The sequence below is a fragment of the Ictidomys tridecemlineatus genome, chromosome 7, assembly GCF_052094955.1.
Source record: "Ictidomys tridecemlineatus isolate mIctTri1 chromosome 7, mIctTri1.hap1, whole genome shotgun sequence".
NCBI classification, from domain to species: Eukaryota; Metazoa; Chordata; class Mammalia; order Rodentia; family Sciuridae; genus Ictidomys; species Ictidomys tridecemlineatus.
The window spans coordinates 166,640,100-166,854,372 of NC_135483.1; the positions used below are offsets into that span (position 1 = coordinate 166,640,100).

General features: G+C 35.0%; 1 protein-coding gene across 3 annotated transcripts; it reads left to right on the forward strand.

The window, feature by feature from the left end:
- Positions 1-45,641: 45,641 nt before the first annotated feature.
- Bmpr2 (bone morphogenetic protein receptor type 2) lies at positions 45,642-213,371 on the forward strand. Of its 3 annotated transcripts, none has more exons than XM_021735684.3 (14): positions 45,642-45,775; positions 131,171-131,341; positions 132,206-132,376; positions 170,959-171,069; positions 171,677-171,768; positions 173,371-173,601; positions 174,706-174,820; positions 179,475-179,635; positions 180,411-180,558; positions 185,737-185,772; positions 186,707-186,843; positions 199,728-199,900; positions 203,280-204,559; positions 205,847-213,371. In XM_021735684.3, exons 1-14 carry the CDS (start codon positions 45,700-45,702, stop codon positions 206,095-206,097), a joined length of 3,153 nt encoding a protein of 1,050 aa, XP_021591359.1. In that variant the 5' UTR covers positions 45,642-45,699; the 3' UTR covers positions 206,098-213,371. The 3 variants fall into 3 exon arrangements, with proteins under 3 accessions (XP_021591359.1, XP_021591361.1, XP_005338976.1); XM_021735686.3 differs by having other exon boundaries at positions 205,850-213,371; XM_005338919.4 differs by lacking the exon at positions 185,737-185,772.
- Positions 213,372-214,273: the final 902 nt, after the last annotated feature.

The following is a 214,273-nucleotide window of genomic DNA, read 5'->3' on the forward strand; positions in this document are numbered from 1 at the left end:
TATTCCATTATCTAGAGAGGCTGAGGCAAGAGGATTGCAAGTTCAAGGCCAACCTCGACAACTTGGCAAGACCCTGTCTTAAAATTAAAAAATTAAAGGGCTAGGGCTAGGTGCAGTGGCACATGCCTGTAATCCCAGTGGCTCAGGAGGCTGAGGAAGAAAAGTCGCAGTTGAAAGCCAGCCTCTGCAATTTGTGAGGCCCTATCTCAAAATAATTTTTTAAAAAACAGGGCTAGGGATGTAGCTCAGTGATAGAATGCCCCTGGGTTAGTCCCTAGTACCACAGACATTAAAAAAAAAAATGTGTAGGAAAAATACTTCTTGGTTAGCAAAAATACTGTAGGATAGTCAAAATATAAGAAATATTATCTTTACTATGTAAAGAGATTAAGAAAATTAAGATGAAAAATAGTAACAGGCAGTTCTAGGATAAAAAGTATACATAGATGAATGATCAAAGAATGTAAGAAAAGTTATACTTTGTTAAATTGCCAAATAAATAATACTCTTTGTTGTCCAGAGCACTGGGAGAATATTTCTTTCTTTTTCTTTTTTTTTTTTTTAGAGAGAATTTTTTTTTAATATTTATTTTTTAGTTATTGGCGGACACAACATCTTTATATGTGGTGCTGAGCATCAAACCTGGGTCGCACACATGTCAGGCGAGCGCGCTACCGCTTGAGCCACATCCCCAGCCCATATTTCTTTCTTTTCTTTCTTTCTTTTTTTTTTCTCAGCAGCACTGAGGCTTGAAGGGAGAATATTTTCCTAGTAGCTATGAAAAGTAAAAATACCAACCAAGCAATGCTACTGCTAGTTTTGTACGTACATAATCACGCAAGTCATTAAAGCCCTTGTTTATAATAGCAAAACAAACCAGAAACAACTATAATATCCCATAAGTATGGCTAGTAGTTCATCTTATGACTAAAACATTTAGCCATTAAGGGACTGGGGTTGTGGCTCAGCGGTAGAGCGCTTGCCTAGCACATGCCGGGCCCTGGGTTCGGTCCTCAGCACCACATATAAATCAGTAAAATAAAAGTATAAAAAAAAAGTTTAGGGGCTGGGTCTGTGGCTCAGTGGTAGAGTGCTCTCCTTGCACGTGCAAGACCCTGGGTTCAATCCTCAGCACCACATAAAAATAAATAAGTGAAATAAAGGTATTAAAATATTTTTTAAAATTTAGCCATTAAAATACAAATGGATCTCCTAGATGAACTATTATAGTGGGAAAAGCAAAGTGCAGAGAACAGTGTGGAACTAGTTTGTAAAATATTTTTTTTTAAAACATTTTCTAGTATTGATTTTTTAGTTTTAGGTGGACACAATATCTTTATTTATTTTTATGTGGTGCTGAGGATCAAACCCAGTGCCTCATGCATGCTAGGCAAGCACTGTACCACTGAGCCACAACCCCAGCCCTGTAAAATATTTTGAAAGATACATGTACTAATTTGTCTTCCATTACTACAGTAAAATGCCAAAAGTTGAACACTTATAAAGAAAATAAGTTTATTTACTTACAGATTTGGAAGTTGAAGTTAAAGTGGATGGCCCTACTTGTTTGGTTTATGATGAGAGCCTCGTGGCAGATGGAATCATGGCAGGAGTGTCTAGATAAATAGTGATCACATAAACAGGAAGCCAGGGGGTGGGGAGGATCTTGAATTTTTACTACAACCCCTCTTGAAAGAATTAACCCAAGAAGACTGCCTTAAAATTGTATCTTCAACATTGCCACACTGACCACCACGTGAATCTTTCAGGCATACACTCACCCATATCCAAACCATAGCAATGTGTATGTACCCCTATGACCTATGTACAAGAAACTATTAATATTTGCCACCTTTGGAGACAGGGATTTGAGGTTTGGAAATCAGAGGGTGGTAAGATTTTTGTTCTTTGTTCCCTTCCATAGTTTCATTAAAAAAAAAAATGCCTGGGTCATTGTCACATATTTTCATTAAAAAAAAAAGAAGACAAAAACATAGACTAGCCAGGCACATGGTATAATTCCAGCAACCTGGGAGGCTGAGGCAGAAGGATTGCTAGTTAAAGGCCAGCCTAAACAACTTAACAAGAACCTGTCTCAAATGTAAAAAAATAAATAAATAAAAATAGAAAGTCAGGGGCTGGGTTTGTGGCTCAGTGGTAGAACACTTGCCTATCACAGGTGAAGCATTGGGTTCCACCCTTAGCACCACGTAAAAAATAAATAAGATAAAGGTATTGTGACCATGTACAACTAAAAATATTTTTTAAAAAATAGTCTGGGGATATAGTTCAGTGGTAAAGCATTCCTGGGTTTAATACCCAATAGCAAAAAAATTAAAAAATAAACAATGCTATAGGCAGTGATGCTGGCTGTTCGTCTTATTTTTGCTTGTTTGTTTTTAGCCTGCAGAGTTCATGAGGGAATTTATTGTTGTTTTCTTTTTTTTGCGGGGGGGGGGGGGGGCGGGGCGGGGGCAGAGGTACCAGGGATTGAGAGAGAGGGTGCTTAATCACTGAGTCACATCTCCAGCCCGTTTTTATTTTTTATTTTGAGACAGGATCTTTCTAAGTTGCTCAGGGCCTCACTAAATTGCTGAGGCTGGCTTTGAACTTTAGATACTCCTGCCTCAGCCTTCCGAGCTTCTGGGATTATAGGTATGTGCTACTGCACCTGGCTTGTTTTCAAGATGTGGTCTCACTAGTTTGCCTAGGCTGCCCTCAAATTCCTTGGCTCAAGCAATCCTCCTGCCTCAGCCTCTTTAGGCTGAACTGTCACTGAGCCCATCTAAGAGGCTTTTTTTTTTTTTTTTTGTAGTTTAGTTTTGTAGTTTTAACAATGTTATCAGTAGGGTTTTTCCAGTAAGAAACAAAGTTGGAAGAGAAGTATGATTGGACAAATTCTTTGAGTTTCATCAGTTCTCTGTACATAGTTCATAAGCTTCCAATTATTATTCTTTATACCTCAGGCCAAAACATCACTTATTAATTAATGCCTCATCTTCATTTTATAGAAGAACTGTAATCTCAGCAGAGTTATGGTGACAGAATTACACCTGCATCTCCCACCTGTTTAATTTGTTGAAGAAATATTATGTTATGCAATGCTGATTGGAATTAATGCAAATGACCCGATTTGATCTTACATGATCTGTAATGACTGAAACGAAAGCACAAATAGATATTTATGACTTTGCTTTTCATTCTCTACTTGCTCTAGATGTGCTTTTCTCTTTCTCACAATCTTCCTCAGAGTTTGCCTTCATTTCTCATCAATTCTTGTGATTGGGTTTTCTTCTCCCTTTCCAAATCACAGATGTTTTCCCATTCTGTGAAAACTAGGGACTGGCTAGCCAGAACATTACTGTAATTGTGTTCTGGAGGAAATCCTTTCTTTTACTGCCAGGAATTTCAGGCTCCAAAAAGGGGGAGGTGGGGGTGGGGTGGGGCTGGCACACTGCCAGGTAATTGCCTCCTTCTTCCCTTTAGCCATCTGCAGGCGACTGGCTGGAGCCCGAGGGTAAAACCACAGCCTCCAGGCTTGGAAGGAAGGGACTTTCAGGGATCCTGGAAGTTGAGTTGATCCTGGTCATTTCTCTACCATACAAGCAGGACCTCTATTAAGCCAGAGTCTAGCAAATTTTAATGCCTTCTAAAAGTAGAAACCATATAAACTCTGTTGATCACAGATAGTCAATGTTAAAAACCCAATTATGAAACCTTTTCTTTCACCTAAACTAGGGGTTGGGTTTGTGGTGTATCTTGTCTAGTATATATGAGGCCTTAGGTTCAATCCTCAGTACTGCAAGAGTAAAATAAACCAAAGATTGGTTTTTGCAAAGAACCAGTACATATTTTAGGCTTCACAGACCACATGATCTCTGTTGGGACTACTTACTTAATTCCATCATTGTAATGCCAAAGCAGCATTGTGATACCAAAACAAATGAGTGTGGCTATGTTCCAATAGAACTTTATTTATGGACACTGAAACGTAAATTGAATTTAATTTTCACATGTCATACAACACTATTCCTTTAATTTCCAGCCATTAAAAAATGGGCTCATGGGCCACATAAACTGTGTATAGTTTGCTGATCCCTGATCTAAAGGAAGTGGTTTTCAAACTGCTTTGGCAACCCATCTGAGGGGGAGAAAGACTCTCTTGGCTACAGAATATGCCTCCCAGGCTTCCTTTTTCCATTTTTTTTTCTGTTTTGTATTTTGGCCTCCCAAGTTTTGCTTTATTTACAGAGTTTCATAGTTAAAAGTTTAAAAATCCCCTGATCTAACCAGAATCTTTTTTTTTTTTTAATTTCAGTCCAGTCCATTTTTTTTTTCTTGGTCTTCCCTCAGTAGAGATGGAGAACAGTTGGTCATCTAGTTCATTTTAAGGACCTCTTAAGGAAGTTATCATGAGGTAATTGAAAACTCAAGCTTTGTCCTTTTCACATACTTCATAAATCTGTCAGATACCCCCCCCCCCAATCCTCTAATTCATATTATTGCCCTTCTCTCCAAAGTCCTATAAAATTCCAAACTGAACTGGGTCTGGGGGCATACACCTGTAATCCCAACTAGTTGGGAGGTGCAAGCAGGAGAATTGCAAGTTTGAAGCAGCCTGGGCAATTTAGTGAAAGACCTTTCTCAAAAAGAAAGAGTCTAAGAGGGAAAGAGTCTAAGAGGGAAAATCACCTGGGGTTAGAATTCAGAAAATCTTGAATTGACAGGAAGAAAACTGGAAAGTAGGTAAAAGCAAGAGTCTTGGGATTGGAGCTTTGAACAACCAGAGGTGCCTCTGGATCATCCCCCATGCCTCTTTTATACACAAATAATGCAAATACGTTCATCACAACAAATAAAAGAAAATTAGAATCACTCAGATAACTACTGTAAAAATCACGGGTATAGGGACTGGAGTTGTGGCTCAGTAGTAGAGTGCTTGCCTAGCACATGTGAGGCCCTGGGTTCGATCCTCAGCACCACATAAAAATAAATAAATAAAGGTATTGTGTCCAACTACAACTAAAAAATAAATATTAAAAAAAAATCACTGGTGTATGTCATTCCAGAACTCTTTTTAAGTGAGCATATATATGTAAAAAAAAAAATTTATACTCTGTAGTATCACCTGGACATCTCATGGGCTATTCAAATTTACTGTGTACAAAACAAAACAAAACAAAACAAAACTCTTCATTTTATCTAAGCCTGGTTCATTGACACTAATTGTCCACTTCAAAACCAAGTTGACCTTCCATCTCCCTTACCACCATTCCAAGTATCACTAACTTTCCTTGTTAGATCTTCACTTAAACAAAAATTATACTAAGTCACATTCTGACTCATTCTTTCTAAAACTGGTCTGACTTTTTTTTTTTTTTTTAATACCGGGATTGAACCCAACCCAAGGGCACTCTACCACTGAGCTATGTCTCTAGTCCTTTTTAATTTATCTATTTATTCTACTTTGTTATGCATGACAGCAGAATGCATTTCAATTCATAGTACACATATACAGGACAATTTTTCATGTGTCTGATTGTACACAAAGTAGACTCACACCATTCATGTCTTCATACATGTATTTAGGGTAATGATGTCCAACTTATCCCCATGCCCGCACCTTGTTTTTGTTTTTTGTTTTGTTACCAGGAATTGAACTCAGAGGCACTTAACCACTGAGTCACATCCCCAGCCCTTTTTATTTTTGAGACAAAGTCTCACTAAGTTGCTTAGGGCTTCACTATGTTTCTGAGGCTGGCTTTAAACTTGCGATCCTCCTGCCTCAGCCTCCTGAATTGCTGGGATTATTCACACATGTGCCACTGCAAATCACAGTCCTTTCTGTTTTCTATTTTGAGACAAGGTCTCACTAATTTTCCCAGGCTGGCCTCAAACTTGTGATCTTCCTGCTCCAGTTAGTCACTGGGATTATAGGCATATGCCACCACCATGCCCCAGCAAAGTCTGATGCATAAGCAAATATAAAACATGTTCAAAAGACAGTCTTTATATTTGCATAACTTAAAACAAGGCCCCCCAATGAAATGTGCCCAGTGTCCCGACCAGCTGCCTGCTGGACTTGAAAATTGTCATTTTTCAGGGAAATCTGAAATTATGGTTTAAGGCCACCCTTAGTTCCTATGAAGTCAGATAAGTCAGATGTTCAGGCTTGAGAGTTAATTCCAGAGGCTCCTGGGGCTTCATGAAACAGAAGAGGTGCAGCCTAGCTCTAAAATAAATTGGATACAGAGGTGTCAAAATATAATAATGCTGAATAATCATGGTAATTCAGAATCTAAGAAAGGATGATTTGAAAGTGGGCAATTAGTCTTAACTAACACTGGCTCCACTTCCCTTTATAGTCTGAGGAATCTGAGGGAGGAGGTATGCCCAGATGATAGGAACACTCTCAGGCTCTGCTGCACTAATAACAGTAGCCTTTCTGAGCACTTACTACATATTAAGCATAGTGCTAAAAGCTTTGTTTTTGTTCTCTTTCTCACATGCCACTGTCAATGAGGCATCTGTAAAGGAAGAAGACAGACTTAGAGTAAGTAGTTCATCTAAAACCACCAAGCTAGAAAGTGCAAGAGCTGGGATTAGAGCCCAGGCCATGCAGCTTCAGAATTTTTTTTTTTTCAGTCATAGATGGACACAATACCTTTATTTATTTATTTATTTTTTTACTGGAACATTTTTTTAATATATTTATTTTTTAGTTATCGGCGGACACAACATCTTTGTTTGTATGTGGTACTGAGGATCGAACCTGGGCCGCACGCATGCCAGGCGAGTGCGCTACTGCTTGAGCCACATCCCCCCACCCCCCACAATACCTTTATTTTATTTATTTTTATGTGGTGCTGAGGATTGAACCCAGTGCTTCACACATGCTAGGCCAGTGCTCTATCACTGAGCCACAATCCCAGCCCCAGAATCTTAATTCCTATGTCATTTGGTCCTTGCTGTCAAAGATTTCCCAGTAAGGTCAGAGAAAAAAGGAGGTTACTTAGCAGGGCCACTCCTGTAGACTTGTAGGAACTAGGATTTCTACTCCAAAGGAGCAAAATTTCTGAAGCCAAACTGTGACCCTACAGCTTCTGCACTTGAACAAAGGCCTGAAACAGACATCCACAACGGCTGGAGCTGTTGAAGAGTTTCTGGATAGGGAGTGAGCTACCCTGAAGAAAAAGGCCTGAAATTTGCAATTTCCTCAGTTTCCCTGTGTCCACTGCCGTCAGTGCCAGTTCTTCACCTGCTGTTCATCTCCTAATTTAGCAATCTATATGCAGAAATGTTTGGTATTTCAAAATATCAAATGTGTGCTATATTTAACACCGTCTTTACATATAGCATTCACTTTGACAACATATTAACCTTGCAAGTTCACAAATGACTGAAGATCATATTCACTCAACAATTATTTATTGAGTATTAACTGTGTTCCAGACACTGTGTCAGTGCTGGGGATTTATTTTTATTTATTTATTTTTAAAGAGAGAGGGGAGAGAGAGAGAGAGAGAGAGAGAATTTTTTAATATTTATTTCTTAGTTTTCGGTAGACACAACATCTTTGTTTGTATGTGGTGCTGAGGATCGAACCCAGGCCGCATGCATGTCAGGCGAGCACACTACTGCTTGAGCCACATCCCTAGGCCCATGATGCTGGGGATTTAATAGTGAGAAAAAAAAGTCCTGATTCTTAAGGAGTATAAAGGAGAAAGTAAGTGCACTTGAGAGGAATTTTTAACAACATATGAGTAATGATATGAGAAAGTTCAGGACTCTATGAAAACACATATCAAAGATACTTTCTGACTCAGAAGCCAGGGCATGTATCCTTGAGGAAACAAGTTTTTTTTTTTTCTTTTTATGATGATTGTTCTTCATAGACTATCTATTTACAAAAAAATTCTCCAAAAACTGGAAATCATTTTTAAAAGCAATTTTTAAAATTACGATGTTAAGTTGATCTCTACTTCTACAAAATTATATGACACAGGTCTTTAAAGTTTTACTGCATTTCAAGATTGTTCTTGAAGAGATATTCTGCCAGACATCACAAGATCATCCTGTCTAACCTTCCATACTCAGACCTTGCGTTAAGAGTTGACATAAGGTAGGTCATTAAGCCTTTTCTCAGGGGAATTAATTGAGCCAACAGTAATTCTCTCTATTCTTTTCACTTCCTCTAGTTGTTTATGAAGAAGTGAACTTTAAGTTGAGACCTGAAGAAATAGGCATTAACCAAGTGAAGGAGAGGTAAAAGAAGATGAGCAGTCTAGGTAGAGGGAAGGTGGCTTTGCAGGAAGAAGGTAAAAGAAACTTCCAGAGAAGGAGACTGAGATCAGCAGTTGGAAGGGAAAGTGGGGTCCAGACAGAGGTCTTCTTATTGTTGATGTTTTGTTTATCAGATGTGAGAAGTTCACATGTGTGTGATAAGTACGTGTATGTACAAGAAGTACTCGTATGTTCCTATGCTAATAGGAATGAGCCAGTTGAGAAGGTGAGACTGAGAGATAGCTATCCATAGTACAAAATCCAAAGAGAACCTGAGAGAAAGAAAGAAGGAAATCTCCTTTAACAGGTACAAAGAAAAGAGGAGTTGTGAATTTGGGTGGATTTGTCACTTGTCTGTGGAATTGAGTTGGATTCTTTTTTTTTTTTTTTCCTGGAAAGGAGAGAGATCATCTATTGAAATTAAGAGTTGTCTAAGAAATTGGAGATCTGGATGTTCGTATATGAATATGCAACCAGGGTAAGTTCACATCATGTATAACCACAAGAATGGGAAGTTATACTCTATGTATGTATAATGTGTCAAAATACAATCTGCTGGCCTAGCATGTGCGAGGCCCTGGGTTCGATCCTCAGCACCACATAAAAATAAATACAATTAAATAAATAAATAAAATAAAGATATTGTGTCCAACTAAAAAATATTCTGCTGCCATGTATAACTAAAAAGAATAAATTAAAAAATCTAAAAAAAGAAAAATAAATTGGAGATCTGGGGAAAAGGGGAAAGGTTGGAAATAGCCATTGTGGAGTGTTGTGTTCATGAATGTAGAGGGATGCAGGTCAGCCCAGGTGTGCCACATTTAACAGTCCAAGTGTGGGTACCTGGAAAGCAAAACCTTGGAGTCTTCCAGGCCAGTAGTGTTTCAGGCAAAGGCAATGAAGAGACAAAGGGCAGAGGAGTACAGGGTATTGGCTAGAGAATGAGAGAAGATAGGGCCTAAGGAATGTAAATCGGGGGGTCCATGGGCTAGTCAGCAGAGAACTAGGGGAGTGCGGATAATTGAGCAACTCTGCTCTAAGTATACCCATATCTGTCCACCTCTAACCATTTCCATATTTAACCATTTCCATTATCTGTTGTAAACTACCATCATCTCTTTCTTGGTCCACTGAAATGACTTCTTCCTTCTTCTGTTCCTATCATCTTGTAACCCTCTCTCCATTCAAGTTCTAATTATCTTTTTAAGTGTAAATCTATGATACCGTCAAATCAGGTGCCTCCTGATGATGCACTGAAAAGAACATATCACTTCTGCAGATATGCTGATAAAAATACATAATCTGAATAGAATCACGAGGAAACATCAGACATACCCAAATAGAAGAACATTCTACAAAGTGACTACATTCTTCAAAAATGTCAAGAAAAGACAAAGAAAGAGGAACTGGTCTAGATTAAGGTGACTAAAGAGAACTAACAACTGGGCTGGGGCTATAGCTCAGTGGTAAAGCACTTGCCTAGTATGCATGAGGCGCTGGGTTCAATCCTCAGCACCACATAAAAATAAATAAAATACGGCTGGAGTTGTGGGTCCACTGAAATGACTAGGGAAAATGGTGAGATGAGACCGGCATTATTACTGGTCTCATTGCTAGAGCACTTGCCTAGCATGTACTAGGTCCTGGTTCAATCCTCAGCCCACATAACAATAAGTAAAATAAAGGCATTTTGTCCAACTACAACTGAAAAATAAATATCTTTTTTAAATTAAATAAATAATAAAATAAAGATGTTGTGTCCATCTATTATGAAAAAAAAAAAAAAAAGAGAACTAACTAAAAATAATGTCTTGTCCTGAATAGGATCTGGGACTAGGATACAAGTAGTCATAAGGAATATTAATGGGAGTACTGAAATTTTAATATGACCTGCAGATTAGATAGTAGCACTATTTCAATGTTATATTTCCTGATTTTGAACTAGATGCAGTGGTGCTTACCTGTAACCAATGACTGTCTCAAACTGAAAAATAAAAGGGCTGGGAATATTACTCAGTGGTAAAGTGCTCCTGAGTTCAATCTCCAGAACCAAAAGAAAAGACAATGAAAGGCAAGGAGTGGTGCCTGTAACCCCAGCTACTTGGAAGGCTGAGTCTTAGGCAGGAGGATTGCAAATTCAAGGCTAGTATGGGCAATTTAGGGAGATTCTGTCTCAAAGTAAAAAAATAAGAAAGGATGGGGATGTAGCTCATTAGCAGTGCACACTTTGGGTTAAATCCCCAGTAGTGAAATATTTATTTAATATATAAGAACAGAATGAAAGGAGATGAAGCCAGATGAAGCAGTGTCCACATCACAGGGACCCTGTAAGTCCTCATGAGGAGTTTTCATTTTAACCATCATGGGAAGCCATTATAGAGTTATAAGCAGGGCACTAACACAGTGACTTTTCTTTGGAAGAGATAACATTTTCCATGTACCCTTTACTCAAATTCATTAATTGCTTACACTTTTTAAAACTTATTTATTTGTTTGTTTGTTCTAATCAGTTATGTTTGACAGCAGCTCTTTGATTCATTGTACACAAATGGAGCACATTTTTTTCACTTCTCTGGTTGTACACAAAGTAGGGTCACACCATTTGTGCAATCATACATGTATTTAGGGTAATAATGCCGGTCTCATCCCACCATTTCCCCCATTCCATCCCCCTCCTCTCTTATGTTTTAGCCTCATTTATTTGATTGGGTTGTGTGTGTGTGTGTGTGTGTGTGTGTGTGTCCTTTTCATTCTCTCTCACACACATACACAATTTTATATACAATTTTTTTCTCCATCATTTGAGAGTAAGTTTCAGAAAATTATGCCCCATGAATTCCCTAAAAACAGGGACATTTCCTTAGATAACTACACTTTTGTCAAAATTATAAAATCTTTCTTTTTCTTCTTCTTCTTTTGCAGGGGCACTCTACTACTAAGCTACATCCCTAGCCCTTTTTATTTTAATTTTTTTGAGATAGGGTCTCACTAAATTGTCCAGGCTGGCTTCCAACTTGCAATCCTCCTGCCTCAGGCTCCTGAGTCACTGGTCATAGGTGTGTGCCACCACACAGTATATACTATACCGCTTCTATGTTTAGACACAGATTCGCAAATACTTGCCACCATGTTACAATTATCTATAGTCTTTGGCAAAGTAACCTGGTGTACAGATTTGTAGTTTGGAAACAATAGGCTGTACCAAGTAGCCTGAGTCTAAATTAGGGTATACAAAATGAGGTTTGTGATATTTGTACAGTGACAAAATTGCTGAATGATTTGTTTTATTTATTTTGTTTATTTATGAAGTACTAGGGATTGATCCTGGGGGCCTATACCACTGAGCTACATTCTCAATCCTTTTATTATTTTTTTACTTTGAAACAGGTTCTTCCTAAATTGCCAAGGTTGTCCTCAAATTTGCAATCCTCCTGCCTCAGCGTCCTGAGTAGCTAAGATTACAGGCATGCTGCTATGTCATCTGACTGAATGAATGATTCATTTCTTAGAACAGGTCCCCATTGGTAATGGACCCATGACTACTCCTCCTCCAATTCATAGGGTTGGTTCCCCATCATTCGGTTTGTTTTTCTTGTATTACCTCCTCAAAGGAGGTGACATTGTCCTATCCCCCAACCCTTTTCATTATCCAGTTATTTATTCCCCCCTCCATTTATGCCTCCTCTGATCTCCAGTAAATCTCCAAAAACTGGGTCAGTTTCATCTTGTGTATCTCGCTATCCCTTGCACCTAATTCAGTATAAGAGGATGTACTCAGGCTGGGTGCACAGCTCAGTAGTAGAGTGCCTGCTTGAGGGTTGGATTTCCAGTACTGTGTGGAACATACACACCCTCAAAAGATGTGCTCAATAGCCTTCCAATGAATAAATGAACAAAGGAGGAAGGAGGCTGTGACCAGAGAGCACATTAGTGAAGGAAGTGGACCAGGAATGATGAGGTCCAGGGAGTATAGGAGTGGGTGAGTCCCTGACGTGCAGTACAGGAAGCATTCTGCATGATGAGTGAAGAAAGTAAATACCTATGAAATACAGGACAAAGATGTGTAAGAAAACCATACTATTTCTTTTGCTTCCCTACTTCCCTCCCTTCCTTGGAAGGAAAAGAAGCTGCCAAAGATCAAGGCATTTGTCCCTACTCATTTTAGAAACAAAACTGCGTCTGATTCTTTGCTGCACTCCCAGAGTTTAGAGGCTGGAAAATAGCCCAAGAGCGTCAAAATCCTGACTTTGATTCATAAACATGTTTGGAAAAAAAAAAGATGAAGAAAGAAAGAATGAATGGATGAAAGAATGAAAGAAAACCAGAAACTGTAGTTATGACCTAACCATAGTAAAAAAAAAAAAAAATCTCTTTGACTTCCATTGGTTTGGTATTAATGGAAGCCTTTTATCTCTAAAACTTTGTGCTTGTGCTGCCAAGCGGAGGAAGGAAAAATCGGGCAGAGGGCTCTGTGTGCATAATCATGCTCCCACTGGCCCTTACTAAATGCAGGGCAGAGCTCCGCTGGAAGGCTCACCCCCCTGATTCTAGAAGGCCCCAGGCTAGCATGAGAAATCAGTGGGAAAATGTTCTCTTAGAAGTCAAATCCCAGCTTCTATCAGAAAAAAAGGACAGATGAATAACGCCACAGGCAAGGACAGGCTGGGCCTTATGTTACTTTTGTGAACATTTAAAAAAATTCTTCATAAATGCTTAGCTAGGAGTTCTTAGATCAAATGCTAATCTTTTCTGCCCTAAAATACAGTTTATGAAGTTAAGAGATCCTTAACTTTAGGCACTAAAGGGCACTACACCCTTGTAGCCTCTTTCTTTCTCCCTTGTTAGGACCATTTTAAGGGAGGAATAATTTATTTAAAAGTGCATTTTACGGCTGGGGATGTGGCTCAAGTGGTAGCGTGCTCGCCTGGCGTGCCTGTGGCCCGGGTTCGATCCTCAGCACCATATACAAACAAAGATGTTGTGTCCGCCAAAAACTAAAAAATAAATATTAAAATTCTCTCTCTTTAAAAAAAAAAAAGTGCATTTTAACACCTGTGGCTCCCTCCAAAGAATTACCTCCTGCCTCAGCCTCCTGAGCCACTGGGATTATAGGTGTGTACCACTGTACCTGGCAGTAATGTGGCTTTTGTTTTTATTTTTGTGGTGTTGGACATGGAATCCAGAGCCTCATATTTGCTAGGCAAATGCTCTACTATCGAATCACACCCACAACCCTATCTTTAACCACTTTGATTCTTTTACTTGTTAAAAAATTTACATTAGTGGGCTGGAGTTGTGGCTCAGAAGTAGAGTGCTCACCTAGCATGTGTGAGGCACTGGGTTTGATTCTTAGCACCACATAAAAATAAAATAAAGATATTGTGTCCACCTATAACTAAAAATTAAATATTAAAAAAATTTACATTAGTAATCTGGATTCACTGTAGGAAAATTCAGGTAAGAAGAAATGAACCATAATCTTATTATGTACTATTAATACTTTGTTGTACACTTTTCTCATTTCTGATGTGTGTGTGTTTGTGATTCACACATCTTGTTAGCATCTTTCCCAAGTTAATATATACCCTTAATGGATATTTAACTTGCTTTCTGCTTCTTTACTATTAGAAATATTCTTCTACATATTTAAATCATTAATTTGTGCCATAGCAACTAAACCAAACTTGTTTCCAGACTGTCAAAGCTCACAAATTCCATTCTCTTAGGTCTTAACTGAAATTCTTTAGCATGATTTTTAATTTATTTATAGTGCCTATATTATAGGCTGCACCGTGGTAAATATCAAAGCAATTAAAGAGTGTGATCCCTGCTTATGATATAAATATAGAAGCAGAAGACATAAATCTAAGATAATATGTAATCAAATATGATGAAACATGATATGTAAATACTGAAGGAATTCCAAAGAAAGAAAAAATAGTTTCTGACTTAGCTGACATTGTGTCACATGTTTCTTTACATGTAGCAACAACTATGGGTGTTCACAGATGATTTTATTCTCTTTTTCTGACCCAAAGCTAGAGTACATTTTCCAGCCTCCACTGTAGTTAGGCTTGGTCATGTGACTGCTCTGGCCCATGGAATGTGAACAGGAGTGGTGATAGACACCACTTCTAGGTCCATGAAAACCTCTCAAGCACAATCCTTACTTCTCTGCCATCCCTTCTGCTGAGTGGAAAGGATAAAGAGAAGGACAAAGAAAAGGGTGGAGCCACAATGTGGGAAAAACCTGGGTCCCTGAATGACTATTTGGAGCAAAGTCCATTCTCCTCCTTATGCTGCTCCTTCTACCCCTTTCCTCTGTCTCTCCTCTCTTACTTCTTCCTTTCTCTCTTCCTTCCTCTCCCCCTACCCTTCCACCAACCCATACTGAACTGTGAACAAGAGAAGTAAACTTTTATTAAACTACTAGGTCTTCAGGGTTTATTTATTGTAGAAGCTGGGGTTCTTATATAACACACAATGGAATATACATTTGGGGGATTATTTCCTTCCCTGAGATGTCCTTCTCATTTGAGAATATTTCCTTTTCTGCACAAATGGAAGTGGTTCTTTATAGTAATGAACCTTATCCAAAGGGAGGATTGCCTTGTTTGCTGCTTGCTACAATGTTTGCTCAGCCCTTTGCCCTTGGCCCCTCTTCTGTAATGCAACCCACTGCCGATACAAGTGTCATCCCAGTCTGTGGCATTGTCCTGCCGGAACTTTGAGGCAAGATGAACCAATGCACATATGCTGATGCTCATGTTATTTGCTGTGCCATGAGTGATAAAATACTCTGCCTTTGACTCAGGAGTTTCATGTCAATTGCCAGCATTTGTGAAACAGCAACAGGCTAACTTATTAACTTGCAAATAGCCTTCACAGTTCTTGTGCCTTCTTCTCTTGTTCCACTTTTGTACCTACCCAATCTCTGATGCTCTGGGGATAGGGTTACTAGACTCTTGGCATATTTAGAGAAACTAGAAACTTCAAAGGTCTAGAGCTCTTCACTCATGATTCATTCCACAAATATTTACTGAGGACCTATGCCAGCTCTATGCAACAATGAACAAAATAAACTAAGTGCCTTTACTTATGGAGACTGCATTCTAGTGGGAGAGACAAACCCATAAATAAATAAATATATTTTTATAGCAATAAATGATCTGAAGAAAAGTAATTCAGAGTAAAAAGAATGGAGCTCTATGATGGGGTGGCCAGAGAAGGACCTCCAAGGTGATGTCATTTGAGCAGAGGCTGAAGAAAGTGAGGGGGTGAGACATGGGAAAATGGAAAGTAGAGAAAACATTCCAGGCAGAGAGAATAGCAATAGTAAAGGCTCAGAGGTGAGAACATGTTTGGTGTAAAGCAAGAAGTGAAAGGTTAGGCTGATGGGTCAAAGTGGAGAAGTAGCTACGGTTCCCACCCCCTGCCCAAGTGGTACTAGAGACTAGGGGCTCTCTACCACTGAACCACATCCCCAGCCCTTTTAATATTTTATTTTGAGGGCTGGGGATGTGGCTCAAGCGGTAGCGCGCTCGCCTGGCATGCGTGCGGCCCGGGTTCGATCCTCAGCACCACATACCAACAAAGATGTTGTGTCCGCCGAGAACTAAAAAAAATAAATATTAAAAATTATCTCTCTCTCTCCTCTCTCACTCTCTCTTTAAAAAAAAATATATATTTTATTTTGAAACAGGCCTCACTAAGTTTCTGAGCCTGATATTGAATTTGCAATCCTCCTGCCTCGGCCTTCTGAGTCACTGGGATTATAGAGATATGCCAGTGCACTTGGGCTAGTTTTGGATTTGATATAAAGGCCTTATAGGCCTTTTCATTGAACTTGGCATTGAACATTACAAGGAATTAGTAACACAGCAATTTCCCAAAGATCTTTTTCCTCTCTGATTTTGGCTTTTTTTTTTTTTTTTTTTTTGGAACTGGGGATTAAACCCAGGGGTTGTTAACCACTGAGTCACATCCTCAGCCCTTTTTATTTTTTATTTATAGACAGGGTCTCGCTGAGTTGCTAGGGCCTCCATAGATTGCTGAGCTGGCTTTTAACTCACAATCCTCCTGCCTCGGCCTTTGAGCCACTGGGATTACAGGCGCGCACCACGGAACCTGGCTGATTTTGGATTCTTGATCATGAATTTACCCCTACTGATATGTTGTCCACATCTTAATTTATTCTCTCCCTACTCTGGCTCCAAACTCACTTGTTTACATATTCTTCTTCACTAAACTAACTAAGCTGTGTGTTCAGTGTAATCATAACAGAAAATCTTTCCCCTTAAGAACTATATAGTGTGATCAGGAACTACGAGACAGCACAGGGGAGGAGTGACTTGGAAATGGGGTGAAGGTTGCAGGGGCTGATGGTGGTAGAGATGATGATGGTAGAGGTGATGCTCCTTAGTACCTCTTTATAGATGAGGGATGTAAGTCAAAAGATAAAACAGTGTGCAGAGTTATAAAGCAAAGTGGTAACAGAGCTCAGAGTAAGAGACTGGTACTGTGGTCTATGTCCCCCCAATTCATATGCTGAAACTTAATTGTTAAAAATGATAGTATTGCTGGGCTCAGTGGCTCATGCCTTTAATCCCAGCGCTTGGGAGGCTGAGACAGGAGGATGGAGAGTTCAAAGCCAACCTCAGCAAAAGAGAGGTGCTAAGCAACTCAGTGAGACCCTGTCTCTAAATAAAATACAAAATAGGGCTGGGGATGTGGCTCAGTGGTTAAGTGCCCTGGTACCCGCCCCCTATCTCACTCCATCCCCACCCTCCCAAAAAAGATAGTATAAAGCGGTGGATTCTTGAAGCAGTTGTTACAGCCAGACACAGTGGTATGCTTATAGTTTCTGATATTTGGGAGGCTGAGGCAAGAGGATTATTTGAGCCCAGGAGTTCAAGGTCAACCTGGGCAACAGAGCAATAATATTTCTTTTTATTAAAAAAAGAAGAAGAAAAGGGTGGGGGGCTGGGGTTGTGGATCAACGGTAGAGCACTCACCTTGCAATTTCAGGGCACTGGGTTCGACGATCTTCAGCATCACATAAAAATAAAATAAAGGTATTGTGTCCAACTACAACTAAAACAAAATATAAAAGAAAAGAAATGAAAAGAAAGTGGTTAGATCACAAGGGTTCCTCCTAGTAAATGAAATTAAGGCCCTTATAAAAGAGACTTCACATGGCTTTCAGTCTTTATGCCCTTACATCCTTTCCACCATGTGAGGACACAGTGTTGTATCCCCTGGGGAGGATGCAGCTTCAAGGTGCCATCTTGGAAGTAGACAGCATGGTCATGTCTGGTAAGTCAGACACCAAACAGCCCCCTCCTTGATCTTGGGCCTCCCAGTCTCCAAACTGTGGGGAATAATTTCTACTGTTTGTAAATTACCCAGTCTCAGAAATTTTGCTGTGGAGGCACAAATCAAGACACTTGGTTTTCTCCTGAGTCCCAGGCTGTCCCTATATATGAGGAAGCTTCACAATGGAATTATGGCATAGTAGAATAAGCAGAGAGAATCTAGATTTAACACCAGCTGTGGTCATTTCAATGGTTAACTCACTCAGGGTCATTTTTCTTCCTGTAAATCTTGTGCATTGCCCATTTGATGGTCTTTGCAGGCCTCTCTGTTCACTTGGCCAAAGTGGGAACAATCATGTTTGTATAACTAACCTCATGTATTCACACACATCCCCACCTAATTAATGAATCTTAGCTGGGGACAAAGTTACTTCCTTGAGGGTTATTCAAATTCAAGTTCCAGCATATTACTAAGATGCATACATAGATATTCAACTAATTATAGTTATTGCTATTATTATCTCTGGGCCTGGGATTTGGGGAAACTTTACTTTTTCATATTGTTTATTTCTATAATGTTTGGTTTTCCTTAAAAATGAACACATACTAATTTTTTTTAATATTTATTTTTTAGTTGTAGTTAGACACAATACCTCTATTTTATTTATTTATTTTTTTTATGTGGTGCTGAGGATCAAACCCATGTGCTAGGCAAACGCTCTATGGTTGAGCCACAACCCCAGCGCCCCTTCCCCCCCCACACTACTTTTTAATTAAAAATAAGATGATACCAGGCTGGGACTCTGGCTCAGAAATAGAGTGCTTGCCTACCATGTGTGAGGCACTGGGTTCGATCCTCAGCACCACATAAAAATAAAATAAGGATATTGTGTCCACCTATAACTAAAAAATAAATATTAAAAAAATAAGATGATACACAAATGTAAATGTTGTTTAATGAAACTTCATTTTTTAATAAAAAAGAGAAATATTTATATTTGAATATAAAGTTTTTGGTCCTGAACATCCTAATTTTTTCTCATGGAGAAGCCAGAGGATCCCAGGTGCAGGTGGCGTTATATAGAGAAAGGTACTGAGCAATGTGGTTTAAAGAGCACATTGTTTCTTATCTAGAAGTATCTCTTTTACCTTCCTTGTTTCACTGGAGAAAACTTTACCATAAACTCCTGTCCTTTTTTTGGTGTACAACAGATCTGACTGGACCTAGTCTCCTCAGTTTCTTCCCTTATAATATCTCTGCCTATTTTTCCTGCTTTAACAGTTACCATATATGTTATGATGGGAAACATTACATATGGAACAGCTGCCCCATTCCTAGGAGTAACTGGGATTTGAAGGATGGATAGAGTTTTACCAGGTAAACATAGAGAAGTCTTCTCTAGGTGAAGGAAGACATGTACTTCAATTATAAAATACTTTTTATTATTATTATTGTTATTATTATTATTTTGGTACTGGGGATTGAACTCAGGGGCACTCAACCACTGAGTCACATTCCCAGCCCTATTTTGTATTTTATTTAGAGATAGGGTCTCACTGAGTTGCTTAGAGCCTTGCTTTTTGCTGAGGCTAGCTTTGAACTCGTGATCCTCCTGCCTCATCCATCCAAGCTACTGGGATTACAGGCATGAGTCACCAAGCCTGACAAGATACTTCTTTTGAAATAGAAATATCTCACTTAAGGATAACACATTCTAGTATCTTAAAATAAATTAGTCTATTGATTCATTTTACAGATTGGTTGAAGGTTGTAGGCTAGCACAAAAAATCAATGTTCAGGCTGGGGATATAGCTCAGTTGGTAGAGTGCTTGCCTTGCATGCACACTGTCCTGAGTTCAATCCCCAGCACCACCAAAAAAAAAAAAAAAAAAATAGTGTCCCTGGAAAAAGACGAAAGAAAGGCAGAAGTGGAAATGCTAATGATAACTCTCATCTTGGGGTAGCTATGGCTTACAGAAAATTTCTGGTTCTCAGTCAATACATGATGACAGTGAAACTGAGATTGATATTAATCTTAAGGGTAAATAAAGGGTGCTAAGTGATCAAGACTGGTTTAATAATGGTGATTTTGGAGTAAAAGAGTAATAATAGTATTTTACCTTTATATAGCATCTTAGAGTGTTCAGTGTATTTCTGCAACCACTAATTTGATCCTGACTGAAGCAGTGAGGAATAAGGACATTAACACTCAGAAAAAGTGCTTTGATCACTAGCCCAAGGATCACTCTCCTAACTAGCAGAGCTGGACTAGAATGTAAGCATTTTGATGATGTCTGGTATTATTTTCATTGCACTTCTGGAACAAATCTGACCCTCAGGAGGACATGATGAGAGACTTATAAAAGAATCCACAGGAAGGGATATATCTAATAACAGAAAGTTCAAGGCAAAGATTATGAAAAATTATAGTGTTCTGAAAAACAAGGGCCCAAACCATGTAATGCTGGATGATTGTTTTTGAATTCCCTTGATTTCCTATCAAGTTGAGTCCTGCTCAGACATTGAGACTCGCCCTTTGTTTATTACTTGGCTTGAGTCACCATAGGCAGTTGATCACACAGCTGTAGTGTGCAGCCCAAACACCTCCAGGCTGATTTCTTCCCACCTCTACTTTATAAAGAAAATTTCTCAAGTGAGTAGGTGTTATTGCCAAAAGAGAGCTTCACTTAAAAACGCCTAACTGGGAGCTGAAGAGTTCTTGTTGTCTTTTCTCAAGAAATCCTTCTTTTTTTTTTTTTTTTTTTTTTTGAGGCAGGGTCTCACTACTTTGCCAAGGCTGGTCTCAAACTCCTATGCTCAAGACATTCTCCCATCTCAGCCTCCCCAGTAGCTGAGATAAGAGGCATGTGCCACTGTGCCCTGCTTGCTCAAGAAACTTTTAATAAACAATTAGATAAATTTAGGTGATGTTTTTTCTTTTTCTTCCTGCCCATTTATGTTTATTCATTTTTTTTTGTGGTACTGGAGATAAATCCAGGGTTGCTCTGCCCCCAGCAACATCTCCAGTCCATTTTATTTTTTATTTTGAAACAAGATCTCCCCAAGTTGCCAAGGTTGGCCTTGAACTTGTGATACTCCTATCTCAGCCTCCCAAGCAGCTGAGGTTATAGGGATTTGCCACCACTTTGGGCTACTAAGTTGAATTTTTTTATTATAACTCATAAATTCTACATATTTGATCACGCTTCATATCCATCTATTGTATTATAGCTTTTGTATTCAAGGGTCTTTGATCATTTTTGGGTCAACTAGAATACTTCTCAGTAACATCTTTCTACAAAGTGTACATAGTATATTTTATGGGCCTTTGAATGAATGAAAACTGTGTGATAATGCTTTCAGTTGTGCTGCTTAGGAAAACCAGCCTCTCTTGGTAAAGGATTCTTGGATCACAATAATTTTCCTTCAGAGTTTGCAATATTACTTTATCACGTTCTGGCACTTGGTGCTAACATGGAGAAAGGTGATGATATTGATGTTTTCTGTGAAGTTGGCTTTTAAAATAAAATGTCACCAGGCACAGTGGCACATGCCTGTAATCGCAGCGGCTCCAGAGTCTGAGGCAGGAGGATCACAAGTTCAAAGCCAGCCTCACTCAACAACTTAGTGAGGCCCTAAGCAACTTGGCGAGACCCTGTCTCAAAATAAAAAATAAAAAAAAGGGTTGGGGATGTGACTCAGTTAAGGGTTAAGTGCCCTTGGGTTCAATCCCTGGTATCAAACAAACAAACAAAAAGATAAAATAAAATGCCTCAATATTTCTTTCAGGTTTCTTTTTTCTATCCTTAAACTATTTAAAAAAATTCTGATTACAAATGTAAGATCACAGGACTAGTGATATAGTAGAATGCTTGTGTAAGTCCCTAGGTTTAATGCCTAGCATCTCCAAAATTAAACAAATAATAATAGTTATAATAATATACTTATAATTCTACATAACTAGACAAAATTTCAAATTATGTAAGTTTGCTAACAATTCTAAGATATTTATTTTATTTTTTCAATATTTATTTTTTAGTTGTAGTTGGACATAATACCTTTATTTTACTTATTTTTATGTGGTGCTGAGGATCGAACCCAGGGCCTCAAATGTGCTGGGTGAACGCTCTACCACTGAGCCACAACCCCAGCCCCTAAGATATTTATTTGAAAGTAAATGGTCCTTAGGATCTTGCAGATATGGAAAACCATTGACAGTGTGATAAAATATGAACACTCTAGCAAGTATACTCCAAACATTTCCAAAGAAAATGAATATATAAAGCTCCTCCATATATTCCAAACTAAGAAAACTTGATAATAATGAATAACATTGTTTGGTTTGCATCTGGAATGTATCCTAAAGTCTCATGTGTTGAAGGCTTGCTCCCCAATGCAGCATTGTTCAGAGGTGGGGGTTTTAGGAAATGATTAGATAATGCAGGTTCTAACCCCATAAGTGGATTAATTCATTTGATGGATTAATTATTTGAAATAATTTGAGTGGATTATTGGGATGCAGTGGAAACTGTAGGAAGTAAGATCTGGTTCAAGGAAGTAGTCACTGGGAGCATGCCTTGGGACAATACTTTATCCCTGGAACCCTGCCACTTTTTTGTAGTTGTAGATGGACAGAATACCTTTATTTTATTTGTTATATGGTGCTGAGGATCAAACTCAGTGTCTCACATATGCTAGGCAAGCGCTCTGCCACTGAGCCACAACCTCTTCCCCTCTCTCTCCTTGACTGCCATGACTGAATAGCTTTTTTTATGCCACACCCTTCTGCCAAGATGTTCTGTTTCACTTCAGGCGCAGGCACAAAGCAAAGGAACTGCCCAATCATGGACTGAAAACTGTGGAACCATAAGCCAAAGAGAATCTTTCTTCCTTTTAAGTTGTTTTTTTCAGGTATTTTGATTGTAGTGAGAAAAGCTGACTAGCACATCTATTAAGTTATTTCTGTATACTGTGCACTCGTCTAAATGTTTTATATGTATTAACTAATTTAAGATTTATCATGGGGGGGGGGATGGGGCAGTTGTGTGTGCCTGTAATCCCAGCAGCTCGGGAGGCTGTGACAGGAGGATCACGAGTTCAAAGCCATCCTCAGCAAAGGTGAGGCACCAAGCAACTCCGTGAGACCCTGTCTCTAAATACAATACAAAATAGGGCTGGGGATGTGGCTCAGTGGTTGAGTGCCCCTGAGTTCAATCCCCAGTACCAAAAAAAAAAAAAAGATTTTTCATAATCCTATGAGGAAGATAATATTATCTCCATTCTTTGTATCAGGAACTTAAAACATTGACAGGTGTTTAGTTAGCTTTTATTACTATATCAAAGTAATTAATATAAAAATAAAAGGTGTATTTTGGTTCCCGTTTTGGAGGTTCCAGTTCATGATCAGGAATCTAGAGACATCTTCCATGGCCCCACTTCCTCAAGGTCCTAAAACCTCCCAATAGCATAACTGTGGTAGCAAGTCTTTAATATAGGAACCTTTGGGTGACATTTAATATCTAAAATTTAGCAACAGGTTAGTTAATTTACTCAAGGACACACAATTGAGAAAGTGTCAGAACAGGAACTTTAATCCAGGTGATCTAATTTCAAAGCCACGCTTAACCATTAATCTATGTACCTCAACTGAGTTTTTGTGAGAGCTCAGTAGAAACAATTTTTAAACTCAGCGGAGAAAGTTCAACATCGTACTATGTCTAGGCTGGCCCATAAACTTGGGAATCCAACTCAATGTGGCTCCCACAGAGGTCATTCTTCCTGATTAACCATTAATAGAGGTCATAAAAGGAGCTTTGCTGTTCTACATACAGCCATCAATTTTTAGTTTTTTTTTAAAATATAATATTTATTTTTTAGTTGTAGTTGGATACAATACCCTTATTTATTTATTTTTATGTGGTGCTGAGGGTCAAACCCGGGGCCTCGCTTGTGCTAGGTGAGTGCTCTACCACTGAGCCACAACCCCAGCCCAATTGTTAGTGTTTTTAAATATATTTCTGAATTTTAAAAAACTCCTCTCACTGAGTGGTGTCCCTTCAATCTGAATGGGTTTCTGTGACTCCACTGTGACTACGTAGAAAGTGTAGCTAGGCTCGATGACAAAAATGCCACACAGCTTGCCATGCTCGGCCTTTTGGGATGCTCACTTTTAGAATCTGGTCATCATAATGTGAGGAAGTCCAAGGAGCCACAAAGAGAAACTACATGACAACCCCAAATGAGGTCCCATCTGACAGCCAGAGTCAACTACTCAGACATTTGAGTGAGGGAGGCTTTAGAAAATTCTGGTTTCAGCTGCCAAGTCAGCCTTTAAGTCCCATCACCTGAGTTTCCATATATCCTGAAGCACAAATGAGCCATTTCTACTGAATCCCTCCCTAATTACAGATTTGTGAACAAAATGAATTGATTTATTTCATTATTATGTATTTATTTTGCAGTGCTGGGAATCAAATCCAGAACCTCATACATGCTGGGCATGCTACATCCTCAACCTGTCAGCCTATTTTTTTTTTTTTATTATTGTTGTTGTTTTTGGTACAAGGGACTGAACCCAAGGGTGTTCAACCACTAAGATCCATCTCCAGCCCTTTTATTTTGAGACAGAGTCTTGTTAGATTGCTTACAGCCTTGCTAAATTTCTGAGGCTGGCTTTGAACTTGTCATCCCCCTGACTCAGCCTCCTGAGCCACTGCCATTACAGGCAAGCACCACCACCTCCAAATATCTGTTCTTCAGAGTTCAAGCCTTTTCTGGCCATAGAAACATCATGTGATTTATTTTAGGCCAATGGAATAAATAAAAGAGTTGCTATGAGTATTGAGTTATATGTGTAAAGCACTTAGAATAATGCTCAAAACATAAAAATTCCTCAGTGTGAATGAAAGAGCTGCTTTGGACCTGAGGACATTGCTGATTGGGAAAATTTGATCCAAAAGTTTTTTGTTGTTGTTGTTGTTTTTGTTTTTGTTTTAAGTATTGAGGATGGAATCCTGGGCTGCTTTGTCACTGAGATACAAACATCCCCAGCCCTTTTTATTTTTTATTTTGAGACAGGGTCTTGCTAAGTTGCAGAGACTAGCCTCAAACTGTGATCTTCCTTCCTTAGCCTCTCAAGTCACTAAGATTATAGGTATGCACCATTGTACTCAGCTCTAAAAGTTTTAATGATGTATGAGAATAAGAAAACATACATGGTAGGACCGTTTACAAAGAAAGGGAAATTCTTGCCAGGATAAGGTATGGTCAACTCAGCAAATCAAATGAGTATACAAATATGCATTGCCTAGGATCCTAAAGTATTATTGTTATTATTATACTACTATGTGATGTATTTCAAAGTGTTAAATCCAACATTCTAAAATATATTCTACATGCATGCATTAGGCATTAGGTTTTAGGTGATATAAGGGAAAGTAATTTCAGAATCATAATTTAAGCAAGGACAGTTTAGCATTAAACTACCTAAACAAATTAAATTAATTCAATCAAATCATAAATTCATTTTTATATTACATTGAAATCTTTTATGAAGTAAGATGTAGAATTTGCTTATTAACTAAAATACCTTTCTTTCTGATTTTACCAAACTATTAGGATTCTCTTATGCAAAAAGAGTATACTACTATGTAAGAATTTAATCTCAGTCGTTTGACAAATGAACTAAAATGAGAGGAAAGTTTTCAAGGTAAGGATGGTAAAACAAATAACATAACACCTGATTTACAATCTGGTTTCTGGATACGGGCACATTGCTATGTTACATTTTTGTTTGATATTAAAGGTTCAGTATATACAATACAACCAAGTATTGTGATGTTTGGCATCTTTAGACCACTTGGATAGAGAAGACACGTATTTAGAGAGCCCCCAAATTCTGACTTTCTTTATTTGTTCTAAAGATGGGATCTACCTCACACTATATATAGAAACAACTTCAAATGGACCAAAGACCTAAAAGTAAGAACTAAAACTATAAAAACACTTAGGAGAGTCCGACGTGGTGGCACATGCCTGTAATCCCTGCAGCTCAGGAGGCTGAGGCAAAAGTGAAGTGCTAAGCAACTCAGTAAGACCCTGACTCTAAAGAATATACAAAAATAGGGCTGGAGATGTGGGTCAGTGGTCGAGTGCCCTTGAGTTCAATCCTCAGAACTGCCCGACACCCCCCCCCCCAAAAAAAAAAACCTCTTAGGAGAAAACTTAGACATCAATGTACATGACCTCAGAATGGGCAATAGTTTCTTTGACATGACACCAAAAGTATAAGAAACAAAAGAAAACATAGATAAATGAGACTTCACCAAAATTTAAAACTTTTGTTGTTTCAAAGAACAACATCAACAAAGAGAAAGACAGTTCACAGGATAAGAAAAAAATATTTGCAAACCTTATATCCAATAAGACTTTATATTCAAAATATCTGAAGAATCCAACAACAGTAACAAAAATTAGCAAGGGATCTGAATACACATTTCCCCAAAGAAAATATCCAAATAGACAACAAGCACATGAAAAGATGCTCAACATCCTTACCATTAGGGAAATCTGAATCAAAAACACAATGAGAAACCACTATATACCAGCTAGGATGGCTAAAATTATAAATGACAGAAAAATATTTATATAAATAAATAATATATGTAATTGTATAAATTGGTACAAACTTTTAAGAAAGCATAGAAATATGGATATATACATATGTATATAAGAAGACCTTGTTTCAAAATACAGTTCTAAAAAAAAAAAGGGCTGAATATGGAGTTGAGTGGTAGAGCCTTGCCTAGTGTACATGAGGCCTTTTAGGTTTAATCCCCAGTACAGAAAAGAAGTATAAAAATAAATAAATAATATAGTTTGATGTACTATCTGTGTTTGATTATTGAATTGAGAGCTTTGTGTGGGGGTGGTTAGTACTACATAGATACTGTGATGGATGAAATAAAGAAAAAAAAAGAATATTATATGCTTTTGAAACATGTATTTTAAAAGTTGTATAACATCATTTCTTCTGCTAAATTACATTCTTGCCAAGTAGAAATTCAAGTTACACAAGCAAGAGTCAATTTTAGCTTCTTCCATAGATGCCTTATCTATCTCTCCTAGATAAAGATCAGAGTGTCTTTCATATAGGAATTTCAAAGCAGTTTGAAGACTTTAATTAGGTCTCATAACAATTCTGTGAAGCGAGTGTATTTTATTATGTGTATTTTCCACATGAGAAGACTGACAGGCTGAATGATTTCCCAGTATCCCTTGCTTCCTTATTGTTAGTGAAACTAATAATGTTATTACTTCATTAGCCATTGTTCTTTTTATTTATTTTTTTGAAGTGATAAAGCAACTGTTTGGTTAATAGACCAAACTAAAATAATTGTTTACATGTCAAATATTTTTAAAACACAGTATTTTTATTGTTTGTACTACTAAGCAATCTGGAGTATTTTTAATTTATTCTATACCACAAAGGTTGATTGAAACAATGTTTTAAAATTGAATTCTATTTGAAAATCCATAAATAAATAATCAGAGATAGAGTCTGATTACAGTAACATCTAAAATCTGCTTTGGGTATTTCTTCAGTTACAAGGAATGTAGTGGCACGGGGTGTAACTCAGTGGTAGAACACTTGTCTCCCATGTCTCCAAGGCCCTGGGTTCAATCCCTAGCACACAAAATAAATAAATGAAGCACAATAAACAAAACAAGAAATGTACTTACAGATGAAGTAATGTGGTTCAGTGTGTAGGAGAGTGAGTTTTAGGATAAATGTCCTGGCACATCTTAAGGCTAAGACACAATGTGTGTACATGGTATTTGTGTGGTGCTGGGGCCGTTCTACCACTGAGCTACATGCCAAACCCTTTTTTAAAAATTTCATTTTGAGTCAAGTTCTCACCATGTTGCCAAGGCTGGCATCAAGCTTGTGATCCTCCTGCTTCAGCCTTCCAGGCAGCTGGGATTAAGATACAGTCTTGAAAAAGACAGGGTTAAAATGCCTTTCACTTGTGCCAGGTACTTTAATCTATAAAATGATGAAGTAGTTCCAACCATTATACTTCTCATTTCACAGATAAAAAGAGAACTTGATAGACTTATTTAACATTACATAGGAGGCTTAAAAGGCAGGATTCAAACCATCAAATCAATAATGCCATTTGTGTGTGTGTGTGTTAGTAGGAGTGTTCTGCCCCTGCCCAGTTCTTTTTATTTATTTATTTTTATTTATTTTTTAAGAGAGAGAGAGACAGAGAGAGAGAGAGAGAGGGGGGGGGGGAGGGGAGAATTTTTCCATATTTATTTTTTAGTTTTCGGCGGACACAACATCTTTGTTTGTATGTGGTGCTGAGGATCGAAGCTGGGCCAAACTTAGCCAGGCGAGTGCGCTACCACTTGAGCCACATCCCCAGCCCAGTTCTTTTTATTTTTGAGACAGTTTCACTAAACTGTTGAGGCTGGCCTCAGCTTTATGATCCTGTGATCCCCCTGCCTCAAACTGGGATTACAGGTATTCCTTTTGCCCCTGAGCCTAGCAATAATGCTTTTACTTTTATTATTTTTTATTTTTATTTTTTGGTACTGGGGATTGAACCCAGGGGTGCTTAACCACTGAGCAATATTCCTAGCCCCTTTTTTTTTTTTTATTTTGAGGCAGAGTCTCACTAGGTTGTTTAGGGCCTCACTGAGTTGCTGTGACTGGCTTTGAACTTAGAATCCTCCTTCCTCAGCCTCCTCAATTGCTGGGATTACAGGTGTACGCCACTGCACCCAGCTCAGTAATTCTATTTAATGCTATATTATTTTCACCTCCCCATGTCCCACCCTGTGCTTGAACCCTTGAATCAGTTGTGTGATCTTAACCTGTTATGTTTGTTCACTTGTTAGTTTTGCAGTGCTTGGGATGGAACCCAGTGCCTCAGGGCTTCATGCATGCCAGGCAAGTGCTACCACTGAGCTATACTCTTGCCGTTTAGAACTGCATATTTATACATATATCACTTTAAGCTATTATTATAGCCAATTTAATTTTTGATAAAATTTTTATGCATTACAGTGAGGCTTTCTATTTTTTCTATTCCTGTTTTTACTTTATTGAAATGTCTATTTTTAAGATAATTTTTTCATGTACATTTTAAAATGAAATTCATTTAAATCATTGGGTGTTTGTTTGTTCTGTGGTGCTGGGGATGAACCCAGATCCTCCTGCATGCCAGGCAAACCCTCTAACGCTAAGACACATCTTCAGCCCCAAGTCATCAGGTTTTTATCTTCATCAAACTGTCAATTTTAACTACGGCTATTGTGAACTTTCTTTTATGGCTATGATTTCCATGAAGTTTGATTTTTCTCTCTAATTCAGTCAAAACATTCATCAGGTTAAAATGCTGAGATCCACACTATTTTTTTTTTGGCCTGGGATTTAAGAACTCTGCAAGGGTCATTTCTTATGACAGACCTGCTCTAGCCCATTCATGGAGGCTCCAACGCAAATATGTTATGGAAGTGCTTTGTAATTTGCAAAATTAAATGTATTTCACTTCACTGACTGTTAAAATAAGTCATAGAAACCCATCTTCCTGGAACTGTTCTGAAGGTGTTCCAGCCCCTTCTTATTCCTGAAGTGACATTCTGTGCAAAAATGCCTGCAGACTTCTGCTGATTTCCTAAGTATATCTTAGCAAGGCAGTGACTTGTCGTTTGTTTTCCATTCTGATCTCCTTAAATTTTCTTCTCTAGCCCTTACTGAAATGCTCTGTGAAGTATTCTTTTGCTCTGATTGTTGCATGGGATTGAGTGCCAGCTTTACTGGCTGGCAGTTCTTTGAGAAAAATTAAAACAAACCTGTCACCAAAAAGATGATATCTCAGCAGGGGTCAGGCACACTATTATTATGAGATATTCTTCTCTTATCGCAAGTCTGTCTCTTGCTTAATACTCCACTGAAAGAGTTTTAAGGGGAGTAGAAAAGCCACTGGTAATTTAAAACAAAGTTTACAAATTCCAGGATCTGTTTTGAGACCTCAGATTTATAGGTTAAGGTTTTTGTTTGTTGTTTTTCAATCATACATCTTAAAACAGCATAAGATTTCATGTATTATTTTCAACAAGCCAAATTGTTCATAATATGATAATATCAGGTAAAGGCCAATGGGAAAGGAGTGATCTAATTTCATCATCTTGATTTTCTCCTGCTTGTAAGATTAATATAAGGACTCTTTGTGTGTGTGTTGTGTTTTTATTCCCCATGCTGGCAATCAAACCCAGGTCCTTGTGCATGCGAGGTAAGTCCTCTTCCACTGAGCTATATCATTGTTCTTAGTAATTTAACAGTGCTACAAGATGTCTTCCATCAGCCGGATGTCTTCCATCCCCGTACGGGCCACCAAATGCCGCAGTCTGTCTGGGCACAATTCAGGAGCCATTTGTCAAAAGAAACTAACTTTATTTTTAGAACTACAAACGCCAAACAAAACAGCTCCTCAGGAAAAAACCCTCAGAGCCCAACTGCCACCACCGGCTTCCACAAGCCTCTCACCCCCACACCAGCCTCTCCACCTCCCACAATCCTCCTGCTCTTGAGGCCGATTGGCTGGGTTGTGTGGGTGGAGCCAAAGAAGTCCCCCAATGAGCAGCTCCGTGGAGGAGCCAATCAGCTAGATGTTGCTGGGGCCGCTGATAGCCAATCATCAGCTGGCAGTCTGAAGGGCAAGGAAACAGCCCAATGAACATCACCGCAGAGGAGCCAATCAGCTAGATGTTGCTGGGGCTGCTGTGAGCCAATCATCAGCCAGCAGCTGGAAGTTTGCTGGTAGCTGGAAGTTTGCTGGGGCCCCTTTGGCTGTGGCTCTCAACAGTCTTCTATTTTTTTTTTTAAATCTTTTTAAAGAGAGAGTGGAGAGAGAGAGAGAGAGATAATTTTTTAAAATATTTATTTATTTATTTTTTAGTTCTCCACGGACACAATATCTTTGTTGGTATGTGGTGCTGAGGATTGAACCCAGGCCGCACGCATGCCAGACGAGTGCGCTACCGCCTGAGCCACATTCCTAGCCCCACAAGATGTCTTCCAGTTGCTTTTTTTTTTTTTTTTGGTACCTGGCATTGAACCCCGAGTGCTTAACCACCGAGTCATATCCCCAGCACTATTTGTATTTTATTTAGAGAAAAGGTCTCACTGAGTTGCTTAGGGGCTTGCTAAATTGCTGAGTCTGGCTTGGATCCTCCTGCCTCAGTCTCCTGAGATGCTGGGATTATAGGCATGAGCCATCACACCTGGCTTCCAGTTATCAGTGTCGATAGCCAGTATCTCTCTCTCTCTCTTTTTTTTTTTTTTAAGAGAGAGAGAATTTTATTTTTTTTTTAAAGAGAGAGAGAGAGAGAGAGAGAGAGAGAGAGAGAGAGAACGAACTTTAATATTTATATTTTAGTTTTCGGCGGACACAACTTTGTATGTGGTGCTGAGGATCGAACCCTGGCCGCACATGTGCCAAGCAAGTGCACTACCGCTTGAGCCACATCCTCAGCTCCAAGAGAGAGAGAATTTAAATATTTTATTTAGTTTTCGGCAGACACAACATCTTTGTTTGTATGTGGTGCTGAGGATCGAACCGGGACCGCACACATGCCAGGCGAGCCCGCTACCACTTGAGCCACATCCCCAGCCCCTGCCAGTATCTCTTTTTTTTTTTTTTAAGAGAGAGTGAGAGAGGGGAGAGAGAGAGAGAGAATTTTTAATATTTATTTTTTAGTTCTCTGCGGATACAACATCTTTGTTGGTATGTGGTGCTGAGGATTGAACCCGGGCCGCATGCATGCCAGGCGAGCGCGCTACCGCTTGAGCCACATCCCCAGCCCCCCTGCCAGTATCTCATTGGAGGGTTCTTCTTCCTGCCCAGGATAATCTAAGTCACCCTAAAACTTAAAATCTCAAATAATTAGTGAATAACAAAGCACACATATTCAGAAATATATTTACAATAGGTGAAGCCCCTGATAGATCTAGTCCTCATGGGTTCTGGAGTTAGACAAAGAAAAGATGGCTCCGGTGGTTTATTTAAGGGGGTACATCAAAGGCAGGCATAAGGTTTCAAGGGTGGAGTCTTGCTTCCTGATATCTTGTAGTCAGCAGGTTGATGGACATCTTGACAAGTCATACCTGTCTCAGGTGCTGTATGGGCCATGGAAGAATGGGATAGAAATTCACATTGTCCCTGGGCAATTGACCAGAGAAAATGTCCACTGGTCATTCCCAGACACCAGATGTCTCTATCCACTAAACTTCCATGTGCAGTGACCCACATGCAACCTGTGGACTGCTTCTGATATCCAGTTGCTTTTTTTTTTTAAACAAATTTTAAAATTTGTTCTTTTTAGATATACATGAGAGTACAGTGCTGCTTTTTAAAATACTTTTGTTAAGATGTAATTCACATAGAACACAGATCACCCATTTAAAGTGGACATTTCTAGTCTTTACCATATTCATAGAGTTGTGAATATCAATCTTAGAATATTCTCATCACTCCATACAGAAACTCTTTACCCAGTAGTAGTGACTGACTCCCTGTTTACTACCAACTCTCCTCCACACCCTCCAACCCTAGGAAACCACTAATCTAATTTGTAGATGTGAAAGGATCTTTTTTTTGCCCTCTGGATGCTCAATAAATAAATGAGTCTGAAAAAAAAAAGACAATAGATTCACAGGAGAAAAGGCATACAAGTTTATTACACTTAAGGGAGCATCATAAGAAAGTGCCCAATAATCCACAAAATGTAGAAGCTTATAAACCTTCTTCCTGGGGGAGAGGGAAGAGGAGGATGTTGACAGTTTTAGAAAAGTAAATAAGTTTTCGGAGAAATGAATGGACCCTGAGAATAGATAATATCCTGGGATAAAGTTTGTCTGGGCTCTGAATGTGGTGTCACCTCTAGTTTTCCTTCCCATTAATCTCCCCTGGTTGATGAGGTATTTGGGGAAGGGATTCACAAAAAAGACTATACTTTGGAGGGTTCATTCTTTAAAACAGGTAGGGGAACTTCAGAGAAAGCCCTCCCCTACATTTTCTGCTTTCCAGGTGCTCTCAATTAAAAGTCCAAAGTGGCATATTTTGGCATATCATTTTCTGATCCCTGACAAATTTCTGTTTCTAGATTTGCCTATTCTGGTCTTTTCATATAAAAAGAACTATTTGCAGAGGGTCCCTGAACCATGAAGTTTTGACTTATCAATTTTATGATGATGCCAAAGTATACCTATATAACCATTCTGATTTTTACTTTCACTTCAGTATTCAATAAATTACATGAGTTATTCATCACTTTATTATAAAATAGTCTTTGTGTTAGATGATTTTGCCCAGCTGTAGGCTAATGTGTTTTCAGCATGTGTAAAGTAAGCGAGGTTAAGCTTTGCTGATCAGTTGATTAGGTGGATTCAATCCATTTGACTTACAACATTTTTAGCCTACAATGGGTTTGTTGGAATATTGTCCCCTGGTAAGTAGAGGAGCATCCATAATTTGTAACCTTTTGTAATTTGCTTCTTTCACTTAGCATGTCTTTTGTTTTTGAGGTAAGTTCTTGCCATATTGCCAGCTGGCCTTGAACACATGATCCTTTTGCCTCAGTCTCCCAAATAGCTGAGATTACACGCATATACCACAGTGCCTGGTTAGCATATTTTTAAGTTTCACCCATGTTGAGGTGTGTAGCATGTACCTTATCCCTTTTATAGCTAAATAATCTTTCATTGCATGTCTATACCATTTTTATTTATCCATTTATCACTTGGTGGACATTTGGATTGTTTCAACTTTATAGTTACCATAGATACCATATAGTTATCATAGTGCTACCATGAACATTTGTGTACAAGTTTTTATGTTGTTATATATTTTTGGTTATGTTTTTTGCTTACAATCTGGAGATTGAACGGAGGGCCTTGTACATGTTAGGCAAGTGCTCTTGAGCTACATTCCCATTGCTAGGCATCTAATTTCACCTTTTTTGTTATATATGTAGAATTGCATCCTTTTTTTTTGGTGGTGGGGGGGTGGGTACCAGGGACTGAACTCAGAGGCCCTTGGCCACTGAGCCACATCCCATCTCTATTTTGTATTTTACTTAGAGACAGGGTCTCACTGAGTTGCTTAGCACTTTGCTTTTGCTGATGGTGGCTTTGAACTTTCCATCCTCCCACCTTAGCCTCCCAAGCTGCTGGTGTTATGGGCATGCACCACTGCACCCAGCAAAATTGCATCTTTTGAAGACTGTCAAGTTGCTTTCCAAAGAAGTTGAATCATTTTGCATTCCGATCAGCAATGCATCGAGATTTTAATTTATCAACCTTATTGTTCTTTTGATTCTGTTTGATTTTTTTTAATTTATTTTAGCCATTGTAGTGTGTGTGAAGTGGAATCTCATTGCAGTTTTAATTTCCCTAATAACTCATGATGTTGAGCATCTTTTTTTTTTTTTTGGTACTAAGGATTGAACTTAGGGGCATTCAACCACTGAGCCACATCCCCAGTCCTATTTCATATTTTCTTTAGAGCAGGGTCTCACTGAGTTGCTTAGGACCACCCTGCTTTTGCTGAGGCTGAGTTGGCCATTTATACATTTTCTTTGTAGAAATGTCTATTCAGATGCTTTGCCCTTTTTTTTTTTTTTTTGCGTTGCTAGGGTTGAACCCAGGGCCTTGTGCAAATGAGCTATATCCCCAGCCCATGCTTTGCCCATTCTTAAATTGGGTTTTCACTTTCACTTCAGGAAATTGTTCATATCTTCAATTTATTTGAGAATTTTTCCTGATGTTTCTCTGCTCCTTAGGAAAATTATGCTTTATTTTCACTTATTTGTTCATTCATTGAAATAAGCATTGAATAATTGAGGACCCAAAATCCATCCAATTTATGTTAAATCTTAGTGCTAAAGTCCCAGACCTTAAGGAACCCACAATCTCTATTCCTATGGAGATAATTTGTAACACAATGCTATAAATACTATTGTTGATTTTGCAGTGTGAGATTTAAAACTGCTCAATAGTAAAACCCCTGTAGAGATACAGACAAGAAGGTTTTAACTAATGTTGCAGTAAGTACAGTGGAGTTTTTTGTGTTAAGTGGAAAAAGTCATAGTATACCAAGTTTGGCTCTCATCAGTCAAAATAGTACAGAAAATGCTGATCACATCAAACATGAAGGCAGCAGAATGAAAGATGCCTGCATCACAGCAGAGTTTGCAGGGTAGAACAGGAGAAAGGTCATTTTCTAGGACTAAATAAAACAGGAACCTTTTGCAAAGCACTGGCCAACCACCTCAACAATACACTGATAGAATCTTTATTTGATGTCATCATTCAGAAATTATAGGATTAGAAAATATCACTCTCCTTTTCTCCCTACCCCCTACCCTGGGATAGAGCCCAGGGCCTCAAGTATGTTAGGCAAGCGTTCTACTACTGAGCCACATCCCCTCACTGTTTTCAAAGATAATAAAGTCACTATCTTGGAAACCACCTTGCATCTTAGCCAGACCTGCACGTATAAAAATAGGACACACGAATGAAAATCAGCACTGGACAACACAAGAAGATAAATTCATATAGAAAACAGAACTTAGCCATGTATGCCTAAGGATTTCCACTATTGTATAATAACAAGAAAATGGAAATAAATATCAGAAGCTTCTACCTATCACTTATAGTTTGTTGCATATAGACATGTTTGTGTTGACTATGTGAAAGTTCTTTTATACTTTGTGTTGGAGTTTAGCCACTTGGTTAGTTATTTTTGCTATTTTCATTAGTTCTTGCTCTAAGGAAGCATTCTTTTTAAAAATACTTATTTCTTTTAGTTGTACACAATACCTTTATTTTTATTTATTTATTTTTATATGGTGCTGAGGATTGAACCCAGGGCCTTGCAAGCGCCAGGTGAGTGCTCTACTGCTGAGCCACAGCCCCAGCCCCTAAGGGAACATTCTTTTTCCAGCTAAATATGGGATCTATTGGAACCCATCAGAAACAATCAGAATTCTGGTACTTGGAATAGCTTAGTTACACCCTTTCTATTCCACCAAGGGCTTTAGGAGGCTTACTAGAATCACACAATATGATAAAGTAATCATATGTTTTTTTTAAAAGAATAAAGTTATAAATCAGAGTGCTACACAGAATGCTAACATACCCAGAAGGCTTCAATAAATATTAGGATATGGAGCTTATAATAAGAATCATCTGTGAAGCAACTGAGTTTTGATAATGAGCAGAGAGTTTATATATATATTTTTTCACTTCCTTACCTTTATAACTTTTGTTCTGGACATTAAGGACTACATTTTATTTTTTTCCCCTTTTCCCTGAACTAATATTTTAAAATAATACTTATTTTAAAAAATACATTGTAGGAAATTAACATATATAGAAAAACATATAGAAATAAAGAGCCAGGCACTGTGGCACATACCTGTAATCTCAGCTCCTCAGGAGGTGGAGGCAGGAGGATCATAAAGTCAAGGCCAGCCTGAGCAATTTAGTGAGACCCCATCGCAAAATGAAAATTAAAACGGGAAAGGTATGGGGCTGGGGTTGTGGCTCAGTAGTAGAGTGCTTGCTTTGCACTATGAAGCACTGGGTTCCATCCTCAGCACCATCTAAAAATAAAAAAAAAAAACAAAATGAAGATATTGTGTCCATCTACAACTAAAAAAAAGGGAAAGGGATGTAGCTCAGTTGTAGAGCACCCCTGGGTTCAATCACTGGTACTAAAAACAAAACAAAACAAAACAAACTTATTTTAAGGAAAAGATCATACATTCAAGTGGAAGAAGAAATCTACATTTTTAAAGCATGGTTAGTTTTGTGTTTGAAAAATCAAAGGGTCACATTCAGCTTGAAATATCTAATCAATTTTAACTATGATAATTCTGGATTAAGAAAGAAAAAAGTAAGTTTTGATATGGATATTTATGTGTTTTAGGAGCCTCTAAAAAAGGATGAATATGTACTTATCTTCCCTAGGGTGAAGGTTATGAGGGTGTGTATTACAGTAGCTTCATTATTACAAAAATACTGTTCTTGAGATTATTTGTGTAATTTTTGCAAGCAGATAGTCCAGCACAGTTATTTGGAGGTCATTAGGAAGGGCCAGATAAATATTTATCAAAAGTCAGAAAAACTAGAATGCAAGGCCATAAGAAGATCTTGTTTTTTAAATTCAGTGCATTTCAAATGCGTATACAACAGCCTTAGCCACTAAGTGAGAAAAATGTAGACATGCTTAATAACTGAAGAAAGTACTGGAAATGTACCAAACATTTGTAGAATGTGAAATAATAAAATATTCATTATGATTTTTCCCTAATCCTCAAGATACAAATAACCTTATATAGGATTAAATATTTGATTTGTTTTATGTCCTCAATTGGCTGGCTTTTCACTTCAGTAACTATTTATTGAACATTTTCTGGGTATGTAACAGCATATGATTTAGTCACTACTCCTATAAATCTTTCTAGGAAATAAGATTTTCACACACTAAATAATTATACATGAAATAATTAGAGGAAAAAACTTAACACTTTTATCACTTCTTGACAACATGTCATGTTAATCATACTGAAATAATAAGCTTTCAAAGATTAACACTGAGCTGGGCACAGTGGTGCATGTCTGTTACTCTAGTGACATGCAAGCTGAGGCAGGAAAATCACAAGTTCTAGATCAGCCTCAGCAATTTGGCAAGGCCTTAAGCGATTTATCGAGACCCTGTCTCAAAATAAAAAATAAAAAAGGGGTGGGGATGTGGCCCAGGGTTAAGCACTCCCTGATTCTCTCTCTGGTTCCAAAACAAACAACAACAACAACAAAAAAAAAGCAGGAAACTATGCTACCTACTCCTCAGACAAGGGATTAATATCCAGAATATATAAAGAACTAAAAACATTTAACATCAAACACAACAACAAAAACCTAACCAACCTGATTAATAAATGGGCAAAAAGAACTAAACAGACATTTTTCAAAAGAAGAAATACAAATGGCTAACAAATAAATACATGAAAAAATGTTCAACATTTCTAGCAGGGAAATGCAAATTAAAAGTACATTGAGATTTCATTTCATTCTAGTCAGAAAGGCAATTATCATGAATACAAATAATAAATGCTGGCAAGGATGTGGGGGAAAAGGTACACACATACATTACTGGCGGGACTGCAAATTAGTACAATCACTCTGGAAAGCAATATGGAGATTACTCAAAGAACTAGTAATGGAACTACCATATCACCCAGCTACCCCCACTCTTCAGTATTTATTCTAAAGAACTAAAATCTGCATACTATAGTTATACAGCCACATCAATATTTATAGCAGCACAATTCACAATAATCAAGTTATGGAAACAGCAGAGGATCCTGTCAAAGAGATGCCTGTCAAAGACAAGTGGATAAAGAAAATGGCATATATACACAGTAGAAGTTTTACTCAGCCATTAAGAAGAATGAAATTATGGCATTTGCTCGGTAAATGGATGGAACTGGAGAACATCATGCTAAGTGAAGTAAGCCAGACTCAGGAAATCAAGGGTCAAATGTTTTTTTCTCAAATGCAGAAACTAAACTCAAATAAGAAAAAAAAAAAAGTGATGGTGGGGAAGTCCTGTGAAAATAAAAGAGAGATTAGTGGAGTGAAGGAAAGGTATTGAGGGTGAGGAGAAGGGATAGGAGTTTCACCTTTATATATCTCTATAAAGCACTAATTAAAAAAAAAACAAACTGTACATAAATAGAAGAAAGAGCACTAGAGTAGTGGAAAAGTTATGGGGGAGGAAAGAGTAAAGAAAAAGGGAAATACTGGGGAGTGACTTGGAGCAAATTATATTCCATGCTTCTATTATGTTAAAATGAATCCTGATGTTATGTATAACTATAATGCACTAATTAAAAAAAAACAAATTAAAAGTTAAAAAATAAAAATAGCAAACCATTTTTTTCTGATTACAAAGCTCTATCTAGTATTACAGAAAATATCAAAGAGTATAAAAAAATAAAAATTTAGGGCTGGGAATGTGGCTCAAGCGTTAGAGCACTCGCCTGGCATGCGTGCGGCCTGGGTTCGATCCTCAGCACCACATACAAACAAAGATGTTGTGTCTGCCGAAAACTAAAAAAATATATATATATATAAATATATATTTATATATATAATATATATATATATATATATATATATATATATATATATATATATAAATAAATTCTCTCTCTCTATCTATCTTAAAAAAAAAGAGAGAGCTGGGGATGTGACTCAGTGGTTAAGTGTCCCTGGGATTAATCCCTGGTAACAAAACAAACACAAAAACAACAATAACAAACAACATCCCTCTGCCAAAAAAAAAAAAAAAGAAGAAGAAGAAGAAAAAAAAAATGGGAAGGAATGGAACTGAGCATCTATAGGAAATGATCTACACACTTATTATGGTCTACTATCCATTTAGCACATGCCTACCTTTCAAACTTCATCTCCTGTGCTGCAATAATTTGGCTTCTTTTCCATTCCTAAACCATACCTGCATTGTTTTTTTTTGGGTGGGTGGGGGCGGAGTGGGTATCAGGGATTGACCTCAGGGATACTCAACCACCGACCCACATCTCCAGTCCTATTTTATATTTTCTTTAGAGACAGGGTCTCACTGAGTTGCTTAGCATCTTGCTTTTGCTGAGCCTGGCTTTAAATTTCTAATCCTCCTTCCTCAGCCTCCAGAACCGCTGGGATTATAGGCCTGCGCCACACACCCAGCTCAACATTGTTTTTATTAGCTCAGGACCTCTGCCTATTTTCCAAGTCCAAAAGTCTCTTCTACTAGATCTCTGCCAAGCCATTGGTTCCTTTTCTTCATTCATGTCTCAGGCCAAGTCTCATTTGCTCAAACAGGCCTTCCCTGATGAGTCTTTCTAAGGTAAAACAGCTGTTTCTCTCATAGTCTCTTCTTGCTAAAAGACAACATAAGGAACATCCTAATTCGATACTCCCTCTCACCAACATATTTATATTCTTGCATAATCCTTTCCCCTTGAGTGGGAGTAGAACCTGTGCCTTACTTCTAACCATTAGACTACGGCCAAGGTGATGGGATATCACTTCCATGATTGTTATGTTATGTAAGATTCTGTTCTTAGCAGAAGGAAATAAGACAGACCCCATTTTGAAGAAATAAGCTATTATATTTTAAGAATGCCTGTGGAGAAGTCCACATAGGGAGGAACTGTGGGGCCTCTAGAAGCTAGAAGGAGCTCAAGTAAACAACTAGCATCTAAGTGATTAGATTCTTCCTCGTTAAGCCTCCAGATGAGAACACAGCCTGGATGACCCATAGATTACAAACAACCTCGTGACCCTGAACAGAGAGCCCAGCTAAACTGCTGACTCCTGCCTCATGGAAACTGAGACAACCAAAATATGTTGTTTTGAGTTGGTAGGTTTATGGTAATTTGTTACCCAACAATAGAAAATGAGCATAAGTCAGTATCACAAGAGGATGAAAGGAAGGAACTTATCTACCTTGTTCCTAGCTTTATCTCTAATACCTACAACAGTGACTGGTTGACTGTTTAATATAGCCAGACTCTGTCTCAACAAAACAACAACAACAAAATTTGCTGATTACATAAATTGATGGATTTATGGATATGGATCCTAAGAATATGGTTGTTGGCTACAGGTTAAGGAATAATAGTTTTGAAGAGGAATACACATTTTTCTCCTCCTCCTCTCTCTTCCTCTTTCTTCTTTTCTCCTTCTTCTTCTCCTTCTTCTTCCTTTTCTTCTCCTTCTTCATCTGCAACCATCTTAAAACAAATTAACCACCCAAAATTTTAACCACATACGGGCATGGAGTAGCTTGGAGACTAAATGAAAGGCCCTGTTATCTATCCTCTGGAGGAATGTTAAGCTTAGTGTCTGGCATTTGCAAGGAAAAACTCTTAGAATATGTCCATAGAGAAGTCCAGAGCAAATCAAGTAAAAGTAAATATTAGTTTTCCTTGGGATTTTTTCAAATGCTTGAGGAGAAGCTAGGGTTTTCTGCTGACAGTCACTCAAGATGGGAGGCTCAGATGATTTTGCTTTGTTCTTGAAGGAAAGGGTGGTCCTAGGTTAGTTGAGCTAATTAAAATTTCAAAAGATAGATGAAAAGGAAAAGGAAAAGATAGGAATATAGATTTAGGTTTCAATAGCTCTTCTTATTTATTTATTTACTTTCCTTAAAGGTTTGAGAAAGATTTAAAGTTGTTTTCAAGTCTTAGGATGTCAGGGAGGTCAATCTTAATTTCATCTTCTTACCTCACAATTGGGTTTTCCTATCTCCCCATAAGTATACCTTGATCTGCCAAAAAGAGACTATACCATGTTCTCAGTTTAAGCCTAAAGATTAAATTCTAAAGTTCTAAGCAGTTTTAAGTTGTCTTCTGTTATTCTGATTTAGAAAGACGTCCCAGTGCTAATCTCTGGGCATCCATATTGTTTTTCTAGTAGAGTTAAGAATTTTTCTTCTACTTTTCTCTGATACTACCCCTTTATGGTCACAAGTATATTGTGAAGTACTCAGTCTTTCTGGGCCCAGGTAACTCCTGTGTGTTCTCATTCATTTAACAGAAATTCTGCCTGAGTTCTTACTCCAATTCTTATTCTAAGAATCTGCTTAGTAATTCTGTCTTTTCCTAAAACCATGTCCATTTGCTTTTGCCAATCCTTCCAATTCAAAGGAAAGATATAGTTCATGAGGGGCTGTAATACATAGTAAGGATTTATCAGTCTTGTTGGTGCTATTGGTCTGTTCTCCTGGATTTCTGTGTTGCTCCCCTTCGATATCTGGTTGAGGATAATACCATTCTATTTGTTGGACTTTTGGTGATTAGTGTACTAGGTATTATTTTACCCTTGGATATCATAGTAGTCATTAGAACTATTTACAAGTATCCAGGTGCTCCACCTAGTATCATGGCATAGTTGCCATGTGACTTTAATGACCAATAAAATGTGAATGGAAGTAAGGACATTATTTTCTAGGTGGAAACTTTTTAATGGCTAGAGCAGGATGATGCAGCCCTAGGATTTAACTTTTATGATTTCTACTGTGACAATTCTAGAAAGCATATATTCCAGTGAAGCCTCTATTAATCTGGGAATCTCAGTAATTACAATGAGCAGGGTCCCTGCAGTGGATATTATGCTGAGCTCCCTAGATTCACCCTTTAGATATGAAGCATTTTTTTTCTCCAAATACTGGAAATGTTGGTGGCTAAAAGCTGAGTCCTTCTCTGAGATTGTTCTTGGCTAAGATTAACTTCCTTCCCTGGGTGCAACCCCTAGCCAGTAACTGGCTGCTGAAAGGGCATAAAGACCTAACCCCCTGACTCAATGAAGGACAATGCTGAAATTGGGTGAAGGATCATTTGCAATTGTATTATAGTTCAACTTCTCCCTCTACTCAATCTTGCCTCCTCAGTCCCTAAGGAGCATTACTCAATAACCTCCTGCATACAAATTTCAGTTTTAGGGCTTGTTTCCTGGTGAACTCCATTCATGATAGGTTCCTTGATGACTTGTATCAAATATGTAATCTGTGAGAAATAAATCTTTGTTGCAATAAGCTGTTTGTTGAAATTTTGGGGATGTTGTTACAATCTACATATCCTGATTTAGTATAGATGCCAGACCTCACTGGAAGTATGGGTCCTTTGTTCTCACCTAAGCTTGACTTATATTGTCTGTATATGTAGTGGCTAAGTCATTGCCAAGTTCTGATTCTTTGATGTTTTTTTTCTCACTGTAGTGAATAACTATGTCCCAACTGAGATATTACAAAGACAACAAAAAGGAAAGGGTTTAATATCTAGTTGTTTACTAATTATTCCTACCAAGTTAGTGTCATGTATTTCTTCATGTGAATTTCCTAAGACTATTTTTCTCTTTTTTATATAATTTACCCTATATATGTATAAGGGTAATGTTTCTTAGGAAAATTTTGTGCAAACAAAAATAGAATAGGGCTGGAATGTAACTCAGGGTTACAGTGGGATGTAGCTCAGGGTTAGAGTGCTTACCTGTCATGCATGAGGCCCTAGTTTGCATTGAGCCAGGAGTTCCATCCCCAGCAAATAAATACTTAAGTTCTTGATCCCAATTTGAAGGAAAACAATATACTACCAATTAATAAACTTTCTGCCCTTCTAACATACTGAAATCCTGTTTTCCTGAGTGTTAGATATAATTTCTTGAAAGCCAAATGTTAAAGTAATACCAGCTTCTTATTTTAGACATTTTAGGCAAAATAAAGTATAGTAAATAAAATTAATGAATCAAAGCATATGCTCCTCTCTTTTTAAAAAGGGATTTTACTATATAGAAAAACTTCTCTTTGCCTGAAGGGTAAACAGTATAAAAATATTTCAACTAAAAAGAGTCTTAGAGTTCTGTGCAAGTATTACTACAACCCCTAATTATAGCTGATATATATGATAACAGAAACCAGTTTAAGGAATGTGGAGATTTATTTACATCAAGTTCAGATAAAGAGATTAAAGAAGACTTGAACAAGCAAGCAGAGTGTGTGATTTTTGGAGTGCACTTATAAGGAAAGACCAGCAAAACCAGCCTTCAGAATAACCCTTCTGCCTACTAAGAGAAGGGACGACTAGACTTCACCTCTTAAGATCGCCCTCCCACATAATTTTTCCACCTTGCAGCTAAGAATTAAACCCAGACTTCCGATCATGGCGCCAGACACATCACCTTCTCCCCTCTCCTCCAGCAAAATCCCACCCAAGTTGGCTGACCCTGCAGGGTAAAAATAAGGTTGGATGGAACTCCCTCCCCTATCCTGGTGCTTGAGTCAAACCAAATTTCCAAATAGGAAAACAAAAACAAAACAAAACAAAACAAAACAACAACAACAACAAAAAAAACCCTAAACAGACTAAGGAACTGTGGTACCAACAGAACCTTCTAAATGCCAAGGGTGTGAGGGCTTGATCTCACTCTCTACCCAGAGGCATTAACTCTATTGCAATTTTCCTTCCATATGCCCTAAAAAGCCCCTACCCCCAGTCTTTGTGAATAAAAGCCCTCCTTCGGAGATGTAGAAACCGCGTTGCACAGACAGACGTGCACGTACGGCAAGACGTTGTGTTGAATTTTCAGAGTTTTCTTTTTAGCTTTGCCTCCTCGCAAATGCTCAATTATTCCTGTCAGCTAAAAAGGACTGAGGCGGAAAGGTGCCTGAGGAAAACGCGGCGCCGATTAGAGCAAACACATAAGTATTAGGGGTGATCTTTCCAATTCGGGCTTTTGTTTGAGCAGTAAAGGAGACCAAGGAGGCCAGGGTCTCGGTTCTGGGAAAGGCAGGTCCGCCAGGATTCTTTGGGTTACGAAGAAAGAGGCTCTGGCTGCATGAAACAACGTGGGTAATTCTGCCCCTGAGGCTTTTCTCCAGGGGACTTGGGGCGACAGTGACGCCTCAGTCCAGCTAAATGTAGGAAGAGTTAGCCGAATGCTGGACAAAAGATGTAGTTTACGTACACACACAACTGTCTAACCATCCGCGTACGGAAGGCATGTGTGTGTGAGGCAGAAAAGCCACTGCTGCTTGCGCGGGTTGCCAGCCCCACCCTGCCCTCGGCGGCTCGGGCGAGAGACACTGCGCGAGGCTTCGGATCTCTGGCCAGCCCGGGAGCCAGGGGCGGGGCCGGGCGGGGCCGCGAGCGCGCAGGCGCAGTGCGGCTTCGTCGCGCCGCCACCGCCGCCGCCCGCGTTGCACCACAGGCCCGAGACAGACTGGGCCGGGAAGAGCTGGAGACTGAGAAGGAGGCGGTGGCGGAGGCGGGGCGACTCCGGTGACCGGGAGCGCCGCAGACTGGCAGCTGCGGCGACTCCCCCCTTTGTGTCTGGTCTGCTCCAAGCCACTGGAAGTGCTTCCCGGAGGGGCACGGGGTGTCTCGCCGGCTTGCTGCCCACCCTTTTTCCCAGCAACCTACATCCGCCCTCCCGCCGCCCCCCGCCCTCGGCCCGCGACGCCCGAGCTCCGCCCGGAGCCCAGAGCTGCGGGAGAACGAGGCGGCGGCGGCGGCGGCGGCGGCGACGACAGCAGCAGCAGCAGCTTCTTTCTTGGGGGTTTGTGATTCGTTCACAGGAGCCATTGATGGGCGAAGACGAAGCTTTCATGGTGGAATTCAAGTCAGGCAAGATCGAGGGTCAGGAATAGCCTCGAGCGAGAGAGAAGGCGCGCGTTCGGCAGGGAGAGAAGGGGCAGCTTTCCGTACCTCACCGCGACGCGCCGCCTCGGAGCTCGGGCCCTGCCTGCCGCCCCCCCTCCCCCGCCTCGCGCTGCCCGGCAGCCCGCGGCCGGGCCTGCACGACCCTCGCGCGATTGTTCCGCGGGGTGTGTAGGCTTGGGCTTGCCCATGGAGGCAACCACCGTTTTCGATCTCGTCGAAGAAGAGGATTTGTTGTTCTCGAAATCGGAGTGAAGGAAGCACCGAAGCGAAACTTTAAAAGGAATCCTGCTTTCCCCGAGCTGCGGGCGATGCGACTCGGGCAGCCGGGCGCCGCTGCCGCCCGCCGGGCTTCGCCCTTCGCGGCAGTCCGGAACTTGTTGTGATCCTCGGCCCCCCATCGAATCCCCGCCCTACACTCCTCTGCTCCTTGGATATGTTTTCTCGCAGACCTGGATATTTTTTTCATATCGTGAAACTACGAGGAAAATAACTGCCGGGATTCCTTCTGCTCCCCCTGATTCTCCCTCCCCACGGACATGCCTTCAGTTTGGGGGGCCGAGGCACCCCCTCCTAGGCGAATGAAGCCCCCCAGTCGCGAGGGAGCGAAATGAAGGGAATTTCTGCAGCGGAATGAAAGCTCTGCAGCTAGGTCCTCTCATCTGCCATTTGTCCTTTCAAACTGCATTGTAATACGGGCAGGATAAGTCAGACGGGAGAAGACCAGCCTCCCTGCCGGATTTGTCTGCCCGTATTTACTTTCCATATATATATTTTTCCCCCTCCTGCGTCTTGACTGGTCCAGGGATGACTTCCTCGCTGCAGCGGCCCTGGCGGGTGCCCTGGCTACCGTGGGCCATCCTGCTGGTCAGCACTGCGGCCGGTGAGTAGCCCCGGGTAGCGCGTCCCGGCCACTTGCCCAGCGGTGGCGAGGGAGGGAGCCCTCGGAGGCCCAGGCCTGCGCTCGCCCTTCGCGACACGTCCCCTTGGGTCACTGTGGAGGGGATCTGCTGCCGGGTACCTGCCAGCGAAATCGCCTTTAGTGTTTTCGTGTAATTTCATATCCTCACTCCCATATACCCAACCCCATCCCCCTCCATTGGGGGGGGGAAAAAGACATGTTGGGTGTGGTATCTTGACATTTTTAGCTGTGAGGTAATGCAAGGAATAAAAATAATATTTTAATCACCAGTGAACAGTGTCTATTAGGAGATCTTTGGAAACAGAGCTGTAGTCCCCCCCCCCCCCCCCACACACACACAACAAAAAGAAGCGGATTTGGCTTATAGTAAAAAGAACATCAACTAAACACATACTTGCATTTATTTTTAGATTTCCACCACTCTTTGGGAATGCATGTTACTTTTCATTATTGAAAAATGTTACTGAATGAATAGAATTAATGTTGAGGAAGCCAGACTGGGATTCTTGATACACTCTATAATACTATTTATTACTGTTACCATTCGTATTAATTTGCTACCAAATAATTTGTTCTAGCAATTATATCTCCATCTTTTTAACTTGGACACACTCATTTAATGTGCTTCTGGAATTACTGTTGAGCATTAAGTATTTTGATCACTTTTATTGGTCACCTGTCATCTATTGACTTCCCTGTCATTGAGACAACTTTAACTTCACGTCACACTTCTAGGAGATTTGACTCCTGAAAGGATTTTGACATTTTACTGAAATGTAAAAGGAAACAGTCATCCTTTTCTTTGGCTATTTCTTTTTAAATTCTCAGCCACCTTAAGAAAAAAGCCCATGTTCACAATGCAACTGCATTTTTCAAGCAGTCTTTTGGTGATTTGCTTTTAGACATTTTCAGGAGTGAATTGTACATATAATTCTTAAATTTGACAAAGAATAGCCACATGGATTATGCATTTAAAAACAAATGAGAGACAAGAGTGTTGGCTTTCCAATTACTTTTTTTTTTTTTTAACAAATGTGTAGTTTTCACATTGAATAAATTTCTCATTGCTTTGTTAGAGAGGTTATAAAAATCTGTTTTGGGAAAATACTGAAAGAAAATTTAAAGTTTTCTACTGTGCTTTTGGTATTACTGATTCATGTCCATTGTTAATTATGGTAAGTTAATTAGGGTCTGTATTTTATATTAAAATCATGAGCTTCTGAATCGAATATGTTTTGACACTGATTTTAATATTTTTAGTCATTGCAATTATTTTTCAAGTTAAAAATGAACACTTTTTTCTCTAAATTTGTTATTTAGCTCTTTAAATTCTCTAGCCACAAGCCATGTGGTTCTTGTAAAATAAGAAGAATAAAAAAGGCCTTAAGCTAACCAGTCATTCTTTGAGCAGAAATTTCAGAATATTTTTGTTCTTTTTTATTCTTTACTCTTTTGAAATGTAGATTCTCTTTTATAGTGACATGCTTATCTTTTATGATCAGAACTGACAAAAACAAGAGAAGAAAACATTGTTTTTAAAATAAACCATTTGTATTTGGCAAAATGAATATTCTTAGAATAGTGTCCCTTTAAAGGGGATAAATTAATAAAAATGGTGTTAATCTTTTTTCTTTAGTATTACCTAGCACCTGATGACAGTGCTAGGAAACTGGGTTTCAGAGCTGTAACAATAATAATAGCTAGTATTTATTGAGTGCTTTCTGTGCACCAGGACATTTTCAAATAGCTTTACTTTTTTTTTTTTTTTAATATCCTCTTGACAATTCTGTACTGCAGGTTGTTATTCCCTTTTTAGAGAGGGAGAGAAAAGTACAGATAATTTAAATAACTAATCACACAGTCAGGAAATTATGGAGACAGGATTATAGCCTGCACTCTTACCCACCACATTAAGTCTAACAACAGCAACAGAGGCAACAACAACTTCTCAGTCTAATTGGAACATGAAGATAGAGTAATGTTTCACCTTTTTCACCTTTGAAAAGTAGTGGGGACATTACAGAGAATAATAGTGTAGGCACTGGTTATGCAGATGTCATGGTTCTAAATGTATAAAACTTTGCCTGATATTGGGGTGGCTAGTGCAGTTTTATTATTTTAAGTTCAAGGTGACCAGAATGGGTTTGGGATATATGGATGTCATGATGTAATTGGACAGATGCACATAATTCACCTGAATAGGAAAAAAAAAATGTACTGGAATACAGAGCACATCCTTCTTTGGGAACATGGATAAATTATTTTTGAATTCCTCTTTCCTACTTACTCTATCTTCTTGGACTCCTTAATTCTTAAAATAGTATGCAAAAAGTTAGGATTTATGAAAAAATAAGATGTACTTTGTTTATAAATAACTTAATTGTAACAAAATACAAGTGTTTAAGTGTCAGCTTCTGTAATGCATTTGAAATAATTCTCTTGACTAGATTTCAATTACATACATCTCCTTTGGGAGCACACATTGTTTCAAGTGAGTCATCTATTTACTTAGTATTGTTGAGCAGTTATTGAATATTGTTGAGTAACTGGAAGTTTAGTAATCTTAATTTCAATGTTTCTAGAAATGTGGACACTGCAACAGAATCAGGCATGATTGAAAAAGTGATCTTTTTAGTCCTGTAGTTTAGTTGTTCTGAATGAATCTCTCCGGGACATTTATTTATTTATTTAAAATTTAATCTCCAGAGAGTATCAGGTAAATTTGACAATGAGTGCTTTATATCATAAAAAATCTGATTAGATTTTTTAAATATGATGATTCAGTCACCTCTTGCTGCATAATAATTTGCAATCACAAAATCTTAGTGGTGTGCAATAGTAAGCATTTCTTCTGCTCCACTTCTCTCATTATGGAGCCCATGCTGGAGGCAGGGTAACATCTACCTGGAAAAAGCTTGTTATCAGTGCTGTGGCAGAAGTTCAAGAGAGCAAGCCCAACCCACCAGCACTTTTCCAGACTCTGGTTCTCTAGCATCTCATTGGCTAAGTCTTACTGCCAAGCTTGAGACAAGGGAGGAGTTGGGGGGTGTAGAAGTACATTTTTGCCTCTAGTTCCATTGCACAGGAATGAAGATTAAAACTTTCAATCTACCATTTGAAATGAGGAAGTGGTAGATTGAAGGGAGGAGGCTTTCCTTAACATTTGAATGGAGCTAAGCTCTTAAATAGGCTTTTGCATTAAAATGACACCAGGTTTGGTCTGTACAAAAGCTGTCTTGGAATGTGGTATGCAGTACTGATGTTGGTGTGTCTATGAAATGTGTGGAAAGAGATGTCTGTGACAAAGAAAGACATTTTTTTTTCATTAAAATGTGTGTGTGTGTGTGTGTGTACATATATATATATACATATATATATATATATATATATATTTTTTTTTTTTTCCTTCCCCACCCTCCCTGCTTGGGGTACAACTCAGGGCTTTGCCCTAGCATGCAGTTACTTTACTACTGAGCTACATCCTCAGCCAAAGGCCAACGTTTTAGTAGTAAGGAGAAGAGTCTCCATGTTATTGTTTTTATGTATTTATCTTGTCCTCCCAATTAGTAATTGTTTCTAGAGGATAGGTTTCATGTCATTTTGGCGAAGGAGTGCTGGGAATCCAACCCAGGGCCTCTGGCATTCTATCACTGAGCCACCCCCTAGTGCTCATATCTTAAATTGTTTTGTATTGTTCCATATGGCTGTACACATAAGAGATGCTTAAGAAATACTTGGTGAATGAGTTATAAAAAGCAATTGGAGCTTATCGACTCAAAATATTAGTAACTTATTCTTTCTTTGACCTAGTTTCTTCAACTGTACAGCAGTTTAAGAGGCATAGTGGGAAGACCACTGTCCTGAGTTAAGGCCTGGATTCTGACACACCTAACATAGTTCATTTAGTTCTAATTTTATGGGTTTGGACCACATCATGTTTCAAAATGCAAATTCCTGGATACCACTTTAAGTCTTAGTGAATCCAAGTACTTGGTCATTAAAACCTAAGAATCCATATCTATGTACTCTTGAGAACTGGATCTAATTTTATTTCTAATTCTCAGCTTCTACCACTTAATTAATTATTTTTTGGTACTGGGGATTTAACCCAGGGATACTTTACCACTGAGCTACATCCCAGCCCTTTTTGTTTTTTATCTCACTATGTTGCTTAGATCCTCACTAAGTTGCTGAGGCTGGCCTTGAATTTGAGATCCTCTTGTCTCATGAGTTGTTGGGATTATGGGCCTGTGCCACTGTGCCCAGCTATTTTTATTTTTACTTTTTGCGCTAATTATACCTTATTCTGGAGCTTTTAGTCACCATCAATACCAAATATTTCTTATTTGTATTTTAAGCAACTTCCTTTTTCTTTTTACCATTTGCAGTGTTTCTCTTGCCTTTTTTTTTTTTTTTTTTTTTTTTGGTCTTAGGGTGATATATTACTTAATGAAAAAGGCTTTATTGACCCAGTATTTATGTATGCTAATTTAGCTCATATTTTTATGTTGGTCATTTTATTTTCCTTATACTTCTGTCAAAAGGAGAAATTACTTATTAGTAGAAAGAAGAGTTTTAGTAAATTTGGATGAGAATTATTGATGAGGTATAAAGGGATTAGAGTTAAATTTAATTAGACTAGACAATTTTGTTTTGATTTTAGTTACAAATTAATATTCAGTTGAGCCTTTTCCAGGTGGATAAATTGCATATAGTATTTGATCAATGTTTACTAGAAAAAAATAAATGTGGGTGCTGTGATATCTAGGAATTCATGATTTTTTTTTTTTTTTTGGTACCAGGGATTGAACTCAGGGGCACTCAATCACTGAGCCACATCCCTAGCCCTTTTTGTATTTTATTAAAGACAGGGTCTCACTGAGTTGCTTAGCACCTTGCTAAATTGCTGAGGCTTGCTTTGAACTCGCAATCCTCCTGCCTCAGCCTCCCAAGACACTGGGTATTACCAGCATGCGCCACCTGCCCAAGTTAGGAATTCATGAATTTTAAACTTCTCTAATAGCACTTATGCATAAAGAGACTCTCATATTACCAAACTCTTTTCCCTTTCTAGTTAAATGGTCTAGTCTTGAGTCTTTTTCAGAAGAGCAAAGGATACCTTGTTGGAATTTAAGTACACTAGTTTTGTTTAAATTCTTTTTCTTTTTTGTTTGTGAGATGGATATGATAAGAAAACACATAATTTATGTATAATCTGTGTAGAGTTAGAAATAAGCAAGTAAACCTAATGCAGTAGTATATACCTGTAATCCCAGCGGTTTAGGAGGCTAAGGCAGGAGGATTAGAAGTTGAAGCTAGTCTCAGTAACTTACTGAGGCCATAAGCAATTTAGTTAGATAGGTCTCAAAAAAATAAAAAGAGCTGGGATATGGGACTGGAGTTGTGGCTTAGTGATAGAGCGCCTGCCTAGTATGTGTGAAGCACTGGGTTTGATTCTCAACACTGCATATAAATAAATGAATAAAATAAGGGACCATCAACATCTTAAAAAAAAAAAAAAGCTGGGATATAGCTCAGTGGTAAAATGTCCCTGGGTTCGATCCCCTCAAAAAAGAATGTAATAAATGACAGGAACATTTTGGAATGCATTGCTTTACCAAAACTATTAGTATATAACATGTACTATTTGTTCTTAATTACATTAATTCATTTTCTGGTGGGAAGTGTTTTATATTCTAGACTGTTTCTATTTAAATATGTACCCAAAGGAGTAGCCAGAAGGGCAGGGGAGCACTAAGAATAAATAGATAACATGGAGGGAGCACTGAAATATTTGCACAACCAACATTTATTGTTTCCTGTGTGCAAGATTCTTTTCTAAATGCTAATACAAAGAAAATAAGAAAAAAAAAGAAAAATAAATTAAAAATAAAAACAGGAGGCTGGGGCTGTGGCTCAGCAGTACTGCACTTGCCTGGCATGTGTGAGACACTGAGTTTGATTCTCAGCACTGCATATAAATAAATAAAATAAAAGTCTATCAACAACTAAAAAAACAAAAAATTGAAAAAAGAAAAAATGTCTGCCTTCCTCCCTACCATCTCATGCTTCATAAGGATGATACAGAAGTTAGATATACTATTTGGAGCAAGGGTGAACACTTTGCAGACCTTTAGCATTATTTTCTTTCTTTCGTCTATCAGGATATCCCTGTGTCTTCTTGATCATCTCCACCCTCTTTTAGATGGACAGCATGCCTTTATCCTATTTGTTTACTTTTATGTAGTGCTGAGGATCAAACTCGGTACCTCACATATGCCACACAAGTGCTCTGCCACTAAGCCCCAGCCCCAGCCCTCCATCCTCTTTTACAATGTTTCTTCTCAGCTAGCCTTTTTGAAAGAGCACTGAAAATTTCCCATTTTCATATTTTGAACTCCTTTGCTCCCCTCTCCCTACAATGTGTATTAGGTCAGTAGTGACTTCCTAATTGCCAAATCCAGATATTTTTCTCTTTACTGAACTTGACAATTTTGGTTATCCCTTTCTTGATGACTTTACATTTCCCTAGTTCTGTATCTTCTCCCCTCCTTTCTCCTAAATGTTTACAAGTAAGTAAGCAGTTTGATCTTCTTAAGTATATGGTTTGTTTGTTTTGTTTTTTTCAAATCCTGGGGGTTGAACCCAGGGCCATTAAGCTATGCTCCCAGACTTAGTATTTCAAGTTTAGCTTAGGTTGGGGGAAACTGCCGCATTCTAAATTTGTAAAAGACTATTTCAAGAAAAAAAAATCTTTTGCAAAGATATTTTATATCTTGATTATATATGTTGAATTAGCACAACAAAAGTGTAAAGAAAGGCTCTTTAGAAATATGCTTTAATAAAAATATAAGAATAGCCAGGCATGGTGGCTCTTACCTGTAATCCCAGGATAGGGATGCTGAGGCAGGAGGATCATGAATTCAAAGCCAGTCTCAGCAATTTAGTGAGGCTCTAAGCAACTCAGTGAGACCCTGTATCCAAATAAAATATAAAAATGGGCTGGGGATGTGCATCAGTGGTTAAGTTCCCCTGAGTTTAATCCCTGGTACAAAGAAAAAAAAAAAAAAGGATTCCTATAATTTTAGGGTTAGGAAAGGACCTTTTAGTGGACTTTAAATAATTAGAAGTTCACTTAAGAGGATTAGACTTCTCTACAATCTTATCTCATTTTAATTTTAAAATAAAAAGCTTCAGCTCAGTCTTTGACCCAATTGTCATACCTTCTACATCAGTGATATCTAATTAATGCCTTTTAGACTTTAGTTTAATGTTTTTTCATTTAAAAAAATTTTTAGTTGTAGATGAACACAATATCTTTATTTTATTCATTTTTTTATGTGGTGCTGAGGATTGAACCCAGTGCCTCATACGTACAAGGCAAGCGCTCTACCACTGAGCCACAACCCCAGCCCAGTTTTTTTATTTTTAAGCAACTTTATTGAGATATAATTTACATACCATACAATTCAACCATTTAAGGTATGCAATTCAGTGATTTTTTTGTATGTTTTAAAATTGTGGTTAAAATATGTGTGTGTGTGTATGTATACACATACACATACACACACACACACTCACACAATATTTGCCATTTTAAACTTTTTTTGTGTGTGTGATCCTCCTGCCTCAGTCTCCTGAGCCTCTGGGATTACGGGCGTGTGCTACCGCACCCAGCAACATTTTCACAGTTCAGTGTCATTAGTTATATGTACAACATCACTAAAACCGTTTCATCACTCCAAGTAGAAACTTTTAAAAATATTTTTAAATTATAATTTTTTTTTTTGTATCAAGGATTGAACCCAGGGGTGCTTTACCTCTGAGCCATATCCCCACCCCTTCTTATTTTTTATTTTGAGAGAGGGTTTCCCATTTTTCACTTGGAAACCCAGTTGTGCCAGTTCCATTTGTTTATGAAACTATTCTTTCCCTATTGGTAGAATTGGTAGTCTTGACAAGAATCAACAGGGCAAGGCTGATTTAACTAAGTGGTATAGCATTTGCCTTCTATGCATGAATTCTTGGGCTCAATCCCCAGCACTGCACAAACAAAAACTAAAATAAAAATGACTAAAGTTGTATGAATTTATTTCGGGACTCTCATTTCAGCTTGTCTATAGGTCTGTCCTTATGCCAGTATTATTAGTATTTTGATTACTATTGCATTGTAGTAAATTTTGAAATTGGGATAGGTAAGTCCTCTTTGTTTTTTTTTCAAGATTGTGCTGGCAAATCAGAACCTCTTGCATTTCTATATAAATTTGAGAGTTGACTTTTCTATTTCTGCATAAAAGGCTGTTGGAATTTTGATAGGGGTTTTTGGGTTTGTAGATCACTTTGGGATTGACATCTTAATATTATTGAGTCTTCCTATCTATAAATAAGGGATGTCTTTCCATTTATTTAGGTCCTCTTTAATTTTTGTCAGTAATGTTTTCTAATCTTCAGTGTACAAGTGTTTAATTTCCTTTGTATTTTATTCTTTGGTTCCTTGAGTATTTTTTTTTTCAATTTGGTGAACTCTCGTGTGTGTATATGTGTGTGTGTTTTGGTACTGGGGATTGAACTGAGGGGCACTTAACCACGGGAGTCACATTCCCAGCCCTTTTTTGTATTTTATTTAGAGACAGTGTTTCACTGAGTTGCTCAGGGCCTTGCTAAGTTCTGAGGCTAGCTTGAACTTGGAATCCTCTTGCCTCAGCCTCCCAAGTAGCTGGGATTACAGGCATGCACAGCTGTCTGGCTCTTGTTTTTATTCTTAAGTAAATGATAAAATAATTATTTTTTTAAATATATTAAGGCACTTAAATTTGTTATTTATGAGATAGTGATTTTGGTTGATTAACTATTTTCATTCTGAAAAGCTGAGAGAATAACATTAGCTAATTAAATTTTACTTTATGTTGTTGAAGAGGATTTTGATGTTATATCTCCTAGACCTACTAGTAGATAGGTCTAGTAGGTCTAACAATTAGACCTACTAGAATAGCTTAAAGTTTTTTATATCTTCTGATAGGTATTTTATTACTTTTTCATTGAAGTAAACTGAAATAACTTTTGTTAGGCATATGTGAATTAAAAATAATTTGTATCAATATACTGCTCTTAAATAAACCATTAGGAATATCTTGGAATTTCTGTTTTGTTCTTATAGATAAGGTTTAGATGGAATTTGGCATGTGGTAATCTCCATTTAATAAATAATGAGTTTGTTTTCTGTGTTTTGATTTCCTGTTTCACAGTTGTACTAGTTAATGGGATTAGGCAATCTTGATTTGTTTCTTCTTTAATTATAAAAAGGTTTGAAGCATCTAATAAATATTTCTGTTATTTACTCCTTGTCATAACATGCTCTTTGGACAGCTATTTTGAATAAAGATCTGTTGCTAAAAATGAAGAGACTTTTCTGTCCTTTAAACTCTGGTAATTAAATTAATTTCTCAGGCTGGGGTCGTGGCTTAATGGTTGCCTAGCATGTGTGAGGCACTGGGTTCGATTCTCAGCACCACATATAAATAAACAACTAAAAAAAGATATTAAAAAATTAATTTCTCATATCTGCTTTTGCTTTTGTAAAATTATTTTTAGTTTACTGATAGTTTGTTTTGGGTGTTGTTGAGTCACATCCCCAGCCCTTTTATACTTTATTTAGAGTCAGGGTCTCGCCAAGTTACTTAGGGCATTACTAATTTGCTGAGGTTGGCTTTGAACTCATGATCTTTCTGCCTCAGCCTGCTGAGCTGCTGAGATTATAGGCATGTGCCACTGTGACTGGTTGGTTTTCTGTTTTTTGAATGTACATATTCAGCACTTTTCTGAATCAATAAGCCTTTTTTTATATTTATTTTTTTAGTTGTACACAATACTTTTATTTATTTATTTTTATGTGGTGCTGAGGATAGAACTCAGGGCCTCGCACATGCTAGGCAAGTGTTCTACTGCTGAGCCACAACCCCAGCCCGGTAAGCCTTTTTTAAGAAAGTACTAATGATAAGGGTAAGGTAATATGATCTAATCTATCATATTAATTTTTTACCATTATGCATTTTTTAAAAAATATTTTTTGGTTGTAGGTGATCACAATACCTTTATTTTATTTTTATGTGGTGCTGAGGATCGAACCCATTGCCTCACACATGAGAGGTGAGTGCCCTACCACTAAGCCACAACCCTAGCCCCATGCATTTTATTTTTATGTAAGTCATTTGAGGTGTTGAATATTTGGCAGAGGAGTAGAGAAATATCCATAGAAAATATGATGTTCAGTCAGCCTGTGACTTTTTGTGAAAATACAGTAATGAATGAGATAAAATAAAAATGAAAAACATAGTAAAGATATAGAAAATATAGCAAATGAAATATGTAATAAAGACATAGTAAATTTTATATGCTTATATCACTGACCAAGCAAGTAAAACTCTTATGCCAGCATTTAAAAATGAAGTAAATGATAACCAAAAAAAGAAATTTTACATTCTCACGTGAAATCTTCTAATTAACTTTTTCATGTATGTAAAAATCTTAGAATATTTTTTAGTTTAGGAATCTTTAACCAGGTTATAAGTTTTTTTTTTTTAACATTTTTGATTGCAGTTTCCTTTAGTTTTTAATATTCATGTTTCCAATGAAGTTTGTAGCTATACTGTTCATTTAATACTTGATAGCATCCTATAAGTGTTTTTAGTTTTGGTATTTTATTTCCCTTGGCATATTTATAAATCCCCCTGCCCCTGGTGCTCGGAATCCAACCCAAATCTCATGCATGCTAGGCTAGGCAAGTGCGATATTTATAAACCTTTTGAAGGAAGTTAGCTTCTGTATGTTTTTAACAGAGATAATTGTGGTATGCCTTAATCCCATGGTTCTCCAAGATGTAGTGTGCATTAGAATTACCTGGAGAATTTGTTGAAACAGAATTCAAGGCCCTACCCTGGAGTTTCTGATTCTGTTTTTCTGGGTGGCGTTTGGAAGCTGGCATTTCTAACAAGTTCTCAGGAGTGATTGGTTTTGATAGTTTGAGTTCTACACTTTGACATTTACACATAATAAATGTCTGTCGAATGATGTAGGTTGAGCCAACACATACTGGTTATGGATGCTGTTCTTGGAAACCTCTCCCATAAGGATTTTTCTGAAGATTTTTTTAAAGTACTGATTTATTTGGTGTAGGCTAATAATTCTCAAAGTTTGGTTCGTAGATTAGTGGCATCAATATCACCTGGGTGCTTCTTAGAAATGACAATTTTTTGAATCCGAGGCCTTTGAATAAAAAAGATCGGATCCAGTAATGTGTATTTTAGTTGGCTCTCTAGGTGATTCTGATGAACTCTAAAGCATGAGAACCATTGATTTATACAATTAATTTAGAGCTTCCATTCTTTTTTCTTTTTTTTAAATTTATTTTTTGGCAGTACTAGGGATTGAACCCAGGGCCTCATACATGCTAGGCAGGTGGTCTACCACTGAGCTACATCACCAGCCATTTAAAAATTTTTTTGTTTACTTTGAGATGGAGTGTTGCTAAGTTGCCCAGGCTGGCCTTGAATTTGCAACCTTTACACCTCAGCTTCCATAGTTGCTGGGATTATAGACATGTGCCACTGTACAGACAGGAACCTCCATTCTTTTTTTTTTTTTTTTTTTAAGAGAGAGTGAGAGAGGGGGACAGAGAGAGAGAGAGAGAGAATTTTAACATTTATTTATTTTTTCTTAGTTCTTGGCGGACACAACATCTTTGTTGGTATGTGGTGCTGCTGAGGATCGAACCCGGGCCGCACGCATGCTAGGCGAGCGCGCTACCGCTTGAGCCACATCCCCAGCCCCAGGAACCTCCATTCTTAATCAGAGGTTTATATCAGAATCATCTAGAGGACTTTTATAAAATGTGCCTGGGTTTGATTCCCTGCAGTGCAAAACAACAACAACAACAAAACAACTACATGGCAAGAACATGTAAGGAGGGGAATCATTTCCAAGAGAACTAATAGGAACTGGGCTTAATGTTGCATACCTGTAATCCCAGTAACTCAGGAGGCTAATGCAGGTAGATCACAAGTTCAAGGCCAGCCTCAGCAATTTAGTCAGATCCTGTCTCAAAATGAAAAGGGTTGGGGATGTAGCTCAGTGTTAAGAGTGCTCCTGGGTACAGTCCCTAGTACTAGGGGGGGAAACCTTAATAGAAAGTTTATGTACATGCCTAGAATCCCAGTGTCCAACACTCTATATTAATTCTGCTATGTACATATTAAATCTCATTTAAAATGCATTACTCAAATTATCAAGATATAATGCAGAATTTGTATAATCATTCTCACCTTGAATGCAGATGGAGGATTTATGGGACATGATAAAGTATTGTGCCACGGGCAGTGGCTATAAAACTATTAGGGAGAGTTAAGTGTTCAGGGGAATAGGAAGATACGACACACACTTATCTGTTTGTGTCAATTCCACATTTATTTCTGGAAGTTTAGATGAAAGTGGAGATTGAGAAATTTCATGTTGTTTTTTCTTTTTTTTTTAAATTTTAATATTTATTTATTTTTTTCTTAGTTCTCGGCTGACACAACATCTTTGTTGGTATGTGGTGCTGAGGATCGAACCTGGGCGGCACACATGCCAGGCGAGCGCGCTACCGCTTGAGCCACATCCCCAGCCCCTCATGTTGTTAAAGTCAGACTTCCTCTTTCTTATAGGCAGTTTTACCCTAATAATCTGTGTCAGAATACTTATGATAATGTACTTTCATTCTTTTCTAACAAGTGCAAGATAGGAAGATTTAGAACAAAATGTGACTTATATAAATGATAGACGTGTGAAGGAATATTTAAATGTTTAATAATCTAAACTCTCCAATTGTTTCATTTAAATTAAGAAATAAATAGCTAAGACTTTTCTATCACTATTAATCTGTCTTCAGTCTTTGCCTTTGTAGGTTTATCTATGAACAAAGCTATATAATTGTACTAGGTGCTCCAAGCTAACTGTTTTATTTATTTTTTTCTTTTTTGCTGTGCTGAGGATGGAACCCAACGCTTTTCAAACTACTAGGCAAGGGATGTACTGCTGACCTACATAAAACCCCAGGCTAACCTTTACTAGAAAGTTTCATTTGTGTTTTTATTTGAAAAATACAAAAAGTACTAATAGCCCACAATCCATGTAGTTCCTTTCAAATATAAAAAGTATATGTAATTTTGTATGGTTGTGATTTTATAATATCTTTTTAATTATGTCTTGGATTTTTTTAGTATCCAGTAGTATGTCGTAAGCATGTGTGTGAAATCTTAACTATCATTTTAATAGTTGCATATATTCCATTGAGTATATTTGTTATTATTTATTATTTCCTATTGGGAGGTGTTTAGGTATTTTCTGATTTTTTTCCCTCTAATAGTGCTTTATTGAATACTTCTTTTCAACATCCTTTTTGTATTTGATTTATTTCCAAGTTCGCCTCTTGACCTATCAGCTAGCTACATTAGTCAATTTAATCATTTTTTTCTTCCTTGAAATACTATATTTTTTGATAGTTCTTTACTTTGCACCTGACCCCTAAATGTTTTATTGTCCCAAGATTCAGTCCTTGTACCTTTTCTGTAACTACACTGACTCTTTTAGTGATCTTAAACAGTATCATGGCTTTAAATGGCATCCAGAGGCTAAGTTTTAAATGTATTTCTATTCCAGATCTTTTTCCTTTCTTGAAATCTGGTTGCAGGTAGCCAACTGTGTATCTACCATTTTCACTTGGGTAGCTCTTTTTTTTTATTATTTATTTTTAGTTGTAGTTATACACAATACCTCTATTTATTTATTTATTTATATGTGGTGCTGAGTATCAAACCCAGGGCCTCACATGTGCTAGGCAAGCACTCTACTGTTGAGCCACAATCCCAGCCCATCACTTGGGTATCTCAAACTTAAAGCATCCAAAACTGAACTCCTGAGCTTCCTCTCCAGGCCTGTTCTTCCCATAAATTTAATTCAATTCAGCAAATTGCAGTTTTGTTTTTCCTGTTGTTTAGCCCTAAATAAGATATGCTTTTAGTCTCCTCTCTTTTTCACATTCACATTCACATTCAAGTTGATAACAAAATCTTTTGGCTCTACCTTCAAAATAATAGTCTGACTACTTTTTTATCCCTTCCACTGCATCTTAATCTAAAAGTCACAATCTTTTCTCAGTTGTAACTTTTCACTAGCCTGTTTCTCTGCTTTTTTCTAGTTATAGTCTTTCAACATAGTAGCCTGGGTAACCATTTTCAAATATAAATCAAATCATGACATTTCTTTAATTTCTCCAGCACTTCCCCATATCATTTAGAATAAAAGTCATAATCATTTAAAATAGTCTACATAATCTGGTCTGTACTGTTCATGATTTTATTTGCTAGTCTCTCTTGCTTAATTTTAATTGTGCTTTTAACTTTATATAGAACTAAATTCAGACAATCAAATGTTTTAAAAGTGGTTATATTTAAGATGCCTTATTTAAGTAATTTGACTATAATTAGTGAGTAAATACATATATTGGAGTAAGGGAGAGGTCTCGTGAACATTCTTGAGACTTTAGTATACTTACTAAATTCATTACACACTACTATTTACTTTATTGTCACATTGCCCTCTAAGCCCATTTTGTCCCAGTGACCCAGATGTGGAACACCTATAGATCTTAAATTGAGCAACAATATACCACTTATGGTAACTTTGAAATAATTTCATTAAATTAACTGGAAATTTGGGACTTAATGGATCTTAAAGTATAAAATATTTGAAATATTGTATTCATCTAAAAATCTTATGGCATTCAAATCATCAGGAATAATTATTCAGGCTGAACTGTGTCTTGGTTATAGTCTTTTATTTTGCTGTAAATGACAGCAGATATTTTCGGTTTTAGTTTTGTGTTTAACATTCAAATGTTGGTGGATAATAAAGCATTTCATTGGAGATTTCAAACTTCAGTTTTGGAAAAGAGCACCAGATAGTTTAGAAAAAAGATGATGACATATTTAGTCAACGATAAGTTTTTCATGTGTTGTTAGTGATTAGAACCCCTAGGGGCTACTCTGGGGTGAAGAGTAACTTTTTATATTTAGTTACTACACAAAGGACTGTATTATGGTGATTATGTATTATGTATTATGTATTATGGTGATTATGGTGATTATGGAGAAGCAAGATTAACAACAGTCAAATGATATCTAGAGATGGATTTATTCATGTTACTTTTTGAAACAAAATTTTACATTTGACAAAACTAATATTTTCCTGTGACTAAAATGCATGTGTTAGCTTAATGAAATGTATCAAGAATGTTAGTCTGTAAATACACTTTAGCTTTTAGCATCAAGTTGTATCCATTTATACAACTCTTAGGTTTATGAGAAACTTAGGTTTATGAGAAATTAAGTTTGTTGATTATTTGCTGCTAAGTCCCTTTTTAAAAAAATATTTACTTTTCAATCATAGTTGGACACAATACCTTTATTTATTTATTAATTTATTTTTATGTGGTGCTGAGGATTGAACCCAGGGTCTTGCACATACTTAGGCGAGTGCTCTACTACTGAGCCACAATCCCAGCCCCTGCTAAGTCTCTTTTTAATTAAAAACAACAAACAACAACAACAACAATAAAGCAAGGTATTGAGCTGCAGAATTAGCTCAAAGGTAGAGTATTTATTTGCCTTGCATGCAAGAAGCCCTGGGTTCAGTCTCCAGCACAGGGGAAAAAAAAAGTTAGTCTTAGACTGGCACTGAACTCTACTGTAAGTACATAGTAAGGTATTTTATTTCATACCACCCTATTGATGAAAATAGAAATTCTAGTGTGTTAATGCATGGTTTATGGAACTATGCCAGTTAGATAGGCTAGGTTCTTCTACAATAATTTTCTTTTTAGGGGGCTCCTGGGTATTGAACTCAGGGGGTGCTGTACCACTGCTACATCTCTAGCTGTTTTAAAAGTAAAAAAACCATTTTTTAAAATTTTGAGATAGAATCTTGCAGTTTCTGAAGTTGATCTCAAATTTATGGCCCTACTGCCTCACAGCCTTCTAAATTGCTAGGATTACAGGCCTGCCACCATGACTGGCAACAATGGCTATTTTTTTTTCTTATATTGTATATTCATTAAAGGTTGCAGGAGTACTCTATTTGTTGTTCAAGGATCTGGGATGAAGAAAATACCATCTTGAAAGTTGCTGATTTTGCCAAAAGTAAAAAATAATATGTGAGAATTTTTCATTGCAATTATGTTCTGCCTAGAAATGATTCATATCACTTCCACCTAACAACTAAATTGTTCAATTTCAAGGTCTTCCCTAACCTCTAAAAAGTGTGATTCCCCCACTCCCTGCCCCACATGTCCAGAAAGGAAATTTGAGGACCAATGACCAATGATGACTACAGGAAGTAATAAGATAAACTTGTGTTGACTTTGTTTTGTATTTTAAAACTTGTCTTTGCTTTAAGACTTTGATTTTATTTCTTGAACTTTAAAAAATCCTTAAATTGTAAGATCATTTAAAAAAATATTTTTTAATGATAAGTATAGAAATGATAATGAAGTATAGAAAATAAAAAGATCCCTTCTCTCTTTACTTTTTCTCTAATCCTATTCCTTGGATATAACTATTGTTAATAGTTTGGAGCATAATATTCCATATGTATGCATATGTATGCACTATTAAAAAATCTGTGTGAATACATACATACACACACACACACTTTTTTTTTGTATCAGGGATCGAACTCAGAGGTACTAGATCACTGAGTCACATCCCCAGCCCTATTTTGTATTTTATTTAGAGACAGGGTTTCACTGAGTTACCTAGTTAGCACCTCACTATTGCTGAGGCTGGCTTTGAACTCGTGATCCTCCTGCCTCAGCCTCCTGAGCCACTGGGATCATAGGCATGCACCACTGTGCTCTGCCCTATAATAAGTTTTTAAACAAAATAGAATCACATATTATGTGTATTTTTAAAAATTATTTGTATAGGACAGTTCTAGAAGTAAGATCATTTAGTCAAATTTGGACATTTAAAATTTTGATATGAAAAATTTTCCCAAAAAAGATTTTATCAGTTTTAATTTCCTCCAGTAGTGTATGAGAATTTCCATTTTCTTTTACCTTTTCTGAGTATCTTATCTAACTTTTCATTTTTTTGCCAAAGCAAAATAGTCATGTTCTGTTTCAGTTTTCAGGGCTTTAATTTTTAGTGGAGCCAAACTTTTTTCCATACACTTTTGGCCAGTTGTATGTATCTGAATTTCCTGTTCATATATCATATTAATTTTTCTGACTAGTTTTTATTATTTGGTTGATGTTTTATAAATATTTTTTAGCAATTAAAATCATATTTTTGTTCCCTTGTAATATCTAGTCCTGAGTTATCTTAGAAAAGTCTTTACCATATCCACAATTAACAAAAATTCTATCTTTTGGTTCTATATGGTTCTATTTTCTTATTTTTAAAATAGGTAATTTAATCAATCTGCCGTATTCTTAGTGTTGTACATATGTTAACTAATAATGAAAGTCTGAAGTAGATATTATGATTATTTACATACACAGATAAGGAATTTGGAATAAAGAGAATAAAATTGTTTTCTTTCTCAGTGCTAGGGGTTGAACCCAGGCCCTGTGCATGCTTAGCAAGCCCTGAACTGCTGAACTATTCCCTAGCCTCACCTTTCATACTTTTAACTGACTGCCTCTTATGTAGCAAAGGTTGTCTTTTTTTTTTAATGTACTGGGTGTTGAACACCGGGGTCCTTTACCATTGAGCTTTATCCCCAGCCCTTTTTATTGTTTCAGAATTTGAGACAGGATCTTGCTGAGTTGCTTAGGGCCTAGCTAAATTGCTGAAATTGGCCTCAAACTTGAAATACTCTGGCCAGAACCTTCTGGTTTTTTCGATTATAGCCACTGTCCTGGCTAGTCAAATTATCTTTTATTTGTAGAATTCCAAGAGGAGAAAGTGTATCATTTGGTTTGAAGGCATCATTTAGGAACAATTAATTTGAAAAGCGTAAAATATATTTATGACACAGTAGATTTTATGCTTTTATTGGTAAACAGGTGACTAATACCAGTTTGTTACAATACCTTAACATAGGAACCCAGATACTTTTGGCTCTCAGAACCTTAGTTTTTGTGATTGGGGATCAAATCCTGGGCCTCACACATGCTAAGCATGTGCTCTACCACTGAGCTAAACCCCCAGCTGAAGAACCTTACTTATTTTAATTTAAAAGTTTCTAAGAACCTTGGTTGTTTGGATTTCTGGTTTATAAAAGTTGAGGGAAGTCAGGTGTGGTGGTGCAGGCCTATAATCTCAGCAATTTTGAGAGGTGGGTTGGAGGATCACAAGTTCCAGGCCAGCCTCAGCAACTTATCATGACTCTGTCTTAAAATAAAAAGGACTCGGGGATGGAGTTGTGGCTCAGCGGTAGAGTGCTCGTCTCGTATGCGCAGGACCCTGGGTTCAATCCTCAGCACCTTTAAAAAAATAATTTAGTGAAATAAAAATATTGTGTCCAACTATAAAATAAATATTTTATTAAAAAAAAATTCACAGTGGTAGAATATCTCTGGGTTCAATACCAAAAAAAAGAACATCAAATTGGTAAATAGATAACTCATATTAATGACTTACAATGCCACAGCATGTATATTCATTTAATGTATTCAGAACAAATTTGAGTTAGATCTTATTCTTTGCAGTTGATTTATGGAAATACATTTTAAATGTAGTTTTGATAGTGAAAATCTTGGGGCTATTATTTGAAGCAAAGAATTATATTTGAAAAGAGAATCTGAATAATGAAATAAGTGACTATCAAAAGGACGTTAACAGGTAGTCAGGAGTACTTTACTGACTAAGAAAATGTACTCTGGGCTACATTTACCATTAGTAACTCATTTCTGGTATCTTTTTAGACCATTTTACTTACCTAAGTCAGTAATTATAGAATTCGTTGTTTAGAAGATGGCTTCTACTAATGGTGTTGAGAGATTCCTGTGAGATTCAACTGAGTTGGTAATTGTCTTGAGAATTGTGTTGGATAAGCAGTGACCTTCTGCAGCTGATAAATATTTCATTATTGCTTAAAGGAATCTGTTGAAAATTTTACCAAAAAATATTTGATATTTATAAAGTAATACTTGTATATGGAGAATTATATTAGATGCTATTGAGAGTAACAATGAAGAAAAACAGCTATTGTTTAATAGTAGTAATTTCTTCATTTATGAGTGCCGGCTATGGGTCAAGAACAATGCAGAGTATTTTTATTTTTATTTTATTTATGTATATTATATATTTTACATATGTATATAAATATATAATACATGTAAACATATATAATATATAAATGAAATATAACATGTGTGTGTGTGTGTGTGTGTGTGTGTGTGTGTTTCCTAATTCTCAGAATAGCTAAAAGGTAGGTGTTTTTCCTATTTTAGAGTTAGGGAAGCAACCAACAGAATAAATACTTTGTTCCATGGTGTATATTCTCCACCCTGCTTCATGCTGGGGATTGAACCCAGGGCCTCACATATGCTAGGCAGCTACGCTACCACTGCATTACACACCAGCTCAAGTATGGTTTATACTTTTAGTAATTACTAATTATCAAATTACTTATTGACTACCTCCTTGTGACAGGTATGAAGCTAAGTGCTTTACTTTTTTCTTGACTCATTACCATTGCTGAAATAGATACTGAGTAAATTTTTCATACATAAGTATAATGACAGCTAGAAAATGGCAGAACTGTGTTTCAAGCCAGTGGCTTCTTGTTTTCTAAAAAATCTCTTCCTTCCTTTTTTTTCTTTTTTTTTTTTTTTTCCCACTGGTGCTGGGGAGATTGAACCCAAGGGTAGTATGGGCTATATCATCAGCCCTATTTATTGGGTCTTGCTAATTTTCCCAGGATATCTTCAAACTTGGAATTCTCCTGTCTCAGCTTTCCTTGTAGCTGTAATTATAGGGGTGCATATAAATAAATAAAATGAAGATCTATTGACAACTAAAAAAATATTTAAAAAAACCTACCATGTACAACTGTGTTAGGATACAGAAGTATGAATTATGATTCCAGTATCTGAGAAACTTAAGAATATAAACATGATGTTATACACTCAACTTGCTAAATTGTGGATAAAAAAAAAAAATCCCAATTTGGTCAGATGTGGTGGCATAACTCTAGTCCCAGTTACTCCAGAGATCACTTGAGCTCACAAGTTTGAGACCAGCCTGGGCAATATAGTGAGACCATGTCTCAGAAACAAGCAAAACAAAATACAGATTCAACAACAATATATTTCCTTGATGTGAATGCTGTATAGTTTTTCTGAGCAAGAAACTTTATCAATATCTTAAATCTTTAGTATAAAAATATTTAGAATATGGTCAATAAATAAATTTTCCTTTATTATGAACTGTAAAAGCCACCATTAGAAAGACTATACTACCAGTTAGATTATGAAATTATAGTGATTATAAGACTAATCTCAGTTTTAGAGATGTTAAAATGTGAAACATGTTATAACAAGTTAATTATTAACCGATGTTGAGCTTTTAGAACTTTTGATCAATAATCTTATTTAGAGAGATCTCAGTAGTATGAGAAAATAAAATGATTCTCTGGCTTTAATATTCTATGACTGGATTTTAGAGAAAAACATAGATAATTTGTTAATGCTTCTATACAGTGCAATCTTTAGAGATGTCTTTTTTTTTTTTTTAAATATTTATTTATTTATTTTTTAGTTTTCAGCGGACACAACATCTTTGTTTGTATGTGGTGCTGAGGATCGAACCTGGGCCGCACGCACACCAGGCGAGCGCGCTACCTCTTGAGCCACATCCCCAGCCCTAGAGATGTCTTTTGATTTTGAGAAATTTCTTGTTCAGCTCTTTTAAAATGACATGTGGGGGGAAAAAGGTTAACTGTAAAAAAAAAAAAAAAAAAAAGAGGTGGTATGTGAAATGAATTGAATGCTTGTAATGTACTCAGTATTTCTAGGTACATGCAGTTTGTGAAGGAGCTGGAAGGCCATTTAGCCATTCAGGGAAGTAAGTCAGCAGTTTCCCTGCAAGGGAAACCATTAAAATAAGTTAGAAGAAATTAGATATTTAAGAAGACAAGTGTGTAACACTACTCAAATAAATTAAAATAAAATACTTATCTGCAGCATTCTGAATATTCTTGTGGTTTTCCCATGTCTTCTGGCATTTGAACATTGTTTAGTAATGTTGTAAAGAGACACAGCATGTAGGTTGGAGCTATTACATTCTGTTGTATTTATGAAGATTAGGTTAGGTTAAGAGAATACCATAGTATTGTATAGTCATGAACAACGCATCTGGATCCCTGCCTTCAGTGGCACTTGTATACTTATTGAGAAGGCAGATCATAAATAAGCTTGTTCATTTATGTATTTACTTATCATAGATTAAGATAAATGCCACAAGGCCATATTAGAGGATAAGAGGGGAAGCTCACTTTAGGTTAAGATGGTAAATGAAACCTTCTTATGAGGTAAGAACTGAAGAATTAAATGAGCCAGATATATATGAAAAATTATAGGAAGAACACTCCAGGGAGAGAAACAAGATACGTAGGCTGGGAGGTAGGAAAGAGCTTGGTATTTTTCTGACTCAGAAAGGATACTGGTATGGGCTGGGGTTTGGCAGTGGTAGAGTGCTCACCTAGCATACATGAGGCACTGGGTTTGATCTTCAGCACCACATAAAAATAAAATAAAGATACTAAAGCTAAAACATAAATGTTAAAATATAAAAAAGATGGCTGGGATTGTGGCTCAGCTGTAGAGTGCTCACTTAGCACGGGCGCCACCCAGGTTCGATTCTCAGTACTACGTAAAAATAAGGGCATTGTGTTGTGTCCGTCTACAAAAAAAAAAAAAAAAAAGATATTCTCTCTCTCTCTCTCTCTCTCTCTCTCTCTCCCTCTCCCTCCCTCTCCCTCCCTCTCCCTCTCCCTCCCTCCCCCCCTCTCTCTCTCAAAAAAAAGAAAAAAGAAATAAAACAGAAAGAAGGGAAAGAAGGGATACTGGTAGGGCTAGAGCATAGTGAGCTAGGGAGAATTGCATAACAAGGTATTAGGCAAGCAGGAGTTAATTCATGTGGGTCCTTGTAAGCCATGATAAAGATGAAAAGTTTTAATTGCATTCTGAGAAAATGGCAAATGCTTTTGAAAGATTTTATGCAGGGTAATTTTATAATCTAATTTTCATTTTTCAAAGATCAGTCTGGCTTATAGGTATAGAAGGATTGGAGAGGAGCTACAGGAGAAACAGGAAGATTGACTAGGCAGATGCAGTAGTCAAGTTGGACAAGTGTACCCATACTTGGTGGCCTATGCCTATAATCATAGCTACTTGGGAGGTTGAGGTATAGGGATCACAAATTTGAGGCCAGACTGGGCAATTTAGTAGGACTATCTTAGAATAAACTAAAAAGGACTGGGATGTAACTCAGTGGTAAAAGGCTTGCCTAGCATGTGTGAGGCCCTGGGTTCAATCCTCAGTACTTGGGGAAAAAAATAAAATAAAATGGATAAGGTGATGACAGTTGCCTTTTTCACCCTGGTGGGCCAAGTGGCATTTTTTTTGTTATCCATGCATGCCTACTTCTGTAATACAGTGTCTAGAAGACCATTTCTTGGATTTAGAGTGTATAGTTTAATTGGTTGAAAATCCTTATTTCTCTCAAGTGTTTATTTTAGATGTCTGGGTTATTCAAAGATGTTATGTACTACAAATGCATATTAGTGTTATTTATTAGAAAAAATATAAGCATGAAAAGTACTTTGCCTTGAGTAATAACTCAAAGATTAGAGACCATGGTTCTGTCTCCTTTTATTACACAGACACTAATTTCTACTTATATGGTCCTTTGTAGATGAGGACTTTCCTGTTTTTCCTGTTCTTGAAAGACTATTATTGCAGTATTTGAAGACTGTCTCATTTATATTTTTATTTAGAGAAACGTTTGTTTTTTTTTTACTCCAGTGTGAACATATACATATTGTATCACTTTGAGATATTTGTAGTTTTTGTTGATAGTCTTCTCTTCCTTGCAGTATCATAAGGAAGTGCTCACTTATATATCCTTGTAGTTCTTTGTTCAACTTTTCCTTATCTGTGATTATTTTCAAATAATATTGGAGTTATTTGGAGCTGCTAGTTTTCATACTTGGATTCTGGAATAAAATTGTTATGACTGCGAGTCTATTTTTTTTGAACCCAGGATCACTTAACAACTGAGCCACAACCCTAGCCCTTTTTTTAAAATTTTTTATTTTGAGATAGAGTCTTGCTAAATTATTGAGGCTGGCCTTGAACTTGCAATATTCCTACCTCAGCCTCCTCGGTACCTGGGATTACAGGGGTGCACCACCATGTCCCACTGAGATTAGCTTTTAAGAATCAGATTTTATCCATATTTAATTTTTTAAGGTAAGTGCAGAAATCCTAAGGGCATAGCACAATAAATTTTCATTGGGTAACCGTTATAAGTGAAAGCATTCCTGTAATACCCAGTCCATTAACAGAACTCCAGAAACTGCATCTTTGTGTGTGTGTGTTTGTGTGTTTGTGTGTGTGTGTGTGTGTGTGTGTGACCATCCTGACTTCTATTGTAGATTAGTGTGGAATATATGAGGCTGAATATTTTTTCTTAAGTTGGTTTCATCATATTTGGACTCTACTTACTGAAGTATCACTATGTAGGTTTTTCCCTCTTAATTTAGTCTAACGGTTAAAAATGAAAACTTGCCTTAGGAGGGAGAAGCAATTACTCAACTCCTCCCCTATTTAGCATAACATTGACTATCTATCCAACATTTTTTTCCTAAATAACTCTCCTTTCTTTATTTTTCTTTTAGTTCTGCAATTATTGTAGTTATTATTATGCTTACTTAAAGGTTGAATTATCATTTATCTCTTGGGAAAGTAAGACAAATTGGAGATAGTACAGAAGTTTGAAAGAAAACTAAATGGGAAGAATTGCTTTTTTGATGTTTTTGAAGGTGTAAAGCAAAATATAAAGATCATTAGATAATATAAGAGAGAACAAATAGAAGGGGGAAAAAACCCTGTTTCAGTCCCTAGGACACTGCTTACATGACTCTTTCTGGATTAATGAGTGTCATTGCATTATTGGTGGAGGTAGCTTCACTTTTAGACCTACTGTTAGTGATGTTGGTGATAACCTTTCTGTTTCTTGAATTTCCCATGGCTTCAATGTTCCTAAGAGCCATGCTTAGAGAAAATTTAGAGGAAAATGAGAGTAAGAACAAAGATGACACACAAGTAAGCAATTGTTAGTGTAACAATAGCAGCCATTTTCCACCAAGTGTAAAAGTTTTATTTAATCAGGTGATTTGTTTTCTTAATTCTCATTAAAAAGACCTCAAATTCTAAGGTACAATAATTATTTGCAGTCTCAAAATGATGTTCATTATGGTTTATGTAGCTCTTTATGTAAGTCACTCCACAGTACATAACCTGTACACCAAACAACCATTGGATTTCATTCAAGAGGGTTCACTGAAGTGGGATTGCTGAAAAAGCAACACAAAGTTATTGATGATTTTCTGGAGAAACATGTTTGGTATATTTTATAAAGAAGATTAGTTTATAGTGTTTTCTTTTTCTTTTCTTTTTTTTTTAAAGAGAGAGAGAGAGAGAATTTTAATATTTATTTTTTAGTTTTCGGCGGACACAACATCTTTGTTTGTATGTGGTGCTGAGGATTGAACCCGGGCCGCACATATGCCAGGCGAGAGCGCTACTGCTTGAGCCACATCCCCAGCCCTATAGTGTTTTCAAAAGCTTGAAATGCAGAGAACTAAGATGCTTGTCAAATGGAAAAGATTTTCTATAAAATATTATGTTTATCTGTCAGCAAGAGGTCTGGAATTACTCCTGTACAGTTTTATCAAACCATACATCTGCATAATATGCAAAAAACCTTTGAAGAATTATTGGCACATCAAACTTATTTTCTGATTAACTTTCACTCTGATGTATACCCTTTTTGGCTGCTTATTGTTCTGTTGATGATCTTAAATCACAATATCCTTCTGTTTCTCTCCTCCCCATTGTCTTGCTTATCAGTAGCTTCAAAACTGTCTTAAAAAAAGCAAAAAATCAAATTGGACCTAAGTAAATACACTTATCTATCTGTCTTTTTCTCTCTCTCTCACACACACACACACCTTGTTGCCCTTTGTTTTGTGTGTATAAGTGTGAGAGTACGTGTGTGTATTTTTTTTCTTTGCAATTTAGCATTCACTCTTAGTAAAACTAACTAAGATTGCGTTCACAGTATTATAAAATACAGTAACTGCTGGTGCTGAGTTGTTCTCAGGCCATTGGTAAGTTAGAATTTTTATTTGATTTTGTATTTGAAGATATTATAACCTGTGCTTTCTGCAGATGGAGATACCTGCAGAGACTTATTAGGTACCAGATTCTTTCTGAAGTCAAACAAAATAGTTTCCAATTATAATCATTTACCATATTTTTGTATCTTAATCTGTTCAGGCTACTAGAATAGAGTACCATAATTGGGGTGGCTCATAAACAACATCAATTTATCACAGTCCTGAAGGCTAGGAAATATTAAGATCAAGGCACCTAGTGAGAGCTTCCTGGTTCATAGATGACTGTCTTCTCACTGTGTCCTCATGTGGTACAAGGAACAAGGGAGTTCCCAGAAGTCTCTTTTATAAGGACACTAATCCCAAGACTGTGTCTCAAAATAAAAAATAAAAGGTCTGGGGATATGGTGAAGCATCCAATTTCAAAATAGCAAGGTACAATGGAGCACATGTTTATATTTCACTAAAGTCCATATTAAAATCCCCATGAGGGCCCCACCCTGATGACCCGTTCATCTTTTAGAAGTTCCCTCCTAATACCATCACATTGCAGGATTTTTTTTTTTAAAGAGAGAGTTTTTTTAATATTTATTTTTCAGTTTTTGGCAGACACAACATCTTTGTTTGTATGTGGTGCTGAGGATCGAACCCGGGCTACACGCATGCCAGAGGAGCGCGCTACTGCTTGAGCCACATCCCCAGCCCTTTTTTTTTTTTTGTATTAGGGCTTGAACTCAGGGGCACTTGACCACTGAGCCACATTCCCAGCCCTACCTAGAGACAGGTCTCACTGAATTGCTTAGTGCCTCACCATTGCAGGTGCTGGCTTTGAACTTTCGATTCTCCTGCCTCAGCCTCTTGAGCCACTGGGATTACAGGCATGTGCCACTGTGCCCAGCTACATTGCAGGATTTCAACATGGATTTTAGTGAAACAAACATGTGGTCCATTGTACCTTGCTATTTTGAACTTGGATACTTCACCATGTCCCCAGACCTTTTATTTTTTATTTTATTTTTTATTTTGAGACAGTCTTGTTGAGTTGCTTAGGGCCTGGTTATGTTATTGAGGATGGCTTTGAGCTTGGAATCCTCTTGCCTCAGCCTCCTGAGAAGATGGAATTTAAGGCAGGAATTACAGGCATGCATCACTGTGCCCCAGACCAACTGACTTTTTTGTTAGTAAAAGGTATTGCATTTTCACTTTCCACCAAGCTGGTCCTTTTAATTTGTTCATAGTTCCTATAATGTATAACTACTGCAGCGTTGGAAAGTTTGTTTACAGTGTCTGTAAGTATCCTGCACCCTCAATGCTTAATTCTGTTAAGCTGTCATATGCTCTCATTTTTCTTTAGCATACCATGAATGAGTCCCTAGGACACTGCTTACATGACTCTTTCTGGATTAATGAGTGTCATTGCATTATTGGTGGAGGTAGCTTCACTTTTAGACCTACTGTTAGTGATGTTGGTGATAACCTTTTTTATTTTGAAATTATTTCAGATTTTTAAAAAGTTGCAATAATAATACAAAGAATTCTTGTATATTGTCACTTAGCTTCCCCAAATGTTAATATTTTACATTGCCTTTATTCATTTTCTCTACATGTCCATATTGTCTTTTTTTTGGAAGCTTTTGAGAGTAAGTTACTGACATGGTACTCTGAAACTCCTAAATTCTTCAGTCTGTTTCCTAGGAAGCAGAGACATTTTCTTATATAATCACAGTGCAGTGATTAAAATAAGGAATTTAATATTTCCTAATCTGCAGGCTGACAGACAACATTAATTGTTCTAATATTTTTTTATAGAAAAAGAAAAAAAATTCTGATCCAAAAAATTTTTTCTGATTGATTGATCCAAGAGATCAATCCAGGATCATGTGTTGCATGTAATGTCTCTGTTTTCTTTTAATCTTTGACAGTTCCTTAGTTTTTCTTTGTCTTTCATGATTTTGACATTTTTGAAGAGTACAGATTATTTAGTAGAATGTCCCTCAGTTTGGGTTCATCTAATGTTTTCTCATGATTAGATTCAGGTTAAATACATTGGAATACTACAGAAGTGACATTGGGTTCTCAGTGCATCACATCAGGGGGCACATGATATCAATTTTCCCCATTATGGTGATGTTAACTTTGATTATTTGGTTAAGGTGATATTTGCCAGATTAAATTACTGTTTTTCCCTTTGTAATTAAAAAGCCACTTTTGAAGAGATATTTGAGACTATATGAATATCCTGTTTCTCATCTGACTAGTTTCAGCAGTCATTGATTATCATTTGTTGCCAAATGATAATTTTCTAAATCTAATTCTGCATTGTTATTCTACTACAAGGGAAAACCTTTCCTTTTTCCACATTTATTTTGTTTATATCAGTCAAAATTTCTATTTTATTCATTTACATTTTTCTTAAATGAAGGAGACCTTTTTAGTTTCTTGTTAAATGTGTGTGATGCTCACTTAACTCTGTTAAGCACCTATTTCTCAAGGTGTTAAAATGATTCAGTCAATTACATATGTGACAATGTTAGTAAAATAAATTAGTTAATCTAAGATTGTAATGTCAACGAATTTTTGAAATTTGAAACTGTGTATCAACAATATTTTGTTAGCTTGCAGCATCCTCATTGGGTGGCAAAAGTGGGTCTGAACTGATAAGAGCCTTTTTACAGTTTTTATCTAAGTGCAAATATTCATACTTTTTGCTGCAGAAATACTGATAGATTTAATTAGTTGGTCCTTACACAGATCCTGTTGGGAATGTTGTGTAATATATGGCATGCATGTGGTGCTTTCCTAAAATCTGAAAAAATTCATAATTTACAACATATTTGGTTAAAAGGATCTCATGTAAAGTACTGAGGACTTAATATTTATATTATATTGAGGATATAATGTTTATATTACATGCTGTGTATTTGTAAGTATATTTTACTAAGCATTTATTACTAGTTGGCAAAATTGATGCTACTAATTACACTATTAACTGTTACACAATCAAAGAATAGTTTTATCAGCATTTGCTTGAAGAGAAAAGAAACCCAAGAATTACCTTTGCTATCAGGTAGACTTTCTTGTGCTATTTTAAATACAGTTATGGAGATCAAATTCTCTTGTGCTTTTCTTACTCATTTACTCATGAGCCTGCTGTTCTTCTTTATGTATAGTACTTTGCTACTTGTTGCTCACTTAGGCAGATTCAAAGGTTCAATTAATGCAGCTCTATAATATAGGACATCTTGCCTTTCCTCAACTGTGCAGTGGAGTTAGTTAATTAACATAGTATTCTTTGTAGAATTAAATTCAAATAGAATGATACAAAGACAGATTTTAATTATACCTTCACTGAAAAGTAAGTTCTTTTTAGAAGACTGACAGAGGAAATAGTCTTAGATTTTAGGGGATGATAGTAGCACACATTGCTATCTTTTCATAGTTGATGAGCATGAAGATTATATGGCATATAATGGAAATGTTTAAATTTATGTTTTTTATTCCTATATGGTGATTTTCGTAACAAGTAATACTTAAGTTCAGACTTCAAAATAAATTATCTAGCTCTTCAACAGATGAATGAATAAAGAAACTGTGGTATATATACACATGAAATATTACTCAGCATTAAAAGAGAATAGAATTATGGCATTTGCAGGTAAATGGATGGAGTTGGAGAATATCATGCTAAGCAAAGTAAGCCAGTTTCATAAAACCAAAGGCCAAATGTTTTCTCTGATAAGTGGATGCTGATCCATAATGGGGAAGGGTTTGTGGGAAGAATGGAGGAACTTTGGGCAAAGGGGAGGGAGGGAAAGAGAGGGGATATGGGGGCAGAACGATGATGGAATGAGATGAATATCATTACCCTAGGTACATGTATGACTGCACATGTGGTGCAACTCTACATCATGTACAACCAGAGAAAGAAAAAGTTTTGCTCCATTTGTGTATTATGAGTTAAAATGCATTCTTCTAACATGTACAAACTAATTAGAACAAATAAAAAAAGAAAGAAAAAATAAATTATCTAAATAGTGTATAGTTTTAAAATGTTTAACTTGAGAACTAGTAATTCACTCAATTTTTATTGATTGTGAAAATAACCCCCCTCCCCCAGTCTGGTAGTAGGGGTTGAGCCTAGGGTCACATATGTACTAGGCAAGCTCTCTTCCACTGAGCTACAACTCCAGCTCTTTTTATTTTTCATTTTGAAACAGGGTCTTGCTAAGTGGCTCAGGATTTAAACTTGTGATCCTCCTGCCTTATCCTCTTCAATAGGTGGAATTATTTAGGTCTGTACCACTGTATCCAGTGTGAATTTATTTTTTTATCAGTAGTTTGTGTTCTTTTATTCATGTATCGATTTGAATTTTTCTTATTTAAATTAATTCTACTTCTACAGTCTATTCCAATACTGAATTTTGAAATTCCTTAAGTTAGATGTCATGTGGTGATAATATCTGAAAGGAACATAGTTCTAAGAGTAAATTAAAATTCTACATGTTTTACACCAATGGATGCAAATTTTTCTGGTAGCAGATACAGTATGCTAAGAATAATGCTGAAGCATTTCAAGGGAAAAGTATTTAATTTTTTAATTAATTTAATTTAAAAGTATTTAAAAGGTATTTAATGCAGGGTCACTCTACCTCTGAGCTATATCCCCAACCCTTTTTATTTTATTTTTGAGACAGGGTCTGGATAAATTTTCCAGGCTGGCCTGGAATTTGTGGTCTTCCTGCTTTAGCTGTCCAAATTTTTGGGATTACAGAGGTATGCCCCCACACCTGGTTTAGAGTTTTATTTTTAAAGCAAAAGGGTGAACCTAAAATGTTAATCTTTACCTGATATGTGAACAAAAATTTATTGAGATGTTCTAGATTAAGGAATCATATATCATCAAGTAAGGAGTCTCAATATAATCCAGCTTTTTTTTTTTTTTTTTTTGGTAGTGTCAGGGATTGAACCCAGGATCTTGTGCATATGAAGCGAGCATTTTACCAACTGAGCTATATCTCCAGCCCTACATAATCTAGCTTCTTAACAAATACATATAATTTAATTTTTTGCTATTGAATGATTTTAGGACTACATTTTTTGGGGGAGGATTGTTCTGTGATTATGATGTTTTAAAACGCTGGAAATTGGGGCTGGGATTGTGGCTCAGCCAGAGAGCGCTCCCCTGGAACAGGCGGGACCGGTTGGATCCTTAGCACCACATAAAAATAAAGACATTGTGTTGTGTCCATCTACACCTAAAAAATAAATTTAAAAAAATGCTGGAAATCACAATATTTGCTTAAAATTGAACATGCTGCAAAAAGAGACCAAGAGTGCTTTTTGTGAAGAGTTCTATTGTTAGCACAATTTTGCCGGTAGGTCATTTCTTTTGGAGAAGGTTGTAATGCCTAAAAGTTGCCAGGATTTCATTAAGCTAAAGATGTATTTTTTTTAGGTGGACACAATATCTTTATTTCATTTTTATGTGGTGCTGAGAATGGAACCCAGAGCCTCGCGCATGCTACGAGCATGCTACCACTTGAGCCACATCCCTAGCCCCCAAAGATGTATTGTAGCCAGACGTTCAGTTGGTCAAGACTCCAAACTTCTCTGAAACCCACCCAACAGGAACAGTTGAGAAAAGAAGTCAGGTAGAATGAGAGAGCAAGGGATGGTGGAGGGGAGGTGGAATAGGCATTTTTACTCAATTATTTATTTATTTATTGTGTCAAATGGGTTTAGCAGACTTTTAGAATAAATCTAGTCTTTAAGCTTCGTTTTTATGTAGTAACATTCCTACCATTCTGCTCAGTTTTTTCAATTAACAAGTAATAATACTGATAGCAAGATTTGCATTTTTTCTTGTGTAACATTAAGAAAGTAATTCTTTTTTAAAATTTAAATTAGAAATCAGATTAGAAATAATATCTCTAAAAAGTTAACATTTGGCTCATTTTAAGAAAGCAAAATTAAAGGCCAGTGATAAAGCCCAGTGATAGAGCTCTGGCCTAGCATGCTTGGGGCCCTAGTTCAATCCCCAGTACCACCAAAAAAAAAAAAAAAAGAAAAAAGAAAGTAAGTTTATAACAGAGTAATATTATTTGTTTAGATTCTTTAGATTTTATAATTTTGTTTTTTAAGAAGTTTTAAGTCTTCTGCTTATTTTATTTTAGATTTATGTGAATGTATACTCACTTAAGAGTGAGATATTAAGGGCTTTTGCTTTCTATTTTTTACACTTCTGTGATAGTTAAATTTTATTTTTCCAAATCTGTACATCTTATAATTATGGTATTATATGTACAGTTTTGAACTGTAATAAAATGACTTATTGATACTCATTTCAGAGTTAAATTTTTGTTTTACCAGATATCTGGATTTATGGGTGAGTGTCTGGTAGCAATTCATTGTTCATTTAATAAGTGAATAGTTAATGAACCTCAGATATTTGTTATATAGTGGAAAGCTAGAAAAATGATGTATTTCATTTTCAGTTTTATAGTTCAGAAGATCAGGGATTCATATGTGTATGTATATATATACATATACTTTTTTTTTTTTTTTTGCATCTGGAGATGGGAGTGTAGCTTAGAGTGCTTACTTAATAGTTTGAGGACCTGGGTTCTATCCCAGCACTGGAAAAAAGGTTTTTGCAAGTCAAAATATTTCACTTAAATAAATGCATGTGTTAAAAAACACACTTTAAAAGAAACTTTTAAAAAGTAGATAGTAATAATTTGATTAGAGTAGACACTGCTGAAAAGATGAGTTTCCTCTTGTTCCTTCCTCCCTCCTTTCCTTCTTCCCTTTCTTTTGAGGTGGTTGGGATTGAATCAGGACCTCAAGCATGCTACACAAACATTCTGCTACTGTTATATCTCCAACCCAAATGATGTTTTCATATACACAATAAATTTACCTCAAAAAAGGTTTCTCCAGGGCCTGGGGTTGTGGTTCAGTGGTAGAGTGCTTGCCTAGCATGCACAAGGCACTGGGTTCGATCCTCAGCACCACATAAATGTAAAACAAAGATGTTGTATCCACCTAAAAACTTAAGAATAAATATTAAAAAAAAAAGGTTTCTCCAGTGAGCTAGTGAGTGAGTAAGTGTATGCATATATATGTGTATGTATGTGGATGAGCACTTGAAAAAGAAACAGATTTCATAGGCAATGGTATCTGCACTGTTAGTTTGAGTAATACATGAAGTCACAAGTTTGGGTTATGGATTCCTGAGATAGATTTGGGAGTCCCTAGGACCAGGGAATGAGAGGTTATATATTTTCTTCATAGTTCTAAGATGTTATTTGTCTCTTTCATTATGTTGCTTATTTGTACCCATTTTGCAAAGGCAACAGCAGATAAAATTTCTGGCTCCTTAACACAAGTCAAGGCAGTGGCACCAAATGTAGAAATTTTCCCATTGTGTTTTTTGTTACTAAGAATTATAGTTGGAAATAAAAGCCAGTTTTACTTAAGAATATCCCTTAAATGAAACAAAAAAATCATTAACTTTATTAAATGTAGTCCTTTGAGTTATATTTTGTGCAGCAAAATGGGAAGTATTTCTGCTGCATTCCAAAGAATGATTGTTATGAGCCAAAAATTTGTGTGAGATTGAATTGAGGGCAGAATAAGTTTTTTCATGGAATAGTGTCTATAGAGCACTTATCAGTGCATGTATGAGGCACTGGGTTCGATTTTTAGCACGGCATGTAAGTAAATGAACAAAATAAAGGCTCAGTAATATCTAAAAAATTTTTTAAAAAATTGGCAGACAAAAATACAGTAATTCAGTTTTGTTTTGTTTTGGTACTGGGGATTGAATTGGGGTTGAAGACACTTGGGGTCCTCAACCACTGAGCCACATCCCCAGTCCTATTTTATTTAGAGACAGGGTCTCACTGAATTGCTTAGCCCTTGATGTTACTAAGGCTGGCTTTGAACACGGGATGCTGGGATTGAACCCAGGTGCTCTTTATCATTGAGCACATGCCACATTCTCAGCCCTTCTTATTTTGAGACAGGGTCTATCTAACTTGATAAGGCTGGCCTTGAATTTGAGATACGCCTGCCTCAGCCTCCCCAGTAGTTGGGATTACAGCTGTGCACCACCATGCCTGTCCTGACAGACATTTTCTTCAAAATAGGTGGTTTTTGTCATTTCAAGGAAATCAGCTCATAGAATTTATTTCTGGTGATAAAAATTTGAGCTTTCATATAAAATATTAGATTTTTGGAAAAAGTTTATTTTGTAGCAGGAGGTTACTACTTAAAGACTTTCTCGGGCCGGGGATGTGGCTCGAGCGGTAGCACGTTCGCCTGGCATGCATGCGGCCCGGGTTCGATCCTCAGTACCACATACAAACAAAGATGTTGTGTCCGCCAAGAACTAAAAAATACATATTAAAAAATTCTCTCTCTCTTTTAGAAAAGAAGTTAAAAAAAATTTACAAAAAAAATAAGACTTTCTCATGAAACTAGTTGTGATATTAGCAAGTGTGGTTTTTTTAAAAAAAATATAATGTATAATGAAATGTGCTCACATTTGGACTAGCTGTGTAGCACAATGAACCAGTGTTTTCTAAATGACCAGTGTGTAATGTTAGAGAATTCTGTATTGGTAAAAGATCCTTTAAAAGAACAGTGGATTTTAGCTAGGTGTGGTGGTGCACACCTGTAATCTCTTGGCTTAGAAGGCTGAGGCAGGAGGATCACAAGTTCAAAGCCAGCCTCAATGAGACCCTGTCTCAGAAAATGAAAAATAAAAAAGCCTGGGATGTGGTTCATTGGTTAAGCACTGCTGGGTACCAAAAAAAAAAAAAAAAAAAGCAATAAAGACAATGAATCAGTGGATTTTACAACAGTATGAAAAGTTCATCAGTATGTTTTTTGATTCAACTTTGTATCTAACTTTGAAGAAATCACTACTTGTCAAGTTTTGTTACAGTATTAAAAAAAAAAGAATTTCCACACACATCTGAAAGGCTGTTATATTCCTTCCTTTTCCAATCACATGTCTTCTGTATGAGGCTGGGTTTTCTCTAGATACTTCAACAATAATAATATCAGAACAGGTGGAATATAGAAACAGATATGAAAATCTAGATTTTTTTTTTTTGTGTGTGTGTGTGGTATCAGGAACTGAACTCAGGGGCACTCAACCACAGAGCCACATCCCCAGCCCTATTTTGTATTTTATTTAGAGACAGGGTCTCACTGAGTTGCTTAGTGCCTTGACATTGGTAAGGCTGACTTTGAATTCGTGATCCTTCTGCCTCAGTCTCTTGAGCCACTGGGATTATAGGAGTATGACACTGAGCTCAGCCAAAATACAGCTTTTTAAAGTCAAATATTAAATTTGTGGGGAAAAAAAAAGAAATTTGTGAGAATGTTAAGCAGTGCTATTCTTCTCATTAAATATTTTTTATTTTTGAAAATGTATTTTTCATAAAATATGGTATTAGCAGTTATTATACATAATATTTTAAAGGAATTATAAATATTGGAAAACAATCAATTTTAATTTCAAATATTGCAAAATTGATAAATGTGGTTCACATTACAGCAGCTCTTTGGGATACTCAAAAAGGTCCTGAGGCCCAAAAGTTGGAGAATCACTCTAAAACTTTTATGTCTAGAGAAGATTAAGCCTTCTGCCTTCTCCATTTGAACTCAAATGTAAAATTCTGTATTGAGGCTAACAGCATGAAAACAACTTTGAATAGTTATGAACTGTGTAAGTTCCCATGTGATTATAATTTGAAATGATTAAACTGAATAGTCTAGGAGAGTTTTTTACTCAGCCTGGATTGATTTCCCTCTCTTTTTTCATACTTTTCTTAAAATAATAATGATAATAAAACAATTTCTGGGTGTTTAAAAGCTCTTAAAATTAATAATATTCCTACTTTTTAGTTAATTTACTATGATATATCAGGCAAAAAGGACATTGGACCCAAAATGTTTGCATGTACATTCTTACTATATCACCTTTCTGTATCTCAAATTTTCTCCCCTCTACCCCCACTTTTTTTTTTTTAACCTTAAAGGCCTTGACTTTAAAAGATACTTATTTCTATATGACTTGATAAATTATTTGGGTAGTATTTTAACTTAGGAATTAATCTGTTTCTAGTATTTCTGTTAATGCCTGGTTAGGCTTATGTTTGTTTAAAAAAAATTGTGTGTGTGTGTGGTACTAGGGCTTGAACCCAGGGACACTCTGCTGCTGAGCTACATCTCCATCCTTTACATTTTTGAGACATCGTCTCACAAAGTTGTGTGTGTGTGTGTGAGAGAGAGAGAGAAAGAGAGAGAATTTGTGTATCACATTTACTTTTTTTTTTAAGATTTCTTTTAGTTGTAGATGGACACTATCTATTTTTTTATTTTTATGAGGTGCTGAGGATCAAACCCAGTGCCTCACACATGCAAGGCAGGCACTCTACCACTGAGCTACAGCTACAGCCCCACATTTTCTTTATTCATTGGTTCACTTATGTTTGATTCTTTAACTTGTCTATTATGAATAATGTTATAATCAACACATGAGTACAGAGATCTTTTTGATAAACTGGTTTTAAATCTGATGACATATGCTCAGAAGTGTAACTCTGCTTTTAGTTTTTTGAGGAACTTGTACGTTCTTTTCCATAATAGATGTATGAATTAATAAGGCAGATATTTCATAGGACTACTTGAATAAAATAATATTTTTACTATAATAATTTTAATAAAGTAGAAAAAGATTATTACAATTCAAGTTCTGTCAAAGGCAGTCTACTTCCCTCCCTTATCTTTTTATTTATTTATTTATTTATTTATTTATTTAAAGAGAGTCGTGAGAGAGAGAGAATTTTTAATTTTTTTAAAAAATTTTTTAGTTCTCGGCGGACACAACATCTTTGTTGGTACGTGGTGCTGAGGATCGAACCCGGGCCACACGCATGCCAGGCGAGCCCGCTACCGCTTGAGCCACATCCTCAGCCCATCCTCCCTTATCTTTTTTAAAAAAATTTTTTTAGATGTTGATGAACCTTTGTTTTATTCATTTATTTATATGCGGTGCTGAGAATCGAATCCAGTGCCTCACACACGCTAGGCAAGTGCTCTGCCTCTAAACCACAACCTTAGCCCCCTTGTTATCTTTCACCATTCAGGACTATGTCTGTGTACTTCTCAAATTTCATTTAGAGCATTGGTCCCTAGCTTTTTCTTATTTGAACACTAATCAAGATTTGTGGTCCTGAAGCCTGAAAAGAAAGTCAGATACTATTAAACTTTTTTTGTCATTTCCTCTTCTATCATGTTTTGATTCATTCATTAGAAGTCTAGACAAGGGAAATTTGAGTTTTGGCTGAGGGACTTCCTTATTTGTGGGGCCTGAGGCAAAATGGAAATGCAAGTTCTCTTGTTTAAAGAGTAGGGGAAAAAGTGTCATTAAAGGTTCTAAAATAAAGCTTTTTCTTTGTTGTCTCTCCTTTGACTTGTCATATTTAAAAAGATTTATCTTTTAATGTCGTTTGAAGAAAAATGAAATTTTAAAATGCAAATAAACATAAGAATATTTAATTCATTTTTTGGAATCACTGGAATTGCATAGTTGTACTTTTTATATATATATTTTAGTTGTAGATGGATACAATATCTTTATTTTATTTATTTTTATGTGGTGCTGAGGCTTGAACCTAGTGCCTCATGCATGTGAGGCAAGCACTATACCACTGAGCTACAGCCCCAGCCCAGTTGTACTTTTTTTTTTTTTTTGGTACCAGGGATTGAACTTGGGGGCACTCAACCACTGAGGCACATCCCCAGCCCTATTTTGTATTTTATTTGGAGAGAGGATCTCAACTGAGTTGCTTATCACCTCTCTTTTGCTGAGGCTGGCTTTGAATTCGTGATCCTCTTGCCTCAGCCACCTGAGCTGCTGGAATTACAAGCATGTGTTACCGTGCCTGGCACACAGTTGTACTTTGTAAAACCTTATACTTGCATGTGTAGTTTGTTTTTTACTAGAATAGTAAAAACATTTAAAAAAATCTTAATGGATACATATATCTGCCAACATTCTACCTTCAGTTTACTGAAGTAAGGGAGAACTGAGACAAGAGGATTTACTAATTATCCTATCTTTACCTTTCCTTTTATGTCGTCATATTCAGCACAAGTGGTTGGCTAATATAAGCAAAAAGTACAGTAGAGTTCCTTGATTGTTCATGTTTCACAGAATATCACTGCCTTCTTTCTGTGTTTTAAGCAAGTTTGGCTTCTCAGGGCTGTGAACAACTCCCTCCCATAACATTTGGTAAAATTTTCTTTGTACTCTGTGGCTGAGGAAGAGACTGTTATTCTTTAGAGAACCTTTGCTGAACTTTGTAGATCCTTGTCAGAAGGACCCCAGATTGTAACCTGGGTTTAAGGAAATTGATTATATGCTGTAAATAGTTTTATAGGAATTTAAGAACCAGGTCAGAACAGGAGCCCCACTGTTCTGTTTTCTGAAAAGTGAACAGTTTCATGAGTGTGTAATATTTTGAGCAAATTAAAATTGCTCTCTAGGTACAGCTAATTTATCCATTATTGTTTTATCCTTTTTTAAGGGGCAGACTTTTCATGTTATGGTATCATTCCAAGTTAGGGTTAAGTGTTAGTTAAAGGTTATGACTTGGTAATTCAAGTGTTTCTTTGTCACTGGTGTGTCCTGGCTGCTCTGTAGGAATAGCAAGAATGGCCTAATAAAGCTGTGGTGATGCTGTATTGATATTAGTAGTGGTTGAGACCTGGATTAGTGTAACTGAACTAATTATTCTGCATGTTTACATTTGTTGTATCCATTTGAATTACCTTGTTGATTATTATAAATGTTGGTCTGATCCATCTAGTTCAGATACTTCTCTGTAAGCTGTGTTCACATTTTTTTTCTACATAAAATTTTTACACTTAGTATTTTATGAAGAAAACAAGATTGAAAAAAATCATGTCTGTTTAACTATATGAATCCAATGTATAGTGCTGACTATAATCTTGTCTGGTGTGATAAATGAAGTGCTAAAAGGCATATACCTTCTACGGAGTGATTTTTTTTACCTTTGCACTTTCAGATGGCAAAATAATTTCATTTCCTTAGGGAAACCATTGTCTATTGTTGCTTCTTAGCTCTATTAAATAAGTGTCTAACTGTACCAGTAGGTTAAATTGTTTATCTTAAAAGATTGGCATAGGGGTTGGGGTTATTGCTAAGCGGTAGAGTGCCTAGCTCGTGTGGGGTTCTGGGTTCGATCTTCATCACCACATTAAATTAAAAAAAATTGTATCCAACTACAACTAAAAAATGTTTTTTTTTTTTTTTTTTTAAAGATTGGCATTGACAAATTTTTGCTGTTAGCTTTTCATTATCACCAGATGTTTCTTTGTCACTGGTGTGTCCTGGCTGCTCTGCAGGAGTAGCAAGAATGGCCTAATAAAGCTGTGGTGATGCTGTAATTGATATTAGTAGTGGTTGAGACCTAGGTGTTGACTATACTGGCACAATGGTGTATAAAGTCTAGAGAGGAAACAAATCAACGTGAATCATAGCAGAGTTAGTGGATCTTTCTCAAAGCTCTCATGTAGTTAGATAAATATATATAAAGTACTTAGCATTGTGCCTGGTACAAAGGATGCATGCAACAAGTGTTTTAGAAATAAATAAAAATTCAGATTTTTGTAAGAATTAGTACTAAATATATGAAGACTTTCCAGGCGTTGTAATCAGTCTTCTTTCTCTGAGATTTGAAAGAAGCAGGAAACAGGGCGTAGGACCTACAAGGGAACAGGAAGATTACCCATGTTTTTTTTTCACATTCCACTGGAGCTATCTTGGAAACACAGAGGAAAGCATAAAACAATGGTTGTATAAGTGTGCGTGTGTGAATCACTGTGTTTATCTACTTTGTATTATATTATCATTTTAGGACACGGGATGGAGTATTCTATGTCTGGAATGTCTTGAATTGATTCATTAATGTCAGGAACCATGTGAGTGTTTGTCAAGGAGGCATGAGTTTTCTTTCCATTTCCAATTCATTAACCAAAGAAACAAAATATTCTTAAATGTTCATTAAAACAATTATATTATCCCCAGAATAAATAAATCTCCTCATAACCAGGATGTAGGGAGAACCCAAAAAGGTATACAAATAGTAGCAAATCAGCCAAATTATATTATAAGTGAATAACATGTGAGCAAGAGATTGTGTGTGTGTGTGTGTGTGTGTGTGTGTGTGTGTGTGTGTGTGTGTGTGTGTGTTGGGGGTGAACTAGCCAGAGGTATTTTGGAAAACTAAAGCTAAAAACAAGTTTAAACCCAAACAGTGAACTCTAGTTAGTTTCTTTCTCTTAGGGCCATGGATTAGCAATTATGAATTACTGTTGGCAGTTTAACTATATACTTGTATTGAACAAATAAGTAAAAACATTGTGGATCATGTTATCTAGGTTTCTAATTCTCTTTTCTGGTCTGTGTTGTGAGGAGGATGTGCTTAGGATTGAACTCAGGCTCGCTTTATAAACACAGTTACATCCCCACCCCTTTTTATTTTTTATTTTGACACAAGATTCCACTAAGTTGCTGAGGGTCTTGCTAAATTGCTGAGGCTGACCTTGAATTTGCAATCCTCCTGTCAGCCTCCTGAGTCCTTGTATTACAGGTGTGTGCACCATTGAGTCTAGTTCTAACTCCCTTTAGTGAGATGACTGAGTAGTTGTGACTCTATAGTTCTGCTCAAGTCATAGTTTCTAATAACATTCTCCAATTAAATAAAACAGCAACAATAAAACCCTGGAGAAGTGGTGATTCCAGGTCTAGGACAGAGAAAATCAGAATGAACCTGGAACATTTAATGGTATCAGAAAGTAAGGAACTACTAAAAAAATGATGATACATGGAAGGACACAGCCAGCTCTAAGAGATACTTCCACTAGCCAAAGATAGGACAAAAAAGTATTGCAACAGAGTAAAAGAAATGTCTGAGAGTCGATACAAGCATAAACAAGGGAGAAGGATAGCTCTCCTTTAGAATTTTTTTAATATATTTTTTTGTTATTGATGGACTTTATTTCTTATTTTTATTTAGTGTTAAGGATTGAACCCAGTGCCTCATGCATGGTAGGTGAGCATGCTACCATTGAGCCACAACCCCAGCCCCTAGACATTTTTTTAACATCAATAAACTTGATATTTTAGGGAAGTTTTACATTCATAGTAAAATTGAAGGATAATTTGTTTTTATGGTAGAATTCCAGTTAATAAATATAGAAGGAATGATAGAAATAGAAAATTATCATTAGGCAAACACCCTTGCATGTTCTTTGTTGCAGGCAAGAACCAATAAATGGGCCCAAAAATTAATGGGTATGGGCTGTAACTCAGTGGTAGAGCACTTGTCTAGCATGTATGAAACCCTGAGTTTGATCCTCAGTAGCACAAAATAAACAAATTAATTAATTAATGGATAGGTGAAAAATAATTAATAGGTGAAGACGTGGTAAAAAACATGGTATGTGAGTCACTCAATATTTACCCACACGACACTTATTAAAGTGGCAAAACCTAAAGACCCTACCCTATGTGACACATTGACATCTTTGAGAAAACAAACTTTTAACAAATTGAGTTTAAAGTTCATGAGCAATTAATGAATCAGGTAGCATCCCATCTAAAGCTTTACAAAGGTTGGATAGCTGAGTATAAAAGGCAGAAAATGACTATAGAAAGTAGAAGCAAGGATCAAAAAGTGGGTTGATCATTACAAAATTACTTTCCTTATAGGGTTAAAACAAAGGACTTGTTAGCTGTCACAGTAGCTCAGGTAAATGACTCCCTTCTGATTGGTTGCTGTGGATCTCCTGCTTTTGGGAAAAACTAGCCTGTTTTAAAGTTCAGTTGGATTATGTAGCACCTACCAATGAGTTATTTCATTTTGATTTTGTTTTGGCTTGATCTATTGGGGCTTAGTGCAATAGCTAAGCCCAAAACAATTCAGATGCCTCCTGATACAATGCATTGAGAAAGATATAACATTACTTCTGTAGTGTTCTTTTTTAAAACTTTTTAATTTTTATAACTTTATTATATGGTGCTGAGGATCAAACCCAGTGCCTCCTATGTGCTAGGCAAGTGCTGTACCACTGAGCCACACCCCAACCCCTCTATAGTGTTCTTTCCAGGAAAGCATAATCTCTGTCTAATTGTGAGAAAACAGGCAAACCAACATTAGGGCACATTTTGAATTATTTACTAGAACTTTAAGCAAATCTCAGTAATGAAAAATTGAAGAACTATCCCATATTGGAGAAGATTAAAGAAATATAACAGTTTGTGGGATTTAGGATTGTATACTGAATCAGAAAAAGAACATTAATGGGAAAGCTGATGAAATTTAATAAGATTTGTTAATTATATTGTATCACTGTAAATGCCCTGGTTTCCATATTGTATTATGATTAATGCAAAATGTTAATATTGGGGGCAGCTGTTAATATTAGAAACAACTGTGTAAAGATTATACAAAAACTCTGTATCTTGTAATTTTTCAGATATTATCAGAATAAAAAATATTCCTTATAATCCTAAAGAAATTCAAGGTGGTATAAGGAGTTCTTGATGAGGAAGAAAATGATGAAGTTCCCAAAATTTATGGCTACATTTAGGCCGATTAATTCATTCTTGACACACTTCCCTTAAAACCATCACGCAAAGTGTCTTTTTCTCTGCAAGACTCATTATAGATAGTGAATTCTCAGTTAAAATATTTATCTTGGGGCTGGGGATGTGGCTCAAGCTGTAGCACGCTCGCCCAGCATGCGCGAGGTGCTGGGTTCAATCCTCAATACCACATAAAAATAAAAAATAAAGATATTGTGTCCACCTAAAACTAAAAAAAAAATTAAATTTATCTTTATGTATGTGGTCTTATATTCAGTTCAACTTGAAACATTGGATTAATATCCTAAAGGTCATAAGTAGAAAACAGAACAATACTATAGATAACAAATGATGTTTGTGGTTAGTAATTTAGAAATAACTCTACTCCTTTACCTTAAGATATGGTTCCAAAATATAGAGGATAGGTCTCATTTGTAATTTATATGCTATTCAGTGTTCTGTTACACTAAAATCTCCGTGTGTTGGCACCTTTTTGTCCCTCCCCCTTTTTTTTTTTTGGTGATGCTGGAGATTGAACCCAGGGCTTTGTGCTTGCAAGGCAAGCACTCTACCAACTGAGCTATACTCCTAGCCCTTGTCCAATATCTTTGGCTCCTGTTTTGAAGAATAGAATTTTGTTGGAATCTGCTGATATGCAAATAATCATATGCTGAATATTCTCTATACTGGACCAACATAGTCTACTTGCTAAAGTGTTATTTAGGGCTGTGGATGTAGCTCAAGCGGTAGCACGCTCGTCTGGCATGCGGGCAGCCCTGTTGGATCCTCAGCACCACATACAAACAAAGATGTTGTTTCCCTGAAACTAAAAAATAAATATTAAAATTCTCTCTCTCTCTTAAAAAAAATGTTATTTAAGTGTGGAAATGGACTGACTGTAAGATATATAAGGCTCCTTTAATTCCTACTACCTCATTTTGAAATGGCAAATTGTTTAACAGGGCTACTATCCTATAGACTTTGAGCCAAATAAGGTAAATTTTCTTACCTTTAGCCTAGATTGTATCTCAAGTTTGTTACTATTTGAAGTCATATAAAAATATCTATAATGCCCTGAGGGACTTTGCTGAGAAGAAGATTATTACCACCGTGAATTTTAGCAGTATTTTGCAGTATTCAAAATGTTCTCACAAGTTTTTTCTCATATGCTAGTTTCTACCTCCCACCCCCCACCCCGTGGTTGGAACAGTAGCCCTATCTATCATCACTTAAATTATGTTCTGTTGTAATCTTTTTTTTTTTTTTTTTTTTTTAAGAGACAGGGTCTTGCTTTGTTGACCAGACTGGCCTCAAATGACACTCCATTCACAGCCTCCCAAGTAGCTAGCACTATAGGCATGTACCACCATGCCCAGCTTCTCTCAACAAGAAATTTTAGTTTCGTTAATTTTATTACCAGGGGATAATAAATCTTAAAGTAAAACTAGAGTTTAATCATTAAACACAATTTTAGAATTTTTTTTTGTAGAAACTTATTTTTTTATGTTTATAACATGGTGGATTCAGCATCTTAAGTAATTACAATTTCATTGTTGTAAGATTATGTAGTTGAAGTAGGAAGTAAAGAAATATTATTTCAATGTCTAATATCATATATGTGTATGTACATACATATAAATCACTGATTCTCATTGTTTATGGATTCTGCATTTGCAAATTTGCTAAATTTCTTTTGTAACTCCCAAATTAATAGAATGGTTTTGTGGTTATCTGAGGACATGTATAGAACTGAAAAACTTAAGTTACATGTTCTCAGCTCAGGTTGGAGAAGGCTTTCTTTTTTCTTTGTTCATACTGTAAATGAGTGTCCTTTTTATGATCTGTTTTAATGCTATGCTTTTTTCATTTTGGGGCTTTTTGCTATGATTTCACTATTCAAAATGGCAAATATATGTAGTGCTGAACTGTTATCTGGTCTCCCCTTGCAAGAAGGCTTTTCACCCCCTCACCTTACACACTGGGGATCGAACCCAGGAGTGTTAATACCACTGATCTACATTCCCCAGTACTACTCCTCCCTTTTTTCCCTTTTTGAGACAGGGTCTTGCTAAGTTGCCCAGGCTGGCTTTGAACTCATAACCCTCTTACCTCTTGAGTAGCTGGGATTACAGCTGTGTGCTGCTGGGCCTAAAACAGGCTTTTTCTCTTTGTGAAGAAAATATTTGTGTTAGATAATCTTAATTCAGACATGAGCTACACAGGTGAGTTATGGTACTGTTGGCCATGAGTTCAATGTTAATTAAGCAACAATTTGTATATATTAAATAAGGTGCCTTTAAACATAACCATAAACATAAACAACTTCATGTACTGAGCTAAAGATGAAATATGACTGAGGCTAACATGAACCTAACCTTGCATTTTTCCTAGGAGCAATGATTCAGTGTTTACTAATTCATTGTTTGCAGTCACCTTATAGAACATATAAACACATAAACTGTGTGTGTGTATGATATGTATGTCTAATCTATTTTACACATTATATTTTGTTAATTACACATTAAGATGTTATTTATTATATTAAATATAGTTATATGTGATACATTTATCTAATCTTCCAGAAGCATCTAAACCCTTATAGATGGGGAAAATGAGGAGAGACAATGATTTGTCTAATATAAAAGCCACAGGGGCTGGGGTTGTGGCTCAGCACATGCGAAGCACCGGGTTCGATCCTCAGAACCACATTAAAATAAATAAAGTCAGTGTTCAGCTAAAATTTATATATATTTTATATATATATATATATATACATGTATATATATATATATATATAAAAAGCCACAATTCAGGGTCTTGTTCCAAAAAGCATATGTAAATGTATCTTGGTACCTAATAGAATTGTAGGAAATAACAAGATTTCCTTCATATTTTTCTATTTGAAAACCAAATTGCCTGTTTCTATTTGAAAATCAAATTCAACATTATTGGGATTTTGTTTGTTTGTTTTAATAGTTTGCTTTTTTCTTCAGTAATTGATTTATTTAAAATTATAAGTACTAATTAAGGGAACTTTTTCTAGGCAATTTTTGTTGTTTCTCTTTAGTGTCTTAGTTTTTCAATTTTCACAGACAAATGTAAAATACCAAAGATTTTCACTTTCTTTAAAGAAGATCTTACATTTTTATTGTGTCTAATGTCTTCAGAAGATAAGAGTATCCTGTTGATTCTTTTTTTTAATACCTTTCTTTTATTTTTATGTGGTGCTGAGGATTGAACCCAGTGCCTCACGCATCCCAGCCCCTCTTGTTTATTCTTTAATTTTTCACTATTACTTTTTTCCTCAAAAGGTAATATGAGGAATTAGAAAAATCCTTGTTTAAAAAAAATAAAAAGGAGGGGGTTGGAGATTTAGCTCAATGACAGCTTGCTCAGCATGCTTAGTCTTGGCAGACTCAATCCTCAACATCATTAAAAAAAAAAAAAAGGAATGGAATGGAATGACATGCATTTGTTTCAGAAGAAATCCGAAGATTTTCCTAACAATACTTTCCCTTCCATTTTTTCCTGAAATTAGAATTGAGTAATTAATTGCCTAATGCTGTTTATTATTTGTAATAATTAGAGCCATTAAGATGTAACTAACTGGGTTGGGGTTGTGGCTCAGTGGTAGAGCACTGGTAGCACATGTGAGGCCCTGGGTTCTATCCTTAGCACCACATAAAAATAAATAAATAAAATAAAGTTATTGTGTTCAACTACAACTAAAAAAATAAAAATAAATTAAAGAAATTAAAATTTAAAAAAAGAAAGTCATTGGTCATGATCAAAAGTAAGTTGATACTAACATCTATTCAAAATACATTTAGTCAAAGGAATACCGAGCAACTAGAAATTAAACTTGAAGGGAACATTTTTACTAAATAGGATAGCACAACTAATTAAAATAATTTACACAGAGAATTTTATCATTTTCTTTGACACATTTATACTCTTTTCTAGCATCATTTCTAGTTCTGGCTTCTGGATTTAAATTGGAGTCTGGACCTGCTGGTATTCCTGAATATGCATTTATAACTACATCCTGCCTGGAGTAAACATCTGTAGAAGGGGGAGAAGTTTTAAAGACAATATTTAGCATTTTAAAAAAATATATATATGATCCAATTAAAGAGGAAAAAATGTTATCAAGCTTTGTTTAAAAACAAGAAATGGTATTACTGTATTTTTTCCTTTTTTTTTTTTTTTTTTTTTTTTGTGTGGTAATGAGGATTGAACCTAGGGCCTCATGCCATGCTAGGCAAGCATTGTACAATTGGGCTATATCCCCAGACTCTCTGTTTCTTTTAAAACCAAGCAAGGATATGTTTGCAGTGTACAGTTACCATCACCAAAGGATTTTCACTCAGAAATTTCAGTCTCTATTATTGTAATACTCTTAGCACTTTCTATGGGGTTTGGTAGTAAAGCTGTCCCCCTTTTAACAAGTTTTACATGATTTGAGACTGAATGGTGCTTAGAGAAGAATTTTAGGAATTTGGAGATAGGGAGGTGAGTAGAACCAGAGTTGTCACAGACAAGAATCTTTTCCTTCTCAGTACCTCACCCCCAGCATGCCTCCCCCAAACAGCTCCACCAAGAGATTCGTAGATGTTGGGAAAACAGGAATGGGGAGAATTGTTAATTTTGGAGCATGGAGGTGAGGAGTAGTCCTCAAGAAAATGATAGGTTGTATACAGAAAATAACATGTAATATCATTTAAAAGTTCATTAAGTATTTTTCTTAAGTTCTGTGCGGGTAGCATAAATACTTTCAAAGAAATGTGAATGATATCTGCTATTTAACTTATTCTATAGCTAATTTAAAGTACTTACTAGAGGTTTTTTTAGTCATTTCTAGTATCTGATCTTCAATGAAGTTTGTATATTAATATGATATAATATTGATAAGGAGCTATATATTGTTAAGAAAGTAGCAATAAAGATATGAGGACCAGGTAATGACTCAGGGATGGTTAGTAAAGGTGTGTCCAAATTCATTCTTTGCTGTATGACCTCTTTCAAAAACAGCAACAAGTGAGATATTAAAAAATAATTTGGGTAGGCTCAAATTCAAGTTAACATCCCAAAATAGAAAAGCAAAGTATTATATGCAACCAAACTCTGGGGCCAGAAGTTGCCAGTGGAGCAAGAACTAGTTTTCTGCAGGATTAACAGGGTCAACCTGTGACCTTTTGAGAAAATGAGAACCGTGCTCCCTCCTTAAAGACAGGGGCTCACTTGCTCATACTGACATGTTCCCCTCTCTCTTTGAAAGGAAACAAACAAACAAACAAAAGACCACCTTGCTTCTTGGGGTAAAATCCTTTTTCATAGGTAGTGGATCTAAGGTATAAGAAAATAAAAACAGGGCTGGGATTGTAGCTCAGCAGTAGAGCACTCACCTAGCAAGGGACCCGGGTTCGATCCTCAGCACCACCTAAAAATAAAGGCATTGTGTTGTGTCCATCTACACCTAAAAAATAAATATTAAAAAATAAAGTAAAGACAGTCGCTCTTATGACCAGGGACCAGTTTGTCCTGTGATTCCATTTTTAACCTCCCCAATGTCTTCATTGAGTTGAAGTCTCAAAATCTCACTGTAAGACCTAGTTCTGTACTGAGAACAAGGAATAGATATCAAAGAGAAGCACCTGGAAATGTGCTGGCAGAGGTGGTAAGTAGAATTGAAGAGAGGGAGAACAAACAACAAATCTGAGCCTGAAAACTCATATTTCAAAATATAGGGGGGAAATCTAATTCTGAGGAAGGTCATTAGGAATGATACAGAACTGACACATTTTTGTTTTGTTTTATTTTTTGGTACTAGTGATTGAACCCAGGGTGGTTTATCAGTGAGCTAGCCCTTTTTATTTTGAGGTAAGGTCTTACCAAATTGTTTAGGACCTTGCTAAGTTGCTGAGACTAGCTTTGAACCTGTGATCCTCCTATCTCAGTTTCCTGTGTTGCTGGAATTATAGACATGTACCACAGTACCTGGCTTGAAACACATTCTTACATGTGGGAAAAAAAATTTTTTTTCATGTGGAAAATTAAAGCTTTGAGAAGAAAATATGTATCACCTTGAACTTGGTCTAAAAGAGAATTTCTTTAAAAAGTCACAGAATAATAATAAAAGAAAAATTAATAAATTGCATTTAAAATTTCATATAATAGGAGATACTACAAAGTGAAAAAGAAAAGCTACAGATTGAGAAAGATATTTTATTAAAAAAATATATTGGTACTGGGGATTGAACCCAGGGGCACTTAACCACTGAGCCACATCCCCTGCCCATTTTATTTTTTATTTTGAGATAGAGTCTCTGAGTTGCTTACAGCCTCGCTAAGTTGCTGAGGATGACTTTGAATTTGTGATTCTTCTGCTTCAGGGGCCCAGCCCTGGGAAAAGATATTTAAAACATATCATCAAGTAAGAATTATCATGTAAAATATGAAAAACACTTTTTAAAAAAGTAATATTCCAATGGTAAAATGGGAAAGGATTTGAATAGGCAATTTACAAAATAGGAAGCTTAAATAATTAATGAATATCTGAAAAGAAGCACCTTTAGTCAAAGAAATGCTAGAAGAAGGTATAAAAATTTTTGGACTTTATCACATGAGCAATTAAATGTTGTGATTAGAAGTAATGGATCACTTAGAATTTGAGTTATAAGAAAGAGCAGAATGTGCCTGCTGACCCATAGGACATGAGCATGAACAAGAGAGTGGGGAGAACCTCTGTTGTTTAAAGTCACTGAAGTTTTGTAATTCTGAGCTTGTTATTGTATATAATCAGTTTGTTTTTACTGATATAGAAAGAATTAAATGGTTTAAGAACTGAGATGATGGATAGATAGACTTTGAAGTATATGTCTTGGTATGAGTGAATTTTCTTACTATGAGCATGTATTACCTAATTCTACTTGGTCCCAATAAATTGCTCATATCTAGACCAGATTAAGAGATGATGTGGACAAAACAATAAAGAGGCTGTCAAAGTTGTTCAGGCAAGAGATGATGACAGTTAAGACTAGCATGGTACATTGGATGGGGAACGGTATATATAGGTTGAGTCTAGAGAGATATTGCTTAAGCCACAAATAGAGGAATGATCTTTGGTTCTTATTCTCTGAACTCTCATGTCTATATATCAGAGCATCCAAGATGATCCTATTATTTCTAAGGTAATTATCTAACATTATCTAGAGATAATTATGGTATATGTAATATATAGAAGTTATTTTCTGTATCTTAACAATAACTTGCTCAGGAAGCTGAGGCAGGAGGATCATAAGTTCAAAGCCAGCCTCAGCAACTTAGTGAGGCCCTAAGCAACTTAGCAAGACTCTGTCTCTAAATAAAATATATAAAAGTACTGGGTTTCAGTGGTTAAGCACCTCTGGGTTAAATCCCTGGTAGCCAAAACAAAAAGAAAAAAAAAGGCAACAACTCTTGAAGGATTTTTCTTATTCCCATTGTATAGGTGAGGTGTTCAAAGAAGCTAAGGAACTACGTACAAGGACTAGCGTTAATTTTTTTTTTTTTTTGGCATGACATGAGCTCTGTGTTAATTCTACCTGGTCCCATAAATATCTCTGTAATTCATTCCCTTACTGTTTTTCTCTTTGTAAGTTCTCCCCCTATACTACTATAGTAGCTTTCTAACTGATGCAGTGTTCCTCTTCTCTCTCTCCCCAATCTGGTTTTCATATTCTGCCAGGGTACTTTTCTAAAACACAAATCTATTCACTTTATTCCCTCTTAAAGTTAATCATGGTTCCCTGTGGCCTCCAAATGAAGTTCAAACTTATCATGGCACATCCATTATCTGTTCCTACTTACATTTTCAGCATCATTTCTTACTACCTTCCCTCCCCATTCTGCATTCCAGTGTTTTTGAACTATTTATGGTTACTGGAACTTAACATTGTCTCTCCAAACTTTAGCTTATGATATTCCTCTTGTTTTTAATTTTTTTTCTTTTGTTCTGTTTTATGAATCCTTAGTTATCTATAATAATTCAATTCAAGCTATATGTCTATGATATTGTCATTTCTTAGTATTCTTTGATGTTCTGTAGAGGGATGTAGCTGTGTTAGATTTGTCAAAAATTTTCTTCTCTTTCTTCAATTAGAGCACTTACTACATTGTGCATTGTCTCTCTTACCTGTTAGACAGTGGGGTCCTCGAGGGTAGAATTTGTTTCTTTAATTCATGGTGAATATCTTTTTAACTCTAGTCCTAGTATAGTGACTGGCACAATAGGGATTATTATTCTACTAGAATAGGTGGGCTAGGTAACAGAAATTTGTTTCCTCACAGTTCTGAAGGCTGCAAGTCTGAAACAGGCTATCAGATTCGGGTGAGGACTTCCTCTTCCTGTTTTAAAATGGCAGCCATGTGGTTGCCAACTCACCATGGCCTTTCCTCTGTGTGTCAGAGTGAAAACAAAGAAATCCTTCTTGGTCTTCTCATAAGGTTTACAACTGTAATTGGAGATAGGTAATTAAGGTTAAATGAGATTGTAGGGTGGGAATCTTAATCCAGTAGCATTGGATTAAGGAAGAAAGCTCTCACCAGAACCTGATCATTCAGGCAGCCTGTTTCAACTTTCCAAAACTGAGAAAATAAATTTTTAATTGTTTAAGCCACCTATTCTATGGCATGTTGTTGTGGCAGCTCAAGTTGACTAATACAAATACCTTTTATGCTTGACACTCTTCTAGGGGCTAGAGTTAAAAAGATACTCATTATGAGTTCAAAAAATAAATTCTGCCTTATCCCATTGTCTAAAAGGTGAGAGAAACAAAGTATAGCATGGTAAACTCTAATTTGGGAGAGTTTTAGTCTATAATAGCATGCAATATTTGTTAGATTTCTTTTGTTTTATGATTCTCTGTTTACATGATTGTTTTTCCCAATAGATATGCAGTTCTTGTGAGTAAGGGTAGTTTACTATTTTTATATTTTTTGGAGTTTGAATATGTGGGTTTTTTTGTTGTTGTTGTTGTTTGTTGTTTTTTTTTTTTTTTAGGAATTGTTGAGCTGGGTATAGTGGTATAATTCCAGTGGCTTGAAGGCTGAAGCAGAAGGATCACAAATTTAAAGCTAGCCTCAGAAACTTAGCAAGACCCTGTCTCAAAGTAAAAAATAAAAAAGGGGCTAGTGATGTGGCTCAGTGGTTAAGCGCCCTTGGGGTCAATCCTCGATACCAAAAAAAAAAAAAAAAAAAAAATGTTGAATGAGCTAAGTTAACTACAATATGGAATGAAATTGTTGATTTATAATTAAGTCAGGTGCCTATGTAGGGCACAGTTTGACATTACTGGTAAAGCAGTTTGATCCATTCTTTTTTTCCCAGTTTGCCAAATTGATGGGTCATTTGGCAATATATACAAAGCATTTTATAAAATAATAAATTGAAACACTTTATTTTCAGAGTATTTTGATGCTGCCAGTGAGTCTACAGAATAACCCAAGGCTAACTGGGCACTGTGGTGCAAACTTACAGTCTCAGTGAATTGAAAGGCAGAGACAATAGGATTGCAAGTTCAAGGGCAGCCTGGGCAACTCAGCAAGACCCTGTCTCAAAATAGAAAAAAAAAAAGGGCTGGGGATGTAGGTCAGTAGTAAAGTGCTCCTGGGGTCAATCCCTAGTACCATAAAATAAGAAAAATAGTAATAATACAAGCCTAGATTTTTATTTTTATATTACTTTTCAGTAACCATGATTCATTGACTTAAATCTCTTTTGAGTTTCAGTTTTTTAATCTGTAAAATGTCTGTATTACAATTTGGGTTATTTAAATGACCTTTAAAGTGGAACATGTGGAACATTCACTTATTAAAAGGTTCTAAGACTACAAAAAAATATACAATGAAAAGTCTTTACAACCATTGGTCTGGCTCTAGCTCAGCAGTTCCTTGGACAGAAAATTTACAACCATTTTTATTAGTTTCTTACGTCTTTTTAGAAGTATTCTATTTATGTCTAAGTACCATACTTAACTATAGGTATATGGGGTATTGTTATTAAAAATAATAAATTGTATAAAAGAATAAAATAGTGCAGTACTCTTCAGTAGATTTAAAATGGCAAATGTTAGTTTCCTTTCCCTTCTTTTTTTAATATTTATTTTTTAGTTTTCAGGTGGACACAATATCTTTATTTTACTTTTATGTGGTGCTGAGGATCGAACCCAGCCCCTTGTGCGTGCCAGGCAAGCGCGCTACCGCTTGAGCCACATCCCCAGCCCTCCTTTCCCTTCTTTAACATGATTTCTTCAGGACTCAGGCAATCAGGAAATTTGTGATTTATTTTCATTTATAGTTTAAAATACTGTTAACTTTTAGATCACAAAAAATTAACATGTAAATAGAAAAGTCATTAATATTTAACATGAGTAATGGTTCATTTCTTACCAGTTATTGAGATTATTTTTCATCATGCTGTTTAATTCCATTGTCATAGTGGTTTTAACCAGGGATAATTTTGCACTAAAGGACATGGCAATATATGGAGACAGTTTTGTTGTAGTGACTAGAGGTCGATACTGGCATTTACTGGATAGAAGGTGAGGATTCTGCTAAACATCCTACAATGTATATGACAGTTCTTACAGCAAGGAATTATTTGGTCCCAGATACAAATAATGCTAAGATTAAACATCCTGAATTTGTATAAATAATAATGAATTAAGGATAAGTGATGGCTTCTCTTATTGTTTTGAATTATAGTCTGTGTTGATTCTTTATTTTGTGATTTTATAATTTTATTTTTTAAATTAATTTTTTAAAATTTATATGTGACAGTGGAATGCAATAAGTGATCTTAGTTTAATTGTTATCTAATGTGCAACAGATGTGGACATCTGTTATTTCTTAGAATGTAATCTTAAAATATTTAAAGTAATTTTATCATATAGTGTTGGCATTTGTTTTGCAAGTTTTCAACTTAGTTAAAAATATATTGAAGGCATCAGAGATCTGTTTTTTCTTAAACTAAAATGATAAAGCAAAGTGGTTCTCAATCGTTCAATCTAATTTTCAGCTTTGAGGTTTGACCTGGCCATGTTCCATAGCAGTTTGAGGCTGAAAATCATCTAACCATCTGCCATCTAGTAAGATGGCATCTGTCTAGGGTATTCTAAGAGTGTTGCTTTGCCAGATCTAGAGGCAACAAGTCCCATGTCTAAATTTCGGTATTAGTCTTATATTAGTCAGTATTCTCCAGAGAAACAGAACATATATGTTTAAGAGGAATTTTATTATGGAATTTGACTTATGTGATTATTATTATCCCATGATATACCATCTTCAAGCTGAAGAACCAAGAAAGCTGATAGTCTAATTCAGTCTGAGTGTGAAGGTCTGAAGACCAGAGGAATCAATGGTATAACACCTAGCCCAAGGCAGGAGACTTGAGAATGGGCACATCCTGGTAAAAAGCCCTGAAGTCCTTAGGTCTGTCATCCAAAGACAGGAGATGACCCTGCTCAAGATGTATGAAGGAATTTATTCTTTTGCTTTTTAAATTCTATTTAAGTCCTCAACAGATTGGATGATGTCTGCCCACATTGGTGGTGGTGGGGGAATTATCTTTATTCAGTCTGTTGATTCAAATGCTAATCTCTTCTGGAAACATAGACATCAGAAATAATGTTTTACCAGCAATTTGAGCATCCCTTAGCCCAGTCAAGTTGACACAAAAAATTAACTATTACCTAACCATTAGTAATATAATTTTTCTTTGGAAATTGGCAATTAGATGGTGAAGGTAAGATCTGGTGGAAGTGAAGTCATGAGGGTTAAGTGAAATGAACATCTCTGTATTGAGTGATAAAATTTCAAGAAGATGAGAGTTTCAGGGAGAATATGACAGATTGGATATAGTGATATCATATTGTAATATTTGGCTTAACTTTTGCTTTTAGAATCACAAACTTCTAAAAATGTAAGATCACACAACTGGTAACTGCGAGTGGGATTTAAACAGATATAGTCCCAAAGTCCAGACTCTTAACCTTCATGCTGCATTGCCTCTCATTATCATCTTTCCACTCCTCTCCCCTCAAAGATGATCCCTCACTACATTAAAAGAGGAAGAATAGTTTGGGGAATGGTGAGAGAGGAAAGATAATCAATTCATTTTGAGAGATGCTGAGTTGTTTGAGACAACTATGGATATTCCAAGTTGAAATGTCTAGAAGGTTATTTGATTTACAAGTTTGGAGCTCGGGAAAATGTGTAAGATTGAGATTTACAGGTCATTGGAGAACTATTGGTATATGAAGCCAGTGCATTGTTCTAGGAATAAAGTATTGAATGAATGAAACAATGTTCAGAATAGAACCCTGGAGATTACCAATACTTAGGAGATCCATAGAAGTGGAGTGGCTTGTAAAATAGATATAAAAATAATGAGATATAAGAAAATTAAGATTAAAAGATCAGGTTCAAAGCCAACGATGAATGTATGCCTTTTAATGCTAAACATCTTAGGGATAATTAATAAAAAGATTAAAAAGTATCCCTTGATGATGGGTACAGTACTGCCTACCTCCAGTCCCTCTACTTGGAAAACAGGTTGGAGAATGCCTGAGCTCAAGAATTTAAGACCAGCCTGGGCAACATAGCAAGACTCTGTCTCCAAAAATAAATAAATAAAATAAAAATTTTTCCATTGAGTTAAAAAGTTATCCTTAAGTTTTGTTGCAGTATAGTTTGTTCACATTTAAGATACATAAACAAATTTCTGCTTATAAATAGTTTCTCCTACATATACACAATAGAATGTTACTCATCTATAAAGAAGAATGAAATTATGGCATTTGCTGGTAAATGGATGGAACTGGAGACTCTCATGCTCAGTGAAATAAGCCAATCCTCAAATCCAAAAGCCAGAATACTCTCTCTGATATGCAGATACTGACTCACAGTGGTGGGGGGATGGGGGGTGGCTCATGGATTGCACAGGAAAAGTGGGGAAAAGTGAGGGGAGATGGAAATTAAAAAGACAGTAGAATGAATCAGGACATAATTTCCTATGTTCGTATATGAATACACAGCCAGTGTAACTGCACATCATGTACAACTGTAAGAATGGGAAGTTATACTCCATGTGTGTATAATATTTCAAAATACATTCTGCTGTCATGTGTAACTAAAAAGAAAAAATTTTAAAAAGTCCCTCTTAAAACATTCATTAATTGAAGAACTTTTTAGAAAATAGCGTAATCTTTCCATTTCTATTTTAATTACTTTCTTGTAAAGGGCATGGTAGTGCTAGGGTTAAGATTATTTTGTACAGCACTACACAATCTTATGCAATAATCCTGGTAGAAACTGGACATAAGCTTGTGCATGACTGTTAGTAGATAAATGGTCATTGTTGTAAATTGAGTTGTGTTCCCCAAAAAGTATGTTTAAGTCCTAAACCATTGATACTGGTACCTGTGCATATGACCTTATTTAGAAATTGGATCTTTTCAATGTAGTTAACTTGAAGTTGGGGTTGGCACTAGTTCAGTATGGTTGAGGTCCTGATAAGATAAGAGGTGGAGACAGAGACATATAGAAGGAATAAGATATGATGGTGGAAGCACGAGATATTTATAAGCCAGCGAATACCAAGATTGTTGGCTAAAAGTTAGAAAAGCCACAGGATTCTCCCTTCAGGTTTCAGAGGCAATACAGCTATACCAACACCTTGATTTTGTACTTCTACCTTCCAGAACTGTTAGACAATGCATTTCTGTTGGAAAACAGGTTGGAGAATGCCTGAGCTCAAGAATTTAAGACCAGCCTGGGCAACATAGCAAGACTCTGTCTCCAAAAATAAATAAATAAAATAAAAATTTTTTATTTTATTTATTTATTTTTGGAGACAGATTTATTTTTTAAATCACCCAATTTATAGTACTTTGTCACCACAGCTGTAGGAAACTAGTACATTTACATTATTATCTTTAATGATAATGAAGAATATTAACAGGATTGAAGAAAATTCTGAATTATTAAAAAATTTATAGTCTTTTGAACAAAGTTGCCTGATCTTACTGTTTTACCTAAATCCAGTAACATCTAAGAACTTGTAAGAATTCCTGACAAGGGAGAGACTGATCTTCCCATTAACTATAGAATTATTAAATCAGACAAATTGTCTGTCGGCCAGTGGGGAGTTTTTGTTCTGAATCATAAATAGTACTTTTTGTATTTTACATTAACTTGCTCTAGTCTAAATTAATGTTTCTTTGTTGTGATTGTTTTGTAGTGAATTTTGTTGTTTTTACGTGCTCTACTATTTTAGTTAGTTTTTTTGCTGCTGTGATTAAAAGACCTGACCAGAATAATTTTAGGGGAGGAAAAGTTTATTTGAGGACTCAGGGTTTCAGAGGTCTACATCCATAGAAGGCCAGCTCCATTCCTCAGGGCTCGAGGTAAGGTAGGATATCATGGCAGAAGAGTGTGGCAGAGAAATGCAGCTCACATGGTGATCAAAAAACAGAGAAGTCTCCACTTGCCAGATACAAATATATATCCCAAAGTCATGCCCCCAATGCCCCACCTGCTCCAGCCACACCCACCACTCTTCAGTTACCAGTTAATTCCACCAGGTGATTAATTCATTGATTGGGTTAAGGCTCTCATAACCAAATCATTTCTTCTCTGAACCTTCTTGCATTGTCTCACACATGAGCTTTTGGGGGACACCTCTCATCCAAACCATACCATTTACTTAATAAATGTTCTTTAGGCAAAGTGGGAGTGATTTAATTGGGCTAAACTCATGGTTCAGTTGTTCTTCTTCTTTCTTCTTTCTTCTTCTTTTTCGTCGTCGTCTTCTTCTTCTTCTTCTTCTTCTCCTTCTTCCTTCTTCCTTCTTCCTTTTTCTTCCTTCTTCTTCCTTCTTCTTCTTCCTTCTTCTTCTTCTTCATCAAAAGGAAAAATAAGGTTTATTGCTTTGCTAGTGAAGGAGAAACACAAGGGACTCCAGTCCCAAAGGCTGTGATTCTGCCCGTCAGCAGGAACAAGGTTTTTTTTAAAGAGGTAATTCAGAGAAAATGAGATCAGGAAGGAGAAGATCAGGGAAAAAGAAGGTCAGGGAGGAGAAAGTTAGGGAAAAGAAGATCAGAGATAGAAGATCAGGAAAAAGGTTAAGGAAAAGATCAGGCAGAAGAATATCAGGAAGGAGAAGATTAGGGAAAAGAAGATCAGGAAGGACAGGGTGAAGAAGATGGTTCAGTTCTTTCAAGAAATGATGTAGTTTGTGGACAGCCAGCAGTTCTTTGTTTACCATATCCATCATGCCTTCAGGTTTTCTTCTTTAAGATGAAAGCTGTGACCATTTTTCATGTAAAAAATTCTGAATCCTTTAAGTTTAGAACTCCTGTGGATTAAGACAAAAGTCAGTTCATAATAGATAGAGTCTCAATTATGGTAGTTGTGGTAGAACAGACAATAGGATTTGGAAGGAAGAGATTTTGGAAGGAGGAGCAAAATGTTCTTTGTGGTGACATTTTTCCTGATAGGAACCATGGTCTTAGTCCCAAGGTTTTCTTTCTAGAGTCCAGGGCCTACTCTAAATTAACATCTTGGTATTTTCAATTGTAGTGTTAATTAAAATAGTTTTTCTATTAGAAAGGATAGTTGAATTTTCATCAAAGACTGAATTTTTAAAAAATTATTTTCTGAGGAAAAATAGTATAGGAGTGGAGACATCTTGTTGCAAATCATGAGAGTATAATTTAAAGGAAATTATTTGCAAGTGTACCTGTGTTTCCTGAATTCAAAGCATGTTGTGTTTATTCTCAGGAACATTTGTAGATGTGACTATACATAGAGTTTATAGCATAATGATAAATAGCAGACACATTATTAGAAGTATCAATTCTAGGAAATGATTACCCATCTCTCTTTTGTGTACTTATGCTGGATGTGCATGTGAGTTAGTACTGTATCATTGTAAGGAATGGAAAATCACTCCCCCAAACCTACCTGCCCCGCTAAATTCTGTGTGTGTGTGTGTGTGTGTGTATGTGTGTGTGTGTGTGTGTGTGTGTTTGGTGCTGGGGATTGAACCCAGGGCCTTATGCATGCGAGGCAAGCACTCTTATCTACTGAGCTATATCCTCAACCCCCCCCCCAACCCACTAAATTCTTTAATTTAATAATGAGCACAGGAATAGGAGTCAACTTTTTTTTTGGTATCGGGAATTGAACTCAGAGGCACTTGACCCCTGAGCCACATCCCCAGCCCTATTTTGTACTTTATTTAGAGACAGGGTCTCACTGAGTTGTTTAGTACCTTGTTTGGCTGAGGTTGGCTTTGAACCCTCCATCTTTCTGCCTCAGCCTCCCAAACTGCTGGGATTACAGGCATGTGCAAGCAGGAGCCAATTATTTATTTAATTTAAAAAATTTTAATTTGTTTTACATGACAACAGAATGCATACAATTCATATTACACATATAGTGCACAATTTTTCATATCTCTGGTTGTACACAAAGTAGAGTCACACCATTCGTGTCTTCATACATGTACTTAGAGTAGTGATATTCATCTCATTCCACTGTCTTTCCTACCTCTGTGCCTTCTCCCATCTCTTCCCTTCCCAGGAGTCAATTTTAATTTGATCCACAGTATAGTCTTTTAGCAGCCAAAGATTACTGCAAAATCTTTTGCAATCAACAAAGCCAGTAGGCCTGGGGAATTGAATTTAGCAAATTATGTTAGGTGCATGTACAAATACCACATAATGAATCCTAGTATTATGTATACTTATAATACACCAATAAAACTAATTAAATAAAAAAGCCAGTGAATTGGGAACCATGAGTTTTTCTTTATTCCTATTTTTATTTTTCCCCGTTCAAAAAGATACATTTTCTTTTCCCTGCAGTACTGGGAATTGAACACAGGTCCTGACACATATTAGGCAAGTGCTTCACCACTGAGCTACATCCCCAGCCTTCTAAAATTTTGAGTCAGGATCTTGATAAGTTGTCCAGTCTGGCCTTGAACTTGCCATCTTCCTTCCTCAGCTTCCTGAGAGCTGGGATTATAGGCACCACCACACTCCACTGTGTCTGGCTTCTTTCACACTGTACAACATCCTCAAGATTCATCCATATCATAGCATGTCTAATATTTCATTTCTTTTTATTGCCTAATAATTTTACCCAATAGTATCAATATACTACATTTTATTTGTTCATTCATCATTAGTTGATAGGCATTTTGTTGTTTTTACTATTTGGCTATTATGCATAATGCTATTATGAAATTCATGTAAGGAGTTTTTGTGTGGACTTGTTTTTATATGTCATGGCTATGTATCTAGAAGTGGAATTGCTGGTCTGTATGTTTGAGGTACAGGAGTTGTTTTTTTTTTTTAAATATTCTGGATAGTAGTCCCCCAATAGGTATATGACATGTAAAATTTTTTAACCTTTCTGTGAGTTATCCTCCCTTTCTGGATGGTATACTTTGAAGCACAGAAATTTCAAAGTTTGATCAAATCCAATTTGTCTTTTTTTCCATTTGTTGCTATAGTTTTTGTTGCCATAGATAAGAAACTGTTATCTAATTCAAGGTCACAAAGATATATACCTATATTTTCTTCTAAAAGTTTCATAATTTTAGTTCTTAAATTTAGAGTCTGTGATTAATTTCATGTAGAGGATCCAACTTCATTCCTTTGTATGTGGATATCCAATTGTCACACTACTGCTGACTGCAAAGGTTAATTTTTACCCCATGAATTGTCTTATTATCCTTGTTAAAAATCAATTATAGGGCTGGAGTTGTGGCTCAGTGGTAGAGCGCTTGCCTAGCAAGTGGGGGGCCCTAGGTTTGATCCTCAGCACCACATAAAAATAAATAAATAAAGGTATTGTGTCCAACTACAACTAAAAAATAAACATTTAAAAAAAAATCAGTTATAGGGGCTGGGGTTGTGGCTCAGCGGTAAAGTGCTTGCCTAGCACACTAGTGCGAGGCCTGGGTTCGATCCTCAGCACCACATAAAAATAAATAAATAAAATAAAGGTATAAATAATCAAATATATATATATATAAATTTTTGAACTCTCAAATTTTTTCCCATTGATGTATGTTTTTCTTCATTCTGGTGTCACACCATATCACAGTATCTTGATTTGTTGATTTCTTTTTTTTGAAATCAGGATATGCAAGTACTCTAACTTATTCTTTTATGATTGTTTGTCTATTCTGGGACTCTTATATTTCCATATATTTTAAAAGTAGTTTGCCAGTTTTTGCAAGAAATGTAACTAGTGTTTGATAGGGATTGTATTGAATATGTATATCAATTTGATGAGTAGAAGATCTTAACAATATTGTCTTGAAATCTCTGAGAACAAAATGTCTTTCCATTTGTTTAAATCTTTTTGACAATGTTTTATAGTTTTAGTGTGTAAAGCTTACATTTCTTTTGTTAAATTTATTTCTAATAATTTATTTTTTGGTACTATTATAAGTGGAATCATTTTCTTAATTTCACTTTTAGATGGTTCACTGCTGGTGTATAGAAATATAATTGGTTTTTGTATATTGATCTTGTATTCTGTAATCTTTCTGATTAATTAGGTCTAGTAGTTTTTTTTTGTAGATTCCTTAGGATTTGCCATATGTAAGACCATGTCATCTGCAAACAGAGATGGCTTTACTTCTTCCTTTCTAATGAATTTCCTCCCTCCTTCCCTCCCTCCCTTCTTTCCTAATTTCCCAGAATATTATTGATTAGAAGTGGAGGTGCCAGCATCTTTGTTTTGTTCCTAATCTCATTGGAAAAGTTTTTAGTTTTTTTTACCATTAAGTATGATATTAGTTGTACATATTTCATAGATGCCTTTCTCAGTTAGGGAGGTTTTCTTCTACTCCTTGTTTGTTGAGTATTTTAGTCACAAAAGGTGTTACATATTTCTTAAGACATTGAAAAAATTGATTAGTATTTATATATTTTCCCACATAGAAAATATTCATAATACTGATCTTTCAAAGTTTTCACCAATCATTTTCTCTCTTCTACTCTAAGAGGAAAATAGGTAGACATAAGAGTTATTTGCAATGAATTATGTTTTTTGAAATTCAAAATACTCTTGAATAGTTAATGATATTCTTTATTAAAAATTACAAAATGGGCTGGGGATGTAGAGAAGTGTCATGCATAAGGCCCTGAGTTTGATCCCCAGCACTGCAGAAAAGGAAAAAAAAAACTTTACAAATGTGTTGAAATGGATTTTTTAGGAGATTCATTCATTTTTAATCCCTTTTAAATAAAAGGGATTATTTTAAATAAAAGGGATTATTTTAAGTGAATCTTGAGATTCTTATCCTAGTCAAATTTCAGTGATCTGTGATTTTATAGCTCATATTTATCATACGATTTTCCAATATGAAACATCTTACTCAGCAATTATTCCATTTGCCTCCTCAGAACCTGTTTCACTTCAGTTATAGGCAACTACTAATCTATTTTCTATTTCTATATTTCTACCTATTTTAGACAATTTATATAAATAGAATCATACAGCTTGTCTTTTGTGACTAGCTTCATGTTCATTAACATTATAGTATACATCTATATTTTCTTCCTTGTTTTTCTTTACTATGGCAAAAAAAATGTATAATATAAAATTTACCCTCCCACAGTTTCCAATATACAGTATAACATTGTCAACCACATGTTCATTGCGGTGTAACAGATCCCCAAAATCCCCTATCTGCATGACCGAAATTCTATATTCACCAAACTCAACTCCCCATTACTTTCCCCAAGTCCTTGGCTACTACCATTTTACTATATGTTTCTATGAGTTTGACTATAGGTACTTCATATAAGTAGAATCATTCAGTATTTGACCTTTTGTGACTGGCTTATTTCTCTTATCATAATGTCCTGGATATTCATCCCTGCTGTAGCATATGACAGGATTTACATATTTTTATTGTTGTAGTTTTTGTTTTTGATGCTGGGAATTGAACCCAGGATATCACACACGCTAAGCAAGCATTCTACTGTTGAGCACATTCCCAGATCAGTTTATTTTTTTTTAAAATGACTGAATGATATTCCATTATATGTGTATGCCACATTTTGTTTATCCATTGATAAACATTTAACTTGTTTCCACCCCTGACTATTATGAATAATATTGAAGTAAATATGGGTGGTATGGACAGTATTGTGCCCTCCTCAAATTTATATGTTGAAAGTAAATTCCAATGTGACTATGTTTGGAGAATTGGACCTGTGAGGAGGTGATAAAGGTTACACGAGATCATAAAATTAGGGTCTCATCTATTAGGGCTGATTCCCTTTTAAGAAGCACAAGATACCAGATCTCTTTTTTAATACCATATGAAGATAGAGAGAGAAGGTGGCTGTCTGAAAGATGGGAGGTGGGATTAGATGGGGATGGGATAGGAGTCCTCACCAGGAAATTATGGCCAGCACTTTGACCTTGGCCTTCCCTGATTAGGTTTTAGTACCCAGTCTATGGTATTTACAGCTCAAGCTGACTGGATATAATAAGTATACAAATAGATCTTTGAAATTCTGTATTCAGTTCTTTTGGATATATACCCAGAAGTAGAATTGTTGGATTATGTGGTAGTTCTTTTTTTAATTTTTGAGGAACTTCCATACTATTTTATATAGCATTTTACATTTCTACCAACAATGCACCAGAGCGAGTTTGTCCACATCTTTGCCAACACATATATTCTGTTTTTCGGATAGTGGACATTCTGTTTGGTATGAGGTAATACCTTATGGTTTTGTTATGCATTTCCATGATAATTAGTGATGGTGAGCATCTTTTCATATGCTTTTTTTCCCATTTGTACATCTTTGAAGAAATGTCTATTCAAGTCTTTTGCTCATTTTTAATCAAATTATTTTGTTGTTACTGAGTTGTAGGAGTTCCTTATATATTCTACATATTAACTTCTTATGTGTGTGTGTGTGTGTGTATATTATATATACATATATAATATATATATACAGCTTATAAATAGTTTTTCCCATTCCATAGATTTCTTTTTCATTTTGTTGATTTTTTTTCCTTCGTTACATAGAAGTTTGTAAGTTTTGTTCGGTTCCATTTGGTATTCCATGTGTGAAATCACTGAGAAATCTAATATTACAAAGGTTTTCCTCTAGGAGTTATATGGTTCTAGGCCTTACATTTAAATCTTTAATATATTTTGACTTTTTGCATATACTATAAGGGTCCAACTTCATTATTTTGCATGTGGATATCCATTTTTCCAGCCATCTGTTGAAGAGACCACCCTTTCTCTGTTTTTAGTCCTTGCATACTTGTCAAAGGTCTTTTGACCATATGCAAGGGTTTATTTCTGGACTTTCTGTTCTGTTGGTCTGTATAACTCTTTATGCCAGTACCATACTGTTTGATTTCTATAGCGTTTATGTGTTTGGAAATCACGAAGAGTGAGGCCTCCAGCTTTATACTTTCTCAGGATTTTGTTTAGGACCTGTTGAGTTAACATATGAGTGCTTCATTTCTTTTTAGTATCAAATAATACTCAATTGTGGGAATGTAACCACACATTTTATTATACATTTACCAACTGATAGAGATTTGGGTTGTCTTTACAGTTTGGCTATTATGAATTATGCTGCCATGAACATTTCTGTGTAAGTTTTTATGTGGGCATATGTTTTCAGTTCTCTTAGGTATGTATGTAGAAGAGTAATGCTGAAATATTTGGTAACTTTATTATTAACCTTTTGAGGAACTTTGAGATTGTTTTTCAAAGTGGTTGTGCCATTTTATATTCCCAACAGCAATACTGAGGTTTCCAATTTTTCTATAACCACACCCAAACTTGCTGTTGTTGGCTTTCATTTAGTCTTTTAGTATAAGTGCTACTGTAATTTTCTTTATGTAAAATATAAAATTTTTTTTTCAAAATTGATACCATAGAAAAAGTACTTTTTATGTTTATTCCTGTTTCCAAACAGGTGATACTTTCTCTGCCTACTCTTTTGAAGATGTATTACATTGTAATTCCCTTCAAAACAGCATTTTCTTCCTTTAGCACTATTAACATCTTTTGCCAAACAAATTTGTGTGTGTTGGGTATGAGGGGCACATGGAGATATATGTCCATTGTAAGATTTTTAGCAGTTTCCCTGACCCCTGCCCACAAATGTCAGTGGTACCATACCCAATGGTTGTTACCACCACAAAATGTCTGCAGATCTCGTCAAATGTCTCCTGGGAAATAAAATTGTACCTAGTGGAGAACTTTATCACTTGAAAGAGAAAGATAGTTTTATTCTTCATTCATATATTTTTATTTGGCTAGATTTTGCTTTTTTCCTCATTAACAGTTATTTAATTTTGCTCAGCAAAATTTTAATATTTGAAATGTACAAAATAAGTTACTGCCTTAAATTCTTGCCAAATAATTCTTAGGGGAGTATTTCCTCAGTGAATTTGAGCATATATTCATAGAATAGAGATAGACCGTTTTCATTTTATTTATTTACCTTTTCTTAGGAAGTTTGTTTTTGAAGTAAAGATTTTGGGGGAGCAGTTAGAGTTGTGAAGAAAATTTTAGACTTTTATAACCAGAGGCATTAGATGAGACATTAAATACAATTTAGATGAGTTAGATGAGACATTTAAAGACAGTAAAGATCAGAAAAGTTATGTATTTTGTTTCAAGTAAGCTTGTAACCTGATTGGTAACATAGATAAGGCTGAAAAATACATAGTTTGATTTCTTTGGGAAGGAAAGAGATTTGCAGCTACTGCCTCCTCCTTCCCTTACTCCTCCTTCTCCTCCACAGTAAACTTATTTAATGCTAAGGTATGGAAAGTTCATTTATAGTCACACTTTGCTTCTCACATGGAAATAAATGGTAGGTGGATTATAATGATTAATATAAAAAAGACAATGAGAAAATAAAATAAATTTTATTTATTTACCAGATCTCTGGAAGGAAAAGACCTTTCTATATTTAGGTTCATTGAAAAATAAACTCGAAGGGGCTGGGGATGTGGCTCAAGCGGTAGCATGCTCACCTGGCATGCGTGCGGCCCGGGTTCGATCCTCAGCACCACATACAAACAAAGATGTTGTGTCCGCCAAAAACTAAAAAAAAAAAAAAAATAAATGAATAAATATTAAAAAAAAAAGAAAAAGAAAAATAAACTCAAAAGGAAATCCTGATAGAATGACCATATAAAAATTGGACCTTTTGCATTTTAACAAAACAAAACCTCTATGTTTGATTATGTCATCTGGAAGAGTTATTTTCCAGTTCAGTACTTTATCCATTGTACCATGGAAAACACCTTCCCCCCAGTTTATTTCTTAAAATTATTTTTGGAGTGAATCATTTTATGAGAAATATATTTGTTCCTATATTTATCAGGCAAGAATTTTCATATGAAAGATCAGCTGGATACAGTAAAAACCTAGAGTTTACTTTTAAGAATAAGGTATCCAGCAGTATGAATATTCATTTATTTGTATTTCAATATAGATATTGTAGGCATCCACATTATCTCAATAATGTTTGATCAAACAATATGGTATAACTAGGTCTTTTTTAAAAAATAGTACTGGGGGATTGAATTTAGGGCTTTGCACATGTTGAGCAAGTGCTCTAGCACTGACCTATGTTCCCAGGCCTGGGCAGCATTTTACCAGTACAGTCGATAATAATTTATCATCCCCACAATTTTCCATTTTGCCTGTTTGTCATTGTTCCTGCTCCCACCCATCAGTCCAAAGAATTATCAGTGTGTTTTGTCTCTCTCTAGTTCTCTTTTCAGTATTTTATATATGTGAAATACATTTATAAAGTTAACTAATATAGAATTAACTTAAAAATATATCTTCTGTTTTTTCATCTTAAAAATCACTTTTGTAATGCATTCAACTTTTTCATATTAGTATTTCATGTGTGCATGATGGGATTATATATTTTTAGAGACATTTCATGTTTCCCATTCAGGTCTTAAACTCATGATTTCAATTAATTTTCCTGCCTCAGCTTCCCACATAGCGGGACTATAGGCACACCATCTCACCCAGCTTATTGTGCTGTCTTTTGTGTTTAGTTCATTCTTTTTATTGCTAAGTAGTAGTATTTAGGCTACTATGAATAATGAGGCTATGAATGAATCTTATATACTAGTCTAGATATGAACATGTGTTATCATTCCTTAGAGAACTTTGGAATGAAATTCCTCAGTTGCATGGTAAGTATATATTTTTATAAGAAATTGCTTAAATTTTTTGTAAAGTGGCTATAATATTTTGCATTTTCAGTAGTGTATTCCATCTCTTCCTGGATTTGTTTTTATATAAAACTTATAAAGATTTTAGTAAGTTAGTGTAATCTTTTTTTTTTTTAGTTATAAATGGACACAACACTTTTATTTTGTTTATTTACTTTTATGTGGTGATGAAGATCAAACCTAGTGCATCATACATGCTAGGCAAGCTCTCTATCACTGAGCCACAATCCCAGCCTCAGTTAGTGTGTTCTTTAAGTGAAACTCTTTTGGGTGCAGATGTTTTGTGGCGGTTGCCAGTATTTTTTAGAGATTTACAAAAGTGATCTTGTTACTTTGGATCAAATAGACAACTCTTTTACTAAACCTTCTTTTTTTTAAAATTATTTTTTAGAAGTAGTTGGATACAATACCTTTATTTTATTTATTTATTTTTATGTGATGCTGAGGGTCGAACCCAGGGCCTCAACACATGCTAGATGAGCGCTTTACTGCTGAGCCACAATCTCAGCCTTTAACCTTCTTTTGCACTTTTTAATCTTCAAAATCAATCAGTCTCTTAGGAAACTAGACATTTTTAAAAGAATTGTAAATAGTGATAGACTAGCTGTGTTGCATCACCATGTATTTCATAACATTATACAGATCTCTTTTTATAGGTACCCCTCAAGATATACAAATATAATTTTATGCAATAACTTTAAGCTAAAAAATTAATATATTGTGGAGGTCATTATATGTGTAAAATAATTTAAAATTTCTAAAATTTTCTATTTGCTTATTTTTTGAATTGAAAGTATAAATCATAATGATGGGCCTATTAGGGCTTCATTTTTATATAGTATCAATATTAACAGTAATATAATTTAGTTCTTCTAGAATTTTTTTTGTATACATATACACATAAATTTACAAAAATGAAGTTGTTTTGTCAGCATTTAATATGGTCTTTTCAATTTAAAAACAAATTATAGGTTTTACCCCCAATTCAGCAAATCAAACCTAAACAATTTTTTGTGGCTGCATAATGTTTTGGGATGTACTATAATTTTGATAACCTAAATGTTTATTGATAGAAAACTTATATATACACACATACATATAAATTTACCATTATAAATAATGTTCCAGTAAGTGCATTTATACATTTTTGTATATTAGTTCTTTATTTCCTTAGTATAAAATTTTGAAAGGGAATTTGGGATCTTAAGAGTAGTTACATTTAAGGGCTGGGGTTGTGGTTCAATGGTAGAGTGCTCGCCTAGCACATGTGATGCCCTGGGTTCGATCCTCAGCACCACATAAAAATAAATAAGTAAAGATATTGTGCCTGACTAAAAAATAAATCTTTAATTTTTAAAAAAGTTTTTACTGATTTTTTAAAAAATAAGTGACAGTGGAATGTATTACATTTGTTATTACACATATAGAACATAATTTTTCATATCTCTGGTTGTATATAAAGTATGTTCACATCAATTCGTGTCTTCATACATGTACTTTGGATAGTGATGTCCATCATATTCCACTATCCTTGCTAACCCCCTGCTCCCTCCCTTCCCCTCCCACCCCTCTATCCTATCTGGAGTTCATCTTTTCCTCCCATGCTCATGTCCCTACCCCACTATGAGTCAGTCACCTTATATCAGGGAATATATTCGGCATTTGATTTTTTGGGGGATTGACTAACTTCACTTAGGATTATCTTCTCCAACTCCATCCATTTACCTGCAAATGCCATGATTTTATTCTCTTTTATTGCTGAGTAATATTCCATTGTGTATATATGCCACATTTTTTTTATCCATTCATCTATTGAAGGGCATCTAGGTTGGTTCCATAGTTCAGCTATTGTGAATTGTGCTGCTATAAACATTGATGTGGCTGTGTCCCTGTAGTGTGCTGTTTTTAAGTCCTTTGGGTACAGATGTAGGAGAGGGATAGCTGGGTCAAATGGTGGTTCCATTCCCAGTTCTCCAAGAAATCTCCGTACTGCTTTTCATATTGGCTACACCAGTTTGCAGTCCCACCAGCAATGTATGAGTGTGCCTTGTTCCCCACATCCTCGCCAACACTTATTGTTGTTTGTCTTCATAATAGCTGTCATTCTAACTGGAGTGAGATGATATCTTGGTTTTGACTTGCATTTCTATAATTGCTAGAGATGATGAACGTTTTTTCATAAATTTGTTGATTGATTGTATATCCTCTTCTGAGAAGTGTCTTTTCAGGTCCTTGGCCCATTTATTGATAGGGTTGTTTTTTTTGGTGTTCAGCTTTTTGAGTTCTTTATATATCCTAGAGAGTAGTGCTCTATCTGATGTGTGAGGGGTAAAAATTTGCTCCCAAGATGTAGGCTCTCTATTCACCTCACAGATTGTTTCTTTTGCTGAGAAGAAACTTTTTGGTTTGAATCCATCCCATTTATTGATTCTTGATTTTAATTCTTGCACTATAGGAGTCTTATTCAGGAAGTTGGGTCATAATTCCACATGATGAAGATTAGGGCCTACTTTTTCTTCTTAACAGGTGCAGGGTCTCTGGTTTAATTACTAAGTCCTTGATCCACTTTGGGTTGAGTTTTGTGCATGGTGAGAAATAGGAGTTTAATTTCATTTTGTTGCATATGGATTTCCAGTTTTCCCAGCACCATTTGTTAAGGAGGCTATGTTTACTCCAGTGCATGTTTTTGGCACCTTTATCTAATGTATGATAAATTTAATTCTGTGGGTTAGTCTCAGTGTTCTCTATTCTGTACCATTGGTCTACCATTGTTACCATTGGTACCATTGATCTTAAGAGTAGTTACATATAGGGGCTGGGGTTGTGGCTCAGCGGTACATGTAGCATATGCAAGGCCCTGAGTTCCATCCTTAACACCACATAAAAATAAATAAATAAAGATATTTTGTCCAACTAAAAAATGTATTAAAAAAGAGTAGTTACATTTAAAAGTTTTATTTTATATTTCACCAGTAAGGTTATAGCAAAGTATATAGGTAAAGAATATTTCCAGCACCAGGTGAGGTGGTGCCCATCTATAATGCCAGCAGCTCTGGAGGCAGAACCAGGAGAATTGCAAATTCAAAGCCAGCCTCAGAAATTAGTGAGGACCTAAGCAACTCAGTGAGACCCTGTCTCTAAATAAAACATTAAAAAGGGCTGGGGATGTGGCTGAGTGGTTAAGTGCCCCTAGGTTCAATCCCTAGTACGGAAAAAATAAAGAATATTTCTAGAATATTCTAAATTCACTCCTCATTTAAGAGTATTCAGTAGGAATGACACCTTTTGCAATATGAGTGTTAAAACTTAAGCCAACTACAGCTAAAAAATAGATATTAAAAAAACCATAAGCCATCCAAAGTCTTTCTATGAAGTTCTTATTTACTTATTTGTTGATGTGCTAATGACATCTGCTTACATCACTGAATATAAACACCTTGAAGGTAGGATACTGTTTTATTCCCACTGTATTTCCAGATTTAGAAAATTGCCTGGTACATAGCAGGCACTTAATAAATATTTGACTTTTTAATGGTTGATCATTATTGAAGCCTCCAAGATATAAAAGCCTCTTATTAAAGGTTTGGGTCTGGCTTATCTGCTTTTGTGTGGTTTAGCTTTGCTTTGAACTAGGGGAGAGAAGAATGTTTTATTTCTGTTTAAAAGAACCAAGATTAACTGACATGTATTGTCATCTTAGAATTGATTTGTGTGTGGGGGGATGGGGGATGGTCATGAATCACCTTTTGGTTGCCTTTCTCTTTAGGCATCTGTGTAGAAAAGGGTTAAAATTATGGGCCTGAGACTGCTACACTTAGAAAGAGCACTATTTGGCCTTTGGCTGGCATCTGGGAATTTAGACTTAGAAAGTTTTCCCACCATTCCTAACCAATAAAAGTAGTTTACTATACCTGAATTGTTTGTGCAAAAAAATATGGTTGATATTGAACATCTCTTTTTCTTTGGGGGTGGGGTCTGGCATTTTGGTATGTGCTAGGCTGAGTATCTGTACATGACCAATCCTCCAATAAAAATTTTGGACACTGAGTCTTTGATAAGCTTCCTTAGACAATATTTCACATGTTGTCACTATTCAGTGCTAGATGAATTAAGTGCATCTAGTGTGGGTCCAGGGGGAGAATACTCTTGGAAGCTTGCATATTATTTTCTACAGACTTTGACTCTTGTGGCTTTTCCCTTTGCTGATTTTGGCTTCTATTTTTTTTTTAATATTCTTTTAGTTGTAGATGGACACAATATCTTTATTTATTTATTTTTTTATGTGGTGCTGGGTATCAAACCCAATGCCTTACACTTGCAAGGCAAGTGCTCTGCCACTCTAAAGCCCCAGCTCCTTGGTTTGTATCGTGTTACTGGAATAAATTATAGCCTTGAGTACGACATTGTGCTGAGTTTTGAGACTCTCTGGGACTCCCAGCATAGCAGATTTAGGAAAATCCCAAAAGCCTTATGAAGATTTTAATCATTTTCCAACTATGCTCTTTCTCTGATATTGTGGAAATGCTCAGCAGAATGACAGTTTAATGTGGTGTAATCTGGATATAGAAATATATAAATTAAGGCATAATTAGTTCATTTTTAATAGGATTATTTTCTTTACAAAAGTATTTTTCGTACTATCAGAAAATCAGGGACTTCTTTACTTGATTTTTATAATCTGTAATTTTGAGTTTATACCAAAATTAATGGGGATATTTTGGTTAAATTAAGATACTTTTTTCCTTTGTACATTTCATAACAGAATTGTAGTGATACTCTGAAATCTGAGTTTTGTTTGTCCTGAGAAATTTGTTTTCTGGGAAAGGGATATTATTGCTTCAGTTATTTGCTTCATTTCTGCAAGGTTCCTGTTTTGTTTATTTTAGATAGTTCATTTTGACACTTAGATAAACAGAAGCCAAACACACAGCATACCCAGAATTAGTCCCTGAACTTTGTTCCAGGGTAAAGATAAGGCATTTAGACTTTTCCAGTACAGATAAATATATCACAGCTACTGGAAAATGAGTGTTATGTGACTCTTGGATTGTTTAGATATAGAATGATAGTGAATATCTTTAAAAATTCCTGTCAGCAAAACTTAAGGAAAAATTTATATTCATCCATAGTACCAACTTTTAAGAGGATTATAGATTAGATACAAGATTCTGGGACACAGTAAAATATCTCTTTGTGTTTAACAGATGTTCTAAGTAGATGATAACCACTAGTAATCATTTCTTTCATTTTCACATTTTCTTTATTAAAGAAATTGACTTCATTTTTATTTGATATGTGTATTTTCTGCATTCTCTAAACCAGTTTTCTTATTAATTTGATTCTTCAATTTGAATCTGCCTGCAAATAAACATTTTTTGTTTGTTTGTTTTGTGGTACTGGGGATCTAACCCAGGGGCTTGTACATACTAGGGCCTTTGCACATGCTAGGTAAGTGCTCTACCACTGAGCTATACCCCCAGCACCCCCCCCCCCACTCAGTGGCCTGGAACTTACTATCATTCTTGCTTGCCTCCTGAGAAGTGGGTGTTACAGGTGTACGTTACACCCCAGCTAAACTGTCATTTACAATTATAGTATTTGTGCCTGTCAAATCTTTCCAGTATATAAATTAGCTAACATCAGAGATTTTTTTTGTAGATTTAATGCGAAAAAACTGTTCTCTAGAATTGTGTATAACTTAAGAAAGTTTTAGACTTATGGATCTAGCGTGGTTGTAGAAGTGTATGTAGGCTGTCTTCAAAATGTTGGGCTGAGTAAGTAAGGCATATATAAAGTTGTTTTCATACTTTCTCTTTGCTAAAATTCTTTTGTCTCCCTTCTTTAAGACTTCCCTATTGGGCTGGGGTTGTAGCTCAGACCCCAGCTCTGTTTATCAAATGAATAAAAATAATAACAAATTAAATATTATTTAAATTTGTTTTTTTTTTGTGGGGGGACATGGGTTTCACTCTGCTTCCTTGACTAGTCTTGAACTCTTCAGCGGCGCAAATGAATCTTCATTTTCATCCTCCCAAATAATTGGGACTTTAGGTTCATTCACTGCATGGCTAGCATTCTTAGATTGATTGTATATCTGAACATTATTTGAAATTAAACTAAAAAAAAGTTTAAGTTGTTTTGTATTTGGCATTAGAATATTCACGTTGTTAAGAAAAAGAAAATTCTAGTTTGTGTGTGTGTGTGTGTGTGTGTGTGTGTATAAATAAATAAATAAATAAATTAGTTCAGTCTTCCTAGGTTAGAGAGGAACTAAAATCAAACTTCACCTCTGAACGTCTACTCCTCGGAATGAGCTGTGCAGTTGACACAAAAATATTAATTCCAGGATACAGAAGAAATAAGAAAATAGAATTTTGAATCAGCAGCAGTTCATTTGACCAAGTAATGATTGGATTCTATTGTCTGCCTATGGTAAAGAAAAGAAAAAAAAATCAAATCCCTTTTTCCATCCTCTTATTTTGTAAAACATGTCTACATAACTTGGATTATTATGTATATTTTAGTTTTCCAGTCTTCTTTTTTGTTGTTGTTGTTGTATGCCTTCCATTTGTATCATAGTAAGATTGGACAGACAAGTCAATAACAGTTATTCAACTCTAGCAGCAGAATTCAAATCTTTTCACACCATTGTAGAAAGGATATGTGGTGGGCAAATTAATTTTTCCTGACTTCTTAATTTTTGTGTTTTGTTTCTAATTTTAATCCTTCTAATAGCAGGTGTGGTAGCATTTCTTTCTTTCTTCCTTTCTTCCTTCCTTACTTCCTTTTTTTTTTTTTTGGTGACAAGAATCTTGCTGTGTTGCTCATGCTGGCCTCAAACTCCTGACTCCAAGTGATCCTCCCACTCAACCTTCTGAATAGCTAGGATTTACAGCTGCATGTGCTAATATGTCAGGCTTAGTTGCATTGTTAATGTAAAATGAACATTTTTCATATGAAAGCTTATTTGACAAACACGTGATTCCACCTCCCCCCCTTGGTGCTAGGAATTGAACCTGGGACCTTGCACAGGCTAGACAAGTACTCTACAACTGAGCCATAACCCTAGCACTGATTATTTTTAATATAGGGAACAAGAAGAGAGAAAGCTGGATGGACAGTCTTTGATTTTTGGCATGCTTCTAGGAATGGCTGACCCACACAAGAGTTTTATATTCAAGGGTCCTAGGCATCAAAGGGGAAAGATTATGCATTTTGTTCTCTTAACCTTATTACAAAGGATTAGTCTTTGTTCAAATAACAACTACAATAACAAAAATTCCCAAATTATAATATCTCAGATATTTAATGCCATAATTATCTGATATTTTGTCATATTTAATTGCATTTACACATGAGGATTCCCCTGAATGATTCTGCAACACAAGATTTCATGGTACAAGACAGTTTCTTTTAGATCTACTTTATTGAAGGAAGTTAGGAACTTTTCATTTCTCTAATTGCTAAAGATGATGAACATTTTTTCATATATTTGTTGATTGAATGTATATCCTGCTGAGAAGTGTCTGCTCAGCTCCTTAGCCCATTTATTGATTGGGTTGTTTGTTTTTTTGGTGATAAGATTTTTGAGTTCTTTATATATCCTGGAGATTTGTGATCTATCTGTGCTTGTGGCAAAAATTTGCTACCAAAACGTAGGCTCTTTCTTTATCTCATTGAGTTTTTCTTTTGCAGAGAAGAAGCTTTTTAGTTTGAGTTTATCCCATTCATTAGTTCTTAATTTTATTTCTTGCACTTTAGGAGTCTTGTTAAGGAAGTTGGGGCCTAATCCCATGTGGTGAAGATTTGGGCCTACGTTTCCTCTATTAGGCAAAAGGTCTCTGGTCTAATTCCTAGGTCCTTGATCTACTTTGAGTTGAGTTTTGTGCAGTGTAAGAGATAGGGGTTTAATTTCATTTTGTTGCATATGGATTTCCAGTTTTCCCAGCACGATTTGTTGAAGAGACTATCTTTTCTCCAATCTATGTTTTTGGCATTTTTGTCTAATATAAGATAACTGTAATTATGTGAGTTTGTCTCTGTGTCCTCTATTCTGTACCATTGATGTACAAGTCTATTTTGGTGCCAATGTATTTTGTCAAATGCTTTCTCTGCATAAATTGATATAATCCTTATGATTCTTATCTTTAATTATTAATGTGATGAATTATATTTTTTGATTTCCATATGTTGAACCAACCTTGCATTCCTGAAATGAACCCCACTTGATCATGGTGCAGTTTTTAAAATATTTTTTTGTATGCAATTTCCCAGAATTTTATTAAGAATTTTTGTTCAATGTTCATCAGGGATATTGGTCTGAAATTTTCTTTCTTTGATGTGTCTCTACCTGGTTTTGTATCAGGATGATATTAGCTTCGTAGAATGAGTTTGGAAAGGTTCCTTCCTTTTCTATTTCATTCACTAATTTGAGGAGTAGTAGTATTAATTCTTTTTTGTAGGTCTTGTAGAACTCAGCTGTGAATCTGTCTAGTTCGGGGCTTTTCTTGGTTGGTAGGCTTTTGATGGCATTTTCTATTTCTTTGTTTGAAATTGATGTGTTTAAATGTGTATGTCCTCTTGAATTAGTTTTGGTTGATCATATGCCTCTAGAAATTTGTCAGTGTTTCTATTGTTAGTTTTTCTATTTTACTAGAGTATAAATTTCAAAATAGTTTCTAATACGTCTTCTGTATTTTAATAGTGTTTGTCGTGATATTTCCTTTTCCATCATAAGTTTTAGTAACTTGAGTCTTCTCCCTCCTTTTCATTAGGGTGGCTAAGAATTTTTCAATTTTATTTATTTTTCAAAGAACATCTTTTTGTTTTGTCAGAGTTTTTAATTGTTTCTTTTGTTTTAATTTCATTGATTTCTCCCCTGATTTTAATTATTTCCTGTCTCCTACAACTTTTGGTGTTGGCTTGTTCTTTTTACAGGGCTTTGAGATGTAATATCAGGTGGCTTATTTGTTGACTTTTTCTTCTTTTAATGAATGAGGTTAATGCAGTGAACTTTCTTGTTAGCACTTTCTTCAGAGTGTCCCATAGATTTTGATAAGTTGTATTGGAGTTCTCATTTATCAGGTATTGGGGTAGGTTCTCTTTCTAATTTTATCTTTGATTCCTAATTTCATTCCATTATGGTCAGATAGGCTAATGCAGGGTAGCATCTCTCTCTCGCTCTTCTCTTTTTTTTTTATTGTATTTGCTAAGACTTACTTTTTGGCATAACATATGGTCTATTTTGGAGAAGGATCCATATGCTGCTGAGAAGAAAGTATATTCACTCATTGATGGATGGAATATTATATATATATATGTCTGTTAAGTCCAAATTATTGATTGTATTATTGAATTCTGTAGTTTCTTTGTTTAGTTTTTGTTTGGAAGATCTATCCAGTGGTGAGTGAGGTGTTTTAAAGTCGTTCAGTATTATTGTGTTGTGGTCTATTTGGTTCTTGTATTGAAAGGGTTTGTTTGACCTACATAGATGCCCCATTGTTTGGGGCGTAGATATTTATGATTGTTATGTCCTATTGATGTATGAATCCCTTAAGCAGTATGAAATGTCCTTGTTTATCCCTTTTCACTAGCTTTGGTTTGAAGTCCAGTTTATCTGATATGAGGACGGAAACCTCTGCTTGTTTACACAGTACATGTGAGTGGTATGTTTTTCCACCCTTTCACCTTCAGTCTGTGGATGTCTGTTCCTGTGAGATGCGGCTGTTGAAGGCAGCATATTGTTGAGTCTTTTTTAAAAATCCAATCTGTCAGTCTATGTCTTTTAATTGATGAGTTTAGGCCATTACATTCAGGGTTATTATTAAATTATGATTTGTATTTCCAGACATTTTGGTTTATTTTTGGTTTTTAACTTACTAGGTTTCTTCTTTGATTGGCCTTTCCTTTGGTGTAGTTCCTCCCTTTACTGATTTTCATTCCTCCTCCTGGAATATTTTGCTGAGGATGCTCTATAGTACAGGCTTTTTCGCTATAAATTCTTTTAACTTTTGTTTATCACGAAAGGTTTTTATTTAATCATCAAATCTGAAGCTTAATTTTGCTGCATATAAGATTCTTGGTTGGCATCCATTTCCTTTCAGAGCTTGGTGTATGTTATTCCAGGACTTCCTGGCTTTGAGGGTGTGGGTTGAATAATCTGCTGAAATAAGAACTGGTCTCCTCCTATATGTGATTTAATTTCTCTCCCTTGTGGCCTTTAAGATTCTATGCTTATTATGTATGGTACGCATTTTCATTATAATGTTGCCTTGATGTAGATCTGTTTTAATTTTGAACATTTGGTGTCCTATAAGCCTCTTGTATTTGATTTTCCAATTCATTCTTCATGTTTGGGAAATTTTCTGATATTATTTCATTGAAGAGATTGTGTATTCCTTTGGTTTGAATCTCTGTGCCTTTCTCTATCCCAATAAATCTTAGATTTGGTCTTTTGATGCTATCCCATAATTCTTGGATGTTCTGTTCGTGGTTTCTTACCATCTTCACTGTGTGGTAACTTTATTTTCAAGATTATATACTTTGGGAAGGAGACCCTCATTGTTATATAAAATTACTTATGAGGAGGTGAGGGGACAGGGGGAAAAAAAACGAGAGAAATGAATTACAGTAGATGGGGTAGAGAGAAAAGATGGGAGGGGAGGGGAGGAGAGGGGGATAGTAGGGGATAGGAAAGGCAGCAAAATACAACAGACACTAGTATGGCAGTATGTATAAACGAGGATGTGTAACCGATGTGATTCTGCAACCTGTATACAGGGTAAAAATGGGAGTTCATAACCCACTTGAATCAAATGTATGAAATATGATATGTCAAGAGCTTTGTAATGTTTTGAACAACTAATAAAAAAGAATAAGTCATTAATTAACTTCTAATGCCATTAAACAGTTTTGCCTAGTTTATATATATACAAATTATGTAGTTTAAAAAAAACAGTTATATACTTTGTCTTCTTTATCTGACATTCTGTCTTCCAAGTGATGGTTTCTATTGAGTTTTTATTTGGTTTATTGTTTCCTTCATTTCAATGATTTCTGATTTTTTTTCCAGAATCTCTCTTGAAATAATCTTTTGCTACCTGTATTTGCTTCCTTATCTTTTTGTTAGTGTGATCAGTGGTTGCCTATAGTTGCTGTCTTACCTCTTTGTTGGAGTGATCAGTTTTTCCTGTATTTGCTCACTTAGGGCATTCTTTAATTCACAGATAATTTTAGTTATGTATATTTTGAACTCCTTTGATATTTCATCAACTATACTGTCCATGGATTCTATAACTGTAGTATCCTGATTTGTTTGAGGCACTTTCTTCCCTTGTTTTTTCATGTTGTCTATGTGTCTTCCTTTCTTGCAGTGTAGATCTGAGGTATTACAGTTTCTATCTTGTAATCTTGTAGTGTTCATGTGAATTACCTGTACCTCACTTTGGTGTTGGGCTTCCTGTCCCTGGCCATTGTCCTGTAATGGATGCTACTGCAACTAAAGGTGGTAGGAGCAATAATGGAAGTAACTCAAGATAGCAATGTGGATGACCCAAGATGAATGCAGCCTACTTTTAGAGAAGGGGCTGAAAGGGCGAGCCTTACAATGTTGTTGGGATGCCTGTTCTGAGATGTAGCTGCTTCTAGGCCCTGTTTTTTGTCTCAAGGTGGAGGCTTCTGTGTGTGGAGGGCTGTGGGGAGGGCTATGACGATGGCTGTAGTGTCCTGAGATGGAGGTGGGGTAGGCCTGGGCTCTCAGGTGGGCTGGTGGGGTGCGGTGGGCCTGACCTGGACTTGGGCTCTGGAGTGGGTCTGCTGGTCAGTGGGATAGATCTGGGCCTAATCTGGGCCTGAGCTTCTGTGCGGGTTGGCCTGAATATCTTGATTGGGATGATATATGATAAAAATTGTGTAGAGGTACACTCACACTATCGAGTACATGATAATTGGTGGAATTTAAATAAACTCTCTTGGTTGTGCTAGTATCAATATTCTGGTTTTGATACTGTATGGTTGTTATATTGATATTGAAGAGAGCAGCATGGGACTCCCCTAAATGATTCTTTCTAGTCTCCTGCCTGTGAATCTGCAATTATTTTTTTTTTTTAAATTTAATGTTAAAAGTTGAAATGTAAATGCTATTTAAATTTTTGAAATATATAATACATGATTATATTTCATGAACCTTCAGACAATAATAACAGTATTTGGTTAAAAAAAGGAATACTACAAATAGTTACTATTTTCAAAGTAGCAATTTTTTTCCTTTCTCTCCTCCTTTCTGAAGGCAAGTAAATGGTATCTTTTACTGTTTGCATGATGATGCTGCTGATTATGTCTATAATGACAGTTAGCCAATGCAGAAATGATAAAACTATGCCATACCATCACACCCTACTTTCTTTGTAGTTTCATGTCAGTTGAGTGGGAAATGCGGGATATCTGCCACATCTGTTCCTGGAAATTAAATACAGCATATTATTAGCAGGTATTTTTTTTTTTTTTTGTGGGTATGGCTTTTTAATTTTTTTTTTAATTTTTTATTTTTTTTTATTGATTGTTCACAACTTTACAAAGCTCTTGACATATCATATTTCATACATTAGATTGAAATGGGTTATGAACTCTCAATTTTACCCCAAATGCAGATTGCAGAATCACATCGGTTATACATCCACAATTTTACATAAATTATTAGCAGGTATTGATCCAGGATGTTTTCATTTCATTCTCAGTAATTTGACTATACATAATTGGGGGAAATAATAAAATACTATACAAAAATAATATACCATTTTCAGCTTCATTTTTAGTAAAGTGGTAGAAAGACTAGATTATTATTGCTCAGATTTTGTAATATTTGAATTAGAATATGGTATTGAATACAGTGCATATTGATAGGAAAACTTTCTTCCTTTCACACTGTCAGGGGTGATTGCTGTATTAAAATAAATTAAATCAGTTTGTTCTTTCTCTTAGAACTAGTGAAGTAACCCTATAGCTTGTTAAGGGAGACAGGCATGTAAGCAGATAAAATACTATAATACCCTGTGGTACAATGCTAGGACAGACATGAACTTTGGGAGTGCAGAGCACATAATTTAACAATTTGCAGATTTCCCTGAGAAGTTGATATTAAAGCTGGGTCTTGAAGATGAGTCTTAAGTTTTTCCAGAAAAATGTCATTCTGTATACTAAGAACATTATGTAAAGATCATTATGTATAAATAAAGGTCATGAAAGGCCTCAGCATGTGAGTGTGGTTGGGGATGGAAATTGAGGAGTGGAGTGGTAAGAGAAGTAGATTGTGTGTCCCAAGGATGACTTATCCATTAGGCCCAGTAGACCTCCTGCCCATAATATTTCTGGAAGCTCATGAGATGTTTTATTTTTTTTTAAATCTAAAGAAAAAATAAACTTTCAGGTTGAAGAAATGTTTATATTATCTTTTTTAATATTTATTTTTTAATTGTAGTTGAACACAATACCTTTATTTTATTCATGTATTTTTATGTTGTGCTGAGGATTGAACCCAGGGTCTCCAATATGCAAGGCGAATGCTCTAAGGCTGAGCAACCACCTCAGCCCCATATATTATCTTTATGAAATATAATTTGAATGTCTGTTATGGGGGAAAGGCCCATGAAAACAAAAATTCCTAGGACCCATGAAAGTAATTTTGTGGCACTATTGGCTCTTGATTATGAAAACCCTTATATGTTAACCAAGAAGTTTGGATTTCTAGGAGCATCAGACAATAAATTAACAGATTTTAAGTACAATCAGCATAGTCTTTGTGACAATGCCTTTATCAGCAGTTTGGATGAGATTATTTCCAGTTTATTGTGGTTATGCTCAACAAAATTGTTTTAATGTTTATATCCAAATTTCACCTGTTAAAAATTAGAAGAACATGAGCATGGTGGTGCATGCTTGTAATCCTAGCTACTATAGAGATTAAGAGAGGCTTACAAATTTGAAGACAGCCTGGGAAAGTTAGTGAGACTCTCTCTCAAATCACTTGGTCAATCAATCAATCAATCAAGAATATTTTTAAAAGGCTGGGGATGTAGCTCAGTGATACAGCCCTTGCCTATCTTGCACAAGGCCCTGGGTTCAATCCCCACTACTGCAAAAAACAAAAACAAAAACCCAATAATTTCTTTTTCAAGACCCATGTCTAAACACTGATTGGCTAAATATGTCCCTTAAAATTAATTGACAGTATATGTCTAATCAAAATTTTTCTAGTTATTGACAAATTTAGATTACCTACATATAAATAACCAGTCTCTGTATGTAATCTGTGATGATATAATTTTTCTAGACTATACTGTTTCTAATTGTAGTCTTAATTTCATCCTTACTTTTCCTACATTATTTATGAAGAGTTCAAAACCTTATTATAGGTATGTGTCTGAGACTGATTCCAATAAATGGCTTTTAGAAAGCCACAGACACTGGTTTACAAAATGAATTTTTCTTGGTTTTGATTAGGCTAGTAAGTTTTTGCAATCTTTATGTTGTTTAAGAATCATAATTTGAAAGTATTATTTTTTAATATTTATTTTTTAGTTGTAGTTGGACACAATACTTTTATTTTTAAATTTTTATGTGATGCTTAGGATAGAACTCAGGGCCTTGCACATGCTAGACGAGTGCTCTACTGCTGAGCCACAACCCCAGCCCAGAAAGTATTATTTTAAAAATAACAAATATAATTGGCCTACACTGATGCCCTCATCACCAGATAATTTCTTAGAAATGCACTGAAATTATTTTAAGAAAAATAGTTTAGGAAAATAGAGATGTTAAAGATATGATTTAGTCCTCTCCAGTTGTACCTTTATTGCTTTAATATTAATGTAGCTTTTTTTCTTTTTTAAATTTAGGGGTGGGGAGTAGTTAGACAGGAGAGGTTGGATTATTTTTGTTTTTTTGTTTATTTGCTTTTTGGTACTTGGGTTTAAACCCAGAGGCACTTAACCACTGAGCCACATCCCAACCCGTTTTATTTTTTGAGACAGGATCTCACTGATTTGCTTAGGGCCTTGCTAAATTGCTGAGACTGGCTTTAAACTTGTGATCCTCCTGCCTCAAGTCTCCAGAGCCTCTGGGATTGCAAGTATCTGCTACCATGCCCAGCCAGATTTATTTTTTTGTCTAGTTCTATAACAACTTTAGATTTTTGTCACCAAGTTATATAATAATGGCATTAAAATTATATATGTGTCTATTTTTCATGTATTCTTTTACAAAGATATATCTTTTCTTTTTATTCTTGAATAAGGCATGTTTTGATCTACCTGCTTCCAGGTACAGTCCGATCCCTACTTACTTACTCAATATTCAGTATAAAATCCTAGTCAAAGAAAGTAGCAGAAGAGGAGAAGGTGTAAAATTATGTTTATCTTGGTTGTGGAAAACTAAAGTTATTAAATTCATAAATTTATTCTAAACTTTCTAAAAGAAACAGTATATTATATAACTTTGATGTCTAGTAGGAAATAGAAGGATTTTTACCTGGGCAGGATAGGGAGAAGGAATTATGCCTCATGGATAGATGCCTTTCAGATTTATAAGTTTTTTGTTTGTAGTTGAATTTCATAACTGAATCTTTGTGTCATATGTAAACATATATTTAGTTTTAATTTTTATAATAATTAATTTGGTAAAATTTGACAATTAGGGGATAACCTAAGGAAATGCTGTTCATTGTTAAATGGAAAAGATAATATAGTAAATATGATTAAGCTTGTTGTTAAAAGAATTAGAGTATGGACCAACTTGATAAAAAACTGTGGTAGAATCATTAGACTAATGTCCTAGAATTTGTTTTTATAAATAGGTAGCACTATATATTTTGGCTATTTAGTTGATACTAGTAAATAACTTCTAGAGGACTACCTAAAGTGATTTTATTTTATTTTATTATTTACTTATTTAAAATTTTTATTCTTTTTAGTTATACAGGATAGTAGAATGTATTTTGACATATCATACATACATGGAGTATAAATTCCCATTTTGTGGTTGTACATGATACAATGTTTTACTGGTCATGTAAACATATACAAACATAAGAGAGTTATTTCCAATTAATTCTACTGTCTTTCCCATTCCCAACCCTCCTTCCATCCCCCCACTCCTCCCTGTCCAATACAGGTGAAGCTCCATCCTACCCTATGCCAAGGCCAGTGTCTCGGCTTGGCACCAGAATCACGAGGCACTCACAGCTTTGTAGGTTCAAACAGCAATTCTTTATTCCCGCTCTCACACCGCCTCCACACAGGTCCAGGGGCAAACACGTTCTCCCGTCTCCCGCACAAACCACCTACTCCACGAGGCTCTCTCCAAATCCCATTTTAATCTCAGGAGAACTCAACGGGAACAAGCAGCAGGAACACCCTAATCCCAGCAATAATCTTCAATTTCCAACTTCCCTAAAACCCATTATCTTAAACTGGCAACGCCTTAAACTCAAGGAGCCGGTTACTTCCTCAAACCTGATCAGCTCTAAACCCGGATCCGCCTTGGTCCTTGAGCAAGGTCACCTTATTAAAGCATGCATGCAATGTCCCATCGAATGTCCTCTAAGCAGCATGGGGTACGCTTGGCAAGGAAATTTCGATGCGTCGTTCCTACTTGGTAATGGCCCTCAGCAACCCTATCCCTACATCCCTGTCTATTGTCAGTTAGCATCCACATATCAGAGAGAATGTTCTGCCTTTGGTTTTTTTGGGATTGGCTTATTTCACTTAACATGATAGCTTCTGAGATCAGATGAGATTGGGCTCGTTCAGGGTGGTATGGCCATAGACCACTTAACATGGTAGTCTCCAGTTCTGTCCATTTACTGGCAAATACCATCATTTCATCCTTCTTTATGGCTGAGTAATATTCTATTGTGCATATGTGCCACATTTTCTTGATCCATTTGTATGTTGAAGGGCACCTAGGTTGGTTCCATAGTTTAGCTGTTGTGAATTGAGCTGCTATAAATCTTGCTGTGGCTGCGTCACAACAGAATGCTGATTTTTAAGCCCTTTGGGTATATGCCAAGAAGTGGGATAAGTGTGTCAAATGGTGGTTCCATTCCCAGTTTTCCAAGGAATCTCCATACTGTTTACCAGATGGTTGTACCCATTTTCAGTCCCACCAGCAAAGTACCTTTTCCTCCACACCTTCAACAATATTTATTGTTTCTTGTACTCTTGATAATTGCCATTCTGACAGAAGTGAGATGAAATCTCAGTGTAGTTTTAATTCATATTTCTCTAATTGCTAGAGATGTTGATCATTTTTTTCATATATTTTTTGACTGATAATATTTCTTCTTCTGTGAAGTGTCTGTTCAGATCCTTTACCCATTTATTGATTGGGTTATTTGTTTTTTTGGTGTTAAGTTTTTTGATGTTTTTATATATCCTGGAGATTAATGCTCTATATGAGATGCTAAAGTGATTTTAAAACATACAAATCAAGTCTCATTTTTATTTTTCACTGATTACTGTCTGTGATTTGGTCTATCCAAGTAAGATGCTTGAGGGCTAGAACTCTATTACTTGTGAATACTCTTTTGCCTACCCCAATTCTTTAAAAGTACTTTCCATTATAGGAAATATAGCAGTTTTATGTATATATATTGGCTTAGACACTTTCATTTCTTCTCCAGAATTTTAGTTTCGTTCAGAAGCATTTATTTTAATAAATTTTAATAAATCATTTCCATTGCTAAAATTCTTGTGAATTATGCCATATCAGGTAGATACATAAAATGAATAGAATGAGTCAGAATCCCAGGAGGAATATATTGGCCAAGTGGATTAGATTAGTCTTCTGACTGATCAAACACATTGGCAAAGGCTACTTTAAGTAACTAAATAAAGATCAAATGTTGCATTTGATAGCATTTTACTTCTTTGGGATTCTTACCAATGTTCATAAATATTTGTTAGCCAGGAAGTTGTGTGACAAATATTGAATAGAAATCAGTTAAATTATTTTATGTGCACAGATAAAGATGAATTGGTATTAAATTTACATTAGTTTGTCCCTTCAGTATGAAGAACTGTTGAGCAGTTCTGGCTGTTGATATTTTAAATAGTGGAAAGTAATTTTTTCTTGCTAACCTAGTAGATTTAGTTTTATAAACAGATTTAATAAGGTTTAATTTGTATACCATGAGATTCACTCATCTACATGAACAACTCCATGTTATTTATTTAGTAAATTTATAGATTGTGTAACCATTATCTAATTTTGAAATGCATGTCACTCCAGAAAGAAACCATATGCCCATTTTATAGTCATTCTTTGCATTCCTTAGTATACAATGCCTAATAATTTAACTTTCTGCAATACACTATAAAACATGATCAAAATGAGTATTGTAGAATTTTCCAAAAATTTTAGGCCTGTAAGTTTGTGTATTTCAGCATTGGAGATTGAACCTGGTGCCTGTACATGCTCAACAAGTGTTCTATCGCCAAACTATGTCTCAGCCATGTTTTTTTGTTTGTTTTAAAGATCATTTTAGAGCATGTACATTTTCTTTGATGATATTTCCTTGTTTGGACACCAAATTATTTAATAGAAGAAAAAGCAGTGTAATAATCTGAGGAAAAGAAGATTGCTTTTGGGAAATGAGGGTTTTTTTCCACATTTGCTTCTTGCTTGGGTGTTACAAATTAATTAATTAGCAGAAGGAAGTTATCGAATAAAGTAAAATTTAAAAATGAAATATTTGAATTTGAATTTGAATTCTGGCCAAGAATGGATATCCTGAATCTCTATTACCAAAGTCAGGGGAGGTTATAGTAGGGAAAATTATGTTATTGAAATAACCTGGCTTTTATATAATGTTTTATAGAGATTATAATAAAATTAATTCATCATTGTTATTGTCTTTATTTTAGCTTCCCAAAATCAAGAACGGCTATGTGCATTTAAAGATCCATATCAACAAGACCTTGGGATAGGCGAGAGTCGAATCTCTCATGAAAATGGGACAATATTATGCTCAAAAGGTAGCACCTGCTATGGCCTTTGGGAAAAATCAAAAGGGGACATAAATCTTGTAAAACAAGGCAAGTAATGCTTTTCTTACCTGATATGGAATTTCATACAATTGAAGTTTATCTAAAAATGTTATAAAAATAGATTAAGATCTTCTTCATAAAAATAATAAATTTAAAAGTATGTCTTGAAGTATTCCCTGAAAATATGTCTAACCTTTATATAATATTTCATTTTCTTTATGTATCACAATTTACTTACATATCATTCTATTGTTGGACATTGTTTTCACTGTAATATATACTGTTGCAGTAACAATTTTGAACATAAATCTTTGTATCTGATTGTTTCCCTCATGTAGATTTGTTAGATTATAAAACACATCAGAGGCTGGGGATATGGCTCAAGTAGTAGTGCGCTCGCCTGGCATGGGTGAGGCACTAGGTTCGATCCTCAGCACCACATAAAAATAAAAAATAAAGATATTGTGTCCACCTAAAGCTAAAAAATAAATATTTAAATAAATATATGAGTATTTTAAAGACTCTGTATAAAAAGTGCCAGATTGCTTTCTAAAAATGCCATCATTTGCATTCCTTTTAGCATTGTATGAGAGTGTCTGTGTTACTGAATCCTTGTTAGGATTGCATATTATTATTTTTTAAGTCTAGAACTATTTAATTGGTTACCTTACTATGGTTTTAATAATTCTTAAATTAATGATGCAACTAAACATTTTGTTCATGTTTTTCCCCCATGAAATGTCCATTGTTTCCTTTGCCATTTTTCTGTTTGTCTTTTTATTGATTTGCAAGACTGTCTCATAACTTCTATATTTACTCTTAGATTTATTGCCGTTATTTCTTAGTTTGTTGTTTTCCTTTTAGTTTTGTCAAATTGTTTCCTAACTTGTTTTTATTAATACTGGTTTATAGGATGTTGGTCTCACATTGGAGATCCTCAAGAGTGTCACTACGAAGAATGTGTAGTAACTACCACCCCTCCCTCAATTCAGAATGGAACATATCGTTTTTGCTGCTGTAGCACAGATTTATGTAATGTCAACTTTACTGAGAATTTTCCACCTCCTGACACAACACCAATCAGTAAGTAGTTAGAGTAACTTATCTTTGTAATTCCTTTCTCCAGAGATTTTGAAAATATAAAATAAAAATTCAGGGTTGATAGGAATGGGAGACTTGCAGCATCTTAAAATGACATATGGCTAACACTTGAAATCCAGAGATGCACCAGAACTGGCAAGACATCAGTATATTATCAAATAAGTTTGAATCAAAATATAGTACTCCTAAGGAGGGGAATTTGACAATACTAAGGAAACTGTAGCTGGGCTAAGTGGCAAGTGTCTGCAGTTGCAGCTACTTGGGAGGCTAAGGCAGGAGCATCACTTGTGCCCAGGAGTTTAAAGTCAGCCTAGAGAGACTCTTGTCTCCCCACAAAATCCCAGAAAATTACATGGGTGTTTTCTCTTCCACCCAGCATTCCCATTTCTAGAAGCTTATTTGAAAAGATAAATCATTAGTAGTATGAAAATACATAGACTTAGTTATTCATTGTGGTATTATTATTTATAACTAATTAATATTGGAAATTACCTATGTAGTTTTTACTTTTGGTATAATGTCATTAGCTACATATGCAGAAAAATTGTATGCAAAAAATTAAATCATTTTAAAGGGAAAAGGAACTAATATAAGTAACTTATAAAAACATTATTTGAGTGTATATATATATATATATATACATATATATATATATATATATATACTCTTTTGGGGAAGATGATATATAAAGGGTTAAGAGGAGAATTAATTGAACTCTTTTTAGAAGATTTGTGTTTTAGTAGTATAATCAAAGCAGTTCTGAAACAGTGTAGGTGTATTGTAGTATTATAAATATATACAGTAGTATTCTTGGGAGCCAGGTTTCTTATTGAAGAAATAGGGATAAATAGTTACCAAACAGGGGAAGACAGAAGAGAAGCCTGTGCAAATAGATTATAATTATGGTTACTGAGGTGGACCTAGGACTTTTAAGCTATACTTGTTGGTATGTTAAATACATATATACATGGTTGTATAATAGATATGCATAGTTGTATATATTCGTATGTGTATAAATTTATTTATATATACACACTAATTTTTTTACCTTTTTGTTTTTGTCTACTTTTCTGTTTTTGTCTACTTTTCTATTTTTGTCTTCTTTTCTATTTTCTACTCTCTTTCTTTCTACCTTTTTTTTTTTTGTGTGTGTGTGTGTGTGTATGTGTGTGGTGCTGGGGATTGAACCCCGGGATTGAACCCATGTGAGGCAAGCACTCTACCAACTGAGCTATATCCCCAGTCCCCTTTCTGCTTTTCTTGTTTTATTTTTTTTTCTTTGTTTTTATTTCTTTCCTTCTTTTCTTGACCTTCTTTCTTTGAACCCGGGACTTCACACATGCTACACAAAAGCCCTGAATTACATTATCAAACTACATATAAAGCATTGCTAAAAAGGACAAAATGCTAAAGTACCCCAGTAGCAGTAATAATGTTTAATGGCCATATTTTTGTCTCTAATACTATCCTTCACTAGAAGAACTAGGGCTCCTTGAGAGAACAACTTATTCTAGGATGCGAGCAGGGTAGTAGTTTAAGACAAGCATGAAATAGAAAGTATTGCCCCCAAATATAATGGATAAGCCTATCATAAGGATGCAGGAGCTAGGGCTGGGGTTGTGGCTCAGTGGTAGAGTGCTTGCCTGGCACATATGAGGCCCTGGGTTCAATTCTTAGCATCACATACAAATAAATAAATTAAATAAAGGTCCATCATGAAAAAAAAAAAAAAGAATGCAGGAGCCAGCTTGAAATAACTTCCACAGGCTAAATCTGGGGCGACTTTAGTGCTAAAATAATTAAATATAGTAATGAATTATAAACCATTGGAAGGAAAATGAATTCATGAGTAGAATGTCAAGTGCTAACTGGTAAATATAGGAATGTTGGAGTTGGCAAATCATCATTCTGTAACCATCACAGTAAGATTAGATCTGGGGTTAGGGTTGTAGCTCAGTGGTATAGCACTTGCCTAGAACATGTGAGGCACTGGGTTTGATCCTCAATACCACATATAAATAAGTGAAATAAAGGTATTTTGTCCATCTACAACTAAAAAAAATAATTAAAAAATCACACAAGAGTTATCAAAGGATTGTAAATCAAGAGTTTTAATGAGGAACCAGGATACCTGTATTGTTTAAAAGTGTCTCCAACATAATTGTAAGGGGAAAATTCAGAATATATAAGTGGAGAAATTGGATGACACCTTGAACAGGTCATGAAAATTAACATAATTAATGAAGGGCAGATGGACATCCACAGTACTTAGGGGATACAACATTATTATAATGTTATATTCTGGCCAAGAATGGTTATCCTGAATCTCTATTACCAAAGTCAGGGGAGGTTATATATTTTAAAATTGTCTCTGTCATATAATACAAAGAAAAGCTGTGGAAAAGGTATACATTAAAAGAGATTTAAAAGACTTGACAGATAAGCAGTACACCTAATTGTCCTTCTGAATGGGGAAAATATGGTAAAGGACATTGTTGGGTCAGTTGACAAAAATGGATGATTAGAGAACAGTTTATTTAAATATTAAATTACTGAAGCTGATAACAATAATATGGTTTTACAAGAATACATCATATTCTTAGAAAATATTCTTAAGAAGTATTTAAAAAATGAAGGGCCATGATATATATAACCTACCATCTAATGATTGAAAAACAAACATAATATGCATGGGTATGTATGTGTGTAGAGAAAGAGAATAATAAAGCAAATGGGGGTAAATGATAGCAAAGAGTAAATCTGTGTTAAGGTTTGTTTACTCTTCATCATATTTTTGCAAAATATATTGTAAGTTTTAAGTTTTTCAAATAAAAAGTTTGAAAAATTTTAAAGCTTTTAAAAATTGAAATATAGCACTTTGTAAGAATTCTCTCAGTCAACAAATATGGTGAGTATAAAGACCTTCTGTTTGGGATTATTTCCTTTGATTTATTGATGAAACACTAAACTGAAAGCAGTAGAATGTTTCTCTATGTAGACCATTAGCTTTAAAAAACCATTTTTTTGGTTGTAGATGAATACAATACCTTTACTTTATTTATTTATTTTTATGTGGTGCTGAGGATCAAACCCAGTGCCCCACACTTGCTAGGCAAGCACTGTACCATTGAGCCACAACTGCAGCTCTGACCCGTTATCTTTTATTAGGAGATTATTCTGAATTGGGTACATTAATTTTCCTCTAATTTTCATTTGTACATCTGCCTAGATGAAAGAGGTGAAGTACATTTGTATATCATTTTCCTCAAAGATCTTTACATGTATATTACATTTTAGATTACTACTTGGATCTTGGTTTCTGTAATCTTGATTTAAAAGCATGAGTATTGCCAACTAGGAATCATTAATTCCCAAGAAAAAGGCAGAGTGTTTAAAGTGCTCTAATTTGGGAGCATTAGCACAGTTTATGTATTTTATCCTTTAAATAACAGCAACAAAATCAAGTTAGTTGAAGTTAGCAAACAAGGTGAATATTGGCTTTTGCATTAATTTCAAGGAAAATAACACTAAAAATAATCACATTTAGCCTGCAAGTGCTAAGTGTTTAACCAAAATAATAAAATAGTTTTAAATATTGAAATTTAAAGAAAAAACCTAAAACATAAAATTAAGAAGCAGAGCTTTTTGTTCATGGCCACATAATAATAAGTAAAAAGTTTGGTGCTGGTGATTTTTTTTCTTCTTTCAAATTTTATTTTAAAAGTGTATATATTTTAAAACTACTAAAAACATAGCATAAAGTTATCAGAAATAGAAGAAGAAGAATGTAGGATGACTATTGGTGGGAAAGGATACATATTTCTACACTTTTGAATTGGTTGAGTCTTTAAAATGGGCATATATTTGTGTATTACTTATATAATTAAAGTATCACCTGCTTGTTAATTTGAAAAAAAAATAATAGAAAAATGACCATATGCCTATGGTACTTACCTACTCAGGAACCTAGGACCCCACCTCAAAAACAACAACAGCAAAAAAGAGAAAAAGAAAAATGACATAAGTAGAAAGGAAATAAACAATTTCCAATAGTCTCTACACCCATATGCGATCATTGCTAATATTTTCAATATTTTTTCCCAATATTTTCTTTTTAGTTTTTGTATAGCTGCATTAGTAGTATGTATTTTACATTTGCTTTTTTGTTTAACAAAACAAGTATTTTCCAGATTATTATGTTTCACAGTTATTAGTTTATAGTTGCATAGTATTTCAAATCAACTAGATATTCTCCTTGTCCCTTCTCTTGCTTTTGGACATTTAGGCTTATTTCCAGTTTTTTATTCCAATGAACATCTTTATATGTACAGCTGTGTGTAGCATTATAATTCCCTGAATTGGTATTTCTGTAGCCAAAAGTAACAGTGTTAAAGTTATGCAAATATCATTAAATTGCTTTTCAGGTAATTGAAATAGTCACATACATCGGTGATGTATGAAAGTGCACATTTCATTATATCTCTAGCAGAAGTAGTATTACTAAAATAAAACTTTACTGAGAGCATTTTGCAAAATGATTTTAAGTTTTTATTAGATTCATGTTTGTTATTTTTAGTTGTCTTATATTTAATGTCCATTTATAGTATTGTTATTTAAGAATTTTTAAATTTAATTTGTTTTATATTGTGCCTGTTATAGGGTACCAATGCATGTATGTTTTGTGTAATGTTTGAATCAGGTTTAGTATATCTATTTCCTTAATGATTATTTTTGAATAAAGAAACAAACTAACTTTGAGAAAAATGATTTTTAAAATAGTCTGAAATCTGGTCATCTAACCCCTTTGTCAGTTTGCAGAATCTACATTTTAAATGATAATAATAATAATACTTTAATATGCAAAATTTTTGTTTATTGCAAAATCTTTGAAGTTCAACTCTTCCTAATGAAACACCTTTAATATCTATCTTTCAATAAAAATTTAATGCTCATTTTATAGTGTGAAAATTATATTTTAATTAAGGTACTAAAATATTCATTACTCAATCTTCTGAGAACAGTATTAATGAAACATTAGCTCCACATCTCACATATCATTTTTGTGATGGATGATAAAACCTCATTTTTGTACAATATTTTATACTTTCAGAGTTCTGTCACATAAATTCTTTTAAGATGTTATCTTAATATTTAAGTAGTTCAATTAGAAATTAACCCTTCTGTCCTAATGAATAGGCTTACTATTCAGGAGAAATGGTCAATGAAGTGGTTGTATTTCTCAAGCAGAGCTGATTACCTTGTTTTTCTTTAACTTTTTGCCTGTCATTTTATTGGTAGACAACAGTAAGTGTCAAGTGTTCATATATTAGGCTCCCTGCAAAAATTTAATTTTTAAAAAAAATTTGAATTTCAAGCTCTATAAAGTTACAAAAAATTGTACAAAGAACTATCCTTTACCCAGATTTACCTTTTGCTAGCATTTTGCTTTATTTTCTTATCATTGTTCTACCCTGTAGATACATATACATTTTATTATTTTTTTCTGAACATTTTCAAATAAGTTGCAGGTATTACATATAAATTTTAAGATGTTTTGTAATTGCTTCTTTACCTACCTTTTTTACTCAACTTTGAAGTACATGGTGATAAAGACTTTTTAAAATGCCCTTTTGTCTTCATAATGACTAGTGCAGTGTTAGGAACATGGAGGGCAATAAATGTTTGTGGGATATGTATTAATTAATATGTAAATTCTGAAATATTGTCAAATGCTGGGAAGTAATGTTTTCTTTTTAATCTTTCAAGATTAAATAGATCCATACAGTGGATCAGTAGTTTTTGAAAGCTGGTCACTACTTGACTCAGTGGCACACACCTGTAATCCCATTGACTTGGGAAGCCAAGGCAGAGGGATTGCAAGTTTAAGGCCAGCCTAGGCAACTGTCTCAAAATAAAAAATAAAAAGAACTTGGCATGGTGTCTCATACCTGTAATCCCAGCAACTCAGGAGCCTGAGACAGGAGGATCACAAGTCAGACTCAGCAGCTTAACAAGACCCTAAGCAACTCATTGAGACCCTGTTTCAAAATAAAAAATAAAAAAGGATGGGGATGTAGCTCAGTGGTAAAGCACCCCTGGATACAAGAAGAAAAGAGAGAGCTAGGGTTGTAGCTCAGTGGTAGAGCACTTGCCTGGCACATGTGAAGCACTGGGTTCCATCCCCATCACCACATTAAATAAATAAATAAATAAATAAATAATAAATAAATAAAATAAAGGTTTGTGTCCATTTACAATGAAAAATATATTTTAAAAAAAGGAGGGCTGGGGTTGTGGCTCAGTGGTGGAGCAGTCGCCTGGCATGTGCGAGGCCCTTGGTTCAATCCTCAGCACCACATAAAAATAAGTAAATAAATAAAGGGTTTTTTTTTTTTTTTTTTAAAGGAAAGGTAGGGGAAGGAGAAAAGGAGGGGAAAAGGGAGGGAGGCAAGCTGGTTGTTGTCTTCAACTAAAAGGGCAAATGCAGCAAAACAGTTTATGGAATAGCAAGTGCAGATAAAAACAAAAAAAAAACCCCAATTATTAACTCCTTCATTTTGATTCATATTTAGTTCCCCTTATCCCCACCTCAAAAAGGAATCATCAGTTTTCAACTTTTTTTTAAAGAGTGAGAGAGGAGGGAGGAGAGAGAGAGAGAGAATTTTTTTTAATATTTATTTTTTAGTTCTCGGCGGACACAACATCTTTGTTGGTATGTGGTGCTGAGTATCGAACCCGGGCCGCACGCATACCAGGCAAGCTTGAGCCACATCCCCAGCCCCAGTTTTCAACTTTTAAAGTAAAGCGAAATATAGGAAACTTTTCCTAAGTAGTTGCTATTATGTGATCTCATTTCCAAACAAGCCTACTTGTTATAGCTTGTTTTATTACTGGTAAGGAAAAGGGTTATAAGTTTAATGGCCACATAATGAGGTTATATTCTAGGGAATAGCAAAGGGCATTTAATGTTCTCTGTTAAAACCCAATCATTTCCCTATTGTTTTCAGCTGAACAGTTTACTTCCTGAGTTCAATCCATTCATTGCTGTTTGTTGGAATGACATCTTTCTTATCAAGTATTCACTTACACAGTCACAACCAGACTTAGCAGCCTTCTTACCTCTATAACCTATATGTTGAGTGGTCAGACCAAATAACAGTAAAAGAATGTATGACTGACTCACTGAGCATTATAGGTTAGATTTCTCTTGAGAAAAGGCCTTTCTTCTTTCAACTTCAGTTGAAACACTGAAGACAATAAGGTACTTAGTAATAGAAACTAAAGCATATAATAGCAGTGATCCTTGAGAATGATACAACAGGAGTTTTTTGGGGAAATATGACAGATCAACCATATGACCATAAATGAATATCTGTAATTGTGCTGAACTAGGGTCTCACATTATAATCAGTCCTATCTGTAAATCTCCTATCTTGTGTTTTTGTAACTCAATTATAATTTTTCAAAGATTTTCTCTTTGGTGAGTCTATGTTTCAAAGTTGTTTGTCTCTTTTAAGGGAAATAGGTATTAAATATGTCTGCTTCCATTATATGGGAATGTTAAAAAAAATAAAAGCCAGTAGTTCTGAACTTGTTTAATACAGTAATAAGTAGACCTACCTTTAGACAAATTATGTAATTAAGGAAGATTAGGTTCTTTACTTCCCTTGAGATCTTATTCTCTGACCGCCCCACCCCTTTTTCCTTAGAAAACTCTCTGCTGTGCCCAGTGCCCTGGTTTGAATCTACTAACTTTTTCAGTCACTGTCTTGCTTTCCCGCCCATCAACTCATCCTGTTCTTAGTCCTGTTTCCCTGGTCTTAAGATGCTGGTGGTAGATAAGCATTTACTGGGTCTTTATTCGTAAAATACTTGCATTAAACTTAAGATTCTTAAAGAATGTTATTACAGATAGGATAAATCTTGTAGTGAAACTTTAATTTACTACTCAGATTGTAGATCATGCAGGATTATAGAGTTATTAAACAGACTGAGCAGTCTCTTTAAAGTAAACCTTTAAAGGGAAGATTTAATATAAAAATCTTGTCTAGCTGAACGAGTTAAGAAGTTAACAAGTGAACTCTTACCTCATGAATAATATTTTGAGTACCCAGTATGTCCCAGATACTGTTCTTTTAGTGTTCTATATGAATTAAATTTTTTAATTTAACCGTTATAGAAACATTGTGAAATGATTACTACATATTCTTATTTTATATTAACTCCACTGAGGCAGATATGTAAACCTAATTTACTTAAAATTGCACATTTTATAAGTCACAGAGCAGGATTCAAATCCAGATGTTCTGGCTCCAGAGTATTTGTTATTAACCATTATATTCCATACACAAACAAGGGACCCATATATGTTTGTTTCGTTTGGCTGGGGAGAATTTTTTGAAAAATTCAAGGACCCTGCATGGTGTTCACCATAATCTATACATGATTAAGTATTATAAAATATTTTCTGGGGCTGGGGATGTGGCTCAAGCGGTAGCGCACTTGCCTGGCATGCGTGCCGCCCGGATTCGATCCTCAGCCCCACATACCAACAAAGATGTTGTGTCCGCTGAGAACTTAAAAATAAATATTAAAAATTCTCTCTCTCTCTCCTCTCTCTCTCTTTAAAATAAACAAAAAGATAAATAAATAAAATAGTTTCTATATTCACATGACATGTTATTTTATTATTTAATATTTTCTTCAAATTATCTTATTAAAATTTGTATGTATTTTAAAAGGAGACTTCCCATCATTACTGTAAGTGGAAAGCCAGCATCATAAGTAGATAGCAACTTTAAAATTTATTTAAGAATAAAAGTGATGAAAACAAAACTATATTAATTAGCTAGATATTGCTTGCTTAAATATCTGAGGCTTGAAACTTTCTCTGTGTTAAAAAGAAAGGATAGCAAATGTTTGACAAGTAATGAACTTCTACCAGGTTGAGATTTTTCTTCTCAATAATAAGACAAGAGAAAGAAAAACTTTCACTAATACAGGTCCATGTTCTACCTAAAACCAGAAGTCTTGACTCTGCAGAGCTGAACTAAATATATTTTGAGGTATCTTCCAATCATGAGTCTTTGTAGTACCTACTCTATTTAAAAAGAATGTCAGTCTTTAAGTAAAGATATTCATATCTATAATATTCTTTTATTTTCTTATACCATTAAGAAATTTAAAAAATTTTTTTTATTTTAGTTGTTGATAGACCTTTATTTTATTAATTTATTTATATATAGTGCTGAGAATCAAACCCAGTGCCTCATACATGCTAGGCAAGTGCTCTACCACTGAGCCACAACTCCAGCTCCCATTAAGAAATTTTTATGCTTATGAATTCCCAGAGTTTTAAAAAAATGTATAATTATTGCAAACTTTAAAAACTTATTAGAACAATTTTGTGAGAAGATTTCTAGAATTGATATAGTTAATGTTTCTACCTATAAAACCAGTAGTTTTGTGTATTTTTTAAAAATTAAATAAATTTAATTCATTCTATGGAGTAGTTTTTGGTGAAAGTCAGGATATAAATGTAGAATATTTTCATTTTCTTTTATTTAGTTATTAATCATTTTGATGGTCAGTTCAAATTGATGAGAAACAAAGATCCAAGTTGCATCTAAAACTAGGATTAAGAAATTACATTCTAATTTATTCTGTGCTGTTAAGATTAGAAATTTTAATTTCCAGTATCTGGCAAGAAATGTCTTAATCTTATACAAGCTGGAAAAGAAGGCCTTCTATCAAAAAAGCTGATATTGGTATAGGACCACTGGTGGATTAAGAGCTATTGTGCATTTAAAGTATTTTTTCAATGTTACATTTTGTTGTTATTATTTGTTTTTGTGGCACCGACATTTGAACCCAGGGCCTTGTTCATGCAAGGCGGGCACTCTATGGTTATATCCTCAACCCACTTATTTAGTTTTTATTGCTTCTGTGACAGCATTGAAGTGATTGAATAAACAGAAAATGAGAAATAAGGATGGCTTAAAGTCCTCATTTATTACTTCAAGAAGCAAAACAAGGTGTTTTTTTAAATATTTTTTGTTTTGTTTTAGATGGACACAATATATTTTATTTTTATGTGGTGCTGAGGAGTGAACCCAGTGCCTCACATGTGCTAGGCAAGCGCTCTACGCTTGAGCCACAACCCCAGCCCAATGTGTTGTTGTATGCTTATTAAAAATATTGATGTAGAAGAAACAGAACAACATAAATAAAAAAGTATCCTTTAGGAAAATATGAATTCTTTAATGTAGTAGTAACAAGATTATATATTTGCACATTATGTGATGTTGATCTGATAATTTTCATTCTGCAATTTTGCTCACTGTGCGTTATTGAATGCCAATTGCATCCTGTACCACCTATGTGTCTTGCTCTCTGCTCTCAAAAAGTAATTCTTTTTTTAATGTTTATATTTTTAAAAATTTAAAAATGTGTGTTCCTCTTTTAATGACTTAACTGTGCCCATTTTTTTTTGTAAATATGCTCTCTGCCTACTGAACATTTCCTATACATTTTCTTTTCTTTTTTTTTAATATTTATTTATTTTTTTAGTTTTCAGCGGACATAACATCTTTGTTTTTTATGTGGCGCTGAGGATCAAACCCAGGCCGCACGCATGCCAGGCGAGCACGCTACCGCTTGAGCCACATCCCCAGCCCCTATACATTTTCATATAGAAAAATTAATTATCCATTTAATAAATATTTAATGGTTTCAGATGGAAATATACTATGGTCCTCTGACATGAAAACACTTCAAATACATTCAGAAACAAAATGAAGCTAGCCATAATTTAAATAGCAGAGGTTGTTAAAATAACATTAAATCGTAGTTGGCTGAGAATGTACTGACAATTGCAAAAATATTGTTAAAAGTACTTCTTGGATGGGCTGGGGATATAGCTCAAATGGCAGAGCGTTTGCCTCATGTGCACAACGTCCTGGGTTCAATCCCCAGAACCACCAAAAAAATAAATAAATAAAAGTACTTCTTGGGCTGGGGCTATAACTTAACGGCAGAGCACTGCCTAGCTTGTGTGAGGCAGTGGGTTCGATCTTTAGCATAAAAACAAACAGATAAATTTTTGTATATCTATAACTACAACTAAAAAAAATTACTTTTCAAATTGTTTCTTTTTAAAATGTACATTCTCTACTAGCCATAATATGAAATTATTTCAATCAACTGCTAAAAAACAAAAAGAGGATCATCAAATGGAGAGAAGCATAGTCACTTGATTCTTTGGGAAGCTATACTGAGTTAAAGCATAGGCTATCAGTTCAGTGCCTGATAGCCTAGGATTTTTCTAGGAGAGAACTGTCTTTAAATCTTTTTAGAAACTATTACAAATATCTTTCCTAATTTCGTATTACTTTTACCAGAAAGAACGCTTTGTTGCTAATTTTTATTTCGTATATATTTGAACTTACATTCTGTGATTTTTTTTTTTTTTTTTAGTTGTGGATGAACACAATACCTTTATTTATTTACTTTTACGTGGTGCTGAGGATCAAACCCAGTGCCTCACATGTGCTAGGCAAGCATTCTACTACTGAGCTACAAATCCAGCCCTGTGATTTTTTTACTCAAAGTTTTGCTGTTCTCTTTCCTATGAAATGTACAGTTCCTGTGCTCTTTTGTGTAGTTGAAAAACAGAACAAAGATAGTATTCCTCTATCTTTCATACCCAGAAAAAAAATGTTGTTTATTCTTGAACAGAGGATATTCTGCTTTATTTTTCTCAAGTGTATGCTTTTTTGGGGGATACCAGGGATTGAACTCAAGGGTACTCAGCTACTGAGTCACATCCCCAGCCGAATTTTGTATTTTATTTAGAGACAGGGTCTTACTGAGTTGCTTAGCACCTCACTGTTGCTGAGGCTGGCTTTGAACTTGCTATCCTTCTGTCTCAGCCTCCTGAGACGCTGGGATTACAGGTATGCACCACTGCACCTGGCTTCAAGTATATTCTTTTAAAGGTGTTTAGCAATAAGTAAAATATAATTGACCTTATTACTCCTGAATTCTGTATTTTTTCTGTTAATTGCTAAAATGTATTTGTAACCTCAAACCAATACTTGTGATGTCTTCATGGTCATTCAGAGACATGTGCAGGGTAACAAAAATTTTGATTTGCCCTAGGTACACATTCCTAGCTATAAACAAATGCCTTTTCACAGTAAATGTAGTGCCACTTTTTAATTTTTTTTTCATTTTTGTGCTTTTTGTTGATGATTTTGAGGTTTAAAATGGCCCAGAAGCATGATTCTGAAGTGCTTTCTAGCATCTCTACACACAAGAAGGTTGTGATGTTCCTTCAGGAAAATATATGAGTTTTAGTTAAGCTTCATTCAGGCAGGAGTTCCAGTGCTGTTGACTGTAACATAAATGTTAATGAATCAACAGTATACTATATAATAAGGTAACTTTAAAAAATATAAACAAAGGCTGTATATTGATGAGTTGATGAAATTCTGTGTTTTAGTTAGAGTTTTTACTGGTGTGACTAAAAGACCTGTCAAGAATCATTTTAGAGGAGGTAAAGTTTATTTGGCTTACGTTTCAGACTTTCCAGTCCATAGACGGTCAACTCCATTGCTGTGGGCCTGAGGTGAGGCAGAACTTTGTAGCAGAAGAGTGTGGAGGTAGAAAGCAGCTCCTGATATGGCAGTCTGGAAGTAAAAAGAGAGAACTCTGCTCACCAGGGCCAAAATATAAACCCCAAAGGCATAACCCCAGTGTTCTCCTCTTTCTAGTCATACCTCACCTGCCTATAGGTTTTGCCCAGTTAATTCATATTAGTGGATTAATGCACCGATTAGGTCAAGGCTTTCATAACCCAGTCATTTCTCCTCTAAACTTTCTTGCATTGTCTCACACATGAGCTTTTGGAGGAATCTTATATGTAAAACATATAACATATTGTGACTAGAAGTTCATAGGATTCTTTATTTTTTTTCCGAAAGTAGTTGTTCAGTATTTGTGTGTGTGTGTGTGAGCCTTTATAAAATATAACCACTGCAAATAATGAAAACCAAATGTACCTATATTGTAGTTAGCAGTTTCTGACATGACTCACATTGACCCATGCTTCCTTTTATAATCCTCTTCCCCTGAATGGGGGCTAGACCTAATGACTTGATTTTACCAAACAGAATGTGACAAAAGTGATGGGTTCTCATTTGTGTACGTAGATTTTTAAGACTATGTCTGCTACCTTGCTGGTATGCTTTCTTTAACTGTCCTTATATGTTTATTGTAATGATGAGGAGCACCTGACAAAGAACTGAGGTCAGCCACCTGCTAAAAGCTAGCAAAAACAAACAAACAAACAGAGGCCTAGTGTCTGACAGTTTGTGAGGAACTGAATCCTATTGACAATCATAGAGTGAGCACAGAAGCAGATACTTGAGATGAATATGGCATTGACCTACACCTTGATTGCAGACTTGTGAAAGATCATCTTTGAAGCACTTAGCTAAACCGTGCATGGATTCCTGTAGAAACTAATATAATAAATTTTTTACCCTAAAGACTTATTAAAAAAAACAACAGCAGTGTAAGTTCCCAATAAAATTGAGTGGAAGGTACAGAGATTTCCTATATACTCTGTTCCCACACATGCATAGTCTTTCATGTTATCAATATTTCAATTAGAGTGGTGCAAAATATGGTTAAATATTTGTATGTATGTATTAAGACCTCTAATCATATGCTTTTGGTGGGGTGTGCAGCAACAAGCAGCACTGTACTTTACCTATTGACCCTGTTGGCAACTTTTCCCCCTATTTTAATTGTTATTTTCACCTTCATCTTCTTTTTTATTTTATTAGTTGTTGATGGGCCTTTATTTATTTATATGTGGTGTTGAGAATCAAACCCAGTGCCTTACATGTGCTAGGCAAGCACTCTACACTGAGCTACAACACCAGCTCCCTTCTTCTGTTTTTTTTTAACCCTTTCTATTTGATAATAGTGGCCACAATTCCTTCCTTTTTATTCTTGCTTTTTCACGTGAAAATTTCTGAATATGGAGAAAAAATTAAGAATATTAAATTACATTTTCTTACATTTCTGTGTAGATTCAATAATTACTAACATTTTCCAAATTTTCTTATCTTTCTCTGCCTCGGGATAGATTTATAGTTATACATATAGGTATACATACATTTGTTTTTGTTGTGGTTGATGTTGAATCATTTGAAAATAGCTGTAAATAACATGTATTAAAAATACAAGACACGTACCATTGTCAAATTCAAAGAAAATTAGCAACATTTATATTTTCTGGATCTATTACGTTATAGATTATAAAATTGATGTTTTGTTATTCTGTCCCATTTATTGGTTGTCATTCTTGTGTTAAAAATACTTTCTAAAAGTATTACTGTGGACTTGTATATTTTTATTTTAATGCTTAAATTACCCTGAATTTGTTTAGAAAAGTCCTTTTAAGCTGGTCCTATATCCATTTTTTCAATAACTTGTTTTGAGATATGGTTCACATACAAGATACAAAATGTTAATGTATACATTTAGTATACATAATTCAGTGTTTTTTCATATATTTACAGAATTGTTCGAAAATAGGCTCCACCTATTTCCAGTACATGTTCATCACCTCCCCAAAGAAACATTAGCAGGCCATTAGTATGCATTTTCCATTACCTCTTGCCCCGCAAGCCCTAGCAAACACTCATCTACTTTTTGTCTGTATGGATTTGCTTGTTTTTGTCGCTTCCTGTGAAAGGGTATGTGGGATTTTTATGTTTGACTTTTTCCACTTAGTTAGTATGGTTTGTATCACTGTGAAAAATATCAAATAAAAACAGCTTAGAGGAGGAAAGATTTATTTCGGCTCACAGTTTCAGAGGTTTTAGTCCATAGTTGCTTGGTTGCATCACAATGGGCTTGTGGTAAGGTAGAACATTGGTAGCAAAGCTATTCAACTTTGGATGGCCGAGGTGGGTGGTATTGGGGGATTAGGGGCTAGGGATAAGATTTACCCTTTAAAGGCATGTCCCCAATGACCTACTTCTTTCAACTGGGTACCACTTCCTAATAGTCCATTTAACTACAGATTCATCAATGTAAGCATATATTGATGAAATGAATGCCCTCATCATACAGTTACTTCCCTAAAGTCTCACCTTTGAACATTGTTGCATAGGGGACCAAGCCTTCAACACCTGAGCCTTTGGGGAGAAATTTTAGATCCAAACCATAACACAGAGTACGTTCAAGGTTCATCTGTGTTTTAGCATATATTAATATTCATACTTTTTATAGCTAAATGTTTCATTGTATTAATACACCACTTTTTATAATTTATCTACCAATTGATGAATATGTGAGTTGTTTCTGATTTTGACTGTTATGAACATTCATCTACAAATTTTTATGTAGATATATGTTTTTATTTCCCTTGGTCATATACTCAGGAATAGAGTTGCTAGGTTTTATGGAAACTATATTTAGCTTTTCATGAATTGCTGTACTATTTTCCAAAGCAGTTATACCATTTTATAGTTCCACGAACAATATGTAAATTATTCAATTTTTCCATTTTTATGCCAACATCTATTATTGTCCATATTTTGTATTATACTACGTTAGTGGATGTGAGGTGGTATCTCATTATTGTTTTGGTTGCATTTACCTAATTATTGAAAGTGTTGCTGTAGTTTGAATCTGGCCTTTTTCTCAGAGGCCCACATTTTAAAGATTTGGTCCCTGCTTGATCAGTTAGGAGGTGGAGGAAACTTTTGGAGGTAGGCCCTACCTAGTGGGGCATTTTAGGTCACTGGGGGTGTACTCTCAAAGGAATTCTGGAACCCCGTCTCTTCCTCTTCCGACTCCCCCCCAAAAAATAAAAAAAGAAACACCACGTCCTGGCCATAAGATGGCCAACTTTGCTCTGCCATATGTACTTGCCTCGCCACAGGACCAAAAGCAATAGGGCCAACTGAACATAGATGAAACCTCCAAACTGTGATGCAAAATAAACTTTTCTCATTATAAGTTGGTGATCTCAGGCATTTGTTACAATAACAGAAAGCTGACTAACATAGGTATTGAGCATCTTTCCTTGTACTTATTTTCTTTAGTGAAAGTTAATTCAAATGCTGTGCTCATTTTAAAATTGTGCCTTTGTCTTTTTATTGTTGTAAGAGTTCTTTTTGCATCCTGGAAACAAATATCCTGTCAGACATATGATTAGAAAATATCCTTTTTCTATTCTCTTGCTTGTTATTTCCCTTTCTTGGTAGAAGACTTGTTATTACACAAGGTTTAAATTTTGACAAAATTTGGTTTATCTATTTTTTTTCCTTTTGTTGTTTGTGTTGGGAAAAGTATAAACGGCAGCCATACCCCAGAGAAAAAAACCCCAACATGGCGCATAAAGACCTCTTCTTCCTAACTTCCTCTTTTCTTCAGTGGAGCGAAAAGTTCCCGCCGGCGCCAATTTCAAATCTCGCTGGCGGGGAACCTTATCCCCAATAAGAACTAATTCCTGGGCTCCGGAGCTGTTATCTGGAAGAACTTGCCAATAAACGAGTGGCCTGCCACTTATCTAAGCCCTACCATCTCCCCCTTAGTTCTATATAAGCACATAGCTTTTGCAATAACATTGGAATTCTCCCGGCGAAGTGTCTTTGTGTGGGGAATTCTTTCAGTTTGTGCTTTAGAAGTCCCATTTATTTATTTATCTATCTATCTATCTATCTATCTATCTATCTATCTATCTATCTATTTATTTATTTATTTATGGTACTGGGGATTGAACCCAGTTTACCACTGAACCACATCCCCTTTTTTTTTTATTTTGGATAAGGTCTTGCTAAGTTGGTGAGGCTAGACTTGAGCTTGTGACCTTCTTGCATTAGCCTCCCAAGTCACTGGGATTATAGGTGTGTGCCACCATGCCCTTGAAGTCATATCTAAGAAACCATTTCCTAATACATAGTCATGAAGACTTACTTCTTAGGGTTTTATAATTTAGGGTCTTATATTTACGTCTGTGATCCATTTTGAGTAAATATTTGTATATGAAATAAGGTATAGGATTTCAACTTTATTCTTTTGTTTGATATCCAATTTCCCAGTATCATATGTTAAGAAGACTATTTTTTCTCCATTGAATTGTCTTTGTACTCTTGTCAAAAATCAGTTGACTGTATACATGAGGGTTTATTTTTGAACTCTAATGAATTAGGTGAGTAAACACAGGCCTCTGCTGTTTTCAGCATTTTGTCGAATGAAAAACAATTCCCCAAAGATATCTATCTGTGAGGTTACTTTATTTGGGAAAAGCATCTTTTGTATATGTGATTGATTATTAAGGATCCTGGGATGGGTGATTATACTGGATTATCTGGGCAGGTCCTTATAAGAAAGATATTTGAAGAGAAGAAGGCAAATGTGACTAGGAAGACAGAGTTAGAGTGATGCACCCACACAAGCCAAGGAATGCTGGCAGACACCAAAGGCTTGGAAGAAGAAAGTAATGGACCTTCCCCTTAGAGCCTCTGATGGAATCACAGACACTTTAATTTGACCCAGGAAACTTAATTCAAATTTCTGTCCTCTAGAACAAAGACTTTAATAAATGCATTGAGTTGTCTGCAGCTATATTAAATTTGGAATCCTAGCCATATGTGAATCTGGAAAATGTAGGGTTTATCTTCCTAGCCCCTCTGAATATTAGGAAGGCACAGTAGAATGAAGGCAGAATGGATTTTGTTTGTTTTTTTGTGGTGCTGGGGATTGAACCCAGGGCTTTGTGCAGAATGGATATTAAGGAGCAGTTTACCTTATCCCTCAAAACATTTTTCCTCAGTGACACAATGTAAATTTCTGGGATTATGACCCTTATAGAGAGGAATCTCGAAGTAGACCAGAGTCAAAATGGATGATAGAGGATGTTTCACTCCAGTTTGAATTTTTGAGTCTCTCTCATTATTTGTTTTCCTAAGAACCAGTCACAGTCTAGTTATGTCATTGCCCTTCTGTGCCCTGAATTTTATTTTTCATCTGCTCCCTGCTCCTTCCTGCAGACACATTTTAGTGTTTCTAGTCCCTGGACTCTGATGATATGTCTCTCTAATACACATACAAACATCTTTGGGATATTGTCATGCACTTCCCTTTTTCCTACCACCCTACTGCACCCTCATGCTTGTGATTCAGCATGTGTATCTGCTCCTACTGTTGGTAGCATAGGGTCTTTAGAAAGTTCTTAAATAGCTTCAAAATATCTGAGCAACATTTCTCAAGCATTGTTGTTTGTGTAAATTTTGGAGAAATAAATCAACTGACTTAGCTCTTTTACATGGCATAAAATACAGTAGCCTGAATTAACTCTGCTACTTCAGCATTTTAGAGTCGAAGCACCCAAGACATACAAACAATTATGTTGTTCTAATATATAAAAATCTTATCCACTAAAAAATTATGGCATGGTAATAAATAAACAATTAGCTATGACACAGGACATGGTGATTATGTGATTTGACAGGTGTTAAAATTGTTTAGTAATATTCTATGAGCATAATCCATGTGATTACAGATAGCAGAACAAATATTTCCGATAATCACAGAGACCTTCCAGGAGTATAGTTGATATTACATACTGTAATGCTGTGATGGTTCTGATTCATTTATATATTTTGTGATTAATAACTGTTTGAAAGTGTTGTGATACATTGCATCCTATATTTTTCTTTTCCTGAATCCATTCAATGGAAAGAAAAACCCAGAGAATATATCCAGCAGATATTGGAACTGTATCAGATTTTGTTTTTTAATCATTATATTCCTCTGGAGTTAAGATATCTAAATTCCCAGCCCAGAATTTCCATCTCTGAGGTGTGTATAAAGGGGTGTGGGCTGATGGGGGATAGGAGAGTAAAGGAAACTTTTCACTGAATATCTTGAAGTATTCATGTCAGTGTATCACCTACCCCAACATATTAAAAAGATGTTTAAACTTCAGAAATATTATAAGTGCAGAATATATCAAGACCTAATCTGGATTAATAATATTATACATCAGAGAATGGAATTTATACCGAAAGATTTATTTGCAGATAGTAAAGCTAAGAGCTTGAAAGATGTTTCTTTTTAAATGTATTTTTAAGTTGTAGATGGACACAATACCTTTATTTTTATTTATTTATTTTTATGTGGTGCTGAGGATAGAACCCAGTGTCTCACCCATGCTAGGCGAGCACTCTACCACCGAGCCACAACCCTAGCCCTTGAAAGATGTTTTATTGCTCTTGAAAGAAATGTGTGGTCCCACAAGTAAATAAATACATCTTTTTAAGACTTACAAGGAAGGACGGTAGAAAGGGACAGACATTATTGGCCTATATACATGTATGATCACACTACTGAAGTGACTCTGAATCATGTACAGCCAGAGGAATGAGAAGTTGCATTCCATTTGTGTGCTGTATGTCAAAATGCATTCTACTGTAAAATCAATCAATCAATTATATTTTTTTTAAAGACAGGAACTAAAAAGTACCGTGGTAGTGGGGTTTGGGGGAGCACAAGAGTATTCCCAACAGGTTGTTTGGGACCCATTGGTCAATCTTCCAAATTAGTGAGTCACTGATATGACATTCTCTCACTATTCTAGTGTACTTATTTCCAGTGTGATCTTATCGGTGCTCTCCACATTCATTCAATCATTCATTCGGTAAGCAGATATTGAATAATGTTATGCATGTAAGTCACTGTGTAAATGTGAGGTGTAAGAAATGATACGGCTTTGTTTTCTTATTCTCTTTATTATCCTCATCTATAAATTTATACCTGTTGGGGATGGGAATATAGGGAAGGGATACGGAATGGGCAGAAGTCATATCAGTAATTATAATATTATGAAATAAGTGCTAACAATATCTAGTAAGCACTTTATAAATGCTGAAAATTATGTTATTGAGTTTTATCTTCGTGTGTGTATATATACCCTTAATGTTTTAAAAATTAAAAATTGTCTTCTGAAAAAAGTGAGATCCATCTTGTACATGGTGCTGAGGATTGAACCCAGTGCCTCACACATGTGAGGCAAGCATTCTACCACTGAGCTACAACCCCAACCCTCTCTTAGATCATTTTTTAAATTGTGATAAAATACATGTAATGTAAAATTTGTCATCTTAATCAGTTCAGTAGTAGTAAGTACATTTATATCGGTGTATAATGTATCTCCAGAAATCTCTTTTTTTTTTTTCCTTACAAAACTGAAACTCTGTACTCATTAAAAAACTCTCTGCTGTTCCCTATCTGTAATCCCTGGAAACCCTCTCTTCTACTTTGTCTTATGAATTTGACTACTCTAGTTACATCAAGTAAGTGAAGTCATACAGTGTTTGTATTACTCTTAGGCATTTTGTATACACTATTTTTTGTTACCCTTAGACATTTTGTATATACTATTTTCTTTACTTTCTTTTCATATTTGAAAGTAAGAGAAAGTTATTTGAAAGTAAGAGAAGTTATTTAAAAATTGAAAATTGTACAACTAAGGGAACAAAGCCAAGGAGTATGAAATTTAAAAAGTAAAACTCAACTGTAATTAAGAAATTTAAGTCATGGTAGATGGAATTTCCTAAACAACCTGAAGAAAAAAATCGGTATATAATTGGGCTAGGAAAATATGCTAAAGATAAAGGTAGATCAGAATTGCAGTTTAACATTTATGTACCTCACAAAAGGTACATAAATTATTATTCTATATCTTAACCCACAAAATAACTGAAGTGCTGTGCTTTAAATAAATAAATGTGATTAATGTTTCTAATGTTAAAAATTTATGCTAGGCTGGGGTGTAGTTCAGAGGTAGAGTGTTTGCCTAGCATCATCATTATTATTCTGTCGCTAATAACAGGTTTCTAGGCAATACTTGTAGACTCCTTTGTTTGGGTATCAATATGTCTTCAATTGTGAGAAATACATGGGTAGAACCAAAAAATTTTATTCTAAGCTCTTCCTAAATATAAAATTTTAGAATCTTGAAAGTTATATAAATTCACATACACCTGTGTCAGATGTCACATGGATAATAGTAGATATACTCATTATTTGTCAGCTATTGCAAATGATGCATCATCAATAAGCCAGTCTTTTATTTGGGGAGAGGGAGCATCAGGGATTGAATTTGGGGGCACTCAACCACTGAGCCACATCCCCAGGCCTTTTTTATATTTTCTTTATAGAGACAGGGTCTCATTGAGTTGCTTAGTGCCTTGCTGTTGCTTTGGCTGACTCTGAACTTGTGATCCTCCTGTCTCAGCTTCCCTAGCCACTGGGATTACAGATGTGCACCACAGTGCCCTGCAACAAGCCAGTCTTAAGCTTGGTGGCTTTAGCATAAACATTTATTCTCATAATCATAGATCTGTAGATCAATTATTATTTGTCTGATCCAAGACTAGATTCAACTTCAAGTTACAGGGTCAGTTCACATCTTCTCTGAATCCCAGGATCAAGGGGCAACGTCTCTTCAGGACCAGTTCTAGTAGTTGACAAGCTCAACTACACAAGCATTTTAGATTCCTGCTCACTTTATATTTGTTAACTTCCCATTGGCCTAATCAAGTCACATGACCAGGTTCAAAGTCAAAGGACTGGGAAGTATAGTACCTAAGGCCAAAGCAAAAATGTGGATATATTTCTATCACAGGAAAGTGAGAATTTTAGGAAGCAAAAAGAGTTACCTTTTAAACTTAAAAAGTATATACATGCACACATACACACACATTCATAAGAGATGGTACTAAATACATAGATGCTTATGGATATTTTTAGCAGGTACCTATTACCACCTCTTTATTGTGTATGCTATACATTCCTCAGTTTTTTAAAAATAAAACTATTATATATAAGAATCAACATGCAAAATGTTCCCACAATGGCATAAATAAAAATATTTCTCCTTCTGCTGACTTCCACTGTATTTTAATTATACAATCTTTGTCTGTTTTATTTTAAAACTGAGATAGAGTTGGACTAAAAATAGAACTTTCTGTATATGCCAGAATTTCTCCAGTGCTTCTAAGCAGGACATGTGGGTGCCTGTAACTTTATCTTTCTGTCTTCACTATTTAAGGAGTGTGGTTTATAGGAACTGAGCAAATACTTGTAGGTAGTTTTGGAGAAAATAGTCAATAATGATCTGGCAGAGAGACAATTCCTTTTAGTATCTTTTCATTGAAGATCAAATGTGCATGTGTAGTAGGAACCTTTTTAAAAATTGTTGGACAGGTTAAGATAGGTGCTTTTGGAGGTGACAAAACAATGTGGGTTAAGAGGTTAAGGATTTCAGTGATTTTAAAAATGAATTAAGGGTGGTTTTCTGAGCAGTGTTTATTTCAAAAAGCTCTCCATAGTTTATGTTTAAGGCATATTCCCCCCCACACCTCTTAATTCCCATCCTTTTCTGTCCTCTCTGTTCCTTACTGTATGCTCATCTCCTGTTAACTCTTGCCTTCTTTATTGCTAGCTACTACTTCTGCCAAAACATTAGAAACAGCAAGAGGGTGTACAACCTATTCATTTGTCTGCTTTGTTTAATATTTTTCTCTTGGCAACAACCAATGGATACCTTAAAGTACTGAATGTTATTGAAAAATCAAATGTATATATTTGTGAAATGTAGTAGTTATTATATATGGTGGTTTTTAAATTATTGTTTTAAATCCCCAGACTGATTACAAGGAAAAATAACTACATTTGTTATATACAAAAACAACTTTGAATAAATTCAGCCATGTACAACAACATGGTTAAATGTATTATTGAACAAAAGAAGAAAGGCATAAAAATTCTATTTGTGTATTCAGAAACATGCAAAATTAAGCATACAGGATAGTAGTACTATTAAGAAAAGCCAGGAAATTATTACCACAAAAGTCAGGATAGTGATTATTTCTGGGATTGATAAAGGCTGTTAAGACCAGGTAGGAGGCTTGGGATCTTGGGTGTTCTATTTCTTGGCCCAGGTGGTGGCTACATGATTGGTTTCTTCATTAACTATACATCTATGTTTTTAAACACTTTTTGTTTATGTGGGTTATATTTTGTAATTAAAAATAGGTTTGTAAAAGAGAAATAGTTATGCAAAATAACAAATTAGAACAAGAGAAAAAACCTAGAAAACAGGTAAGAAATGTAAAGGAAAAAAACTAAATATTTTTCTCCAACTAAATATTCTACTTTCCTAATGAGAATGAGTAAAAGTTACTGTCATAATTTAAAAAAAATTTTTTTAATATTTATTTTTTAGTTTTCGGTAGACACAACATCTTTATTTTATTTTTATGTGGTGCTGAGGATCGAACCCAGCACCTTGCGCATGCCAGACGAGCGCGCTACGGCTGGAGCCACATCCCCAGCCCTACTGTCATAATTAAAAGAACATAAAATGCGGAAGGCAGTACTTGAACAATATGATTTATATTTTGTTGCCCAATTGGTAAAGTATAAGGTGTAACTTTCAGTTTTTATAATCAAATTATTTCATGGTCATTTTCTGGGAATGCAGGTCTTCAGTATGAATTCTGGATTTACAAATATCATTTATAGAACACTTAAGAAAATTGACTAGGAATCTTTAATACTTTGATTTGATTCTTATGAGTTTTGTGAGTTTCCTGTAGTGTGAATTTTGCTTTGTTTTATTTTAAATAATGAATTATTACAGTGGCTAGATTTCCATTTTCCGAGTATAAATTTAGGCTCAAATTGACTTTTCTTTATTAGGTTATTGAACTAAGAAGTATTAAATAATTATTATGAGCAGTTGTTTGGTGTAACAAACTCTTTATTTTTTCATATATAAAAAATAAAATTGAATAGAATAGAAACAGTTAAGTCCTGGTAGAATTATACCAAAATATTTTGGGAGCATATTTAATGTTTTTTTTTGTTGTTGTTGTTTTTGTTTTGATACTGGAGATTGAACCCCCCAGGGTTTTTTAAACCACTGAGCCACATCCCTAGCCTGTTGATTTTTATTTATTTATTTATTTATATTAGTTACACATGACAGTACAATGATCTTGACATATCATACATTTGAATCAAATGGGGTGTAATTTCTCATTTTTCTGAGTGTATAGGTTTCAGAGTCACATTGGTTGTACAGTTATGTTATACATACAGCAATACTAGTGTCTATTTTATTCTGCTGCCTTTCATATCCTCCCTCCCTCTCCCTCCCCTCCCCTCCCATCACTTCTCTCTACCCAATCTAATCTGACACATTTCTTTTTTTTTCCCCTCACATCATCATATATGTATTTTGTGTAACGATGAGGGTCTCCTTCCATCTTCCGTGCAATTCCCCTTCTCCCTCCCTCCTCTCTTCCCTGTTTAGTGGTAATCTTCTTCTCATGCTCTTCCTCCCTATCCCATTTTGAGTCACCCCCATATCAGAGAAGACATTCAGCATTTGTTTTTTAGGGATTGGCTAACTTCACATAGCATAAAATGCTCTAATGCCATCCATGTCCCGAAAATTCCTGTTGATTTTTTTAAATATATATTTTATTTACATTTTAGTTTTCAGCAGACACAACATCTTTGTTTGTATGTGGTGCTGAGGATCGAACCCGGGGCACACCCATGCCAGGCGAGCACGCTACCGCTTGAGTCACATCCCCAGCCCCAACCTGTTGATTTTTTTGAGACAAGGTCTCACTAAGTTGCTCAGGTCCTCACTCTGTGGCTGAGACTGGCTTTGAACTTGTGATCTTCTTGCCTCAACTTCTCAAGCAGCTGGGATTATAGCCATGGGCCACCCGGCCCAGCCCTTAATGGTGTTTTCTTTGTACTTCAATGCAGTTTTTAAAATATAGAATAATTTACAGATTCTCATATTTTTGTGTGTGTGCTTAATGAAATTCTTAATGTGCTTTTTGTACTTATTTGATTATTTTATTCCAATCACATATAATTATCTATTTTAATTCATTCCTTTTTTAAAATCTTTTTTAGAGGGACACAACATCTTTATTTTATTTATTTTCTCTTATGTGGTGCTGAGGATTTAACCCAGTGCCTCACTCATGCTAGGTGAGCACTCCACCACTGAGCCCCAGCCCCAGCCCTAATTTATTCCTTAATAAAAGAAATCATGCTGAAACTCAGTCTGACAAAACAGCTCTTTACTTTTGCAATACTGGAGATTGAACCTAAGAGTGCTCTACCATGAACTATACCTCCAGCCCTTTTTATTTTTTATTTGGAGCCAGGGTCACTGTGTCAGGCATGAAACAACTATACATTCTAAAGAAATTAAAATTACAAATACTTAATGAAGCTAAAAGTTAGACAGGACATACATTATCTTTTCTTTTATTACCTTTTTTGTTTGTTTAACTTCAGACTATTGTTTGTTTTTATTATTATTAATTTTTTTTGGTAGATGGACACAATATTTATTTTTATATGGTGCTGAGTCTCAAACCCAGTGTGTCATACCTGCTAGGCAAGCACTCTACCACTAAGCTACAACCTTAGGCCCCTATTTCTTGGTTTTTTTCCGTTTTCCACCATTCCTTTTATAAATCAGACATAAATATGCCTTGATTCAATTAGCGAAGTATGGTCTGATTTTGTTTACTGTTGTTATTTTCTTGTTTTTTAATAATCTAAGATCTGTTGAGAATGATTAAGAAGACAAATTAAATTTAAACTGCTCTCAGGATTAAATGTTTGAAAAACAAAAGCAAATGAGAAATCTGCCCTTCATGATTTGTTTTTAGGACACCAAACATAAACATTAATCTGATTATGATTCCTGTATAGTTGCCATTCCAAACTTATTAATTAAATCAACATTGTTTATTCTGTATAAAAATATTTGTCCAAAATATTGGGCTGCATGCTATATCTTAGTACAGAAATGACATTTTAGTAACATGTATTATTTTGCTAGCTAATTCATTGAACTCTGATCACATTAATTGCTTTGAGATATTCTTCTCTGCTTTTATGAAAAGTAGATTGCTTTAAAAAAACCCCAGCTAATCCTTAATTTGCCTTTCTCCACTGAGTGGTAAAAGATTAAGGAGCTGACATAACCACTCTGTATGTTTTATTTAAACTTCCCTTTGCCCCTTGCTGCACATGTAACAATGTTGTTCTTTCTTTGACACAGACCCAGACAAAGGCTGAGTGTAGTTAGGAAGCAGACAGCAAGCCTCCAGTAGTAGCCCCGGCCTGGCTCCAGGATTTGTAAACAGAAACATCCCAGGCTCCAACCAGGCAGACAGCAGTTCCCTGTCTGTTCAGCATTCAGGAAGTGCTTGCTTGTACAAGCCCTGCCATTGCACACAGGCATACATACCAATGTTTATATTTGGCTGAGTATTTAACTGAGAAAACTAATAGGGAGGGAAAAGAGGGTTTATTAGAACTAAGGGGAAAAGACAATTAAAGTATAGCATATATATAACTACATGATATAAAAAGGATTTTTTTAAAGAAACAACAACAAAAAAGAATTTTTTAGTTAAAGGCCTCTTTTATTGAACACACATGTGAATACACATACTTAAATATTTTTCCTGGCAGTTTTTCAGTGATATCAAATTTTTAAACCATGTGACATAACCTGGAAAGTTTTTAATTTAAAATATTTAACCATTAGTTTGGCATTTAACATGTTTAAAATCTGTTATGGCATTTTTTATCCTCTCTGTTATATCAATTAATAATTCATATGTTAGAATTTGAGTTAATTCATTGTAAAAGTTATGGTATATTTTCTTTTGTAAATTTGAGAATAAAAGCAAAGAATGCAGAACCTTCAAAAAACATTAGAAAATTCATGTAGAATCTTGACTTTAAGTCACCTACTATAACTACTTTATATTTTTATAGTTTAATGCATTTTAATAGTGCTTACAAGAACAGCACAAAAAACAGACATTAAAGGCATATACTTGCATGTAGCACAACTCAGAAAATTATAGTGAATGAATAGAATCTACTGATGATACAAATGCTACAAACATCATTTAATTGTTGTCAATAAAAAATTTACTTATTTAAAAAAATCTGAATGTTGTAATTGTCCAGAAAAATTTAATAGGTTTCTTTTTGTAATTGTTGAAGTTAAGTGCTGAACTTATTCATTGAAATGTTTTGACTTGTAGTAATGCTTTATGTCCCCACATTTATATAAAAATTTATGCACAAATGAAAACAGAAAAACTTCCAATACCTAATTTCTGCACCTATTTTTCCATTTCACAATCATATATGTAGGTACCATTGACTCTATGGGGGGAAATATATAATGTTCAGAACTATAACAATATGAAGAAAAATTGGAAGTCAGACAAAATAATAATTTTTAAAAACCTCAATCTGAGAATCCCCACTGGGTCCTGAAAGTATGAGTGTGGACTAATGGATGTTCACAGTGATGACTCTCATGTTTTAGATGTTTACTATAATATATTTAGTTTAGGAAAGCAGGAAAATTTTGCTCTGTATTTTTAAGAACATATTATGTTGGAAAATGGTACAAAGTAAGAAACATTTAATTTCTAAGTATTCATTTGCTTCTCTTTCAATAGTTTTTGCTCTCCTGTACTAACAGAGAAGAAAAGTTGGTTTATGGGTGAAAATGATAAGGACTTTAATTGAGTGTGTTGTTTAAATGTCTCTAAAATATTCAATAGGAAATATAAAACATATTTGTTAAAGAAACTCTGTATCTGAATGAATGCAATTATTTAATGCAATTTTTTAATTCATGTATTCCCAAAATCTCTCCAACTGGTATATGCCCACATCTAAAGAATTTTTTTTTTCCTGGTATGCCTGTTTTTTTCCTATCCAGCTCTACAGTTTGAGTCAGGCTGAAGGCAGAGACTTCACTCCTATGTTCAGTTTCTAAGCTTGTTCAAAGCTTGTAAATGCCAGCTCTTCACCATTGGTTTTAGATAATCAGTATTTGACTCTGTCACTAGTTCCATAAGAATGTCTTCATTCAGGCCATATGGAAAATGTAGTAATTCACATTTCTATACTAGTAATATTTCTCATGGTTTGTCTATATCTGACATGCACAGGAGAAGACATCACTAAAGGTGATCTTGCCTCTTATGCCAAATAAAACCAAACATTGTGTTCTTTTAAAGCATGTTCAAATCATGCCTTTTACAACCATTTTCTATGACTTGGCTATCATTTTTTTTAAAGAGAGAGAGAGAATGTTTTAATATTTATTTTTTAGTTTTCGGTGGACACAACATCTTTATTTTATTTTTATGTGGTGCTAAGGATCGAACCCTGCGCCCCACACATGCCAGGTGAGTGTGCTACCACTTGAGCCACATCCCCAGCCCCTCGGCTATCATTTTTAAGAGTGGCTTTTGTAATCTTAGCTATTTCAAGTTTCCTTCTTGGTAAGACAACATATGATGACTGCAAAATCTATTGAATTCTAGAATAGGAAAAAAAGGGGAGGCTTTTATTTAGATTGTTAGCTCCCCTTCACTTTTTTTCCTAATAGGTGCTGTCCACAAAGAACTTGGCCCCATTTGTTTTAGAGATAGTGCCATGTTAATTAATTTGCAGAATAGGATTAGGGTCTTTTGCAGAAGATAACCTATTTGGTCATATATTTTTATACTAGTAGATACTTTGTAATCTAGAAAAGTCATTAATAAAGTCATCAACATTTGTAGATAATGCTGAACAAATTGTTGTTTGAACAAATATACATGAGGAGCATTGACTTACTTACAATTGCATTTATTCCTTGCAGAATATGTTGGCAATTTTTTCATTGGTTTCAGTAGTAATTCCAAGTTTCAGCTCATAAAGAACATCCAATACCTCCAATACTCAGGGATGCTTTACCACTGAGTTACAACCATACTCCTTTTTTATTTGAAACAGGGTCTCAATAAGTGTCTGAGTGACTTGTGATCCTCCTCTTCCTCTTGAGTCTGCAGTTGACACAAGCTTCTGTTAAAGGCAAAAAGTTTCATAGCCTAAGTTGTTACTATATTATTATTATTTAAATTATTTTAAATTTATATATGACAGTGTAATACATTATAGTTCATATTACACATATAGAGCACAATTTTTCATATCTCCGGTTATATACAAAGTACATTCACACCAATTCGTGTCTTCATACAAGTACTTTGAATAATAATGTCCATCACATTCTACCATCATTTCTAACCCTATGCCCCCTCTCTTCCCCTACCATCGCTCTGCCCTATCTAGAGTTCGTCTGTTTCTCCTGGGTTCCCCCTCCCTACACCACTATGAGTCAGCCTCCTTATATCAGAGAAAACATTTGGCATTTGTTTTTTTGGGGGGGATTGGCTAACTTCACTTAGCATTATCTTCTCCAACTCCATCCATTTACCTGAAAATGCCATGATTTTATTCTCTTTTATTGCTGAGTAATATTCCATTGTGTATATATTTTTTTTATCCATTCATCTATTGAAGGGCATCTAGGTTGGTTCCACAGTTTAGCTCTTGTGAATTGTCCTGCTATAAACATTGATGTGGCTGTGTCCCTGTAGTATGCTGTTTTTAAGTCCTTTGGGTATAGACCCAGCTGGGTCAAAAGGTGTTTCCATTCCCAGTTCTCCCAAGAAATCTCCATACTGTTTTCCATATTGGCTGCATCAATTTGCTGTCCCACTAGCAGGGTATGAGTGTGCCTTTTTCCCCATATCCTTGCCAACACTTATTGTTGTTTGTCTTCATAATATTTGTCATTCTGACTGGAGTGAGATTAAATTGTAAGAGTAGTTTTGATTTGCATTTCTCTAATTGCTAGAGATGATGAACATTTTTTCATATACTGGTTGATTGATTGTATATCCTTTCTGAGAAGTGTCTTTTCAGGTCCTTGGCCTGTTTATTGATTGGGTTATTTGCTTTTTTGGTGCTTAGTTTTTTGTGTTCTTCATATATCCTAGAGATTAGTGCTGTATCTGATGTGTGAGGGGTAAAAATTTGCTCCCAAGATGTAGGCTTGTATATTAAATCATTCACTGTTGTCTCATAGAACTTGGATATTTTTGTTCTTTACCCCCTCTGTTTTTCTCTTTGTAATTTAGTGTAGATAATTTCTGTCAATGTATATTCAGGTTCACTGACTCTTTTGTCAGTTGTGTCCTCTCTGTTAATAATCACATCAAAAGAATTCTTTAGGATTGTTAACATATATTTAATTTCCAGCATTTCCATTTGGCTCTTTTAAATAATTTCTTTATTTTATCTAATATTCTCCTGCTGTTCACTTATGTAGTCCACATTTTTTATATATTTATTTACATATTTTAAAGTCTGATAAATTCACTATCTGAGATATTTCTGGTTATTTCTACATCTGTTGACTATTTTCTTTCTTAATGACACCTTATTTTCTTTTTTTCCCCTCTATATACACATTTATTTGCTACGAAAATTAAAACAGCACATCAAAATTTCTTTTTATTGCAACTCAAATTTTTGAAAACCAGAAAATCTAATTATCTACTGTAATTATTACACTCTAATCAAACTATCCATATTCTCTTTTCATCTCTTCCAGTTCCTGAGTTTTATTTCAGATTTCAGGCTTTTAAAATCTCCAGGAAGACTTGAGACCTATTGGTACTTCTTTGAGTCAAACAGAAAAGTAAAACTAAAGTATACTGAAATCATTTATGCACATTTTAACTGCTCAGATTCCTTATAAATTACTGGCATTAAGGCATGAAGGGATCCCTAACACACACACACAAAAGGATGCAAAAGAATAAAGACATCTCAGAACTCATACATAAGCTATTCAAAATCATTGATATACAGTCTAAACATAGAAAAGTGTTCCTAAAATTACCATCATGAAGAACAAGTACAATTTACACCTATATTGAGTCTGTGTCCTAATCATACCCTATTCTAATATTCTCAGAAGGATCCCATCCATGATATACGCAAAAACTGCAGGTACATTTGAATGGTACACTTCGTGATTCATTCTGATCTTCCTTAAGATTGTTGTCTCTTTCTTGTTTTTGAAGACTTAGGAGATATCTCCATCTTTCCACACGGTCTTTCCGTGCAGATAACAATGTCCGGACTCCTCGCCGCCTGTTGGGAAAGCCCTTTCTGACCTCCCGTAAGACCCTCTCACTCCTGTCCAGTGGTTGGGGTGGACCTTCTGGCAGAGGGGACAGGCATTTAGCACAGGATTCAGAGTCAAGTCATGAAGTTTCTTTCCTAGCATTTCTGAACTGACTGGATGAGAGTCCACTGAATTTTCTTCATTTTCAGACATCGGAAAAGACTCCTGGATCGAGGTTGGATTAAATTTTTGCAATGGGTCCATTGGGAGGTGAGCAAACCCTCAAAAAAGTTGCTCCCACTGGTGCTTGGGAGGAAAAAAAAACTGTAGCCCTGAGACTAAAACCTCAAACTTTATCAGCTGGTGAGACAAGTGGAGCCAATCTAACACACCTTATTTTCTTGCTACATTACACATCTTTTTATTTTTATAACTTAAACTAAATATTGCAGATAAAATCAGAGTAGAGTTTAAAGTAAATAATGCTTACATTCAGAAAAGAACTCATCCCTTTTTGTCAGAAAGAACGTAGTCATAGCTGAGCTGGTTTGGGGCTTTATTATTGCCTTAGTTTGATTAGGTTCACCATAGATTCCAAATGTTTTGTGGATATAACAAACATCCTGTTAGCAAGTTTTGGGATCTGAATGCCTGGAGGACTTATTTCTTGGCTTTACCCTCAGGGTTTAGTAAGCCCCTTACCATGGCACTTCAAAAAGAATTCTCAAACTTTCACCCTTTGTCCAACTACAGATAGATATGATCTTATAGTTGTAAGGATTTGGAGTGCCTAGAGGATTGTCTCAGTTCTGCTGTCTATAGACCTTTTATTTTTTCTTCTGTTCTTAGAGTTTAACAGGCACTATATACCTATGCCTTAGGGTGTTTTCTCAGCTTTCCTGTCCTGCTTGCATTCATACTTGGGACTACTTGGTGAAGGCCTGATGAAGAGTTGGCAGGTGATGGTTAGCTCTTTTTACATCTGGGGCCCCTATATACTCTTAGTTGTCATGCCATCCTGTACTCAGCCTTTACGAAATTGTGATGTTAAGTTGTTTCTTCTTACATCTATGATGGTGTTTTCCACCCGCTAGCCAACCTAGGATAAAAGCAGTTCTGAAGGCTAAATTTCCAAGATGAAGGTGACAGGGTGGTCAGGTTCTAGTGAGGCCTCTCTTCCTGCCTTGTAGATGGCCACCTTCTCACTTTGTCTTCACATGCTGGGGCAAAGAGAGTGGATGGGGAGGGGAGAATAAAGAAGACAAGAAGGGAGAAAAGGCTTTTTGGTGTCTCTCCTTATAAGGCACCAATCCCATCATGAAGTCCCCACCCTCATGACCTCGTCTAAACCCAATTAACTCCCAAAGTATCTCTCTCTAGATCCCATCATATTGGGAGTTAAGACTTCAATATATGAATTTTGGGGGAGAGGGCATAGTTCAGTCCATAGCACAGACTAATGGAAGATATTAATTTTAGGAGAATCTGGTACTAGAGGGGGAAGAGTCAATTGGGAACTCTTAGGACTTTCTTAGTAATTTTTTTATAAACCTAAAACTATACTAAAATATAACATCTATTAAAAATAATAATAAAGATAAGTCTAAAAATTAGTAATTTTTATTTAAAAATAAATAGAGTTGTGGCTCAGTGGTAGAGTGCTTGCCTGGCATATGTGAGGCCCTGGGTTTGATCCTAAGCACCACATGCATATAAATAAATAAAAATTTAAAAATAAAATGAAAAGATCCATTGACAACTAAAAATCAAATAAAATAGATGAAACCAGTTGAGCATTGTGTCCACACACCTGAAGTCCCAGCTACTGAAGAAGCTGAGGTAGGAGAATCATAAGTTCTAGCCTCAACTTAGTGAGACCCTGTCTCAAAGAATTACTTTATGACATTTGCCAGAAAACGGATGGATCTGGAGATTATTATGCTAAACAAAATAAGCTAATCTTCCAAACCAAAGTTGCGTGTTCTCTCTGATACGTAGATGCTAACACACAACAAAGGGGGAGGGGAAGAATAGAAGTTCAGTATATTAAGCAAAAGGGAATAAAGGGAAGAGAGAAGATTCAGAATAAGAAACACAGTGTAATAATTCTAACATAACTTTCCTATGTACATATATGATTATACAACAGTGAATCGCTACGTCATGTTCAACCACAAGACTGGGATCCTAATTAGAATAAGATGTACTCCATGTTTGTATAAGTCAAATTATACTCTACTGTCATGGATAACTAAAAAGAACAAAAATAAAAAATCAAATAATAAAAATTTAAAAATAAAAAGGGTTAGGGATGTAGCTTGGTGGTAGAGTACCTCTGGGTTCAATCACTAGAAACAAACAAAAATTTTTATTTGCTATGCACTGCTTAACAGAATGCTAAAAATAACAAGACATTCTTTCAAATCTGTTTTCACCATAGAACCCCTTGTGATCTTCTTTCCCTTTCCTCTCCCTTCTTTGAATCTCTCTACTTTAAATGGCACTATTTTTGTTACTTCTGTTTCTTCTTTTTGTCCTCCATTTTCCATTTCCCACCTTTTTTCTCTTTTGATCCTGATAAAATAAAATGTGAGCCAAGTATGGTGGCACATGCTTGTAATCCTACCAGCTCCAGAGGCTGAGGAAGAGAATCATAAGTTCAAAGCCAGCCTCAGCAAAGGTGGGGCACTAAGCAACTCAGTGAGACCCTGTCTCTAAAAAAAAATACAAATAGAGCTGGGAATGTGGCTCAGTGGTCAAGTACCCCCAAGTTCAATCCCTTGTACATACAAGCAAAACCAAAACAAAAATATGAGCATTATTTGCCAGTGTTTAAAACAAAATATCAAGTTTTTTGTTCTTACTTTGAGAACATTAATTTTCCTCCTTAAAAAAATTTGTTAAATTAAAAACAAGGTATGACAGTCCCCTTTGTCCATGGTTTTATTTTGCAAGGTTTTAGTTGCCTGTGGTCAACCATAGTCCAAATATACTAAATGGAAAATTCTAGAAATAAACAGTTCATAAGTTTTAAATTCTGTCTGAATAATGTGATGAAATTTAACACCATCTCACTCCATCCCAGGTGAGACATGAATCATCCTTTTGGCCAGCATATTCACAGTATGTGTGCTCCTACCTGCCTGTAGTCACTTAGTAACCATCCTAGGTCCCAGATTGACTGTTGCAGTAGCATAGTGCTGGTGTTTGAGTAACTCCTATTTAACTTAATGATGGTCCCAAAGCAAAAGAGTAGTGATGCTGGCAATTTTGTTATGGCATATTGTTGTAAACTATTATATTTTGTTATCAGTTATTGTTTATCTCTTACTGTGCCTAATTTATGAATTAAACTCTACCATAGGTGTGTACACATAGGAAAAAACATAGCTTATATAGTCATTTTTCAGGATCACCTCACAGATGTCCCAAACATGACTATATGTACTATGAAATGGTGTAATTATTTGCATATAATTTGTGCACAGTCTCCTGTATACTTGAAATTGTTTCTAGATTACTTAAACTATGTAATACACTGAAAATGCTATATGAATAGTTCTTATACTGTATTTTTAGGGACTAATGACAAGAAAAATAGAATGCACATGTTAATCACATCATCATTGGTCTAGCTAGAGTAAATTAACAAGACTTGACATGAACAATGCTCACATAGGAGCTGGGGAAAGACTGAATATCTGTGAAATGGTCGGAGGCCATAGCAGGGTATGTGTATATACTACTTAATTTATGTGGATTTAATGTAGTGGTTGGTGTTTAGCAAATTGAAGTTTTACTTTTTGGAAATTTCTGGAACCTCTTTTGAATATACCCTATGAATAAAGAGAGCCAACTGTATAGTGTTCTGTGCTATCAGAGATTTTAGGCACTCAGTAGGCATCTTGTAATGTATCCCCCAGGGATAAGGAGAAACTGTTGTATTTGACAGTTTTAATAATAAGAAAAGATGAACAGTAAGCACATGAAATATTTGTGTATACTACTTAAAGTGTTAGTTAGTTTTGTGTGTGTTTGAGTGCATTGAAAATAAAATTTCTGGGCTGGGGATGTGGCTCAAGCGGTATCGTACTCGCCTGGCATGTGCCCGGCATGGGGTTCCATCCTCAGCACCAAATACAAATAAAGATGTTGTGTCCGCAGAAAACTAAAAATAATAAATATTAAATTTTCTCTCTCCCTCCCTCCTTCCTTCCCCCCCTACCTCCTCCCCCTCCCCTAAAAAAGAAAAAGAAAAAAAAAAGAAAAGAAAATTTCTGGGCTGGGGTCGTGGCTCAGTGATAGAGCATTTTCCTAGCATGTGTAAGGCATTGGGTTTGATTCTCAGCACTGTATATGAATAATTAAATAAAATAAAGGTTCATCAACAACTAATAAAAAAATAAAAAAAAAGAAAAGAAAATATCTCTTGGGTTAGGCAAATTCTGAAATGAGTTCATTTAATTTGTTGTTGTTGTTTTAGTACTGAGAATTTACCCCAGAGGCATTTAACCACTAAGCCTGTCTCTAAATAAAATACAAAATGTAGATGTGGCTCAGTGGTTGACTAGCCCCTGAATTCAATCCCTGGTACCAAAAAAAGCTAAGTTGCTGAGGCTGGCTTTGAACTCGAGATTCTCCTGCCTCAGCCTGTCCAGCTGCTAGAATTATAGGTGTGCACCACAGCACCTGACAAGTTGAGTTTTTTCTTTTTTATTGAAGTAAAATTCATATAACAGAACTCACAACAGTAAAATGAGCCATTTTGTACATTCACAGTGTTTTGCAACTCTCACCTTTACTTAGTTCCAAAACATTTTCATCTCCTTACAAGGAAAATCTTGTATCTAATAACCAGTTCCTTCCTTTTTCTTTTTCCACCATTGCTAGCAATTGCTAATCTGCTTTTTTGTCTCCACAGATTTGCCTTTTCTGAATATTTCATATAAATATTTCATAACATGTGATCTTTTGAATATCATTTGTGTGGATAATGCCACATTTTGTTTATTCGTTTGTCAACATATGAACATTTGTGTAAAAGTTTTTGTTTGAATACCTGTTTTGAGTTCTTTTGGGTATATGCCTGAGAGTAGAATTGTTAGGTATAATGGAAATTCTGTATAACATTTTTCCCCCAAAACTGTTTTCTAATGTATGTATATCATTTCATATCTCCACCAGCAATGTATGATAGTTCCAGTTTCTCTTCATTCTTGACAAACTTTTGTATTTTCCTTTTTTTAATTGTAGCCAGGCTAGTATCTCGCTATTATAGTAAGGTAAATTTTTATATGTAGCTTTTCTGCATATAGCTTACTATATATGTTAAAATTATTTTAAGTTTTATTAATTTATGTTAAATTTTTTTAATAAATATTCAACAAATTGAAATATTTCAGTGCTTTGAGTCTTTTTAGAAATATTTTTGTGACATTTAAATATGCAACTGTACTTAATTTGACTGAGATAAATTCATTTAGAACAGAAATACCCATCAGAGGAGTTCTCTGCCATAGAGGCTTCTTACTTTGCCATAGAAACTTATAGTTTAAATATGGCATATAATTATAATGTCCAAATCAAGAAAGTTTTAAAATATAGTATGCATTATTTTTATTGAATATGAAGGATGATTAGCTGGGTGTGGTGGTGCACATCTCTAATCCTAGCAGCTCTGGAGGCTGAGGCAGGAGGATCATGAGTTCAAAGCTGGCCTCAGCAATGGCACGGTACTAAGCAAATCAGTGAGACTCAGTCTCTAAATAAAATAAATAATAGGGATGGGGATGTGGCTCAGTGCTCCTGAGTTCAATCTCCAGGAACCCCTCACCAAAAAAAAAGAAAAGATTAAATAAGGAAATTAGCAGTCATTAAGCCCAGCCTCTAGTGAGTATCACCAAACACTTTATGAATGCCTCTGGTAAAATAATTAACAGCTATTTCATAGGTAACTCATTTAATTTTAGACAGCCCTATTTGTAAGTCATAAGTTCTGTATTCTGTGCCATAGACTTGTCTTGAATGTTCATTAATGGAATCTCATTATTCTCCCTAGCTATTCAAAACAACTTCCATTTTTCCACAAGAGACAGCTGAATTCTCCCAAGTTTTTTTTTCTCTCTCTCTTTTCTTTATACCAGACACTTTCAGTTTTTTGTACCTACACAATTCAGAGTCATTTATCTTTATGTTCTACTCGCTTTATTTTGGACACACTGCTTTAGTTTGTGGACATCTATCCTAAAGAGATTTGCTGTAGATATGATCTGACCCACAGAATTAAAATAACACATAACATGTTTACATTGTAATTATAACCCTTGATATAGAAATATGTGTCCCCATTCTGCAAGTGAGTAAACTTATGTTCAGACAGATGAAAAAATTTTCTCAAGGTTATACAATAAGTGAAAGAAATGAGTTTAAGGGGACTGGGGTTGTGGCTCAGTGGGAGAGCTCTCGCCTGGCATGTGTGAGGCACTGGGTTTGATCCTCAGCACCCCATAAATAAATCAATAAAGGTATTGTGTCCATGTACAACTAAAAAAAAATACTAAAAAAAAGAAGTGAGTTTATGTTTAATTCATATTTAATTGCCTGCAAAGCCATATTCTTTTCATTAATATTAATCATGTCATATTGATTAATATAGTTAACATTAATTGCATAGATAATATATGCTTGACATTTGTAGACTCCCATCTAAGCCTCAATTGACATACAAGGTACGTTTTTATAAATGAGGAAATGGAGGCACTGAAAGTAAAAATTTTCAGAATCCCAAAGAATGAGTTGTCTGATTCTAAAGGCTGTACTCTTAAAAATTTTACTATCCCCCAAAAATATTATATTATCATGTCTATGCTATTCCACAATGTAGATGTATCAATAATTAGGAGCGTACCTAACAGATTTTACAGTGTTTTCAAGTCTAAGATAATCTGTATCAAGGCCAGTCTGGGCAATTTAGTAAGACCCTGGCTCAATATGAAAAATTTTTAAAAGGGCTGGATATATACTCAAGGTGTGTGTGAGATTCTGAGTTCAATAGTACTGGGGGGAAAGATAATCTTCATGATTAATGTATTATTTTTCTCTCATTTCCTTTCATGCAAAACATAACTGATTTGCTTATCTATTGATACAGCCTTTCTAAAGAGCAGTCTGTCAATATTTAATAAAGTACTTTTATTTAAAAAGAATGACAAAAGGGCACAATGGTGCATACCTTTAATCCTAGCTACTGTGGAGTCTGAAGCATGGGGATCAAAAGTTTGAGGACAGCCTCGACAACTCAGAGAGCCTGTCTTCAAAATGAAAAATACAAAAGACTGGGGATGTAGCTCAGTGGTAGAGTGCCCTTGGGTTCAATCCCCAGTATCTCCAGAAACAAAAAGGATGACAGTGTTTTAAAATTTGTTTCTTTTAGGTCCACCTCATTCATTTAACCGAGATGAGACAATAATCATTGCTTTGGCATCTGTCTCTGTCTTAGCTGTTTTGATAGTTGCCTTATGCTTCGGATACAGAATGTTGACAGGTAAACAAAATACCACTTTTTGTCCTATCATTTATTAAGCATGCTATTAAATCAGAATTTATTTTCTTTTATTTAAATCTCTATGCTGAATGTTAAAAAAAAAAAAAACAACAACTCTGTGCTACTGAAACTCCCATTCTGTCTTCAACAAAAAATTTCCCCAGTTTTTGGAAAAGTTTCAAATTCAGACAAAATACTTGTCACCCAGTTTCAACAGTTATCATATATGAGCAATATTGTTTCATGTAAATCCCCGCCCACTACCCACTTCCATGCCACTGAATTATTTTGAAGCAAATTAAGGATACCATTAATATACTTTAGGCTTAATGGGTTGTTTAGGAAATCATCAATCACTCATTCATTTAAATAACGTTAATAAAATCTTGAAAGTTTCTACACTGTTTCTTAGGGTTTTAAACTTTAAGTAAGTCATTATGGGAGCATCACTTAGAATTTAGTTTCATGTTGTTTATTATTCATCTTCATTTATAGATGAATAATTCTATTCCTTCTGCAGCTTTTAAAAAACTGTAACAGTAAAAAGTGTAATAAAGATATCATTTTAAGAAAACTATGTTAGTAACGCTCTTTCCTGTTCTTATAGGAGACCGTAAACAAGGTCTTCATAGTATGAACATGATGGAGGCAGCAGCGTCAGAGCCCTCTCTTGATCTAGATAATCTGAAACTGCTGGAGGTAAGGTTATTCTTAGATTGTGGACTGTTATAATAATTACCAAGTTTTGTAATTATTGCTAAGTTTCATTTGGTAATATCTCAGAAGCTACTTTAAAAGTCTTAATATGATGAGTGGTTTTATGATTTTTATTAGAGATGACCTGATAACTATGGTCCCCAAACTAAATAATAGATATGATAGATTTAACTATATAAAAACATTTTAATAATTTTCTTTTTGCATAAAAATATAGTTAAGAAAGTTAAAAAGTCAAATTTGAAAAAATGTTTCAATACATAAGAAAATTGATAAACAGCTGTTATGAGTCAATTTGAAAGAAAAGATGCATAAAAATGTAAGAAGAGATGAACTGACAGTTTAGAAAAGTAAATGTGGCTAATAAATAGGTAGTAAGATGTCCAGTTTACTAGACTGAAAGAAATACCAATTAAAACATGGAATATGCTGGGCACGCTGGCGCACATCTATAATCACAATCGCTCTGGAGGCTGAAGCAGGAGGATTGTGAGTTCAAAGCTAGCCTTAGCAACTGGCGAGGCTCTAAGCAACTCAGTGAGACCCTGTCTCTAAATAAAATAAAAAATAGGGCTGGGGATGTGGCTCAGTGGTTGAGTGCCCCTGAGTTCCATCCCTGGTACCCCCCGCCCCCCGCAAAAAATAGGTACATTATCTAGGATTGAGTGAAAGAAACTTTACCAAACATTGCTAATTTAATTATATTTTGATACAGCCTTTGTGAAGAACAGGCTGCATGTGAAATTTTTACCTGGAAATAATGATATATAACACATGTTTTTAAATCAATAATGATAAATTCTCAACCCATTTCAATAAAAAGTGAGAAAAATCCCCAGAAACCAAAAATGAAGAGAATAGGTTACATTTTGCTGGTACTTTGTATTTTGAGTAATTTTTTATTACCTCCCAAATATTGTGACTATTTTATTGTAGAGACCTGCACTATATCTATCATGTTCTCCTAAAGTGTGCTGATTTTTACTTATTTTAGTAAGTAACACATACTATAAACTTGTCTCTTAGGCAGAAGCTCAAGTCTTGGTTCAGTTATTTTATCTTTAGCTAGAGTCTGTCCCACGCATTCATCCTTTTCAGGATTCTATCTGCACTTTGCAGAAGCTATAGTTGCCCCAAATTACATTCTCTGGTTCTTAGGTCCAGAAAGATTATAGATTTTCCCTTGTCATTGTAACTCTACTGCACAGAGCTGATTGAACCCTGCATCAAGCTAAAAAACAAAAATAGGGGGCTCATCTTATGCCATTTTTCTCTTTTAAATCTTGAGGTATTTTAGAGTCTACCTCCTTTTACTTATTCTCCAGTGCCTTTAGATATTTTGTTTGTTTGTTTGTTTGTTTTTATTTTGTCCAGAGTTTCCAGTTGTTCTGTGAGACAGCTAGGTTGGGTGGGAACTTCCTCAGTCATACCAGATACAGACTTCAGTAGTTTCTTGGTAATGGAGTAAACTATTAGCAATAGAGATGTGTAGCATACTACATGAATTTGTGCTTCATTATTTAAGTTTGATTATTTAATTTTGATGTGAATTAATACTTTGCCTTTTTAAAAACAACTTCACAGCTGATTGGCCGGGGTCGATATGGAGCAGTATATAAAGGTTCCTTGGATGAACGTCCAGTAGCTGTAAAAGTATTTTCTTTTGCAAACCGTCAGAATTTTATCAACGAAAAAAACATTTACAGAGTGCCTTTGATGGAACATGACAACATTGCTCGCTTTATAGTTGGAGATGAGAGAGTCACTGCAGATGGACGCATGGAGTATTTGCTTGTGATGGAGTATTATCCCAATGTAAGTTCTTTAGAAGAAATAAACAATGATTGAAACTAGCTGTCAATCAGACTTTCAGGAAGACCACCATAATAAGCATTGCCAGTACGCAAATTCATTATTAATGGTCTGCAATGAGATAAAGATCCTGTGCCATAATTTGAATCAAATACATCACTAATTATACTGTTTATTCATTTCCCTCTCTCATTCTCTCCCTCTCCCTTCTTTTCTATTCTTTTCTCTTTCTGTAACCGGGTTTTCTCAGTGAAGGAAGGAGTGCTTTGATTGTCATTCATTCTGGTGTAAGCTCCTTATCTCATCAGAGACTGGTAGTGGTTTGTGGATAAGCACTTTGAGTAATACAGATACGGAGAGTACCCCTCAGTATCCTGAGGATTGTTTCTAGAACCACTTCTACCCTCTGTAAACATACCCAAACTGCAGATGTTCAAGTCTCTTATATAAAATGATGAGTAGGTTTTTTTTTTAACATATAACCCATGAACATCATTTCTAGATTACTTACACAATAAATGCCATGTTAATAGTTGTTATTCATATTTTGTTTAGAGAATAATGACAAGAAAAAATAGTATGTACATGTTCAGTACAGATACAATTTTTTTTTGAATTTTTCTTTTTTATGGTGCTGGGGGTCTACTCAAAGCTTCATGTATGTTAGATACCACTGAGATGTACCCCACAGCCCCTGAATATTTTTTTATCTGGGTTGGTCAAAATTATGAATGAAAAACATGCAGATACAGAGGACACATTATATATATTTACAAAATTCTTCTGTTTTCTATTATAAACCATTAATAGTTTTGTATTAGTAACAGATTTTTTTCAAATTAATTTGATAGATCAAAGAATTTAAAAGGAAATAATCATTCATAATTTTAAGTATGAATGAGACATGAAAAATTGATGCTTAAATTCTTTTCTCTTCTTTCTTCACATAGAAATGCCTTACTACTTCTTTCAAAATTCTCTAAAATGGTTCATTAAATCTTCATGGAATCCTAGCCTATGCAAATCCTTAATAAGGTTGCAAACTTACCTCTTAATGTTAAAATAAATTTATTTCAATTTTTTAATACATTTTCTTCCTCTGTAAAGGGATCTCTTTGCAAGTATTTGAGTCTCCATACAAGTGACTGGGTAAGCTCTTGCCGTCTGGCTCATTCTGTGACTAGAGGACTGGCTTATCTTCACACAGAATTACCACGAGGAGGTAAGATAATGAATAAAAGATGAATAACACATGTGGGTTCAAAATTGTAATCCTATCTTCAAAGTATGATTTGTATTATTAGGCATTTATTATTAACCATTTTTTTGAATTATTCAGCAGGAGGAAATATTTGAAATGAAAGAATAAGAAAAAAACTTAAAGACTATCTAGAGGAGTCATGGATTCCATTAAGAATTTAATTAAAGCTCTAGTAATAACCATGGGAGAATACTTACAAAAATATTCTTTTGGGCTGGTAATGTAGCTTAGTGGTAGAGTGTTTGCCTGGCATGATGCACAATGCCCTAGGTTTTGATTCCCAGCACAGCAAAAAAAAAAAAGAGTTGTGGACCTTGGGTTAAGAACTTCTTAGCTAGGCTATATTTTCCTTATTCTGTTTATTTAAATGAATTAAATGTGTAATTACTTCTTTTGTTCTATTATCACATAGGTCTTTATTCAGTAGGTTGATCTTTAGTATACTTAATGTGTATTTTTATATATCCATGCTTCTTTAACTAGAATTAGATTTGGCTAAATCTGTGAGGATGGAAGGTGGAAATAATAGTAGTTTCAATAAAATGGTTTTTTTCTGATGTAAAAATCTAAAGGTCTGGGAATACAGCTTAGTGATAGAGTGCTTGCTTAGCATACATGAGGCCCTGGGTTCAATCCCCAGCGCGCGCACACACGTACACACACACAAAAAAAGCTACCAAACCATCCAGAATTGGTTTGGTAACACCATGGTACTATCAGGGCCTGAGGCACTTATATTTCTTTGCACACCATCCTTAATAGGTAGCTTTCATTTTCAAAGTTATTTCATTGTTATGCTGAATCCTAGGTAGGGAAAAAAAGGTGGGGAGGGAAGAGGAGATAAATGGATTTGTTCCCTTCTGTCTCCAAAAGTTCCACTGTCATGTTCATGTTTTGTTTCTCAGAACTAGTTCACTCTTAGCTGCAAAAGAGGCTGGGAATATTATTTTTGTTTTTGTTTTTTGCGTTTTACTGAGTGCATTGCTGCCTCAGATAATTAGTTGGCTTCTAATACTAAGTAAGAAAGGGAGAGTACATGACAAGATGTCAGTCTTTGCCAGTGTTTCAGAACTGTATTGTATTTTTTTGTCACAACTACAGTTTTCCTCAGCTTTTATGCACATTTTTGCTAGTTATTGAAAGCATCTCTTTTTAATACGTTTTCTTTTTCACTTTACTTCACTATACATCTCACATCACGGGAACCCCTAAATTAGCTTGGCTGTGATAATTCTGTGTCTGTACTTTCTTAAGCTTTCATCCCCTAGCACATTTTCTTATCAAACTATAACCCTGACATTGCTTTTCAATCTCCTGACCTCTTTAATGAAGAGAACTTTAATGTATCAGTTTCTTAGATCTTTGTTCCATTGTATAATAGACAGATCATCTTTTCTAGCTAATGCTTCATATATAAATAATTTCTCTTGAATAATTTATTAGTTCATTTATCTAGACATCTTGATATTCCTGAGTACAGAATTGACCTATGTTATTGTCTATGTCAGCAACTTGATGCACTTACTCTAGTGCTTTAGCACATTAACCATTGGGCTGTGTGTTCTCTTACTCAATTAAATATTGCAACCCCTTTTAAAAGCTGGCTTAGCACAGAACTTAAAATACCATCCTAATTCCCCTTTCAAGCTTTGCATGATTCAGCAAGGTTTCAAGTCAAACATTGGCTGAAATTAATAAACAGAGCTTTTACTCTCAAACATTAGCTAATATTATCACTAGTAAACTTTTTAAAAACTTCATGTAATATAAACATAAAGCTATTTAAATTCATTGCTTAAAAGTGTTCCCAAGTATACAGTAATATTTTAAAACATTTAAAGTGTCCTTTCAGAGAATTTTCTTCTTCCCAGTATCTTCAGATATAATTTTTTTGCTTAGAATATAAATTCCTTAGTAAGAAATACTACTACTACTACTACTATTATTATTATTATTTCAGTTATTTGTTGCTTCAGAATAAGAAGGAGTTGAACCTGTTTATTTGTAATTAGTTTTCCCTGTGAATTTTTTCCTTATGATAATAGCAATGTGTGCTTGTTGCCCAACAAAAATCTAATATACAAAAATATATATAAATTATTCAGACTTCACCAGAAAATTACTAAGCAGTTTGTGTTTATCCTTCTGGGTCCTTTGCTATATATATGTATATATATATATATATATATATGTATGTATATGTATATGTATGTGTCTAAATATCCACAGAAAATTTTTTTGGTTCAGGTTTAAAAATATATATGTATTTTGTAATATATTTTGTAACATGTTTTATAAATTATAAAATATTTGAAAGTATAATTAATAGATATAAATATATATATACACACATATATATTTAAAATCATATTATACTTTTCTTTGACATATTTGTCTAATGCAGTATTATGCCCAAGGCAAAATCATTGTATATTCTGCCCCTGGCTTATACACTCAAAAAGGTTAAAAAGAATACTTAGGGGAACTTAGAAGGGGAAAGTCAACTGAAAAGAATACTCTGTAGTTCTTCCCTTTGCTTTGGTGCTGAGTCCTCTCTTCTCTCTTTTCCTCTATCTTCCCCACCGCCTTTTTTCTCTTACTCCATTTCCCTACCTTTTCTTTTTCCTTTTTAGTAATAGGAGGAAATAACTTGTCACATATTCTTCCTCATTAGCTTAGTTTTCCCTGAAGTATGAGATCTTTAAATATTGGTTTGATATTAGTATACATCATCAAATGTTTCCATAAATTTTCCTATATAAATATTAGCTCAAGATTATGCCACTATATCTATTTAGTTTTTTTCAGAGTATAAGAGACGTGGCTATTACAGGAATTGAGTAGAAGCCAAGTTAAATATAAGCTATGGGAGACTGGAACAGAAAGTGGGAAAGGAAGAAAATGAGAAAGAAATCAACTCTTAGATGAATAAATTTAACTCCTATTTTTTCTTCAAAATGTTTTGTTGAAAATAAAAAAATTCAAAAAAAAAGGAAAAATGGAACTATGTCATTTGCAGAAAAATGGTTGGAACTAGAAACCGTTATGTTAAATGAAATTAGCTAAACTCAGAAAGTCATGTTTTCTCTCATATGGAAGCAAGAGAGGGAAAAAAGAAAAAAAAGGTGGTGGGTGGGGATCCCATGAAAATCAAAGGTACATTAGTAGAGAAAAGGGACAAGGGGGTGGGAGTTGAGAAGGGAGGATGAAGTGCTGGGGAGTGATATTGGCCAAATTATAATGTGTGTATGTACAAATATGTAACAACAAATCCCATCATTATGTACAACTATAATGCACTAATAAAAATAAGTAGAAAGAGAAGAAAATGTTTTGTAGATTTAGTTTTTATATCAACAAAATGATCCTCTGTAATTTCACTGTTGATAAATTGCATTTGAATGCTTACTAATGGAAGTAATATGTCTATATACTAAATCTAAATGCAAATACTAAATACCAAATTCAATAATTGACTTGATTATAATTGTTTGTTATTGACTTGATTCTAATTGTTCTTTTTCTCTATATACCTAGGGAAATATTTTAAACTTCAGAAATTGTGACAGCTATATTTTTTAAATACAAGGTTTATATAATGTTTCCCTATATATAGAGAAAAAATAATATAATGTTTTAGATGACAGGCTTAGGTTAGCTTCATTCTTTCAATCAGCAAGAATTTACTGTTTACTCTGTGCCAGGCCTTTTTAAGTTCAGATATAAAATGTTCTCTTTCTACTTTCATATGTTCTCTTTCTACTTTCATGGAGCTTATGGTGTAGTGTTAAGGTTAATTAAGAGTGGAATCAGTATAATACTGCTTTACTTCTGTAAAATCAAAGAACAAATTTTCATAACTTTCTAGAAGATACCAGCTTCTCTTCTTGTTCTCTTGATCCATTGTAAATTATTTCTAGTTAGATTTGAAGAGCTGAGGTGGGCTCAGAGACATGGCGAAATCTCAGGCAGAACCGGGATGTGCTGTCACAGGTTTCACCTATTAAGCTATAGAAGAACACTCTAAGGGGCTGGGGCTGAAGCTCAGTGGCAGAGCACTTGCCTGGCATGTGTAAGGCACTGAGTTTGATCCTCAGCACCACATATTAAAAAAAATATATAAAAAGGTACATCAACAACTTAAAATTTTTTAAAAAAAAGAACACTCTTAAGACATGAAAATTTTAGAACCACATTAGTTTTTTTATTGATCTTTGTTTTTGTTTTAGAGAAGCTGACTTTTTTAGTGTTTATGCCAATTTGTCAGATATACCTTTCTATATTGCCTCCTTTTGCTGCCCTAGAAAGGAAGAGAAAAAGCAAGTTTGTGTTAGAATTAGAAGCATCAGCATGTTTATTGTTAGATTAAGCTGAATATTTACTGCTTAATTACCTATACATGCAACAAGTGTTGTGTGGTAACATACATTATAAAATAGTGATAAGTGAGTTAAAATTTTGGTTTCTTATGCTTTTTTTTAAATTAGAAAACTAAAGGGCAGAAAAATAACATCTTCTATATTTATGTAGAAGTATATTTCTGTTACTTGTATATTCATTTCATATTCAGTAGTTCTGTTTAAGCATTAATAAATATTTGAAATTGTCCAAACAGATCATTATAAGCCTGCAATTTCCCACCGAGATTTAAACAGCAGAAATGTCCTGGTGAAAAATGATGGAACCTGTGTTATTAGTGACTTTGGGTTGTCCATGAGACTGACTGGAAACAGACTGGTGCGCCCAGGGGAAGAAGATAATGCAGCCATAAGTGAGGTGAATGTATACAAAAAACATCACACTAACATACTTTGAAATTATGTTCAGGACAATTATCCTTATAAACTTCCAGTTACAGAATATTAGGAATTATAAAATTAAGAAATACCAAATACATTGCATAAAAGACCTTTTAAAATTATCAGTTCATTTTGAAAATCATTGTCATTCTAAGTCATTTTGACAAACATTAAGGAGTATGCAGGAATTGATTTTTGAAGCAAGAGTAAAGTTCCCAATTTTGATATAAGATCATTCACCATCTGACAGTCACTATTACAATGTTAAACATATCCTTCCTTACCCTTTTCTCTGTATTCACATACACATGTCTATATATACATACATGTATTTTTGTGAACTTTTAAAAATATTAGGGGGCTGGGACTGTAGCTCAGTAGAGCACCTGCCTTGCAGGTGTGAGGCACTGGGTTTGATCCTACACGTCACATAAAAATGAAGGAATAAATAGAGCTGTTGTGTCCATCTACAACTAATATATATATATTTTTTTTAAAAAAATATATATATTAAATTATATACACAATGTTTTATAATTTTCTTACTATGCCTTAAGTTTTTAAAATTGATACACATGGAAATTCCTAGTTTATTCTTTCTGATTGATGAATAGCATTTGCTGAAATGAATTTACCACAGTTCAATTGTTCAAAAAGGGCACAGTTGAGATAAATTATTTATGTCAGTGACATGCTTAGGGTCAAATAACAAACTACATTCTATTTCTGAAAGTATCACTCTAATTTATCAGGTTGGCACAATTAGATATATGGCACCAGAAGTGCTAGAAGGAGCTGTGAATCTGAGGGACTGTGAATCAGCTTTGAAACAAGTAGACATGTATGCTCTTGGATTAATCTATTGGGAGATATTTATGAGATGTACAGACCTCTTCCCAGGTAAGAACTGCTGTCATAAATTAATGTATATTTTGAAGTGAAACCATTATATCTGTCTCACATATATTAAATAACTCAGTTTTTGTGGAAACATCTTTTTTACTTTTGTTTAAACCTTTAGTTCATTGCCATCTAGTGTTCAGAGACATTATTAGAAGATGTGAATCAGGACATTGTTTTTTTGTTTTGTTTTGTTTTGTTTTGTTTTAAAAAGGACTACAAGTTTTCATCTGAGTACAATTTGAATTAATTGCCAGTAATGGTTTTTCTATTTTAATCTCTGCTTTAGCTGTTGTCTTTTTCCTGATGGACTCTATGAACATTGAGATAAGCTACATTTGTTTCTTGAATTGACATTTATAAGGAATTAGAAGCAATGGGTTATTTGTTTTTTTTAAATATTTTGTGATGTGATTTTTAAAATTATTAGTTGTTCAAAACATTACATAGCTCTTGACATATCATATTTCATACATTTGATTCAAGTGGGTTATGAACTCCCATTTTTTCCCCATATACAGATTGCAGAATCACATTGGTTACACATCCACGTTTTTTACATACTGCCATACTAGTGTCTGTTGTATTCTGCTGCCTTTCCTATCCTCTACTATTCCCCCTCCTCTCCCCTCCCCTCCCATCTTCTCTCTCTACCCCATCTACTGTAATTCATTTCTCTCCCTTGTTTTTTTTTCCTTTCCCCCACTTCCTCTTATACATAATTTTGTATAATGATGAGGGTCTCCTTCCATTTCCATGCGATTTCCCTTCTTTCTCCCTTTCCCCTCCTCCTCTCGTCCCTATTTAATGGTAATCTTCTTCTCATGCTCTTCCTCCCTGCTCTGTTCTTAGTTGCTCTCCTTATATCAAAGAAGACATTTGGCATTTGTTTTTTAGGGATTGGCTAGCTTCACTTAGCATAATCTGCTCTAGTGCCATGCAATGGGTTATTTGTAAACACATTTTCTTTTTAATTCTCCCCTTTTTTCCCTACATCTTCACCTCCCTCCCTCTCTTCTTTATTTTCTCCTCCCGTATTCTCTTTCCATTTCCCTCTGTCTTTCTGAACTTCTCTTCTTCTCCCTTCTTTCAGTGAAGGAATATTCATTTAATATGATTGCTTCTTTGAGGTTAACTTGAAATAGTCAAAGTGATTTATAACTTTTTTCCCCTTGTTAGAATTTTACATCATCACTATTATCATATAAAAACTTTATCAATCTGTATATTCCCATTCTCCTGGATACTATACAAAAAGATTTGATATATGTAGTCTTATAGGAATAATACCATGAAAAGCATAGAAAATAGAGCCAGCATTGGACAAATTTATGAAGTAGATCTGTTTAATAAAAACAAATTCATAATGAAGTTGAGTTGTTTTTGCTTTAAAGGCATTAAGCATTAAAAATTAGTCTATAATTCTAAATAGATAATGAAATGAATTAATGGTTATTTAAATTAACTATAATTCATCCAGTTACTACCCAGAAAAATGTGTGTGTATGTGTATGTACACACACACACACACACACACACACACACACACACACACACACATATACACACATATAGATATAGATATAGATATAATATTATAATAGATATATATAATATATTTCCAGCTCTTTATATTTTTGACACAGAGTCAGTGTCACTAACTTGCCCAGGCAGACTTCAAACTTAAGGATCCTTCTGCTTCAGCTTCTGGAGTCACCAGAAGTACATTCTAGTTAATTAGAAGTACAGAGTCTCAATTGAGGCATTTTTCTGAAAACAGCAATAATTGTCTTAATATCACAAGGATTCTATTTTTAGAATTTTGGCACAGGTTTTTTTTTTTAACATTCTAATCTAGTATTTTGGTTTCAGAAGCATGTCTGACTAAAATGATCTTTCGTCAGTATTAGTATACTGTCACCAGCAACATAATTTTAAAAAGTTTTACTAATTTTTCAATAATCAAAGAATGACTATTGCTTTTGATCTTATAAATAATGAAGAGTGCTATCAGGGGCTGAGGTTGTAGTTCAGTGGTAAAGGGACTTGCCTTGAATGTGCAAGGCCAGCACCACATAAGCATTAAAAAAGGCAATATCAGATGTTTGATGGGGAATGACAATTAGGTCTTGTTACACAAAATTGTTTTAACAAATATGTAGGATTGGTTAAAATAGAAAAGAACTAGAAATAATTAAAATTGAAAAAAGAAATGGGATTTATTGTTTGATGGGGAGAGAGTTTCAATTTAGGGAGATAGAACTAGTTCTAAAGGTAGATGACGATGTTTGCACAACCGTGTGAATGTAATTAATGCTACAGAACTATACACTTATATATGGTTAAAAAAATGGTTCAAATGCTAAATTTTATGTATATTTTACCATAGTGAAAAGTAAAAATAAAGGAATAAAAAGAGAATTGCTTTAAGATATCTTATAATCTCACTATGGAAATGGTGAAGGAGTAGTACATCTGAGAGCAAATGCAGAGAAAGCTGTATTAGTTGTTAGAAGAATTGAGAAGCATTCAGAGGTCTGAGAAATAGTGAGGATAGCAGCCACAAGTTTAGGAATAGATCTTGGTTTATATTGGAAGGTTAATTTAATTGTGGATGTGTTTGGACAAGGTATTGATAAACAACTGGAGAATTTATTTATTTATTTATTTTTAACTTTGAGTGTGTGTGTGTGTGTGGTTGTAGATGGATACAAGACTTTTATTTTATTTATTTTTCTTTATGTGATACTGAGAATTGAACCCAGGGCCTCACACATGTTAGGCAAGCACTATACCACTGAGCTACAACTGCAGTTCCTGAAGAGTTTATTTTTAAAGACCTTAAAAAAAAGATATTGAGAAAATTAAGATTAAAGTAATTCAGTGGTAGAGTACTTGCCTAGCATGGGTTCCCCAGCACCAGAGAGACACAGAGAGAGAGAGAGAGAGAGAGAGAGAGAGAGAGAGAGAGGGGGAGAGAGAGAATTTATGAGTACATGTACTCCTATAAACAGAACAAATGAGAAGAGAGAAAAATTGGTTATTAAAGATTGGATATTGGGGCATTCCCCCACTAAGAAGATAAATGATCAAAAAATAATAAGAAAACTTAAAAATCGTAGTGTCTTTTAGAAGTCAATGTTAGAAATCTTTAAGAACTAAGATTTATGATAATAAGTGTAATTCAAAGTCAAGATGAAATAGAACTGAGGAATGGTGTTTTAATTTGAATGGGAGGAGGTCATTGGCATTTTTTAGAGGAGTTTCTGTGAAATAGAGAAGATAACAATCATATTACAGGGGATATAGCAAGAAAATTGTTAAGAAATCACAAGGCACTTTGAAAAAATTTTAACAATGAAATGGGGTGGAAATTGAAAGAAAAAAGGATCACATAAATTCATTAATAAACCTAGAGAATAGCATATAATAATTATAAAATTCTAACAAGACATTTTAAATTTTTATGATATACCTCAAAATGCAGTACATACTTTATTATTAAATGGAAACATTGTTTAATAAAGCTCTCTATATAAAATATTAGTAAAATAAATGAATTATGTGTCCTTATTATAAAGGAAGTGTGAAATGCTACAAAGTTTAAATAAAGGAAAGGGAAGGAAGAAAGAATAAGAGAATGTAAAAGGAAGAAAGCAAATAAGTATAATTTGAGAAGGGAACTAAAAAGTCTCTAACTGGTAGAGACCTAATTAGCAAATGGGGTGAGAAGCAGGGAATGGTATGGGATAATGTTGAATTCTTGATCTGTCCTGGACACTTTGAAAGAAAATGAGATTGTAAAACTTCCCTTGAGCAATTCAATGATTATAAAGTTTTAAGGAAATCCAGTGAGTCTATTATCTCCCATGACAAGTTTGTTATTAACATTCATTTTTGTGCTCACATTAAGTTAGCTCTAAACAAGTATCTACTGAACAATTAGATGTATAACCATGAAGATTTAGTAGATTTTTATTTATTTGCTAATTTTAAAAAAAATTTTCTGGTACAGGGGCTTGAATCCAGGTATATTCCACATCTTCGATGTATCCCCAACCCTTTTTAATTTTATTTCAAGACTGGGTCTTACCAGGTTATCTTACCAGGTTGTCTATCCTCCAATTTGCAGTTTTCCTGCTTTAACTTATCAAATAACTAGGTTTCACAAGTGTGCACCACCACACTTGATTTCTTTTATAATTCTTAATGTCACTGCATTCATACAAGATTGCACATCAATCTCATTTAGCAAGTTTTCTAGTTAAATTTGAACATAATTGAAACAAACAAGTAGAATTGTGTATTTTTAATTATTTTACTAAGTCAACATTTGAAGAATAGCAGCTAATAAATAATACTTGAAGTATATGTGTATGTATTTATTCTGTGTATATCTCAAGAGACATATATACTATATACTAGTAAATATATTGTAGTTCACAGATGGCATGAACTGAGGTTTTATAATGAGTTTCAAGGAAAAAATGATATGCTAACTGGCATGATTTAACAGATTTGTCTCTCAAGTTCAGTGTTAATGGTAATTGATCAGAACTAAGTATTGCTTCAGAGTTCACAGTATGAGAAAATATTACTTGTATTTATAGGTAGTATCATATTCTAATAACCTGGGCTCTGCTGTATAGATTACAGAAATTATAGAATTAATCAGTAATTTTTTAATACTGTTGAAGGAATTTATGGATTGTTTTGAAAACATAATACAAGGGGCTGGGATTGTAGCTCAGTGGTAGAGTACTCACCTTGCATGTGAAAGGCACTGGATTTGAGCCTTGGCACTCCATAAAAATAAACAAATAAAGGTATTGTGTCCATATACAATTAAATATATATATATACTTTATATATATACTATATTTTATAAATATAAAATATATTGCAGTTCACAGATGGCATTTTATATTTTATATTTTTTTAAAGAGAGAGAGAGAGAGAATTTTTTAATATTTATTTTTTAGTTTTTGGCGGACACAACATCTTTGTTTGTATGTGGTGATGAGGATCGAACCTGGGCCGCACACATGCCAGGCGAGCATGCTACCGCTTGAGCCACATCCCCAGCCCTATATTTTATATTTATATTTTATAATATATATATCTTTTAATTGAATATGGACACAATACCTTTATTTTTATTTGTTTATTTTTATGCAGTGCCAAGGCTCAAACTCAGTGCCTTACACACACAAGGTGAGTCCTCTACCACTGAACTACCGTGTGTGTGTGTGTGTGTGTGTGTGTGTGTGTGTGTGTGTGTGTGTGGTTAAATGAGTTTTCTGAAGTAGAGATGCTCTCAAGATTAGAACCTAACTGCCCTAACCCCATCCTGGTGTTCTTCCTTCTAATTTATTTGGTCATTTCAATAGGCTGGGACAGGGATGAGGATCCAGGAAGAGTCTAGTTCTCCTGGTTCTCTGCCAAGATTTCCACTAGACCATTGATTTTGAAAATGTTGGTCCCAGGGGTCTTTTGTATGGCACAGTATGTTTACTAATAAATTTAATTTTATCAACATTTTCATTAAGTCAGGTGCAGTGGTGTTCACTTGTAATCTCAGCACTCAGGAGGTTGAAGCAGGATCGCCTGAGTCCAAGAGTTCAAGACCAATGTGGGCAACTTAGCAAGACCCTGACTCAAAAAGAAAAAGGAAAGGGCTAGTGTTGGGGCTCAGTGATAGATCACTTTCCTGGCATATGTGAGGCACTGGATTCAGTTCTCAACACCACATAAAAATAAATAAATAAATAAATAAAATGTATTGTGTCCATCTATAACTAAAAAATTAAGAAAAAAACAAACTGTCCAGAGGTATAGGTATAGAGCTAGAGGTATAGCGCAGTGGTAGATTTCATTCTTAGCATGTGCAAGGCCCTCAGTTTCATCCCTAGCACCAATTAAAAAAAAAAAACCTTCTTGTTATTGAAATTACCATTTGATTTCTTAAAAATGTTTGAGACTATTCTCAGTATTTATTAATAAAGCATTAAACCTATAACAGGATTTCTAAATACTTGAAAGGTTTTAACATGTACAATTTCTTTTGCTTACCTGCTATCAAAAATACCCCTATTATTCTCACTTATGGTAATAGAAAATATTGTCATTCTTTTCTACACACACACAGGTGAATCTGTACCAGAATATCAGATGGCTTTTCAGACAGAAGTTGGAAATCATCCTACTTTTGAAGATATGCAGGTTCTTGTATCTAGGGAAAAACAGAGACCCAAGTTTCCAGAAGCCTGGAAAGAAAATAGCCTGGTAAGAAAACATTTTTTTTTTACTAGATATATTTTAATGTTCTTTGAAGCAAAAATAGACAGTTAATAATGCTAATAGTTTTTAGAGTTTTCTAATACTAAAAATCCAACTTACTTGATTTTTATGATGTTATATGTTTTCAAAATTTTTTATATACAAAAAGTCCCCAATTTTGGTTCAGTTTTAGTTTTTTCCAAATATAAAATATTGTTTAGAGACTAATAATGTGTCTGGAGTTCACTAGATTGGGTAACAGCTAGAATAATTAATATGTTAATATTTTAAACATTATTAAAATTACATCTTATTCTCTTTAGAATAATACCAAAAACATTAATTAGTGCATACTTACAGACTGATAAATGGCTAATAAAAATATAGTTTAGCACTAGAAAAATTAGGGATAACAGGAACATATCTTAACATCATAAAGGTTAAGCCTCAGGCCAATGTCATTCTAAGTGGAGAAAAAATTGAAGGCATTCTCTCTAAAAACTGGAACAAGACAGGGATGCCCTCTTTCACTTCTATTTAACATAGTTCTTAAAGTACTGGCCAGAACAATTAGACAGACAAAAGAAATGCATAGGAAAAGAAGAACTTAAATTAGCACTTATTTGCTGATGATATAATTCTATACCTAGAAGACACAAAAAGTTTCACTAGAAAACTTCTAGAACTAATCAATGAATTCAGCGAAGTAACAGGATATAAAATCAACATCCATAAATTACAGTCATTTCTGTATATCAGTGACAAATCCTCTGAAAAGGAAATGAGGAACACTACTCCATTTACAATAGACTCAAAACAAATAAAATACTCGGGAATCAATTTAATGAAAGTGGTGAAAGATCTCTACAATGAAAACTACAGAATGTTAGAGAAAGAAATTAAAGAAGACCTTAGAAGATGGAAAGATCTACCTTGCTCTTGGATAGGCAGAATTAATATTTTATCAAAATGACTATACTACGAAAAGCACTATACAGATTTTAATGCAATTCCAATCAAAATCCCAATGACATTCCTCAAAGAAATAGAAAAAACAATCATGAAATTCATCTGGAAAAAATAAGAGACCCAGAATAGCTAAAGCAATCCTTAGCAGGAAGAGTGAAGCAGGTGGCATCACTTTACCAGACCTTAAACTATACTACAGAGCAATAGTTACAAAAACAGCATGATATTGGCACCAAAGACTGGTAGACTGGTAGACCAATGATACAGAATAGAGGACACAGAGACAAACCCACACAATTACAGTTATCTTGTATTAGACAAAGGTGCCAAAAACATACATTAGAGAAAAGATAACCTCTTCAACAAATGGTGCTGGGAAAACTGGAAATACATATGCAACAAAATGAAATTAAACCCCTATTTCTCACCATGCACAAAACTCAACTCAAAATGTATCAAGGACTTAGTAATTAAACCAGAGACGCTGCACCTAATAGAATAAAAAGTAGGCCCTAATCTTCATCATGTGGAATTAGGCCCCAGCTTCCTTAATAAGACTCCTATAGCACATGAATTAAAATCAAGAATCAATAAATGAGATGGATTCAAACTAAAAAGTTTCTTCTCAGCAAAAGAAACAATCTGTGAGGTGAATAGAGAACAAATTTTTACCCCACACACATCAGATAGAGCACTAGTCTCTAGGATATATAAAGAACTCAAAAAGCTAAACACCAAAAAAACAAATAACCCTATCGATAAATGGGTCAATGACCTGAAAAGACACTTCTCATACAGTCATTCAACAAATGTATGAAAAAATGTTCATCATGGGGCTGGGGATGTGGCTCAAGCGGTAGCGCGCTCGCCTGGCATGCGTGCGGCCCGGGTTCGATCCTCAGCACCATATACCAACAAAGATGTTGTGTCCGCCAAGAACTAAAAAATAAATATTTAAAAAAAAAAATGTTCATCATAACTAGCATTTAGAAAAATGCAAATCAAAACTATTCTAAGATTTCATCTCACTCCAATCAGAATGGCAGCTATTAAGAATACAAACAACAATAAGTGTGGCGAAGATGTGAGGAAAAAGTACACTCATACATTGCTGATGGGACTGCAAATTGGTGTAGCCAATATGGAAAGCAATATGGAGATTTCTTGGAGAACTGGGAATGGAACCACTATTTGACCTAGCTATCCCTCTCCTCGGTTTATACCCAAAGGACTTAAAAACAGCATACTACAGGAACACAGCCACATCAATGTTTGTAGCAGCACAGTTCACAAATAGCTAAACTGTGAAACCAACCTAGATACCTTCAGTTGATGAATGGATTAAAAAAATGTGGTATATGTATATATATATATATATATATATATATATATATACACACACACACACACACACACACACAATGGAATGTTACTCAGCAGTAAAAGAGAATAAAATCATGGCATTTGCCTAAATGGATGGAGTTGGAGAAGATAATGCTAAGTGAAGTTAGCCAATCCCCAAAAAACAAATGCCAAATGTTTTTTTTGATATAAGGAGGCTGATTCATAGTGGGGTAAGGAGGGGGAGCATGGGAGGAATAGACAAACTCTAGATAGGGCAGAAGAGAGGGAGGGGAAGGGAAGGGGACCATGAGGTTAGAAATGATGGTGGAGGGGCTGGGCATGTGGCTCAAGCGGTAGCGCGCTCTCCTGGCATGCGTGTGGCCTGGGTTCGATCCTCAGCACCACATACAAAACAAAGATGTTGTATCCGCCAATAACTAAGTAACTAAATAAATAAATATTAAAAAAATTCTCTCTCTCTCTCCCTCTCTCCCTCTCTCTTTAAAAAAAAATTGAAATGATGGTGGAATGTGATGGACATCATTATCCAAAGTACATGTATGAAGACATGAATTGGTGTGAACATACTTTATATACAACCAGAGATATAAAAAATTGTGCTCTATATGTATGAATTGTAATGCATTCTGCTGTCATACATAAAAAGATTAATAAAGTAAAAAAATGTAGTTTAGATTTAAAAAATACCCAAGTTTAAAAATCTTCTTACTAGGGGCTGGGATTGTGGCTCAATGGTAGAGCTCTCATCTAGCATGTGTGAGGCCCTGGGTTTGATCCTCAGCACCACATAAAAATAAACAAAATAAAGGTATTGTGTCCAACTACTTCTAAAAAAACAAATATTTTTTTAAAAAATCTTCTTATTAAAAATGTAGTTCACAGGATTGAGGATGTAGCTCAGTGGTAGAGCGTATGCCTAGCATGCATGAGGCCATGAGTTGGATCCTCAGTACCACCAAGGAGAAAAAAATGTAGTTTACAGTAATGAAGTTTCTTCAAAGACTCTTGCCATTTGAGTAAATTATTATTAAAATTCTGAAAACATCTTACCAATATTTATGTATTCACACTCATTCATAAGATTGTTTTATGAGTAGGATTAATTTATAATATATGGTAATTTCTGAAGTTTATTTTTTAACTTATAATTTTTAATGTTATCAACTACATATACTATCTCATTTTCTCCACTTAGTCCATATTCTATTGGATATCTCAATCTTCACTCCTTTGAAACCACTTCTCCATTGCCCTCTGATTTCCAGTCTTGCTAATGAGAATTCTGATGTGAGCCTGTCTCATTTTGTTGCTCTTTGTCTCATGTTTTTATCATCTTATTTCCTCTTTTATATAATCTTTTAAGACTTTTACTTTATCATTGAAATTGTGAAATTTCATATTATAATTATTGTACCCTTTATTGATGAGAGTGACCTGTTTTTCCCTTTTAAAATAGTTGAAGTTTTATGGGGTAAACAAAAAAATTAAACAGAAAGTCATAAGAAAGAAAGGGGGAAAAAACACCCTCCCTTACTACCACTGTTTATAAATAACTCCCCTTAGCAATGTTCTGGGCTCCCTTCTCCTTCCAGAGATTACCATTGTAACTCAAATACTAAATTTAGTCCTATTTGATAAATTTTCTTTCATTTACCCTCTCTCAGTTTTGTAATATTCCATCTATTATTAGATAATTTATATTTTGTCTACAGATTGCTCTAAAATAAAAACAGAATTTTGCAGAATTGTGATTATATAAGTACTTACTGCTAACAAAATATTGTGCTTGGACTCAGAATATAAAAGTCCTATATTGGATACTGTAACCCCCTGCTGCTTTAGGGAGGATGTTTCAGAAATCATCATCCAGTGGATTATCTTTGATTTCTTGTCATTTTTCTTTTTCTCTCTCTCTCTTTCTTTCTTTCTTTCTTTCTAGGGTCTCCTTAGAAGTAACATTTTTTAAAATTTCATGTCATTCTCTTTCTTGCAAATTGTTTTTTCTTTTTCTTTCTTTTTTTTTTCCTTTTTGTTGTTGTTATTTGTTTGTTTGGTACCAGCATTGAAACCAGAGGCACTTAACCACTAAACTATATTTTCATCCTTTTTATTTTTTATTTTGGAACTGGTCTCACTAGGTTGGGTTTCACTAGGTTGCTTAAAACCTTACTAAAAGTTGATGAACCTTCTATCCTCTTGCCTCAGCCCTCCTAAGCTATTTGGATTAGCAAATTATTTTTTCTTTCATGATTTTTCTCAAATAATTAGTGTTAGTACTTGCATTAGGTGGTAACATTATGAGTTCTTCCATGTTCAAAAATGTGTCAGTCTTGGGGCTGGGGTTGATGCTTGCCTATCATGTGTGGGCCCCTGGGTTCGATCCTCAGCACTATTTAACAATAAATAAATAAAATAAAGGTATAAAAACATGTGTCGGTCTTGACCTCACACATGAGTAATAATTTGGCTGAGTAATGGTTTCAAAATCAAAATCAACTTCACACCTTTGAAACCACTTCTCCATTGCCCTCTGGTTTCCAGTCTTGCTAATGAGAATTCTCATGTGAGCGTGTCTCATTTTGTTGCCTTTTGTCTCATGTTTTTATCATCTTATTTCCTCTTCTATATAAACTTTTAAGACTTTTACTTTATCATTGAGATTGTGAAATTTCACGTGGATGTATATTAACATGAATCTTTTCACTCATTTCACTTGCCACTTAATGGGTTTTTCAGTTTGAAAATTCAGAACTTGTTCGGCTGGTGACACAGGCCTGTAATCCAGTAATGCTGGAGGCCAAGACAGAATTGAATGTTCAAGTCCAGCCTCAGCAATTTAGCAAGTCCCTAAGCAATTTAGCAAGACATTTGCTAAACATGTATCTAATACATGTTTAAAAATGTCTCAAAATTTAAAATATGCAGGGCTGTGGCTATAGCTCAGTGAGAGCACTTGCCTTGCATGTGTGAGGCACTGGATTCAATCCTCAGCACCACATAAAAATAATAAAGGTATTGTGTCCATCTACAACTAAAAAAATTTTAAACAATATGCATAACCTGGGTACAGTGGTGTACGCCTGTAATCCCAGTGATTTAGGAGGCTGAGCTAGGAGGATCATAAATTTGAGACCAACCTTAGCAATTTAGCAAGGTCCTGAGCAACTTAGTGAGAACCTGCCTCAAAACATAAAAAGAGCCAGGCATAGTGGTACATGCCTGTAATCCAAACGGCTCCGTAGACTGAGACAGGAGGCTCCCGAGTTCAAAGCCAGCCTGAGCAAAAGCGAGGCGCTAAACAACTCAGTGAGACTGTCTCTAAATAAAATACCAAACAGGGCTGGGGTTGTGGCTCAGTGGCTGAGTGCCCCTGAGTTCAATCCCAAGTACCCTGACCCTGCCAAAGAAACCATAAAAAGGGCTGGGGAAGCTGGGTGCAGTGGCACAAACCTGTAATCCCAGTTGCTAGGAGGGCTGAGGCGGGAGATTCGTAAATCAAAGCCAGCCTCAGCAAAAGCAAGGTGCTAAGAAATTCAGTGAGATTCTGTCTCTAAATAAAATACAAAATAGGGCTGGGGATGTGACTCAGTGGTTGAGAGCCCCTGAGTTCAATCTCCAGTACCCATACCTCAAAAAAAGGGGGGGACTTAGGGATGTGGCCCAGTCGTTAAGCGCCCCTGGGTTCAATCCCTGGTACCAAAATAGATAGATAAAAAGGTAAATCAATCAGTTGGTTGGTCTGGTGATGTAGCTGGATGACCAAATGCCCCTGAATTCAATCCCCAGTACGAAAGAAAATAAAATTCAGAACTTTCCTCAATCAAAGGATTTTTCTAATACTTGTTTAAAAATTTCTTCCTTTTCATTTCTTTCTTCTGGAATTCTCATTAGGCTAATACTGGACTACCTGACACTCTAGGTCTCAATTTTTCTTGTGCTTACCATCTGTTTGTTGTTGTTGTTTTATCTTTCAAATTACCCATTTATTTTTCATTGTTACAGTTATATCAGTTATCTATTAAAATTTTAATTTCCATTATCATTTATAGTTTTAGAAATTCATATCATTCACTTTTTCCTTAGCAGTGTGTTCTTATTTTAAGAAGGTAATAATAATTTTATTACCTCTGAAGGCATTATGTTTTTATAATTTATCTAGATTTTCTTAAAAGAACAAAAGGTGAAAATTAATTTATTATTTTAAGTTTTAGATTGCCTTAATAAGGTTAGAATATTTTTGTTGTCATGTCAGAGAGAGAATAAAGATATCCATATAGATGTAGATTGAACATTTATCTTTACTGGTCATCTTTGTCAGTAGATTACTCTTCAAGATTGGCTTCTGTTGCAAATGAAATTAGTCTTAAGTACTTGGCAATTGTAGAGTCTTATTTTTGCCTCCTAAGTTGCTGGTATTATTTTTCCTTTGTTTGAACTTTGTTAGAATTTTTAGTTCTAAATTAAAAAAATTTCTACAACTTGAAACTTTTAGACTGACTCATCTCTATTTCTTTGTTTCATATTAGGGGAATATGAAATTCCTATGAATTTTATCTAAAACATGTTTAAAAATTTCAGAAAGGTATCCAGGAAAGAGTTTTCAGAGAAAATCCTTGTTACGTACACATGCTTAAGATTGCCTAACTGTCCTCCCTGCTATGGAAACTGGGTCAGATCTTTGAGAGGTCCTTGATAACAGTTGAGAGGCTAAATATTTTGCCAGGATTCTTTAGATGTGCCAGCCTCACACATTTTCTTTAAAGAAAAAATCTCTTGTGAAATTTTATTCTAGTAAATGTAACCTCATCTTCCTTAAACTGTTTTATTTCACCTCAGCAAATAAATTCTATTTTTTAAAATTATCTGTTAGCAACCCTACTACTATGGAATGTGCATCATATGCATGTTTACCTGAAAACTTTTTACCTTCAATTTAGACTCAGTTGCTAAGTAAGGGATTTGTAACACTTGGTTCATTTCCAGGAAATCCATTTAAACCTAATATGCTATAGTCAATAAAATGCTTCTCTGCATGACAATCCAGTACCAGAGTGAGGTAGCAAGTATGTAATTTATAAATAGAGAGAAACAGATCTCTAAAAGATTTTTTTTAGTTGTACTGCAATTAAAAGCCATTTTAAACTAAAAAAAAATCAAAATCTTCTAAATATTAATGTGAAAATTTATGTGTATGTTTGTATATATTTGTGTATGTATATGTATGTGTGTGTTTTTATTTATTTAATTTTCTTTCAGTGCTGGGGATTGAACCTGGGGCTTTCTACCATGGAGCTACATTCCCAGTCGTCGTCATTATTGTTATTATTATTATTATTATTATTTTGAGACAGAGCCTCACTGAGTTGCTCAGGCTAGCCTTGAACTTATGATAATCTCCTATTTTTGCCTCCTGAGTTGCTGGTATTATGGGCATGAACCACTGTATTCAGATTGATTATTAATCTTATTGAAGATTCCTTGTATATTTCTAGTCTCTTCTCTTGATATCAAAATTCCCTCTTTGTTTTTTGACAGTTTCACCATAATGTATATCAGTATGGAACTTTGTGACTTAATCCTACTCTATCAGATTTCTTGGATGTGTGCATAGATGCATTCCTTTTATTATATTTGGGGAGTTTTGAGCCATTATGTCTTCAAATATTCTGTCCCCTTCTTTCTTCTTTCCTTCTAGAACTCCCATTTTGTGTATTTGAGTAATGTCAGTAGTGTCTCACAAGTCTCAAAGGGTCTGTTCCTTTTTTCCTTATTCGTCTAATTTCTGTTCTTCAGACTGAATAATTTTATTTTCCCTATCTTCAAATTATCTAATTCTTCTTCCTCTTATCTCTGCTCATATCTGCTATTGAGCCACTCTAGTGAATATTATAATTTTTTTTTACTTTTTATCTCCATTATATCTTTGTATTTCTTTTTTATAATTTATTTTTATTGCTATTCTCCATTTATTGAGACATTTGTTTTCCTGATGTCCTTTAGTTCTTTGTCCATGGTTCCTTATATCTTTGAGCATTTTTTAAATAGTTAATTTAAAGCCCTTATCTAGTAAATCCAATGTATCCTTCCTCAGAGATGGTTTTCATTAATTTTTTTTCTTTTTTCCTGTGACTGGGCCGTACTTTCTTATTCTTTGCATGTGTCTTAATTTTTTTGTTTAAAGCTAGACAGGAAACAAAAAATGATGACCAGAAAAGAATAAAAAATAAAATGCTCTCCAGATCTTTGTAGATTGGCTCTCTATTGGGACCTTCCTTTAATGCTTATGCAGGTCTTTTTAAAGTTGTGCTGTAGCTTTCACTTCCTTCTAGAGCTGAGCCTAAAGATCACCTGCTATGGAAGCTTATTGTCTCCATGGGTCTCTTCTCCCCAGGCTCAGGTAATGGCTTTCTAGGTGCCTCAGTGTGTAAGGAGCTTTTCAAAATCCTTATTACTCAAAATGGATCATTATGCAATAAGTATATGCCCAAAAAGAATATTATTAATTTTTTTCTTTTCTTTTCTGCAGTTATAGCTAGATCACAGAGGAACATCCCCCATCACAAGATTCTTCTGTTTAGTTTAGTTTTGTTTCCAGTGCTGGGGATGGAACCTGGGGTCCTGTGTATGCTAGGCAAGCACTCTGCCATTTAACTGCACCCCCAGCCCTCAAAATTTCTTCCACATTAAGAGTTCAGATTTGTTTGTTGCAGAACACAAATTATGAGGAAACATTTAAAATGTCACGAAGATAGCTTACAAGAAGTTTAGCCTAAAATATTTTTCACAGATCAAATCCTCAAATCAAAGATTACATGGGATTTACATATACTAAAAATATGTTGGCCAGGTGTGATAGTGCATGCCTATAATCCTAGTGGCTCAGGAGCCTGAGGCAAGCAGTTCCTGAGATCATAGCCAGCCTCAGCAAAAGTGAGGTGCTAAGCAACTCAGTGAGACCCTGTCTCTAAATAAAATACAAAACAGGGCTGGGGATGTGGCTCAGTGGTTAAGTGCCCTTGAATGCAATCCCCAGTACCCTCCCCCCAAAAAAGTGTTGGTTTATCTGAAGTTCAAGTTTAAGTTTTGTATGCTATATCTAGCAACCCCTTGCCTACAGCCATATTTTTTTAAAAGCAGGTGTTTTAAAAATACAGAAGTATAAATATCAGAGCAGGGGCTGGGGATGTGGCTCAAGCAGTAGCGCCATCGCCTGGCATGCGTGTGGCCCGGGTTCGATCCTCAGCACCACATACAAACAAAGATGTTGTGTTCGCCGAAAACTAAAAAAAAAATATTAAAAATTCTCTCTCTCTCTCTCTCTCTCTCTCTCTCTATATATATATATATATATATATATATATATATATATATATATATCTCAGAGCAAATGAAAAGGGTGAAGCTTAATAAAAACAAATCCAAAAGCAGGTCTCAAAGGATTTTCAGTGGTGGTCTCCCAATATATCCAAAGTCTGTTTTCTTTTTTTTATTCTAATTTGTTATGTATGACAGCAGAATGCATTACAATTCATATTACACATATAAAGCACAGTTTTTCATATTTTTGGTTGTATACAAAATAGAGTCACACCATTTGAGTCTTCATACATATACTTAGGGTAATGATGTCCATTTCATTCCACCATCTTTCCTTCCCCCATGCACCCTCCCTTCACCTCCCCTTCCCTTTGCCCTGTCTAGAGTTTGTCTGTTCCTCCCATGCTCCCCCACCCAACCTCATCATGAAACAGCATACTTACATCAGAGAAAAACTTTGGGTATTTGGTTTTGGGGATTGGCTTACTTCACTTAGCATTATTTTCTCTACTCCAACCAGCAAATGCCATGATTTTATTCTCTTTTAATACTGAGTAATATTCCATGTGTATATACCACATTTAATTTATACATTCATCTACTGAAGGGCAACTAGTTTGGTTCCACAGTTTAGCTATAGTGAATTGTGTTACTTACTATAAACATTGATGTGGCTGTGTCCCTGTAGTACACTGTTTTTAAGTCCTTTGGGAATAGACCAAGGAGAAGGATAGCTGGGTCAAATGGTGGTTCCATTCCTAGTTCTCCAAGAAATCTCCATACTGCTTTCCATATTGGCTACACCAATTTGCAGTCCCACCAGCAATGTATGAGTGTGCCTTTTTCCTCACATCTTCGCCAACACTTATTGTTGTTTGTATTCTTAATAGCTGCCATTCTGACTGGAATGAGATGAAATCTTAATTAAGAGTAATTTTGATTTACATTTCTCTAATTGCTAGAGATGTTGAACATTTTTTCCTATATTTGCTGATTGAATGTATATGATCTTCTGAGAAGTGTCTGTTTAGTTCCTTGGCCCATTTATTGATAGGGTTATTTGTTTTTTTGGTTTTAGTATTTTTGAGTTCTTTATATATCCTAGAGATTAGTGCTCTATCTGATATGCATGTGGTAAAATTTGCTCCCAAAATGTAGGCTCTCTGTTCACCTCAGAGATTGTTTCTTTTGCTGAGAAGAAGCTTTTTAGTTTGAATCCATCCCATTTATTTTTTTTAATATTTATTTTTTAGTTTTAGGTGGACATATATCTTTATTATATTTTTATGAGGTGCTGAGGATAAACCCAGTGCCTCATGCATGCTAGACAAGCACTCTACCTCTGAGCCACAACCCAGTTATTGATTCTTGACTTTAATTCTTGTGCTATAGGAGTCTTATTAAGAAAATTGGGGCCTAATCGACATGATGGAGATTGGGGCCTACTTTTTCTTCTATTAAACTCATTGTCTCTGGTCTAATTCCTAGGGCCTTGATCCACTTTGAGCTGAGTTTTGTGGATGGTAAGAGAGAGGGGCTTAATTTCATTTTGCTGCATATGGATTTCCAGTTTTCCCAGCACCATTTGTTGAAAAGGCTATCTTTTCTCCAATGTATGTTTTTGGCACCTTTGTCTAATATAAGATAACTGTAATTATGTGGGTTTGTCTCTGGGTCCTCTATTCTGTACCATTGGTCTACCAGTCTATTTTGGTGCCAATGTCATGCTGTTTTTGTTACTATTGCTCTGTAGTATAGTTAAAGGTCTGTATAGTGATGACACCTGCTTTACTCTTCTTGCTAAGGATTGCTTTAGCTATTCTGGGTCTCTTATTTTTCCAGATGAATTTCATGATTGTTTTTTCTATTTCTATGAGAAATGTCATTAGGATTTTGATTGAAATTGCATTAAATCTGTTTTGTGTGTGTGTGTGGTACTGGGGATTGAACCCAGGGCCTTGTACATGTGAGGCAAGCACTCTACCAACTGAGCTATATCCTCAACCCATGTATTAAATCTGTGTAGTGCTTTTGATAGTATGGTCATTTGACAGTATTAATTCTGCCTATCCAAAGAACAAGGCAGATCTTTCCATCTTCTAAGGTCTTCTTTAATTTCTTTCTTTAGCATTCTGTAGTTTTCATTGTAGAGGTCTTTCACCTCTTTCTTTAAGTTGATTTCCGAGTATGTATGTATGTATGTATGCATGTATGTATTGGTGCTGGGGATTGAACCAGGGCCTTGTGCATGAGAGGCAAGTACTCTACCAACTGAGATATATACCAGCCCCCAAGTTTTTTTTTTTTGTTTTTTTTTTTTTTGAAGCTATTGTAAATGGGGTTTTCCTCATTTCTCCTTCAGAGGGGTTGACACTGATAGACAGAAATACCTTTGATTTATCGGTGTTGATTTTATATCCTGCTACTTTGATGAATTCATTTATTAGTTCTAGAAATTTTCTGGTGGAATTTTTTGGGTGTTCTAGGTATAGAATCATATCGTTAGCAAATAGTGCTAATTCTTCTTTCCCTATCCATATCCCTTTAATTTCCCAAAGTCTGTTTTCTTGAAGTGAATTAAAACCAACTTTCCCACAATAAATGTCCCATTATGTATAATTATAATGCGGTATTTAAAAAAGAAAAAAAAAAAACTTTCCCCAAAGGAAGACTATTGTTCATTGCAGATGTATGGGAATACTACAGAATGGAACTATTTTAAGTTTTAAGGTTGGAATGAAGCACATTTGACTAGGAATAAATGTGAGAAGGTCCACCTACGGACAGAAGATGGCCAAATGACAAAAATCTATCAAACTCAGAACTTATCTTTTAAATAGAATTAGTGGCTATCAATTGAAATAAAACAGTGTCATAAACTTGTGGCCTTAAAGAAATATCTATAACAGATTATAGCTTCTTAGCCTTATAGATAATTTTTCAAAGAGTTAAGTTAAAGCTTACTTGCTTCCTTGCTCCTCAGCTTCTGAGAATTCTTCCAAAATTTCACTTTTTGCAAAACACCTTTATAAATCTCTGAAATCATATAAATAAATAAAAATAATAATAATATAAATAAATAAATAATAAAAATTAAATAAATCTCTGAAGTCTAAAATATAGCTTTGTACAATACTGGTTGTAAAGAACCTGATTTTTCTTTTATCTCATGGTATAAACTAAAAAGCTTGGTACATTTTATTTAAGACATAATGTTTGACATGTACTTTATGTTACAGGCGGTGAGGTCACTCAAGGAGACAATTGAAGACTGTTGGGACCAGGATGCAGAGGCTCGTCTTACTGCGCAGTGTGCTGAGGAAAGGATGGCTGAACTTATGATGATATGGGAAAGAAACAAATCTGTGAGCCCAACAGTCAATCCCATGACTACTGCTATGCAGAATGAGCGGTGAGGCCCTGAGGGGTTTGACAACTATATCAGTATTAGAAACTTAGACCAAACAAAAAAACAGGAAATAAATACTGCTAAGCCAACCTAATAAGGCAGTGACTAACTCATACTTTGTAAAGTTTCAATTTTTCTTTTACTATCTCCATTTTTCTACTGAAAAACATTTATTTGGTATGAGTACAAGATGGAATCTGTATTTTTTACATCTGAAGATAAAGAGATTACCCCTTTTTAAATATTTATTTATTTATTTATTTTGAGAGAAAGAGAGAGTGAGAGAGAATCTTTTTTTTTGGTATATGGACACAACACAATGCCCTTATTTTTATGTGGTGCTGAGAATCAAACCCGGGTCCTGCGCGCACTAGGCAAGCACTCTACTGCTGAGCCACAATCCCAGCCCTAATATTTATTTTTTAGTTTTAGATGGACACAATATCTTTATTTTATTTTTATGTGGTGCTGAGGATCGAACCCAGTGCCTCACGCATGCCAGGTGAGCGTACTACCACTTGAGCCACATCTTGAGCCCCGAGATTACCCTTTTTTTAAAAGAAAATTTTTTTAGAGGGCTGGGGATGTAGCTCAGTTGGTAGAGTGCTTGCCTCACATTCACAAGGCCCTGGGTTCAATCCCTAGCACCACAAAAATAAATAAATAATATATATTTTTTTAAGTTGTAGATGGACACAATACCTTTATTTTATTTATTTATTTTTATGTGGTGCTGAGGATTGAACCCAGTGCCTAACACATGCTAGTAGGCAAGTGCTCCACTACTGAGCCAAAACCCCAGCCCCAAGATTAGTAATGCTTCAACTTCCCTGAAGTAATGAAAGTAAAATAATTTTATAGTTCAAAAGGTTTATAAGTCTTTCTACATATTGTCTAATATACCCATTATGTTGTTATTCCTTCTTCCTCTGAGTTTTTTTTTTTAATAAAGGATACTGTGAACCTGCTTATATATCTAACTCTGTTTTACTGAACACTAAGGTTTGAAGACTTCCTATCCAATACTCGTTCATTTTTCTTTTTTCTTTTTTTGCAGGGGGGATACTGGGGATTGAACTTAGGGGCTCTCAACCACTGAGCCATATCCCCAGCCCTATTTTATATTTTATTTAGAGATGGTGTCTCACTGAGTTGCTTCATGCCTTGCTGTTGCTGAGACTGCCTTTGAACTTGCAATCCTCCTACCTCAGCCTCCTGTGTTGCTGGTATTACAGGCATGAGCCACCATGCCAACTCCAGTGTTCTTAATAAATTCTAGCATTCTTTCTGTTTTGCCATGAACATTGTTTTATGAGATGTTTCCTTTGTTAGAACTATGAATTTTTAGTTCTAAATTAAAAGGCTTTAAAAAAAATTCCTACAACTTGAAACTTTTAGGCTGACTCATCTCTATTTCTGTGTTCCATATTTAGGAGGAACAGACCTTCCTATGAATTTTATCTAATACATGTTTAAAAATTTCAGAAAGGCATCCAGGAAATAATTACCAGAGAAAATTGAGATTAAAAATATACTTCATTGTTGAATCATTTTCTTTGCTATTTTTTCTTCTTCTCTTTTCTAAGAGGAATTTGTATTATGAACTATTTCTACTACTTATACATAGATCAAATCCATTTCGGATATTTTATATCAATAAGTCAATGAAGGGGCTTGAGTTGGTAGCTCAGCAGTAGAGCGCTTGCCTTGTACATGTGAGGCACTGCATTCGATTCCCAGCACCACATATAAATAAGCAAATAAAATAAAGCTCCATAAAAAACTAAAAAAAATTTTTTTTTAAATAAGTCAAAGAAGGTAGAGACTAGTACTTCTTACTATAAATTCTCTCACTCTACCAATATCTGAGGAAGGCTTGTTTCCATCTCTTTTCGTTCTAATTTTCATTCTAATTTTCTAATATGCTGTTTATACCTGTTTGAAGAGTCAGCTAAAGCTTTTACATTAAATGCTTTTGAACTTTTCTTGAATAGTAAGAAGAAACTCTTGATATTTCCCTTTGGCCTTTCCCCTGACTCCTGTGTTATTCAGCTCTACTCTCTGAGTGTTGCTTCTCATCTCCAGTGTCTGTTATAGATTCCCCTAAATCATAGTCCATTCCATATTCATTCTTATTCTAGGTTTTATTTTTTGCATCTTAACCTCTATACCTACTTAGCTTTCTTTTTTAAATATATATATATTTTTTATTAGTTGTTGATGGACCTTTATTTTATTTACTTCTTTATATGTGGTGCTGAGAATTGAACCCAGTACCTCACACATGCTAGGCAAGCACTATACCACTGAGCCACAACCCCAGCTCTAGCTTCCTTTTCCTGTGACTCTGTAACAGCCTTTTCTTCTCTGCTTTCCTGTCATTTCCCTCATAACTTCATCAGACTTCTATTATAATACCTCTTTTCCTTAAGCATCTGCTTCTCTCCTATAATAGTTTTATCTGTTAATGTTCCCAGTGTTTGTACCTTTATTGTTTTAGTTAAAGCTATCCCTGGTTTTATTTTAGTGAGATCTTATACAATTATAGTGTTACAATGCACTGGTCAAAAACCACCACTTCTGAGGAATGATAATGATTGTGACAAACCCTTGATAACTAGAGAGCAGTTTTGAATCTTTGAGCTTTTTGTTTAAATATTTTTAGTTGTAGATGGACACAATATCTTTATTTTATTTATATATGATGCTGAGGATCAAACCCAGTGTCTCACATGTGCTAGGCAAGTGTTCTACCACTGAGCTACAACCCCAGCCCTTCTTTGAGCTTTTGTCTGAATGTCATTTGATCCTTTATCTGCCTCATAGCCTAGGGTGCAGGACTTTCACAGATTTTGCTTAGACTACCCCAGAAAAAAATGTTCTGTTGCTAGACTGTGCCTCTTAATTGGAACTCTTTGAAACCACCTAAAAACTTATTATTTTTATCATTTGGCTAATATAACTTAATTTATAACATTTGTTGAGTAAGAAGTGGATATTGGGTTATGAAAATATGAAATAAACTTCATGGTTCCTTCTCTTAGCAAAACATAATGTTTAGTTGTATAAGTATATAGTTTGTAAAGGTATATTTGGTAATGTTTTAAAATTGTAGGGGATATTTTTAAGTTGACTCTTAAACCAAAATTAATGAGCATCTATAAAAGTCTAGATTCATAAAGATTTTTCAGTAGTCTTAATTCACATAAAATTAGCATTTAGCAGGTTATTAATACTTGATTATTTTATTAGATCTTTTAAGTAATATAAGTTAGCAGTAAAATGAAAAGCAGCTCAGCCTTTAAAATCAGTGGTTTTACTTGAAGAGACTATTTGTCGTAAATGTATTTTCTCAATGTCACACTTTTTTTCTTTCTTTAAGCAACCTGTCACATAATAGGCGTGTGCCAAAAATTGGCCCTTATCCAGATTATTCTTCTTCCTCATACATTGAAGATTCTATCCATCACACTGACAGCATTGTGAAGAATATTTCCTCTGAGCACTCAATGTCCAGCACACCTTTGACTGTAGGGGAAAAGAACCGTAATTCAATAAATTATGAACGACAGCAAGCACAAGCTCGAATCCCCAGCCCTGAAACGAGTGTCACCAGTCTGTCCACCAACACAACAACCACAAACACCACTGGTCTCACTCCAAGTACTGGTATGACCACTATATCTGAGATGCCATACCCAGATGAAACAAATCTCCATGCCATAAATGTTGCACAGTCAATTGGGCCAACCCCTGTCTGCTTACAGCTGACAGAAGAAGACTTGGAGACTAACAAGCTAGACCCAAAAGAAGTTGATAAGAACCTCAAAGAAAGCTCTGATGAGAATCTGATGGAGCATTCTCTTAAACAGTTCAGTGGGCCAGACCCACTGAGTAGTACCAGTTCTAGCTTGCTTTACCCACTCATAAAGCTTGCAGTAGAAGTGACTGGTCAGCAGGACTACACCCAGGCTGCAAATGGCCAAGCATGTTTAATTCCTGATGTTCCACCCACTCAGATATACCCTCTCCCTAAACAACAGAACCTTCCTAAGAGACCTACTAGTTTGCCTTTGAACACCAAAAATTCAACAAAGGAGCCCCGGCTAAAATTTGGCAGCAAGCACAAATCTAACTTGAAACAAGTAGAAACTGGAGTTGCCAAGATGAATACAATCAATGCAGCAGAACCTCATGTGGTGACAGTCACCATGAATGGAGTAGCAGGTAGAAACCACAGTGTTAACTCCCATGCTGCCACAACCCAGTATGCCAATGGGGCAGTTCCATCAGGCCAGACAGCCAACATGGTGACACATAGGGCCCAAGAAATGCTGCAGAATCAATTTATTAGTGAGGATACCCGGCTGAATATTAATTCCAGTCCTGATGAGCATGAACCTTTGCTAAGACGAGACCAACAAGCTGGCCATGATGAAAGTGTTCTAGATCGTCTTGTGGACAGGAGGGAACGGCCACTAGAAGGTGGCCGAACTAATTCCAATAACAACAACAGTAATCCATGTTCAGAACAAGATGTTCTTACACAGGTTGTTTCAAGCACAGTAACAGATCCAGGGCCATCAAAGCCCAGAAGAGCACAGAGGCCCAATTCTCTGGATCTTTCAGCCACAAATGTCCTAGATGGCGGCAGTATACAGAGTAAGTGGAGGGATCATGGAACATCTCTTAGGTATTCTTTGAAGCTATTTAAATAACTACATAAAGTCAGAATGTATTCCAACCAGTGACTGTTTACCTTTATCACTTTGGGAAATAGAAATAAACCATTTGGTTAGGCTTCAAAAGTAATTGGACTATTGTAAGAAGAAACAATTTTGTTATAAATAATTAAAAGGTGAATGTCACAATAGAATTCCCAATTTAATATATGCTTTATGTGAATGCTACTTTCATGCACTTATTATGAGCAGATAGGATTAAATAAATACCAGTTTAACAGCTCTAAATAACATTATGCCATTATAATTTTTGATATATTTTTTACACATATTAGCGTCTATTATACCTACATTTTTATTTTAACCTTAGTAAGTCTTAAAAGTACATAGAAATTTCAGAAAAGCGATTATGAAGAAACTGTTAAAGTTGTTCTCATTTGCTTAGTGTCATCTTTTTCAAGAGTTACATGTTGAATTCCACCTGTACTTATGGTATTGTATTATGGGCAACAGGACAACTTAAATAATAAGTTGATGCTTGGGTTTTGGCCCTAAAGGTATTACAAAACAAGATAGGAAAGCTCACTAAAATTTTTAACAGTCATCATTATACAAAATGGTTTGTCTTTAAACTGTCAATACATAAGGAAGAAAAAAAATGTCATGTTTTATGGTTGTTACAGACTATAAAATGGACTGCAAGAAAGATACAAGTCCCCCCAAAAAACAATGTAGCCGCTTGCTTAAGTGGCTTGTATTATAGACCAGTCGACACACCCTTTTTGCAGGGCTCTGTGTCAATAAAATAGCTTGCCAGGTATGGGAAGAGAGAATTACTGGACAATTTGTACCCTAATATTTCTTTCCTTCCTCTGAAAAAATATATGCTTAGATGCCTTTAAAATCTGATCTACTTTGAGCATTAAGTAGAATAATTTACCAAATTGGGATCTCTACCAAAACCAAAAAATTTGAGAAAACACCTAAGGACTTCTGAATTTTCTCCATTTATACTTGTGTATTTTCTATATTTTATTTATTTCTCTGTAATTCAGTCAGTTACAAAAATGTTTGACATAAAGAGTTTCAAAATGAATTGGTTAAATTTTGCCTAGAAAAACATTGCCTGGCATTGTGAATTTCAAGAAATTTGCATTATCGCCTTCTATAGATATTGGCTTGACCTACTCTTGAAATTCAACCCTAACCTTTTACTTCTTAATGTTTTCTTTATACACATTTCATTTTTCCATACTTTTATTTTCAGTAGGTGAGTCAACACAAGATGGCAAATCAGGATCAGGTGAAAAGATCAAGAAGCGTGTGAAAACTCCCTATTCTCTTAAGCGATGGCGCCCTTCCACCTGGGTCATCTCCACTGAACCACTGGACTGTGAGGTCAACAACAATGGCAGTGATAGGGCAGTTCATTCCAAATCCAGCACCGCCGTTTACCTTGCAGAAGGAGGCACTGCCACAACCATGGTGTCTAAAGATATAGGAATGAATTGTCTGTGAAATGTTTTCAAGGTTACGGAGTGAGATTATTTTTTGCATCATTTAAACATGCAGAAGACACTTAAAAAAAAAAAACTGCTTTATCCTCCTGTCAGTACCCCTTCCCACTCCTGCAACAAGGACTTGCTTTAAATAGATTTCAGCTATGCAGAAAAATTAGCTTATGCTTCCATATTTTTTAATTTTGTTTTTTTAAGTTTTGCACTTTTGTTTAGTCTCGCTAAAGTTGTATTTGTCTGTTATGACCACAGAATTATATGTGTGTGTATCAAAAGTGGTCTCAAAATATTTTTTTAAGAAAAAAAAAGCAAAAACATTGTATTGCTGATAATCAGTTTGGACCATTTTCTAAAGGTCATTAAAACAGAAACAAATTAAGACAGGTTTGCCTGCAGTGGTGTCTGGTATCCATGTTTTATTTCTGGGCACAAGCTAGTTTATATGTTGATATGTTCTTAAACATATTATCTGTTGGACATTCTTTTCTCTTGTATTTTGTTTGAATGTGCAATAGTCTGTAGACCACAAATAAGCTTTCTTGTAAGCGCTCTTCCTAATGGGGCACACATTCTTCCATAATATGAACATTTTTCTCCCCTCATTCTTCCATAATCTGAAAAGTTTTCTCCCCTATCTCCCATGCTTTTTGTAGGTCAGTTCTGTGACAGTGAATTTTGCACAGAAGAAAGCAGCTACCTGATTTCTTGCTTTCTCTCTCTTTTTGGAGAATGCAGAAACATTGTCTGAAAGGGCTCTGTAGAAGAAACTACCAAAACCCATTTTGAAATGCCATATTCTTTTAACCTTCCAAATCTTAAACATATCCTTCTGGGCATTTTAACAAGTATATTTGATTCTGGTTTTGGAAGTTCATAAAAGAGCAGAGAACAAAATACAAGAAATCAAATATTAGCTTTTTAACTTTTAATTTTATTTTTGTATATACATGTTCCATATTCATTTATTTAAGAAATACATTTTTATCAGAAAACATTTAGAGTTAAACTTACATGGAATTTTAGTAAGTAGGTGGTTAAGACATTATAGTTTTATAACCTTCATTCTCTGAATAGGCCATCTTTGACTCAAAGAAAATTACATTTTTCTTTTATTGTAACTTCAAAAATAATTCATAGTTTTGATCCTGTAGTACTTTATTGTGTTCCCAAGCAAAGCCTAGTGACTTTATGTGAAAATGATTTCCTTTACCCATGACCTAAAACACTGTGTAGAAAAATCATTCAACTGGCATGCCAAATCTCTATGGCAGGAAGGAATACTGCCAAACTTACCTTTCTTGAACAGGCTGAGATTTACCCTCTCTCTCTTTGCAAAACTGTGTATTTCATCCGTAGTCCTCATTTCATAATTTCTCCTGTTGCTAGTTTTTCACATAATCTCTGATATGTGAGCAGAATTTATTATTTATATTGCATTAGAATACACCTTTTAGTGATAGTAAACCCTTAAAATAATATTGTTTTTAAAGCTTCCTTGCCTCTTTGATTACTTATATTTTTTTTCTAAAATAACAACTTCTGCATGTTTTTTTTTAATTAAGCACTTTCTTTCAAATAAGGAATTTTTTTCCTAAACAAATTATATTCTGACAATTTGAAAACAGTGATCTCACTTATTTTTTTCAGATTCATGGAATACTTAGTATAACATTATCTGATTAAGTTCTAAGATTTTTCTGGGACATAAAAAGTTAAGAGAAAAACATAAATCCCCAAATTTCTGATTTAAGTTCTTACCTCCTGAAAAATATTTTCTCATTCATACTCTCTGTCTTAAGCATTTAGTAAAAGACAGCTTAAACTTCCCAGCTGGCTGTCCAAAATATTTGTGACTTATTTATATATAAGCCTTCTTATTGCCATCTGCTGTGATGTTATGAGTTAGAGATTACAACATTTACCATTTATTCAACTGGATTGCTGATTACAGGTCTTGATTCTTAGAATTAAGATTATTTTTAGTGCCCAGGATTTCCACCTTTTGTGTTTTATTGGACCTTTCTTGTGATTCAGACCTTTAACATATTTTTTAGTCTTCTGGCATATAACTTTTTCATAAAGCTATTATCTTTTATCTTTGTGACAAATTATTTGTAGTTTTTCCCAGGAAATTTTCATTTAGTTCTCTTGTCTTTAAATGTCTTTCAAATGCATTTCACAATAGTCTTTTCAAACATTTAGGAGACAATATTGAATCAAAATAAATTATATTTCATCTCCAAGCATTAAGGATAAATGACTATCTGAGGTTTTAACTGACCTTTTCCTATCAGACGAAGAGTTCTGTATGCTCTGGTAGACTTTCTATTTGGGCCAGTCCACTTTAAGTTTTTCAACATTTTTTAATGTTCAATAATAAAATGCTTTAAAAAATAACTTACCTAATTAAAATAACTGCATAGTTTCCATTTCATGCAAACATGTTTAAAACAATTTTCTTTCCCCAGTTATTTTAGTCAACTGTTGAAAAAATAGGAGAGGTAGAAAGTATGGATCATATTAAAAATTTAGGTTAAATTATACATCAGACTTTTAGAATTTTTGTAATATATAAGTAAGAAAATCACTTTAAATGATTTAAATTGTATAATTGCTAATTTTATTCATGTAACAATAAATGTTTCTTAAAGCTGATATTTAAATGCTATCACAAAATTTTGCGTTTAGAAAAGAATTTGGGTCTTTTTAAATAAAGGGCCACTGAATTTGAAAATATGAAAACTTATTTCACTAGGTATTAATGTAACCTTAAAAGTGTCATGCTAGGTAATCATGCTAGGTAACTCTAATATCAGTTCCCTTAACAAATCTAAATTGTATACCAGAATTAAGTAATTAAAAGAACTTGATTTGGATTTTGTTTACACTAAATGATTTAAATATAAATCCTAAAACCTTTTTCTTTCTTTTTTTTTACATTTAAATATTTTCTAAAACTTTTTTCTAAATGTATAATTGGGAAAGAAAAAAAACTGTTCTTGTAGAAAGTATGAAAAGGCACATACAGAATACTGGGAGATATATATGGTACTTAATCCTCACAGTGACCCAAATGAGCTAACGTTCCCACTTTACAGATGAGGAAAACAAAGTTAAGAGAAACTAGATAATTTGTCCAAGGTTCACATCTAGTTACAGACAAAGATGGGATTTAGCCTGTGTCTGCCTCTCTACATCTCTTATGTGTAGCACATTGCCTACATACTGTATGACAGGTTGTGTATTGTACTGACATTTTTAAGAAATTCAGTCATTATATTCCAGCACAATTATGGTTTGTATATAAGCCAAAGCAGACACCTTAATGATTTTAGCAGTTAGGCAACCATAAAATGTATAGACGTGCCTATGCCTTTTGTTGCTTAAGACATAATTACTAGTTCAAAACAAAATTCAATCTTAAGTTTGCCACCTTAAAATAATTCACCTAACTCCTAGCTTTCTTATTTTGCAGAACTAAAGGAAAAGTAAATTTTAAGGAAAAAGTGAAGGTAGTTTTGGGAACGTTTTCCTAAAATGATTCCATACTAGATTTGGAAAAATTAAATTAGCATAGAACTTCAATCTCATCAATCCTTTGAAATTTTTAATCTTTGAAATTTCTGCATTTAGTGACTTTAGAAAATTTGTTAATCCAGAGAACTAATTGAATAGGATATGGGAAAGATACAAGGATAATATTATCTTTCTCGAAGTAATGTAGCTTCCTCATATGTACTTACTTCTAGAAAATAAAAATTGATTCTGAATATAAAAATAACTAGAAAAGAAGAAACACTACTCAAGTAAGTATGTGTTTCAGTTAGAATTATCACAAAATTGGCAAATCTTTTTATGTAAAATATTTACAAGTTTGTCTTCTAAAGCCAAGTTAGGCCACAGCTATTATACTGAATTTTTAGTCTCTGTAAATATGTCTCTTGAAAGTCATTTAAAAAAATTGAATATGTCAATAAACTTTTTATTTTCTTTTTTTCATACTTACAGGCATGAATATTTCATTGGAGATTGTTAACTCTTAGAACTTGATGTGACGTTATATTTCTATACCACATTTTATAAATACATGTTGAACTTACTACCAGTTATATGCAGGTTATTTTACATGATTATTCACAGATTGCTTTATATATTACCTTATCTTCTTAGCAAACTGTACTCTTATAATGTGCACACTTGATTATCTAGACCAGCCATTCTAGAAATTGAGTAATAACTCCCACATACACCCAGGAGTCTCTTTCAGACTGGGATATTTCTAAATATTCATAGCCTTGATTGATAGTGGGGTTTTTTCCCAGCAATGAAGTTGCATTTTACCTTTGAGATTATGAACTATGCAAACTGCCCCAAACTACCTTACATGATCTCTTCCTAGATATATTCATTAAATAAATCTGGCAAATCACTGTTGGAGCTAGTTACACAAAAGTTATTATCCAAAGAAGGCTTTTCTGCACGTTTCTAGATTAACATATGAGAAAAGAGGATATCACAGAGAGTGTTCTAGTGCACCTACCCATTACTCTCCTTAAATTGCCACATGGTTTATATCTGGTTTACTCTGTTCCTCTGCTATCTGACTTGCAGTTTTATGTGTCAGAAAAGTTTTCTGCATGTCTATTCTGTCTCCCTCTTGCTTCATTTTTAAATCCATTTCTTTACCCAGTAGGGGAAAAAAAAAAGAACAATTGGTCATCATCTCTAACACTGTTACTCTAGTATACTTCAGACTTCTCAGTTAATATCTAAATCTCAGTTCTTCAGACAAAATTGTTTCAATCTCTTTAGCTTTTCCTTCTCAGTTCCATTTTAATGACCTTATATTTAAGAGCACATAAAATTATATTTTATATTTTACTCAAATTAATTACTCCATTTAAGTAATAGTTCAGTAGTTTTATAGAATTGAGAGTTAGTTATCATTTGACATTAGATTCAATCATCAGACTACCAGCAAATCAGCACTTAATTTTTATATTATCTAACATTTTCTATTGTGAAGTTTTTATGATTTTATATTTTCATTAATTATAACTAAAAAGCCATGCATACAGAATTGTATATCATTTTGCCATTAAAATTTTTAACTTACATTGCAGTAAGCTTAGTATTTATTGAACCACAATGTTTTACATTTCTTTGTATCAGTTGTTGTGTTGACCACTAAACACAAGATTCGTTTTTAAAAACAAACCCTACAAAAATCAGGTATAATTCCATGAACATTTTTGTAGACCACTTTTGAAATACTTATCATTGTTTTGCAACATGGACTGGACTATAACAGCTTTCCTTTAACTTTTAAGTGACTGATTAAAGTTGAGTGTTTGCATATAAAGAAAAATTTAAACATTTATCTCATGGCAGATACATTTGAAAGTAAATAATTTAGGAGAATTTATGCTGTGTATTAAAATTATGCCCCAAATAAATCTTTCATATCTTTAAAAATTCCAATTCCGTTATTACTGTGATGTTTATAGCTTTGTTATTAAACCTTGTGAACATATGCATTTATTTTAAAAACTTAATTTGACAACCACATTAAAATCTGAGTAAGAGAAGGAATCTTTAGAAATAAAATTACTTCATTAGGGTGTTCAGTTTGTGATTGAATATTTAAGAAAATTGCTGTATTTAAAATTACAACTTTATTTTTTTTTCAGTTTTAAAAGATAACATATGGGGTTTTTCCCATTTTATTTGTACTTTTAGGTTTCAGAAACATCTTCCTGTTTTAAAATCACTTTATACACATAATATTACTTAAAAACTCAGGGCCCCTTTCATCTTTTGTATACTGAAAAAGTTCAATTGGTAACAAACAAGCAATTAGATCCAGTTGAATATTTAAAGTGTTTGTTGCACAGTTTATTTAATGACTTGTGTTATTATTTGACTTACTTCACATAGACATGATATCAGATTTCTTTAATCATAAAAACTTGCCCAGTTCTGTAATTACTGAATAAAAAGAATGACTCAACTAATTAGCTACATGTTACAACAAATTTAGGCCTTAGAGTTGAAGTACTGGCTTAAACTTTTCTGTTCATTGATTAAATGGCTATCCATGATGGGACAAATAATTTTGTTTTGTTTTTTTAATAACAAAGTAATTCCTCTGAAAATTTTCTTAAGAGGTAATTTAACATTATAAAATTTTCTTCTAAAATTAAACTATTGAGTTTATAGCTTTAGTAATAGCTTGAATGATTCTGAGAGATAATCTATGGTAATCTATCACATTGTCAGAGCCAAATAGAATTTTTCTTTGAATCAGATAAGCTCAAGCTCTAAAATGGTATGCTGTGTTTAATTCTAGCAATGAAGTTGTTTATAATCAGTCTCTTGTCTCAGGATCCCCATCGTGTTACCAATCCTCTTAAGTATGTAAAAGAAGCTTATTTTTAAAGAAACTTAACAGTAAGGAAACTAAATTACTAAAAAATACAGCTAAAAAATTGTTAAATTCTGGTTTATCATTGAATTGCTTGACTTCTGTGGCTTTTCTTATTCTGGTCACATTTATTTATTTAAGCAATTTTTGTATGCCTTGTTATTTCATTTCCATAGAGATTATATTGTATAAGTGTTTGTATAAGCTGGAATCATCCTTAGTTTTCTGTTGATGATTTTTCAAATGAAGATACATGGATAATTGTAAAATACACTAACTCCTAGGGTGTTGTAGTAGCTGAAACATGGAAATGTGTAGCTGCCATGCTTTTTCTGAATGGACAGGAAAGACATAAGCTACAGAGTATTCATTTCTGAGGATGCTTTTCTAAAAAAAAGAAAGGCTGAAAAATAATGGCACTTCCTCAGAACCCTCTTTCTTGTTAACGGGTATCTTTTGTTGGTGTGTTTTGCTCTTACATTACAGATAGAATATCATATTATGAATTTATGAATAATTACTTTCAATTATTTTGCTTTTGTATAAGCCGTCTGAGACCTTGCTATGCTGTACAAGTTGTATTTGATGGATCAGTGTGAGTATGAAATAAAGCAAATCACTTTTCTTTTGTATTATCTATGGATGCCACTATGAAAGCTGACATTAAGCCACTAAAGAGTTTTCTATGAATACGTGTAAGTAAATGCTTTGATATATATAAACCTAAATAAAAAGATTGTATTGATACAAAGACATTGGAGAAGGAGATTTTAAGACAGTTATTTAGGTTTAAAAAGGCTTGCTGTAAAATGGTGCATTATTCCATTTATTAAAGATCATATTAATGACAACAGTAATTGTACTTTTTTATTTTATGAGGTCTCTAGAAATTATTATTACTAGTATGATATTTTAGGTATTTTGCACTTGAATATTAAATGTTCAACCTAATATATCTACAACTAACTGTGACACATATAAAAAAAAAAACCCTGAAGTTAGAATAATACTTGCTACTTTCTGGCCACCTACAGTATGCAGGGATCAATCCTCAGTACACCAGACAAACACACAAGGCTGGGGATGTAGAGTGCTTGCCTGGCATTCATGAAGCCCTCAGTCATCTTCTGCTTTATTCTATGCTGTTTCTTAAAGGTGAAGTTTTATATTTGCAACTTGTATTTTATTGGAATGACATTATTTGCCTTTTAAAAAATTGACTAATTATTACTATACTGAGAGATATCAGAAAGTATGTTCTAATTTCTGCCCTCCAGGAACTTATACCTATTATGGAGGAGATAAGGTGCCTAACCAGGAAATGGTTACTTCCAAACAAGGTGATATTGTAAGTGCCCAAATATGGTAAGCCATATGCCCAATATGTGTTTGAAAAGCCAAGGAGGACATCAGCTGAGAAAATGATTATTGAGCCAGGATCTTGAAAGGATGAGTGGGATTTCAACAGGACTAATGAAGTAGAGATTTAAAAAAAAAGAATGTGGACTAGAAATAAAACAGACTAAGTAGAATTGAAGTTTTGAAAGCCTTCCCTAGATAAGACACAGAAAGTCAATTTGTTCTCTTTAAATGCCTCATTAGATCAACTTGAATAATCACCAAGTATCATAGATAACCAGTTCAATAAACATTTACTTAAAAATAAACAACTTTAGCAGGGTGTGGTGGCACACACCTATGATTCCAGTGACTCGGGAGGCTGAGGCAAGAGGATCACAAGTTCGAGGCCAGC

Coding starts and splice junctions, on each gene's coding strand:
- Bmpr2 (XM_021735684.3), top strand. CDS start 45,700: ATGACTTCCTCGCTGCAGCGGCCCTGGCGGGTGCCCTGGCTACCGTGG. Junction 45,776..131,170: donor GCTGGTCAGCACTGCGGCCG/GTGAGTAGCCCC, acceptor TCTTTATTTTAG/CTTCCCAAAATCAAGAACGG. Junction 179,636..180,410: donor ATAATGCAGCCATAAGTGAG/GTGAATGTATAC, acceptor CTAATTTATCAG/GTTGGCACAATTAGATATAT.